This window comes from Patagioenas fasciata, chromosome 12 (genome assembly GCF_037038585.1).
Source record: "Patagioenas fasciata isolate bPatFas1 chromosome 12, bPatFas1.hap1, whole genome shotgun sequence".
Taxonomy (NCBI): Eukaryota; Metazoa; Chordata; class Aves; order Columbiformes; family Columbidae; genus Patagioenas; species Patagioenas fasciata.
Window position 1 is genome coordinate 14,509,488 of NC_092531.1, and position 205,513 is coordinate 14,715,000.

Here is a 205,513-nt window from a genome sequence, read left to right on the forward strand (position 1 = left end):
CAGGCTCCTCTCAGAGGAGCACAGCAAGAGGCAATGGGCAACATGAGACATTCTGAGTAGATAACAAGAAAAAACTGGCTTAATTTTTCATGAGGGAGGTCAAGCACTGGTTGTGGAGAGCTAGAACCATGGAATCATTTTGGTTGGAAGAGACCCTCAAGATCATCGGGTCTAACTGTTAACCCAATACTGGCACTAACCCATGGAGCTCCTTCAGATATTCAAGTCTTGGCTGAACACAGCCCTGAGCAACCTGATATAGGTGGCCCTGCTTGGAGCAGGGGTTGCACCTTCCACAGGTCCCTTCCAAACTGATGGGACCTGCTGGTCACTGGACAAGGGAATATGCTTTCCCTGTGTCTCTGCACAGTACACACCAGCCCACAGTCTGAGATGATGCTTACTGTAGTCATAAAACAGCACTGAAAGAGCACATTCAAAGTCAGATGAGTCTTACAAACACATCTTCCATAAAACATGCCATCCTAGTCCAAGACTGGACAAGTCATTTTCAAAAAGATTGATCAGGCAATTATTTTTTCTTCCCTGTCACCAACAGCAAACAGTCCTTTGAAATCAAAGGGACATAAAAAAATAGTTAACACTTTTTCAGATGCTTGCTGGCAAGTTCTTTGTACTTAATGATTAGACTTTCCAAGCAAATGTGTCTTTTGATGATACAGTTGGTAGAACCTAAATAATCCTCTAGGAGGCAAATTAAGGACCGTTTTCCTCACTTTTAAGCCAAGTGTTAGCCTTTCTAGTGTTCACCCAAGTACAGCACAGCTTCTCTGATACCATTCCATAAATTTGATGAGAGCCTTATGCATTTATTAAAGCAGAATCTGTCTTCACTTTGGGACAGAGCATCTTTGATTACCTGCAATGGTACCACTGACCCAGCCCCCAGAACACCTGTGACCTCCAGGAGAAAGCCAGGCTGAACTGACACCAGGATTTCATGGGAAAGCTGCTTTTTCCCTTCTCTCCTGGGTTGTAGTGTCAGCAAAACTGTGAGGGACACATGAGCATCTTAGGACTGACCCCCATCCATGGCACCCCAGCCCGACACAGACAGGGCTGACACCTACCTGCTGAACATTCAGAACATTCAGCAGAATATTGTGCAGGCACGTTGTCACTCACTGACAGCCAGTATTCCACACCATAGCAGCAACACCCATCACCCTAAAACCCATGGGGGCAATAAGAGACAGTTCATTGTTTTGCCTCCAAAGCTGCTGCATCAGGAGAGACCTGACAGTGTCACCACTGCAGGTCCATCTTGCACAGGGGCAATGGCCCAGGATCTTCTGCCTTACACACAGAGGCTCAGATTTGCTTTCCCAAGGGTTAACTTGGGTAGTTTCTATAGAAGTTACACAGAACATCAGTTCAAAACCAGACAAACTCCGGCAAGGAGCGGTGCTGGAAACGCCATCTCCTGGCGTCCTTCGAGTTCAGCCACGCTGTCGCTGGAGAGACAACCCGCATCTGAGCCAGTCCCACTTCGCACGGGGTCAACGGCAGAGCATTGGGGTCTGCGACACATCCCTTGAACAGATCCCCACCACGCTCACAGCCTGGTGCAGTCCCACACGGCCCATGCATCCACACCCCAATGCAAATACCAAATATCCTGTCTAAACCTGGCAGGTGATGGATCACATACTTCGCGTCACTGCTGCAGACCCACTGGAGAGCATTCACCCATCCCATGTCCACCCACACTGCAGGGTGAGCCCCTTCTTGCAAGAAAAGCACCAGCAATTCAACCCCAACTTCAGTGTAGTGGCTCAAAGCACTTCTCAAAATGAGAGACCGGCCTCCATCCAGTCGCTGCAATGTTAACAGGGGGGCGGGGGGGAGCAGGTCTCTGGTGTTTGCACCCCTGGTTAAGAGGGGAGCTGCTCTACAAAGGGGACGTTCATCTCAGAGGCAGCGTGGCAGCAAAACGCAGAGCAGACACTGCTCCGTCACTGGGAGGCATCAGGTCTGCTCACCTCCAAATAATCAGCCTGGTGTACAAGAGGAAAAGAGCATATGGGGAGAAGCCTTGGCAAGGTTGGAGGTCAGGTGATCAGCTCCTCGGAGCTGCTCTGCCACCGGCCTGAAAGAACAACTCCATCAGCTGCAGCAAGCAGACCTTCTGCTTCCCTGGTTCAGAATTCGTCACAGGCTCCAACACAGACACTCCAGGCTTTTTTCCTGCTTTAATTATTTAAAAATCCTAACTCTGGTTGTTTATTTTTGTGGGCTATTACTGCATTCAACTATTTTAAGACCAAAAAAAAAAACCCCCAAACCACAAACCAAAAACAAAACCAGGAGAAAAAATTTGAAGCCTTTCTCTCATTCTGCTGGTGAAGTTTAATTCACTCTAATTATTTCATATTACTTAGACTATAATAGTTTCATAATTTCTAGTATATTAAGCACTTAATACGTTGTGTCATTTGAAGTCGCATATTAAATTCAGCAAAGTACATTTTAATGAGAGCTAAGTAGTGTGAAAATATTAATACAACATAATAGCTCATTTTTGCACCCACGCTGGTAAGCTGTGTTGCCACTCGTGGTGTGCCCAGGCAGGTGAGCGCAGCAGATGCTGGACAAGCTGCCAGGGGAGCACAGCTCACACAGCCCAGCACACGGGACCTAGGAACACAACACATACCAGAGCCTGGTTGTGGGTCCTGATGAGGGGCTGGGGACAGGAGCAAGAGCCCCTGGAGATGCAGCAGTACCAGCAGCGTGATGCGTATTCCTCCCTTGGACAGGGACCCAGGACAACTCCTCTGTGGCTCTCCACAGGGTCACCCTGTGCCACCTCCAGCTGGAGAGATGCAGAGGAAAGTGTGCAAGGAAAGTGGTTCAGCTCCTCCACTACAAGCTCAGCTTGCAGAGCTTGACTCTACCTTTTTATTCACCTCTGACCCACATATCCCAGAAAGATGATCCTGTAGACTTACCTGTATGAGAGATGCCACCAGCAACCCCAGCTCCACTGCTCCTACGCAGGGTCACATACCTACAGACACCTTCTGCAACTCACACACCAAAGAATTATGTTTATCCATAAACAAGCCATAAGTGCCTTACCTGATGCTCTAAGAAATGAGGAAAGCCCAAGAGAATCAGGTATAGTTTCATCCCAAGGGTTTTATAACCATCAGACCAGCCAACCACATCCACCTGTCCCAGGCCTGGCTCAGCTGGTCTTCGTCACCCACAGGTGATGTAGGATGATGCTCCCATTCCAGCACAGCTGATCCCAGGGTCGGGGACTCGGTGCCCCACCCCTGCCGTGGAGAAAAGCCATGCTGAGCTGCTGAGGGGGATAATGCCTAATAAAACCCACAGGGTTTGATTGAAGACTCATAGGGGGATTTAGATTGGAGGTCCCTGGCTCGACCCCAGCTCAGAGTAGGGCTGCCCACCGGCTGGAAGAGCTGCTAGGCAGACACGGACTGTGCTGGCAGGATGCGGCCCTGCAAGAGGACCCGGTCCTTTGCAAAGCAGCAGCCCCGGGAGGTGCCGCCGGACGGGGCCCATGGGCGTGAACGGGGGGGGATGTCGGTCCGGAGCACCGGAGGCGGGGCTGCACCGCCGGCTGTACCCACGCGGTGGCGATCGAGGCCGCGGAACGGCTGTTCCTCCGCCTGATGAGTCTCAGAAACTAATTACGACAGATCCGCTCTGCGGAACTCCCGGGGATGGCTCACACGGCCGGAACCCCGCGGGCAGCGCAGCCTCCCCGCCGCTCCTGCATCCTGGTACCCGCAGCTCCGCTGCGGTGCGAGGTGCATCCCCTTGTTCCGGTCCTCGCAGCCCCGGTGCGTCGTGAGACCGGCGGTGCGGGGTGGGTGTGTGTGTACCCTCTGTCCCCGGTGAGCCCCAGGACCCCGTTGCAAGGTGCATCCGCCCCACCACCCCGGTCTCAGCCCCGCAACCCGTTGAAATGTCGCGCTAAGTTAATTCTGGGCTGAAAACAGGTATTTAGGGCTAATAGGTGTGCGAGCACCTCCACGCCCGCTCTCAGAGCTCATTAACGTAATACTTTCATGTGTGAAACTAGCATATAAATGGGCATTAATGAGCTCCCGGCTGCGGCGTGGAGGAGATGGTGGGCAGAAAGGGGAACTTCGTAGGGGAGTGGGCAGACCCCCATCCCCCAGCTAAAGGACTCCGTGTCGGCCGGGCCCGGGGGAGGACGCCCGCCCCCCAGGGGCACCCCCATGCATCAGGCGGCTTCTTAAAGTCGGTTTTTATTAAAGAACCAAAATCACGTACAGAGGGGTCTCTCCCCAGAGCGGGCGAGCGTTGTTTTGCCTCCGGAGTCGCGGACCGCCCGTTAAAGTGCTGTTACATCCATAAATTTACAAGGTGGCGGGGTGGGGGGGAGGTAAGGGAGGAAGGGGCCCGAGACGAGGGGGAGAAGGGGGGGGAAATAAATATACATCATAAATAAATAAAAATCCAACAAATACTGTACCAAGAGAATCACAGTACATTTATATCCATTGCACATAGCCACTTTTGTTTCCAGTCTGGACAAAGGTTGAAGAAGCGGACACACAGGGAGGGAGGGGGAGGTGGAGCGGGGGATTGCAGGGGGGCCCGGTTCCCCCTCTGGCCGGCTCGGGGCCGCTCCCCGCTTTATCACCAGTCCGAGGAAAGCCGGGTTCCAAGTCCTCTATGTACAAGTGTCTCCTCGTGGAAATGGCTTGTGTGGGCTCTGCCCGCATGGCTTCGGGAGAAGGCGGGAGTCCGGGGGGGTCACTGGGGCAGCAGCGGCGGTTTGAAGGAGCAGTTCCCCGTGCAGTGCCGCGGGGTCAGCATTTTGCAGGAGAAATGATGCAGCGCGTCGTGGGCCTCTGTAAAGCGAAGGAGCCGTCACCCCCCCCGGCTCCCCCGGGCGCCCCACGCGAGGGGAGTGGGGAGGTGTCGGCCCCTGTGCCCCCCTCGCATCCTGCCCCGGTACCTTTCAACTTCTGCTGGATGGCGTAGCGCGCTTTCCTCTCCTGGTCCAGCTCGTTGCACAGAGTATCTGGAAAAGGAGGGAGGGCATCACAATGCGCCTGGCATGAGGGGGACACGGGACCCCCGTCAGGGATATGCCGGGGTCAAGGGCACCGCGCTCGTCCGCAGGGCAAGGGGAGAAGGGGGATGTGCGTAAAGGCAGACATCGCTTCCCAGATAATTTTACGCCTCGGTTTTTAGTTTAGCCCGGGTGGAAATCGCTGCGAGACGGAAGGCTCATTCGCTCCCGTGTAACGATGCCTCGCACCCGTTTGCGGGGCGGCTCGAAATCCCCAGGTTAAGTGGGGTTCACCAAAAGATATCGTTTGCTTTTGTTTGTTTGGGGGGGTTTTGTGTTAAAAAAATAAATAAAAGATAAAATTGAGATACAAAATAAAATTAATAATCGCCGGATGGCCGCGGCCGACCGGGCCGTACCTCGGACGATCTGGAGCTGTTGCACCATCTCCTCTCTATACGCCAGTTCCCGCTTCATCTGGTCCTGGAAGTTATCTACGGGAGCAGGGAGGTCAGCCCCGGTCCCCGGTGCGGGGCCCGCTCCCCGGCCGGGGCAATGGGGGAAATCGCCGGTACCTTTCAGGCTCTGAAAGTCCCTTTCCAGCTTTTTCCTCAATTCCATTTGCTCTAGGACCAGTTTTTGTAACTCATCTGTTTAAAAATACATGGTGGGGTGAGGAGACCCCGCACTTTTCCATATGGAGGCGGCTCAGCGCGGCGCTAATCGCATTACGTTACATTAATCACAGGAGTTAATCACTCCTGTAGAAAACACAAATACCTCGAGTCGAGGGGAGAGGCCGAGAGGTCCCCACAGGCTCGCTCGCCCCGTCCCGGCGGGGTCCCGACCCCCGCCGCCCCCGTCCCGCCGCGGGACGCGCCCCCTCCTCACCTCGGGCCAAATTTTCGATGTCTTTTTCCACCAGCTGCGTCCCGGCAGCATCCATGCCGAGACCGTCCTCCCCTGCGGGGGGACAGAGCCCCGTCAGGCCCACCGCTCGGGGCTCCGCGGACCGCGCATCGCTTCTCGCAGGGACCGCGCGTCGCCCCGCGGAGGGGCCGCGGCGGAGCGCGGAGCGGCACTTACCTCTGTCGGTATTTACAGGGCTGGGATGCGAGACATTCCTTTGGTCCTGATAGGATTTTCTGGTCTCTAAATCCTCTGCCGCGGAGTGATTGTCTTCTTTATCTTGCTCTTAAAGTTAATAAACCGATTTTCAACCATAAGCAATGAAAGTATGGTCCTGATATATCCTTAATTACATAATTACGGACAAAGCCCTCGTTAAAACCTTCTTAGCGGACATCCTAATCGCTTTGCTATTGGAAAGTAGCTTGCTAGCAGGAGCTTTGTCCCGCCAGGCCGTGTGCGGCTTCGCCAGCCCATCCCCACTGCACCGGCCCCGTCCGACGGCGGCAGCCCCGGGCCCGGGCGGGGGGGCTTGGCCCCTTCCGCATGCGAAAACCGTTTGCTCTTATTTTTCTCCCCAAATCCCCCAAACGAAAGCGGCTGCTTGGTTGCGCCCCCGGGACTGAGCAGCCGGGGCGGGGCAGCGCCTGGGGTCGCTCCCTCGATGTACACTGGCTTCCCACCCCCTGAGCCCCCAGCCCGATTTACCCTTAGCCTCTGGGGTGCACAGGTACGCGGCCGGGGCTCCCAGGGAGGTGGCGGTCTTCAGAGGCTGCAGGTGCTCCCCCCTCTCCGACGCGTACACCTACAAAAGAGCGAGTCAGGGAGGCGGCGCGGATCCGGGGTCGGCCCCGCAGGGGCCCCCGGGTGCAGATCTCCCCCGGGCCCGCACCTCGTAGCCGCCACTGCTGCTGCTCCGCTCGGGGCTGCGGTCGGGCTGTTGGCAGCCCTCCTCTGCCGCCAGCTCGCCCGCCTTCTCCTCTGGCCCGTCGGCCCCGGCGGGCGGCGGTGGGTCCTCGGTACCGGCCAGCAGCCGGGGCGGCGGCGGCTCCCGTCCCTCGGGGGGGGCGGCGGCAGCGACGGCGTCCTCCTCCTCGTCCTCCGGGAAGCGGTTGGACTCTACATCCACCTCGGGCTCCTCGGCCGTGTCCCCCCCGGGGGAGAGTGAACGGTAGCTGGAGCTGCCCTCGCTGAGGAAGTCCGGGGAGAGGTAGCCGGGCCCGCGGGGGCCCGCTCCGCCGTACGCCTCCCGGGTGCCGTAGAGCTTGGCGATGCTCTCGGCGTCTTTCACCACCGGGCGGAAGGCGGAGAGGTAGCTGCCCTTCCTGGGCAGGGGCAGCGGTGGGAGCAGCGCCTCGTCTCCGGAGCGCTCCTCCTCACCCGCCGCCCGCGACAACGCGCTGGGGCAGCGCTCGCCCTCCGCCCCGGCTCCTTCCTGGGGGGTAGCGCTGCTCCTCCCGCTGCCCGACGGCTCCGAGCCCTCCAACTCGCCGTGCCGACCCGACAGACCCGGCGGTTCGGCCACTGCCGCCGCCGCCGCCGCTGCCGCTGCCACCACCACGGCCGTGGCCGCCGCCTTGGCCTGGCTCTGAGCCGGGTAGGGCGGCACGGGCAGGCTGCCGGCGGCCGGCCAGAAGACGGGGAAGGAAGGGTAGACGCCGGTGTCCTTGGCGGCTCCAGGCTGGTGGGGTGGCTGGGCCGGTTGGTGCGGGTGGGGGTGCGGAGGTCCCCAAAACATGCCGGGGGGCAGTGCGCCGCCCTTACCCGCCTCACCGCCTCCTGCGCCGCCCAGCGCGTCCTCCTGTTTTTTGGGGCAGAGTCCGAAAGCGGCGGCGGGGAAGCCGTAGGGGTGGGGGAAGAGCGGCGGCGGCAGCTTCTGCAGCATCCCGAAGCCCTTGCTGGGCACAGGGATCACCGGGTAGCTGCGCACCGCGCCCGCCCCGCCGTGCGCACCCGCCGCCCCGCCGTGCGCCGCCGGCAGCCCCAGCGCCCCGCGATCGCCCGCCGGCTCCTGCCCGCTGCAACGCAGGCTCTTGTGCGCCGGGGCCAGCTCGGGGCCGGCGGGCGGCGGCGGGTGCAACGCGGCCTTGGCGGCCGGGGAACCTGCACCGGGCCCGCCGCCGGCCGCCCCTTGCAAGGAGAAGGTCCGCTTGCGGGTGCCGCCGTTGAACATGGCCTTGACATCCTCCCAAGCGTGCGACAGCTCCTCCGTGGCCGTCTTGTCGCTGAGCTTGAGGTGACGGCGCCAGGAGTTGAAGTTGGCGGCGTCGGGCTGGGTGTACTTGGAGTCCGGGGTGCGGTGGGAGTGGAAGATGAACTTGTTGGGGGAGAAGTACATGCTGCAGTAGCTGCACTTGATGCACTTGGCGCGGGAGCTGTTGTAACGGGCCGGGATGAAGCTGCCCCGAGAGCCCCAGGCGCACTCGTGCACCACGTCGAAGGCGAAGTTCTCGGGCAGCTTGGGCGGCTTGTGCTCGCCCAGGAAGGACTTGCAGAGCCGCTCCGCCTCCCGCTTGGTGATCATGCCGCAGCGGCGGGAGGAGATGGGCATGGCCCCGGCCCGCCGCAAGATCTCCAGCTGCACTGGCGTGCACTGCACGCAGGTGATGCCCAGGGCCACCCGCCGGTTGTGGATCTCATTGTAGCTGTAGTTCTTGAGCAGCGTGTTGGAGATCTGGGCCAGGCACAGCCGCTCCTGCCCGTCGATGACCAGGGACACGATGGGCACGCCGTACAGAGAGGTCTCACCCACTTGATTGGGCTTGAGGGTATTGGAGCCCTGGTACGGTTGCAGCTCTTGCTTTGAATTTGGGGAGGAGCTTGCATCTCTCCCATTTCCCATCTGACTGGCGATCGCCTCCATTCTCCCTCAAAACGCCCCTGCAAAACAAAATCGGGGAAAGGCGCAGGTTAGAAGCGCTCCCGGGGCCACGCCGCGGCTGCCCGCCGCTGCCGGAGCCCGGCTCCGCCGCACGGCTGGCCCCGCTCGGTGCTGTCGGCCCCGTCCCGGAGGCCCCCGGGTGCAAACGCAGGACCCTCCCTGCCCCGGGCAGGTCGGCCGGAGAGGTCTGACCGAGCCGTAGCGCATCCTCCGCGCCGCGGCCGCCGGTACCGAGCTCCGCCGCATCCGCCGCCGGGCGCGGACTCACGGCCGAGCGGCCCCGGGAGTCGGGTGGCAGCGGGCGGCCGGTGCAAGGGCGTCCCGGGAGGGGAGCAACTCCCCGCCCCGGGTCCCCGAGCTGTGCCGCGTCTCTTGTCTTTGTGCTGGCTCGCCGAGCCGTGCCGGGTCGCCCGTTGCGGCCAGCTCCGGGAGTGCTCCAACGAAACGGCGCGTCCCGCAGCGGCAGGGCCGGCGGGAACCGAGCCCAAAGCCGGGCCGGACGAGCAGAAACTTGCCGCTCGGTGCCCGCTGGCGGGCGGAGCGGGGCGACGGGTGCGGCTGGCCGGGAGCCCCTTTGTCGTGTCTCCGGCAGGCGATTAGGAGCGGGCGGATTAGGGGCCGGGGCGGGCAGGACCCGTAGCACGTAGCAGCAGAAGGGCAGCAGCGAGCCAGGCAAATTGGCTTAGCGGGAAGGGCTCACGGCGGTAAGCCGCTTCCCCGGTAATTACACGAAATAACGGGGAGCGCCTCCCGAAAACGCGCCCTGATCTCTCCCCCCGCTCCCCATCCCCTCGATCCGCGGCCCGCGGCACTTACCGCTCCGCGGAGCCCGGCTGGACGTGCAGGCTCTCCTCGGGGCTAGGGGCCGCAGCCCGGCGCCGGGGCCGCCATCAGCCGGGGGGGGGCCGTCCCCACCGAGCCCTTTACCGTGGGCAGCCTCCGGGGCGCGGGGCGGGCGGGCAGCGGTGCGCCCTTCACCGACGCCTCGGGGCGGCCGCCGCCCGCCCCGCCGCTGCCTCCTCCGCCGCGTCCGCCCGGGCGAGATGCAACAAGAGCGAGTGACCAGCCGCGCCACCGAGGGAGGATCCGGATCCGTACTTGGAGACGCTGCACATTGATCCGGTGACAGCTAAAATAACGGGAAGACACACCCACTTAGCACCAGCATATTTACATTAACTGCCTCCGGGACCCCGCGGCCGTCAATCACCGATGCGCTCCAGTCAATCACGGCGCGGCTTTAAGGCACGGCGGAACGGGGCGGGGGAGGGTGTGGGGGGCCGCCACCGAGCGGGGACCCGCCCGGGCTGCCCGAGGTAAGAGCGGGGATCAGCCCCGGGCCGCACCTGCGCGGCGCTCCGCACTGCTCAGCGTCTTTCCGTGTCCCACCCCCCCCCCCCCCACCTCCCGCCGTGAGGGCATCCCCGGGGGGAGCGATGCTCGTTGAAAGTTTGCGCAGGGAACGGGCGACAACGAAAAGAGGAGACCGGGGGGAGGTTGTGGAGGTGCCCCATCGAAATCGGGGTTGCGCTGCTACTGCGCATCCCCTCTCCGCCGGGATGCGCGTTCCGCCGGCGGGGCGCGGGTGCGGGAGCGGCACCGGGGTTGAGGTGGGGACACCTGGGCGGCAACGAAATCGCCGGGAGGTGAGCTCGCGGGGGGAGCGTCCGTGTTTTTTCGTTCCCCATGGGGGCCCACTCCACTCCGGCAGGACCGGCGGGGACCCCCCTCGCCGGTGGCCGCCGGTCCTGCCGGTGTGGCGGGGGGCCGTAGTCGCGTCCCTGCCCTGGTCGGGTTCCCGCATGCAGCGCTCGTCGCGGCCACATTAATTAAACTGTAATTAATCATCGCGTCCGGCCGCGATCGGCGCAATTACACTGATCAAACAGAAGTTAATAACAGCGCGGATCGCCCCCAGCTATCACTTTTGTATGTCCCCCCCTTTCCACGCCGTTACCAGCGGCACCGGGAGGATGCGGCGGAGCCGGCTCAGAGCGAAACGCAGGTGCGGAGCCACCGATCCCCTCCGCGCTCCCTGGGCCACCGCGGTTGAATCGGCCTCGGTCTACGCTCCCATGCGGGAAAGTGGCCTCAGTTCCCCCCTGGGACGTCCCGCGCTGGGACGCGGACCGGGTGCTGCCGGCCGGGCCTTGCGGCGCGGCCTTCCCGCAATGATCGCAACCCGAGCCGGTAATTATTCCTCTCCTTTTAATTATTTAACCTTCCTCCACCCTCTCCATCCTCCGGCTGGGCGGATGCAGGAGCGCCGTGAGACGCACTCGCGCTGGGGCCAAGCCCCGCTGCCCCTTTAGCCGCTGAATTTCGGGTAATCCCACGCGTTAAATACCCGCAGTGGCTGCGGAACCGGGAGCGGGCGGCGGTGGTGCCACTCTCCATTCCCGGGGCCGCTCCTGCGGTGGCACGTCGATGGGGGCTCCGGGAGGATGCGGCTCTGCCCCGGCTTCCTCCACCGTGCCCTACCCCGGGCCCTGTGGCTTCCCCGGCACCCGCAGAGCTCCTGTGGCGCGGCGGAGCCGGCTCACCCCGACGGCGGAGCGGCAGCGGGGAAGCCTCGGGGCACGGACCCGCTCCGGCCGCTCTCTCTCCCCACCGGCGCCCCGCTCCTCGCAGCCACCGTATCTTTTAACAGTTGAATTGACTGCAGTTTTTGTCAGTTAATTAGGTTTAATTTACATAATTAGTACAGTATAAAGAGTATTGGGGATAATCAGGAGGTACGTCTCGCTTACTGTGTAAACACGGATTCGGAATTAAAAATCAGATGTAATTAAGGCGTGTGCGCGCGGCTTTTAATTGTAATGAATTTCTAATTAACGCTCAACGATCGCCGCACGCGAGAGCCGGGACGTTTGTGGGCGCCGCCGCCGCCCCGGGCGCCCCCTCGGCGGCCGCCGAACGGGTCGGGTTGCGCGTCCGCGGAAGGTGCCCGGAGGGGCGCGCTGGAACCCCTCGGCTGCCCGGGAGGCGGCGGGCAGGGCGGTGAGCCCCGGCGGGACCGCCATGCCCCGGGCCGGTGCCGCTGGCAGGCGAGGCCGGTGGATAATTCAGGTTAAAACTTAGGGAGCCGCGTCACGGGTGTATAAATAAATAATCACGCGGGGACGGGCGCGAAAGGCCCCTCTCTCCTGGAGGGCTGTGCCGAGATTGCCACATAAATCACGGCGGTCTAATTCAGTGGAAGTTTAATAAACGCCTCCTATTGGAAATGAATGTTCCCCATTTAACAGTTGTATCAGCACCATATAAAACCATGACCCCAATAAATTTAATTTTAGAGGCCGATCAATCCGGGCTTCTCTCTATCGATCCGCAGCGGCTCTGCGCCTTTACAGCCTCTTCCGCGGCCCTTCCCGGGGAGGCGGGGGAAGGAGCGTTTCGATTAGACTCTTTATTAGGAAAAGATTGCTCCGAGAGGCCTGAAAATTAAACGGTGACATTTTAATTACTGGACATTGACAAAGGGAGCGGGCGGTGACTCTCTGCAGGCCAGGCACACCCCGCACCCGCGGAGGGCGGGCAGGGACGGGCAGCGACACGGCGGGGGGAGGCGGATCGGGACCCCCCCGGGACTCCTGCCGTGCGACCCCCCGGGAGCCCGCGGGGCCCTCTCGGTGTGGCCCGGAACCCTTTCCAAGTGCCCCCAGTGCACGCCTGTCCCCCACTCCGATACACCCCGGCTGTGCACCCCAGTTCTTCCACTCTGCACCTTCTGTGTACCAATCCCACTCTGCCCCTCCAGCCTCCCCTCGGTTCCCCCAGCGTGTGCCCCAGCCCTTCCCAACATGCACCCACTTGATGTTTGCCAGGTCCCCCACTGTCCAATCCTCCCAACTGCTGTCACCTCGTCGTCCCCTGCCCCCCAAGCCCCAATCTCCCTCCATGACAGTGCTGTCCCTCACCCTTCCAGCCACCCAAACCCACCCCTCACCTTCCCCCTGGCTCTGAATCTGCCCAATTTCCCTTGGCTGGAGCAGCTGCGGGGTGATGTGGCTATGGAGGAACGCAACATACACGATCAACAGACATGACTTTATTGATTAGGTTAAACCAGCGTCTTTGTGGAGATGGAGCAGGATGAGCCGAGGGCAGGAATTAACGCTGCCTTCACCCTGCCAGGCTGTGCCAGGGAAGCCGGGCACCGCGGCTCTTCAGGACAGGGCTGCTCTCAGCATCTGGCAGCTTTGCCTCAGCTGCAGAGTTTTCCTCCTCCTGCCTGTAAAAGCCCCAGACATCCATTTGCTATTAAACATCTCCCGGCCTGACCGGCTACTTATAAACCTTGAACTTTCACTGCAGGACTCGACGGCGAGAGCAGCCGCAGTGGGGTACCGGTGAAGCAGCAGCCGCGCCAGTAGCCACTAAGGCTCAATCTATAAATCCTGTCCTTAGTGCACACTTGTAGTTTACGGCCATACCCTTTCCTGAAGGTAAAGCAGCCCCAGGTCAGCGCAGCTCCAGCTGCAGCTTCCTGCAGGGAAAGGCTCAGACCTCTGAGTTTTGGTTTCTTAAAGCACAATCTTCTTTTTATTCTATGTGACCAAAAGACTTTAATATAGTTAGAAATTTTATATTTTTTTCCCGTATTAGACAAGGCCAAGCAGCCTATTGGTGCACTACTGGCGAGTTAGGGGAGCAGGATGAGGCCACCATCCCCCCCTCCCTCCAGATTCCTGCCCCATGGTGCCTATGAGTGCCCCAACGTGAGGGGTCCCCCAGGGAAGGCTGAAGATGGTTTACCCTAAAATAACCGCTTTACCTCAAGACCTCACCATCACGTACTGGGCCCCAGCTCCCCATCCCTGCTGGAGAGTCCCTCTGCTCCCCAGGGCCTGGCTCCCACCTCAGGGACATTGTCCCCATTGAGCATTTGGGGCTTGGGTTGGTTCCTGCCCAGGGCAGCCCCAGGACAGCAGGGACTGGGCTGTGCAGGGCCAGAGTCACCCACAAATAATATCGCATGGCTGAAGAGGGTCTCCTGAGAACCCTCTGGAGATGCTGAGGCCAGAGCTGGTTCTTCTGCAGCTCTCCAAGAGCTGGGGTCACCTGTGATGTGTTTAACTTGGCTCATGGCAGCTGAGCGAGGACAGGACTCCTGGGGGTGCTGTCAGGTCTCTTACATGTTTATCTCTGCTGGTCACACATCTGAGCGGGAGCAGGAGGAAGAGCCTCTGCATGAAGATGCTTTGTCCCCAAGAGGCCGAGCAGCCTCGGAGCCCCTTGCAGGGAGCAGCACGGGGGCCACCAGCTTCAAACCCCTGAGGCGGGGGAAGGATTTGCTGCTCCGATTCACTGCCCAAAGAGGCCAAGGGTGTTTTTGTGTGCCCTGGACCCCTGCACTGTGGGGAGCACCCCCAGAGCAGAGCCCTTGGGACGTTTCAGCTCTTGCAGTCCTTGATCTGCCTCCTCCCTCCTCTTCCTCACCAGCCAAGGCTGCAGCTCCCCAGGGCGGGTCCCAGGTGCAGCTCCTGTGGGGCCAGACGCCGATGGCCCCCTGGGCTGTCCTGCCTGTAGGCAGCACTGGGCAGAGGGGACACAGAGCCAGACAGCCAACTGAGCCCAGTGTCTGCCCTGGTGGCATCACCCCCATCTGCAGCCGAAGTCCCTCTGTCACCAGACAGTGGCTTCTGCCCGTGAGCCTCCACAGCCTTTGCTCTCCATCAGTGGATTTTGCTCCTTCCACAATTAAGGATTTTTTTTCCAGCTAAGACCCAAATTCCCAGGTTTTGCTTCAGAGGTTGCCCACACGCCCCCTGTGTCACAGAGGCGGTGGGTCCCTGCGGTCCCACCCTTCGCCATTGATGCCTCCAGGTGAATTTCCCTGCAGGACCACACATATGCCACTCTCAGATCAAATCCTCTGGTTTGCTGATGCTCTCAGATGTCAAAGGGATCAAACAATTCTCCTAAGAGCTGTTTCTAGTGATTGCTCAGTTATTAACATTAGCCCATCGCTGGCCGCTGCTGTCCCTGCTCCACAGACATTAACCCCGGGGAGAGGATGGGTCGGGGACCCTTTGCAGCTCTTGAAGCTGCAGCCCGCTGCAATTGCCATTTCTGGTTTCTTTGCCAGACGTACGCTTGCAGACAGACACACACGCACATGCAGCTTTTCAGGCTGTTATTAGGAAAGCAAAGATTGTCACTTTGCCTTTGGAAAGCTGGCAGCAGGATGCATTTGGCCATGGGATACTAGAAACAGAATATTTTCTGGTTCTCTGCTGCATTTAAGGGCAAACTACCCCAGGCTCATCTCACAGGATGAGCTTTGCCTGGCAAGGGCCACGGGCAGGGAAAAGCTGAAAATACGGAAGTTCTGGCACAGATGGGATGTACTCAGTTTCTCCCAGAGCCTGCGAGCTCCCTTGTACATGTGCCTGTAGGAGGCTGGGTCTGTAGTACCACCGTGACTGAGGTTCCATTGCTGAGACAGGTGTGGGGCTGCTGGTGGAGTCGCTGAATGAGCTGGGGGGATGAGGAGTGGGACTGGGGGAGATGAGGGGGTCACTCAGCCCTCCGATAGCATCCAGTGCTGGATTTGTGTGTTTCTCATGCATCTCCCCATGCCATCTTCTGAGCAGAACTCAGCTGTAGGGAATAATATTGCTGCATTTTCTGCAAGTTTTTCAAACAAGAGATGCCCTGATTCAGGCTCCAAAAAATCCCAGCAGGAAAGAGAGAGGGACAATGTCCTCAGGCAGCCCTGGCTCAGTGCAGCATGGAGAGCAGCACCACCAAGCCCCTTTGCAGCACCTGGTGCTTCCAGCCCTGCCTGGCAGCTGGAAAATCTCCCTGCCTGCTCCTTTCCCATCCCCGGAGCAGGTTTAGGGGCCGGGATGACGTTACATGCGAGGCTGGCAGCAGAGCCCAGGGCTGGGCTCGCACTGGCACATCTCACTGTCTCTGACGTCTCAAAGTCACCTCTGCGTGCAGCCAGCCCCTGCACAGAGGGATGTTTCCTTGGGCCAAACCAACACCACCAGACCCCACTTCGTTGTCCCCCTTGCAGGGCTGCACCTAGGGGACCCATTCAATTGGGTTTGGCGGGGACGCTGCACCACATTGGGTGCTCTGGCTCATCCTGGCCTGCACATATACGGGGTCCACACTTGCTGAAGGGAGAGAAGCCCAGGTTTGGTGCAGACCTGCTGGGGGTGGGGGCACCCAGCAGAGCCAAATCTGCCCAGATCCTGACCTGATTTTATCCCCTTCCCCCACTTTCTCTTACTTTCATCCCTTGGTGCTGGTGGGTGGTGCTGAGAATTGGGCTGAATTGCTTGAACTGGGCTCTGCGGGCCACCAGGGGTTTGCAGAGACAGGTGCAAAGCGGGGCCAGAACACCAGCTGGAAGGGGAGAGCATGGTGCTGTGCTGGGGGGGACTCCAGGAACCCCCATGCAGCAATGCAGCCTGGGCTGCGGGGTCCAGACCTCCCATGGGGATGTACCACCTCACAGCCACCATCTCCAAGACAGGAGGGGACCGTTCGGGGAGACCCAACCATGCCGCCACTCAGCACTGAGGGTAACGGCAAGGCTGGCCGTGCTGAAGGGGAGCTGAGCTTTCCCAAACCCACCTGCTCCATTCTCCCATCCACCTATAATCGCCCCCAAAACAGCATTAACCTCTTGCTGGGAGCGGTGCGGGGTGGCAGCGCTTGTCACTGAGCAGATCCCTGGCTGCACCAAACGCAAGGATTTGGGGAAGGAAAGATAACAAGAGACTCCAAACCTCCGCCAAGATCACCAGGTTGACTAAGTATTCTGATGAAGACACGTGCCAGTGAATTATAACACTGTCAGCCTCTTAGCCAGGAGATTTTTCACATTTCCATCAGATTTTCAGGGTGACATCTTCCCCTCCCAACCTCCAAGCGAGAGGAAAAGCCTTCGTTCTACTGACTTCTTAACTAAATCCAAGGGAGAGACTTCTTAGCCAGGGAAGGCTAATGCAAACTGTTAGAGATAAATAAATGGAAGAGCTGCCCATAGTCTGGTTGGCTCACAGGGAAGAAATTTGTCTCACTTTAGCAAAAGGACCTGAAGGTATGGGGGCTGTTGGCTCATTCATTGTACTGTTATCTGCCAGGGAGGTTGCGACATCTGAGCAATTAAGACAAACTTCAGTCTATAAGTTCATGCCTGCAACCTCTATACTTCAGAAGAAGACAAACGATCCCTCCAAGGAAGGAAAGTCTTTTCCAGGCTGCTTCCAAAGTAACATTTCGGATTTGCAGTGCTACAGGAGAAATTTTTCACCGCATGGGTTTTTTTTAAGCTGCTGGTATATAATAAACTACCTGAGCTTTTTTTTTTTTTCTAGCAAAAGTTTATTTCTACTGCAAAACCAAGCAAACAAAATCCTCAGCCTCCTCCCCCATCCGAACCACACACACACCAACCCTGCCTTTCACCGTCCTCTTGTCTTCCGTTTGTTTGGTTTGTTTTTTTTTAATGAGCATCTTAACACAAGGACTGATTAAACGTGTGTCAGTCTGTTGTGAAAACGCACACAGAAATTTCAGGAGTAAGAAACACTGGGCAGAGACATTGCAATCTTTCTTCCCTTTACAGTAACAGCAAACCCGGGAGCCTTTGCCTGACCCAGCTGCACCCATCGTGCAGCAGCTTCGGAGTGAGAAAACAAGCAATGGAGGCAGAGCTGAGTAAGCCAGGATGCTTCTAAGCAAGACACGACCTGCTGTGCTAAGAAGTCAAACCCTGCAGCCCGTTCTCTGGCCGTGGGGTCAGGTGGCACAGCACAGCCTGGGCCCCCTTTGCTGGTTCTCTGCCCCCACAAGCTCGTGGGATGCTGTGCAAGCCTGTGCCGTGGCCCCCAGCTCCTGGTGTAGCACAGAACCTCATAAAACCTCACAAAACCTCATGGAACCTCACACTCTCTGTTCACAAACCCCCGTGCCTGCGGCTGTTCCCCTTTTGCCACAGACAGCCCTTCTTGGTCGTGCTCGGCGCTGGGGCTGCCAGCGCTGCTGGCTGCTCTCCCACCGGCACCCAACTCCCCACGGTCCCTTCACCTCAGCAAAACCTTTCTGCATTTACGGACCAGCCTGCAGTTCCTGAGCATTTGCGGGATGCTCTTTGCACATGCCAGCCTGTCCTGTTGTCTGTCCTGCTCAGTCCTTCCAGCAAACCTGAGCCACAGCAGCAAGTGCCCCAGAGCCACAGACTGGTTGGGGTTGAAGTGACCTCTGGAGACAATCCAGCCCAACCCCAGCTAGAACAGGGTCACCAGAGCAGATCACACAGGAATGTGTCCAGGCGGGTTTGAATGGCTCTGGAGAAGGAGACTCCACAACCTCACTGGGCAGCCTGGTCCAGGGCTCAGGAACCCTCAAAGTAAAGAAGTTTCTCCTCATATTCAGACGGAACCTCCTGTGTTTCAGTCTGTGCCCACTGCCCCTCATCCTGTCACTGGGCACCACTGAACAGAATCTGGTCCATCCTCTGACACCCACCCTGGAGATATTTATTTCTGCCCCAGAGCAGAGAGAGGCACCACCGCTCATCTGACAGAGCGATGCTGATCTACCTGACATGCTTTTATTCTGGAAGGGCAATCCCAAACTTCCTTGAAGCATGGGCAAGTCCAGATACTTCATTTTTTTTTTTTCCTTTTTTTAAAATTTTAGATCAGTATTTTGTGGATGTCCGCACTCAACAACAGCCAGCAACACCTTATGAAATCTTCTGAACACTCAGTGTGTCATTCATACAATAGCAAAAACCTAACAGTTAAAAAATACTCTGGAGCCAGGAAATATAGAATACATTCAATAACAAAAAATATAGATATAAAATACTTGCTTTAAGGCTGTGTACAGTTTAACTGAAGATAATCTGAGGACATTAAATTGCTCAGCAACAAAAGAAACACGGGAAGAAGATTCCGTAATGTGGTGGTAAGGGAAAAGGCAGCAACAAATATCCTGAAGGATTTTGTTGCTGCTTCTAGAAAGTATTTTCAGTAAAACATGATCCAGATAGACAGAGAGTCCGAAGCGCAGGGCTGCTGTGTGTTGCTGTGAGCCAGCCCAGCTCACTGCGGCCCCTGGGTCGACCGCCGCTCCTCCAGCATCCTGCACACCCACATGGACACCACCTCGGCGTTCCCGTCGTTGTACTGCACGATGAACAGGTGGCCCTGGAAAGGAGGATAGGCACAGTTAGCCAAGGTCAACACAACCCTTCCTGTGAAAACCCAAAAAGTTGGGTTTCTTTTTGTTTTTTTGTTCCCCCCCCCCCCCCCCCCCTCTAATTTTGGAAAAACTACAGTGGAGCATCCTATGGTTGCAATCACAAAAATGCAATAGAACAGTGATTCAAAGCAGTGAATTTCCTCTTTGATCCATATTATCCACATACATTGTTCACACAGAGAAGAGAGGGCTGGGGAAATCCAGACTCTTTACTGAGGCCTTAGCCTGGAACTCCCTGAAAATACCAATTTTTTTTTTTTAGTGTTCAATTAGCTCATTGCGTTTGGAACCAGCTTCTCTCTAGGATGACCTGCCAGTCTGTTCAACTTCTAAGTGATGTTCTGGTAAAACGATATTCTGAGAAAACCACTGATACACTAGTTCGCTTGTAAAGGTCTGTGATCTGTTAATTTTGAAGTCTCTCTCTTTTACAGCTCCCTTGAGCACCTGTTTCATGACATCCCTGCAAGCGTTAAATTCCTTTTGTTCTGTGGCCACCGCGCTCTGCGCCTGCAGATGCAGCACGACCGGGCGCCAGGCTTTGCAGCACTTGCCGCCTCCATACGGAGCAGCATTTGTTCATGCACATACATGCTAGCACACGTCATTTGGAGTAAACAGTTGATACAGAAATGAAAATATCACCCAAGTATAGTCAAAACAGGTATTCATGAGAAGCTACTGTGGGAATTAAGTATGATCGGAAGAGGGATAATGATAAAATATTATTGGGCTTTAATTATACGGCTGCCACGGGCACTGGAAGACTTGTGTCTTAGACACCTCGGAAAATCAGAACAGCATCTCAGGATGAAACAAAAATATGGCCTGCAATTTCAGCAGCCAGCTTAGGCAGCTCATGCCTCAATCTGGCCACATTCCTAGAGATGGGACCATGCCATCTTCGGATGAATCTCAAATGAAGTATAAAAATCCACAGGAAACCGAATACCGCAATTACAGAAACGACTGAAAGGAAGCAATCGCCAGGAGAAACCATCACAGATGATGAAAACCTCTACTCCAAATCACTCAGAAGCAGCTCCGTTTGTGCAACACTAAACTTCATAGCTCTTGCGAACAACGCCTGAAAGCAATCAGAGGAGATGTGCCGGGGAGCCCCGGGGAGGGTGACGTACATGTGGGAATTACCAGCGCACAGCCCATGGCAATCGGCACAAGGAGAGCGGAGCGGGTCTGACACCGAGCCCGGGAAGCTCGGCGGTCGGCTGGGCTCGGATGGCAGCGAGCGGAGCGACGAAGCAGCACTGGGCTAAATAAAGCACAATAAATCCTCATGGCATCAACTCCAAGCAATAAAACACTCTGTGGGGCCAGGGCCGACAAACGCAGGAGCTACAGGAATAAAATATGCCATTATCTACAAGAATTACGGAGGACGCGTAAGATGGTGTTGCTTTAACCTTTTGGGACAGCTGGAACCTCAGCTAAAACTTTTTAGGGACAAGTATGAGATGTGGAGAGCCCTTTTTCAGATTTTCCTGGTCCCAGCTCAGTTGCTTTCCCAGTTAAAAACGGCAGGAATACTCTGATAGTGACTTAGTTGAGCATGACGTCCACCACCAGGAAAACACAACACATGGGCTGTGCCATGAAGAGCTACAAACATCTCACATGTTTTATTTGACCACACTGGCTTCAGGTGCCCTGGAAGCTGCGCCACAGCCCCAAGCCCGAGTTTCTTTGTAGCACGATAAGGTAAACGTTTATTATAAGCAAGATAGCTGAGAAATAGCTGGTTCACCTCTTAAACAAAACAACAGTCAAGGACGGTAGCGAGAACTAGGGGAAAACAATCAGGAGCCCAGAGACAAGGAAGAGCAGATGCATTGGGGCAATTAAAAACCAGCTATTAAAGCCAGTTCGCTTCTCCATGAATCTCCTTTACGATGGAGAGATTCCCTGCAGAGGAAGACATCTCACACCCAGTATATCCTCACATTTAAGCTACTCACAACATACAAAGGAAAATTGCAGGCTATGCAGGGCTGGAAACGTCAGCTAGCAATGCTATTCACCCTCTTCGCTTTGTTTTGCAAGGTTATTTCCCTGAAGCTTGGGGACACACTCACTGTTCTCCATAGGAATGAGTTTAACTTGAAACTACTCTTTAGATTTCCTGTGTTTATAGACTATGCTGCTCTAGTGAGGATTTTTCTCAGGCTGAAGGGATGTTTTTACTATAAGCTATTTTTCGGAATCTGCTAGGGTTTTTTTTGTTTGTTTGCTTTTAAATAGGGAATTGGAGAACAGAGATTTCCCCCAAAGCTAAGCCTACAGTGCCAGTGGGACTTGTCTTTGCAAATCCTGCTGGACGGCCCAAGCAACCAGTGCCTTAAACTGGAGATACCTTTGGAAGGGAGAGTGGAGAAAAGGGTCAGGGAGATTAGATAGAGAGGGAAGGAAAGAATATGGGAAAAAGACCCAAGTAAAAACCAAAACTGCTACAGGAGAAATGCAGCTGCACCCTCCAGGTCTAGTGCATGCCCAGGCTGTAGGATAAACTGAACAGAAAAAAAAGTCACAACAGTTTGCACACTATTAATAAATTCTGGTCACTGAGCATCTCAGCCATGAATAAAAATCCCAGCCCTGACTTCGACAGTGAGCAGCACATTCTAAACCAAACACCAGCAACCTGCTGCACTTAAATACTCCCGTACAGATTTATTTTGCTTTGCAAGGCAACACTGAAAAAAGTTAAATGTGTGGAAGCCTGAAATGCATTTTCCATTGCAGCCACGGATTTCTCACTGCCCTGGAGAGACGACGCTCTCTGCTTGGTGTGGCGTGCAGACCTTTCCTGCAGCACCCCAATGTCAGCAGAGCACAGCTTGTCTATACGGGTGCTTACGTCCACTGTGAATTGTCAAATAAGATGCTGATATTAAACCTTCCTTAACAAAACTGCTGTAATGGAGACCATTTCTGCTCTACCAGTGATGGTTCAGCCAACATTTCAAGGCCAGGCTGGATGGGGCTTTGAGCAACCTGGGCAAGTTGAAGATGTCCCTGCCCATGGTAGGGGGCTTGGAACTACACGATCTTTCAGGTCCCTTCCAACCCAAACCATTCAATGATTCTATGAACATCTCAGTCTCCATAACATGTGAGAGCTCACTGTAACACTGACAGGCATAATCACAGCACAAAGCATGACACCAAGGAAGGAGATGTTCATGAGAGGATCCTGAAGGTATTTCAAGATGTCCCCATGACAGATCTGCTCCCACCCCCAAGCATTTCACGTTTGCTCAGACTTGTACCCATGTTCATGACAAACCACCAACCAACTCTTTGCCAGCTCTTAAAAACAGCTGGCAACCAGTGCACCCAGCAGAAAACAGGCTGAAAAGCCACCACCGAACTGTTTCCCTGCACTGGGCAGGTACTGGTCTGCCATACCCAGGCAGAGCTTTGGCCCAGTAGGATGCTCGGCTGTACAGAGATTTCTGCAGCTGGGGGAAACAATCACTGGCGAGCAGCTTGGAGCCGAAAAGGTCAGGCAGGACGGGGCCAGGGATGGCCCCAGAGTGACTGTCAGCCCGCCTAATTTTGTGTGTCAACTTGGAAAATTAGATAAACAATGACAAACCAGGCTTTTTAAATGAACTTGTCTCATCTGGTTCTCTTGATAAAGGGTACATTTCTCAAGTTGCAGTGTCCCACCAGACAGGTTAACTCTTTCCAAGGGAAGAGCTGCACAGAGGGTGATGTAAATGATTTAAATATCTGACATGAAATTAAAAGGGCAGTGCCCCCCTGAACACACAGCCCTGGCAATTCAAACTCGTTGCTCGCAAACCATCAATCATTTAGCCCAGTCAATTAAATTGCCATTATTCAAGGGTAAAAGTTCCATAATTTTGCCTACCCTTAAAATTCAGCAATTTGCTTTTGTGGCCTTCTCCTCAGGGTCTGAGAAATCTTTGTTTCTGATAATGACCCACCCAGAGCTTATTGCAGCAGACTTTACATGGTACCCTCAGAGGACTGCAGACCCATGGGTCTTTTCCAGCACCAGGTGCCCACATGCAGCCCTGCTCCGATCTGCTCACCAGCATCGCTGGTGGGAGCGATGGTGACCCCTCCAGGGGCCATGAACATCCCGCTGGGACACAGTCCTCAGACAAGGCCCGTGCATTGCCCACAGCCTCAAATCTGGGCTGCCCGAATCCTTTCAGCTATTCAGTCTAAGGTATATGTAGCATTTTGCCTCATACATGAGTCCAGGGAAGTTCAAAGCTTCACAAGAGTCTGTCCCATAAACGGGTTCCTCTGCCAGTGACTATCAAACACGTGCGTTTGGACAGCACCAAGGAGGTTTAGACCAACGCCGTGGCTCCTAAACACTCCCAAAAGGTAGACAGACAATAAATAACATCCCTTTGGCAATGCTGCTGTGATTTGAGAGGACTTTCCAGCCATAAAACAATTGAGTGTTTATTGTGAGATTGGTTTAAAGAGTCCATGAAACAGGCAGCTATCAAGCTCAGCCAGGATGGTGACAGCACATTCCCAACATGAAATACTGGTCAGTCACCAATTTCCTTGTAAATCTGCAAAAATGACAGGGTGGTGTCTCCTGGGGCAGAGAACTTGAGGGAGACTGGGAGGACAGACAGGAACCTCAGCCTCAAAGGCACAGGAGATCAGTGCCAGGGCTCTCCTGCCCACACCACAACCACCGTCAGAGGGACCAAGGGCTCACCTTAACGTCTACGTGACACCCAAATGGAACCATAACACTGAGCAAATTAGAAATTACAATAAAACACCTCATGCTTACACAAGGTACGTTAGGAAATAAGCAGTGTTGCTGTTGGCTGCAGCAGTGCCATCCTATCAACGTTTTCTTTTCCAGGAATCCTCACAGACTGTGCAGTGAAAGGACTGTGCTCCATTTATCACAAAGAAGCACGGACAAATTATCCATTTCATTTAAAAAATTTGAATCCAGCATAACAAAAACCATAATAAAAAAGATCCCAACTGTTGCAGACACAGACTATCAAGACGATGGCAGTGCCCTTAGACAGCATTTCAAATACAGTTTATTAGTGTGTGATATGAAAAGGGTATTTTTATTGCATGATATAATGCAATGGGACCTTGGGCGCTCTGCAGAAGGACCTTGCACTCAGAAGTGTAATGAACCCATAGCCCAAAAAACATTATACTGTACATTAACCTATCATTAATGGCACATTAGGGCTAGGGGCATTGCACGCTTGCTGGTCAGGGCTCCATCAGGACAGTATGGAGGAAACTACAGTCTTCACAGGCTTAAAACAAATAGAGAAAATAAATATTACTGATGGCTACCAGCTGCTTTAAGGGAAGTTCACTCTCCGCTTAACTTGCATTTTTTATGCCATTTTTTAAAAGGGGATAGGGAGAAGACAATCAAGCAGTTTATTAGGCAATATTAGAAAAGGCACGTCACTGCTTTGCAGCACTGAATGTCTCCGCGGTGCATCGGATGCATGAACACAGAGCTTTTCCTGCACAAAACACAGCATCTCGGAGCACTGGGGCACCTTTTAAGAATAAAATGAAGACTGGAAACCTGCTTCTTTTCCTTGAGGACACTGGTCAGGCAATAGGAGGTGAGACCGACGAAGAGCATCCTCTGACTCAGCTCTGCACAGCCCCATCACTGCCCACAGGACACCAGGGACCCATCTGTTTGCATCTGCACCCATTTCCAGCCCACACCACGACCATCCGGCAGAACTTCAGCCTGTGTCTGCAGTAACTCAGCGCAAAACGTGACCAAATCACAACACTTTCTATACTCCTGAAGCAGCTGGGATGTCCCACGCCCCAATTTGTTCAAAAGCAAGCTTCATCAGATGGCCACGGTGCAGGTATTAAATCAGAAAAGCCTGGCTGGCAGCTCAGCCCCAGCTGGCTGAAGGAGCGCAAGCCCTGCAAGTTTGGAAAACTAAGAACGTGGCTGTAAAACAGTGCCACACGGTTATCACCCCAGCTAGTTCTCCAGTTGCTACCGATGTGTCTGTGCTATTTACAGCTCTCGGAATTAACAGAGGGCACACACTTGAGAGGAAATTCTTGGTCATTCACATGTTCAATGTCAGCACAAGTCGGACTTTCAGAGGGACAAACACAAACCTCAGCTTGATCTGTCTTCCCAGGACACCTGGAGAGATGAAGTGCTGGAGTAACCCGAACTACCCTGAACTGACCCCGTGTCCCCCTCTAGTGACCTCAGCACGTACAAGATTTCATTGCTTTACCACCACCTCCAGTACTGGAGGATTTTACATCTAGATCTCCTGCCTCCAAGGACAAGCCAAACTAAACGCTGTTCTAATTATCTGTGCTAGCTATCCACCAGGCCCATTTCTGCTCCCACAGCCAGGAATAGCAGCAAGGAATCCTCAGGCCAATACTCTCCTTGCCGACTCCCAAATCATTGTTAATTCACAGGCACAGAAGGTGTCAGAGTCCTCCTCGGGGGCTGCTCCATCACTCACATCTAAGGTTTGAGTGGGGTAAAAAAATCTGAAGGCTTCAGACACATTGATCCACGGAGACACAGAATATGTATACAGGTGACAAGACCCTGCAAGACACTATTTAAGGGTGATCTGGCTGTTGCATCTCTGGTTTTCCTTTTGCAATTTTAGGATGTGTTTTGACCACGGGAGGTAACCTTTAAAGAAAAAGGTGACTGGGAGGCTTAGCACGCGTGTCCCTGGTGTCCCAAACCTCCAGCAAGGTCAACCCTTGCTTTAAGAGACGCTCTCCTCCAGAAACGAAACCTCCTTGTCTCTTCCTTGCATCACCCGCAGCGAGGGGATTGTGGATGTCAAATCACAGCAAGTTCAGCTGCAAAGTACGAGGTTTTTCTATGTACCTGCATGGCTGTGCTTGATCTGGGAGCGAGCGTTTACTGGCCCAGTTCTCTCTCCCAGTTCCTGTCCTCAGAACAGTGACTATTCAGGGCAAGGACCGCCTCTCGCTGTGCGTGGGGAGGAATTCAGCCTCCCCGGGAGCCTGTTCTCAGCTGGCTGCTGGACTGAAATTGCCCATGGCAGAGGCCAAAGACCCGGTGCTTCCATAGATCTGCAGGAAAGTGTCACAAGACAAAAGCACCCAGAAAGTGATGTTTTTCACAGAATTCCCCACCCCTGTGAGGATGTCACCTGTAGCTTCTGCCAGGAAAGAGGGAGGAGGGACAGAAAGCAGCGACGATCGGTGGTGTTTTCTGGGGATGAAGCGGGGACAAGAACACATTCATAAGCAAAAATCGAGTATCATCAGTCTCCTTGAAGTTTCTGCTTTTTCCTTGTGCCTCATTCTGCGCAGCCCCCACCTGCAAAACGGTTCCATGTGGCGTGTCGGGAAGTGGGGAGTTTTGTTTGTTGCATGGCCTCCCTAACATACACTGTAATTAAAATGTTGATTACTAAACAGTTTAAATATATGACAGACAATGCAGTTAAAGCCTACAGTTAGGTCAATATGTGATTTAGATTTGCCATTTAAAAACTCTCATTTAAATTTTGCATACATTAATCACTACCATACTTCAATGTTCTGATATCCACCTGACTACACTATTAAAATAAAACTTGCTGCCCCAGGGAAATCCTACTTATTCTTAATTGTTTCGAGGCTTTGATGGGCTTTTAATCTAAGATTAATTTATGCAATTTTAAATAACTCTTCTTATGATTAATAAGCTTGAAAATTAAAAGGAGTCTAAAGCAATTATAATGAGCATTTGGTCATAACCTCATTAGGAGAAGGAGTGAAGGATACAGCTCTGGAATTCTTACAAGACTACAATTTAAGGTTACTTTCAGAGGAGTCAAACATAGCTCTTGAAATTGCAAAGGCAGATTAGCCTAGGTCAGTGTTAGAACTATGGCTATCTAGATTAGCACACTAATGATTTTATCCCTCTGATGATATTTAAGAGTGAAAAGATGATACAAAATGTAACAAAGAACGATAACTGGATAACACTACTAACAGGTGAAGTCTTGTTTATCCTTTTTTTTTGAGAAGGATTCATCAGTAGTAGTAGCATTTTATATTATTTATTTATTTTTAGATTAACTTTGCCAATGCACTTCTACTTTTTATATGAGAAAGTTAATTGCAGGTGATCTTTGGCTAGTTTAGCAGTTTAATTCAGGCATCAAAATTCTGTTGTAATTTACAGGATTTGCCTTTAAATAATGGCCATCCCCAAGCACAACGGACGGACTGAGAGGAAGAACAGAGTAACTTAAACCTGAAAACCTTAACCTGAAGAGGAACTGTCCACCTATTACACTTGAATTTCCATTTTTAAACAACAGTACAGAGCCTTCCATTATGATTAAAATCCCTTCTTCAACCTTCTTCTGAAGCTTTGGACATTGGCCATTGCCAAACTATGTGCTGGTAGCCCTAAAGAGAGTCACCAGAAATCTCTTGTGCACCTGCTGATGGGTCCAGACCAGCTGCTCGGGACAGCAACTCATCACCAGACTCAGGGTCAAGAAGGAATTTCTTTTCAGGTCAAATTAGCAGGAATCAGTCTGGCTCCTCTGACTTCTGTAGCATGAACTTGATTTCAAACAACTCGACCCCTTCCTATTGCAGGACCTCAGAGTGTGCAGGGGTGCAAAACGTGGATGGGTCTGATGTTCGCTATTCTCCTTCTGTGGCACATATTAGTCTTAAATTTACTACAGAGTTTTGGTTTTGGCTGTGGCACAGAGGAGTCTATTTCCCATCTGCAGATCATTCTTTCCACGGCAGTTTTGCTTTTGATATTTGCTGTTAAACCGATAACTGCGCTTGGCATGCCTCTTGGTGCTTAGCTAACGAAATGAGCTAACTCCCAGAAAAGGTTCTCTATTTTTTTTGTGATGACTCTTAAAAAAAACTAAGGCAACCAAAATAGAATTGGAGCGTGCTTTTGCAAGTGCCGCTGAGGTTAAGAAGAGCTGTAGAAGAGGAATAGAGAGAGTGGCCCAAGGCTGATAGAGTATGTCAACATTAGCAAGCTGTCGACAACAGAAGCAGATCTGCAGAGTGAAACGGTTGATGTAATGTTTCAGGGATGGAGAGGTTTTACTTTTGACCAGCTCTGGTCTGGTCCGCGGACACAGCGTCCATTAGTCGCTGGAGCTCATTAGGTGTGTGCCTAGAGCACATCTTCTGGTTTGGTTTAATTTGAAATCGATTCAATTAATGAGTTTCAAGACCTGCCTGTGATGAGAATGAAAGAGTGGCAGTTCTGAAAGAGCAGGAGATTCGCACCAAAAAGATGCACTTGACCCGAACTCTTGTATTAATGCAAATGCACCTGCAGAAGCATCTTCAGTTCATGCCTCACCACGATCACAGGAACCGTCTCGTTGACACCAGAGCTGGTCTGAAATTAAGAGCTTATGTGGCATTTCCTTCAAATGGGGTCTAAGTGTTCCCCTGGATTGGGGAAGAAGAGTAGAGAAAACATGTATTATCTTAATGTTTTGAGAAACTAGTTTCTACTGACAGAAAAAAAAAAAAACACTAAGCTGCAGTAAACTTAAATAATCTTATAAATATTTCTCACCTGAACCTTGGAGTAGAAAAAGTTGTGTGGGTACACACACAAATTACAACAATGAACAAAACAAAGGAAACAAAACAGAGAACGATCTGGTTGGAAGCAAAAAGGGAGGATGAAAGAGCCCGCACTTCCCTAGCATTTCCGTGATGAAGTTTCTGTAAATGAACAAGTTGTTTTTAAAAGTACCCTGTTTGATCACATCGCATTACATGCCTACACATTGTCCGCATCTAGTGCAAAGTGACATCTCCATGTTTGCCACGTTTAGTAAAGAGACTAAACAAAGCAAATATTAAGTGATCAAACATGAACATACTGTCAAATCACCCGTCTCAGGAGCAGAAAAAGCAGAGGTATGAAACGACATCCCAAAAATCATGCAGAGCCCTGCTGAAAACACAGAGAAGACTGCAAAACACATCACCACTAGTTGGCTTGGGAAAAAAAAAAAACCCTTTGAATCTCTCACAAGGTCACTGAACAAATGACCGAGGCCACAAAAAACATCTCCATTCTCAGACTTGTATTTTAATGCCACCGTTCCCTACCGGGAGCCTTTCCCCGGTGCAAACCCCGGCTCTCTCCCGCCGCGCAGGCAGACGCCGGCAGAGCCGTCCCGATTTACACCAGCCGTTTACCCCAGCATCTCCCATTAAATCCGAACAGGCAGATGCACATTTATGGGACAATGAACTTTTCCATGGTTGCAGCTCGTCGTGCTTTGCTATTACGGCCTTAATAAACCTGCGCATTCCCGGCTGCGGCAGCTGCCTTGGGTGGGAGCGCGAGCAGCCGGCTCCGGAGGAGAGGCCGCAGCTTAAAAAAAATCATGTTTAATTTAAAAATTAGAAACTGGAGCAGGCTGTGAGCACAGAGGTTGATTGAAACAAAATTTAAATTCCTGTCAAGCCCATTTAAACACAGGGGCCCTTCATAGACAATTAGCTGCTCCCTGTGAATGCTGAATAAACTCGGGCCTGGTCACTGTTAGAAGAGAGTAAACCTACTGTGAGGAGCTGGAAAAAAATTAACTAAAATCAGGCTGTATGAAATATTTAGCCTCCCAGTTTATCACAGGGGTTTGGAAGTGTAAACAAGACAAAAATCGATTCCTCGGTGCCCTCCAATCAATCCCCCAAAATGGTTAGGGCATCTGTTTCTGCTAAATTTTGTTTACTCTGGCAGATTTGCCTTAATTGCAGTTGTTTATCTCCCATTGTCCCCGGGGCCCTAATCTCCCGATTACTAATACTTAACACTCATTTCACATCTAAAGCTACTTCTAATCCTCAACAGGTTTCTGGGGCTCTTAAAATTATTGAAACGATGGAGACGGGAGATGCAACCTCTTTGTGAAAGGCACATTTTCTTATTTTTCTACCAGCTGGGTCCAATCATCACCAGGGATGGCTGCAACAAAGGTGCTAAAAGGCTCTTTCACAGGCACTGCTGCTCCGCTGGGGATTCAGCAGAGAAAAAAGAGCTTTGATGGAAAAAAAAAAACCCTGAACAAGAGGGCTATAACAGTCCAGCCAAATAAAGTTACTGTCATAATCAAATGCTGTCAATCACAATGAAAATCCAATTAAAAATCTTTCAGTGTGGTCCTCTTCAGTAGAAAAATGTCCCCTATTTATATGCGTTTTTGTCAACCACACAAATTAGAAAGTAGTATTAATTGATTTTTTACTACTTTAGGCCCTGATCCTCCAGCTGAATTTCTGCGGATGCAGGAATCAACCGGCACAAATCTGATTAAGGGATTTGAGGCATAATGCACACAGGTCACTAAGAAGCCATATCTGTATCTCCTGTTTTTATATCCGGCTTATTCATAGGCAATTATTACTCTTAGTTAATACTGCAGGAGTGTCTAGAGGTGCTAATCAGAATACAGACCCACGAGTAGCTGGTACTACACAAATGCCAGCAATTTTAATCCATGCAGCGCGTCTGAATCAATTTAAAATTTCAGTTTTACTATAGAAATAAGTATTGCACATAGATTTCAACAACTGCCTGTCAGAGCAAATTCCTTGATGAATTTGGAGTGAACAGGAAGGACAACACTCTGGGTATTAAAAATATGGATCTTATTTTGAAACTGTGAACAGATTTTTTTTTTGTTGTTGTTGAATAAAATATGTAGGGAAGACAGCTGACATAAAAATATCAACAAGACAAAAGCACAACTTCTCAATGTATCATAATTGAAAGATTTGCAATTCTGCTACCAAAATAAGCGAAATGTAAATACTTGTCTCGGTGTCTGGAGAACTAGGGAACAACCAGAAGTGCCAAATGAAACATTTGCTCAAATTAAACTGCAAAGCCCAGGAGACTCAAGTAACCAAAAATATTGACTGTATCACCCTAAGCTGTTGCCAATTTGTTTTTGTCCAATTTCCTTAGATTTTCAACACTTCTTTGAGCCAACTCAAGTTATTTCTTTTCACATTTCACTGAAAAGCGCTAGTATATCGTGCAGCTTTAGGGCACGTTGGAAAGAAAGTCAGACGTTCACATTTCCCGTAAAAAGTCAGCGGTCAGATGAGCAATGGGACTGCAGAAGACAAGGGAAGAATATTTCACCTTAAAAATCCAACTCTCACAAGTTAACCTTGTCACAATTTTAGTCTTCTGTAATCGCTGGATTTAGTGATGCTGATAGAATGTATTTCTCCATTTCGATAGGTGATTTCTCAAGTGACAGAGAAGAGCAAATCATACCCCTAAGAAATCATACCCCTAAGGACAGAAATAGGTTTGTTTGTTGTTTTTTTTTAAGACAGAGGGAAAAGGAGAGGGGGAAAAATCCATAACCTGCCTTCCCACACCTCAGTCGAGTGGGGAATAGGTTGAGCAACACAGCCACCTGAAAGATTACATGTTTTTGTCTCAACTCCTGAGCTACCCTGACCAAGAAAGGTGATGAACACCAGAAGATCGTGAGCCCTGGTGTGATATCCTACCACCAATGAAGTCCATGTAAGTGTTGACATTGCCTCCAGTGTATCCAGGATTTGATCCAGAACTCTTTGTCCACTGTCTGTCTGAACTGATAGACTGATGGCACAGTTTAATATTTATCATTTTTACAACAGCTATAATAATTGGCTGTGTACTTTTTTCCTTGGGAAATCAGGAGAGAGCCCTTCCCATCACACCTGGCATGTGTTTTGGTGTCTGTCAGAATTTCCCCTTGTCATGGGGTGAATAAACTGGGATCACTGTGACAGAGGAGTCAAAATGTTTGCAAACACAGCCATCCATCATGGGTTCCAGCACAGACACTTTTATGCTGGACAAATCATCGCTGACTGGAGATCCTGCTCTGCCTCAGGATAAAAAAAAACCCCAATGCTTGTAAGCAGCCAAAGGGGAAATTCTTGGGTCACTGTGATCCAGCAATGATGCACAAGCATTTAGAGAGATGCAGACAGAAAATGTTTATCTGTAAAGGCGTCTTCAAAAGGTTTACAGGATGTGTTCAAGAAAAGCCAAGTGCAGACAGCCCACTGGTCTTTCTCACAAGACACCACCATCAAAACCCCAACCTGTACAGCCACCTCAGCTACTCTGTCAGTAATACCACTGCTGTACCGCAAAAAACACAAATTAGCTGCTGGGGGAAATCCCTCTCATTGATAAACCTAAGTGGCAGTGTTTTATTGGCTTCATTCTGATGGTTTACAAGAAAATCCAGGTAGGATTATGCCGATTCTCCATTTGTTTGTTTAAACCATACAAGTATTTCCCAAGAGCTACAAGCAATGGTGGAACACAACGAGCTGCCAACAAGTTTAGCTCTACCTAGTAAGAAGTGCTACTGTCCAGACCCTCTTAAAATACAGTGACTTAGAAGCTTGGACATTTTAATTTCTCAGGTTTCTTGGAGATGGGGGAATAGTCAGCCAGAACCTATTTTTGAGAGTCTGTAATACTTTGACACATACCTTAACACATTTAAATATACAAACAAATGACCTGTATGAAAAAATGCCCATTGCAGGTGATGAGATCAGGGTGCCTGGTCTAAACACCATTTCTGAAATGAAGAGAGGGGCTGTTGGACACACAGGAATGGGAAATTTCAAAATTGCACTAGGCATTGAAACAGAAGAAATAAAAATAAAACCACAAAAACCCCAAAGCAAAACAAAAATCCCGGAACAAAACAAAACACAGAACAAACCAAAGGATGTGTTTTTCAGCAGGCCAGAGGTTTCGACACATATGGCACACAATTTATCATACAATCTCCTGAATTAATAAAATGCCAACATAAAAAGCATCAGTAATTTAAAACAGAGAAAAACTAAAAGTTGTGTTTCAAGTTTGGAGACCTGAACAAAAACTGGAGTATCTGTGCAAAAGTAATGAAGTGCAGAAGGTGACTGTACCCTTGGCCAAAAGCATTGCCCATCCCTGCCCCATGAGAAACCCGAGCAGCGTATCCAAGACTGGACTTTTGTGCATCCACGGGAAAGCTTAACGGAATAACTGCTACATGCTTGACTTCTGGTATTTCAAATACAACCCAAGTAAATCGCTTTTGTTTAAACAGTCATATGTAGTATGGTAGAGTTCAATGCTGTACGAACAAAAAAACTCAACGAGACTTCAACAATTCTTTCTGGAAAGCACATGCAATCTGCAAAATAAAAGGCCGAGCTTCCAGCTAAAGAAGAGATTTTAAACAATTACCAAAGCAGGATAGTGATATCATAAAGGCAATTTCTGCGCTAGCTTGTTTTCTGAAACTCTCTTTGCCTCTGAACAGCTAGAACAGATAATAACTATTAGTAAATCAAACTCCTGCAATATCCAGCTGTGTCTCACACATTTACATACAGATAGAATGGGTATATGTTTTTAATATGTATGCGATACGTACTTTTACCACAGCTGAAGTGCATGCTACAAAGGAGGAGGAGAATGGGAATGGAATCAGCATGAGATAATAAAGTGGCCTAGATAAAGTATTAGCCAGCGATTGATCTCAAACAGGGGATGTTGCTTCTCTCTGACCTGATTACTTACTATGCATAGATTCCATTAAATAGAGCTTAGAATGGGAAGCTTCTGAAAAATACCGTAAATACAGTCAGATGCACAGCTCCTGAGCCAGACCTGCAGCTGCCCACCCAGACAGCAGCACAAGTGGGAGTTTAAACCTTACCCATAGCCTCACATCATACTAAATATACATGTATGTCTGCATGGGAGCCATGTTTTAAATGAAACTCCACGTTTTAAATGAAAACTGGGAGTTCACGTGAGGGAAAAAAAAATATAGACACAGAAGACTTGCTAGGATTTTCCTTTTCTTGTTGGAAGCAGAGAGAAGAGACAGAGGAATATGCCAGAATGTTGTGCAGACTTCCCTGGTGCTGAAATGGGAGTACGTTCAATTTAATTGACTGTTCGCTTTTCTCTTTCGGAGAGGGAACAAACTGGAGACAAAAGAGCAGCCACTGTAAGCACAAGATGCAGAATAACCACCGGTGAATTATAAAGATTGTTCCTTTCCTTGGATGGACAATTTTCCCATTGCTTGGTGAAATTACTTTTTTTTCCACTCCTGTGGAAAAAGTTTGTTAATTTGAAATACTTTGAAACCATTAAATCGTTGATTATGTATACACAGAGAAACCAATGTATCTTGTTTTGTGGATAAGTATACGGAAGAAAGGGCTTAGTGATCGAGTATAAATGCAGGAACCTGATTTACAGCAGCTGATATGGAAATTTGGAGTTCGCTTGCACAAGAATATCTGTGGTACTAGAAAGCCTGGCTTTACCCAGGAATTTCATACAGCCTTGGCTTTGGCCCTATTTTCTGACAAAATGTGCATAGTGACTTTTATAAAAAAGGGCTTCGTAACATGATAGACAGGGGAAATCCATCCCTGATGTAACCCCCTGACTACACTGGAGTCGCCAATCTGGCACTCCAGGTATTGTTAGTCTGCTCTTAAAATGCATTTAACAATTCACCGACTACCAGGAGAGTAGAAAAAGACTGATGTTCTGCTCCCTTCATTTTGCTTTCAGGATTTAATTATACTGAATTGGTTACAAAATAGTGACTTCCATACGGCTGATGTCCATAGGGGAGAAAGCCTGCACGCCACTGGTTTGTTTGAAGCTAACGATGATGACGTGTTTACAACTTCCATCCTTGCTAGGACATTTCTTTTAAATAAAAAAAATAAATTAAATTAAAACAAAAACAAAAAAACAAAACCAACCCAAAATCCAATGAACAAGGTAAAATCCTGCTCTGATTTATATCAACAGTAAACTGACCTTGACAAGTCCAGGATTTCACGGATAGTATTTGCATCACTCGACCCACTCTGAGAGTTAACGGGGAGATATCTGGCACAATTTTAACACAGGTTTTGGAAACAGGTGATGTGGAATTCGGAAGGATATTGCAGTCAGTAATTATAGAATTCAAAGGGTATTTAACAGCTTTTATTCTGGCCCTGTTTGCTAAAGTATGGTACTTCATATACACATCTGCACAGATATGTACAGACATATTATGTGTGTGTGCATATATATGATAAGGTATATATGAGGTGTATAAATAAATTGCTCCTTGATAAGATTGGGCAAGTGCAAGAATGTAAAGGGCTTGACTGAAGAGCAACTCCTGAGCTAATAGTGGGTTTGTCACAGAAAGGTGCCGGGTGCTCTGAGCCCGATGGAATTCAGGGCAGGTTGTGAGGGTCAGCACACGGCCGGCAAGGACTGGGTCACTTCTTTATTCCAGCACCAGTCTACTCCATGCTTTAGTACTTGTTGCAAGTTCATTTATAATTGAATAGAAAGTAGCACGGGGGGGGGGAAATGCATTAAACAAAAGATTTTTTTTTAAAAGTAGGAAGGTGCTGCTGCTTTTTCTTTTTTTTTTTTTTTTTTCCTGATCTGCTATAATTTTAAAATTATTTTACAAAATACCTCCTTAGGAGGGGACTAGCACACTCCAGGGCATGTAGTTGTAAAGATAAATCTGTGCACTTCCCTGGTACTGCAGGCACTCACCCTTTGGCCTCATTTTTATGACTTTACACCCTGGAGTGGTGTTATTGCTTACAAACATACAGATATACTTATGGGGGTCTGTGGATCTGCAGATGTTTTATTTATAAGTGGCAGGCCTATTGCATCACTGAAACATGCATTTACAAACAGATATAGGTTTTATGAAACCCTATTCCGTTGTTTTAATAGCTAAGCTATCCAGCCATGGCATAATAGTGCACAAGGTAAATGTGTCTACGTCTCTAGAACCTGTTCCAAGTTTTCTCAGATGTGACTAACTGCAAGAATTCCCCAACCATCAAAAGTTAATAAAAAAAGACAAAATAAGGCAGTGTGAGCCTTTCATATGAGACATAACACCACAAAGTGAAGGGGCTCTGATAAACTTTAAGGCCCCATTTTACCAAGGTATTTAAGCAGGTGGCTAATTTCCAATGTAGATCTATTGAAGTTAATACCCTTAAAATTAGATTCACAGTTAAATACTTTCCTAACCAGGATCTAAATTGAGACTAGTCTGGATTGTGAGATAGCTGCCCCAGGGCATCTTCAGAGATTAGCCTTTAACTAGAGAATAGCTGCAATAGAAACACTTGTTTATTCTACTTGCAGTTCACAGCAGGAAAGTAAGAAATGAGACAATGCAAACGTGTCCTTATCTCGTTAAAATCTGTTACAATTGTTCCTAGATATTTCATGCACAGAAAATAAGTTATTTTCCATAAACCTTCAAGTTTATGGAAACACAGCATATAAAGAAAAATAACGAAACGTTTAAAAATCAAAGATATTTGATGCAAGTCAGAGAGCACCACGACTCTTATCTACAATATGTTACTGTAAATATTTGTAATAATGGTTTGATATAGCATTTGTTTAGCTGCTTAAAAACAGTCAAACGAGCACTCTGTGCTAAATGCACAGTCACAAGGGACCAGCAGGCACCTATTCCTGCGTTCCTGAAAAAATGTCAATTGCAAGCAGAAGCAGCCGTGTCTGAGCCCGGATTCCAACTCTGAGAGCCCTTTGACGGACACAGCAAAGCTACGTATTAACTCAGCCTTCTGTAGCAAATCTAATTTCAGTTTACATGTATATAAGTGAAAACAGTGGCTCCCACATTTCGCTAAAAATACACTATTTTGACCATATCCTCTGGTTTTGATCTTCAGATTTTGAATGGTTAAGACTGGCAAACGACGACAAAGAGGGACCTGCATTGACCTGTAATCCCTGGACATACACACTGAAAAAACTGTGTATTAAACATCAAAATGGTTTTAATTGAAACTTGATACTGGCTGTGATAGTTCTGTATTAAGTCTCCAAATCACAAGTGAAGTTTTGGTTATGGTGAATGTAACAGCAAAATACACATTAACTCCAGTGAAATCAAAATTCCACCCGTGGTGTGTGTGCTCTCTGTAAATATGTAATTGCTGCAGAAGCAAGAAAGAGTTTAGATTTGAATTTGTACATACTGAAAAATGCAGAAAAAAATATTATCTACTTCTATATACATAGATAAAAAGTTGAATACATATTGAGGGGCTCTGAAGCTTCACTCACCATTAAATCTTCAGGTGCTGGCCTTTCCTTTGGTTGCTTTTTCATGCTATGTGTCATAAAACAAAATGTTCATATATAAACAACTGCTCATTTATTCCACTTGCTTAAATAGTGAACATACCCTCTTTTAACCCAGCGTGAAGAATTTCAATATATTTCTTACCATGTGCTGATAGAAGCAGCCAAAATGTTAATGGGTTTCTTCCTTCCCTCCCATCCCTCCCTTATGGGATATGGTGGTTTACACTGTTTGTAACCGTGAAAATGCGTAAAGATAGAGATTATGGAAAACTAGTCAGCTCAGAAGGCACAGTAAGTTGATTCTGATTTTGCTAGGAACTATTACATAGCTCAACACAAAGTATTATACGAACAGGTGGGAAATTTAACTCTAAACAGCTTCAGGAGAACACGCAATAAATACCCTGGGGTTTCTACCTTAATTTTTTCACATTTATTTCCATTACACCACAGAGTGATAGTTCATTACACAGCATTAACCTGTTTATAAGATCATGTTTCTCATCCAAATAGTCCTAGTTTTCCATGCAACAGGTGCAATTAGCTATCGAAGGCTGCGCTGAGCTGCGTGAAGGAGCACAATAGTGTGGCACAGAGGTGACCATCAGGAGCTGCCTCCTGACTAACTGGATTACATCCAAACAGCCAGTGTTCATGGCATAATGGGCATAAAGTCATAAAGTCTGATATGCCGTTCACTTGACATCTCTTACACTTATTAGGAATTGCTTGCTTAAATAGTATATAGTTTCTTCTGTGCTTGTTTTAAACAGTAATGCCTCCCGCTAAAATGTACAGCCAATATAACACTATATCTGAACCACCAGATGATCTGTGCTGTAAATCAAAGGTATTAATGATACAATTTACCTTCCCTACAAATAAATACCAGCACCTCCAATAAGGCCAAGCTGCCTGATGAGCAGGTTGGGAGCGGTTCTAATCTGACAGTCCAAAGTAGCTGCGTCCCCAGGGAAAACAAGGCTATTAACCACCATCAGTTATGCTTCAGTTTGACATCTGTGGAAATTTTAACACAGGTTATCCCTCCCTCTGCCTCAATAAGATTTTTTTTTAAACGGTCTGTTGTCATTTTTTTTGCAGGGATAAAAAGCCCAGAGCTCCACGCACACCAGGTAGTTGCTGCAGAACCCGCTGAATCGCGTGGCTCTTTGTAAACTGAAACCATTGAAAAGGGAGGCCTATGTTACACAAACTTTAATTATTTAGTTACTTTAATTAACCGGTAATCAGACGGCTTCTTGTGCCTATGTTATTTGTTACATACTATGTCAGTCCTGAGAGGCACTTTCTCCTATGCTACATATTCAAAATTCAATTTTATTTGGACAACTGCTCCTCCAGCGGCCCTGCCGTCCAGCAGAGACCCTGGGAGTGCTGTGTAGGCCAACATATAGGTCTGGGAGGGGCCGAGGGCTTTGGGACTGGGTTTTTGTGGAGGACGATCCCCACAGCCGGATCCTCGGTGCCCTGGCAGTGCCACAAGCCGACGGCTCCGTTTGATTTAGCACAGTCCTGGAAGTGCACGATGGCAGGAGCGATGCTTCTCCCTCTAACACTTCACCTTTGTGCAAAATTCAAGCTTGTTTCTTCTGCCTTTTTTTTTTTTTTTGAGGCAGTCTGAGACAGTTAAAAAAAATATTGCCCTTCACTTTGTTTCTTTAGGATAGCTTACCCTCAAGATTTTTATTCTCTGGTCACTCAAGAATTGTATTCTTTATTCTACAAGTTCCTCCTCTCCCCAGTCCTCCTTGAATTTAAAAGGTTTTCAATGAACTATTCAGTTTTAAGGAAAGAAAATATACCCAGTGGTGTGTTTTAAAATACAACCCTCAGTAAAAATTACTTACTGAAAAGCCAATGAATTAATCAAGGCTGCCTGCCTTTCTACACATTGAGGGAATTTTATAAATAATATTTTTAAAAGCCCTGAATAATGATATTATATACACGAGTCTTTGCGGCCTTCTTACCCCCCAATGAATTCTGAAGGGTCTCGGAGCACGAGACTGCACCCACACTCCAGGCGGGTTTATTAAAAGAGGAAAAACCCTTGTAAGTACTTTTACGACCCTTTGTGTAAATAACGTTTACATAATTTAAACAGTTTGCTTAGCTTTGCTGCCCCATCTGCCCAAGGCCCCCAAGTCCCTCTTCTCTCCAAAAGGATGCAAGGAAAAGCCATAAGGTCTCGCCGAGCGGCGGAGTTAATGGCATGTATCATTTACATTGAGGGCATGGCATGTTTGCAAACCGAGCTTACCATTGAGTGATGAAGTGTACAAATGGCTCCGAGAACTCCCCAGCTGGAAGGACGGGCGATTCCTGCGATTGGATTGAAACAAGAAGCAGAGTCAGAAGGAAAGAAGATAATTTTATAAATACACACACACACATATTTATATATACATATATGTATTTTTTTTAAGAGTAACACAACAGCGAGAACAACAATTAAAAAAAAATTAAAAGGAAAAAACACACCTCAGAAGCGACAAAGCCCCCTTTTCACACAGTGAATTTGAGGGAGAAAGGTACAAATTCTTCCGAGAATGTGTTATAAAACACTGAATTTCAACTAATGAGTATTACACAATGGGTAAAAACATGTGGAAAGACACTGAGGGGAGGTGAAAAAAGGACAATGATAGCCACAGGGTAAAAAGGAAGGTAGGGAAAGTGTAAATGAGAAATTAATGATTATTTAAGTAACACACAAATGGTCTTGTAATTAACAAAGAGCTGTGAAATTATTCTTGTGTTGACCTTTGTTTCTTTCACTGCATTTGCTATTTATTTACACTCATGTTTATTTACACTTATTCATTTTAGAGGCTGTGCTTATATGCTGTGTGTTCTAGATTTAAAAGGCGAAAGAATTTTTAAGAGGAAAAAAATTATGCAGGATTTCCCAGTCCAGTGTCAGAAAATAACCACCCGGTATTTATGAAAGAAAACAAAAACGAAATATAAAAATTAAGAGCACAAGAAAAAAATAGAAAAATACAAACAGGGCACAAACAACATCACCATTTGCAAAGAAGAGCTTTACGAATTTAGGAGTTTTTCCAAGAATGACAGAGAGCTCCACTGTGTTTATGGTGTAACAGCTCAGGATGTAATGAAATTACACTGCAGAGTACTTTAACAGTGTCATCTCATTAGACCTACAGTTGGAACAAGAGAGCCACATAAAACAGGCAGCTGCAAATGACTCCATTCTCATCTATTCTCATTTGCTATTAAAAATACCTTTCGGCGGCTTTTTTCCTCCCTGACATCCCTACACAAAGTACCCTGCAAAGTATGATACATGCACCTATTTAAATTAACAAAGGAATGACTTATTTTAATCTCACTGTGCTTTGGAGTGCTTTGGCCATTTGGATGAGCAATATATCATTACATACAACCTTCCAGCGCTGCAGGCAAGAAACTCGGAGCGTGCAGCATTTGGTGGGAGCCAAACAATTTCTCTAGCACACAACTGTGTCAAATGCATGCATGTATTCATTATTGAGAACACGAGGAAATAGCTTTGATGTAGTGGAAAAAAGAAGATGATAAAAGCACCTCTGCAATGTGTGTGCCATTATCAATGGTGGCAGATAGACACGACTGCAGAGCCTCCTATGTGATTAGTAAATATACATATAATTGCTGTGGCCAATTATCAGAAAAATGAGATCGGTAATTACAAGACAGAAAATTAACTAGAACTCTTATTAAGGCTTTGTTTCCAATTCAAACAATTGGAAACTGCTGGAAAATACAATTAAATCAAAAGTAACTGAAGAGTAAAAGGAGAAGCCAAAATTGCTTGACAATTTTCAAAGACTTCTATTAAATACAAGGAGCGTTTGATATAACATGCCCAAATTCTCTTTGAACTTAGACCGGGTGAGGTTATTGTTTCTAAACTTGCAAATGACATCAATATAGGAAGGTTTCCACTGGAGAGTGGACGGAACACAGGGAAATAAGCAGCGCAATTAAACTTTCTTCACTTCAAAGAATCGCACATGAAAATTATTTCTATTAGTATAGAAAACACAGAGCAAAACGCCAGGCTTGGAGCCCAGCAGGTTTTGCCTCTCCCCATCATTTTCTCTTTTCCAGCGGAACCTTCCTGGACTTGTACCTGAAGTGGCAAAAGCCACTTTCCCAGGTGGGACAGACTCAAAGCAGAGTGGGGAAGAATTATATATATAGTTTTCAAAATGATCTATAATTTATATATATAACATATAATGTATAATTAATATATATCATTTTGAAAACTACAGGAAGAAGTGATCAGAACCCATTTTCCAGGGAACTGGTTCTGCTCAGCAACCTAACCCTGCTGTTTTAAATAGAACGTAAGTGAGGAGCGCATGCCAGTCCACACTGGGCAACAGGGCAGGTGGATGGCACTTCACACTCATTTGGTAGGTGATAATTTCTGCAATCACAAAGAGAGGACGCACCCATAATAGAGTGAAACTTCACTGTGGGAGGGAAGAAAAAGCTGATGAAAGGCTCCGAAACTACCAGCGTTTCACTTTGGCTATCTGAGGCTAAGCTGGCATCAGGGTTCATAGAATCACAGGATGGTTTGGGTTGAAGGGACCTTCCCAGCTCCCCCAGTGCCACCCCTGCCATGAGCAGGGACATCTTCACCAGCTCAGGTTGCTCAGAGCCCCATCCAGCCTGGCCTGGGATGTCTCCAGGGACGGTTCATCCACCACCAGTCTGGCCAACCTGGGCCAGGCTCTCACCACCCTCAGGGGCAACAATTTCTTCCTCATGTCCAGCCTGAATCTCCCTCCTTCAGTTTAAAACCACCACCCCTTGTCCTGTGACAACAGGCCCTGCTAACAAGTCTGTCCCCATCTTTCCTATCAACTGGGTGTCGGTATGAAAATATGATACTTAAATATAGTCTTCCCAAGGATTTTAGTCTGGGTGCCCACACATTTATTGGCTACGTGCCTGACAAATTGCAAGTCTTTTGGGAGAGAGCATCCATCTCAAGAAAACACTGGCTGGGGAATGTTTTTGAGGGCAAATAGATCAGTGCAGATAAAAACTTAAATCTCATTCCTGTATATACGAACCAATTCTTGCTTTACAGTACAGGTAAGACAGCGGAAAAGGAGGCAGGTTTTGGTTTTAGCTGAACCAGGGAAGTACAGACCCTCAACTGCTTCCAACAGTGAACACCAAATAGCTGCCTCGAACACTGAATTTTACCTTAATTAGAAAGAGAAAACATCCATTCAGTTATGCTATCTACCCAGGGAAACCAATGACCAAGATATTTCAATTTGGGTAGCAGAAAGGTGAGAGTATTTTGTAGTTAGAGCCATTTCTAATAAGAGAAGGTGTTGCTATTGCTACTTCTGCAATTTGAGCAATCACGATGTTGTTGTACAAGAGCAAAAATTTCCAAAACTACATAAAATAAAAGCATCCTCTATTGGATCCCGAAGTTCCCCAGACTTTGCCTGAGACTCAAAGGGAGGGGAATATGAAGAGATAAAGCAAAGCTACGCATGTCTACCATTGTTTGTGTGATGCAACATGGTCACATCTGATGGAACCATAGCGAGTGGTCCAGCTGCACCCCAATGTCCTCTGCCTGATTTTACTCACCTGCACAATGAAATCATACTTTAGAGGCAAAAAAGTAGAAACCCAAGATTTTAAAGGCATGAGGAATGGGTATACTCATTTTAAACTAGGAGATGGTTCTTTCATTTTCATTAAATATCGTATCTTTTAACCAATATCATGCAGACCTATATACTGGGGATGCTGCTAAAACTGCAGTGCAGACACAAGGATCAATGTACTACCGGTCTCTTACAACCCCAGGCAGCTTATTCCCACAACTGGGTATTGCCCTAAGCATCCAAGTAACATTCCACAAGCGGGGTCTGCCGCAGGAGACAACAAGATCAGCCTCTGATTTCTCAAAGCCAGCCAAACTGTGCACACACAGAGAGAACGGGGAAGGGCAAGAGGAAAAAAAAAGTTTGAGTGATGCCTTTGCCTTGTGAATAATGAACAGTTCAAGAAGGTCAACCCATTACAACTGAAACCGTTTAATTATTAATTATGCACAATCTATGAGCAAAAGGACAAGTTCAGAATGTTTAATGTGTGGTAACTCCAACTGGACCCTCTCTTGGCATTTTGTTATTAGCACTTGTCAGCAAGGTGCTCAGGCATAAAGAAAAAAGCACAGCAGCAGAAAATCGGAGCTAGCGAGAGCAGGGAGGGCTTCAAACTTCAAACACCGCTCCTAATATTTAATTTATAGAGTGCCAAGGCTCCGGTATAAACCTTATTGACTTCCACGGAGTTCGGGGAACTCGTATTATCTAAATGAAGACCTGAGAATGAGAATACTGAGACGATCCCTCTGAAAGCATCCTCTTTTGAAGGGAGTGATAACATAACTGTCTATCTTCTTTTTTCTCCACAGGTCAGAAAAAAGGAAGAGTGAACCACCTAACAGTCTGTCCAGAAGTCAACCAACCCCTTTGCAACCTATGCAACAAGAGCTTGAGTTAAAGGTTCGAGCATTATCCTCACCTCCACCTCAAACCCACTAACTGAAGTGTCTCCTGATCTGTTTGCTCCCACAGTAGCGAAGATGCTGCTGAGGCTCAGGAAATGAATAATGTTCATCAAACTCACAAATAAATATGGATAAGGCACCCTTCCCCTCTTTTGGAGGTTTACCTGGACAAACTCAAGATGCAAATTCAACAGATACAGCTCTGAGTTGCTGATTTTCTTTGGAAACACTCATATCCATGAAATTTGGGAGTATTTCTTGACTGGCAACATACACTGACAGCAACCCATGATTTACACACCTTCAGAGGTCCTACCCCAATATACAGTTTCTTGAGAGTGGAACGTTTTCTCAAAGCAACTGGAAGTCTGAAATGCATCACATCTGTTCTGAAGAAAGAGAAAACCCACGATTCTCCCTGTAACAGGAAAAATCAGCAAATACAGCTTTCTCCCTAAAACACTCAAAAAGGCAAAGCCCCCAGCTACGTGTTAAGATCAAACCTTGGCATTTTGGGTCAGCTTATCTAGACCATGTTGTTGTCAAGAAAGGTTGGACCAGATGATCCTTGTGATCCCTTCAAACCTGGGGTTTTATGATTCTACGATTCTGATTCCCAGTGGAACCTCACACTCAGAGCAAGTAGATTTCACCCTTCTCCACTAACTCCCTCTCTGCAAAGGGTTACATTTCCCTGTTCCCCACAGCTATTGCTGTTTTGCAATGCTCTCTCCTCTGTGGGAAGGCTTGTGCAGAAGGAAATGCCATGGTCCTATGGCTCGATGGCCACAAGAGGGGAGTTAGCAGAACCCAGCAAACCAAACTCCAGCTCCTCTCTCCTCTGTGTTTCCCCAGCACACCCTGTCTTGGAAATTATAATCTCCTCTGGGTAAATACTCCTATTCTGCAACTCGTCCATTGACACTGAAATGGCAGTATTTAATAAATAATGCGTGTGCTTTACAAAGCATTTCTGGCTTATCACTTCAGCCTCAAAAATCTCCAGGATTAAAGAATTTTAATGTACTTCGGCTCCTCTTCTACTAAGGCTTTCAAAGAATACATGTATTTTTATATAGTGGTTGGATTTTAATTTGTGGCCAAATTGTGAGTTTTTTTTTTTTCCCAGGCAAACTGAAGTTTTAGATGCACCAGAAATGCTGCCAGGAGCAATTACACGTAATAAATGCACTACAGCCATTGAGCTGTTTCAAACGAGACCAGCAAATTACAAGATTGTACACGTTGAGATTTACTCCTACAAGGACAACTTTCTTTTACCGCATTCATAAAAAAAACCTAAACCAACAACAAAAAATCCCCATTCTATTTCTGACTTTGCAGCCAACCTACTTCAAAAGCCCTGCACAAACCTAATGGCAGGTGATTTCCTACAAGTAACAACTTTGCAGAAGACGGCAATGTCTGGAGGTGGCTCAGAGGCCACGACTTGAAAGAATTTCTGGATTGTCCCACCCCCAGCAGGAAGGTGAGCAATGATTACATCTCCGTGCCAGGTCGCTTCTTGCTCTTTTCTTAGTAGCAGATGCCAAATGTGACAAATTATACGCGGGGGCATTTTAGTGTGAAGTTTTGTCTGCTGGGATTAGAGTGTCAGCAGTAAACTCATTTATTTCCAGATCTCTTAGCTGGACGGGAACCAAGGTCGAGAGGCCGGTGTTTTATCCACCAAAACACTCAGCCTACCTTTAACACCTCAAACCGCCGGAGAACCGGCTACTCTCTCAGCTGCGCTACCCGCTCCCCAAGTTCTTGAAAACATCACGTACGCGTAACCTACATTCGCACCGAACACACGGAGATGCTTCTGGTTAAATAACTCAGTAGATACTTGAGGCTCTTCAGTTGTTGCTTTTGCAGCATTTGCTACTATGGGTTATTTTTTTCAGAGCCCAGAAGAGTGATGGAAAGAAGCAGAAGAGTGTAATTAACATCAGGAATAATCCAGAACGTATTACATGAGTTTTTCTACCTCTCGCCAAGCTTTTTACTTGTTAGTGGGGCTCTCCAAAGGGCCTTGCAGATAAGTGTACAGCTAGCTGGAAAAACAGGTTAATCCTTTAACCGTAACTGTAATTGCTTTCTCTCTAAAGCAAACATCAGAATTTTTTCCTCTCATTGCTGGTCTCTTGTCGATCATAAGGCAGCAGAGCACAGCGGTGTTGTGGGTAGATACACACGCACATTTCAAATAGCTAAGGCACAGCAGCATGAAACACAGCCTCTACCTGCTCACACCGAAGGGACCCCATTGAAAAAACTCAAACCATTTATTGTTCCCTTTTTCCTCTGTACACTCCCAATGCATTTTTATTGCTTTTTCATAAAACACTGCTGCAAATAATCAAGCATGACCATTGACATCCACAAGATTGAGTTTTAGGAACCATTAAATGAGCTTGCCCTCTTGGGAAGGTTCTTGCTCAGGTTGGTCTAAAGGTAATTATTCAGCAATTCCTACCTGTGGTTTTACCTTGTTCCTATATAAGTCTCTGAATCTCATACACTAGTAAGGTCACAGTTTCTGTCTCAATAAGAATATACCCTAAACCAACTTATTCACATGACAAATTGTGGTGGGTTCGTACACACATGCGCACACACGTGTGTATATCCTAACACCGGCTTTTCTTGCACAGAAATCTTCAAAACTCCAGAAACGTTCTGAGTTAAATATAGCTGTTCATACACTTAAATCAATAGATGAGAATCTAAAGTGAAATTCCCAAAGAAAAAATAAATTGTTTCATTCTGAGCTTTTGAAGTTTTCTACTTCATTTATAGATGTAGCAAAATGTAGCACTGATGCATGAGGTTAAAAAATTCAGCACTTGAGAGGCAACAGTCTTCATTGTGTTCTTTGATCAAGCTGAACATCCTGGGAATTTTTAAGGCCATGCGACAGCAATAGATACAGGAATATATTTAACCAGGTAAAAACAGAAGGGAATAGTAACAACTATATAGGATGCATGTATTAAGCCAAGTTATTTTCTTCCACTGGAAAATTTCAAAATTCACTGACACTGAGATGCTTCATAGCTCAGCGCCAACACTGGACTAGCATTGACTGAGGCTGCTAAATGTTTCTTGAGTACCAATTTATGAAGAAAAAAAAAAAGAAGTATTTGGTTTGTGGAGTTTGTGAAGTCCTTGAGCTCAATTAAACTGCAGTCTTGTGAGACCGAGTGTCTGTGGGGGCACTGGACAGAACTGCTCAGGAAACTCATGGAAAGCTTCTCACTACCTACTCACGAAGCTATCACAGTAAGGATTCACATATACAACTAATTAATTTTTCTTTTAAATTTCTGCCCGGCTCATGAAAATAGGCAGGTTTTTCAATGCTGTCTCCTATTCGTAAAAATAGGATTTGCTCTTGGATTCTTCACTCCTTGAGCTTCAAATGTAATTGGAATAATACAACAATTTAACTAAAACTGATGGACAAAACTGAGTTATTTTCCTCCCTGATTCAATACAGTTTAAAAAAAAAAGCCAAACCCAACACTGAAGTCACTATTACCCTGAGACAAGCTATGGAAACCAAAATGAATCTATTTCAGGTTCCGAAGAAGAAAGGGTGAGAAACCAGAGCTGATGCTTAACTACAGAGCTTGTGACCACAACTGCTCCTGTACAGCGAAACTTGCTTTCCAGCAGCCACCCAAGGGGCTGCCAATAATTGCTTTCCTAGAAGGGGTACTCTAACTAAATAAAGGTCAAACAAAATAGCCCTGGAGAGCTTAAGGAAAATGTAAAGGAGTCACTTAAGCCAGGAGGATTGCCGGCCGGCTGCGTCCGTGGTGCAGGTTTGGTCTGTCCGACCTCGAAAGCCAAAAACCACAGGATGGAAAAGCTGGGAAGCTGACACGCAGGAAAACACCGACCTGTTTGGTTTGGTCTTTTGGGATCTTCACGCACAAGCTGCAATCACTGAAAGGTGCGTTATTGACCGCCAACCCGACTGGCCATCAGGAAAATGACGTTTTTAGAAGGCTTTGGAAATACTGCGTTCGGAACACAGCTGAAGACGTAACTAAACAACTAAACAGTAATTTCCTATATAGTATGTTTTGGCAACAAGGTAACAGGGAAATTAATAACTATAGGTTGGAAAAAATCCTGAAAACAATTCCACTTTGCAACTGACTGCAAGGAATGCAAAAATACACAAAAATCAGAGCTCTGATTTTCCCCAAAATCTAACCCCGCATTTTGCTGCAGAGTTGTAGAGCCCCGTAACCCACTGCTAACCAAACCGAAAATGTGGAGTACCCTCCTTTACCTTTTAAATTGAACATTTTCTAATGCATTAAAAGGAAAATGCAGAATTTTAATCAAGGTTATGGTTCTCATAATCTCTGCCTGGAAGTGGAATTTGATTTATCGAGTGACTCTCGCAGACATACAGCAAAGACAACACTTAACTGGACCATGCAGGTTGTCAGGGAGGCTGCGGGGGATTTGTGGGCTGAGCAGGGAGAACAGTGAAGACATTTTTGCAGCTAAGAAAAAAAACAGCCATGGGAGGCCTTCTGAGACTGAGCAGCAAGAAAGGTTAAAAAGCAAACTGATTTTACCTGCAATCTTTAGGTTTCAGAGTCAACCCACCAAGTGAAACCAGGTGGTCTGTGTTTCTCCAACACATGATTACTAGGGTCTGCAATGTTAATGGGATTATTCTGGGGCTTTGGTGTTTGTATTTTTAAATTATCATCTGGAACCGATTCCTATGACAAAAATGATTTTTTAATTTTTATTTTTTTCCTAAATGCACCTAACACTTTTGAAGCGTAATCCTGTTGCTGAGTACATTGCATCGCAAATTCTTCGGCTGCACGATCACAGAACGCAGGGCCACGTCTAGGACACCTTCCAAGGCCGGCAGTGGCTCCTGCTTCCAGCAGGACTCGATTCCCCTTCGTGTCGCAGCGTTTCTGGAAAGCCCGTCCACACAGCAAGCCATGCGCGTCCTTGCCATCGGGATTCAGTGCTTCCCACACAACACTGTGGCGAGTTGGACACAAACTAAGTTGAGTGCTAGAATAATAAATTACTCCCAGCTCTCACAAACCAGCAGAGTGCCATTATTGCTGGCTGTTTTGCAGGATGAACTACATTAACAACTAGTTTAGCCTCAGCTTTGGTTGGACCAGAAGCAGTCGTCTTACCATGGTAGGGGATGCTGCTACGATTAGGGTCGTTGCTTAAATGAGCGTGTCTTATTTGCAGCTGGATCAGATTTCACTATAAGTCACCACATGTGAAAAACTAAAGGTCCTGGCAGGCATGTATCCTATTCACACAATGCTTCTCACTAATTTTGCCATTAAAAAATAATAATCCCAGAACCAATGCTGTTAAAAGTCCAATAACATAATTTAACAACAACAATAGAAGCCAGACGTGGTTTACTGTGATTTGAGAAGAAGAACCGTGCCTGACATTTTTCTGTTAAATTATTTTGCTTCTCAAATCACTTATTCATTCTGTAGAATTTCTACAAGTAAATTTAAGTCTGAGAAAATGAACAAACAGACTTTTTAAAAGGCCAAAGTAACCTTCTATGTCTCATATATTTCACTAAGAGTTTAAGAACAGCTCGAAAAATCTCACTACAGCAGAACATCTAAAAACTTCCACAGACAGTTTTATTCCAGAGTCTGAGAAAAGTCCAGGATACCCAGGTAGTACAGAAGCAACCGCTTAACTAGTTCAGTCATCAATAAATCCTAGGAATTCATGACGAATGAACAGAACATTAACTCCTGAATTCCTGCTGTGTTTTGGTTTAACATTGAACAGTTTTACAAAACCCAATGACTACCAAAATAATAAGCAATTATTATGAAGATTCAAGGTCTCCATTTCATACTTTTAAAAAACTTCTGGGTTCTCCCCTATCAGGGTCTGGAAATTTTAGGTGTCTCCAGGGGGCAAGACGAGGGTAAGCACAGTGCCAGCAAAAACTCCACCTCAAGAAGAGTTCCCTTCCACAGAGCTGCTTAATCACAATTTTAGGAGCCAAAAACCCAAACCATTCTCTGCCACATAAAAAGACATCTTAAGAGACTCAAGGAAATAAGACCCAGAGTTTTCGACTGCAACAACTTCAGCAGATTGTTACTATGGTACGAAGCTACACGGGGACCGAAGCTCCTTGCAGCAGCTCCATCCCGCCCGGGCAGACCTGTTTGTCCCATGTCGGTGCCACCGCGGCTCATCCAGATGCCGTGCCGCTGCGGGAGCACCGCTGTGCGCGATCTGTTTGGAAGAAGAGCCGAGCTCTGGATCGTCACTCCTTGCTGTTCCAATCGTAATTAGGGCAGGTGGGGAATTCTGCACCCGTATCTGGGGGTTCCTGTGGGGATGGGCTGCATGGCATGGCTGCGAGAGGGGGCTCTGCTCCCACCTCCTGGGGGTTTTAGGACCTTCTTACAGCCAAGGGGAAAATTTGACCCAAAATAATCAGTCTTACAACACTAAACATTCCTAATCTTTAATACTCATGGTAGCAACAACAGCTGTACAGAACCAGACAGTAAAGAGACTTTCCCTCTCAAAAGGTCCTTGCGTAGAAGGAAGAGTGTGTGTTACCAAAATTCCCCGGGAGCACATCTTATAAAAGACAAAGTGAGGAGGAAAAAAACAATAGTCACAAGTTAAACACATTTTGCTTGGAGGTCTTTGTAAACAGGACAGGGCTGGTGGTGGCAGGAGGATCTGTTAAAATCAATGCTACCCATGAGCTAGAACAGAAAGCTGTTTCATATAAATGTTCTCCAAGACACTGCCAAGCCAAGAATTTGCACTTCCAGGTGTGGCAGCCACTATCTAAACGCTATATATCTTATTAAATGACCTCCTAACAATACACACGTACCGAGCAAATAACACTACAGAGCCAATCCATCCTCCTCTTCCCCCCAGGCTCTATACATTATGGCACACAACTCAGACACTGAGTTTATTGCAAAACAAAGTGAGTTGCACTTAAAGAACTTTGAGCTAAGCTTTGCTTTGTAACCCGAGGTCTTAACGTGCCCACGAGCACTCTGAACCACCAGCTCAGGAGAACAATGGCTCCATGGTACACTGTGGAACATAAAATAAATTAAAACAAGTAAACACCAAAATGCTAATGTTAAAGCTAGCTTGGCACTCAGGTGCGTTGGTTAAAGTTGTTGTGAGAAGACTGGAGAGATTCTAACCTTGAGGAAAAGATGTGAAAGCTGCAAGAAGGTCTACCATAATCTCCCGCAATGTGGGCTGCGTTTTAGAATAGCGAGCTTAGATTTAGGCACTAGTAGCAGCTCATTTAAAAGTAATTTGTCTGTCAGTAGCAAAACACAGGTAAAAATATGGGTATCTTTAAGTGACCTTGTTTGGGATGCAGATGGCCTTTTGCTGATGGTATATACAGCACTGGTGCTTTCGAACTTCCATGCCTCAACCAAAGATGTACGTAACAGGAATAACAATAAATGAAAAAGATGAAAGAACGAGAATTGACTAAAAAGCTCCCAAGGATCTAGATCACCATAAAGAGCCAGGTAAAAGAGCCAGCACGGACTGGGAGAATTTCTTTACACAAATAATACTTGTTCATTTGTATTTCACTGCAACCCTCAAGGCCCAAGTGCCGCTTTTAAACAGAAGTTCAGCTAAAGCACTAAGCTATTCTCTAATAAAAGGACAAAAGTGTTCACCACATTTAAGTACAGCAGGTATAGTAGTTCATACGAGTAGCAGCTACGGATGGAGATCCAACCAAGACGGAGGACTTGGGCATCACACTGGCCGTAAGCTTCCGTCAAGCTAAACAAACGTGTTACATGGAACAAGCTGGAAGTAGCTGAACGATCTAAATGGACATGTCAACACCCAGCAACTACAACCTGAGGAGCCAGCAATGATGTTCTGCTACAGGTTGATGCACACCTACAGTTATGGCTCTCTTCCCCTGTTCGAACTTCCTAATTATCATAATCATCATCATATTAAACATTAAAAACAAAGCAAAACTGACAGCAGTCTGCTCTTGGCTGTTGCTGAGGAGTTGGGATCCCTGCTTATACCTCATTTTGGGAAGGGAGACGGGAGCTGCATAGGACCATTTCAATCAAGGAACGTGACGTTAGCCACTGACATTCAGCCTACTGTTCACACCTGCATCTTCTGCACCTCAGCTTTTTGTCCTTCTGATTAAATTAAAGTGATCAGATGATCAAACACTTTGGTTTCCTCCCCTTGTCAAAACACCCTTTTTGCTTATCTAAAGCACGTTCAGCATGTCCGCTATAAAGCGTGCCGCTGCTTGAGTGTCTCTGTTCCAACTCACCTGGCAAATGCAGAAAATCAACTCATGCGATGAGGTTGAGGCTTCAGGGCCAAAAGAGCTAAAAGGACTCGCCTTGGAGACAACCGAGTCTTTCAAAGGCTCAATATTAAGAGTAGAAAAACAGCATAAAGTGGGACAAGACCAGTTCATGTTTGACAGCTCCAAGCTGCACCAGGCGACTCGTGCTCGGAGGATGTTGGGCATTGTGCTTCATTAGGAAACAAAATATAAGCTTTCCAGTCCATTAGGAATGACTTTAGGAGTGAAAGCACATAAGACGACGACTCACCTCATCAACAATGCACTGCAATAACTGGAGAGGCTGCAATGGGAAGAAGAGAGGGGAAAAAGTATTAGCCTATATGCAATATCTTTACAGTGGAGTGGAAAGAAAAAATCATTAATGCAATAAAATATAGCAAGATTAATCAACAGCAGCAAACTCTTATAAAAACATTGATGCTCAGGATGTTCTATTATTTCTAATGGTACCTAATCTAATACAGGCAGTTAAAGGTTTGCATTTTCTTCAAAATGCAATTTGCTAAGTTTAAAACAAGGCATTCAAGCATGCAGAGGAAGCAGCCATCAGGAAAAAGAAAAGTGAATTTTTTTCTGAACTCATAAAGCTTACCATTAAAGATCCCTGGTTTTTCTGAATCTGAAAAAAGGCAATATGTAATTAGCATGTCATAATCAAAATGACTCACTTGGACACATTATGATCACTGAGAGAAAATTATTGCATCGCTGGTGGCAATTTGTGGGCATGTGTTAACACAATTTACATAATGAAAATACACAAATGTTAATAGCTCGCTTCTCATTTATAGGCGAAAGTCAGCAGAATGTTAATTTCACACAACACTTTTTAGTACCCTCCAGGTTGTATTAGAATAGGAAGAAAAACCATAATCCATTTCAAAAGGCTGTTTACGATTCAGATATAAATAATGTTTTATATTGCTAGATTGTGAACACTGGGCTTAATGTTGCAATCATTGCTAATGTTATGAAGCTCACTCTTTTTAAATTAAAAACCGATTTATTTAAAATTGAAATTAAATCATAGTCAGAAATTAGAATTTTGGATTACTGCCAGGCTCTGCTCACAATCCCTTTTTTGTGAAGAAAACTTTAATTATGTGGTTGAAGTGTCTGCCGCTGCTCAGGAAAGCCTTTAATACTCCACTTTTACCCAAGTTTCTTATATATTCCAACCCAGTTTTACTTTGACTATAAAGTAGAGCATTGCCATCTGTGAGGCTGCGAAGTTTGATGAACTTTGTATTGTTTTAAACTGCAATGGAAAGACTTGTTATCAGTCATCTCTGAGCCTTTCTTAAATTTCTTAACATCAATTCGGTTGGGAAATTAATCAATAGCTTGTAGTATCGGACCACTCAATTGCTTACAGAGAGCTACAAAATATTCTGGCCCATATTGGCAAAGCCCATTTTGATAACAAAACGAAACAAAGGCAGAATTACAAGACAATTAAACACAAAACATGGAGCAGGTACGTAATGCAAAACATCTGACTGAATGCGGGGATGCTGGTATTCTGATAGTTTGTATATGCATACCATTTCTAATGGGTATGGATAATTAATGACGTATTTTTCCTAAAGAGACAAAGTTGCTTGCAACCCCCCGTAATCACGCTGCAAACAGAACCCAGCCCTTAGTGAAAATATTGTCTTCTGTTCTGGCGCTGGCTCCTTGACTCGCCCCTTACATTTAATATTCTCTGCTGTTTGGTGCCACGATGATGAATGTTGTCGGGCTGCCATCAGCTTCGGACACGCTCTCCCCCAACACCCCATCAGCGGCAGGATCCTCTACTAACACTTTACAGGTAGGAAAATAGAATATAGAGGAGGTTGGAAACTGGCACCAAGCAAATAGCTGGTATTAAGCACGTGAAGTCTTTCATTACTGGATTAGTAGCACATCAATTTACACAAAGTTTCTGCGTGCAATTCTATTTTCCCAAGGAAGAAAATAAATAGATAGAGGTAGCCTATTATATTTTTTAATGGTCAATGTCAATCTATTACAATTCCACAGAATAAATTTGCTGTTTTGCATTATGGCTAATAAGCAAAATATTCTGCAGATATAAAAAGACTTATTTTCATACTTTGCTTCCAGATGCTAAGTGACAAAATAGATGCAGCTTATTCAGTAGGGATGATTTGAAGCTTCTTTAGATTAGTGCACAGGAACAGGCGATTCCGTTTTTCATCCAAACAGAGTATCAGTCACATTTCCTTACCGAGAAAATAGGTCTTGTCATGAAAAGGAATAGAGGTGGGAACATACAGAGTAGCCTCAACACAGACATGATTACATCCCATTTCAGAACAAGATTTAAAATATTATTTCTAATACAAGCGCTCAGTACTTCTAACGAAAAATAAAGCAACGCAAATTGAAGTATTAGGGAATTCTTCCCGTGACATTGCGGCTCTGCTGGAGCAGCAGGCCCAGCTCCTGTGAGATTGCACACACATCACTACCGGGGTTTATTACACCATTTTGATGGCGACATATTATTTTGAGATCATCTTCATAAATTTTGCATTAAGGTAGCTGTGCCAGTACCTGGAATTGATTCAAAATGCTTAAGACACTCAATTACTTTTTAACACTGTTACCCGATGTAATGACATATCTGCTATTTCCCTTGCATTTGACGATGCAACATCATTGTAATTGATTCATTTTCTCAATTAAATAAAGCAACCGTGCCTTCTTCTGTGCGAATGCCACAGAGACTCCCCAGTTAGATGTATTACCTATTTTCTCCGCCTCAGATATACCGTTTGTAAGGCTGCACTGTGCTCCTCTGTTAACTCCACTAGAAAATGCAACGTTACAGCCATATTTTTCAAGTTCTGAACAGCAATGAACATAGCTGTATTTATATTAGGCATATTTTTCATTGTAAAAACTACGTTGTTTACCTTTTCCAAGATCACATTAGTGGGCAGGCTCTGCAACTATAAACCAAACCAAAGCAACGACAACTTTACAGTCAGACCTTCTCCTTTTGCACACAGTTCACGAAAAAGTGAAGCAGACAGTTTTATAGCACATTAAGAACAGTTTTAAAAGTACTCAACATAAAATGTTTTATCTTCCTGTTCACCCGCACTCCTTTTTTTCCTCCAGTAACCGTTTGCTTTTTGTGCACTACTGGGAGATTAGGAGTTTAGGAGCTTCATCTCGAGTGGCTGCAGCTCAAAAGCTCGAGGATGCCACGCGTCGCATCCCCGTGTGATACTCAGGAAATTCAGTTATCAAGGAGAAGACTCTCACTTGTCATATTTTTGTACTTTCCATGAAGAATTTCCACTAGTGAAACGGTGGCAGTGCCGCAACTGAAAAATCCTGCTTGAAAGCAGGATAAAAAAAGCACAGTATGCATTTTGAAAATATCAAGGAAGGCTTTGATTTGCTCATTAAAACATCATCCTCACCTCAGAAAAGTCACTTTCTACCTTTGGCTGCCAACACCGTTCTTTGGCCACCCCAGAAGAACTTGTGTGAGCCCCCGACCTGCTCCTCGCTGGCAAACCCACCTGGTCAGAATGTTTTGTGAGCTTCTCATCTGCAACCCACACTGTGGGAAGTGGCAGAATTAGATCCGATTGGATATTTTTGAATCTGTATAGAATTCACTGTATTTTTACATACTGCACGTGATCGTTTATAATTTGAAGAAGCCAGGTAAATGATAAATAAATCCATCACATTAATGGTCTGTTTCTCAGGTCATGAAGTATCAGTGATATCTGGATAAACTACTCCATAAAGCACATTCTCTAAATGGCTTTTCTTTTTTTTTTTTTTTTAGGTTGGTTGCAAAAGTTTGTCTCCTGCTTCATCTACTATTTAATGAATGCCTCTGGTTATGAAAAGCAACTTTTGACAGACCATCAGGTTCTGTTTCTGTCTCCATGGAGATCCTTTGGCCGGGAAGTGGCTGAGAAGACCTCTACCATCCCTTCCACATTATATTCACAAGCACAATCAACGAAACTCAAATGAATCCACCCTGGGTAACTTGGAGGAGTCACTCGCTATAGCTTTAATTTTCGCTTTTACTCCCTGGAATTAGGACTTGCCCTGGAGCTCTTGTTTGAGAGATTTGCAGGTGACCCAGGGTTAGATCTTCCCATATCAGTTAACAAATTTTCTCTTTACATACACACCGCTTTTCAAGCGAGTGATATATTTTTTTTAATAGAAAAATACATACACCAACAAATCATACAGTTATGATTTTTAAGGGAGGCTTCACAGCAGAACATTTATTTTCCTAAGCCGTGAAACTGTGGATGTTAGAAGTACATACAACTTATTTTTAGTCTTTATGAATGGGGTAAAGTTTTATTGAACAGTAGAAATGACAAATGTCTCCTATTGACAAATGACCAACAACTTGCTTTGTCTCTGCCCTCATATTAATGGAAAAGGAATATGTAAGGGCACCGAATTTCCACATGTTTTCACCACCATGGGTTTCAGTCTTCCTCTGGAATGAAAGCATGATCTTTAGACATATTTTATTAAGCCTTTCAAAACTGAATGGTTATACTTCTGAAAGAAGTCAAAGCACTAAGGTCAGTAAGACTGAGCCCCCTAATTTGCTCCTGATATTCTATTATAAATATCTCCCCATGTCAACATGTGGATTTTTCAAATGGCAAAACTTCAATCACTGTCACAAAACAGAGGATTAAAAAAAAAAAAAAAATCAAAATAATAATAATAATATAAAAGACAATTCACAACAACCTTAATGTTAAATATATTCTTACAATTATATTACGCTGGTTTTCCCAGAGGTATATAAACAAATTTATATAAAGAGATTATTTCATCCACCATTGAACTGCAGCCACTTCTCACAGAAATCTGTTTACCAGGGTTTAGCAACACAATTCAACAAAGTGGGCATGAAAAACTCCACAGTGTTGAAATGCTGGAAGGAGTGTAAGAAGCCAACAATAACCACTACACTACTGCAGCATGCTGATGGTGACCCATTCCTCAACCAGCAGGAAAGAGCGACAAGCAAGTCTTAGGAAAGACAGTAAATTTAGCAAACAGCTGTTTAAATCCTTGTTTTAAGCATCAAAAAATGTGCAACAAAGGGTGGTCAGCCAGAAATCAAATGAAGGAACTGGGTCTAGTTCTAACCAGTTCTTGCTTAATGTCAACCATGTTTATAAAGTGTAGTGAAATGACCATCATGGTAACAGCAAGAGAACCCAGAGGATGCTAGAGAAGAGGAAAACTGACCACAGCTGAGCATGAATAACATCACAATGCTACCAAAACAAGGTAAAAATAGAGCAAGGATGGCATAACCACTAACCCTCCTGCATCTCCCCTCCATGTTCATTAGACACACAACTACCACTACACCCTGCAGCGAGGAAAATCTTTCTAACGATAAAGCAGAGGAACAAATCATCTAAGGACTAACAAGTGAGCCTCTAGTAGCAGAAGCAGTGAAGGATCCATCAGGACTGGCCCTCCACAAAAGCACACTGCTGCGAGTCCCTTCTAGCTCGAAAAGAAACAGGCAAAAACGACAATGGTCCAAACCTGTCACTGGAACCCACCTAGAAAAACCCCAAGTTTTCTCTGATGAGCTGCAAAATCAATTGCGGTTGCTACCCATGACACAACTCTAGGGACACCTGAAAGGAAACAACCCAAAGCAGCTAAAATTTGGGTATATGAGTGGAGTTTTCTAACCAAATGGAGGTGCTGAGCGTGTTTGGACGATGAAAGGTATGAAGCTGTGCAATGAGCAAACTCTCCCACGTTGTTCGACTGCCCACCATAGATAGTGTAGCACTCCCTAGCGAACTAAACCCACAGTTCCACGGGGCTGGCAGAAGAACAGCTGCTGTGGAAGGGAAACACTTGGCTGACCTTGAAATCATTCACTCTTACTCTGGCCTTTGAGGCTCCCCACTACATTGAGCAATCATCACAAGGCATGTTGGAAACACAACCCTTAGCCTCTGGTGGAGACCCCTGTGTTGACAGACCATGGATGTGCCCAAGACCTAATGTTGGGACCACTATGTCCACCTCCACAAGTGCCTCACAATCCCACAAGCCCATGAGGAGCAGGTACTCTCCCTCCTCAAACAGGCCAAGAACTGCGATTCGGTTCTGAAACAGGAAAAATGGAGTGGGATCTGCTGCACCCTTGTCTCTGTCCATCTCCGGATGGACTCGGGAGGAATCAGTCCTCCTCCTCATCCCAGCCAAGACAGCCTGCTCAGGGCACAGAAGATGTAAATTTTCAGTAAATCCAATATCTGCTGACAGTTTGCAAATGGCCACCCAAAAGAACCAACCTCACAAATCAATTCACCCACTGTTGGCTTTCCTCTTAAAGATCTCCAGGTTTAAATTTTCCTTCAGGCAAGACATTCAACAGCATGAACTGCAAGAATGACTGGGAGAGATGTTTCCTTCCAAATGCTACAGGAACAGCTCCCATTCCACAGAAGGATCAGCTCATGCAGGAGATCCTCACATCTTTGCAAAAATGTCTCAGAAGATACTCCAGTATTTCATCCTGGATTTTTTTTCCCTCCCTTTAAATAGGAGGGTAAAAAATATTTTATTTCAGGATCTTGCTCAGCTTCCGCAGTCAAAAAGGTCTCAGCACCATCAATCCCGATAACAACTGCAGAAGCAGTCACAGGGCTCCTTGCATCAAGTGATTTTCTTATTCAGTACAAACTGTGAAGGGTGGCAACTGGAAAACACCAACTTACATCCTGACCGCACAGGTGCGCCTATGGGTGATTATCTGTAGTAGCTAAATTTCCCAGTGTAGTAAATGGAACTTTTCAGAGGTTTGAAGCCGATGCCGGTGTGAGCAGGTCCAAGGTTTTATACAAGAGAGGGGAACAGGGGAACATGTCCTGGAATGGGGGTGACAAAACCCAGCTCGGCCCCCGGGCCCTCACTCTGCCGGTAACTGCCAGGGCGAGAGAGCAAAAAACACCTACAGCAGTCTGTCAAGATCACGAGCTGATTATCCGCTCTTAAAACATATTAAAAACATATTAGAAAATCAGAATTTACTAGTTACCTACATTTCCAATTCAAACACCCATTGTACATTTGAAAGAAAAATCGGACAGAAAGAGTAAAATAAAAAATACCAATACGTCTTTATACTTCAGATCCCTTTTGTTTTTTCCCCATAAAATATCTCCATTTGCAAAAAAAGAAAACACTTCTGGAAAAAACTAAAACTAAATTCAAATTTTACAGCAAGTTTCTAACAGACAAATAAAATTTAAGTTCAAACTTATTTCTTGGTAAGGAGAAAAAATAATAAAGCAAAATGCATCCATAGTATATTATCTCATGAATTACATATGCAGCGAAACCTATGTCAAGAAATTGGTAAGAGTTTAAAATAATAGCAGATGACTTCAAATATTGTCAGTGATTTCTGGAATACATTATAAAAGCAAAAATATTTGCATAAACCTATCATATTTAAGATATTATACAATAATTCAATTCACTATTTCAGCATTAGCATTTAAACAGTGTTTAACGTCTTTTATATTGTTAGATATACTGATATATGTGGAAGAAAAAAACATTTCTTTCTTACTAGGAAACGTGCTGTAACCAACCCTCAATTTATTTTTGCAAAATAAATGAATGCTTAAAAGATGTTTCTGTCAATTGTAAAAACAACAGTAAAACGGCTACTTTACATGCCAAGTTAAAGTAAATTTTTTTTTCCTTGACAACCTGCTTACATTTAAATGAAACCAGGCCAAATTTGGTCAATAGTATGGATTACATATAACAAAAAGAATCTTAGACCATGTTAATACAGGGATCAGAAAGCTGCAATTTCATTTAAAACCATGCAATTATTCAGCAAACTACAATATAGCAAATAAATTAGTCTGTTTTAAATGGAAATGTTCGCACAGTAGCTTTTTGACCTATAATTAAATCTTACTTGCAGAAATCACAGCGAGGGTAGAATTTGCTGATGAAAGGCTAAAAATAAAATCTTGCAGAAAACCCCGGCTTTGGCATCAGAAATAAAATAATAACAATTAAAAAAAAGGGCAAAATCTTTTCCTGCTGAAAAGAAGAGCCGTCCCCAAAGCTGGTGTAAACCTGCTGCGTCCCCACGGCCCCGCAGCAGCCGGGATTTGCTCCAGCTGAGGATCTGGCCCAGCACACGCGGCACATTCTGCATCGTCTCTCCGATGCTTTTTATCTGCCGGGGTCTGGTAAAAGTACAAACCTTTCCCTTACAGGAGGAGCAAAAAAGCAGATTTCTTTCACTGAGGATTTTGTTTCCCCACCCTGTATATTTTCTTTTAAAGCAAACCAACGACAAGTCTATAGTGAACGTTTTCTTGGGCTATAAAATTTCCTATTATCCACTTATGTTTTCTTTGCAGTGGGATTTAAGAACGTATCTTCCTTGTGACGAGTAATATGTCATCATTTTGTTGGACTAACGGGCCTGACAGTCTTGTCTCTCCGTGTTAGAGACACCAGTGCCCTGTACTCACATTGCTGGGAAAATGAAGGTGAAAAAGCTGGGAGAATAAAAAGAAAGGCAAAATCTGACTATAACTCAATTCTTTACTATTAATAATTCCTTCCCATTATTTATCACGCCACAAAAATAAGCTATTTATATTAAAAACGACCCTTAAATTAAGGTCTCTCTTACTTTGACTACATTTTGAAATAAGTTATTTGAATCCTCAGATTATCTATTTTAGCAAATATCATCTTCTGTATCCATCATTTCTCCTGTCTTTTTGATCTTTTTTTTTCTACTTATCATGTTCTTTATTTGAAACAGATTTTTAACAGATAATCTTGATCGTTATAACAATATCTTGCTTGCATTTTATTCAAATAATTCTTAAAAACAGCTTAAAAAGCCGTTTGGAATAACATCAAGCTCTCCATCAATCAAATGAAAAAATTCCGCTGGCGGTTGTATAAACATCAGATCAACTCTGATGTCTTCAAGGATTTCAGAGTGAACCATAAAAAACTCCATTAACTTCTGACAAAGAATGCAAATTAATCACAACATGGGGTGAAATGAAATTAAAGGCTCTTTTCTAATCAATGACAAGGCAGGATGAAATATTTGGTGCTCTCCGCGTTCAGGCTGCCGGGATGCTCGTGCCTTTTTTTTAATGTTATTTCTTATTTTTGTCACCCCCCCGCCCCGTCCATCCCAAATCCAAGGTGTGAGCACAGATCCACCCAGGGAAGCTCTTTAGCCCTCCCCATCCCTACAGCGATCTGCTTACAAGTCGCCCAGATTTACAAAACACACTAATCATCCGAATCTCAGGTGCATCCAATTTGTTATTCACACTCGCGCGGTGCCAGTGAAAAGCCTGGCGGAGACAGATGCACCAGGAACCTGAAATGACAGTTTTGGCCTCCGGAAGTGCGATCGCTACAGCAAAATCTAGTACAGCCTCCAGGTGAAATGTCTGGAGCTCCATATGGAGCAGGGAAAATTAACAACAAGATGAAAATCGCTGTAGCAGCGGGGAGTCTGAATTTAAAAAAAAAAAAAAAAGAAAGAAAAAAATTTAAAGATGAGGAAAGAGAAGTAATAAATTAATGGGGTGTGAAAACATTCAAAGCTTTACAATACCAGGGGCAGTATTTGCTCAGATTTGGGGGGAGCAGCGGGATGGGAGGGTGCAGAATGGGGGACGGGATATTTTTTTAAAAAAACTTCAGGTCATTGTAATGTAATTTATTAAGCGACGCCTGGAATTGTAGCCAAAGGAAGGCAAACATTTATCTAAACACAAAAGTATCTTAAATACAGCCACTGCCATCCACACTCTCCTACAGCTGATTAAACCCTCAGCCTATTTCTTTGGAATATTTCCCCAATGGACGCAGTGACCTTTGAACATCCTGCTTTGTATAAACTTTGACTACAAGCCGAGAATATTTAGTGGGCAATTCTTTTCATTTCTCTTAAATTGCATTATCATTAAACAAGTCATCGCCCCACCGTGCTTTGATACAATATACTGAATTTGAATCTACGTGATTAACTGTACGTCTCAGTTTGTGAAGCCACTGCACATCTTTGGGGTTCTGTAATTAAAAATACTGTGAAGGTGCCACAGTCTTTTATTTATTTTACTTTTTTTTATTTCCTGCACAGACATGTAAAATCAAAACAATATAAATTAAGGTTAAACTTTTATAAATTTGAAACTTTATTTTCCCTGTGTGCCTGGACAGACTATGGAGCAGCAACTGGGTTTGGTGAAAGGGGTTTCCTTTCTTTTTTTTTAAATGTTTGTATAGGAAAAAAAAAACTTCATTCAAAAGGTATTTTGTGTGGCTGGGCATATGTGCCATTTCTATTAGTTTTAATAGACTTATGCAAACATATCAGGAGGAGAATATACCCATATGTGCTTACGTTTGTATCAACAGAAAATCCTATAAACACCAGACCCTTTCACTTCCAAAAGGAGTTTTAGACCCCAGCAAGCAATAGCACATCACAATCCCATGCCAGGAAAATGAACTACAAAACAACAAAAAATCATCAACAGTTTTAGAAATTTACTACATTGGAAGGATTAGAGTTTCCTGTGCAAAGCTTTTATGGTGGAAAACTCTGTTCTGATCATTACTAATTGTTATTTCCTTGTTTAGATCATTACCTTTGCTATAGATTATGAAAATCAGCTGCGTATGACAACAACAAAAAGAAATGACAGTAACTCTAAACACACCCATAAGTGACTTGACTTCTGAGCAGTTGCTCGCACGCCCAAGTGCTTTCAAGATAAGACTTTCTTGTGAACATAACATTAAATACTGTTAGTGTGTCGAACAAGCTTTAGCAAAATAACTATTTATAAAAGATGTGGCAAATGAGAAGTGGTAAGTTCTATCATTAAAATATTCCACTAAAGGTCAGGAAAAAAAAAGTCACCCTTTAGTCTTACTGGCATATTGCAGGAGTTCTGAATTTCCACACTGCAATGATTCCCCTGATAAATCTTATTCATTTAAACTGAATTTACACACACCATTTGTCTGTGTCTTAAAACTAGAGAAAAAGGGAAAAAAAAGGCTTTTTTTCTTCCCAGCTACAGCTGCAGACAAACATTCATTTGCTGAAAATTTCAGGTGTTCTCACACTTGTGTTCATATTTTGCTTTTTCAGAGAGAAGTAACTTGACGGTATTTAGGGACAAATTCTGCAAACACATCATTAGCTGCATTCATTTGAACGAGCCCACTGAAGTCAGGAGGATTTACTTGTATGAGCAATCACAGAATCAGGCCCTTACGTAGGGAGATAAATAGATATATAATAGATATAGACATTAAAAAAACCTCCTGCTAATTATCCCCCTAGTCAGAGTGGGTTTCTAAGGGTTCTTGTGACCAGCTACAGAAGCACATGTCTAAAATACATATTCTTCACATAAAAATCCTTATGAAAAGCAGTTTCCCGAAAAGCTTAATAGCTGCATTTTAAAGTTTCACTTCCTCAACTGTTTTACATTAAAAAATAAGCACAATTTCATGGACTACTGACTTGCCAAATATTCTTTTACAAACCCGATCCGTTTTTTAATTAGCATAGCAAAAAAGATCTTAAGCTAGCAATCACATCTTGCTCCCCATTCAGAAAACAAATTTTTGTCTAGAATCGTACAAAACGTGCGTTATTGAACTTCTTTCCCCGAGCTTCAACACTTCTGTGAGCAGAGGGTTATCTTAAATATCCCACGTCACTTTGATTAAGTGTTATTAATATAACGCAGCGTCTACAATGAACATCAGGAGACTTGACAAGCACAAGTGAGCACGTCGATGTGTGGAGGACACTCCAGCACAAGAGCTGCTTTTTCAACCCTCTCTTCAAAGGAGAGGGTACATTTTAAAATATGGATAGAACACATGAAGTATTTTCTGCAAACCAGCTACAGCTCTTCCAGTCAGTCAACATTTTCCATAGGAGTTGAAAAATTGAAAAAAAAAAATCAGTATATTTCTACATCTGCAAAATCTTTGTAAGTCCATAAAAGTGTCAGGAGAATTTGCTTAAAACAGCTTATAAAAATGGGAGAGAGAATGAGTCCCAGCCTATTATTCAATAACCATGTTTGTGAGTCATCTGCATAATCTAACCATGCATAAATTAGTATGTGTATTACAACAGTTATTTGCATAATAATAGCAAGTTAATAGATGCTTAAAGAGCACAGACCAACACCACCTTTAAATCAGACATGCCTCCAGGCACTCTGATCTGTATAGACCAAGATGCAGAAAACACTGTTCATAAAACATACGAAAACATAAAAACCACATTCAAATAATTCATTTTAGTCCCTGGACACTCCACACTCTCCCCTCTCCCAGGAAAGAATAATTTGAGGAACTACAGAATAGTTTGTTACTATGAATTCTAACATCCATCTCGGAATATGAATTTAAAGGAACCGTCAAACCTATTTCTGGATTAGTTGTTTTGCTCAGAGCTTCATGTTTTTTTCCAGCTTATAGACCAAATAAAATACGATGTGGTAATGCAGTGCTCAGCATTGGCCTGACCACTGCCACTGAAGACGGAAATAGTTTTATCACTGACTTCAATGAAACTGAGTCAGGTCTGTGGGAAGTTAGAAAATGCCACTAACTAAGTAAAATACTAACATTAGGTCCCCTTAAAAGAGGGAATCCAGAGCTCTCTTAAGTGTTCCATTCACATTGTATTTTTGATTTGAGAAGATTTTAGACCATTGTACCGTTATTCAAAATTGGAATTAAAAATGAAAATGTAAAGAAGGAGTTGATACACCTTCCTGCTTCAAAAGCACTGTTGTACATAGTGGATTATTTTTTCATCTTGCAACAAAACAGTCATTAATACCATCATCATAATTTTCCTTGTCTCCAGGGAAAGGAAATCTAGAGTTTGGAGAAGAGAAAAAGAGGGGGGGGGGAAAATCAATAGAGACTTCTAAATGACTCCTTCAAGATACCACTTTTCAATTTAACAGGACAGATTTATTTGTATGTGGCTCAAATGTTCACAATTGCTCTCTGCACCTTCATACATAGGAATGAATGTCACAGTGGCAAACAGCAGTAATGAACAATCTTACCTGAGGATATGGAAACCTCCCAAGAGCAAGCTGGGAAAGGAAATAATATTTGTCTAGTTATATAGATTTGCATGGAGGGCACATTTTCTTAAAGAGAGAAAAGTACTCAACTCTTACTATTGTATAAATTGGAAAATGTCAGCAAAAGTAATTCTGAAAACACACAAAGAGCTGTATTTAGAATGGAGTCGTTCACAACTACCCCTCATTCTGGGTTTCTGAATATTTCTGTATTTCTCAAGCTCTTTTGTCTGTACATCAGTAATGCTGTTTGATGCCCAAGTTCCTGAGGATGCACTAAATTAAACCAGTTCAGCCTCAATAGTGAGGCCAACACCACTGACCTTTGCTGATAATTATCTGCACTGAACAGGTATTGTAGAGCTGCACTGAACTCCCCAAGTCCTTCCTAACTGGCTCAGCAGAAAATCTGGGTTACAGAGCCGAGGTTTTCTTCCTTATCGGTGTCAAACCCAGTTAGGAACCTGGGAGTGGGATCTGGAGAGAGATTGTGGTGCCTGCAAAATGACACTTTGTCTTTTCTTCAAATCTACTTTCAATTGCACGCGGATGGCCTCAACTGGATTTGTTGCCCACACAGTTTTATAAGTCAATTGATTCATTACTAGAGTACCTGCTACCATCAGTATTAGACCCAACAGTGATACTACTGCTGCCATAATGCCATAGTTAATAAATATTCCATGATAAATCTTTTCTTTGATACAAGACTTCAGGTTTTTCCACTTGGTATACACACCTTTGAAACAATTTTAGCAAAACACGCCTAGCTTAAGTGATTTTGTCTGTTATTCGGTGAAGGACAAGGGCTTTTAGAGTTGACAGATTACTTCGAAAGTGCATTCAGAGCAGATCCCCCTGCTCTCTGGAGAAGCTCACCTCTCTCCAGGGTTTAGAGGTGCCACAGTCAGACCAGCTTCTCTACACTCCAATTAACCTTCATGAATTACCAAGCTTCAAAAGAAGGTCTACCAAAAAGGTTATGGATGCACTATCATTGCTTCCTCTGCACAATAAACTGGGTATATTCACCTTAGACTGAGCAAAAGCATCACCGGTGAATCACAGAATGTCCTGAGCTAGAGGGGACCCACAAAGATCATCAAGTCCAACTCCTGTTCCTGCACAAGACAACCCCAAACAAAGCCGTCACGTCATATACTGCGACAGCGAAACCACACGGCAGTGCCAGGCAAAAGCCATTTCATGGTACCCTCACTGCCACTGATATTTGAGCTCCTCTGCGCCATGGGTTGCTTGATCTCGCCAGATTGCAGCTGAGGCAGCTGTGCTAAAACCTGTGATGAAATTTCAGCCTGGCTGGCAGCATGAAACTATCATACATATGAACAAACAGGCATGGCCAGAGCTGTAGGTGTCTGTAGTGATGGGGCAAAGACCAGCAGAAACACTGGAGCCTCACTAGTTCAGGAAAGAGGCCGTGGAAAGGTAACAAGCAGAACAGCATGAGTGGAATCAACCAGGCAACGGTCAAAATGGCAGGAATGTAACATTTATTCCACTGTAGAACAAGAAGATAACTGCAGCTACAAGCACAGGGCACCATTCTGCAGATCTTATTTAAGCAGAAAAATGACCACTGCCTCAACGACAACTTCCAACTAAGCATTTTTGTTCTGACAATTTCCCTCCCTGACCACTGAACACTCCAGCAGGGGCTCCGATGGCAGCAGAGTAACTGGAGAAAGAGTCATTTTCTGACAGATGTAAGTATGGGGTGTAAAAATGAGCTTCGAAGGATCCAAAATATATGGGGAACACATTTCTCAGGGAAGCTGCTCCTTGACTGGGAATTGCAAAGCAAGACATGGATTCACAGACCATGGGCCAGTTCTGCATCCCCCTGACCCATCGCTCCATTCAGCCAGCCAGAGTTGTTTCCTCCCTGCAAGACTGTCAAGGTATTATAAATTAAGAAACTTACCAAAGAGTATGTAATCTTCCCTGAAATAGCCTGCAGATATGTCACTGTACTAAATGTGTTTCAGATTTAATGAAGCTTTAATGTCCTTTTTAATTTTGCCTGTTTCTATATCACCAGGGGTCGAGCGAGGCAATCAGCACTCAAGAGGGTGGTTTGGTTTAAAACTAGGAAAAACTCATTTGCTTATGAGTTGCACTGTATTTTCTTAATTAAATTTACTAAGTAAAATGGTTTAAGTTCAGCCAACCAATGACCTCTGTATGTAGATTTATAAATAGCATCACAGTTAAAGAAAAAAAAAACACCCAAAACAAACAGATTAGAGCTTCACTAAAGGGATTTTCATATCTATCAAAACCTGTGTCAAGGAAGTCGTATAAACATACGCAGCATACGCCCAGTGCAGGATACAAAAAAGATGTAACTACCAAATTAACACACTATCAGAAACTTGTCTACTCTGCATTTACATGACAAAACTCAGCAACTTCCAATTTCCTTTTTAAGGCACTATAAGAAAAATAGAATATTTCCACTCACACTAGTCAGGTTTGGGAGCAGATCAGTATTTTAGGTAGCTCTGGACATGAAAGAGTGGAGAAGGGAATGTTTAAACTTCAAGGAGCTGGTTCTCATTTCCCTATGGATACAAAGCATCATTTTAAAAGGGCCCAGTGAATTGTACCACCAGCATGGTATGGAAATACAAATGAGAATCAGACCATATCAGTCAGAAATATGTCAGAATAACACTTTCCTACTCTGTTTCACTTTAGTGAAACTACATGTCTGTGCAGGTTTTTTAAATTATTACTTTTTATTTTTATTTTTTTCAACTTTTCTTTCTTAGGCAGAAGTAACCCATCAGAGAGCACTTCAAATGCTCGTCTTGCAGGGTTCAGTAAGGTTGTGTCCTGAAAAGTGATGTGCACTTCCAAGTGCAAGTCCTGGATAGAAGCCTTGCCCCAGACTTGGACTGACATGCAGATGGATGTACAGGGTACACCACAAGATTTTAAAACAGTAACTGTGAAATAATCGCAGATTATTCAATGACAGAGGTACAGTGGGCATGTATGCTGATTTTTATCCAACTATATCTAAAAACAAATAGGGGAAACCAAAAAGACCACAAGGCAGGTGCTTAAACCCTCTGTACCGAGTAGCCATAAGAAGGGCTGGAAAGCAACTCTAACCCGTTCTCACATGCATTTAATGTACAGATAAGTGAACACAAAATTAAACTTTCTTGTTGAAATAACATTATTAATAATTTTGGAATTGAAAATCAAAATTTAGAAATCCGCACTAAACCAAGCACTTTCTCTACATAGCTCTTTGAAGATGCTACTTGCCCACCTGTATAATGTTAATAAGAATTACAACAGCAACTGCCCCTTATCCTGTTCAGAAAGTGACTGAGGGAAGTTCAAAACATATTTTAGGACACTCAGGCAATAAAATGTCCCACTTAGACTATTGTCTATGTTGTACAAGTTGTTTTTTAATTTACAGTTGTACTGAAAAGCATGGGATGTTTTTATTCTTAATTTAGACACATTCCATGTTTCTCAGCATAACTGCAAATTGAAAATAAGCACTTACAATATCGCTAGTGATCTAGCCGAAGGAGGACTTTATAGTCTGAAATGTTCTAAAATTTGTTCTTAATTACCTTGTGCACATTTTACACAATTAAATTTCCATCTAAGGATTTTGCATTTAGATTGTGCTCTGCAGTTAAACCCTCATTTTAGGGAAAAGCAGCCGCCACTTCGTAACATTCAGACACAGGAAACTTTAAAAATCAGACTTAAGTACTGGATAACATAACATTCCCTAGGTGAAATTTCATTCCAAGACCAATTTATACATTCCTAGATAGACGGCTTAAAATCACCTGAAACTCTGCAGGGTATGGACCTTAATAAATATTAAATACCTCAAAAACTACTCTAAGATTTTTCTTTCCTTCTAATATCAATTTCACTGTCCTCTTATTGCACAGTTAAAAAAAAAAAAAAAGAATCCAAAAGGATATAACGGCAATTTACCAGCGTTAAAGTGCTTCTGAGGTTAAACTGACAACAAAGAAGAACAGAAACACAAAGCATCTTGAAGTAGGGTTTCAATTAAATGTGCAGGATTTAGTAATGCAGGACGAAAAAAGAGTTACAAATTAATTTAATCTTCTGCCTATAGTTTGCAGCTGCACTCCAAAGTGTCTGGGGCTTAAGAACAAAGCCTTGAAAGGCCTCAGAGTGAGGAAAGCTTCAATTTTTAATGTATAACGCCATTAGCTGATAACTTGTGGAATCTGCGACCCCTGCGGAGGGGCATAAGCGCGGGTAACAGAGACTGATGAAGTGACATATTTGTTCATGTCTAGGACGATGAGGAAGAAGGTTATTACTAATACCATCAGGCCCAACAGAAATATGCCCTAATAACCTTTGGGACGTTCCTTGGCTTGAGCAGATGAGTTCGAGATCTCTCTACATAAAATATATTAAAAATCAAAGCCTAATTCACCTTAATTAAAGATAATTAGTTTCACTTCGACTTCTTTTAAATATGAACTATAGTAAATGCACTGCAAACTAAAGACTGCAGACAATCAGGATTAAATTGCACATTTCTTCCTCGCCACAAACCCCTTATATTACCAGGCTTTTACCGTTACGTCTTCAAAGGTGCTGCTCAGAATAGTGGTGCCTTTTCTAAAGGGAAGAAGGTGGGATAAGGGCCTTTCAGGGCTAATCTAGGGAAATTGTCAGGTGCAAAATTCACACAAATGGTTCATAAAGATTAATAGGACTACTTGTTTGAGGAGACAGGCTTCCTGCTTATCTGTTTGCTGGATTTAGATTCAATACCTAAAAGAAAAAAGTGTTAAATTCTGTTGTGCTGGTGGAAACGTGGCTCAGCTTCAGCGGAACAGCAGGGCTGTTCTCCTGCTCATCTGCCTTCACAAACCAATTAAATAATGGGGAAAGGTAAACCCAACTGACAAACATTGCTAAACATCTGACTTTTTAGAAGTAGAAACAACTATGCTACCTAATATAAGAATAAGGAGCATTAATCTATATCACATAATGCTATATATTATGAATACATGACAGCTGACGTTATCCCTTAATTGTCCACTCATCTATCTACCCAGGTAGAGAACTCTATTATTTATTTCGCTGCCACACAGGCTGCCCGCAGTGGCCTAAGAGCAATTGCTGAGAAACATGATACATTGAGGTCTCAACCCGTGCAAACTGTACCTAAACTTACACTTTATTGCAGCTTGGTTCACAATCTTCACCTAATATAGGGTTATATCCCAGTGCAGCAAGCGGATAAATCATCCTGGAATATTACTCCGGCTAAGTTTAGCTGTGAGTGGAGCATATGTGCTTCCGAGTCACTGAAGCAAAGGCCCATAAAATACACTAATTACTGGAAGTTATGGTCACTGAGTGATTGATAGCGTTCTGCGAGGCAACTGCCCCGTTTTCAGCTATTCTGATGGGCCTCCCCCACCACACGGCAATTATTAATTCATGACCCAGCCCTCAGGCGCTGGTACCTTTACTTCTAATTCCACTGCCAGGAGGATCGCGGTGTGGCTGGACACTGTCTGCCTTCATCCTGGTGGCCGCTGAAGATGGCAGACGAGGAACCAGAGCTAACGGCTGCTGCTTGGAGAAATTGCTCGAAATAGCTCAAGGGGAAAACCAAAAAAAGCCAAAAAAACCCCTACAAACTAGGCCATATTTTTCCTAAGAACAAGCTTCTGAAACGCATAACTCCGTGCAGAATGATTAAAACTACAAAGATACTTTATGATAAGAACAATTCAAGTGATTGAGCAAAATTCTGTGTCACAGCGACTCTCAAAGGCTGAGTGAAGCCTGCAAGGATTTGTCTATACCAGTCACAAACATCACGCTACTATAGTCCTTAAAAATTCACAGTAACAGGGGCGGATCACTGCAAAAAAGAGTGCTTTTTATGTTCTTGCTTTCCTCAATCCTAAATGAAAGATGTCTGTTACCAAATAGTCACACCTACACAATGATCAGTGGCCAAGCTGCAAGGCCCGAGGGCTCAAGGCCTGAGTCTGCTCTCGGCTGTACCTCATGAAACAAGAAAAAGGCCAGAAATGAAACATTTTCTCCATAAAGCTGGCTGCTTTTCAGGAAGGGTCTGGCCAAGACCTGGGGCCACAGAAACCAGTGCTGCCCCAGGCCCTGCTGTCGGCAGAGGGAACATCAGCCCACGGAGATGGTAATCCAGCATTTTCAGAAAGACTTGGTTTAAGTTTTCTCTAATACTAGTATTATTTAGAGTGATTTGCAGTGACAAAGTAAACACCCATCACATCCAAGCATTGTTGGCTGAGTACAAGTGAGTCCTTTTTTCATTGGTTAAGAGAAGGCTGGAATTCAGTAAGAAAAAAAAAAAGATTAATTTAAGACATGTACTACTCCATCTACTGAAATGTGCCTGGATCTGTCAAACGCACTAATTGAAGAACTTCTTGAATTCTGTAGGAATAGCAAAATCGTGCTTTTCACATATTTGCTTAATGATGACCTTGTGCTGCCTGCTACAAGCCGCTCCCAATGGCCCCACCAGTGGCACCACAGCAAGGCCTTTCCCAGTATCCCCAGTTTAAACATGCAGAATGAAATTCTGCTCATTCCAAGCTCCCAAAAGGCAAGGACAAATCCAGTAAGAACTAGCACTTGATCAGAGACACCTCACTGCAGCCAAGTATTTTGTTGCAATATCAAGACTTCTGCTCTGCATGGAGATTAAATGCAAATTCTCACTTCCCTTTTAAGCTTGATCCTTCACATCTTCTAAAGGGTTATTTTAATTAATAATTCTCCTGCCTCTACCCAGTGTAGCTTTTGCCACTGCAGGTCACTCCGTGGTCCATGTCTGCTGCCAGCATTCGCTGACATTGCCCCATCATGACTGTACCCCCTTTCTACCAAACCTTCACCAAGTTTCCAGTGCCGCTATGGAAACTATACTGGACCACCAAGCTTTGGGTCTCAGGTTTCCCCTCCACTTCTGTCTACCTGCTGTTGTTTACATCAGGGTATAAAATTGATGAAAGACCAACCATTAAGTCTACACATAAGTGAAATCCTGCAGCAGATGAAATTGTGAAATCTAGCAATCTTGGTCTTGAACCATTATCACTTCAAAGCTGATGATATGTGACTGATCACATATTTTGGACTTCCTAGAATTCTTCTGGAATGTCCTCTTCTTGACCAGATTACATGTATGTGAGTCTCTACATATTAAAGACAGAAGTGCTAAGAGAACCATCTTAAAGCAGAGCTGCTTCTCCTCTAGCATCCTCTTCAAACATGTTCCTCCTCTTTGCCTTCATGCTCTGAGTGAGCTCTTCTTCCACCTCCATCTGTGCTCCCAGCCCAAGTGTGATGAAGAGTCCAAGACTCCATACTTCTCACCCAGCTTATTGTCTCAGCCGTAGGCCTGCCTGCTCCTCAAACATCTCCACCAAAAGGCAACACTGGACAAGCACACTGCCTACTAAAAACCAAAAAGATGTATGTTATCTCATTTTGGATGCTTTGAAGTTCACTTTTGGATAGCAGCCATGCAAGGCAGGATTAACAGTCGAACTCAATGACCTTGAGGGTCCTTTCCAACCAAAATGATTCTACGATTTGAGTCACGTTGGAGAGTAACAACAAATATTGGGCAATGTCATTTATCTTGGAGAGAGACTGAACCAGTTACAGAGCACACACAGCACCCAGACTCAGATCCATCAACCTGGAGTGTATTTTATGACTGAGCTATAAACCCCTGAAAACACGGTTTTTTATAATGAAAATGCTGACACAGTCTTCAGTGTAGTGACAGCAATGCCACTGGTTTGGATGGAATTTGCTCTGTCAACCCAAGAGCGCTTAAATAAAACATCTAAGAACTTCATGAAAACACACAAAGTATTCGTGATGAAACACTTTTGAACAGTTTTACAGATTATGTATTAAATTTAATTCACTTCAGAAAATCCTGAAGAAAGAAATGCAAACCCTCAAAAAATTACATAATAATAAGAAAAGCATTTATTTATTTTAATTTGTTATTATTATTTTCATTTATTTTTTTATTTTTGGCAAAGGGAAGGTTTAGCACACTCAGACACCTCTTACTTCAAAAGGAATGAGAATGTTCATCATGTCTCAAAACTTACGTGGTTCACACAACTGATACTTTTCACACCCCGCCAGCAAGTTTTTTGGGACAGTTTTCTTAACCTTCAAAAGTAACAGTTGAGTTTCTCATCACACAGAGCTTTGCAGCAAAGAAATCCAAGACATTTTAAAGCCTCAGAAGAATATTAAAGAAAATGAGAAGATTTACTTGGCTGCTATTTTATATTATCATAAATCAGGGCAGCCCTTGCTAATTCAGCCCCAACATGCCATTTCTTTTAAATTAACACGTTACAACTGTGTGAGCTTGAAGTTGTGGGGATTGGAGTATGACGCTGCGAAGCAGAGATTATTTTAAAATCCTACAGCAAATGCTGACTTCCCTTTTTAACAAGTTCCATCAACAAGAGCCTGGGTGTCTCCACTACCAATCCCCATGTCAATACAGTGTTACTTTAATGACAGTGACCTTGCATGGCTCTTCGAGCCTCTTCTTCACCTTTTTCAAGACATTTTTCTAAGCCACTGTCCTTGCTTTCATTTAACACATCACTCAAACCACTTCAATAAAACAGTGATCATGTTGAAGAGAGGTACTGGAGGATCAGATGACATACCAATTAACAAAGCACACAGAACCAATTTGGTTTTTTCGTACATCTGGTTCAGAAGACACTGGTGGAAAGTGAGAGAGGAAAAGTTGAGAAGGTTTGAAAGAGGAAAGCAAATTCAAATGAAAGGAGTTTTCCTGATGTTGGTTAATATAATGCGAAATTCATCCTTCAAATCAAATTAATGACCGCACAAGTTACCTACTAATAGTCCTAAATTAAACTCCAAATATCTCGTTCTACATGCTAAATCACTGGATTGCTGCTGCACATCAGAACACATTTTTTTATTCAAAAGAACCAGCAAATGCTTGCTCTATAGGACTTCTGCATCTATAATCACCCTGTTCCACATGATTCAGAACACCACAGTCAAGTCTTACTGTAATACAATCTTGTTTTAGTCCTTTATTGGACAGATTCATTCACAGAGTGTGTGAGTATGCTCTGTATCTCTTGTAAAATTGTGAGGGCTCTTCAGCATCACAAATCATTAAAATCTGCAGTAAAACAGATCCATTCAACTGCATTCCCTGTGACATGTTGAAGCGTGTAATTTTGTAATTCAGAGTCAGCTTTAGTCAGACTCTGGAAAAGATTTACAAGATCCAAATGCAATGATTCAGCATTAAATATTTTAATTTTGCTTAAAACTGATTTGGTAAGGAATTTATAGTTTGAAAACAAAACAGCAGTCTTGGTTAATTTTCAGGCTACAAAATGTGACATCTGCCTAGATGCAGAGGGCCAGCATCAAGACTATTTAACTTCTATCTAATTTTTGCTAAAAACATCAGTTGCACTTCACCAACAGTTATATTCAGTTTCACCTTAATGATATTTACCAGAAGGAAAAGGTACCTATATTTTTCAGTTAATCACACCATACTTTCGCCAGGCTGTGCAAGAACCATGACACAAGTCATTGATGGTTCAAATGAACTGTTCCTATAGGAAGAAAGAACTGCTCCAAGTGGGAGGAAAGTTCTTTCACGGGACTGTCCTTGAGATGGAGACGTCTCCTCAGACCTTATTGCTCGAGCTGTCAAGGCTACAAGGGTTTCCGACTGTCAGTCATTTCTTTGTGGCCAGCCCAGGCCACTATACATGGTCACCACCAGATTAGAGCTACCTGTCCCTTCTCCAGAACAGACCAAGACACAGCTGATTTTACCAGTCTAGACTTTATCATAACACAGGCGTTCCTCCTCAAGTTCCACACGCTAGGCTACCTCTCCTATAAACAATCATTGAAATTTATGTTTCTTAAAACATCTGATGAACCCCAAGCTCACAAAAAAATAACCTATTTCCTGAATCAAAACTTGTGTGAAACTATGTTTGTGAGATATCTTTCTAAAAGCACTTGTGAACACTGAAATTACAACATTTTATTTAATCCCACAGGGAGAGACTCGTACCATCGTGCAAATATTTCTGCAAAGATTTTGTGAGGCCATTAACCAGCTCAAACCTTCAATCTGTATAAATGGTATTTTAATCCTGATAACAGTCCACTGTCCTGGCCTATGAAGATGCAAAACAGAAACACCATTGTCTCTAGTTCCAGAGGTGCTGACAGGATGCAGAGGCATCCAAGTACCAGATCCTACTTCTTACTCACATACTGAGTTTTATCAGAGGGTTTTAAACTGTTACATAGTTTGTACAGACGCTCTTCAACCAAATTGAAGGCACTAAGAACAAACTCATTCTAAATACAGCCCACAAATTTAGGAATAGTTAAGAGTGTGCATGTATAAAAGAGCATTCAAAGATTATATTAAAATATTTTGATGGTAGGTTTCATTTGATTCCTGCAATGTGCATATGGAAATGATAACATATTTGCATACCTCCATGAAGGAAATGCCCAGACTCCAAACATCCGAATGAATTCCGTACTGTTCTCCCGAAATCCGCTCAGGCTGCAAAGAGATGGAAAGAAACATCTTCTTGAGCCAAACAAACACAGATATGTACTTACTCCACAAAAGTTAGCCCAGGGCAAATAAATCAACTGAGAAAACACAAAGAAGGTTACAGCTTGCCAGCTAAGCGGGCAGAGAGCAATTTCACTCTACAAATGCACCTTACTTATTTATTTCTGCCTCTTCTGCGAGAGTAAAGGACTCGGTTGTGCTCGGACTCGCCGCCGTGCGTTGCTGCGCACCCTGCAAAATCGGCCTTGGCATTTGTGTTTGGGCTGGTTTCTCCAACGAAAAAAGCCAGCGGCTCGTATGCGCGCAGCAAAGCGCAAGGTCAAGCTGTGTGAATCCAGCGGTACATACGTTTACTGCTAAAGCCAAGCCCAGCAAGAAAACACACTCCTGATGGTAAGCCAAGGGGTTGGGGAGTAAGTCTGGTTTAAAAAGCCAAGTTACTGAAGCCAAGAGAATCAATGAAGTCACATGCCAGTAATTTTATTTTATACACCTTTTAATTTCATTTTTGACCTATAGAAAAAAAAAGACTTGGCTCCAAACTATTAATAGCAAGTTTAATGCCTCATGAAATAGAATGCTGTAAAATATAACTGCTAGTTTTTACTTGAAAGCTACAATTTAAGTATTTCCAAGGTCAAGTACAGCATGAAATATAACAATAAAAGGCTCCATGAGACTTCTCTCCCCACTGTGCTGCTAATGCACCTGTCTAGCCCAACCACCTACAAAATGCTGGCTCTATTTTTAGTCTTTAATAATCCAGAGACCTTTTTTAGAAAACGAACTCCCAAATTAGTGCCAGTCCAATGTGTTTTCAGACGTTCACCCTGCACTGCTAATCCCAGGCCAAGAGCTTTTATCGCAGCATGAACGTTCAGTAAAAAACCCAGCGCTGCCCACTTTTTCTTTAAGGAGAATCATCCACAACTGCCAGAACCTAAAAAAACCCACTGGAACGAAATCTTTTTGACTGAGCCTCATTTATTTTGAGCTGAAGAGCGACCCAAAAATCTTATTTTTTATTTAAGTTTGTTAAGGCAAGCCTTCATTAAGGGTAGTTAGCCTAGGTCAGTATTTCTTAGAAATTTTTGCAACATCATCATACGAGCTTTAAGCATCCTTTTGTACTGACAAAGACCCTTACAAAGATGCAGATGTGCAGCCAAATATGTACATGGACTGGTACATCTGTCTTTATATAATAAATTAATATAGTATTGGCTACGCTGGCCAAGCAGGTTTCGTTATTGGCAACACTGCACCCACCGCAAGATGATTTTTTTGAGTGTAGATGAGACCCTGTTCTTGCCTGAGCCGCCAAATCAGATGCATAATTCAAACTGAGCAACATTAAATAATTTTCTGCTATAACAGCTCAAGTTTTAAACAGCAACTTCTATGTAGAAATTATGTAGTCACATAGTTCTGAGTAAATAATTTTCACGTTTAAACAAAAAGCCTAGACACATGAATTTAAAGAGTATGGGAAAGAATATGAAAATAAGAATAACACGTGCACACAGTGTGCAACAGAGACATCATCCTAAGGATACACAGCTCCAAGGTATTTCCTCTTAAAAATTGCTACAACTGGTTACTTTCTTCATCCAAAAACTTTTTTTCTGTATAAACTGGTGATAAAATGGTTTCACGGAAAACGCATTTTTGTTGGAAATTTTAATTTCTCAATCAAAATGCTTTCTTGCTTGTTTATTTTAAACAGAAACCTTATTTTTTTAATGGCTTCAAATTCATTCACCGTCTACCAAACAGACAGACAAACCAAAGCTTATGACCTTCACTATTTTTTGATGACCAGGCTATAAATTTGATGACAACAAATGACTCATTCAGCAAGCAAAACAGTTTTAACACAAGAAATCAGATCAAGTACATTTTAGCTTAAATTTCTCTTTTTCAATTAATGGATGAATGCATCACATTCATCTACAAACAATAAGAAAAAATGTAATTTATTTAATGTACATCTGTGAAAGAGAACAGTAATCTTGATTTATACACTAAAAGCGTAATAGAATATAACTCTCAGACCCGCTTATACCACTACAGACTTACAGCTGAGTTGGAAAAGTTGATTAATTTGAAGCTGTTTGTTTGTTTGAATCACAATATTCCAGTTCTTCTAGACAATGGAGGCATAGAAATCCCTAGGCTTACTAGCTAAAGTGACAATACAGAAGACCATATTTTTTTTTTTTTAAATAAAAACATTTTTCTGCACATAATATTCTGATGACACAGGATAGCCCAAGTCTTCCTAAGATGGTGACACGAGTGTTTCAGAAGCCTCATAATGAGGACACCTTGACTAGAAAAGCACTTAGCAAATAAATGGACACCCTGGTCTGCTTTCTTCATGCAAGAAAGTAAGAAAAAATACCTGAAAGCGATTAAAGGTCATGGATTTCTCTCTCCTCTTTTCCGAGGTTTGAAAAATACAAGTATCAACCACTTTGTATTGTTTCCACTATTTTTTTTTTAAAACAAGCTGAACACTTATTACTTCCTCATTAATGTCGCAACATAAGTAGTTTGCTCAAATAATTTTAATGGCCAAAAATAAAAAACAACAGTTAATATACCACTCTAGACTGAAACACTTGAGTTTTCACATCTGTTAAATGGAGAATTAAAATGAATCAAATGGATCTAATAGAAAATACAATCTAACTTTCGCAGTTGACTTTCAGACGGGCTGTCGCCACTGTATTAATCTCGATGACACGACCACCACATGCTGGCTGTCAGGTCAGCTCGAATCGCTAAAACCAAACCCCACATCCCTTCCGCCCTCCTCCCAACAACATCTCTTCAGCAACGTGTTACTTTGATCTAAAAACCATGAGAACTGAGCTTTTAACGTACAGAAAAAGGACAAAACTAGTCTCATCATAACAAGCATTCTGACCAAAATCTCTGTGGAAGAGTGAAACGTACTGATGACTTGACATGTATGGCAATGGACATCATATAATATGCAATAAAATGCCCTAACATTATTAGTGGAAATATTTTTAGCTTCAAATTTCCATGGCAGCTTCACATGGGAAACACCCAGAGAGGCATCGCAGGGCTGGTGGGTGAGCACAGATCGGAAACGAGTTTGCGAGCTAGTAAAAGAGATTTCTTATAGCACACACGATTAAGACACAGCTAATGCTGGGTATGGGGAAACGCAAAGTTCGAGAATTGATTTAGAACATATCCTGCATTAAACAAAATGAGACTGTCAACAAATACTTCTTATTTAAATGTTATTCCTGCATAAATCCACTTACCGCCATATAAGCATTTGTTCCAACATACGTCTTGGCTATAGAATTCACCAGCTATCAGACAAAACAGTCTGTTAGAACAATATAAAGATAATGTGGAAATAAAATGGGCAATTATTCCTCATTTAACCTACAATCATCATTCCTATAAATCAACTAAAAATTATGTAAGAGGGAACAAATTTATCTGCAAAGGCATTAAAAATGATTAAATCTCTCCTTTGTTCAGAATGAGAGTTCCAATTTAAACAAGCGCTGCGTTACAGTTTATGGCAGATAACCCTAAACAATTCTGTTAAACAGGATGCTTATGGCTTTAGTACCCCAAACTAGTCTGATATATAAAGTCAATTTGAAGTCGGATTGAGTACGCTCATTTTTCAGTCAGCTGGCTCGAGATGTGAATAAAGCCACATTCATCACTTGAATGCAATGAGCGCTAAATACGCTGGAGGGACAACAGCCTCTGACAAGTTATAATACGAGGTTGACCTTCTCTTTGGGCCTCATGTTTGGCTGAGAGGAAAGGTGCTGAAATTCAAATCAACATCACAGCAAGCTCATGGGTCACTCTCACAGAAGTTCTCCAGGGAGGCCCAAAATGGAAATTAATTAAAATTTGTGCTGCACATTGTAAAAGCCCACCACTATTGTTACTCCCAATATTAATTTTTATTGTGGGCCAGTTGGGCTCCCCAGACACATCTCTCGTTCTGCCCTCCCTTTTGTCTGGCCAAAGCGCTTTCATATCAAAGCTGCATATCAATGAAGTTTGCTATTCGTAAGTAGTAATTACAATATCAGCAGTTTTTACTGTCATTAAACAATGAACAATCATATTGAGATGAAGAAAAGTCGCCCAGAGACTCCAAATGAATAGGGCTGTCCCAGCAGAAGGGACTGGCTGGGCGGGTCTGTCTGGCAGCCAGGTGATTTCTGGCATTCCAAGGAGAGCGGGCAGATATTTAATGGGGGAATTACCTGCGTGCTGACCCCAAAGTCGCACAGCTTCACCTGGCCTCGTGTGTTCACCAGCATGTTTGACGGTTTCACATCTGTTAAAGGAACAAGACTGGATTTAATCTATATTATCTGTCGTATATACAGAGATCATTACGGATATTGGCATGATAAGATTGTAATAGGAAATACTTCAAAGATGTATTTCAAACGCAACCTCTGGTTTGGAACAGTCAGTAGCACAGACGGTATTTTAACCGTACCTCTCAAATACTGATAATCCATGTTATTAAATCATAGAGCCATTTAGGTTGGAAAAGACCCTTAAGATTTTCAAGTTCAAATCTGCAGGTGACACCAATCTGGGAGGGAGAGCAAGTGCACCAAAGGATGGGATCCAGAATTGAAAAATTCTGGACAAATTCCAAAATCAGACTGAAAAAATCAGATGAAATTCCACAGGGACAAGGGGAAGCACTACATTCAGAAAGGGATTAACTGACTGCATAAGTATAGGATTAGACAACTGCCTGGAGTGTAGGCTGGAGTGGGGCTGCAAAAAAGGCTCTGCATATTATGGCATGGACTGGAAACGACATAGAGGGAACAAACTCTGTCACTGGACAATTTAGGCACAAGGCAAAAGCAACAGTGCAAACCGTGAAGCCTGTTTCAGCGCCAAGGAACAGCCGGGCTGACCGTGTACAGTTCATCCCGGCCCTGAGACTTTGTATTCTGACACTGCAATTAACCCTGCTCCCTCTTCTCCAACAGCCCGTGCTTCATTCTGTGTAGCAACAAGAGCACAACTTAATATTCTATAAAAATTACAAATATGTTTCCTGTGCAAACACCTGTATATAGGAAGACAGATAAAACACAAATGTATAGGCACATCTGAGCATCCTTCTGCTACAAGGATCCTTCCGCAGTTTTGCTCCTGTGCACGTTATTTTTCTACCGGCTTCCACCTCCGTGGCTTCTACTGCATAAACCTGCTCCGATCTCACAGTTTTAGAGCTTTTACAGAAATTAACTGCCAGCAAGTCTTAAAACTATTACTAAACCTGCTCCAGCAAATTAAACATCAATGTACATCGTAAAGCCAGATTGTTGTTGCAAAGACCTTAATGCCGACCCCCTCCGATGTCAAAAGAAGTCGCATACTGTAAAAATTGACGTGTGAATGAACTGCTGAACATCCAGCCTGACTGTGGCGAAGGAAACATTGAGCAGCGTTCTGTTCCAGGGATGCCAGTTGGGAAACAGAACGTGCACGGTATGGCCTGGCTTAAACTTGGGGAGATTAGAGCACACTGGCTTTGCCTAATCACTGCTTTCTTCTGTCAAAATGGATTAAAAGCAATAGCTTGCAGCTTTGCCTTCTTTAAAAGTGAACACTAGTTGGGTGCAGATGGATGAAACCCAACTAGAAGAGAACCTAATTTTGTTTATCATTAAGTTTGCCTTTGTTTAGCAGATGTTTTCTGGTACCACAGTAGCTTGCTTAATTTGTCTCTGTAATGTAGAAATGTATAACCTCAATTAACAAGCTGATTAAACGCTTTCCTATATTTGAGCTAAAAATCCAGTTTAAAGAAGGGGAACATTCAGTAGTACATTATATAGCTTATGCGGATCTGTAGCTTTTAAGTTAAGTACAAATACCGCTAGTATGTTTCGCAATTTCCCCCAGAACCAAAAGAAAAATCAGTCACAAGTGTTTCCATCACATTACAGCATCAACAGACTCTGTTTGCGTATTGTAATCTCCATTTCATCTTCAGGAATTCAATCAGTATGCTGTATTTTGATGGATTTTTACCTATTCTCCTGCCTGAGGTCATGAGACAGAACACTGCTACAGAGCAATCCACGCAGTCACAACATCTCCCATCCACTTCCCAATGATATTTTAGGAATATGTTTTCTGAAAAAAACTTCAGGAAGACTCAGATATTTGCTGGTGACAACCTGCGAGGCAGGACGGTCCCATTCAGTGCCGAGTGACTTGGCCAAATCTCCCCAGCCGTGCTGAGAGCACCCGCAGGCTCCAGCCTGAATCCCGAGACGAACAGCACGTTGTGCAGTTAATCCTGTTTAACCTTCTTTCTAAAAATATGGCAGCCGACAGAGCTACCTCATTACCAGGCTTGCACTGAATTGTAACGAACTAAACAGGAGATGACACGACACGTACAGAAAATACCGACATTTTGCACCATGAATCCAGCTGTTCACGGTACTAACGCTTTGAAAAGAAAACTGCAGTATCACAAGAGCCCCTTGCTTCTAAATGTAAAGGATGTAATAAACATAATTAATATAATTAATAAGCAAATGGACAAGAGAAAAATTGTGGTGCAGTATGGCTGCAAATAGGTTTGTGGGATGAGGCATTATTTTTTAACAACACAAAAATCCTTTCTCTCTGAATGGTCTGGGAAGGCAGAGGGAAGATGGAAGTATGAAACACAACGACCTCATGGAAAGGGATGATGAGGCAACATCCCCACAGCCAAATTTTCTTTCTGTAAGTATTCAACCATGTTGTGATTTGGAGGAAGAGGCGGAATGTCCTCCATGTAGAGCCCACAAGCCCTTGTTCCCTTCACACCACCCACCAGAGGAAACACCATGTCATGTGTGTCCTGTGTCCCACCAAGGAAGAGCCACCACCTTGTGCCACCAGGGTCCACAGCCCCCCCTCCCCTTCCCTGCCACCATGTGGGGTGGGACAGTAAGTCAGTATAATTAAAAAAGCATCTGTTGTTCATTAAGCGTGGCTTGATCCGGAAATCCTTCCACAAACAAAAACTTTAAGAAAATAAAAATCCTAAAAGAAAAAAAGCAAATTGGCAATTAGCACATGAAGGAAGGGAAACCGGTGCAGGTTGGAGACTACTGAGCAAGCTGCTCGGAACAAATACTCTCCTGTCCTGGCAGCACAATTCAAATAATGCTACAAATGGTGGAGATAAGCAAATATTTGCCATGAATTCCAGTGGTTGGGTTGGTTTCTTCAAGACAAAAAGGAAGTGACAGTTTTGGACAAAACTGTCACTTCACAAAATACATTGAAAGTGGGGAAAAAAAATCACTCGATCAGTAAATTAGCCTTTTTGTTTCATAAACCGCTTCAGTTAATGGGTTAAACATTTTTTTGTTTTGTTTTGGAAAACAAATGTGCATAAATAATGTTCTGCACCATCTGCTTGTGATTAATATTACTGTTTAGAAGTGAAAGAATTTAAACAAGAGCCAAAAGGGGTCATTATGCTCCCATTACCAGTGCTTGCTTAATACAAATGATTTCTATGAAGCATCATTATAGAGGATGAACAAGTCCTCTTTGTGATCTCTCTGCCTAAGTTGTTTCACCTCTCTGCAAATAAATGGGACCTCCAAGCTCTTACTTACCAGTAAACAGAACTGTCAGAGGTTGAGCTTTTCCAACACCAAACGTTTCAATCAGCTTGCTTTATTGAAAAGCAAACAGATTAATGATGGGGGCGGGGGAACCCCAACCAAATAGATTTTTAAAAGCTGTCTCTTGACTTTTTCTGTCTTTTAAAAATATAAAACCACAATATGTCAGGTTCAAGGGAGCCAAGAGATACAAAAGCACAATTTTAGCTGCAGACAGCTTGCAGAACATTACTGTTAAAGCGAAGGTGCTGGAAGAATGAAAATATTTGCTTGCCATAATGACCTCATCAGCATGCTTTTTGCAGAGGATGTGATTATTTTTACTTTATTATTATAATTTATTATAAATAATTATTTTCATTATTATAAAATATATACTATATATATAATTATTGGATTATAAATAAGTCTAAGTTGTCCATGAGTGTGTCTATATGCATTAAGCTATACATACAAACACACGTATGTATGTATGTACATGTACACACACACACCTCCTAGTATTTTTGTTTGTGCTTCATTATATGGAGCACTAATTCTGATTAATGCTCACAAGCTAAAAAAGCAGAGGGGGGAAGTCAAATGTGCTGCTCTGGAAATCTTTGGTGAAATCCTCGGCAAAGTTCCTGCTGGGATGACGGGAACACTCCTCGCCCATATTGCACAGGTGTCTGTCCCTAACAACCAGATTATGTCAAAACAGAGAGGATTTTAATATCCTTATATGGGAAAATCATGTGAAAAAAAGAAAGAGACCATCTGAGCGATGCACAAACCTCCCTCCTGCCACCAGCAGCCACGCAACCACCAACCAGTCCAGGAGAATCTCCACATGACCAACTCTAGTCAACCTCGCACATCACAAACCACAAAACACCTGCAAAACTCTGACACAAATGTAAAACCCAGGCAGGAACCAAGGTCCCCAAATCACACAATATATACTGTCCCCCAGTACACAAATACAGATGAGTACAATTAAACACAAGCGGGTAACATGTATTTCATTCATTTCTACTAATAAGGAGGTGTGAACAGAGAAAAACATACCAGATAAATATGGTCTATACTTATTCTTGAACTTAAACAGATTTTGGTTTGTCTTTATACTCTTTATACAAACTTTGACTTTGTACATGATTAGACTTGTTTAATTGCTAATTCTGCTTTAAATCTAAGTTAATTTCTCATTACCCTTCCATTTCTACTTCTTATCCTCTGGGGAAAAGAGCACACTTATCATTGGGACATTCTCACATCTTCCAAAGAAGTGCTGGAGGTGTTAATCTTATGTTTACGTTTGATGTGGGTGTGATGCCTACGACTCCAGCTTTGGGTTTATTAATATGCATGGCTATCACCTCATTAGTTGCCAGGTTTGTTTTGAAGTTAAGCTGTAATATTTGCTGAAATGTCTGATCTGGAATAAAAGGCTTTGCTCATTGTCTGTTTCCTTCACTTTAATCCGTGCTCTAGTCACAAACCATCGTCTGCTGTGCTGCCTTACCCAGCTGCTTCACCACGATTGCTTCTCCGCCTCTGTTATCACCAAAATTCTTGACTTTTTAGCCCAGGTGAGCTCCCTGCATGGTCTGTCATACAGCGAGGAAGTCAGGGGTAAATTTCATTTCCCTCTGATGCATGGAAAGCAGTAGGCAGCTGAAGATCACTTTGAGAAACAAGCATCTTCCTGGCGTTGCATTACTCTGCACCCATTTTTGAGATATCGAAGCACACGCACATTTTCCGTATCTTAAAAATGGGTCCAGAGCAATACTGAAAACCAACCCCCTGAGGAAACTCTGTGGGATGCTGGAATGTTATCCCCTCTTTGGCATTTTGCATGTTCTCACCTCGGTCAATCGAGCAACAGACCAAGGCCAGAAAAATCTCAAGTGTGATGACAAACCAGTTTCTGTGCTTTTCTTTAGACCACAACGAGGACCACACATAATTCATCAGAAACTGAGAGCTGCTCTTCAACCAAGGCAATGAAAGCCACGCAGAAGGGGAGATCGTGTTCTACTGGTAAAGCAAAAATCAGACCCAGGTTCTAAGTTTACAGCAGAAGAAAAATGAAATGTTACGGTTATAGTATTTATGCCTGACCACGATGCTCTCTCCGAATTCCATTCAGTAGGTGGCCAAAGTATTTAATGAAAAAATTAAAAAAGAAAAAAAATTCAAATATTTTTTCTTTTTGAGTGTTATAAAAGTATGGCAATGACTGCGCAGCCTCTACAGAGCAATACTGAGCCACGGATGTTCCAGCTCCTTTTTCTTTTATGTTTATTCTGCCAATTTCTGTGGCAGCTCTGGCATCAAGACTGCTCAACCTCTTGCTGAGAGTGGATGGAGCTGATAAATCTCTGCATCTGGCAGCATTCAAGCTAATAGGTGAAATGTTTAAACCATCATCAGAAACGAAGCCTCCTTGGTAACCTGCACTGATTTGGGTAATGGATTCCAGGTTATTTCTGTTATTTTAATCCAGTGACAGCCTGGGGTCATATATACCAGCAGCCTTAGAATTTCACTCCCCCTCTAATCGGGGGTAACAAAGCCAGGTCCTTAATTGACCTCTATTCACTCTTCTGGCCACAGCCCTCTTTCTGCCATGCACGAGAGCCTGTATTGTCACACAGAATCACAGATGGTTTGTGTTGAAGGGACCTTCCCAGCTTCCCCAGTGCCACCCCTGCCATGAGCAGGGACATCTTCACCAGCTCAGGTTGCTCAGAGCCCTGTCCAGCCTGGCCTGGGATGTCTCCAGGGATGGTTCATCCACCACCTCTCTGGGCACCCTGGGCCAGGCTCTCACCACCCTCAGAGGCAACAATTTCTTCCTCATGTCCAGCCTGAATCTCCCCTCCTTTAGTTTAAAACCTTCACTCATCTTATCACAACAGGTCCTGCTCAAAAGTCTGTCCCCATCTTTCTTATCAGCCCCTTTTAAGTACAGAAAGGCTGTGCTAAGGTCTCCCTGGAGCTTCCCTTCTTCAGCTGAACACCCCAGCTCTCTCAGTCTGTCCTCCCAGCAGAGTTGCTCCAGCCTTCTGATGATCCTGCTGGCCTCCTCTGGTCCCTGGATCTCCCAGGATAGAAATGAGGTGAGACCAAGGAGGACCTGAAGCTGATGTCCTGCTGCTCACTGGGCCATCTCCTCCTCCACTACAAACTGTCCACAAAAGCCTCAGGACGGTCTGAGCCCAAGCTCCAGAGAGGGTCAGGATCTCAATACCTGCTGGTCATCAGCATTTACTATTAAGTTTCTTCGTCCCTGTACAGATGTCTGGATGACTCTCCAGAGGTGCCTGACTTGCTGTGCCCATCACACCAGGACACCAACCTCCAAACCCAGGCACTTCTCATTGCCCCGTAAGAGCCCTGCAACGACTCCTCAGCCACTCCAAAAGAAACCGTTTTACCTGTTTGGTTTGCAACTTAAAATTTCCCACATGTCTCTCTACTTTACACTTCTCTTTCAATCCCAAGTGCTGTCGGTTACTGCACACTCCAACTGCGCACACGGGCTGGGCGAGCAGATGGGTTAAATTAAACACTATTGTTAGCAACATTAGGAACCAGAGCACTTAGTTTCAGACACTTTACAAACATTATAAATGTAATGAGTTTCTCTTTTTTTCTTTTTTGGGGGGGGGGGGACAGGGGGAAGGGCTTCTTTGTTCTTTAAACAGCACCTTCCACTGTTTCCAGAACTGACGCTGTCTATCAAAGTTCTAAAATACCTGAATTGAATTACCACAATTTTTTTAACAAAATGTAACAGCATTAAAAAGCAAGATATAAAGGAGTTTTTTAAAAATACAGCTTAGCTTCAGGAAGGAGAATGAACAGCAAAATCCCCAAATGGCTTATATCCAAGCATGTTTATAGTTTCTTTGGTTATTCATAACCATGACAGTTGGCCACAATTTTAGAGATGTGAGACTCTAGCAATGCTTGTGGCTGTCACGTGAGACTTCTGAAATACCTAAGAAAACTCATTACGTATCTTCTGTTTTCAATGCTAGTCAAACATCTGATTTTCCTTGCTGATTTTTCCACTGGGCACCTGTTTGCAACCCTAAGCATCTAAATCTCTATAAAATTCATTTCTCTCGTTAGTCTTTTCTTTGTAGAGGAGGAAGGAGGGCAATAAAAGAGAACAGCAGTAATAATATTTTATCAGAAAATCTGCAAGGCTAATGAATAAGATTCATTCCGTGGTACTCCACTGGAATCAAACCAGATGTTAGTGTGGTCTACTGCCTCTCTAGAAAGTGTTGTTAAAATCAAATAATATGGTATTTCATTGGAAAACAGAAACCATCTGTTACTCACCTCTGTGTAAAATCTTCAGACTCCATAAATAGGTGAGGCCTTTCACAACCTGAATTGAAAAGAAAAAGCAGCAACACGTATTAAAGATTCCTGGTAAGAAACAGGACAGGTTTCAGCTGGTGCAGGTCATTAGAGACACGAGTTCCAGTGAAGAACGGAGCCAGGGCCATGAAAAGGGTGACACAGCATCCCTTCCAAGGGACCGCAGGACCCACAGCAACTGAGGCAAACCTGCTGCAGACTGAACGGCAACAGGTTCTTTAAGAACACACGAATAAACTCCTTCCCAGGTCTGTACACTGAAGTCAGCTGAACTTAAACTGAATCCCTTTAGGCATTTCAGTGCATTTTTCATTTACTTATCTTTGCTGGGGTGTTAAAAATCATGAAAGGCAAAGTGTGTAATGGTTTTTCTTCTTGCAATAAAAGTAACCCGGTAAAATTAAAGGCCAGAATATAACAAAATCACTAATAGGCTCTTCCACTTCATCCTCCCTTTCCCCTTTTTTCCATTTGGTGCATCCGTACTTTTTCCTCCTTTATTTCTCATGCTTTTACTTACTCAATGCACATGCCGATCACTTCTTGAACTGTATATATTGTCTCATTCTTCATATCACTCATCTTGGACAAACACAAATCTTACTATGCCTCACTGCCCCAGAAAATACAATTGGGATCCCTAAATGCTAAGATCTGGGGCAGACTTTGACCTGCTCTTCCTGAGTTTGCTCCTTCCACTCCCTAAACTGTTAAAACCAAACTCAAAACCCTGTTACTCCAGCGCTACACTGGAGTGTCTTATGCATGAGATGTATTTTAATGAAAATTTGTAGGATGTGTGGGTGTATTTCCCAAACCAACAACCCTGACACTTCCTTACACAGAATATGTACATATGGCTCTTTCAGGACCAACACGATCATCACTGGATGCAACCGCCACTCCATTTATTGTCTATATACAACCTGATTGTAATAACGCCAAATTAAACGAGCCAACTTCATTCAGCCAGCTCCCTAAGAGAGCAGTTGGGTGTCACAAGTTATCCTCTCTGCAGGTTTTGTTTCTGTAAAGTAATTAAACCCCAATACTTCTTGCATTTTTAATATAGTAATTTTTCCCCTGGATTTACTACTTTCACAAGCCCAGAGAACTAACAAGATTCTACAAACCTAATTTTACTACTGCTGACTGTTTACCCAACCCAAACCATCCCTGCTGTCTCAGGCAGCTTTTTTAACAGAGCAAATATTTTTTTACCAATTTGTCACCTATGAGATGACATTCCATTCATTTTCCTGAGACACTCTCTTTGTGCATCACCAGAACAATAAAACATTTTTGACGTTTGCAAAGTTATGAGAGTTTTTCAGACAAAACAATTACATTCTTTTCATTGTCCAAGCGGACCGAAATGAAATTACTTCTGCTGCAGTGATCAAGTAGAAGTGCTAAAAAATATTATGCAGCCTCAAAACAGACAGCATAAAATTTTTCAGCCTTCCTATTGGATTAGAAACTAATATTAAAATTTATTCTGTAACCAAAACCCGATGTCAGTGGAATCTGAATCTCTTTTGTACAGCAAATAATGATTCTGGATCCCCAGTAAATGACTTCAGGTGGCAATTCCTCAGTGTTCACCTCACACTCCAGCCCCAGCTATTGCGTGGCCTCAGATGGTAATTACCTGTAACAAAAGGCCTTAGTCAAATTCTGCGTGCCCGGCGCTGTGGCCTTGTTCACGTTAGCCTTTCAAAGAGCAAAACAGGGGAATTCTACTTACACAGCATTTTGACATAAGAAAAAAAAAAAAAAAAACCCAAACAAGTAGTATTGATGCAAAAATAAATAAAGGGGGTGCAACATTTCAGGCTTCCTCCAATGGTGAAGGTGATTTTGAGAACAGTAAGCTGCTTTGGTTATTCAACATATATTTAGACTATTTAAAATCTATAAAACCATTTAAAATGATCTCATTTATTTTAAAGTTTGTATTTGTAGAAAAAAGGAAACATTTCCTACAGAAAATAAAATCAACAGCTGTGAGTTATTAAGCATCTTTATTATGGAACACGTGCTGAATAAGCAGTTATAAAAGACACAGTATTAAGCAAACTCTCACTTTCAGATTCTCTCAGCCCGAGTGTACAAAGGAATGAAAAGAGTATTTTCCCTTGATCCTGGGCTGCAAATATGCGCACAGGGGCTCCCCGAATGGACCAACCTAGTGCAAAGTACCGTTATTCACTTCCCTTACATTTGCCTATTAGGGAAGGACTTTTTAAGTATTAAATATTATTCTAAAAGGGTGTTGGAACAGAGTATCTTTTGACTGAACCTCTAGCAGGAATTATTGGTATTCAGTAAAGTAGGTTGTACAACAATGACTTGACAAAGCCTTGACACAAAAAGTGCTTCCAGCTGCTGTCAATCACTCACTCTCTTGACAGTTCAAGTGCACATCCTTTCAGGGAGAACTTCAATCAACATTAGCACTCAAAATACAGTGCACAATGTCACTGCTTCAGAAATTGAAGTGAAAATAAATGTGTGAAGTGGCAAGCAAAGGGAGAACAGGTTTTCTAGCGGCAGACCCAAACCAGCCCACATCAGGGGGAAACCAGGAGGGCCCACAACATCACTTTGGGGTTCCCGAGACTCTTCCTGTGGGAAAGCACACCAGCGATTCACACAAATAAAGAATACAAGGAAGAAGAGAGATTTCCCCTTCTCGTTGACACTGTCTCATACAGGCAAGCGGGATGAATTTTACGATCAAGTCAGAGATCCCTCCCACTTCTTGGTGACTCAAGTCTCAGCAGATTCTACCTCTCTCTTCCCCCTTTATCATGTCCTCGAATAAACAGTGCTTTGCCCAAGCTCTGGCAAACACTTTCCTTCTTTAAGGATTTATTTTCACTGCCTTGCTTTATTTCCAGTGTTCTGCCTTCCAGCCTCAAACCTCAGCCTCACCCTTTGTTCCTCAAAAAAAACAACTGAGAGAGAAGAGTATCGCACTTGGGCAATATATTTCTGCTATTTCAGCTTGAAAGCTGATTGTCCATTGCAATTAACAGTGACCACTTCTTCAATGGGAAATGAATAACAAGAATGCTAAAGAATGCTATGGTGTATGGGCTACACATATTCTACATGGCTTGGATATCCAGTCTAATTCTCAGCAGATAAGGGTTCACATCAGAAAAAATACCATGGCAGTTGCCATCATCAGAAAATGTTTGTTTCAGGAGACAAAACTCCAGAATCTAATTGGGAGGGGAGTAGATGAGAAAGCAAATACTGTACATGCCCCCGCAAGCAGTGCACTGGTATTTAGAGGAGAATTCCAAGGAAACGAGAAACCAGCACCGACATCATGCTGTCCTTTTGGCTACAGAGAGACAGGGTTGTCAGGACAGCAATGTGTCTTGAGGAGTTCAGCCCCAAACCTGAGATCAAAGAGTGCAGGGAAATGACCTCAAGCACAACTCTGTGTTTAACTGAGCAAATGTATCTGGAATTTCCTGCACCTTTCATGCTCGTTGCTGGGAGTAGGACAATTTTTAAGGGTTGTCAGTCCGTTACTTTTCACAATGATTAAATTTGTAGAACAAGAAAAGCAGCAAGAATATAATCTGGTTGGAGTGAGGGGAATGACTGAGATGCTGCTAAACATCTATATGTGCCAGCATATTTTTCCTCTGGAAATGGTTTCACTTAAAACCTTCTACAAATATAACACAAGGGTATTCTAATTAACAGACGTGCAGGTCACACATATTATTAAGCAGTTTCAATAGACTAATGCGTTGCATATTCTCTCAAGAGAATAAAAGACAAATGACTCTGTGTACATGGTGTACAAGGTAGAAAGAAAACATACAGGTTGGAAAAAAAGAGACACTATGGAAACTCCAGATTTTGTCCACAGAATCCGTGAGTACAAGCTCTAGCTTTTGTTTGGTGTTCTCCTTCTTATCGGCACACGAACAGAAATCCTCTAGGCTTTGGGAAATCTTTGCAAGCTGTTCGGGGTGGGGATTATGGTGATTGTGTACGGGACTCAGCAAAAAGGTGTCCTGACCACAAAATGAGCAACTGGAACATCAGCCACCAAGACACAGGATGGCCACGCGAGCAGACTTAATGGAGCCACTCCTGCTGCCACTGATAAATTACAGAAAAAACCCTCTTTTTTTCACCTCTTTGCTGACCCCCTGCACCATACTGGGCACGGATACATGTTGCTAAAGCAGCAAATAAAATAACTAGAAAAAGTGAAGTACTGGTGCACTGTCCATGTCAGGGAGTCACGCTCACTAACTAACAGATTTGTTAAGAGATGACCCTGCGGGTGAACAAAAAAAATATATATATATCAAGACATAAAAGATGGGGCTGAAGCACCATCATTATGGATAAGTGAAAGACTGGAAGAGAACATCTGCAGAATACCAAGCCAGGTGGGTTAGAAAGGATGGGAAAGAGACAAAAGCACATAAGGAAATGTTGAGGTAAGTTAGCGTGAGTGTATCAAATACACAATATGAAGGGAGATACGGAAAAGGAGAAGGAAGAAGCATCTGAGAAAATGCTTGAAGGTCCATCCCAGTATTTTTAGGCTATACACATACTACTTAGCGTCAGGAATATGAGGACACCGTGAGCAACTTATCATTCGTTGCTCCATAGGGAAGAAGAGATGAAACGTTTTTTACTCTGAACTAAAGGTGAAAAGCATTCAAATTCCGTAAGAAACTGCTAGGTTATATAATGAGCAGATTTGAAGCTACTTAGAGGAAAGTGCATCAGAGAAGGATGTTCATCACCCTGGGCAGGCCACACAAATTAAGAGAAAGCAGAGCTGTGAATTACAATGAACAGAGACTAAATAGCTGCCTGTGTTGGATTAAAGGATTTAAATTGTCAGCTTGATGTATAATGAATGTGAAAACCCAGCACTTAATTAAATGGTACATGATAGAATAACTTTGTTACGCTTTAAACTGCTTAAGTTATCAAAATATTCCTTATATTTAGCAATTGTTTAGCAGTGTCTTTCTCCCTTGTGAGATCCACTAAGACGTTGGTCATTGACCCTGTGTTCAGCTCTGGCAAAAAACAGAACTTTTTCCTTTTTATTCTTTTTTTTGGTTGGTCTGTAATCTGAGTTTTCAATCACAGCTACTGAACTTCTAGCAATGCAAAATCACTGAATCACTTCTTAAAGGAACCACAGAAGGACTCAAAAGGTAAATAAAGGCAGTTAAGAGGACTGGTCCATCCTACAAGGGACACATATATGCTTTCATCAGAGGCATGTTATGCGCACCATCAAAAACTGAAAGACAAAAAGGAAAAAGTACTTACGGCTACTGCTATTCTTCCAAGTACATGTTCTGGAATTTTTCTATAAACATCCAAAGAACCCCCTGCAGGGACAAACAAAATGTGCTTAGGTAATATAAAATGAAATACTGCCCTAGATTTGAAGTCACAAGGGGTTTCTAGGCCTTGGTTATTAATAAAAACACCATCAATGATGTAACAATAACTGTGTCAGAAATAACTGACCTTAAAAATCTACCAAACTCTGAATAAACACACGAAACAGTACTCAGGTCTCTTTTCACTCATGTTACTTATTTTCTGCTTTAACATTCAAACTCTTTTTAGCAAATCTTTCAGTCACAGGACAGGATATCAAAATGGGAGGCAATAAAGCAAATCTAAAACCGAGAATTAAAAAATAGCCAAGTAGAATAGAGAAAAAAAAAAAAAAGCCAAGCCAATTCCAAGCAGAGCAGCTCACATTTAGCTTGCAGGAGCGTGCTGAGGTTCTCCAAAGTGCTCAACTGAGCAATTAAGAAAACTACACCTTGTACTTTGCCTATGGTTCAGCTTTTAAAAGCAAAAACCATTAATTTGGAAATGCTGCAATCCAAAGAAGTCATCAGGTGCTTATTCTAGTCGTCAGCCTTAATTTTACAACCGTTCTTATTTATACCATACTTATTCCAATAATGGGGGTTTCATGGTGGTGGTGGTGGTTGTTTTTCCCCCCTCATTTTCCTCATCGTCTCTACTGTCAGAAATACAGTACTTGTTTATCTTTGCTAATGCTGCCTTGATTCCAGGTCACTGAAACCCCTATTCGTTTAATCTTTCAACTTATACTGCCCACATTACCTGTCTATTATAATTAACTTCAGTTTTAAAAGTAAATATAAGTACTATTTCATAGAAATAAGAGGATGCAGCATCACAGATACCTACTGCTCGTTACAAAAGCCAGACAGAAGGCAATAATACAGCAGGTGTTTCATATTCTTAAATTTCAGACAAAAAAGACATATTTTCATACACCAAACTGCTAAGTCTTGCTATTACGAATGTCACTAAAGGCAGGGCTGTTTGGAAAATGAAGGAAAGTATCTTTCTGCAAACAATCGGGAAAATCTGCCATTCTTCTGCAGGGGACAACATTTCCAAATACATAATGTTAGCTCCCAAATCTACATGCAGACATCAAGGTACAGCCTGAGAACCTGCCCCTCTCACAACCTTTAAGGGGAATTCAGTGGGAGTTCAGTTGTTTCCAGGAGAAGGGGTAACAACAGAAGGAAAAGGCAATAGTGCATTTCATCATCTTTATTTACAAGAACGTAATCTTTATTATAAATATAAAAGGGCAGCCTTATTTTGCATCTCTAATGATCTTTACGATCAACTGACAGGTGGCAGGGTGATCCAAGGCAGTTCGGCCTCAGTGTTTTAATATTTGCAGACTCGGAGTTATTTGGCTTTTTCCTGCTTGTAGGAGCCAGGAAAGAACCAATATGATACGATAATATATGGGCAGCACCTTTTCCCTGTGTATACCCTTAAGTCACAAGTATCCCAAAAAGAGGCAGATCCACCTGTATTTAAGTAATTCAAAAAGGAAATACCTATGTTTTGTAATATGGTACTGGATATCACTGGGATACAGACACAAACTGGCCTAAGACTGTCAAAAGGGTTGAAAATTTGTCAAGGTTAAAGCTGTTCATCTGCAGGATGACAAAGTGTTTTTTCTTATCTTTAGCTGTGCCCTTACGCATCAAAATTAAAGGTCTGGGGAGAGAAAGAAAAAAACAGGCAAGGTCCCTTTATTTGCATTTTGTTCTTCCTTTAACTGATTGCTGTTGCTTCCTGCCAGAAGGAGTGCACACCATGAGGCAGAGCAGAGGTCATCTGCAGGATAATTCCAAGTAATTTGTGCATGGTCAGTAAACACCATTGTTGTGCAACATCATGAGGGATGCATACCCTGAAGGCTTCAATATTTTCAAATAAGAAATTGGAACTGCAAGCCTTTATGTCTGTCACTTTTTAAAGAAATCTCTGAATTAGGAGCACACATACTCCAGGCAGACGCAGGTTTTGGCACGAGCAGATGCTTCCGTACTGCGTGTGACGACACTTAACACAGGCTTGCAAGTCTGAGTAAAACTGCAAGGACAGAACAGAGAAATGGCGAATAGTCACCCAGCGGGAGAGCAGCAAAGAATTTCACTTGTGGGCTTTGCTGAATAAACATAATACCTCTTCAACTAATGTGGGAAATCTGAGAGAACACACGTACTTGGAAATGGGGCACAGTGAGGGGATAGAGGTAGAAAGTGTAAAAAGAAATAACAGTAATAACAAACAATTCTAACAGGGAGAAAACTAAATGCACCATAAACCCCTAAAGGGCTTTACCCATGGTCCCCATCAAAAAGAAAGAAGCTACTCAATGATATTTAATGGTTCATATTTGGCTTTGGAAATTTTTCCTGCAAGAAAGCCCGGGTAAATTACTCACAAGATCTTTACTTCTTTAAACCCAGCTTAGCTGAACCTTTGTGAAAAACCCAGATCAGGCACAAAATGCTGGCTCATAAGAAAAACCTGGAGCAACAGACTATTGCTTGTAGCAACACCACGATGTTCAAAGTTCAATGCTGTGCAGGGGGTTCTTGAGCACGAGACTGCATCAGTCATAAGATGCTCTCAAGACTGATACACAGAGGGCAGCAATGATTATAAATCGCTGTAATCAGTATAACTGTCCCGCTTTTTCTCCAAGAATGCCACGCAGGACAAGATTTCAAAGCAAAGAACTAATGTATCTCCATGATGACAGCGGCATCAGTCTGTGGGGAAGGGGATATCGCTGGTGTGAAGGAACAAGAGGAAACTCAAAAAGAAACTTGGCGCAGAACTGTGAAACAGCTGCGGGAGAGAATAATTCCTTGCTTTGCAATTAAGAGACGATTTCCACTGAAAACACACAGGACATTGGGTTAATAGATTTCTTTAAAAGAAAATCTGTTTTGGCTATCAAAACAGTAAAAGTGAGGAACAGCTGTTTTGTCAGCGAGGACAGATTGTAGGGAAGACTCAAATATCAAACTACAAATTAAGCTAGCATTTATTTCTGTTCTATTTACATTTTCAATAAAAGTAAGCGAAGTTACACTCTGGGAAAATACAGCACACCATGGAGAATATAACACAATCTCGATGCCAACCTGTTTTTTTAAAAACTACCTGCAAAGTTATAAATACTTAAAATTTTCAAGTCATACTACTGCATTTTGCTCCATTCTGGAGAAGCACATCTTTATATTATTTTCCCATTTATGTGTTTAGCAACTGAAAGCATACTAGATATACAACTCACCATCCATGAACTCTGTACACAACGAAATTCTGTTTTCTACAAAAAACGCTCCATAAAATCCTATGATATATGATGAGTCGCACTGGAAAAAGAAAGGAGGGAAAAAAAAGAGAAGCCTGTTTTAAAATTTGCTGTAAGATGATTATAAGCAAGTATAATGTAAATGAGAAAATCTGTGTACCTTATAAAGAATTTCTAACTCCGACATTATCTGCTTCTGGAGTTCCAGTGTTATATCTAAGGGTATGACCTAAAATGCAAACGATGGACATGTGATTAGAAAAAGTGAATGCTTCAAAATAAAAAAATAGAAGACCTATGTATTAATGATCCTCATGTGAGAAAAGCAAAGAGAGGAATAGCTTCCCTGCTGTTCCCTTCACCTAAGCCCGTTTTTCATCATTTTGAGCCAGGCTCTAAACCAGGACTAAAGCACCACGCGCTGCAGCCAAGGCGGGATGAGCTATCTGGAGTTTTCAGGATTTTCAAGACAGACCCTCTCAGTAAGGACGCTGGTTCTGACAGAACCGGTGTTGAAAGTCAACTTTTACATACAATTCTTTGCCACAATTAGTTGAACAGCTGCACGCTAAATTTTTAAGTACAGCTCTCTAAACCAAAATGGACTTTACATGGATTTAGCCAAGCTCGGTCTTCTATCACACAATATTTCACAGCTGAATACTTTAAGCTAGGAGGGAAACAAAGTCTAATCAATTTGTGGAATTAGCACAACAGATATAGGCTACACATACTGCTGACGAAACAAAATACAGAGAGACCATTTCCAAACATACACACTATACAGTATCAAAATCTGTCTAAAAGAAAAAACTATAATCGGTTTCTATCGAGAGTTTGCTTTAGGGTTATTTATAAAAGCTGTCACTAAACTAAATTGTAAGTGTACTACCGAGTTGCCAAGAAATGTTTAGCACACTTGTCTAGATCAATAATCATTTGCCAACAATATTCACTTACATTTTTCCAGCGTGAAAAACTTAAAATAATTCACTGGAATACCATCAGTTGCACCCATTGAATATTAACCCAATTGAATCTTGCCGACCATCTAAAATTAAATTTTCTCTCACTAAATTCCACTCACAGTGAGAAATTTGCCTGCCTTCTTTATTCTGAAGGCTTCACCGACCTGTACGATGACTAGTTAGCGTGATCAGCACCAAATCCATCACTAGTTAGTGTGATCAGCGTCAAATCCAATCAACCAAGACTGGCAATGAAGAAAGGTCTCTGACTGATTTGCATTAACTATAATTACATCCAGACCTTGCGTTCTAACAGCGAGGATAATCAAGCAAAGCAGGGCTACCCTATTGACAAATGTTCAGGATACTATACAGCAGAGCACATATAGAAACATAACGGTATGGTAAGCATACATCACCATAAAGCAAATGAGGAGAGACCGCTGTCTCATTTTCTGTGCACAACTATTGTGCAGAAGCATTTGCTTCCATCTGAACGCGACTTACAACACCGGAGAGACACTCGTTTCATGTCAAGGTTGGAGGAACCTGATGTTATTTACAGCATTGAAATGTGGGACAAAGAGGGGAAAAAAATAAATCTATATAGCGCTGCCTTAATCTGCATTTGAAATCTCCATGGTCATGCTCATTTTGTATAAAATTTCCAAGCCTGAATAGAAAAGAAAGTTTGTATGGGTGAAACAACTTGTAAGAATACGTGAGCTGACAGCGCTAAGCATGGGCTGGAATAACGTTAAAACAAGAAAAGAAACAAATGGGTTGTTATTATTATTATTATTAAAAATAATAATAATCCCAAACCAACCAATCGAAAATAATATTAAAAACCCCAAACCCGAACAAACAAAACCCTCCAAATCAAACACACACACCCTCAAATCCACTGCTACCAAGGACAAAGCTGTCAACAAGGATTTGGCTGCACCTTCCACAACTGTGACACAGGTAAGCAAAGGAGACGTAAAATTAGACAACAGACTTTTCCAAAATGGCAATGTCGGAAAGAACTTTGGTGGCATAAAATCACCGCGATTTTCTCAATTATTGAAAGTGGAAAAGTGAAAATTAATTTATCAGGCATAGAATAAAATGCCGTGAGGTCCCACGGCTCTGCTCAACTGGTGCAGGAGCAGTATTTCTTCACAAGTTTGCACCAGAAGGCCCCGACAAAAGCCCGAGGAATCGAGAAGCTCGGCACTGGTCGCCAGCTGCCCCAGCATATATATTTTTTTAATTTAAATGACATTGAGATCCTCTGGGATTCAGCAAGGTGCTCCACACCCTCCTGCACATCCTCGTTTTCCAGTTCCTGCCTAAAATACAGTGCTCTTGGAATAACTTAACACATTTATAACATACCTGAACTCAACACCCCCAGCGTTTCCAGTGAAAAGGGTTAATTTTTATCAGAATACCTGAGCAGATTTCCCCTGCTCTCCACTACACCTCCAGGACAAATAAGGATGAGTTGTCAAGTTAAATACAAGCAGTCAAGTGACTGAATTATAATTTACTCTGTGCTCAATTTAAATTAGTGTGAAGCTATTAAAATATACAGTATAAATACGGCAATTCATCACAAGCTGTCATGGATGACTTCATCTATTTGCTGGAGTGGCATACGTTCCACTAAAGGGAACGAGAGCAAAATCACAGGTCAAATTAAGCTGCTATTCTGTTTTAATTCACTTATTTAATCTGTGGCGACATAATTGTCTTTTACAGTATGTACAACTCAAAGGAAATTTGGGAGTATTATAGTCAGTATACAAATGATTAATCAAATGGTCCATTTAAATGCTGGCTTAAGAGCAGGAGAAACTCCAAGCAGTCAAAGAATGGCAATCAGCCAGTGTACACTAACATTTTTCATTAGGATTTTTCCCTCTAATTAGGAAAAAAGCTACCTTAGAAGATTCTATTAAATCCTCTGCACATTATCTAGCTGTAAAGTTTACACCAAATACGTAATAACGGCTTCGGTCTGTAATACAGTTATTAAAATGAGTTTGTTCTCCTGTTCAATATGTTCACAAGATTATCTACCAGCTACAAGCACTTTCATCAACAGGTTTGCACCATGTTATCTTGTCCTACCAAATCTGTACATTCTTGTCAAAAAAAGCCCCTCAATATGCAGAGTTCTGCTTTCACAGATCCATCCAGTGATGTCCCTTTTAGGGTGCAAATTCTCTGTGACGATTGTGTCAAACTGCTGGTGTTACCGTCCTCTTTGTATTGCTGGGTATGATGAGCCATAAATTGTTAAATAATTTTCTTAATAGAGTGAGCTGGCACCATCACAACCAGAGCAGGTTTCCTGACCAGCTTGTGAGCACATTATTTTAAACTGTGATAACACACACGTTGATGCAATATTTCTTTTGAAATCACATTAAATATATATACATAAAGTGGAGAGCGACAGGACCACCATGAGCAGCATCTACAAGAGCATCCTGAAAGATTTGGGAAACTGGGTTCTAATTATCCACCAGAACTCACCAACGCACAGACTCTAAGGGAAACAAGGAGGTAAAATTGCTGGGGGAAAAGGTTTTTTTGTGCCACAGGGAGGTGATTTCAATTAACCTTGCAAAGCCTGAACTCATTTCCCCTCCTGCCGGGGCGACTTTCCTCCTGCTCCTGTTCTTCTCCAGGCGGCTTCCAAGGGCATCAATGCCAACGCTGAGCGGGGCTGGTACAGAAGATGCTCTGTAGAGCTTGAAAAATATTATTTTTCTCTGTACTTTTGTGCCTATTACAACTCTGAGAATTCCTGTCTTTGTCTACCTGCTCGTGACAGGTTTAGGAATGATCGATACCACTTGAAAGGACTTTTTCAAAAACTTTTTCAAGTGATATTTGTATTTCATGTAACTCAAAGTTTTCTGGATGCTATTTCAAATTTCCATATTTTCTACATGTAGATAATAATTTCAAATCCAATAGTAAGCATCTGCTTTTCTTCCATGAATAGGAAAATCAAAAGCATTTTTCTAGCGGAGCGAAGGGATTTAAAAAATCCTCAGAAAAAGCCGAAACACGGTCAGAATCTCCTGTGAGTAAATCACACATGGCTGGAACCACAAGACAACCTAAGTCCAAATATTCAAGTTAACCATAGATGTAAGTACTGCCCAGTATATATAAATGTTTTATTTGAAGTCCAAGTATAATCTTACACCTTTAAATTTCATTTAACACCAACTTCGCTCGCAGCACCAGCTCCCATCGCCCCTCCTGCCCTCCTCTCCCATCCCCACGTCCCTTCAGTTTAACTCAATTATACAAGAGTTTAATGATTAGACAAAGATGGGAAAAAAGAGAAATGAGACAAAAAGCCCATTTTACAGATTTATAAGTAATTATGCCATAAATTATGTTTTTAAAATATACTTTTTAAGATCCCAAAATATTAATTGGAATTGTATGAACGCAGTAATTCATTCGTTTTCTGACAGTCTCTACTGGTTCGAATTTCAACAAAATCACTATATTAAAAAGAAATATATAGTACATCACAAAAAGGTACACATTTCAACATTCTTATGTAGATTAATAATTTAACTTACAAATGTAATTTAACAAATTAGATACAAGAGCTGGCATACTGTTGTCAGAGTTGTGCTATTAGTTTACCACAGTTTTAACTGAACTTCAGAGAAGACTGGGATTTATCTGACCACATATCACTACAGTACAGGGGTTCACTGCAAAGAATGCTAACGAGAAAAAAACCAAATCAGGTGGATAAAAACCAGAGAGGGACAGGACATTAAAATAAATTAACCTGTTAAAATCACAAAATCTCCTAGGAAAAGAAAATATTATCCAAAAAAAAAAAAAAAGGAAATTATTTTAATTTAAAAATGAAGTTGCAGAGAGCACTGAAGAATACGCCTCTGGGGATGGTTTGGCATTAGTCCCACAACATTTCCATCCCCGTTCCCAAAACCTGGATTCTGCGCACTCATTGGGACTCACTAAATTTATAGGCTGGAGTTTCCCTGCATAAACAATGTGGGTTTTAATGCAATAAAACAAATTGAGATCTAACAATCTGGGGGAGGGGAAGGAAACCGAGGTCAAGCAAGAAAGAGAGAAAGAAAATTACTGTAATATCTTACCTTTACTGCTAGTATTTTTCCACTAGGGACATGATAGGCCCTGCACGAGGGGAAAAATTAAATAACTTGAGATCACATAAAATTACCTCAATACATATGTGCAACATGTGTACACTAATTTCACAGAAAAATGACTTGGAGCTAATACGTTCTACGTTAAACCAATTTTATACAGCACTTCCAAAGAAAGACTGATGAAAACAATTGATCAAGAGAATGTACTTACAATGAAACCATTTCAGAGGTTTTGTACATTTGCATGTGTTATATAAAATGTACACATTAAAGACTTTCATATAGCTCTAGCATTTTTTTAAATGCAACAAAATTATTATATATCCACTATTCAGAATCTTCACATAAAACCAAGGTTTATCACGCAAATTTACCAATCCTAAGGGTATTTTGAATGGTAAGACCATGACATATACAGCTATATTGATTAAATAAAACACGTAATGACTGATTCTTTATCATAACCTAAGGACCCACAGAAAATATTAGTGAAAAGAACTTGATGTGTTTGTATTTAAAATTGCACGTGTGCACGTATGGTTATAAAGCATTATTCTTAATGCTCACATGTACCTAAAATAATTTTCCGCAGTATTTCAAGAGCAGTTTGTCTTAATTTCTGAAACCCAATAATTGTAATTGGGTATTTAAAAATGGCTTGTGTGTTCCTAACCACGAACTCACAAGAAAATACAAAGGTAGGCAAAACAGAGGTCGTCTAAAATTCAATGCAATTTTGCATAAAACCAAAACCATTAAAGGTTTTTTCCTCTTCACTAGTTTTATTGTCTCATACTGATTTATGACGCTACGCACAGTAATGTCATATATGTGGCACTAACTTTAAAGAATTATAATATTTTACCACTATATACCTCTAGCAATTATTACTGAAGAAGAAATGCTTTGATAGTTTTATCTTTGGTATGCAAAATCATACATAGTACAGGGAGAGACTGCTTAATCTTATTTATAATCCTGAGCACTTATATGATTTCTGTTAATAGCTCGGACGCTTCTAAAAACTTCACCTTAATTCAATAACACATTTACGTGACCGAGTGGCATCAGCTTTTGGGAACCACCACGGTTTAAAAAGCGATGTCAAAAATCAGTGTACAACACGCAAAAAAAGCCAAACCATCAGGCGGAGCTCTGACAAACCGAATGTCTAATCAATGAATCGAAGGGAATAAACTAACTCGAACTCGGCTGTAACTAGGAATGAATCAACAGTGGCAAAACATTACGGGCTTGAGACGAGCAGAAATGATAAGAAAATGAACAGGTTGAGATAACATGCTCAGCGTCAGTTGGCTTATTACGGACTGTGCCGGACAGTTTGGCAACTTAATTAGCTTGTCAAGAAAGCTGATCTTTTTTCCATAAGAGAGATCTCCTGTTTCCAAGTGAATTAAAAGGAAAGCCTTGATTATTTAATTATGATGCACGCTAATTCATCCGTGGAAGTTTGGGTTCAATTTCCAGCAGAGGGCAGATACCTGGTTTGGTTTACAGAGCACTGACAGGACCAATTTAACATTTAATTACGGCTGAGAGCTGGATCACAAAGGAGATGCCATGGCCGTGGGTCCGGCGTGGCCAGTGCCTTTGCAAACGGCAGCGGAGGAAAGGAATTTATTTACTCCGGGCATCTCGATTGTCCTGACCCTCCTCAACACAATAACTGTAAAGTGATGAATGAAGTTGGAATAGGAGCTTTGGTTACACCAAAAGACAACCATATACCTCTGTGGTGGTTTAATTAACAGCTAACACTTCAAATTAGTCTGGAGTTGTTACAGTAATTACCCGTTCCAATGAGTGTGTAGGGAAAACGTGGGGGTTTTTTGTTAGATATTATGGAGAACTGCAAGTTGGAATTGATCATTTTGGTTACAGTCGGCACAGCTAAAGCCTGAGCATTTAGTACCCTGATGGAGCTTCAGAAGGATGCACTAAAAAAAGAAATAATCCCATAGAATAATGCGGGCAGCATGAAGCAAAATATAACTTTTGGTGCATATGGCATCTATGGATGTCTATGAGGAGGGTCAGCTCAAGGGTCAGCTCTCACAGATTTTAGTGTCACCTCCAAAAGTAAGAAAACAAACTCATCGTTGTAAAACCAGATTAGGAGACGAAGCAGAGTAGCAAAATGCAAAAGGTTCCTGAGCAACATGCACATTTCAGTGAACACACTTAAAAACCTTCCAGGACCGGAGGGAAATAGTAATAATAAACAGTTCCAACCACAACTCATCTTGCTAGAATGGGTTTGAATGGTGACGACAGGGGCACGTTAAAGACGAGTGAAAACAGTTGCTAAATAGCTGCTGAACTACTTAAAGATAAACGTAAAGAGCAGAAATTAAACACATTGAAATGCAAAATATTCAAGAAAATGCTGCTTTGACATTTTCAAAATGTCATTCCTTGCAGAAAGCAGCTCTGAAAAAACAACTTTTCTGTTTTTTTTTGTTGCGGTTTGTTTTTGACCCACTGCAAAAGCAGATGATTGAGAATAGGTGGCTATAAATCATTTACTGTTAAGGAGAAATCAAAGAGATGTAGAGAGTCAATCTCAGAAGTCTAAAACATCATTTTAAACACTTGATGCAAGCGTTGACTATTAAAAAATAGAAAAGTTATTATTTAAGTTTTGTCAACTGCAGGAAGCTGGTTCCAATGTGTATTTTCCCTCTCTGCCTCTTGGTTAAACTGGGAATTTATAAGACAAATGCCATGACAAGGACTAATCTTTTTACTCTCTGGAGAGGAAACTCCTTGCAATTATTGGGACAAATAAATAATATATTATTATGCAGGGTGTGATTGAGATTCCACCCAGCTTAGTTGGGGAATTGCACCTACCACAAATTTTATGTTTTATTGTTTCAAGTGCAAACTAATGGAAATGCTAGTAGATTAATAACCGTTTTAGTAATAATTTTCTCCACTACTAAAAATACTTTTTACGTATATATTGAAAAATATTGACACAGTATTTATTAAAATAGTAGAAAAATAAACACAAGAGCAATCAGATAAATCATTTGGTGCCCAAATGTTGCACATAAAGAGACTGTAATTCCTGCACCCAACTAATTTTTAAATTTATTTTAAAATAGTTAGTTGTTATTTACTGTAGCCACAGCATTTTTTTTGAATGAGGATAATTATTAAAATTATTTAAAAAAAAATAAACAAGAGTTCAGAAATTCATTCTGGGATATCAGTCTTACAACATGATGCATTCTTTTCAAATTCACCCAAGTCTGACTGTGTGTTTATAAGAAGACAAGATAGTATGAAAAGTTGTAGATATCTTAAGTTGTTCTCCAGCAATATCTTCAAAGTGGTTGAAAATTGCATCTTAGTCTCAGAATATATACGGGATAAAGGAAACTAATTCATACTAACTTTGCCCAGAAAATGAAAATTCTTCATGCAAGCAAACTCTTCTTTCTCAATGCTCAGAAGCGTATTTTAGTTCCTATGTCCAATACAGATACAGGACAAACTCTGCACTTGACTGAGTAACCGATTTAATAATCACCAGATGAGGAGAAAGGTGATGAACAATATGTAGAAAGAAGCACACCCCTTAATATTAGCAGTACCTGGTGTGGAGTTCTTGTTTAATAACTGAGACTGATAACAGGATTTCTATAGACTTCATGAAAGAAGGAAGAAATCTGCAGGGAAGCCAGAGAAGAGAAAGTACCAACTTTCAGACCTCCTCAGAAAAACAGATATTCCAGCAAAAAGGTAGGAAGTTGGATTAAAGCTGCCACATGATGCATAAGAAAAGGACGGGCAGATTTCAACCACCGCGTGTTCCAAAACATTCCCACCAGGGGAAAGAAATTTAAATCTCTTCCTTCCCATTCCCATGGGATTTCATTACTCTGAGCCCCCACATCCATTACACCGAGCAGCTTCCAAGCAAGACTGAAACAGTCGTGTCAAATATTTTATTAACCTTGACTATTAACCATCTCCCTAGATACTTAAAGCCCTGAAGGGACCCGCGCCAGCTAAGTCCTTTAGCATAACTTTGTCTCCTCTGCTCCGAAAACTGAGAATGCCCCTCAGGGAAGGCTGGAGGGGCAGCTCGCCCAGTTCTGTGGCAAAAGCTGGGTTATTTTGGGAGGAAAAAGAGGAAAAAAAGCAATGGTATGAGCAAGTGTGTACTCTGCTTGATCAGAGCCCTCCAGCTATGGCAGAAAAACTTGTGACGGGCTGCGGAGTGCAGCGTGTGCATCCCCCGTGCTCCGGAAAATAGAAATCAATAGCACTGGAAAACTAGAACAGGGCTTTGGGGCAACTGCCAACTCCTCAGCATCTCTCCCCCATATGTAAGTGTTTCTACAGGAAAGCAAGTAAAAAAATGAAAGCGTCCGAAGCAGCTGGTTTCTGTTTTAAAAAAGAAAAAAAAAAAGGCAGCTGAATTTCACATTGCCTGCTTTGTTCTTCCTGAGGTCTATTCCAAGGAAAACCAGAAGAGAAATGTAAGATGCTTTGGCTCAAACCTCTTCACGGAATAAGACACAGCCCATTCTAATATTTAATGCTAAACATTTTGTACACTGAATATAGTGAGTTTCTACTCAACTCAAAAATAAAACAAACAAAACCAACCAAACAGAACATGCACAAGATTCTTAATAAATAGCTTAGATGTCAAACAAAAGAAATTCTCCCTTTTCCACTTGCTAAGACTAACAAATTTATATCCTCCCTGTGAGAAATTTTACCTAAAACAGTGAGGAGCTGCATTACTCGCTGTGATTGTGGTATAATTTCTACCAGGGCAAGCAAAGAATCAACTTCAGGTTTCAACACGCAGGCACTCAAGAGAAACGGCAATTTTCAGTGTGCTTTCTGATTTTTAACTGTAAAGCATTTGCCCACATAAGAGTGACTTAAGGATGGTCACACTGGAAGCACAGACTGAATGTGCAAAGATCCCTGAGCTTTCTCAAATAGCTTCTCCTAATATATACTACTATGGTTTTACTACAAACTCAGTTTGCTAGTATCCGAAAACTCAAAATCAATGCAGTCTCTTCACAGAAGCAAAAATTCATTAAAATTATTATATCACACAGCTTCAAAAAGAGCTGGAGAAACTGCAGTAGGATATATTTTCCTATTTTTCCCCAATAGCCACAGAAACCATTTCTAATCAATAAGATATTCCTTGGCGAGACCAAATGATTCAAGGGAAAGCCATGACCTGCCTGCTATGCCAATGAGTTAGTCCTTTCGTTTCCTGAAAATATAACTAACATCAGCAAATATGACAAAGTGATACATCGACAGTGCCGTCACGTCAGCGATGTGACTGCAGGACACAGGGACGTGATGTTCCCCTGGCTGAGGTATCAGAGAAACTTACGGCTGATGCCACAAACTCAGATCTGCCGTAGTTCTATCGGCTCACAAGGGTGTCCTTCTGCTAAATGACGCTTTTAGTAGATGAAAGGGTGGTTGGAAGGGACCTCTGCAGAGCCATGACTTTCAGAGAATCACAGGATGGTTTGGGTTGAAGGGACCTTCCCAGCTCCCCCAGTGCCACCCCTGCCATGAGCAGGGACATCTTCACCAGCTCAGGTTGCTCAGAGCCCCGTCCAGCCTGGCCTGGGATGTCTCCAGGGATGGGGCATCCACCACCCCTGGGCAACCTGGGCCGGGCTCTCACCACCCCAGCTCTGTGCTGAAAGCCCCAAGGACGGAGATCATCAAAGATGGAGATCCCCAAGCATGGAGATGATCCCCTGCTGCTCTCACACCACTACAGCACTGCACCATCTTCCTTGCAGAGACGTTTCTCCTAATGTCCAGCATGACCTTCCAAATGGCAACCCGATGGCAGAAATTTAAAACAAAAGTAAGTATTTCGGGTTCTTTCGCCCAGATATGTTTCCTCCTGCTTCACACCTGTGCATTCTTTATACACATTTGTAAAAAACCTGAAGACATCATTTCACTCAACAAGAACGGCAAATGCTGCCATGTTTCCCCATATCCATCCTGCAGAAATCCACCTCACTTGATGCACGCAAACCATCTCTGGGACCAAGGCCAAGCATTTCCTAACAGAAATGAACATACAGAGATCCCAGGTTTCTTATCAGAGTTAAAAAATTAACACAAAAAGCTACAATTGTAGTAAACAGCACTTTCAGCTGTAAGGGCACGGAATGAAGTCAAACTGAACATTTTCTTGCCCTATGAGAAATAACCCAGAGCAAAACGACTGTGTCAGTGTCGCGCAAGATGAATGCAGTTCTCTGTTATGCATTGCAGAATGACATGCCAGTCACCAGCTGCAAACTATATGCAGCAAATCACCCACCGATTTGGATTACTGTTAATTTCTTTTCCCCCCTCTTTTTTCCTAGTGCTCCCACTGTCTGTTGTGTTCCTGGTCAGATTCTGGCAGTCTAATGGCAGAATTGTCACGTACTCAGATGGCCATTTAAAGGAACAGATTCAAATTGTTTCTAGGAAATAAACACTTTGACAGTTGTTGCCTTCTGCAATACACAAACACATTAGCCTGACTCTCTGGCTGTTAAAACAGGAAATTCAAAGTGCACAGCAGTTGTAAAAAGGAGCTTTTATGGGGACTGTGCTAGTTCAAACACCAATCGATGCCAACCCACCCTCTATCTACAATCCCATTACAGATGCTTGAGTACTGACTGCAAAATGATTTGTTGTTAAACTAGAAAACAAACAAACAAACCAACCTTGTATCTAAATTTTAAACTTTTCCAAAGAGCAAAATTGGCACTAGAAGCTGCGTAAAGAAAACGCAACATAGCAAAATGTCTCACTTCACCCATCTCTGTGGGAAAGAGGCAGGTTTGGCATCCAAGTCCAGGAGCAGCAGAGCAAATCCCTCACCTCTTACACTGTAACCTACTACTAGTTCCATCTGCCACCACCGAATCGAGTCTTCCTTCTCCACTGCAGCCAAAGGTTCAGAGTCAACCTTGGAAAACTGGATTATAAGTCCTTGTACCCATCTCACTGCAATCCGGTGCCCATTCCTTGGACAGAATGTACTAAAGATGAAGATGGCTCAGGTTTGACCCTGCTGGTGGGGGCTGTGGTGCTACCAGCATCAGGTCACTCACCAGCCCAGGATCAGCTGCAGACACACTAATGTAGCTCAGCTGCTGGCTTTAAATGAACTGAGAGGACAAGAGGCAGCAGAGCAGCCATAAGCTCAGACTAACAGGGACCAGCACTATCTGACACAGCGTAAAGCCTGCCAGTGCAATGTAAACCTGTCGCAATTTTTGGAAGAAATTTGAAGCAAGCGAGTGAGCCAAAAAGTAGGCCACACCCTATGGTGACGGCAGTTCGGATGCTTACATCTCTCTACAAGGAGATATAAAGCTGGATTTTCTGCATTATCAATCCATGTGTTCATGAGAGATGCGTTCATGACACCCTCACAGCATAAAAACTATTAAGGGAAAACAGAGTTGTTCAGTAATTCAGTAACAACCAGTAGTAGCAAACAGAGCTGCACTGAGAAGCAAAAGTTTTCTAGGTGTTCGCTGCAATAGCTTGAAAGAGCTTTTTCTTCTAATTACGGTTCAGTTTCGAGCAGAAATCTTGCTCTGCCCCAGGAGCGAGTTGAGAGTATCAACACCGAGAGGTTACTGAGGCTGCTCAGTCACTACCGGATCACATGGAGATACATCCCGATGAGCAATACTCACGAGAAACAACTTTTGCATTGCTCCCCTTGTGCCGCTCCTTGGCACCATCATTAAACCAGCTGGTGAGACGTATGGGGAAGGTGGCTCCAGCTGGATAAGCTTTATGATGATCGGTGGATATCTGAGCATTTTTAGCATTTTGAGCAAGCATTTTCAAAGAATCTGGGGTGAAAAAGCAATGGAAAAAAATCAACGTCAACCTCACTGGTGTCGTTACACCCGCTGTTCTTCTCAGAGACATCAAAGAGAGACCAAGTCTGAAATACAACACTGCCAGCAGAACTGCAAAAAAAGACTCCTACAGAAATACATCTTCTGCCCCTTATTGTCTCAAATTCACTTCAATGAGCAAAAGCATTTTAACAAAAGTATTCTATGTTGGGGAACAGAGTCTATAAGCTTGGTATGGCTTGGGTGTGGCTAATGCCACCAATTCTCCACTACATGGAACATTATTTGTAAGCAAGGACCAGATGACATTGCCCATGTCGAGCTGCAAAGCAAACAGCATGATGCTCACACAGCACCTCACTCATGGGCAACAGGAACAAACTCACATTTCCAGGGCCTCTCCCCGCTTCATCTTCCAAGCTATGGGCGCACAATGCAAACAAAACAGCTTTAATTTAAGAATCATCCAGTTTCTAATTAAACAGCCATAGGCAGCTGGCTGGACACATTTTAATCAGTTTCAATAACCTATTGATTGTATACTGAGGCTTAAAAATTAAAAGTAAAAAGATGACCGGGGAATTGTCCCATCTCAGAACAACAGTAGAATCCTCTGTAAATAACTCCTCTTTTAACCATCAGCTAAATGAACACTTCAATACTGCAGTACAAAGTCTTCTGCAAAATTACTTTAACTAACAAGCAGAAATTTATCAGCTTCAGCCAAAATCAATGCTGAAATCAATTTGAACACTGGTTGTGTCTAAAGGGGCTCATTGGCAATTTAGGGAAATTACACCATGTAAATGCCTGTGCTTTAATTGAACAGTTTCATCAACTAGGCTGTGATTGCTGTCCATTCACTTATTTACTTTCGCTGCAGCTACCATTCTGCAAAGGAATGGGTTTTGTCAGACTTGAAGGAGGTACTTTATCTTCATTTTATGCACTTTTGTGCATAACAGATTTTATGAGGCAGGCAAGCAATAGCCGGGGTCAAAAGAAACAAGTGAACAGCAATCACTGGTCAGTCTTGTTTAAACTGCAAGGATAATATGCAGAAATTCGGTGGGGTATTTCTAACTTAGTTTGGCTATTATTGTTCTGATGCTTTTTGATGTGACTAAAACGAAACCAAAAGAAATGGAAAATAGATGTAGTCTGGAAGGAATGCAGCAATGCACAACGATGCAGGAAGGTGCGATTTTCAGGCTTCATGTGGCCACAGATTTGTTTTAAAGCCAAAACACAGAACCTCCCAGTAGTTCCTTATTTTCAGAGCTGTATCACGCAGCAGGCTGGGACAAGAACGCATATAACATTAGTGAGAACCTTTCCTGGAAAGCAAAACGCCGTGAAGCTGCATGAGGCGGTCAGGATGGGCTCCATTCATGCCTCTGTCGCTGCTTTAGGAAAATAATTTCCATCTCCATCTCCATTCACCCTCTGCCACGTGCAGAAGATGACGCCAGCCTCCTCTGCAAAAGGGCCAAAATAACCTGCGAATTAAAGAACTTTAAAGGGGGGCAAATTATTCTTATTGTATTGCATGTTCATATAGAAACCAAGAAATTAATGAGCAGAGCACCAGCTCTGCTTAGATTTAGACTGGCTTCCTACAACGTTTGAGATGCATGATAATTACTGATCTAAACAACAAATGCGGACTACAGAGACCATGGCGAGTTCATTCCTTCACGACAGCACCAGAGTCCTGCATTAGAAGCCACGGGAGAAGCTGGATGGAGCAAACCTTGAAAAGCGCCTTGAGGCAATGATCAACTCCGGCTCTTCCACCCCCATCCCAGCAAAAGGAGCTATATCACCTGCACCTCCCTGATTGTCCAACACAGCTACATCTCCTCTGGCTCCTTCACTCCAGAACTGCCAACACTTTTCCCTGATAACATGCGGGGGATCTGCAAAGCGTTTGCGGCACGGTTTGCAGAGAGAAGAACTCTGCAGCTGCCACGTTTAATGTGCTAATGGGGCACCCCGAGGTTGGCGGAGATAGAGAATAAAGAAATGGGCAGATGCTGGAATGTACAGCCCAACCGAACAGCAAAATCGCTCCATTAAATTGCTCAAACAAATTAAGCTTCTGCATTTACCCGTATTTTCCTGAGCGATCCAATTCTTTTGGGCGGTGCATCATCAACAGCCACTTCTCTCCCAATTACTCAAGTTAAAGTGAAGCTGTCTGGTTTAACAGTGTTTTGCAATGATGATACCCAATTCTCCCTTTCCTTCCCTCTCTCCCAGATAGTTGGTAACTTCACAAATTAATTACGGCATCATTGGGACTTTATTTCAGCATGCAGAGTGTTATGCCTTGCTGCTGCTGAGGGCTCCTCTAACAGAATCCAAAGACTTACAAACCAAACACAATACACATTTTTAAAAAATCCCAGGCACACAGAAGGCGACACCATCCCCTAACCTGAGTTCCTTGGACATCTCACTTCATATTAACTACAATTGCAAAGTAAAAACTAGAAAAGATGAAATAAAAATATTATTTTTGCTTGTACATAAAGGAAACAATGATACTTCAAATATGCCATGTGAGAGAAACTTCATAGAGTAATCATTTGCCAGAGATAAATACCTCTACTTTGTAATATTCAGGTTCAAAATATATGCAATTATCTATTTTAGGTCTAAATAATTTAATGTAGCTACTCCTGAGGCTGGCTGGCAGCGTACATCCCATTACAAACCAAAACGTTCACCTTTCGTTGAAGTAAAAGAGAGGAATCTTATCAAAACAGCCACCCAGAGCTCTGCAGCCAGCGATGGAGCTACAAGATGCAGCACAGAAGCACAAACTTTAAATGTCTTTTGGACCTACCAGTGAACTATTTTTTTTCCAAAAAGAGCAATGTAAGTTAATATAATAGATGTACTGGTATACAGATGTTTTCTTCTGCCATGAAGTAGCCCAAACTCTGAATTCCCCATCCTACCAGCTTCTGTAAAACAGCTGATAAAAAACCCCTAGAAACTCTGTCACAGAGCTGGAAGGTCGTACATCTGCCAGTGTAACAGTCTTGGGGCCCTTGCCAGGAAAGCTGCAAATTTCCACAAAGTAATGGCAGCTGAGAGTCTCCAAAAATATGTAAAACTGGACTTACGATACGGCATGGGAGTTTGGGATTATTTGTACATTCCCACATATTTTTTTAAAAGAAACAATAACGAACTGGTTTTGTCATATATAACTCTATAATTATCATCATTCCTTAATTAAGAAAACTGTATCAAATGTAGGGGGAGAAATAGGAAGTCAAACAACTATAAATTCCCTTATTTTTAGAACAGGAAAAACATTTAGATTCAGCAAGTTCTCACTAGAAATATTGCTATAAAGTATTGATTTTTTACCAGACTCAATTGTCTGAAAAGTTGTTTGTATAGCAATATTGGCCAAGCCAATATACTGGAACAATTTTGCTACACACAGTAATCAAGTGTATTTCTAAAGTATAATTATACTGTCATAAAACTAAAGCTAAGATACCTCTTCTCCAAGCAATAAAACAGTTGCAGCTGTAAAGAACCCAAATAAATGAAATACATTTTCTAACTAAACATAGCGTCTTCCAAAGAGAACAAAATCACCTCCTCTCTCCACCCTTAAGCCAGGGTTAGCATGAAAAGTGATCAATACTTCAATCTCAATAAACTATTTCAATAGTAGTTAATTCACGTGGAAAGAGAGGCTGAAAATTTTTGCTCAGTGACCTGCGACATGCTATCTTGTTTGCAGAACGCTGATAATATATCATTGCCATAATGGATATGACTTAGTATAAAGAGCTAGAAAGAATATAATTTAAAAAAAAAGATACCACAGACATGCTTGTTCTTTAGATTCCGATCAATACTATACAGGCTGCTCTGAACACAGCAGCAGCACGGAACGCTGCAAGAGAAAAACAGCCAAACATTTGCAATTAATTTTATTTGACAAACGTTCATCGATTTACTGGGATAGAATATATGTGGGCTTCTATCTATGACTAGAGCAATCCAGCTACCTGTAAGTATTCCGGTTTGCATTTCTTGTGGGCTTGCAGAATGCGGATGCTCCTCCGGTAAGGGAAAACAGGCTCCCTTTACAAAGGGGGTTTTATTGCAAGGTGGGAAATTCTGTCTGTGCTTTATCCAAAGCACATCGCCGCAGCACGGTACCTATAACTCCCTGCAGCAACCACAGCCAGCAGCAGTTTGGGGATGAAAGAGTGAATTGGCACAACGCTTTCATCCACTGCACCGAGAAACGGATTCGAGAAGATCTGAGAGGAACACAGGAGCAAGTTTGGAGAGAAAAATGCATTTCATGCTTATATCCTGCTATTATTTGCATTGCAAAGAAAGTCAAACTTCAGGAAGGCACAAAACACGCACACATAAAAAACGATGCATGTTCCCTGGAGCAGGGCAGAATGACACTTGCACGAGAGAAAATACCCTGAAAGTCACTGCAACTGCTAATTTACAACATGAACGCAATAAAAGGGAAAAAAGAAAGGTAGCAACATTTCCCTGATACAGAAAAGGGCTTGTGCTTTCACACGTAAAATTTTTTACTTTCCCAAATTGCGAGCAAACGCAACACTCAGGCAGTTAAAGTCGATCACACCATCAGCCCACACAACGCTGCAAGTCCACGTAGAAGTGCCAGCAGTATTATGCGCTCCCTCCTGTGCTGTTGTTCTCTGTGCCTTGAGTGTTCACATCTCTGCTCCTTTATCGCTCCTGCAGACTCTCACTAAAGCACTAGTCACCACAAGAGAAAAACAGTTTTGTAAAAATATTAAATAAAAACTGAGCACATAACACACCACCCTTCAGAAATGCAAAAAGAAATCAGAAGGTGCAAGTCTGGCTTTACATGGCATTTTATCCAAGTTTCCCATAAGAGCTTTTTGAAACGTGAAATACGTACTATGCACGTGGCAATACATATTTAGAAGAATGAGACACTTGTACAGCTAAAAGCACCATCTCATTGTATGGACCACGCACACCAAGCAGATGCGGAACAGCTGTTCCTTGGGAGATGGGCAAACCCAAGGTGACAAAGAGACATTAACTTCAGCAGAGGATGGGCAAATCACACGTTCCCTTGCCTTGGCTGACATTCTTCAGATTTTGGCCAGTGGCCACCCTAAGACACAGGATGAAGGGAGGAGACTTTTGGTACACCTCTGTACAGCCATTCTTAGGCAGTTCATGATTTTGCACTGTCAGCTCCTTGCTTCAGCTACTTCTCTAGAGAAAATGACCCCAAATCGGGTCAACAAGGACACATAGGGATTCCCTCCCTTCATAAGATTTTCCTTTTCCCCAGCTGTGCCTCAAGTGCCTCCCACAGGGAAGGGAAACGACCTTCTCTCCATCAGAAAACACCAAGAAGTCACTGACTGAGCTGTAAAATTCAACGCTCTTCTGAAATCTGATTATAAAAGAACACTGTTTCTGCAAGATTTGTGGTCAAGGAATATCTTTCTACAAGAGAACGTCCATGAGATTTCTAAAGTACCTTCCATCTAACCTGATTTCTGACAAGTCTGCTCAAAGACGGGATTTGTCCCTCTAAGGTTATGCAAGTCCATTTTCATTAAACCTTCTGCAAGGAGACTGAAGCCAGTCGTTTTGCAGTGTTGGCAGCCAATTAGAAACTAAACTAAATGCACCGTGGCTTTTAAAACATTCTAAAAAAAATTGTTAATATCAAAGTTACAATGTCTAAGGTATAAACAAAATCATAATGGGATGCTGGGTTACTGTATATGGTAAATAGCTCTCTGGAGGAAACCTTTATTACTCCCTCAGGGCTTTCTTGCAAAGTATAGATTTCTTAATTCCTAGTGGAATATTTTTCATACACCACTGCAGACTATTAAGTACCAGATATTACATTATGTAGTTTAAACTTTGCACTATGCATGAGAAAGACTTTCCTGTCGAGAAAACTATCTCTCTGCTATTATAATCTTTACAATATTAAAATTAATACTGGCTGCAGGGTAGAAGCTTCACTACCAAAATTTGGGGGAGTTTATCATTTAATATATGCATCAGCCTGTGCGTGAAGCGGTTCATAAGGGAGGGAAGTCACTGCGACAGCGCAAGGGGTATTTACTAATTTGGAATTGCTGGAGAAAGGCAGAGCCCTGATGTCACTGCATCCCACCAGTGACATTCTCCGTGCTGGGCTGGCAAAGGGTGTGGGGAGTCAGCAAGAATAATGGTTTTGCAAATACTGAAGGCAATTCATTAAGCTTCAGGACATTTCAAGTTCCACTTGTGAACCATTAACTTGTTACCCAGGAGGGATTCAAAGCTAAGTATTAGAAAGATAATAAAAATGCACCAAGCCTCACGGCAGCCAAAAGCGGATACCTTGTAAATATGTAAAGAGAATTCTTTAAAAGTTTGTATTAAGAATTTGTTTTATAATCTTTTCTGCATACCAGCAATGACCCACCTATATCTCCCCACAAATATGACGGGAAAAATGAAAAGCAGTGTTAAGTTTTATTTTCAAAAATTTTAAGTGAAATTCAACACTCACTTGTAGACTGTGCCTCCATTGCCATGACCGAGGATGTCTCGATACCGTATGTCTTGTTCATTCATCTCCACAAGAAAGAAAGAAAAACAAAAGAGATGTCATGCTGTGGATGGAAATGTCAAGGAAAAGCAACTCTAGGCCATAAACAACAAGCAGTCTGGGTCATTTCAAGTTCAGCTGCAAGAACGAGAAGATCAATACAACATTTGCTGTCCAATTTATAAAAGACGATACCAAGGGACAAAGTGATGGAAAGTTTAATGACAATTTGTTTGCCTGGGTCATTTCATTAAAGTTTGATAAAAGGTGTCAAAATGGAATGATATAATATAGCTCAAGAGGGTCAGGTCACAGATACTGATAGGAAAAGGGTCTCCAGAACAGCACATAAGCAAAGCCAAAGTTGGAGGTGAATGGAAACAATCCAACAGAAAACTGTCATCTTAAGTACAGCTGGAAAAGTTTCTGATTTATTCTGAAATCAGTATAATGGATACTAATGCAGTGACAGTTCTGTCAGCAGGATTCCCTCATAGTGCCTCATTCACATACCTTTGAACTACAGCAAATATTCTGGAAAAAACAGTCCAATAAAAATAATTTTTCTTGAAATCCTCAACTAATTGCTTTCCTCAATCTTTCTGCTCACTGCGACAACTCTCCAGATATGACAATATCCTCAGATATTTGAGCAGAATCCTGACACAAGCGCTGCCCATTGCAAATGCTGGAGTCTGGGATCTTTCCAACACGGATTTTCCGAAAGCTTATTGTGCATCACCCTGCTGGGTGAGCCATTCGGATGTAAAACTAGAGTCCAACCTTCACCTGTGCAAATACAGTCATACTGATCTTCCACCTATTCAAAGAACAACTACAGCTATTTTTGGAAGGCACACTCATACTTGAAATGAAATATTTTAATGAGAGTAAATTCTGGGTTGCAAGCATTTGCTATTCCGAAAAGATCTCCTCCATTGCTTGCTCCTTTTAAGTAACAAGCGTCTGGGCAAATCCCATTTCTAAAAGATATTTTCCTAGGAACTCGTTACCAAATCATTAACTTGTTTCTATTTACTGTTTATATTTGATGGAATATCAAGATAAACATTTTACATGAGCTGGAATGCATGAGCTGCCTAGACTGTCATTTTTGTGGGTCAAAAGGCATCAAAAAAGGCACCTTTAATGATGTATCTGGTCTGCTATCACTGATGTGATTAGAAATCATGGAAGCACATCTGAGATCGCTTCAAATTAGTTATTTCAAGCATCACTAAAACCACAGTGAGAGCCATGCAGGACTCGCAATAACCTGTAACTATGTGTATTTATCCAACTTCGAAAATGGCTTTTCAAATTTGGTGGGGAAAGGAGCCCTTCAGTGCAGCCCTTGTCCTGAGAGAGGGAACTTTGCCCCCAGCCTCAACTGGAACGAGTAAGTGATGGTAACAAGCTGCAATGCTCTAAAGAGTCAATAAGCACCATGTCTTATGAACAGAAAATGGAATATTTAATTGATTTAAAAGAATATGTTTTAAGGACAGAAATTGCCGAATTTGTGTTCTTTCCTTTCACTAACTGAATAAAAAACATAATTATTTCTCACAGGAAATATCTTTCTCTGTGCCTTTCTTCCAGTGACATCAAAATCTCAGTTCTGAAAAAATAGGAAATACCTCAAAGCAGGAGTTGACTCTACGTTATTACCTATTTGTAGTTAAACCCCGGTCAGGTATCATAAGATGGTATGAAACGGCCCATTGAAGTATCAAGGTTTATGACAAAAATGAAAATTTATTTTATTACTGAAATCCCTCTTACTTATAGTATCAATCAGAAAATGCAAATAAAAAGGGGGGAAAAAAGAAGACACCTCATAAAGAACAATAACTCATGAATGCATTTTAGAGTGTGTAAAGAATCTATAGTGGATCCCTTGCCCTAAACGTAATTTCTCTCAGACTGTAGCACTCACTAATTTAAAGCACATTCTGTGTTTAAAGGAGTTCTGCTCTTCTAAGTGAGACCACTTGAATCCTCCAGACTCTGAGGTAACAACAAACATCTCTCTCCTGTATTCCCAGAAATGTTCTTCTAAACAAAACTCTTAAGAGAAATGAAATGAATCCACAAAGCTACGAACATATTTGTATCTGCTTCTTGAGGGGAAAAAAGAAGAATTTTTTTGTAGATACACAAGTTATAAGCAACAAATCGAGCAGGACGAGAGTTATAAAGCACATTGTCTTTTTTCTTGCTCTTTACTAACTGGTAAAAGTGGAATATTTTCCCCACGCTGGTCCCCAAAACCCAGTGACAGGAGCAGCTCCATGCTCAGCAACCGATAAACTGTGATTTACTGGCTCCAATAAAGATGCCAAAAAACATGTGACGATTTATTTATTTTACCGGGAAAACTGGATTTGCAATCACAAAATAATAACAATGAACTTGACGGTCAGGACTGGAATATTTAACCTGCAAAACGGAGTTTGATTGGATGCCGATATTAACAGAATTAATGCAAAAGCAAACCAGACTTCAATTATGGATCGGTAAACAAGACATCCCTTGTTTATACCTGCTGGTTTGGAAAGAAATCACTATCTCTTGTAAATCATTAAAAGCAAAATGCTCAATTAATCCTTATTTTATACGTAGAGGCCTGAGAGAGGCAGAGTCCTCCAGCCGTACCTTCGCTTTCCGAATCGAAGCAATAACGGTTTCGGAAAGCGGTCACACTCCGTGAGCAGACAATTGAAGAGATTTAGTAAATCCCACTTTATAGAGCAGAGACTAATCGGAAAACACGAGCCAGTCAAATGTTTCTTATGAACTGTTGACACTATATCAATGCTGAATCAATTGGTGGCATTTACTCTGAGTGACAGAAAAGAAATAAATATTTATATCGCATCACCTATATCAATGAACCTAGGCAGAAAGCTATTTCTAACCTGTCAATATTTGATTATCTTGAAGAATCATGTCCCCTTCTTTTAATGATTAATATGAATTCCTTATTAAACCTAAATGGAAACTACTAGAGGAATATCATTATGAATACCCGAAAGCATAAACTGCCAAAAAATAATAAAAAATAATAGCCCAACCCATATTTAAGTAATGATAAGTGTGACTTAATTCCCCAAAAGAGGGAAAAGTTAAAGTTAGAACTAGAAACCTATTTCCAGTTATGGATCTGTGACCAAATTTTGCAGAACGTTATGCAGAATATCAAAAAGCATTTTCTCTCAATAGAAAGCCACGTAACTCCTCTCAGAGGAGGGTGAATAAAACAGCATTAAAGCTTAGTTTGAATTTTCTTTTTTTTTTTTTAAATGGGTTCAAGTGATATCTTTTAATATCATAATAGGAGGTTTGGTTCCTTTATATCTTTCTAAAATTCTACTACACAGGAAAGACCTCTGCAGTAGTCTATTACAGGGCACACCAAATCCTAATTTGTGTTATTTAGAACAAATAAAATGCCAAAAACAGTTTATGGACTCAGTCACAAAAAGATGCCTTTTAAAAATGTTCAGTAATTCTATTTTAAAAAATAGTAATACTGCAGTAATTATCAACTTAATTTTAAAAGTTCAGAAACAAGCATCTGGTACTTAGAAAATTTTAAGTTCTCCAGCAAAATAGACAGTTTAGCTACAATTTTGAAACATTAGCAAATCCACTTGGTAGAGATCTTCAAACAGTAAACTTTGTTTGCGTGCAAAGTGTGCTGACAAAGCTTAAAAATACATTTCCAAGCTGTATTCAAAGGATTCGGTGGCAAACAGGCAAGGTTGCAGCACGGGGCTCCTGTTTTCGAGGGGCAACTCTCATTTATTACAGCCGAACGTTACAGGTGATACTGAAGGACAAGCGGGAGGACCAGCCTTTATCTTCTTGACACGCTCAACTACAACTACTTGATTCATGAAATGCCAATGAGGCTTGGAGAGGTCATTGTGTGAAGGCACTGAATACGCATCTGAGATAATTAAGATTTCAGCCTTCGAAACGTGGAGGGGAAGTGAACAGCAGTTAAGAAAATCAATAAGAGTCTTTTATTTGCAGTGACACAGATGTCTCAGTCAATAGAGCCTAATAGGAGAGCTTGATCGCAATGGACAGGCGCCTGCCGCCAAGGCTACCAAAGGGCTTTCACTATGACAAACATTAAAACACATTTATGTCGCTGCTGAAGAATCTGGGATTCTTTTAAGGTAGTTTAATTTAGCAGTATATATTTAACATCGTTACGTTACAGTAAGCCTGCCCGTACGTTCCGCTCAAAATGGGTCAGACACGATTGCTCCGCTTGCCCAGGACATCCCCTTGCCCATCAATCGGTACATTAAACCTTTCACTTCTGGCTGTCAGAATCTCAATGCCTGGAGCAAGAAAAGAAAGTAAGAGCACAGCTTTCTACAACTTCAGAGTTGTGGGTTTGGTTTGGGTTTTTTTTTGAGTTGTTTTTTTGTTTGTGTGGTTTTTCAATTTATTTATTTTTAAGCAGCTGCAACATAAGGTAATTCCAAATAATACACAGCAGTTCCTTGCAAGGACCTTCTAAATATTTAAGTATCTACTGCCCTAAAAAATACGAAGGTCATTCTAACTGAGCAGTTGACTTAGTTATTCAAAATTGATTAACTTTCTTCCCTGAAATTGTGGCAGCAGCGCAACACGTGTGAGGTGCTTCAGTCTATTTGGAGCTAAATCTGATTAGCACATCTTGAGAAATGGGAAGCAAATTGCTGTGCCAATCAAAATAAATCAGGCCACATAACTCATTCATATCATGAAGGGTTCTACGGTCCCTCCAGTTCTGTATTAAAAGAACACATTACATCGAAATGAGCAGTAAGCATCTCTCCGCTTATTTGCGGTGTGCCAGTCACCGCAGCATCAGGCAGTAACGAGATGTGTGTGTCGCCCAAACCCAATCCCTGCACTTACCTGGCCATTTGCGAGTATTTTCTTCAGCTCTGCAGAAGACTTTTTCAAGCTGAAAAAAATAAGAGGCGGTTATTTTTAACGACTACGCCACATCGCTCTATAAAATGACGTGAAAAAGAAACAAGAAGCCATCAGGTTTAAGTTCAAGGTTCCATATTCTGAGTAGATTTAGCTTTAGCAATGCTGACTGATACTCAGTATAGCTTCTCCTCAAACTGCAAACAGCAGAAACGGAGAACGAATGAACATTGAAGAAAATCAATATATTTTTCACCTTTACAAACTAGCTTTTTTAGATACCAGGCTATATCAGCCTTTGAGATCCAAACTATTGCTTGTCAGTTCAAAGAAGAAAAAGAGAGACCTTCACGTACCAGCTGCTTCAAAAAACAAGGAGAAAATAAGGTTCACATCTAGTTTTCAGGTGCTTCAGTTTGTTTTAAGACCCCTTAAGGCATCATCCCTCAATAATCCCTATAAACCTGCTGCAGCAAGGTGTGCCAGGGATGATGCTTCACCACCTCCCCTGACCGCAGACCGGTGAGTCCATCTCCCGATACAGGCATCATTCCAGGGACAAACCCAAATTTAAAGGGGGGTGAGTCCAACTTGTCATGTGCATCCATTCCAGGTCACCTTGCTGCTTCAGTCCCTGTGTTTTTTCAGGAGAAACTACCCCTGTGCCAGTAATCTTCCATTACACAAAATGATCTATGTTATTTTCTTCTAGCAAGAGAACTTTAATGAACCACAACTATCAGCTTGGTGTGTTTTGTAGGTAAAACTATTGATGGCTTCAAACCATTTCCACCCACCCACAAAGCAGCATTTCACCTCCTTCCCTGACAAACTTTGCTCATTGTATGTTCAACACAACAAATTGCCTGGGTAGCAACGTGTCTGCCAAACTTAATCTCAAAGAGACATTCCGCTCTTATCACTGAAGTTAAAAAAAAAGTACAAAATAATATATTCTTGAAAGGCATGTGCACGTGTCTTGATCACAGATCATTATTAACAAGAACAGTGAAAACACAGATTTCGTATTTGGTGGCTTTGTTCTTTAATAGGCCTCTTGTTCCCACGACTACTTTAAAGAAAAAATAAGTTTTCCAAGGAAACATAAGTTGATCTTGTCATCTTTCATGACTAACAATTTGTGAACATGAAACAAAGAGAGACTTTCAATTACTTCAAAACCAAAACTCATAGCACAGAAGGTTTCGGAAAAGGAATGGCAATTAACCACCAAATAAGGTGACAAGAATCTTCTAGAAGCCTCATTTTCGACGCCCTTCAAGAACAAGCTCAAAGTAGAGGAAGAGCTGAAAGCCAAAGCACAACAGTGACAGAAAACAGCTTTATGTAGCTCAGTGTTAGGAGAGGTTGGGCGGAGAACTGCAGTTCATAAGACATTCAGATTTAAGAGTCTTGGACAGGATCTTCACCTCTGCAACCCACAGCGAATCTCCCCCAAGGGATGGAGCAAACTTTGCCAGAGGAGATGGATACGGGGTATTGGCTTTTTTTTAATCTCTACAATTAGCAAAGCTGCTAAACAAAGCATCGAAAACAGTTCTAGTGGAACCTGGATGGGTCACCCACTGCAGGACAAGGTGGTATCGGCAACGGGCGCCCACATCCCATATGGGGCTGGTGGGACTCGGCGGTGGCAGCCAGAGCTTCACCGACCGAATGTGCTCAATGCAACGTGACTCTGCCTTTGATCGTGTTCATCTCTGTCTCTTTTTTTCTTTTCAAAACACTCTCAGAGAGAAAAGGGAGCAGCACGCCGATGCACAGATAAATGTAATATTATCTGCTTCGTAGAAGAATAGAATAATTTAGGTTGAAAGTGACCTCCAGAGATTTCTATTCCCACATTTCAAATATGCTCTTATATGAAGAAGATGGAGTCAGACCTTGTTTATTTCCTTTCAAGAATACACAAGGTTTTTTTTAGTGAGTTTTTTGTTTAACATCAATATTTAGTATAATGACTTCCTGTAACAGTTCATGTAGTAAAAGGGAGTTTATGCTTTAGTATTTAAAAACAGATCTCTAGGAGAAAATAGAAATAGTTCTCTTGCATTTTAATATCTTAATACGGGTTTCAAAATTAGGACTGGAATCTAAAAAGAAAGGGAGATGGACTTCAAAACTTTACTGACACTGTATGAAACAGGGGACCTAAGCTGTTCAAACTTTTCAAAAAACTTACCCCAAAATAATAAACCTACTGAATCAGGTATCAAATTTTAAAATCAAAGAACCCTGGAATGATACAACCAACAAAGATCTGAACAAACAGCCCTTGCAGTAAACTGTGATTATCAGATCAACTAAAACAAACGAGCTCACCCACAAACTGTATTTCAGTGCTTTCTAAAGGACAAAGCCACCTGAAACACCCAGCAAAGACTTATTTCTTTCAGCAGAAAAGGATTCTGAAGAACCAGCAGTACGAGTCTAACAAGCTTCATGAATCAAAGTAATTTCTCCTTCCCCTCTTTGCTCCTGCGTGCCCAGCAGTCATGTTGAAAGAAGTTATTCGGCATCAAGCTTATCATTGGCAACTACCACACACAAGGTTCCATTTTGCTTTAATAAAAGAAAAGAAAACAAAACATAAGCTCCCATTCTTGACTCTTACCTATTGCTTGGAAGGGAATCCGAGACCGCTGAACTGCTATTATTAGCAGACCCTGCTCGCGTATTTACCTGCAGGCAGGGAAAGGATCTTTATCAGTCGTTTGTGTTCAGAGGACACTATTCTAATTAACCTGTAATTTGCCACGAATTTCTCATTTCACTACGAAGGTTAATTAGCTTGTTGCTAGGCATGCCGGCAGTTGAGGTCTTGCCTGTATGTAGGTTAGCAGGCTATATAATGCACGGACTACAATATACTATCTTGAACGCTTAGTTAAATATATGTCCACCATTTGTTCTCATTTTTAAAATGACATAATCATGTAATATATTTCCAGTTTGCTGCACTTCAAACTGGGCATGCTTACAGAAGCAATAAGCATATTCAAATGAAACAAACCACCTACAAGAATTCCATTGCAGTGCATTCCACACATAGATAAATTATTGAAATTAAATGAATATGTTGGGGTTTCTTCAACTCTTTGAAGAAGTAGCAGACGCTATTTGATAAACTGTCTATTAAAATTTAGGGACCTTATTAACAGAGGTTAAAAACAAAAATAAAGGCAATTCCATCTTTAATAAAACTGTATATATAGATATTGCAGCCAACACCCAGCAGATGAATCCTTCTCCCACCCTCAGAAAAAAAAAAAAAAGCTTGTCAGAGCTCAAGAAAGTGCAGTTTTATTTGACATTTCAATAAGTGGAACACAGCATTACAAATCCATCTAACTTTACTGAAACAATTATTGAAATTCATACCTTCAGGCCATGTATGTTCCGTTTCCCAGGAGGTTTGCAGGCTGAAACAGTAATTGACTAAATTGTAGAACACATCAGGGCCATTTACAAATTTGCTCAAAATGAATCTTTTAAAAAGAAATGAGGGTGACACCAAAATTAGCAGAGAGAAATGATTGAAAAGTGCCTCACAAGACCCAGAGTGGGAATTATGAGCCAGGATTTTTAACTTGCAGGAGTGAGCATTTATAAATGCTAAGAGCTTTCTGACACCATGTAATATAAATTCTAATTTCTGCTTAAAACACATCAAAATCAAGAAAACTGTTGGCTTAAATTATCAGAATCTTTTTATAATTCAAATTAAAATCAATATCTTATGTCACTATATTTTCACGTTAGATTTTTTTTCTGGCATTTAACAGAAGTATTTGCAAGATGTATTTTAAAGGAATCGGCTGCCACACATCATGAATTAGTCACACTGTCAAACGCAGACAGTTTGTTTTAAATGTGGAAAAAACATGTCAGGGGCAACAGCAGTGAGTCTCCAGAAACTAAATACTGGATAAATGCAATTCCAAATGCCATATTTTGGACACAAACACAGCACGTTGTGATGTCTGGGTTTACAGAGGGATGTGCTGCTTGAGGAGTGAGTGTTTTTCTGAAGTCTCTCAAACTACGTATTGCCTTGTTCCTCCATTCCGCGGATGTGCTTTTGTCAAATGTTAAAGCCACAAAGGCTTCGAGATACAAGTTACAGACAGTTCCCATTTTAAACATACAAATGGTATGTTAAAGGGCCTGTCACCTGTGATTGATTGTCTGAGGAGGGACAAATTTGATTTTTCTCCTTCTCTAATGCACATGCATTTCACTTCAATTTTGACAGCAGGAAACGGAACTATTTATTAGTCAGAAGGACACAGATGATAGTTATTAAACACATCAGTTAGGGCCAAGCCATGGGAGAGATTAGCATGTGCATCTTAAAGAGGAAAAGTATTACGATACTGCGGGCAACCAGAAGACAATAAACTATTCTAAAATACATACATCTTTTTCTAATAGATTAAAATCAACATTTTGAACTAACTTGAATTAAGATATTAAAAGAGCGGTTTTTATTATATATATTTGAATGTTTTTTATTATACGTATTTGAATGGTATATTCACCTTGCATGCCACAGATCGGATATATAGAACAAACAGAATATATGTGTGCATGCACACACGTTGTTTATGTATATGTATACACAGAGGTTTATTTTCAGTATGAAGAACGAACTCTGAGTCTTGCTACCTAGACAGCAACAATGCATTTTATTTTAAATAGACAAAATACCAATCTGTCCCCTTCAAGATCTTTCTATTATGAAATGAATACAGCACAGCCAAGGTAAGAAGATGGCACACGGACATTTACTACTGGCAGGTTTTACGGCAAACAGGATTTTTCAGAAGCTGACTGGAGAGAACAGCCGAGAGGATTCCCCAGAAGGAAAAGAGGCAGAAAGAGAAAAGGACTCAAAAGGAGACTGGGCTCTTAAAAAGGGAAAACCTTAAATCACAGGCAGAAAAGCTGCAGGTTACTGATGGGGCTTTAAACTGCAGCACGTAGAAAGACGAGGCCAAGAGGGCATATAAGAAGAGTGGTTGTGCTAACAAAATTTGGGATGTTCATTAGAGAGGCAGGACAAGAAGACAGGAAAAAAAATAGGCAGAAAAGGGCATTTTGTTCACTATTGCAAAGGAGCAGCAACAGAACTTGGCAGTGGCCTGGGTACAAAGGGAGTGCAGAGCAGCTTTAAAACTGCAACCTGGAAAGAACAGATTTTTCAAGAAGGCGATTTGAAAAGGTGAAACAGCAACTCAGCTCTGAAGCAATTCAGAGCAAGCAGCAAGCGACCTGCAAGGAAATACCCAGCAGATACGTGTGCGGTTGAGCCAACAGTGAAAAAGCAGAGATAATATATGGGGATTGTATCCTCAGCAGCACGGAGATGAATTCTCAATCTGTACAGCTGAAGAAGAATATCCTTGGGTGTAAAGGAGACAGAAAAAGAAGAAAGCAGCTGGAATCCACTTGGCTGGTTCTTCAACAATGACCCAAAAGGAGAATTGAAAAGAAAGTTTAGATCAATTTCTAAACTCAAAATGCCCCTTTGAACACTCAGGCATGCCACAACTTACCTAAACTCTTTGCTTAAGGGGAAAGATATCTAACTGTCTTGCATTTCCAAGAAGGGTCCCCCACCTAGGATCATCCACTCTATCTCCAAGCCACACGAAAGCCTAGCATTTTATTTCTTGTAAGTGGTGGTCAGTGATTTTAGACAGGTTGTACATCAGTAATTAAATGGCCTTCCACAGAAAGAGACAGGTCCAGGAGAAAGGCTGAGACCTTCGCATACCAGCCTCGGAAGAGAGAAGGGGCAGAACGGAGCTTCCTCCACCACAGCCTGGGGAAGATAAGGCCCCAGGAAGATGTTATGGCAGTCTTCTGTACTTAAAAGGGGCTACAACAAAGATGGGAACAGACTTTTGAGCAGGGCCTGTTGTGATAGGATAAGGGGTGATGGTTTTAAACTAAAGGATCAGAGATTCAGGCTGGACATGAGGAAGAAATTATTTATGATGAGGGTGGTGAGATCCTGGCCGAGGTCACCCAGAGAGGTGGTGGATGCCCCATCCCTGGAGACATCCCAGGCCAGGCTGGATGGGGCTCTGAGCAACCTGAGCTGGTGAAGATGTCCCTGCTCATGGCAACACAAACCCTTCTGAGGTTCTGTGATCGTGTCCTGCTGATTGCACCAGAGTCCTGCAGCTCAAACATCTGGGAGTCCCCCTCTCAATCCGATCCTGCTAGCCTGAGCCATAAAAAAAAAAACATGTATTTCCGTATTCCCTTTGAATTCAAGTCTCTTTTCCACAGGAGTGCACTAAACTACCAGGACAACCAGCCTCCTTTTGAGACACTATTAGCATGTGTTCGAGAAGGCGGTTGGTTAATTGCCCAATTCAAACTTCAGAGAGTTGTAAGTAATGGAAGTCTAGAATGTTTAATTGGGAAGCTCAGAGTATGATTATTTGTATAATATCAGTTAAGTGAGAAGAGTTTAATTTTTAATTATTTCAATTAATTTATTGCTGGGAGATTTACTTGGAGAATTTAAACCTTATCTGTTTCATCAATTAAGAATCAGAGATTCAACGACTGGATGGGAAGAGCATCTGAATGAATCAGCGGAGTTACGTAACATATTAGTCTTTTTTTAACTATATTTGAGTTCCGAGGGAGCAGTGCATTCCCAAAAACCTAACGAGCTGCCTATGAATTTTTTGTTCAGGATGTAGATGACCTATTTTTTAATTGTCTCAGCCCACATAATTGATTACATCTCTGTCTGTTCAGGAGAACTATTAAAGCACTAGTGATCATTTTGATACCACCAAGTGCCCAAATCTCTAATAAAATATGTCATGTATTGAGCTTCTGTGACAGACATGTTCCCATGTTCAAAATGAACAATGACAGTCACATTCTCCAAATCTGTTCGACCGATTAATGATATTAAAGATCTTAACAAAACCCAAATTTTGTAGTACCGTAACCTTAACTTATTCATCTGCTTTGGTTTGAATACATGCAGAACCACCACCAATGAGTTTTTTAAATGTACATAAATATGTACCATGCAAACTGATTCTTGTTAGTCTAATTTACTCCAGTAAATTAGCTATTTTATATGCAATAAATGTAGTTTTCTCTACGCTCCCCACAATAATGAATTCTTCTATCCAAATTAAGAGGTAAACATCATGTTATGTGCATTTAAACCTCCCGAAAACATAAGTGTTGATGAAACAGTTTACTGATATCATCATTGTTGATTAGAATTTGTTAAGCATTACCTCTTGGATATATCTGTAGAGGCTCTATTAACTGTCCATTTACTTGCTGTTCCATTACAGTGGAGTAATACTGCAAAGAGATTAAAGAAATAGATTACTCAGTAATGTATGAACAGTAGTAAGAGCACTTATGGATTGTTTAATTCATTTTTTTCTTAATTGCCATAGTACATATCAGCTTTTAGAACGCTTTCTTACTATTTGCAGCTTCACACAATGAAGTGGCACAGAGGAACATGAGCTCCAGCACAGGGACCTGGTCTTGGCTCAGATAAGCAAGTTTTAGGCCCACCTGAAACCTAGGAGCACTTCAGAAGATGAGCAAATGAAACATTTACAGCAAACACAGCAGCTGCCACACCTGGAGATGCTGGGAAAAACCAGTCAAACGTGGAAACAAAGAAACGCTGTAAATATGTAAAAAAAAAAAAAAGAAAAAAAAAAGAAAAAAGTGCAATTAGGAGATCTCCAAAAGAGGAAGGAATCTGGAAACTACCCAGGAACACGTGACGCTGAAGCACAGTCAGGGCCGTATCCCACGTCAGAGATGTCACACGTTGCCCCGGCGTATAAATCTAATGCACAGCAGGGTGTGCAAAACTGCTCTGCAGGGACTGTGAGGAATGAGCTGGAGGGGGGAAGGTTATTGATAAAGAAAGGCTCAGAATGGACAAAAAGGGGTGCAAACGTATCTGAGAACGTCAAGACCCAGGAGGACAGAAAATGTCTCATGTGGTGTGAGGGAGCCTGGAAAGCTCAAGGATGAGGACGAAAAACAGCACTAAATGAAGAATTAAACATTTGGATTAAATAAATCTAGATCTCCCCAGATTTAACATCACAACCAGCCGATCTCAGGGCAGGAGACAGACCGTGCTACGTGTTTACCGTCTATAACCCATACGTCTCTCATCGCCATGTGTTAAATATCGATAGCACATCACAAAGCAACCACCGAACGCCTTTGAAGCAAACGGGCTGGCTGTGGGCCAGATCTCCGTGGCATAAATCAGTGTAGCTCCACTGACTTTCATGCTAATTCTCACCAGCCCAGTGTGGTCTAATACTTCAGTGTGTCACTGTTACCGGCGTTGTGTGATACTATTACTCAAACTGGCAAGAATGGATGTCAACAAGAAAAAAAATAAACTCTCAGTCTCTGTGGAATCAAACACGTGTATTTCGCTCACATCAATGGCTTCTCATAGGGCAAGAATATTTTTACTTACGCAACTTACAAAGGACAAAAGTCTATTAACTACTTAATGTTACAGAACACTTGTCTTTCCTCTTACAATGGGATTAAACACATGAACTATAGTAAGCAGATGTTACATGGGCACCATTGTCAATTGATGTGCAGAAGTTTTTCAGTGTTTCTGTTTTTCATGTTCACATCAACAGGAAGAAATTTCCCTTTTGTAAAAAAAAAATACTGTTATGAAGAAAATTGCTGAAGGTTTAAGGATCCATCTCCTGTGTGTACATCTCGTCCATCTGCTGCTAAAAGCACTTCCCTCATTACGATCTCACCACAAGACTTTTGAGGGGGACATCTCATTCATATGAGTGTAATAACTGCATGACCTGTGTTCTCACTGTGCTTACACAGAGCAAAGCTACACATTGCAAAATCCCACTCTTTGGAAATGATCAAGAGGTTTTTCAGGAGTCAAGACTATTCCATAGAATTATTTTGTATCACGGGGTCATGAAAAACATGCCAAATCCTCCTCCCTGTCCCCACATCCCTTCACAAAAATGTGTCACCTGTACCTAATAGTTGTGGAACTGTGCAAGAATCTGCTCCACCAGGGGCCAAAATTGCTTAAGAAAAGCTTTTTAATTACCATTTTCGTAGTGGCATTCTATGACCTGAAGACATATATCTACACAGTATAAACATATAGTACATAGTCTCTAGAATAATCAACTAAAAAAAACCATACATGAGACTGTTCCCTGGAAAAAAAAAAAGTGGGGGAGAGAGAGGGAAAAAACAAACCAACCACAGCCCTCTCCATTACTCAAGCAGTGATGACAAGTAAATGAAATATCAATCATGTAAGCTGTCAACCTTTTGGGACAGCAATAACTGTTAACAAGTAGGTTGGAAAAATTGTCTGAAAATGACTTGTCCTCCACACACGAGCATTTGAGGTTTCCACGGAAAATTAAGATGCCACTGGCTATTTGGAACATTGTTCAGGTATTCTTTTTAATGGAAAATTTGCCAGTTATTGATCCAGAGCATGTACCCCTTGCTTTCAGAAAGCTGCGAGCAACTTTCCAATCAGTGGCTGTCAAAAAATTACTGCCTTTTTATACCGATACGAGGCGAGAGCTGAAGTGCAACTTCACCGCTGCTCAATGTCTGTCTGTAATTAACCGCAAAGCACAACAGAAAAATAATTTTATTTACCATTCTACAATATTTGCATAGGCATAGTACCAAGAATTTCTGCATATTCTAAAATAAGTCCAGAACTGGCTGAAATAAATTACTGTCAAATTTGAAACCCACAGAACTTAAATGTAAGAGGTTGTGCAAGATTCAAAACATCTTCCCCAATTATAGTGTCCTATTTGCACAGAAAAGACCGGTATGATCAGGGAACTCTTCTTTTTTTTTGTTCTTAAACTGAAAGAAAATCCTTTTCTTTGGTTTTGGAGAATGCTGGCAGAACTGGAAACAAACTGCGCCATGTCAAAATTCCTATAAATATTTAAGCAGCTGTTGGATCCTCCAAATATTTGTTGAAGGCCCCAAAATACTCAAAAATGAGTATTTTTCTTCCCTGGCATATTATTCAAGATTACAGTAGATTCATTCCTTTTCTTGTAGGCTAAGAACACTTGTTTTCTTATAAACATATCCCAAATTGACACCTATAGGGTGTTAGAAAGTGAAACCATCAATGCAACACAAATAGAAAACTAGTTCAAAACTGAAGGGAAAATTTTCAGAGAAGAAAAGCTGCTGAAGCAGAAAGAAGTCATTTACAGACATCCCATAATTTTCAAGGGAAAGCAGAGTTGAGCAATCATAACTCTAATGTACTGAAACTTTAACAGTGAGCTTGGAAGCACAGCAGAAAGATGACCTTACAAAAGGCATGATTAATCTCATGACCGTGCCAGGAAAACTCAAGTTTTCCAGTTTAACAGCAAAAATGGCAGCGATTTTATATGTTAAGCCGAGAAATATAAGGAATTCCAGCGGGGAAGCATCACCAGTGATCTAGTTGTATGAAACAGAATAAAATAACTCAAACAAGCACAAACTCCCTTGACTGCCACGAGATTTTTCCCTTTCTTTCTTTCAGAAAAGCGTCTTACACTCTTGAATATCAAACTTGTAATACAACGGTTTCTCCTCCTCTGGAAAGAAAACTGCACATGAAAGTGGCTTATTTAATAAATCTCTGGAGTTTCACAGAGATCAATCACCACCAGCTGGAACCTGAACTTCTTTCAGCCCAGGATTAAGCAACAGGCGGTGACTAAAGTCTCTTTAAATCTGGGTCTACCAGGAGATAGCCAGGTGACGAACGCCCAACCTGGGCCTTCGCATGGGAACAGCATTGGGGTGCAGAAACAGGTCGATCTCTGCAGATACCAAAAGGAACAGAATTTCACTGAAGTCTGGAAAACACGAGCCACCGTCCCACAAAACATGGATAGGTTTGATGTGCTGAGTTCACACACCAAAACTACATTGTTTTGCCAAACTCTACTGTTCCAAGTTAGGGCCATTAACCGAGTGAGAAGTGCACTTCATAAGGAAACAGCATTACATCTGCCTTAGAGAGAAAACACCCATTTGTTATTTTTTGCTTATCAATTCCATTTGAAATGAAATGCTAAATTATTTTTTTCACTTATATCTGTAACATGACAGACACACTGAAGCTATATTCAAATTATTGTGTTTCAATAAGTAACTGCATAGTTTACTTCTGTAGCCAGATTTTATATTTATAGGTATCTAGACAGATTTTACACACATCCAGGTATATAAAGATACACACAGACACACATATATCTCATATTAAAAACCAGAAAATACATCTTTAAATCCTCTATGAATATTGAGCCTGCAGCTACAATGAAACTCTTCTGTTAGGAGGGGTGAAACAGTCTCCAGATGAAAGTAGATTTTGAAAAATTTTTAGAGCCCAGGGGTTCATTTTTAATGAGCCGTTACTTTAAGTACTGCATAAAAAATACAAGAAATTGATAGTCCATTTAGCCTGCACTATACCTAATGCAAAAGTCATTAAGAGGCATTATTCTTAATGTTTATGATATGATCAGTAAGTGTACAAGTCTCTTTTTTTTAAAAAGTCAGGCATGGCCATATATCTCGTGTGATGCAGTTTTTAAACACACTTAATACAGGAATATTATACTGTGAACTTACTGCAGGAATATTGCACTGTGAACTTACTGCAGCTTGTGTTAACACTGATCAAATCAAAAATACACAAACAGAAAATAATAATAATGGAAAATATCAGCATTTGTTATACTGTACCTACATAGGATAGCATGGCTTTCATTTCTTCATCGCTTCTGACAGTAATTCGGTCACCATCCTCATCTTCATCTAACAAAGAAACAATGGAAGAAAACAATGGAAGTTTTAGTATGTAAGGTTTTCAGCTCAACTTTTAGAAGTAGATAAAAATATGAAGAAAGTATAAGCCAATTATACAGGCAACCAGGTACTCTGAAATAATAATGTATAATAATTTCAAGCATTGATGAAGTTTTGGCAGTTTCTTTCATCAGAAATACTAGAAATTAAAAAAAAAAGTTTTCCTCCCACCAAAACCTTCTGGTCTTATTATCAACCCCACCTCAACTCACCTGCCCTGTGTCACGTTCCTCCCACCCCGTCCTCATCCCTGTGACAAGTTACAGACATCTCTGCTCCTTTGTGACCCGGCAACGCTGACCTAAAAACTCTCATTGGATGCAAATTTGCAACGTTTATAGAGATTTAGATGAATTTTGTGATCAGCCTGCGTCTCTGTTCATCGCGTTGGTGAAGAGGCAGCAGGAGCAGCATCGCCCAGGAATGGAGGTTTCACAGTGACAAACGTGGGGACAAGGGACTTGCGGCACAAAGAGGCTGCTTCAGTGCCCACGGAAAGGGAGCAAGATTCTGCTTCAGCAGAACAAAGTGCTTGCAACGAATTATTAACATGAAGATGTGAAGGATGAATAGACTTTCCAAAGACATACGGTGGGATTCAGCAGGTGCGGATTTACCAGGGGTGCTCGATCTCCCCCATCAGCACCAGCTCCAGTGTCACAAACGGCGGGTGCCGAGACACCTTGTGTGGTTCCTCCACCCTGTCCAGGCCCGGTCCCCCTGCAAAGCTCCCCCAGTGTCACCGACGGGACAGCTGTGCCAGGGGGGCAATGGGGCCCTCACCTCCAAATCAGCTACAAAATGGTAATTTCTTTTTATTGCTCTAGCTTTGGGGGAGACGGGAGGGCTTAATGATTTGTCTCCAGTTCTTGCCTGCTGCAATTTAAATATCTTCCTTAAATACTTATTAAAATAAAACAAACACCACACACACGAGGCACATTGGTGTATACCCCAGTTTTACATTTTTGGTTTTGTTTGGTTTTTTGGGGGTGGTGGATTTGTTTGTTTGGTTTTGTGTTTTGTTGCTGTTAGTCTTTGTTTTTCCCCCCCTTTGGAGAGGGAGCTCTTTATAAATAAAACAATCACAGAACATTCAACCAATCCCAAAGAATGGCTGACAAATTCACAACCTTTTTGACCAGAAAAGATCTATTGCAGGAATCTCGAGCACACAGGCCCATGCGAGTTGGGATATTTAAAATGCCCCAGACACCCACCTCTTCCTGAAAACTGCTGTGATTCAGGACACATCCACACACGTGAGGACGGACGGAGCAGAGCAATCCTGCCCGCACTCCAAGCTGCAAGTGAGCGGGTCCGAAAGCCGCTCTGCCCAAACTAACGTGTGCTGGGACACCAAGGAGCAACATACACACCACATTTCAAATGCCTATTAAATATTTAAATACATGGAGATGAGCTGGTGCATTTGTATGGTGTCAGGACCGGAGCAGTGTGTCTGTCTGTCCGTCCCCATGTCTATCGACATACTGTGATATATGTGCTCTCTGCAATTGCAGTCCCTGCATGTTACATCAGCACCAAAAAGTGCTGTGATGCCCTTGGATGAAAACTCGCTCTTGCTCCTAGTTATGTACAAGAATCTGGGAAGGGATCCGAGTCAACACATTAAAATTATCCACGAAAAGTTTGATTGCTTTGCCTGTGAAAACCTTGCAGGTAATTTCCAGGCTATAAGGAAAAAAAAATAAAAAGCAAAGTAATGCAAAAAGAGCAAATCAACAAGAGAAATCAGAGTAAAATGTAACATAAACCCCTTGGAATTACACTTTAAAAATGTAGTGGAAGAGAGCTATGGGACACAGAGGAACTGGATAGAACTGTTACATCCTACAAGAGCCTCGTTTTGTGGAAATTTAACTGGTGAACCACCAGATTGCTACAACTACTTGCTGGGGTTGCCAGCCTGCAGCGAGTCACGAATGATGAAAAGATTAAGAAGAATTAGTGGATAGAAACTGAATTGCTTCCTTGCCTGGAAATGTTTTAGGGAGAAAGAGGGAGGAGCTGTAAAACCGCTGCCTGGCCCAAACCCAAGTCCCCATTGCAGCATGAAACGGGGTAAGAAAGGCAGAAGCAGCAGCTGTCGGAACAGTGAAAGCAACAAATGCCGCGAATCAACAAGAGGGATCAGAGTAAAATGCAGAAGAGAGGAAACATATGACACAGAGAGATGAATATACAGAGATAAAAGCCATTAAATGCACTTGGTTTGAGGGAACAGACTGAGCTGGGAGCATCAAAAAAGGGGGGTGGGGGAAAAGTGGGAAAACTCTTACAGCCCACTTACAAAATGTTTATAAATATCATCCATTATTCATTTCAAATTATGAAGAAATTAACTCTGAAGTTCTCAGAACTGCAAAATTTCTGAAGAGAATAAATTAATAATAGGTTGACAAAAAGGCAGGAAAAAGCCAAAAGGTATTAAAAAAGCCAAATCTAAACCAGCCAGACAATGCTTGCAAAGAGCAAAACCAGAAGAAAATCTCCCTCGTATCTGCGCAGAGATCCCCTGTCATCCTACCAGGACATTTCAGCAGAGCCCAAACCCAAACTAGATACAAACACATGGGCTCAGAAAGATTTCCAGGCTCCTCCGCGAGCACAGAACACGATTTTCCAGCACATTAGGGAAGCAAAAGTAGAACAACAAAAAAAAATCCTACGTACTGGTTGGATTTTGCTAATGTCACTTAAAATGGAGGAAGAAACCCTTGCAAGATACCAAACAGAGTGCAGCAGATGGCAAACAAATATTATGAAGCAATCTTCGCAAAATCTGCAGCGTGTCACAAATATAGAAAATGGCAGAGTTTGGAGAAAAGGATCATAACAGGCCATATGTTGTGAGTGATTTGAGCTGTAGCGATGTGTAATATGACGGTAAAATCCACATAAAGGTCCAAGAGTAGGAGAACTGCAGCCCCAGGTAGGAGTTGCGATGGCTGGTTCACTGTAGATAACAATAACTGAACAAACGGTGGAGCAGCCTGCGCAGGATGGCAATTACCCACAGCTGAAGAAGCAACGAAGCAGGTGAGAACAAAGCTTAAACCGCTAAAATCCAGGCACTTGATATGGAAAAAGTAACCAGGAAAAAAATCACGCATCAATATACATAACATATTTTAGATGCCAGTTAAATGGCAGGGGAAATGGGTTTGTGCAGATGTAAATGGCAGACTAGAGACACGAGCTGAAAGCACAGAAGCAGATGTTAGAAGACACGATGATATAAGTATTTCCAGGAAAAGTTCTACACATGGTACCATTAATATGGGCTACTGCCCTGATTGCAGCAACTGCTACTGGTGCATGAAGTTCAACCAAAGCTAATGTGTGATGTGGGAGGTACGGAAAACAAAATATTAACAAAACATAAAAAAAAAAAGAAAAAAGAAGGGCATGCTCTGGAGCCTGGTTTTGCTCAGGTCTCTTCAGAAAGTCTTGTTTTAAAAAGCAGGGCAGGAGAAATGTTGAGGCTATGGAGAAATAACATTTATAATCTCCGTTCTTAGGTTGCTGGTGTTTTAGGAAAACACTAACATGAAAAAAAAAGAAAAAGCACTAAATGGTACTTTAAGGACCATAAAACAATACCTCATTTGATTATCTACATGCAGAATTATCTATAAAGCTCTAAAAAAATGGAGTATTGCTAATAAGATTGCAAGGCCCTATCTCATTATATCTGCTCTCTCACCTTCAGCATCACTACCTGACTCGTGTAACAGCCCCAGTCCCCTCCAGAACCTTCTTGCTATTTCATTTCTATCAAAGTAAAACAGTTACATAGAAAAAAAATAATAATAAACATTAAAAGGGAACAGTAGGAGCCCTCTGCACTTGGAGAGAACGCTACTTGGTATCTTATCCCCGCAGACACAGATGTTTGACTCGCCTTTGCAGCTTATTGTTCTCCAGATAGGACAATCCTCCAGGAATCCCCTCAAAACTCAAAAAGCAGGGTTCAAAGAACAGAGCTGAAACAGATCTTAGCAGATATAAGCCTAAACCTGCACTAACAATCACCAAGAGCTTCCCTCAGCAAAAACACAACACAACCCCCTTCACAAGGTGCAAGTATCACCATGGACACCCGCAATCGATGGCTTTTTCTGCTTCGGCCCAGCAGAAGGAGAAACGGCAAAAAAAGGCAAACTAAACCCACAGCAGTCAAAAACCAGATATCTGTTCCAGTGAATGGAAACATTAATTTCTAATATGCTGCTATATTCGATACAAAATCTGTATGTTGTACCGTATTTCCGTAGAAGCTCCTGCTCTTTTGGTTTCTTTCAGTGGAGGATTAAAATTTTAAACTTAGACCTACACGTACTTTATACTTTTCATTTAATTTGAGCAATATAATTGTAGTGAGGAGCCAGAGCACGGTAAGGTCATGCTGGTAATTAAAGCTATATTGTAGAAATATGCTCATTCGAGATGTGATTAAATAATAAAATATTGCTTACTTCAGTATCATCATTAAATTTGCATTAATGCATAAATATTTAACTGTAATGTATAATGAACATAAACATTATTTATTTAAAAAATGACAGCTCTATAGCGTAACAAAGGAGACAGTTTATACAAGTCATACTTACACTCAAATGCTGTTGTCGTTGCATCTGGTAAAACTTGACCGATGACATCCTAAAATGTGAAGAAGAATGAGCTATATATCAAATGGCAAATGCCTGAGATGATTTACAGTAAATCACCTTAACTGGTCCCCAGTGCAGGCAGAAGATTTGAAGTCCTGTTGCTCACCACTGCCCCGAAATTACAAACTTTTAACACACAACACAAATCGGTACAAATCATGGTGCTCTTCTCCCTCCTCTCCAGGCTGCCTTCAGAAAAAACTGTTTTCTTTCTAAATAACTCAATCATAAATGCAAATAAGTCAGTGTCGTCTGTTCTTGCAGTTTCAAGAATTGATTTTGTCCATAGGTTGTAGAAAAATGTATATTAACTCATTGAGGCAAGTCATAAAACCAGAGGTTTTTTTACTTGAGAAAGGACATTTTCTCCCTCAGCCCATCTGCTTAAATCGCTCCAACTCCTCCTTGCCACCTCCAAAAAACCACCCTGGTCCTCCCTTCCATCACAAAGTAACCTCATCCCATGACTCCATCCCCGCCTGCAGTTCCTGAATAGCTAGATTTAGGGCTCAATTAAAAATAGGAGCTGCAAGATTGAAGAAATTTTTGCTGTTTCCACCCCAGAAGCACCAGGGACATGGTGGGACCAGCAGCTGCGCAGAGCAAAGCGCTCCCCTCCACGCCGGAAAGTTTGCGGGACTCTTTATCGTTCTTAATTGTGACTGAAACTTCTTCAAAACTTGGTGGATGGATTCAAATACAACGGCTGCCTTGGGAAAAATAAGGTTAAAATACCCAAAGGAGCAGAAGTACGAAGCTGGAAAGCAACCGCAGCCTTGGCAGGATCCCTGTCTTAGGGGAGGTCTGAGCTGCACATACGCAAACCCATCACAAAACACACTTTAATTTTTTCTTTTTTTTTTCCTTTACATAAAGTATTTACTCAAAACTCGGTGAAAGAAAAATCTCTGCTCAGACTGAAATCATCGCGACCTCGCAGCGTATCTGCTGCTGTCAGCCCTCACGAGGCTGCAATATGTCATGTCAGGGCACGGCAGAAACGCACAGCGTGGGTTTTCTCCTTCCTGCTGCCTCGGTTCAGAAAATCACTCCACTGACAGCACCACAAAGTGATTAGAAATTAATGAGCACCAGTATTTATGGAAGTACATACTCTGTGAGCATCTCGGGGTGCTAAGCACCCCCCTGTATCCAAGCTTTAGTGATCGCTGCCCTGTCACTTTTGTTTTCTCTATTTTTTTTTCATTTAGCCTAAACCCAGGAAATTAAACATTCTGTGCAACGTTAAAGAGACTCAATTAATACAATGAGAAAGCAGGAAAAGCAGCCTCAAGATTTCCACACAGCTAACTGAAGCAAACAGCATTTCTAAAACTTTTTCTTCTGGTACTTTCATTTCAGATGCTAAAATAAATCAATAGTAATTGAAACTATTAATTGTATACAAAAAGACAAAACATGTGCAAAACAGCTTACCTAATGAATCTACCAGTAGAGATTGCAAACTTGTGGAGCCGAAAATAAGGGGGAGGAATAAAAATGTTGTCAAATTAACACAAACTCTTCCATTTTGATACTTGTACAGGGTGTGCGAGCTCTGTCAGTCCTCTGCCAACAGCCAGTCCAGTTGGACCCTCTGGCCCTAACATGAAATTAAAGTTTTGCCTAAACAGAAGACTGTGCTGTTAACTCATTATTCCTAAATCGGTTTAGTTAAACATTGAGAATTCCTCAGCAAACACTTCAATGGTGTTAGATTTAAGCCACTTGTAAAACACTTTTATTATGTGGGCACACAGATGCTTCCACTAAATGGATTAAAAATATGTTATCAGAAAAGGACCCCAGTTCTGGGGTATTTATGAACTGTATTTAAGAGGTGGGTGATAAATTCTTTTATATTTATTTTTTCCCATTCAAAGTAACCTTTTCTGTATATTGGGATTCTTTAAAATGAGTGATAACCAAGTACATGAATTTAGGAACTATATTTGTTGTTAAGACAAGAATTACGGTGTGAATAGTTTAAAAGAAAACCCTACCAATGGTCACAAAAACTTTGCAGCTTTCAGAATTTCTATTAATAGATGCACCTGAGAAAAACGTGCCTTGCAGGAGCTGGGACGGAAATCACAACATTGTGCTCCCATTACCATATATTATTTTTATCACCTACATACAACTTCCATGCTCAAACACTGAGCAGACCTCTCAGTGACTCGAGCTTAAAGGACTACTCTAAATTTCAACAGATTACGCGTGATGATTTTTTACTATCACAACAAAGACCACAAGCAATAAAATATTACGACTTGCAGACACTGTTCAAGTGGGTTCACAGACACAGCAGCTTCTGTTTTAACATACAAAAGTGAAAAGCCTCTAACAATGAAAAGAAAAATCAAGAAACAGCAGCTGAAGCAAGAACTCCAAATCTGTTCTCTAGAAGAGCTGTGGAGTACTTTTTTGGGGCAAGAAAGCAGAAAATGTGAAAACATCACTTTAAACAACAGTGTAAATACTGAAATCATGGCCCTCAGTCTCACTTCTGTTCAAACTTGTTTTATCTCAGTATGACATCATGGAGTTATCCTGAATTAACACCAAGTGCTTAAATACTCTGGTGACCGCAAACGAACCTAGACAGCCTGATGAAAAAAAAAAACAAAACAAAACTCATTGTAATTCCTTGAGTGGTGCCTTTAAAACAAATCTCTTTACGAGTAACCTGCAGGTCTGCAAAGCTGATACACACAGAGCATATCTAAAGTGACATTATGAAGAACAGCTCTTAGCACCCAGTCTAAGAAGGTAATCCAGAAAATGCCCAAGGTAAAGCACAGAAGTAGCACCGCTTCCATGGGTTAAGCGTTGTCCTACCACGTCAAGGCCAAGCACTGGCACCAACCAACCTGTGGGTATCAGGATTTCTGTAATACCTGTAAAGGCCCCTTCAAGAAACAGCATTAGAACAGCTGAAAATTAAGAACTGAGTCATTTTTTTCCTGGAAAGGGCTGTCGGGCATTGGACCAGGCTGCCTAGGGTAGTGGTGGAGTCACCATCCCTGGAGGGGTTGAACAGACGCGGAGATGAGGTTCTCAGGGACATGGGGTAGTGCCAGGGCTGGGGGAACGGTTGGACTCGATCGTAAAGGTCTTTTCCAACCAAAATGATCCTGTGATTTAGTGCATAAAGCATTGCACTAAGCATCAGACTCCTGACTCCAACATGTTATGCTACGGTTACAGACAGAATATTTGGTGACTCCACTCCCCAGCTTCTTCTCTGTAAAAGGGAGATGGAAATAACCTTGCACACCAGCCTGAGATGCTGCAAGGTTACGCTCATTTGCATTCACAAGGTTGTTCACATCTCTGGGATGCTAAATTAACAAAAACCATGTTAAAAAAAAATCTTGCTCCTCTCAAAGATAATTTCATGACCCAGGTCAGACCCACGTCTGCAGAGGAGCTGGGTGACCTGAACCACAGGTGACCTGTGGCAGCTGCATCTTTTCAAAACCACCATTAACACAGTGATCTCAGCCTGCAACACGTACAACAGTAAACAGCACATGTGGGCACCCACTTACTGCTGTTCTCCATAGGGCTCTGCTAAATGGAACAACCGCGCAAGGGTTCACTCCTCGCTCCATCAGCTGGGCCTGGCTGGGCTGCGAGTGCCTACAGCACAGGCAAGGGACATCATCAGACGTTTTATGGCTGCCTCAGTGTGCAATGTCCTACACAAACATCACAGAAGATTGGGAAGAACATCGATGATTGCTGAATGCAAGGATAATGACAGAAACTGGGATTTTGTAAGAAAACCAGAAACGTACACGCCTGTCATGTTCCACCATCATCCGCTGACTGGAGAAACTACCACCTATGCCACGAAACATGAAGCTCAACCTGCTTATAACTGGAGAAATACATTTTTTAAAGTCCCGTAGATCTGCTAGATGGCTGCAAACAAACAACTAAGTTGAGCATCAAAATTGTGTGCAGAGGGGGAAAAAATCAGAAACATCTTTTCTCAATGACTTTGATAGTGATGCAGAACAAGACAAGCATTGTGTCAGAACTACTTCAACATCCGTACTATCGTACCTCTGCTTATTTGAGATCTGTCTCCAAAAGGCACGCTGTCTCGTAGCATTGTATCCGAGCTAAACGCACAGGTTCATTTTAACTTCGGGTAAAAAGCCACATGCTGGCCCCAGCTGCAACCTGACAGAGCAGCCACAGGAACTACAAGAGAAGCTGCAGGTGCAGAGAGAGATACGGTCTGACCACCAAGCTGCAGCTGTGCTGCCTGAACCCCTTACTGCAGCTTTACACACAGGTCCCCACATCCCCCTGCCACCCCAAAGAAGGACTCCTGGAGCACCTGAAGGGCCAGTACCCTGTAGGGCCACAGCCTCAGAGTAAACTCCATATGCAGTTTAAGCTTAAGCAGCTCTTTTCTTCAGCCACTTGTCAATGAGTCTACACAGGTGGAGTTTGAGGCCCAAGCTGCTTTGATGCTGAAGCAACAAGGACGAAAACTAAAAAGCAGATTGGTTTTGCAAAGCCATGACCTCAACCTGACAACATTTCTCTATTTACTTTTAAGTAATACAACCAAACTTAATTTTTCAATAATTCTAAAACACCAAAGGATAAGCCAAGCATCAGCAATTATCTCACTTTATTCCGGAAAAAGAGGAAAACATGAAGCAGAATGTGGAGTAAATCTGGCTCAGATTTGTGTCACTTGTCTTTAGGGTTGAGCAGGTTGTCCCCAGCTGGCTGTGTGACCACTGGAAACTCACAGCAATCTACAAGGGAAAACCGCTCCTCTATCTGCCGAAAGTTCTGCTCCCTCTCCTCCATCTATAGAAAGTCTTGGATAATGCCAAACGTTAGGAAGAATGAAACCTGGAACACCTGCCATCTGCTCCAATTACCTCTGCAATCTTCTGTAGGCCCAACATTGAACATTTTCCAGCAAATCAATCCCTTAATCCTCATATCTTCTTGGTAAAATGCACCACATTGAAAGAGATCAGGAGAACCTCTCTCCAATATTAACAGAAAAATTTAAATACACACATGATCTGTGGCATAGGAAGATTCTTCTTTTGAGAAAGAGGGGCACATGGGGTCTCTAGCTGAAATGTGTTATGTATGAAAGATGATGAGATCCTGAAGAAAATAAGTATGACCTGCACACCAGGAGCAGATTTTTTCTTTACGCTAAGGCTGCAATTAAGAAGCAACAGTGAGTGGGATAAATATCCACTGCCATTTCCGAGTAAACAGAGGATCCTCATATACTTGATGTGCAGATGGGGATAATATAAGTCAAGCAGGGGCTGAGGGCAGCTCAGGGCAAGGAAAATGCAGCAAAACCATAGCACAGCAACGCGCCAGATCATCAAAAGCAAGAACACTCACAGCTCATGTGTAAAGCCCACAGTCACCATGCCCGAGCCAGGGAGGCACTGTTCATAATTTCCAAACGACAACTTTTTGGATCACCCCGAAGCGATGCTCATGGCCCCCGTTGTTACCGCACTCAGAGGAACCGACCCTCAGAGGGTCTGGGACCATTGCTCTGCACCTCGGGTCCTGCTGACCACCCCACCGAGAGCAAAACCACCCCGTGGTGCAGCACCGGTACCAGCCCGCAAACCCGAGGGCACCGACCCTGCCCCAAACCCCTCATTTTCGTCAGCCTCTGCTAGAGCCACTTGCCCACCAAAACTTTCAGTTAGCATAAAGCCCATCCCTGAAAAAAACCAACCAACCAAACCACCAAAAAAAACCAACAACACCTTTCGCCTTCCAGGGAGGTTTTTTGTTAGCACTGTCCCCACCCGACCTGGGTGACCGCTCGGTGCTCACGGAGCCGCAGACCCCGCGCAGCGTCCCCGTCCCCTCCCTGGGCACCGGGACCGGGACCCACCAGCACGTCCCTGAAGAGCAGCTGAGGAGCCGAGTGAACGGTCCAGTCGACAGCCCCGCCGTCGGGGATCTTGATGCGGATGACCAGCGCCTGGCTCTCCATGGCGCGGGAGGGGCCGCAGAGCAGCCAGAGCATCCCCGCCCCGCCGGGCTCACATGCTGCGGCGGGGCCTGGGGCTGCTCGGCGGGGCCCGAGGCTGCTCGGCTGGGCCCGGGATGTGCCGCCCCGCCTCGCCCACAGGAAGGACTCGCTGCCCCGGAACCAAAACGGAGGGGCCGGGAGGAGGGAGACATGGAGGAGGAGAAGGAGGAAGGGGAGGAGGGAGCAGAGGCGGCGCCATGTTGGGGGAGGAGGCGCCCTCAGCGCTGTGACAGCCCGGGGAGCGGGAACCGCCTGAGGAGCGGAGAACCACCGATTTTTTTTTTTTTTTTTTCCCCTTACTTTACTTCTGCTTGTAACAGGAAACTCACTGTTGAGACAGCAGAGTCAGGCTCGGATTCCTGCGTTAATTAAAGAGCGTGCAAAGTCCTCAGTGCTGCCCATCTTCAAAATTCAGAGTATTGAGTTGTCCAGTAACAGCTTCTCCTTAAGGACTCATGGAGTGTTTCTCCTCAGGTCATCCAATCTAACACACAAAAACACATACGTGAAGAGAAACCAGTGCCACAGTCCATATATCCCTGCCCAGGCCCTCCCAGTTGGACACAACGCAAACCAGTCCCTTGGGTACTGTGGCAGGGCTGCTCTGTGTTCTGCTCGTTACTGGAACATCCAAACATCGCTATTAATGTGCTTTAAGCGGTTTTGCCAATAGCCAATGGCTTTTATCTTTCTCCAAATCACAGAACACTCCCCTAAATATCTCCAGTGCTGATGTCAGGGTTAAATTCTTCCATCAAAGTCTTTCCCCATCAGTTCAGTGGTGCAGCTGAAAACAGCCCATTTCAAAAAGCCCATCTTAAAGCATCACTCTAACAAAAGAAAATCCCTGTTAGAAGTTATGTCCGGCTTCTTAAGCAGCAGAAAAGAATGGTTACGTGTTGGGGCGTGACAGAGATGTAATCTTCCCACCACAATCACATGCCATCATATGCTGCCTGCGGCTTTTCTAAAAACCAGATTTTTTTGCCTGACAGAAGTCAGAGGAAGGTTCCCCATTCTGCAGCACTAAACTTGCCAGTTCTTTTAGTGGAAGAAAAGCATTAATCTCAATTGTCGGCTATTGATCTGTGTATTTTATCACAATCACATTATCATATATGACAAACTGAACTATTTGAGTTATATTCTCAATTTAGAGGGAGAAAAAAATTGAAGGTATATTTAATGCCTGAAACATCTTCAAGCTTCCTTATATTAGCATTCTACTTTGTGCTCTATGAAAAAAAAAGCTCTTTGAATGGCCATTAGCAGAGATAAATTCTGTCTCTGTTCAATAACTTTATAATTTAGTTCCTACACTAGAAATTAATAGAGCTCCAGCTCCTAAGTATCTAAGGGATTGGTACTGTCCACACAGACGCCTTTCTGCTCAAATGAACCTTTTACCCACAGTCCCCATGTACCTTCAGTCAGGTTCATTTCAAGCAGATTCATTTTCTATTACAGTTTCAGAATAGGATAGAAAAATCATAGAATTTCTATAGAACTGCAATTTTTCTAAAATGTCTTTTTCATTTACAAGACTATAGGGAAAACCAACTCAATCTGCATAAATATTATGCAGGTTTTCTGGAGCTAATGATAACCTGAATCCCCCATTCTGATTTGCGTTGATGCAGCTGTAATCAAAGTTCAAGGTTTTTTACGTATCAGGAAGGAGAACACATCAAACATCTGTTTCTTGACACAGGTTTGTTTTTGCCACATTTTTCTCTAAAACCTATCTTTCCTAAGAAATCTTGCTTCTAATTACACCAACATTTGAAACAAACAGTTAAGTTTCATCATCCTGCAGAGTTGCTACTATGAGAACAGGACTTCACCAAAATCTATTTATATATTTTTCCTCAATGTTGAGTGAAAAATTTGTGTAGCAAGACCACAGGTAGTTTTTAATTTGTATTATAAAATGTTTTTGACTGTCCCAAGAATCTCCTCTTTAAAAGTTTCCCACACAGGAAGTTCAAGAATTCCAGAAAGCCACAGATAAGATAATTAAGCAGTCTGATTTTCTCCACTAAATCCAGATGACAGGCTGTCAGCAAGAAATACGCATGGATTTCCTATTTATAATTGCGTAGCCAAAGTTATTGTCTATCCACAATGAAATAACGTTCAAAACCTGCAAAGGAACAATATATCAGTAGTTTAATTACAGCAGAATCATGAAGCCTGTGGCTTCTATAAATTCTATTTTTATTTCTGAAGGGAGGAAATATCCTCGCAGACTTTCAGGCTGGTTTGATGCTCACTGCAGTCTGCTGCTGCTCTCTGCTGCTTTCCACTGCGCTTTGAGAGGACAGAGAGCCGGAGATAGCCACGGGGAAAAAAACATAAATATTTGTTTTTCAAGGAAAAGCAGAATGCTGACACAGAAGAATACTAAAATTATTAGATTGGTCATGCTGTGGAATCTCACAGGAGTTATCGGTGAGTGGTAGGGAAAAAATGCTGTGCCCCACTGATTGCCTGGAACATGGTTACTGTGAGAATTCGCAAGGCCCTCAAAAAATAAGGAAATACGTTATTACTTCTTCCCTCTCTAAGTCCCACTGCAAAGGAAGTTCTCTACCGCAAGTAATTTTCTATCTTTTCACTACCATAGACATCATATCATGAAATTTTGAGTCTCTCTACTAAAACTCCATAAAAAGAAGGACAAGGACAGAACGTGCTGACTCCCCAGCCCTATGCTTGCCCGTTTCTGTTCCAGGACCTGTATCCGGGAGGTTTTCCTGCCATTGCTGCAGGGACTTGGGAGCTCAATTTGAGGAGTGAATCAGGCCAATGCAGGTGAAAATTGCAACACTTAAAACTTACACAGTCCACTTCACCCAGCATTTCTTGACATAAATGCTATTTTTATAATAACCCTGACAATATGCTCCTTGTAAATATTCAGTGGAAACAAAAGCAGGTGCATTATGCCAATTGCACTGGGCTGTATTAGAAGTTGAAGTGCACTAAAACCAGTATTAGGACCCAAAACTACTTTGCTCTAGTCCTGTGCTCAGACCGTTGGATAGAAGGAAATGAGGCCAGGAAGGAAGCTGAGGAGAGAGCCAGAAAGTCCATTTTCATCACAGCTCACCCTGGGCATCTCTGGGAAATTTAAACCTCACTACTATGAGAATTTCCCCAGCTATGACACGGGAATAGCACACATTTAGCAGACTAAACAGTTAACATTTGTCAACTACGTGTCCTAAATGTTATTCAACATTTTAACTATTAAAACTTTCAGAATACTGTATTACCAGTATTGTGCCATATTGAATGTAATTCATATACAGTATGTAAAACAGACTCAGAAGAGGAAGAATCTAAATGCCAGTCTTTGGTTCACTAAATTCAATTTATCACCTCTGCCTCCCCCCTTCTAGATAGGTATTATACATAACAAAGGATAAGGTCTTCATTTCTAGATAAAATTGCACCTGATCACTGCTTTAGTAGCATATATTTACATAGATATATATATTTAAGGAGATTAATACATAACTTTCTCTGTTGATAAAATATAATGGTGAAATTCACCTTTTTTTCCCCTTCCCACATCTTCAGGTTGCCAGTAAGCGCAGCAAACTGAATTCCCTGAGGCTTATAAAAAAGTAGGTCAACAGCGTCCAGACTTTCTAACCATATTCCTCTCTAAATGCACATCCCAGGAAAGAGTCACCCAAGTGTACCAGCTTGATCAATACGTGTATAGATTAAGATCACTTAAAACCAGCATTAAAACTTGCAGAAAACCAGCTGTGTGCCTCCCATGAAACACTTTGCACAGGCTCTCTGGAATAACAGGCAAAGGAATGTTTGTAAACCAAGTATCAGGTAATAAATTGATCTTAATTTCAGTTCGGTGGGAGCAGAATCTGGCCTCAAATAGATCTTTTAAAACTTTCTCATAGTAAACTTGAAAAAAACTACCAACCAACAACACACTAACCAAACCGAACACAACACTAAACTGAATTATTAACTCTTCAGTTCTTGCTTTAAATTATGAACATACTTTGAAATACAGCAGATTACAAGCATGTTTTATGTCTATTTTAAAGGCTAGGTATGATACACAATGTAAACTGTAGCGGTCGGGTTGAGCAAAAATGGCTGTTATCATTAATGTGGTAGCTGTACCCCCTCAGACCAGCTTCAGGGGCTGTGTAATTGTTTTTCTGTCAACCTATAAATTCTTGAGTAACAACAAAATTATTGTGATTTTTCCTACTAAATAATTCATGTATCGCAAAGCATGTAACATGAATCACTAAGCATGTAACAATCATATCTAATGGCATTTATCCTTGCAAGAATAAAAATAGGTTTGATCTTATAATCTTGTTCAAAAATTTCAAATGTTCTTGAAAAGTGGTCTATTTTGGAATTTATACTTTAAAGCTGAAAGTTTCCTTGATCAGACTTCTTGTCTGAAGGATTGCTTTTAATCATGTTTTACAGTTTTAATTCTATTACGATTACTAATATCACTGAGAGTAATAAATTGGTTTTATAATGAACTAGAACAGGGCTCATAAAATGTGCTTAAAGTGATGCAATTGCTATTAAAACCACTCCAAGCCATACGGATCTACCTTACCAAGCAAACAGTGACCATAATGCATCCAAACTGACTGAATTACAACACAAGAATGTTCCATCATTGCAAACCTCTCTATTTTTTTTAAATGCTGAACAGGTGCATAGTTGAGTTTTCTATAAGACAACCTCATAACTGAAAATGTTAATAATCTGGATCATTTATAACTTGAACTTGGAGAAAATCATGATCTCTCACAGACTGCTGCAGAAAGTTCTCATGCTACATGGACATCATTACTTTCTAAATGCATCTCGCAGTGCATTTACGAGAACATTATGATGTATTAGCATAAATAATTAAGGTTAAACGCCGCTCATCTATGAGTAATACAAATTTTGTGATACATTAGCCCTCTTTATTTCAGCTGCATTTATTCACTTACTGATTTGCAAAGGTCAGTAATTGACATCGAGTATCCCAATCATTAATGCAAATTTTGATGTTCTACTACACACGTTTTATTTAAAAGACTTAAATGAAAACATGATAATAACATCTGATTATTTTCTAGAAATAATAATAATATATTTTAAATGAACTTGGAATATACTAAGTGACAATTAGTATTCTACATTCCCTTTGCTGTAATGCCAAAGTTGCCACTTTTTCTTAGGTATATTTAAACTGAACAATACAGCCCAAGGAAACGCAACATGACATCTGCTTCCATAAATACGTATATTTGTGATGGAATCAAGACAACTCTCAGAATTATTAACTTACTTTTTTGTAGTGAACATGATTAAGTAGTTACAGCAAAAGCCAATTTAAATTAAGTGGCCAAAGTAAGTAATACATGAAGCAAAATCTCCTTTGTTTCAGGAAAAGTTGGTCTAAACCAGAGACCTAAGGGCATTCAACTATTAAGAAATACCTGCATTTCATTCAATAATAATGTGCATCAGGGAGCTCTATAATTACGGTTTGCAAAGAGATTTAGACATCAAGGATCTTTTTACTGGCATTAGATTCTGGAAGGTGACTATTTAGTCAGCTCGCATTTTTCTACTTTGTTTTTCTTGCCTACAGAATTATTCCAATAAACTTTGTTTCATCAAAAATTGTAAGTCTGTCCATGAAAAAGTGTAGTAACACTTCTGAGTGTGGGAAGAACAAACGCTGGACTCTTGTTCTTCTTTTCCAGAAAGCATCAGTAATGGGAAGAGCGTCAAGAGGTTTGAGAATACGTAGAGCTGAGGCAAGCAACACCGTAAAACCTGACATTTTTTGCTCCTTCTCAGTCCCATTCTAGCCATCTTTCCTACCAAATCCATCCTTGTCCACCTGAACACCACCCCACCCCTTCTATTCCAGCAGCTGTTTTTGCCAAAGTTTATCATTTGCTCAGAACATTCGTCAGAGACCAAGCATTTATTCCACTCCGTGGTCGTGTAGGAGCTCCAGACATTCCACATCACTGTTCTCCTTTCCTTCTCCAGCTTCTATCTCAGCCATTAAAAAAATAAAAAAGAAGAAAAAAAGAGTAGCCTTTCTCTCTGTTGATGAGTAATTAACTTGCCTTCCCCCTCCACCACTGCAAAGTTGGAACTGCTTTGAGTAAGTAAATTAGCTGATACCAGTGGACTTGCCCGTAAGAGCCTGGAAAAGATTGACAGTTCCTCTCAAATGATTGACTCAAATTAAGGCAGAGGTTATTGATGTAGTTATTGTTTTATGGATTTTCAGTATTTATACAGTTCATTGGGCACAGTGAGCCTCGCAAGCCCCAGCAAGCACACCTGGGGTACAAGCACAGGTACCTCATGTCAGCAGGTTCTGTTGCGGAACTTGGGATCCTCTGCTTTGCAGGAGCCTTGAGGAACTGAGATCTGGTCATGCCTGCTCAATTTTGCATGCACAGTAAATGCAAGTATGCAAAACCAAAAGAAAAGTCTCCAATTATTCTACCTAATGCTGCTATGCACTCAGAATTACAGCAGGTCAAGCTGAGGACAGATCTAACTTCTGCTGAAGTCAGTGAGAGGTCAGTTGGCGCCAGGTTCCTCCGAAGGCTGGAGAAAAGCCCTGGGTATCACGCCAGGGAAAGAAAGGGGACCCAGAAGGGGTCACAGCAAGTTATTTTTGAGACAATGTGAGAGTACTAATCATAAACAATTGGGAATATCAATCATTACTAGTATCAAAATTAGTATTAACTTACACTGGAAAAAAGTTAAGAACTTCACACTGAAACTGTGTCCACCTGAAGGTTAGCGAGTAGCACATCCTGTAGTGATAAAAGGAGTACCATTACATGTAAAAATTATATTTAAGTACAATGAGCTGCCTGGAACATGTTTGCATTACTAGTTACAAAACTTCCTTAAAACAAATATAAAATCACCCTTGTGTTGTCACAATTTGGAGGAGTAGACAATAATAGAAAAGGGTATTTCTTGGGGCACTATCATTAGTGCCACACGGTCTCTAGTGAAACATTTGTCAAACATACAAAAAGGTATAAAAGTGAAATATAGTAATTAAGACCTGGGTTTTATCGATTGTGTGGCTTAAGTAATTTTTCACAACAAACGTAAGATTTAATAAGTATAAGTAGTTAAAGATCCTGACTTGGCTGTAGTCATTAGCATGTAATTGAACTGGTAAAAAAGATCAGTTAAACCTTGATTACCACCTTATCTTTGAAAGGCAATTAAGGACCTCAATCATTGCAACAAGATTTGATTGTGCAGCCTTTATTGGACATTGATCTTTCAGCAAAGCGCAGTTACATTTTCCATTAATTTACAGTAACACAGTTTAACTCTGATACCTGAGACCATTGACCTGGGTAAGATGTAATGTTAAGCGCTCGTTTAGGTTCAGATGCCCCCCGTAGTCATTACTGTTTAAAAAGACTGCGACAAGGAGCAGCTACCTGATCCTCTGGGTTTAGACTAAGGTTTCATTTATCTAAGCAGTTGTTAAGTGAGGTGAAACAAAGCTCTCTGCCTTTTTATGTCATCTCTCACTCATTTAAACATCATTCTTGAATACAGTCAAGAGATAATTAAGGCAAGACTTACAAATTAAACTACACTTTATTTCAAATGGAAATGGCGCAGATCAAATCTGTAAAAGGTTAGAAGGGCCATTTTGTAGTTCAATCATCTATAAAAAATATGGATCAACATTGATATGTTTTGCATACGCAACATACGCATAGTACATAAGTACAAAAAGGAAGTTGCTAATTAAAACAATCACAAATCAATTATTCTAGACCATGTTCATCCCTGACTGCCATTGTTCCCCAAGCCTCACAGAAATTTCTGGAACAAGATGGTATGAATCGTCTTGTCCCTCAACACTTCCATCTTGTGTTCAGGTCAAAACTTGAGATAAGTGATAAAAAAAGATACTAACAAGTAAGCATTCCTAGCAAAAAGAGAATGAAAGCCAGATGAAGTATTTTACCGTTTGTTGAAGACAAATAAGTAGGTTTATATTCATACTTGAAAATTATTTTTGTCATGATGTAATAACTTGAGTGTTATCCCTTATATTTTCCCTCTTAGGTACTACAGCAGGTCACATACAAGCCTCGATGAGAGCAATGAACAATGCTATATTTGCACTCTGCCCTCAGACATCTTCTAGTTCATCCTTTAGCATGATCAACTTCATAAGAGCAAGAGGTCTATTGATTTTCATGTAATACAAGAAAATATTACATTTGCTTAATTGTTACACAGAGAGATCATTGAACAAGAAATCAAATCCCTATTTAATGCTGCAAGCAGCACAGAATTGCAGTGATCAATAGGGTAGTTTGTCAAAGATGTTCTCTAAGGAGACTTGCCCATCAGTGTATGGACAAGGAGCTGTGCTGCCTGCACTTATTGAAAACCAGGTAAGCAAAGTCAGCAGGACCCATTATCAGAAATCAAACAAGCTGCAGTGAGTGGAGGTGCAACTCCAATGAAGGGCTGGATTTATAGTCTGGTAATTAACAACCATTTCATCAACCTTGCGTTGAGACTGAACCCGTACAGCAAGATATTGACAAGATGCATGGCGATGAATGAGCAGTATTTGCCTTTAAACTTATGAGCTCCAGCTATTTAACTTTATCCAATACAGTGAAAATCAGTTCTAGAAAAATGCTAACAGTCGTTTTTATTATTAATGAGACTTCCTGTAATACTGTCGCTTCATCTTTGAGACCCATTTAATTTGTGTCAGGAATATTTTCCAGAATTAAAGAGAACAGTGCAAGCACTTTTCTGATTAAAGTCATATTTAGTGTTGCTTTTAGAAAAAAACACATGTATTGCTTCATTAAGTGGGAAACAGTTCCATTATCTGGAATTAAGTAAAAAAGTATTTAAGTGAAATTATACTACAGTCATAGCTTGAGAATAATTTCTTTAGGAATAGCGATTACCCTCCAAAACCAGTACCTACCCATTTTACATTTATCTTCCTACTCACAGAAATAGGAATAATGAACTTACGTCACCAGACGTGGGATTTGGAATAAACAGCATTATTTGCTGGCACTAAAATTAAGCACCAGTAATATATCCTGTACAGGTGTTTCTATTGTTTGAACTTAGTATCTGATAATTCCATATTTCCACTATCCAAATAACACCCTAACAGCTTTTTCTTTGCCCAGGTTTCCAATTGAATTTAAGTCATTCCATCATTATATGTGCCTGTTACAGCTGTGCTCAGTTACAGCTGGATAAATCAGTTCTTTTGCATCAAAAAATTGGGGTAGTATTCTTCTCATGCTCCTGTATTAGTTAAAAATATCAGCAATTTGTAAATCAGTGCAGGAGACTAAATCTTCTAGATTATTTCTGTTTTGTTACTTACCTGTAAAGCAACAAAAAGAAAATAATACTAATAACAATATAGATATCTGGAGAGTTCAAGAATTGCAAGAAATACAAACATAAAACATATTTTAGATAGTTTATTTAAATATCATTTGAAGAAATGTGATACAGCGATTTTTAACTTCTTGAGGTGGTATTTTTCCAAAGAGTCTCCCGGGCAATTCTGAATAGTCAGTGCCATAGAGCCATTCAAACATTCTTGCAATTATGACAGTTAACGCATTATGAAATATCTAGTCAGAGTCTAAACATAAGCAGCTCAGTGTTTTCAAAGATGTTCTGAAAACACCTAAGGTATTCACAGTTTCCTTGCCCACATGTTACAATTCAGTTCTCTAAGCTGGTAGATGAGATCTCTAAATTATCGTAAGTTTGTTCAGCAGTACTAGTCACAACCCTTAGAAATATTAATTCTTCTCCCAAGGCTTCTACTTTTTCAACTTTACTGACCTCTACAAAAGTAAATCTCTTATGACCAAAAAGTCCATGAAGCTTCCTGAAGACAGCATGTTAGGTAAAAGAACGCACCATAAAAACCAAAACCAAACAAACCCAAACAGTCGCCTTCGGTTCTTTTTAGTCAAAGGGAGCAGATATTTGTAGCAGCTGTAACACAGAAACCCACCAAATGACAGGTACTTGAGGGCATTATTTCAGTACATTGCGCCTTCATCTTCTTTATTTAGAAAATAAATAGTAACTGGGCCATGACTTGTATGAACAGTCTCTGTGACACTGACAAAGAACCAGGAGCCAATTCCATATAGTAAAGTTGGGATGCCTAAGAAAAGACAAAAACATGTTACATACAAAGACAGCAATCCAGGAGAACTAAAACCCCTATTAAAGAATAATGACTCCAAAATCAAATTAGAGAAAAAGCATTCCTGTAAGAGCTGCCTTATTAATGTTTTACCTTTACTGAAATGCTTACAAACAGCTATTGGTACAGACCACCCTTCTTGTTATCAAGCACACAAGAATCAGAAAGCAGCTTAAGAAAAGCAGTAATACGCAGGAATTAATAGAAAAAGAAAACAGGAGGATAGCAGTATGAAAGTGAAACATGGCCATGCATACAGCCTGATTTCTACTGATCAATATATATATATATGTATATGTAAACACTAGTAAACCAACTCCCTGGACATTCACTTAGCTATTAGTTCAGCATTAGTTTCAGAGCAGAGACAGGCAGGAGAACAGGCAGTGACTTCCTAGATCAGCAGGAAGCTGCTCCTGGGAAAATTAAATCAGTAGTCAAGAGTACCAACACCAACAAAACTGCAGTGAGTAGAAAGGTGTATGTATAAAAACTGCTATCATTTCTAGGACTGCTGAGTTACCCACCTATTACAGACAATGGTATTTTACTTAATGTAGGGGAAAAAATGGAGTTTGATTTAGGCCTTGAATTCAGTAAGGTACAGACACACCAAATTTAATGTGCTTAAAGTTACTCAAGAACTTCATCATTTAAATACAAAACAGGCAGGGTCCAACTGTGGAGGGAAAAATAAAATCAGATTTTAAAATATTATTAAGAAACCAATCTTTGTGATTATATTTTCTCACTACATCAGTTGGGAAGATCAAAATAAGATGACTAGTAGACATGTTTTGTAAAAACTCACTGAAGACCAGCAAAGCAGATGAGATTTATTTTTTAAATTAAATATGAAAACAAGAAAGTGATCAAATTAGTTGTGCGATTGTCACCATTCAATAAGTGTATCCACATACTATGCTTTGAATAATAATGTATTTAAAAACTTAGCTATGTCGTCTTTTTTTTTTTTTTTACATTAATAAGGTGCTGTTGGAGCATTTTGATCTATAAGCATTTACACAGCAGCAGCACTTTAGGATAAAGAATGGCCCGAGTCCTCCACTGCCTGTAGCCAAGAGGCAAAAAACCAGCCCACGCACTTCTAAGAAACAAACTGTTTTGGTTCATCTAACGCTCGTGTATTTGCTTAAAGGCCAGAACTTCATCCCCGGTAACAGAACATGGAAAATGCCTCACACCCACCGCCGCCAGCCACCTGAAAAACAAGCGCTCCCACCTCTGCTTTAAGGTGGTTTAATTTTTCACTCTTACAACTGGACAAGAAACACGAACTCGGTCGAACCCCGACGAGGATCGATTAACAGCTCAGCGTCCTCAGAGCTGCTGACAGGACGGTGCATTTTGCGAATCGTGTTTTCCTCACGCCGCCCGCTCCGAGCCGGCGGGGGCGCGGCACCTCAGGGACGGGGAGCGCTGAGGCGCTGCCCGCGGCCGGAGACACCGGCGGGTCCCCAGTCAGAGGCCTCGTACCGACCCCAGGGACGTCGCTCTCACCGACGAGCGCTGCTTTCACCTCACTCCCCCCACCGCCGTCCCGCCTGCGAGGGGCGCAGCCACCTCAGGCCGAGGGGAGTCTCTCCGCCCGCCTCCCCGCCGGCGAGAGGAGCTGAGGGAGGCCGCGCACCGGCGCCGGGACACGACTCACCGGCGTTGAGGACCTTGAGGGCGGTGAAGGCGACGTTCTGCAGCTCCAGGTCCTGCGGGGCGGCGCGGGAGCAGTGGTACTTGATGAAGGGGAAGCAGCCGGTGCGCAAGATGTGATAGTTGGCGCCGTTCACCCGCCAGTTGAAGTGGGAGAGGCCGAACTGGTCGTTGCGGACGGCGCTGTATTTGACACAGTATGAGGTCCAGTGGGGGAGGCCGCGCTGCCGCAGGTGCTGGCTCAGCACCTCCGAGGCGGCGGGACGAGGCGCTGGCGCTGCCCCTCGCCACAGCAGCAGCCCCACGGCCGCTTCGTGCAGCCGCCTCAGCGCTCGCATCCTGCGGGGCCGCCCCCGACTCCCGCACCGGCGGCACCGGCCGCCGCGCCTGCGCCACCTCCGCGCCTGCGCCCGCCGCGTGTCTGAGGGCGGGGAGGGGAAGGGCTGGTGGCGGCTGCCGTGGGACGGGGCTCTGGGGCGGGTTGTGTGTGTGTGGGAGCAGCGGGAGTGGTACTTAGCTGTGGGTGTGAGACAGAGTGGGGCAGCCTGTGTGTGCGGCCCCTGAGGAGAGAGGGGTGCCCGGGAAGAGGGAGAGATACGGGAAAGCCCGTTCCTGGGCCCTTCTCCGCGCTGAGGTGAGGCGGACACCGTGTGAGGAGAAGCGAGTGTGTCAGCCCGCCCGGCACAGACCCAGGACGGGCCAGTCGTCCCCCAGTCGCACATTATCGCTCATTACAGCGAGTGAGAATTCCCCAAAGAATCGGGCAGTTCGGTTTCTGGAAATGGATTTGTGCTGAGGGGAGCAGCCGGTGTGTTGCTGGCACTCCTCGCATCAGGTTAACGGGCGCTCAGGAAAAATTCTGTTAAGCTGCGTTGATTTCACATGGTGAAAGTTGATGGTGAAAGTGTTAGACCCCTCTGAAGAGAAAAAAATTAAAATCATAGCCAATATTCCACGATATGATTTTTTCTAAATAAAATCTAAGGTTTTGAACCATTACACATTCTAGAGGGGTCGGGGGGAACTGTACAGAAAAGTCAACTGAGAAATGGGAATAATTTTTCCTTTTAAATATTGCAAGCAATATCTCAAACACAGCAATCTTAAACCATTGAGCTATGTAGTACGAATATGCTAATTAATCAATTACTACCCGACAATGTAGCCTGTTTATTTGCTGTAATGTACTACCTATGTGTAGAGCCAGTAATTATTAATCATCATCAATAACAAATTTGACTCAAACTCACCTTTCTATAATGAATAGAGCATATAGTTAGGTTAAATATCTTTATCAGTGGCAACAACAAGGACAGAAAAGCAGTTGTGATGCTGTGGCTCACTATGGTGGAGGGCTGAACTGATGTTTCATGGTCAAAAATTATCTCCTATAAAGTGGACATATGACAACTACTTTGATTTTTAAAAGTATTTATTTCAAGATATTTTGCAGTTAACTTTGTGTTGCTCGTATTGTTAAAAGTCCAAAAAGAAGGGAAAAATCCTTCAGCCTCTGGCAGCATCAGCTCGCACTGGTTGAGAGCACGTAGCTGCACATCTGCTTGCACAACGTACTGCAAATCTGTATTTACAAATGCATAGTAAAACATTGCATACTTCAAAAGTATGCAAGGATCATGACTAAACAACTTTAAAATGAGGCTGGAAGTATTACGAAGCATTCTTCCAAATGTCTGCTGTTAATATTTGGTTGCACAATGCAGGTCTCTGTGTTCATTGGATTCTGATACAGTCTGATCATTTGTGCATCAAAACTATCTCCTGAAATGCACATCTTTGTGATGAAGCTAAAACCAGTCTAAGCATTCTTCAGTCAAGATGATATATTAAATTACATTAATGAAGGTTGTGAACGAGTGTAGTGCCTAATCTTTAGTGCCTGATTGCTGTAACAATCTGTAGTCTAAAATGAAGTACAGAGGATCCATGTGCCCTAAGAGGGAGTACCACAGACCTGTGACTGGTGGTTTGTTATATGGGAAGTGATGCTAGGTAATCCCTGAGAAATGCTGGGGACTGGGCCAGTCTGAAAATTCCAGGGACTTGTCAGTTTAACCTAGACTGAAGGTGGGAGAGTCTCCTGGACTGTGCCTTGGAATGAGGCCTTGGACATCCTTCAGGAAACAGGCAGGCTGAATACTTAATTTCAGACTTCTGGAAGTGGTTGTGCTGATGAGCTGCTTTTTTGGCTCTGTGCTCAGGACTGTCATTCTAAATGTGGAAACAGGCTGAATGCCTTCCATTCCCCCTCACCCAGGGCTTTAAACCTAACTATCTAAAAATTTCCAGTATCAATTATCCCAGTTTCCAGTATCAACTCCAGGTAATATTCTCTTGGAAGAATGACCTGAAATGGGTGGCACACATGTTGCAGACAGTACATCAATTCTTGCAACAAGATCCATGAAGTTGCTGCTGAAGTTGCAGCTCTGGCCCATTAAGGAGCACGAAACCTTTATTTTAATTGTCTCCACCTTCTGCAGTTGCTGCCAAACCCTACTGTCCCTTATCTGCTCCCACAAGCATTCCTCCACACCTTGCAGCTGGGGAACCAGCGTGGGCTTTTGCTGTCATTAGCTGTAGAATTCTTGGGCAATTCCCAATGAGCAGCCAAGCCTGGGCCATCTTTTATCTTTCCCACTTGCTCTGTTTTCTTCCCAGTCTAGATCATGGTCTGAATAGTGCTAAAATTCAAGCTACAGTTTAATGAGTCTGTTATTCCTTTAGTGAGTGTGAATAGGAGAATCATGACTATATTTCTGATTTTGTTTTTTTATAGATTATAATTTCATTTTATATCTGCTGCATTGCTAAAAAAAAAATACATTTTTTGGCACCAGCAGCATGAGATTTGAATGTGAGAGACTGCAAAGCAGTTTGAATCCTTCCATCAGCTCAACGCTCAGAAGTGTTAATAGTAATTAAAAACTTTTTTTTCCTTGAAATACATTTCACACTTTGCACATACTGAGAAATCTCTCTCACCATGGGAACTTTCAGATGTTCCCCGCAAAAAACAGGTACAGTTTTCTTTTGTCGGAATAGAACAAAGACCCGAGGAAGTGCAGGTTTCCATTACTCCCAGGACCCTGCAGTCTATTAAGTGCCAGTGAACTAATGAGCCTCTCAGACCTTATGTTCTTCTGCCTTGGATCAAGGCTTAATTTTCCTTAACCCTTAAGAAACCAGCTGTGCTCTCCCGTGCCTCCTCCTCCTCCAGGTTATTGCTTCTCCTGACCAACCTGGGACATGACAGAGCTTGGATGTGAAGCCAGGTGAGAGTCTACAAAGAGCTTCTTTAGCAGTAAAACAGAAGAAAGTGCATTAGAACAGGGAACAAATATATCTCGTCTTGTTGGAAAAACTCCTAAGCAAGTGAGAGATCAATGTTGTACCTACCACAGCTAAAAATACCTCTGGTACTTTCATTTCTAAGACTTACAGGAAGTTCATTCATTGGCTCAATTTCCATTAGAAAAATCTCTATGGGCTCTGGTATATCCGAAACCAAGACCATATTGAAATTACATGTAAGAAAGGAACAAAAATAAACAAGAATTTAAAATATTCTTTTAGATTTTTATTTAAATCAGGGATCAGCATTTATGCAAACATCCTCATCTGCAATTAATTATTTCTGTGACCAAAATAGAAAAGAAAAAGGCTAATCAAAATATAATGTTTGAAGGTAATGATCAAAGACTCAGGCATCAGAAAAACTGGGCACTGATCTACAGCTGCTTGGTTACATTTCATTATTTGTCTTAAAAACTGGTTTTACCTGAGCTTTTTGGAAAGTAACCTCAAAGATGTCCCTTGGGACAGTTGTGCCTATCTGATGAAGATGACACACTTTCCATAGTAAAATTCAGAATGTGTTATCTGTTGGGATGAGACTAGAGATTTGATGGACAAAGATAATTGTGCAGGAGTAACCCCTGTCCTTTAATACAACAGCACACAGCAATTCTGACAAAAGAAAAGTTCGTACTGTCATTTCTGAAATACAGTTTCTGTTTTTAAAATCTTATTAATAGGGTTCACACAGTCTGTCTCACTAAACTGCTTTTCAGCAGTTGCTTTTAGTGAAAGAAGGGATATTGTAAACACCGCACTCAGAAACCATGGAAATTGCTCTGTCTCGGTTCATATTACTTCATGTGCCAGTGCAGAAGAAAAACCAAACCTGTTCTTACAGATTGGAAAGTGTTTCCAGAAGCATAAAGAATAAGGCACTTAAACATTTTCTGTTAACTATTCTTTCAGAGCATCTGCTTTCGAAGGTTGCTCTTCTTCCAATTTCAGTTTGTTTTCTGTTGTAATTCCTAGAATTGCTTCAATATCTTGAATTGCCATCTGTAACGGATTCAAGAAATACAAGTTATTTAATGGGCATTATAATGAAATCTAGCAGCCAAAATGCACAGCTGGCAGTACTTGCCCTGAAAAGGTAACCAGTGTTACACAGGACACACTGCGCCAGTTAAACCTACTATTACTTTGGGGACAGGTGGGGGAATTATTAGTAAATACGTACAAATCTCAGGTAAATAAAAAATACAATTCTTTGCAATTCGTACTTCTAATTAACTAACAGGTGTTCTGTTCCACATATGTAAATCACTGTTAACTCACTCTGAAGAAGAGTTCCCTTTTATATTTTTTTCAATGGTTGCCTTTCACTCCTCATATTGAAAAAAAGGGATTTTTTGCTTGTGTATTCTGCAACATGTTGAAATTTAATTCTATGTTTTCTAAAACTATAACTTCACATTCTGCTGGCCAGAGGAAAATATAGTCAGAGTTAAGACTGGAAAGAATCCAATATAAATTATGTGATTTAAGATATAAATCTGTAACAGTGCTCAGCTTTACCTTTCTACAAAACACTTAAAGACAGGATCTTAGAAACTTCTAATAAAGTTAAAGGTGATGTAGTTCAGCAAAAGAACTCCCTCTGGAAAATGGAGCTATTCTCTGGAATCAAAAAGCCGCATTGTGATGAGTCCTTATTTCAGGGCACAGGGTTGGATTCATTATTGCTTTTCTGTCTCTCTTTGCCAGCGAGGTCGGCACAAAGGAGTTCAGGGTAGAGGTGGCATCTCCTGGGGGGACGTTCCTGGTGCAAGAAGCCCCCGCGCTCTGTCCTGCCTCCCCCCACCCCACCCCAGAGCATCGTCTGGTACCCAGGGGTGGGTAGAAAAAAATGGGGAATAAAACTGGGATTTGTGAATTGGATGGTGGGGTGAGGGATGTGAACAAATGGGTGAGGTACTCAGTGGCTGCCTGCTGGAAAGAAATCAGCGTTAATTATCTAAGGAGCTCCTATAAACTGGGAAATTTGTTTCTAATTTCAGCTTCCTACCTTGATGGAGTCCCTTTAAAATAAACCAGACAACTGTGAGAGAACCGTGTGAGGCAGTGCCAAGAGCTCCTTTGCTCTTACAAAGGACAATCGGGAGCATTACATTACAGATGATTCCGCGCTAAAGTACGTCTCTTTTCAAAGAAAAAGTTTCAAACTTAAATTTAACTAACAGGTTCACTGGGAGACTTACTATATTGACCTAGACACTGTCACATATATACCGCTAACAATAAAAAAGGAATGGTTTATGATACAGCATGAGGTATTTTCAGCCCTTGTACCAAAACTAAGCAGGATCGTTAGTTAATTAACACCTCACCTTAAAATTGGTCTCGCCTTGCATATTAGGTGCTGATATTTCTTGATGGATGATGAAGAGATTGCGAGCAAAGGTCATGAGGACCCCCTGGAGATCCTCTCCGATTGTTCTGTTAATGATATCCAAACAAATGAGTTTACCAATGATTCCCTTCACATGCTTAAAAACAATCGCCCTCTCATTTGTGCCTGTCTGGTGATGGAATTTAATGAGTATTTTCAATCTCACAAGGTGGCAATCTTCAGGGAGATATGAAAGATGAGGCTCCATTTTAACTTGTCAACAGAGAGGATTTGAGTAATAAATAATTTTTATTAATCAACTTAGCAGAAGTAAGCAGGTAGGTTTCAGCTACCATAGAGTTGGGGCTGAGACAGGAGAACACTATAAACATCTGGACTAGTTCACAAGAACTGTTGCTTCTGCTTACAATTCATGAAAGGCATCTGGAAGAGAAATTTCAGCTGTATTAGCATTTCTTAGATTGTTGTAGCTTTTGAGGCTTTGGTTTTTCAGTGGCACATACAGACTCAATACCTACAATCTTACGGAATGGGATATTACGCAGAGGAAGAATCTCCTCTTCGCAGTTCCCATCACATGCTCACTGTGGACTGACTATCTTAGCCTCACAACCCCGCCCCCAATCCAAGAAAAGAAGGATTTCGGCTGAGTTGTTGAGCTGAATCGGGTCCTGGAGAGGTGTAGAAGCACCAGAGACAATGCAAAGGGAGGGTCAGGAGGAGGACTCCGTAGCCAGGTCCAGGAAGGAAAGAGCTGACCTTTCAGCATCAGTGGGCTCTCAGGAGAGCTTAGGGACTCACAGAACCCTTTCAGATGCCTAAACCACTTTTTAAATGGCTCCTGTAGATATTTTACACATTCTTGTTTAGTGATTTTCTTTCCAATTAATCTTGCAGCTCAATCATCTCAGCTGCCTACGTTGTGACTGCAGCTGAGTGCAGAGTAGAATAGGAATATCTGAGCTTTAAACAAATCCAGCTCCCCTGTTTACTCCCAACAGCCTCATGCACAAGGAGCTGGGTGGAGGCTGGAAGCATCGGAGCCGTAGAAACAATCTTCAGGATTCATTTAGCTCATTCCCTGTGCTAGGGCAGATCAATGCCACTTACACAATTCTGACAGAGGTTTGTCTAATCTGTTACTAAACACTGTCAATGACAACTGCACCAAAAAATCTAATTAGTTCTTCCCTCACTATCAGAAATTTTTCTTATGCTGAATGTGAATCTTTCTTGCTGCAAGTTCATTTCTCATCCTACCAACAAAGACATGGAAATCAGATTTTTCCTTCCCACAGAGGCTTTTTATGTGCTTGAAGACTGTCAGCAGATCTCACTTCTGCCTCCTCTCCTCCGCACTCTTTAGTCTTGCCTTGTAAGCCAGGCTTTCTAGAACTCTACACATTTTCCTTGCCTCCCTCTGAGCAGAATGGAAGGATTACTTCCAACGTCCCTCCAGGTTGTATTCTTTCCCTTTTTCTATAAGATCATGACATCATGACTAGCAGGCAGTTTGCAAACCACTGCAATGCACAGATCATTTGCTGTAAAGCCAGTTCCTCATGTTCTTTCCTGCTGTCTCAGTGTAATTTCTTGCACCTGGTTCCATCTGACTGTAATTCTGTTTTTCATATTGCTTCTTCAATTTGTCAAGATCATTTTGAATTCTATTCCTGCCCTCCGAAGTACCTGCAGTCACATCCAGCGCACAAGGAAGCTGTTTTCTTACCCAGGTCATTAACGAAATGGCTCCAGCATCAAAGGAGTACACAACAGACTGAGAACAGACCCTTTCAGCCCCTCACTCATCATGTCATACTTGGGCAGTAAACTTCACATAAAATTTCTCTGAACAGAAGTTTTCAATGAGCGGATTGTAGATTTCTGCAGGTGACACTTTTTTAGACTTCTTAGGAGAGGCTCATAATGTCTAAAGAACTACTAAACATTCAGATCTGCTGCTGTTGATCGCTTATACAGAATATAAAAAGGCATTAAACTTCAATGTCCTTTGCATCCTGTATAGCATGTTTTTAATAATGTTGCTTGTGAAGGGAAACCTGTGGTGATCTGTGTGGTCTCACAGCTAAACTGGCAGTGACCTGCAGGGGTGTTCAGTCTGCAATGCTCTCAGCCTTTCATCTCAGCAGATTCCCGTACCTTTTTTGTTACTAAAATGCTGAAAACCACCCCAAAACTGTACAAAAGGCCAACCTTACAATAAACCATTCTACTTTCCTAAAGAAGAGGTGACAGTGAACTTGAACATGCGGTGGCCTGACTGTTCCTTTCCCTGGTGACCATCTGTGTGTGCCCAACTGGTTATCAGGCCAGGGAACCGCCAGTGCAGACTTACATCATTCCCAGGCTGGATCGCTTCTGGTCTTCATACAATATAAAAACTGTTCCCTGTTTTTCCTGTTAAATCAAAAGAAAAAATGCTTTAACTATTCCTAAAATAGTGATAACTATAATAAATGTATTAAACATGGAGAGTAAGTACATAACCATATCTAAGAAAGGCTAATTTTGAATTTTGTGTCGTGGATTATTGCTCAGTGTAAGCAGATTATTGTTACAATTTATTGTAGAGAATACAACACATTAACTTTACGTAAATAGAATACATAAGACAGAGTCTATTCAATAGCAAATACTTTTGTTCCAATGTAGTTAGAGGTGGTCATAAGTATCTTAAAAACTATTTCCTTACACAGTTATTTTTACAAGTTAACTCCTAAAAGCCTTACACACACTTAAATTAAGAGTGAAAATATATTTAGTTTTCCATTTTTTAAAGTTACCTCCTGCTCTGCTTCCTCGTGGCCAGATACTGGTGACAGTTTGGTCAGCAGCAAAACTCACTGTTTGATTTTTAGATTTGCTGAGTGACAAACAAACATCTGCCACCCCTGGGGAGGGTTTATACTGAGAAAACACATACAATTCTGCATTTCCCAGTGAAGCCTTAGGATCAGAAATCTCTATCTCTATCTGCTGTTCTGTCTTGTGTAACATCTTTTAAACTCTTTTACATTTCATTCAGCACTGCAGTTCTTCACAACTTATACCCAGCTAAGTGTTATCATATTAGACTAATTTTTACAGGGACTACCAAAGACCTTGATGCAATTCGGAGTTCATTAATTAGCATCGTGAAAACAATTTAAAATAAAATCAATCCCAATGTATACCAAGCAAAACTGTAGCACACCACCTTGCTGTGTTTTTAACAGAACACTTCAACATTATATTATGCTAAACAGAACACTTCAGTTTCACATTGTGCTAAGTGGTTTCACCATATTAGAATTTAGATACAAAAATTATGCAGAGTGCATATCACATTTTCTAGTCTTTACCGTTTGTACCTGGAGGTCAAATCCAATGCTGTGAGCTTGACACATCTGGAGGAGAAGGTTGTAGGAGACCCCCGAGAGGCTAGAGTCTCTCAGCTGAGCGCTTGCTGCCGCACACCGGTTGCTTCTTGGAGCAGGCTGGAGAAAGCACCACCACAGGCTTTATTTTCATACCATTTCTATCAGAAACCAACAGTTTACTATTTAAATGGCCTTTTCTCAGTGAACTCATGTGAGTGTGGAGTAAGGCTCCATTTGGAGGAACTCTTGTTAACACAATGTCTATTCAGCATGGACATTTCCACGCAGCAAAATTAAATCCTCACCTCATGCTGTACGTGAAACCTTATATTATAGATATGCTCTACAGAATCCCTCTTTATGTACCACAATTTGATATTTTCACAGCTTCCTTGGTAACTGAGCCCTGTGAAATCATTCTGTGTGGATCCTCTGCATCTCTCCTGCCCTGCGGTAACACATGTTGCTCTAGAGTCAGCTCTTCTTGGTAACAGAAATTCCAAAGCTGTTCATCAGTATTTTTTGAAATGGGGTTTCTCCAAGACTGAACATTCTGCTGCGGCGTTACTGTGCAGAATTTTTCCAGCAAGTCTTTGGGGAGACGAGGCCCCAAGGAGCTACACAACTGACACCAGTGGACTTCTCACTGTGGATAAACACCAGCACTGCATTGAGTTTAAACTCTTACCCGTGAGTAGGACAAAAGAACTGGGATGTTGCACTGAGCAGAACTGAATGGAGACGTTCGCCTAAAACAAGACTTATTTTTAATACTGGACTGTTCATTCAGAGTGCAGATATTGCACGTCGAAGCATGTAATTTACAGTATTTTTTTCTAAAATGATATTTGTTTTGACATTGACTCATTTACGTTGACATAGTTGAAATCCTTATATAATACATCTCTGCCTGAAAATTAATCATGTTTATAATATTCTGAGAATTAATAACACCCATTGCTCAAGTCATTAACTTAAAAAAGGAGCTTCCAAAATCTGTTCTCTGCAGTAGGGGACCACAAATAAATGAATGCTTGATAAAATAATCCAAGTAGCAGTTTAACAAGCGTAAACTTGAATGTGGCTGCAATAACACAGAACTATTGTTTAAGGGTTGGCATCAGGTTGATGAGGTGCTTATTTCAGCTACAAAGCATGCATACACATGCATAATGAACTGCAGGATGAATTATTAATGTGTTGCTTATTTAGCCTCATCTGTCTAGAAGATAATGTATCCTAACTATAATGAGTGATTGGTTTTGTACATAATTACAGTAGCAGCAGTATCTAGGAAATTTGTTCTTTCAAAGAAGGATTTCTAAAAATAAAAATCATCACACAAACTCAGTTGCTGCTCCATTTTATCAAAATCAAACCTACCAGGACTGAGAATATATAATAAATTAAAAGGGACAGAATCATTATTAACATCATAATTTTTACACAAAGTGTTTTACTTAATCATTCATTACAGATCATGTGCTGTAAAAGCATTTGTCTCTTGGTTTGTTTGTTTCTTTTTCTAAAGATATTTGCCAGAGAGAGTGCATTTTTTTGCAGTTAACTCTTACGGAGATAAAAACCTCTGAAATAAAGAAGAAAAATAAGGGATATAGTGTCAATTTATGTTAAATCTGACAGAATTTTAATTAAAAAAAGTTACTACTTGATTACTTTTCATTTCTGAAACTTGTACTACTGGGACCAATCATATCTAATTTACTTCTCTCCAACTTAAAGTGGTCGCTTGACAAGAACAATAGATCAAGAGCTCATTAACCTCTAAATTACAGCTCCATGACATTTTTGGAATGGTGCTACATTCCTCCTCTATGGATGAAAAAAGAGAGTTGTGAATCTTCTGTAAAACTGCATCTGTTTTATGTGTATATGTGTATATACATTTCTTATTCTCTGACCATTCTAGAGGCCTTTCTTCCCTTTTCAGAGGGACAGTCTCGTGGTTCATAGAGTATTAAATCCTGTGCCAAAACTGATCTACCAGCTGAGCCTGACCTCGTGATAGAAAACGGAAAGATTGATGCAGAACTGACCGAAGGTTCTGGGTTGAACTCAGGTGAGAGCTGGGAGGGGTTGAGGTCTCCAGATCCTTCCCCAGCTGGAGCCCCACTGGTTTTACCCCCCATTTTGTGCAAGAAGCAGAACTTCAGTGCTTGAACTTCTGATCCCAAATCAGAGCTGATGGCTGAGATTTCTTGACTGCTTTGAAGTTACTCCTGTAGTCAGGGCAACTTCTAAATTAGCCCATTTTTTACAACTTGAAAACTACCTAATATATTTAGAAGTTAGTTACTACCACAAACAATATTACTGAGTACAAAGGATGAATAATCAGGTAGCTATAAGCATCCAGAACCTTTCTCTTAATTTCTAACCTGATGGTATCCTATTTACTTTATTAATCTTCTAAAATCTAGAAGTAGCAGTTCAAAATCTGAAATGGGCAGATTCAGCGCCTCCAGAACAGACATCTAGGACAGATTTTTGACTTTTCAGTAATTAATAATTTTATTTGTAAACAAATAGCTGCTTACGGTTTTTGTCTCCTCATGCTGAATACGTTGGCTTTTCATTTTATTTGATCCAAGAGATACATCAAAGCAGCTGGAGTGACAATCCAGGTTTCCGTCTGTCATGTACAACATGAGCTGAGTCAGGGCCAGCTGGTCACTATAGCAAAGGTCAAGGTCTGTTGCCCATACCTAATCAACACACAAACAGGTGCATTCAAATTAAAAAAAAAGAAAAACCAACGGTGAAACTCAGCAATCACATAAAGGAACAGTTATGCCTTTATTTTCATGCGTGTTGGTGTCCATACGTATGGTTTCCTTGTGCTGGTGCATCATTGGCACCACTTCCAAATGGGAACTTCAAAAATAACTTTTAAGAGAAAACCAAAAGGCTAAGGACAAAACAGTGGCCTGTACTACCAAGATTTTAGCACCAATTAGAATGAGTAGAGAGGCTCAACAGCTGTTAAGCATGGATCACATTAAATAGGTGATTTTCTAAATACTAAACATCACACCTGGATTTTTTAACTGAAAAATAATTAAGGTTAAATAAAGACAACCTTGAGGTCTGAATAGGTATTTTGAGATAGAAAAAGGGAAGTTCCAGAAGGCAAAGCTAAAGTGAGTAAAACAAGTAGGGAAGTGTGAAATCCACGTGCAAGAACACGTGTTGGTCGGCACAGGGGCGGAGTGAAGCCCGTTCCCAGTGCAATCCAGGGCCTCATCAACCGGCGGAGACTTTGGCACGTAGAAAACCATACGCCTTGTGTTGTGGTTCTGCTTCCACTCACGCCACTGGTTTGTAGCAGAAGGAAATACCATGGATTGATTCTGCTCCTGACACCCTGAGTGGGGCTTTACCCAGGAGCTTTTCCCACTTAAAAAATGTTTGAGCCTACGACGTCAATGAGAAATGGTAACGCACACAAATATCTGCCCTACAGTGGACGCTTTTAGAACAAATCCAGCAGTGAGTGACTTGAATAAGCCTTTGAATGGTAAATGGCGTCATTATAAGGATATTAAGAGGTCAAGCAGTCAGGGCCTCTTGGTAAACTGGAGTTAATTTCTGAATCATATGCACATAGTAATGCCCTTTTTATAATGGTGAATAAATCACATCAGTAACAGTTGTTAATATCTGGCTGCCAAGTATCTGTTGCTGTATTAAATATCCTATTTGTCAACTTAAATATTTCCTGCTGCATGGTATAAAATGCAAATCTGATGCTAATGGCTGGCTTTACGTAGTAATAAGGGAATGTTCCCCAATTACAATGCTTAATTTTCTTCAATAATTTATTCTTTATCATCACTTCTGCAAGGCAGGAAGGAACTTTCATATTGATGTGTACTTTTCCAGTATGCGCTAACCTTTTCAATGAGCTGAATAGTAATTATAAACTATACATACTGTAGAAACATTACATTAATTTCCATAAATATTATCAACAAACCAGTAACATCCAATGTGTCTTGAACCTTGTTTGAAATGGATTTTAGATTCTCAGTTAAAGCTTTGCCTCCAGAAAGAGATGACAGGGCTACATGGAGGGACCGGCGACCATTGAACATCTTGGATATCCAAGGGCTGTTCACCATCTTGGACAAAGTGAGCTGGTTGCTCCTAATCCAGACCCCGAGTTTGCACCTGAATTGCTCCAGCCTTCAAAGTTATACCAGCACGATCTGGAAGTTTTGCTGACACACAAACAGGCAGGAGGCGAGTTTGACTGAAGATGGACCATAAAATGGCTGAGAAGCACAGAAGCAAAGACGTCACCGTGGCCATAGTGCTCTGGGTAAGTACAAGGGCTGTGTTTGGGCCATGTGTAGAGAATGGGTTGAGCATTTCACAGCAGATAAAGCATTAAAAACTGCAGCAAACATAAACAGCCACTAGCACAAGCCAAATTCATTACGCCCTGGTCAAGATTCAGATAAACCATACCAAGCATGCAATAGCACTTCCGTTTTGCAAGAGTCACTCAACAAATCCCATGTTGTCACTAACTAAAACTACATGTAAGTGACAACATTTTAATTTCAGATGTAGAGACCCATCAGTTTCTGTGTGATCCATTTAATGTAGTCTGAGCAACAACCCAGCACACCAGCCTCGCCCTAACCCCGCTGTCACCTTCCCAGTTGCTGCTCTGGGAAGGCACAGAACCACTCCTGGAAGAAGAGAAAAAGCTTTTTACCAGGGCAAGTTTCACGATGGAAATCACGAGACCGACCAAACACTGGTTTAGGGTGTTTCTGTTTACTTTCAGAGTGTATCAACTAGTTGTTCTGGATGTGGCTTCATCATCTGACCTTCATCATTGACCTTCTTGCTGTCTACAACTGCCTGACCGGAGGTTGTAGCATGGGGGTTGTTGGTCTCTTCTCCTGAATAACAAGTGATAGGACAAGAGGAGCTGTCCTGCAGTTGCACCAGGGGAGGTTCAGATTGGATATTAGGAAACATTTCTTCATTAAATGGGTTGTGAAGCAGTGGAATAGGCTGCCCAGGGCAGAAGTGGAGTCACCATCCCTGGAGGGGTTTAAAAGATGCAGAGATGAGACTCTTAGGGACATGGTTTAATGCTAGATTTAGGTTATAATGATCTTAAGGATCTCTTCCAACCAAAATGATTCTATTCTGTGATTCTGTCTTAGACTGACAACACTCTTCCCACTCCCTACATAATTAAAGGGCTCAGATCCACAGGGTGGACTGATGACCCTCCCGTGTAAGGCATATAGGTGTCTGTCCCCCCTCTGCCTGTTACTGAGGGAGAGCTGGAAACACCCACTGAAGCTTCAGTTACACTTACATGCCTGAGTAAAGTCATTGTACTTTTTGCTTTTTAACTACAGGTTGTAGATCTCAAGCACAAGGGGGAGGAAGGCAAACATAGCTGGGAACCTCCTGTCCACCCTTATTGCAAGGTAAAGCAGCCAAATGGTGATTTTAATGCGTGCCAGCTGGGATCACCCTGAGGATCCTTTTCCTGGCTCAGGATCCTCAGAGAATGCCAGAATATGGCCGTGTCCCTTTCTGCCCTGGATACATCCCAGAAAATCCCTAATGTGGGGAGAAAAGAAGAATCAGATGGCATGAAATTCCAGCTTTGTCCTGGCAGGGGATTCCTTTTGGCCACAGAAATCCAGAAGTGCCCTTTAAATCCCCTTTGTGCTGCTACAGAAAGAGGAAAGACATGGGGCACAGGCAACGGGTATAGCTTTATTTTCATGGATAATTTTGCCCCATTTCATTAGTTCAAATGAAAGCCAGATCATTAGTACCTAGCTGAGTAAACCCTTTGATGGAACAATGTCTAAGTCCCATTCTAGTTCCTGAAGATCACAAATGCTCTTTTCAAAATTATAGCAATTGGATTGCAACAGGTTTTCTTTTAAAGTTATATAAAGTGGGTGTCAAAAGCTTCTAGGATGCCTTGAAAATCTGAGCTGTGGTGTTGGTTTTGGGTTTCCTTTTTTGTTTGTGAGGTTTTTGTACTTCTTAGTGGCTTGGGGTTTATTTATTTTTTAAGTTATGAATAGATTTCCATAGTCTATCAAGCAATGTCTGTGGAGGTCAGGCAGTTAATAACCAGATGAATTATCATCTACTCCAGTAAATCAGGAGCTGTTTGAAGAAGGCCTGTGCAAAAGTCAAGTTTAAGTAAAGATAAAGAATGGTACAATCGTACAGATTAACAAATATCTATTACTTGAGTCCATCCTCATTTTCTGAGGCTATACAATAAGGGTGCGTGTGCAATCATAGGTATTTACGGTTGTAGGTATCACATCCTAATAGGATTAAATAGCCAAATAGCATAACATGGGCTTTCACCTGAGATTTTGGGACTTTCAGGACACTTTTGTGTTCAGAAATTAAGCTGGAAGAGAGCTCACTCGTGAATCTAGAACTGAGATTTGATTTTCAAACAACAAATGGATGTTCGAAGATAATCAGATTTGGGTTTTTATGATGACTTCTGGCTTTAAAAAAAAAAAAAAGTAGAGGCAGCAGCTAAAATTTTAGATAGTTTCAAGACTGGTTTTAGATTAAGCTAAGCAAAGCATGAACTAGGATATTCCGGAATCCCACCATTTGAAAAAAATAGGTAGAGGTACATCCTGCAGAACTTACTGGCTGTTTGTCCAAGGAAATAAGCTGAAGTGTAGAAGTGCTGCCTTTGGCACAGGCTGCCCAGCGCTGCCCGGAGCTGCTCTCCTTCGGCCTACATCTTGGCATGGACACATCTCAAGTGAATCAAGTCACAATTACACTGGAATTCTTTACAACTGCCATAAAAATGCTTCAGCTTTAAAACGTAAGCTTGAGAAGGGAAGAAAACGAATTCTTAAAGAGTTACTAAATTATAGCTTTTCTTTCTCCAGTTTAACTGGTTTATCTGCATCCGGTATTGGTATCTGCATTATTGTAAAGAGCACACCTGCTATTTTTAAAGAAGTGGTTGAATGATTCTGTAAAAATGACAATTAGAAAATATTAATGCAGCTAGGGTGTTGAAAAGAGCTTCTTTTGTGACTTAAAAAATTCGCAATAGAATTGATTATTTCAGCAGCGATCGCAGTCAGGATCTTTCTTATCTGGCTGCCATCTCGTGGCAGCTGTTGGGATGATCCGGTGCAGGCCTGAAAACTTAAATTTTAGGGCCCTAGAACTGGCCCTAACCTCTATCCTGCTGAATTTAAGATTGGGGAACTGCTTAATGAAAACACTTAGGCTCTTGTTTGAAAATAACACATAAACATTCCCAGCTCTTTAATTCTCCTTTCGGTATGTTCTGCCTTATCTGGAAGGGGCTGGAGCACAAGTGTGATGGGAGCGGCTGAGGGACCTGGGGGGTTCAGCTGGAGAACAGGAGCTGAGGGGAGACCTTCTGATCTCTGAACTGCCTGAAAGGAGCTTGGAGCCAGGGGGCGTCGGGCTCTGCTCCCCAGAAACAAGCACCAGAACCAGAGGAAATGGCCTCAAGTTGCGCCAGGGGAGGTTGAGGTTGGATCTTGGGAACAATTTCTTCCCCAAAGGGCTGTCGGGCATTGGAACAGGCTGCCCAGGGCAGTGGTGGAGTCACCATCCCTGGAGGGGTTGAACAGACAGAGATGAGGTTCTCAGGGACATGGGGTAGTGCCAGGGGTAGAGGAACAGTTGGACTCGAAGATCTTGAGGGGCTTTTCCAACCAAAATGTCTCTGTGATTCTATCTTTTCCTCTGTGCTGAAACTGAACTTAAGCCAGTGTTTGCTCACTATTGCTGCAAGAGGTACAAGGCTGTGTAAGCTATTAAACCAATGAAAAAGGTGACTTATGACCCTGCTTCTCCAAATTATCTGTACACAGATCTATGGAGGTAAGTAAGTTTATGCAATCAAGCAGCCCTACTCAATTAAATGGACTTACTTAGGTGCAGCTCCTTGACAACTTGGGGTCTGAGCAGCATTCAGTCAATACTGTGCAAGACTTTCCTTCAAAGGGTCAGGGCTTTGCTCTTTAAGATCAGTCTTGGCAAACAGAGCGGGAATCAGAAGTGATTCAGTCCAAGTTATGCACCTAAGTTCTCTCCTCCACTTTTCCCCCACCCCAGAGACTGAAAACAGCACATCTCCATCTCTCCTTCCCTCGGGAGCAAGTCACGGGTGTTTATAACTGAGGTAGAAAGAGATTCATGAGGCAAACAGAGAGTTGTGTCAAGTCCTCAGCACCTGCCTGTCAGATCAGGTGCGAAGACAATCAGACAGGAGTTGGATCCTCCTACAGGCACTTCCCTCAATGCTGTTGGTTGTAAACCGCAACCTCCTCCAGTTCTCTAATAACCTAAGGAAGAGCTACATTTAGATGGCGGACAGTACGATCTGTCTCAGCAGTGGCATGGGGACAGCATCCCTCTTGCCACCTTTTGGCCAGTGTAGGCTGCAAGAGAGTAAAGACATCACTGTGTCTGTGATGGATGAAGCTCCATGGTGACCCCACGATGAATTTCTCATTCCTACTTTCCCGCTGACTTCCCTGTTTGACAGCCACGTGTTGCTCCTCACCCATCACACAGTCTCATTGCTACTAGAGCTCCAAGGGAACACAGCAAGATGACAACAGCACATGAAGGAAAATACCCGCTAAGAGCAGCGATCTTTAAAAGTATAAGCAATACCCCTTTCTTCATAGCAAAATTATTTTTATGCTTATGACATAGAGATTTTTGAAAGCTTTCAGAGTGAGGAGCCTGAAACCCACAATACATGTATTTCTTTGCTCTGAAGTCCCCTTTGCAGGATCGCACTGGGGAAATATGTGTGAAAACACAGATTGTGGCACACAGTCTGCAAAAGGCAGGAATATGTTTTCACTTATTTGGCCCTTCACATTTCTTAAAGAGTTGTGTTAATCTCGCATGTAACTTTATGAAGGTTTCAGGGATTTTAAAGTATTTAAGTACTCAGGCTGTATTGGTAACAGATGTTCAACGATATATTAAATTTTAAGTTTTACAGAAAATATCATGTATCAGTTGATATTTTCTGTAAAATATGATTTTGAAATAATGCCCAAATGTACCATTCTTCCAGGAAATGTATCTGAGCCTTTCAGCTACTGCATTAAAGTGGGCACTTCTGAAATTAGTGAGCAAATGTTCTGTGAGTCTAATAGGATTTCTTGTTTGCCCAAAAAAATGGTGCTTTCAGGAGCACATTCTTTTATGTAAGCTCTCTCTCATAAGACAGATGGCATCATTAATTGCCTCTACATCTAGTTAAATTTTAAAACCTGTGCTTAAATAATGTTAAAGTTGTGGTACATGCTGACAAACACAGGAAATATTCAGGTAGAATCAATTGGAAACAACGGAAGAAAACCAAGAGGCCACAATAAACATCGACTGATTTAATACGTCCTTGTTCGTGCCAGGAAATGTCACAACCTTTATAATCAAAGAAGCATTTCTGCATTTTGGTGAACTGGCTTGAGCAAAGCAATTGGCACAACTCCCATGACTTCAGTGGGTAAGAATGTCATCTCTTAATCCTTTTAAAGCACCTTCATATGGAAGTTGTCCAATGTGGCTTATCTGCGGTTCTAATTGCAATGCCTGCATAAATACTTTGTTGGGAGTCAAATGTAACCGTGATCTGTATTTCAAAGCTAATATTATTCTGATTCTCTGGTTTACCACAGTCGCCCTACAGCGGTATCAGTTACCAAAAGTCTGATTTTAAGCCTTTTCTGAGCGTACAATGGAATACTGTGATCATAGCACCGCCAAGAGCCAACTTTGGCCAATAGATCCCATATGCTAACTCTGGTTTTAAATACAAGCTCCGTGTCTACAGCGTTGCCTCACACCATACAAGCTGTGATTTTTGGACACCCAGAGGGATTTGAGCACATACGGCCACCCTGACTGTCAAAGTCCACCCACACCACACAGCCCCTCCATTTAAATGCAGATATGGTCCCTTTGACAGGAAAACAATTTTTTAAGCCTCCTAATTGAAGACTGTAGAAGAAAACATCAAAACAGAAAAAAAGAAATAATTGAGATTTGATGCTGAAATCATGAATTAGCATTTGTATCTATAGGCTGGTTTTGACTTTGTATAGTTGTACCCAGTAAGCTCAACAATACTAATCATCACTAAAAATAAGGATTTTATGTTCTTTAGAAATGATTTCATTTTCTTTACTCTTCAAACACAAGGCTACTACCAGAACACTGAAAGCTGAGTTTCTTCACCTAGATTTTACTTCATTTTGTTTTTTTTTTTTTTTTCAGTCTGGCATTATGCTTTAGGTTTGTACACCTGTCATAATATTCAGTCCTATTGGCCAATATCAACCAGATTTGGAAGAATCATCAAATCCATTTAACTCCCATGAGATTCCCATGTAAGTAAGTGGGCAGAGGAAAGAGACCATCCAGTGGGAAAGGCTTCAGGGGGAGTGCAGCTGGAGAACATGTGGGATTTGCTGTCACGGCACAGGTCTGTGGGAAGCCTGGCTTCACTGCTCTTGAGCTCACAGAAATATTTTTGATTTTAATCAGAATACAGTATTCAATAATGCTCTTCAGTTGGTTTTGACAGTATCTGAGTGGTGAAAGAATTAAATAGATTATGTTGTGACAAATAAATCTGATTTTATGAACGAAACAAATGCCAGGTTCATCTAGCATAGAAACATGGGAGATTAATATTTTGTTACAAACTATGATCAAGGCTGATCATCAAAATTCCTGCCAGGGACTAAATTGTTTCTTTAAATCTATTCTCTTACCTATTTGTTCCTTGGCTCTGAGAGCAGCGTGTGTTGGGACAAGATCCTCTGTCACTTACCAGATCTGAATGTTCTGTTGTGCATGAGGGACAGTGGTTGCCCCCGTGGCCCTGCCAGGCAGCCCAGGCAGCAGCAGACGCTGGAGTCAAAACCCTTCTGCTCTCTTGAGTTATTACGTTATTTTTTGTGTTGTCAAAAGGTCTGATAGAGCTGACTATGAGGTTTTGTACACTCTGGCAGGGAGGACTAGGGTCACTGGAGTGGTTCTGATTTTACCTTTTAAAAAGACACTAACTCATCTACGCAAAGGACTCTCCTGGGCAGGATTCCATGGGAAAGTGTATATTTAGTTCCATTTTGCTCAGTTATGCCTGCTGTAAGTCACACCATGCTCCAACACTCCAGAACTGCACTGGCTTCCTAGTAACATTTGCCTTTCTAGATAATCCAAGGTGTTAACCTTGGAACATCATCATTTTAAATGCTTATTTTTCAGCCCAGGCTCCCCTGACCTCTGCCTGCCTTTAATGTGCCCACAGAGCGATGTTTTCAGGACTGGAGGAAATATGATTTACTGACAGACACTCTCGTCAAACTACTCTTGATACCAGCCGTGCAGGACACCTCAGAGCTTTGAGAAACCAAAAGGGCTCTGCTAAAACCACTCAGCCTGTGCAGCCCACAGGGAAGACTCGTTAGGATGAGGATCCACAGAGGGAATTCCACAGGAACATTTGTGCTAGAGATAAAGAGCTTGAGCTATCATGTGAGCACATTTTAAGAAGTTACTGCCCCTCAGCTGAGATGCTGTAGATGCTCCCAGGCCCCTGCAGCTGGGAAACAAAGGTTATTTCAATCCCCGCAGTGATACCTTTAACCACACGCACTGTCACGTCTCACACAGTGACCTCTGTCTCTATTTTGATATTGGGGAATAATTTTGCAGCTGGTATGAGATTGCCTCTACTTTCTTGCAGTAAATTCTGCTTCTCAGACATTCTAAAAGCCAACTGGAGAGCAAAAGTGGTTCGGATGAGCATTTTTTCCTTTTCCTTCCCAACGAACTGATATCCCACAGTCAGCTGTTCTGTACCAGCCAAGAGACGGTAATTCCTGACCCAGGGCTGGCACTTCTTGAGGCGGAACTTGACTGCTTTCCATTATCTCCCTCTGCTTCAATTAGCCATTATGATTAAACCAAATTGTTCATCACTACCATCCTATTTGCTATGAGAAATTGTCTATATTGCCTCTTCCTTAGATTCGTCCTCAAACCTCATATCTGCATTCTTACAGACACTGGTTTACTCAAAAGAGTACAATAATCCCTGTAATTATTTTTACAGAGCAAAATACAAGAGATTCAGAACATTTTGAAATTAAAATAATCTAATCATCTTAGCCATAAGATCATCATCTGTAATTACCAGCTTAATACAGAATGCGCTTATTTTAGGGAAAGAAAAGTCATTAGAAGAAATTAAAATATGATTTTCTTATTCACCCAGCTCTAAAAGCAGCCCTCCAGGCTTTGTTGGTTTGTTTCTCCTCAGGCTGATGGAAAAAGGTTCCTCAGGTCTGGTCTAAATTTTATGCTATTGTTAGAATAACCATGTGCTCTACCTCCCTCCACATCTCACCGCTTAGAAATAAAGTTTGTTCAACAGAGCAAGCAGATATTTCTTGATCTCGGGGGGACGGTGTGAAGTAACGTAGCTGCCCCACTCACCTGCTGCTCCATCGTTTGTGGATGGACGAAAGTCACAAAATCAACGGAGAAGTAACCAAGCACTCCTTTCGATTTACAGGTTTCTCCAATTTTTAAGCAGAGGGAATTGAGAACTGCCGGATCAACAGAAGACTGCGGAATGGTGGTGCCAGATGATCGCAAAGGACCATCAGCATGGAGCTGCTCTCCGGAGGACACTATTTCTATCTTGCCTGTTGGCTCTATCAGCATATCCACCGTCAGGTTTGTGACTTTTTCTGCACACGGGAAGGCTTCTATCACACCACCTAGCAAGAAATGAATTAGCTGTGAAGCTGGTAATCAAATTCACACGTGATGCTCTTAGGAGTGCACAGAATGAAACCATCCCACTCCCGTTGTGCTCAGCCATTGCAGGGAGGGCTGTTATGGAGATACAGTGAGTAAATAAGTGTGAAGTGAGCAGCGTAGCTAGAACCCAGGAATCTCCTAGAAGAGAATGAAATATCTCATCTGTTATAGCACTGTACAGTTCAACTAGTGGCTTTTGAGCTGTAGAGGCTTTGCAAGCAGTTCCGAACTATATTCATCCACATGAGAAACTTGATGTGTAGGTGGGAAGGTTTCCCACTGGGAAATCACAAAGAAAACTGCTCGACACTCTGGATTTGCCTTTTTACTGCATATAATGCCAGAACTCAGTTAGGATAAACTAATATGTCACATAAATTGGTTTTATATATGTTAACTGGCATTATTTTTCAAAAGCTTTCAATCATCATCTCTTCCACAGATAAAGAAGTATATGAAATATATATATCCATTATATATAATACAAAACATTGGCAGGGCAGAATCACTACAGAAATTTACTACTGAACCACAAACACTGCATCTTTTCTGTCCAAAATTTGCCATACAAATATAGGGCGTTAACATGTCTGTGTGAAGCCTGCTCCCAGATGTGCTGATTTTCCAGTGATCAGAGAAGGGTTTTATCTGTACTGCCTCTTCTGGACAGACCTGGGCTCAGTTCTGAGCTCTGGGCCAGTTGAGCACTGGCCACCTTCCATCCGAAGGTGCCACAAGAGGGTTTAACACCGGAAGCCCAGCCGAGGGCTCGGCACCACGCGAATAAAAACTCTCCAGCTATCAGATTGGAACTCTGGTTGGAGGGCAAGAAAGAGCAGGGCCATGGGCTGACGAGGAGTCTGTGCTGGTCACTGTAATGGACAATGTGACACCGCATTACGGGTCCTCAGTGGTGACGCTGCCTGCCTGGAAGGCAAAAACTGGGGAGAAAAGCTCAGGTCTTCTCCAGGCCAGTTAAAGATTACGAGCACATTTCGGTTCATGCAATGTATGTACAGAGCATCCAGAGTTCACATATCGTTCCCTTCCAGGTTGTATGGGAGAGAAACGGGAGTCTGGCAGGTGTTTGCTCACCAGCACCTACAAAAGCTGAAATATTCTCACATTTACCTATGTGCAAACTCACATGCCAGCGTTCCCTGAAGCCCTTTGCAAAGGGTGAGGGCCTCCAGTACCCAGGATTAAAGAGCTGGTGCTTAGTGATTCAGAATCACGTAATCCAGGATTAATATAGGTTAAATGCTTGGATGGGACATATGAATGATAGAACACTTGCCTATAATTCATTTGTAAATGAACATTTGAAGCATCATGGAGAAATAATAGGAGATAAATGTTTAAATGGGCCCAAGATTAACAAGAATATGGCATACAATATGGTATAATTACTCCTTATAACACTTAACAGCGACTTTGCAGTCTTATTTACCTTGACTAAGAAATGTTTGGAGGAATTTTTCCCATGTAGGGAATCGTTTCTCATTGACTGGCTGTACGTGCTGTGCTAAAAGGCCCGGCAGCTCCTGGGAGATCTTCACCAAAGCTGGCTCCTGCAGAAACAAATTAAATAGAACCACAAGCAATTTTACTACAGAAATGAAAACTGCTTGTGGGGTGATTAAAAACCAGGCCTCCAACAGGCAAAAAAAAAAAAAAAAAAGGCAAAAAAAAATGTGGTTACTGTTTACCCACAGTCAGGAAGCCTTTTTTAATTTTTCTACTTCCTACTCCTCCCTCCTATTGGAAGCTGTCCTCTGAAAGACATACCCCCCCTTCAGTACAGCATCTATTTCATGATAATTTATATCAATAATTTGATCTGGCAACTGAAAATGCTAAGCACATGGTAACTGCTTGGGGATCAATACCAGCAGTCAATAACTTCTACATTGTTTGTATTTTGAAGCTGCACATATTGAAATTGTCACATAGGCCAGAAATAGTTTTACTGATTCTATGTTTAAGCTCTTACATCAAACCAAACACCTTTTAGTTAGTTTAAAACAAAACAAAAAACTAGGAAGAATAATCAACTCAAAGTGTTTCTGAAGCAGGAGATATCCTTTTAGACTCTCCAATCTAACCAAAATTCACAAGTGTATTTGTGCCTCTGGTCAAATCTGATGATTCATACTATAGGAGATAAATCAGCTTTTTCTGAGTTTCAGATTCTTTACTATATTATCACACAAAACAAAACCATTAAATACAGAAACTGCGTTGCTTTTACTGTTCAGAAACACCCCAGAGCTACACAAGCATATAAAGGGCAAGGACCCCGACTCTCCTGCTTCAGGCTCCTTTTCTTGCTGCTTCAGAAGTATTTGCTCCTTCCCCTGGGTCTCTTTGCTTCTGTTTTACATGCTCTCTCTTCAGCATCCCAAACTTCAGGAGATGACCAATCATCCTCTGATCCTGGCAATGTCCTAAGCCACAATCATATTATCTTGAGCTTTGGAGGAACAATAAAACCTTATGGCTAAAATCTAACAATAGGAGAAAAAAAATTTATCTTTTTTTCCAGACCAGCAAGCTTGAAAAGATGGGCTTTGTTGTGCAGCGCATGATGTGACGTAACCAAAACTACAAATTCAAAATCAGCTTACTGTGATTTATCTGCCAGAATGAGGAGGATGGGCCAATGACCAGGGAATCAACTTTGCATGTAGGAGCCCTAAATATACCTTGTTCCTGAACACAGTCTGCCTGAGACTTCGGGGTAGGGACTTTCTGGCTGTGCCACAGAATCTGGCCTTGAAAGAGGGACAATTGCTGTCCCTACCACACATGGAATTGAGAGAAAAAGTGCCTTCAAAATATTGAGGTGCTTAGATAATGATGCTGATCTGTGGTATGTAGGCTCCTGTCATATACAAGGAGAAAAGATACTACAAAATGGTTTTAGTCAGTATACCATAAGCATCATGACCTTAACTTTATGGCAAAAACAAAGGACCACAAAGCCCGTGAGATCCAAATTCAGAATTTACCAGATTTGGGTCTTGCACTGCTCATTTCCTTAAAACCTGTAAGGAGGAATTCAGGTTTTGGCTGTCTCAGCTGACCAGAACAACAGAGCAGGGAGCAAGTATCAGTTGGCCTTGTCTTGATTTGTATTTGCGTTGAAATATTGCTAAGGCAAGAAGTCACGAGACAAGGTGATTCATTGCATGGTGAAAATCAACGCAGCTTTGGAAAGACGATGTGAGCCACGACAGATGTCACCGAGTTGCTGACTTACAAATTGGTTTGCGCCTCTGAGCGTGTTCAGCAATACCTCTGTCACACCGAGTCTCATCCCTGAGATCTCATCACTTTGGGCATTGTGCAATTTAAACAGAAACATTAAAAAAAAAAACCAAACAGAAGTCTGCAATGGTTGCCTGAAAGCTTTTGATAAATTACTGGGGAAAAAACTAATAATCCCAGCTGGATGCATGGAAGCATTTGAGAGTGCTGTGACCAAGCTTGTATCAGTAAAAATTAAACTACGGGTGTGTGAACTGGGGTAAAATTTTCCATGGGAGTTGAGGGCAGCTGTGCCAGCTCCACGGAGAAGTGCTGGGGACAGCTGTGTGTCCTTAAAACAGAATCACAGGGTCGTAGAATGTCTCAAGTTGGAAGGGACCCATAAGGATCACCAAAAGTCCAACTCCCTGCTCCTCACAGGACTACCTAAAACAAAACCATATGACTAAGAGCATTGTCAGGATATTTAGAATCATTTTGGTTGGAAAAGACCCCCAAGATCATTGAGTCCAACTGTTCCCCCACTCCTGGCACTACCCCATGTCCCTGAGAACCTCATCTCTGCGTCTGTTCAACCCCTCCAGGGATGGTGACTCCACCACTGCCCTGGGCAGCCTGTTCCAATGTCCGACAGCCCTTTGGGGAAGAAATTGTTCCCCAGATCCAACCTCAACCTCCCCTGGCACAACTTGAGGCCGTTTCCTCTGCTCCTGGCGCTTGTTCCTGGGGAGCAGAGCCCGACCTCCCCGGGCTCCAAGCTCCTTTCAGGCAGTTCAGAGATCAGGTCTTCCCTCAGCTCCTGCTCTCCAGGCTGAACCCCCCCGTGTCCCTCAGCCGCTCCCATCACACTTGTGCTCCAGCCCCTTCATATTTGAGATCCCTTTGTAAATTTTTATACCAGGTTTTGGAAATAACAACCCTGGTTTACCTGCACAAGAGCCCCAGCTTGACAGAAGCCTGCCCTGACACAGAGCAGAAGAAAGACTTGGCACCTGAGTCTTGAGCACCAGACCATCTCTCTTTGGACAGAGTTGTTTTCAAGGCTCACACATGGCTATGAAAGAAAGCTCCATAAAGTGGCTGAAAAATCAAGCAGAACTTCCAAACTTTGCCGTGTACCGAAGGGCACAGCTACCTGGCTCACAAAGAGGCTGTTGGTAAGACACAAGTTCTCCATTCACCTCATCTACACATATAGTAATGTTGTATGCTGTTACTCGCTGTCCATATGATGGATGTTAGACAGGCAAGACTGTGGTACTAATAACTAACCCAAGAAAATCTGAAAAATGTTCTTGAGATCAAACCCAACATGTGTATGTAACACTTAATGCCGTGATAATCAAGGTGTTCATGGAAGGGAGTCAGGCAACCACTTTTTAAAGAGCAGCACCTGGGATTCTAGTTAAAGGGGTTTTTTGCAACTCTAAGCTCTAAAAAGGCAATAATCCTGATTATAGGGAGTTTTAGTAGGCAAATTCAAGCCCAGATCTAACATTCACTCACGAAGTCAAACCTTTTAAAAGGAGCAGTGCTCGGTAGGCTAATTTCATTTAAATTGGACGGTATCTCCAGCAGAGTTTACCAATGTTTTATCTCTTGATGTGGCCCAAACCAATTCAGAATCATAGGCTCAATGGAAACAGAGCATTTGTTCAAATCTTTCACCTGATGTTTCTTAGCACCAGTATAAAAGGAGCAGCCCACGTACTGGTTATGTCATGGAGAAATCTTTCAATCTATCCAAATCTGCTTTGCACCTTTTTATAACAACGAATAAATATTACACCTTTTTTCCTCAAGTATAAAATAATTTCTCACCCTTCTGCAAGCTGAATTTTGAAAGGCTTTCTTAGAATGGCAGTTGCAATAAAAAATTAGGACCAAACGTGGCACATGCTGAAGGCATTGGTAGGAAATCTACTTGAGACATCAGTCACAGAAAAGCCTGTTGAGAAGATAAGTAAATAAACAGAAAGAAGAAATAGACTTAGAAACAGGAAGAAAGACCTGGGGACAGAAAGAGGCTGCAGAGCAGAATGTGTGAGAAAGACTTAGGGCTTTTTAGCTAAAAATCAGATTGAAAGGCAATTATTTAGACCTTGCAAGCAAATAGAGTGAAGAAAGTAACTCCAAATAAGTAAAGCTGCCTGGGCCAGAGAAGAATAAAATCAGCAGAGATCCTCAGCAATACAAACTGCCACAGCTCTGCTCAAGTCAATGAAGCTGTGGCAATTTATGCCACTTCAATGGCACTATGACAATTCATACCATTTATACCGTGTATCGTTTACACTGCGATCAGTGGAGCTCTGATAACTTATTCCAGCTGCCTTGGCATGAATTGGTCCAGCGCGGCTTATTCTGATGTTCTCAGCGTCACCAGCAAACATGGTTATATTGGAAGAGGCCAGTGACTCTCCAAATAACGGTCATTATTTCCTATTTTGAAAATTAAACCAATTTAACATTTTTTTCTAATTCAGACAGGTACATGCTGGCCAGAATCACAATCTACTGCACTGAACAAAACCATTTGAGAGGTTTATAAAAATGGAAATGTTTTTGGAAGCGATACACTGTGAATACCCTATCTGCTCAAAGTTTGCATCCTGATTTAAAGCCCAGGCATTTAATTGTTAACTGCAAATTTTAAAATTAAAAAGTGCCAATTTTGCTTCCACGAGCTGGAAAAGTATGTTCTGATAGAAGGTAACATCATGTAAAACAGCCATCATTACCAAGTAACACAAATGTTTTTTGTATGTAAAATTGCTTTGTAAAATATTTGCTCCATCTGCTGAAAGTAGCAAAGACAATTTTCCCCGATAGCTAATGGCCCATTTCAGCTGGATGGCAAGCGATTCACTGGGGCTGCGCCTCGCATTAAGCAGGATGGCGAAAAACAGCGCGCAGAATTCTCCACTTATGCCGTATTATCTACTCGCTGCTTCCCGAGAGCCTGTCCCTCATTATCGCGGCCTTCGCCGTGGATCAGCACACAGGACCGGGGTCGCGTTGACTCAAGAGGCTTTTTGTCAAAGCGAGGCACATATGCTATGCTTCAATACAAGAGCACAAAACAGCCACTTTCCCTGACGACAAGAACAAGGAGGTTAGTTCTCTTTCAACTTTCCAGCACTTAAACTGCTGTTCCTTTTTTTCACACCACATGGGGCCACGGTTTTCTCTTCGGGCTCACGCTGGCACTCCACACGCTGAGGATTTCAATATATAAAGATCAAGCACTTCTTTTAATTCTAAATCCAACTACATACACACACACAAAAAAAAAGCAAAAAAACCCCACTGGCCTAATCCAACCCCCCCTCAATTGCCTGTTCCATTGTAGACTTTGCTATTTGCCATTCCTCCATTGAGAAGCACATGTTTGCATTGTGCCCCCAACTCCTCCAACATCTGCTAACAGACCAATAAAAAATAAATAAACCAGGATTGTTTAGAAAGAGATCCTTTCTATTTCCTCCGAACACTCCTAAACAGGCAACGGCAGTATGCTGCCAGATCCCTTTTTGTCTCAGAAAACAATATACGTGGAGAATATAAAATTGCTGCAGCCTGTGCTACCAAAAAACAGACAGAAAGAGGATTCTGAATCTCTGTGAGCCTGTCAAATAATTTTGCGTGTTTACGCACAGCATGTTAATTTGAGATTAGGATAATTTTATTAAATGGTTTGCTTTTTCAATCAAAAAAATACTGCATTGCTATTTTATGCATAAAACCATGTCCTTTGCAGGGCTGCAGCACTCATCTTTCAAGGTTCCCTGCAACTACCTTTGGAGCAAAGAAAATGTAACATAATTATCATAATCTTCAAAAAAATCTCTTGTTAAAAAGCTCACATTTATTTCAAATGTGGCATTTGTAAATTCAGGACATTGGGATGTTAATTCTCATACAAAATAAGTAATATTTGAATGAGACTTGTCTATATTTTAATGAGATCTCTGCAAATGCATAGACAGTACAGATGCCCTCAGATTAATAACATTTTTCTAATGATTTTATTTTTCTCTGTTTCAATCTCTGTAAATTTTGTTTGCTTTTGTTCACTTGCCCTCCTTTCTGGCTCATATCTCTAAATAAAGGATTTAACGAATTCCAAAAATCTGATTTCAAAAAGAGAAAAGACATCATATAGATAATCCCCGTCACTTCCCAGGAATTTTGTCTAAATTGCGGAGCGGCAGCGCTAAAGGAATTGTCAGACAAAACCTGCATTGCGTTTCACAAACACCACACGGCTAAACTTCTTTCATTCGTAGAGTTGCCTCTGTGCTACTTTTTGGATTTTAGCAAAACAAACATTTTAAAAATAATCCAAGCAGGCATTTTATTGGCTGCAATAACATTAACGGATTTCAGATTTCTTTAGTGCTCTTGCTTTATCCTCTCCTTCCACGCTGTTATTGCGGCAAACTGGCACTTAAATTCAATTGATTCAAAATATTCAGGATCCATATGGCCTCAAACCCTGGAGCTGAAGTTCTGATATTGCCTCACTGCTGTTTTCCAGCATTTGCCTCTACTCCAGTCCCCAGATGGTGGAAGTAACATTTAAACCTCCTTTCCTCTGCCTTGTACAATAGACCTTGGCACCATTTCAACTGTTTACTCCGGTAATTAACAGCACTGATACCACAACAATTACAACTCCTACAATCTTAACACAATAATGCTATGAATTAGTGAGAGCTAATGGCTGGAAGGTATAGTGGTTCCAGACTGCGAGATCTGTGCATTTTTAGAATAAAATAAAAGGTACAAACAGCACGCTTGCGGTAGACAATGATTACCTAGTAATTAGTTTACACAAAGCTTCCTATTTAATGGCAAAACGCTGTAATTAACGCGTGACAGAAAATCAAAGGGTACTTTGTAAGCATATGAAAAATTAACACTGCAGGCCTATAGCTTTATGTACTGATTAGAAGCATATTAAATCAATAGGACATACAAACCCACAGCTTGCATATCTGATTATCTAAAGTCTTAGGAATGGATATCATGGCTTTAATTTAACCAAGGGATACAATTATCCTGCTTTATTTTACTGAGGATTTAAGAGTCACCTGAAATATCACTATGACAGCATCATAGATATATTAATAAACTGAATAAGAGCACTACAGTCTGTTCACAGAGCCAGTAAATATTTAAACTATTTAGGATATATTGCTGACAGAGCATTGCCCATGCTAGAAAACAACCTGCAACTCTATTGCTTTATAGCTAATCAGGTTCTTCATTAACTCCTTGGGTTCTTTTTTTTTCCCCTAAGAAACATCCCACCAGCCGGAAGAAATTTTAAAAGCCTGTCAAAATGTTGCAAATTGATATTCTGTGGATCTGTCAGAATTCCTGGCCCTCTTCAGGCTGAAAAAATTACCACACCTGTAATTGTGAGTGTACAAACCCAGCAGCAGAGACGATGTCCCAAAGTCTGCCTGGGGGTTCCTCAGTGTTACACTAACACCAACTTCACTGCTTGCAGTTTATTCTGGTTTCAGTAATATTTGTGGCGCTGCCCCAGAACAAAGGTGGTGGCATTACAAAAGGTGATGGGAGCGGTGAAAAGGAGAATGGACAGAAAAGAAGGAAAAAAGCAGCGTTGGGAGCTACCCTGTGTTCCCAGACTGTCAGAAACAACTGCGTGCCAGCAATGCCGTATTTCTGAAATTACACCTTTGACAGTATTACGGTTGGTTTTATTTTGATCTATTTACATCTGTTTACTCTTTACTCTGAATTCGTCAGTAAAGAAGCAAGATGTGATCTGTAAACTTCAGGGTTCTTAACGGGAATGCAATTCATTTAACCAGTAAAGAATATGCTCACAGCTACTCATGATTTTCAGATAATCACAAAGTTTATCTGTTACTTATTACAGGACTTCTGAAAGTTGAACACTTTTTTTTTTAACTTAAAAGAGCATCTAGCATTTCACATCATTTTATCTTGGCCTTTGAAACAGTAATTTTCCAATAGCAATCAATACAAAATCTGCAACCACTGTCTGAATGTTGCTTTATGCAACTCAGACCGAAAGTCGTATTTCCCAGATTTATCACCTTTCGAAAAGATTTTGATTTCCTCTTACACATTTTAGCAAATTAACCAAGATATAGTCTGTAAGGAAAAGAAACCATGACAAAATCCTGTGACACAACTGGAGGCCGCAAGATTCAAACACTCTTAACAGTTAAAACACGAGGCTGCCCAAGTGTGCTAAATCACTTCTTTCTTCTACAACAGATATTTAATGGAGTGTTTTGAAATGGTTGTGTAGCTTTGGTCAGTTCTTATTGAGAGAATATTTGTTGCCTGTGTTTCTGCATCTTGTTTTAATCTTGTATTTTCAGGTCTTTTCTTTGTTATTCCCACACTTACCCCTTTTTTGTCTTCAGTCTAATCTTTGTTATCTTCAGGATTGCTACTTGGTAAACTCGCATCATGTTGCTGGTCCTGGTGGTTAATTAAGAGTTGCAGTGTAATAAAAGGTAATTCTAAAATTAATTTGACTAGTAATTTAACCTAGTGATTTAGATACTATTTAGAGTTCTATAGTCATACACAGGAAGGGATCTCTGCATAGTCCTGTGTTATTTTATGTAAAAGGGGAACTGTTAAAAGAAGAAAAAAAAAAGGGCAACACTACCAGGAGGGTGATGTTATCTTTCCTCTAAAAGGAAGGAAGGATGCAAGTGTTCTGAGAGTCTGAGGTGGCATCTTGAGCCCCAAGATTTGGAGTCAGAGACCAGGAGACTTCGCAGACTTTGACAAAAGTTCAAAAAGAAACAAAAGCACCAAATAGACTTCTGTAGACCACTTTTCCACCAATGTCCATCTGGAATTCTGAGGGGCATCTGAGCAACTTTCTCCAAGGTCATGAAAAATGGCTGGATAAGGTCTGCTTAGCCCCCAGTCTTGTCTCTGATGGTGCTCACACGTGGATGCCCAGGAAAGAGCATTTAGACAAGGTTCTTAGGGATATGGTTTAGTGCTAGAGTGAGCTTACGTTATGGTTGGAGTCGATGATCCTGAGGGTCTCTTCCAACTGAAATGATTCTATAATTCTGTTCTATGAAAGGATGAAATCAGAGTCAGCGTTTCCCTTCCCCAGATACTCTCCCACAACCTCCAACAATTTGCAACTCAGAATCCCTCTAAGCCAGAAACTGTCAGCAATAAAAGTCAACAATTTTCCATGAATTTATACAGTTTTCTGGTAAGGGTCCATTTAAGTATAGGTGAGATTTTCCAAAAACGGACCTGCTGACTTTCAAAAAGAGTGAGCTGCCAAGCTTCTCAGCATACTTTGGAATACCAGAGAATAATAAGCATTGCAGACATCTTTCTCTAGGTATTTTTCTGCTGTGCACAGACTGAGTCTTTAACCGGTACAGAAAACAGGTTGGCAAATCATGCTCAAATGGCACAAGAGCATTTCACACAGCACATACGCCTTACATGCACATCTTAAACAGTACAAAATCTTATTTCCTCCCTACAATAGTCATTCACATCACAAGATACAATTAAACTGGTAAGGTGTCTCCACTTACTGATGTTTTTGCTCGTAACTGGGGCCAGATCTTGATATGCTTTAGCAAACTGAAGAATGTCTCCACAAATGGCCTCATGAGTGCCAAATGTGCATTTGTGGAGGCAGCAGTTGTCTCAATATTGAATATTATTAGAATCTGGGCCTCAGGATGAAATTTTTTCTCTGCTGACAGACTGCAGCAATGCCCAGTGGCATGAAGGCCTTACGAAGACGTTCAGCATAGTTTGTGAATTCAACCCTTTACTCAGCTGCAAAATAATTGTTCAGATAACTCAGATGCTGCATTAACAAGGTAAAATACATCGATAATCCTGTCCTGTACTTCTGTTTGCCCAATGTTATCTTTGAAATGAGGAATCTAAAATCAGTCTCATTTTTAGATAGAATAGATTTTTACACAGTTCAAACTCACGAACTACATGATTTTTAATCTGTTGCCTACTACATACCAATGAGGAAAATCTGGGTATCGTGTCTTAAACTGCTATGCAAATGAAGCTATTTGTAAGTATTAACATAATATAGTGCTTACAGTCATATTCTCATTTCTAATAATTCTACCAGAATGGAGAGTCTTTTCACTGTACTCTTAGCCTGCAGGATAGTCTTTCATCAAGAAGCTGAATTTTTCAATAACCTGCCAGCATCCGTTTTGTATGTGGCAGCCTGTGCTGTTGACACAATGTCTTCATTATCAAAAGAAACAGGTCTACATACTGTAATAGGACATTAAAGCATGCCTCTGCTCATAAACTAATGCTTTGATGTTTAAAAGTGTATTCCTTAACAAAGGATGATTTTAATCCTCAGCTCTCAATGGTAACACTCAGTGGAGACTGCAATTCATTATATATAAAAAAGGTCTCCTGTTCTACAAAAGAGGGCTAAACTTGGAAGGCAGAAAACCTTGAACACACATATTCAAACAAGACGCTCAAAATGGCAGCAAGTTTCATGTTTTGCCCAAGCCCACCTTCATACTGGTCTGGATTTATGGAAGCTTTCCTACCGGCTCTAGGAAATTAGGTCAAATACATTATTCCGTATAGATTTTCCAACTTCTAACACATGGTTATGTTCAAGGGCTTCTAATGGGTTGATTCCTGGTTGCATCAAAGCTCAACATAAATGCAGCATAAAAGGGAAACCAAAGAATGCCAGTTATCACTGTGTCCTTTATGCAGAATCACTTGGCCATGAAATAATTGAAAAGGCACAGAAACACAAACACTAATGTTAACACCAGGTAATACCACTTATACAGGGAATTTATACCAGGAAAGAACTAACTAGAACTAGTCCCATGGGCTGAGAGGTTGGGAGCTGGAGCTGGATAGATGAGTTTTATGTCCCAGAGAGCTCAGTGGCCGGAGATGCTTCTGCTGGCATTTCACTGCTCGACTTGCACCAAGCGAGGGATCTTTAGTACATCAGAGAAATTAGCCCTTCGGCTTTATACAATAAGCTCTATTTTATAATGTGGAATTATTTGGTAGTTGTCAAATGCAGCAGAACTGTAATCAGCGTAATTTGAAATTTTAATATACAATATAATTCAATCAAACAAAAATTTCAAACCCGTTTTGACCGAATTAAAAAAAATCAAAAGAGCTATAATGAGTAGTTTATGTAAATTAAACAATTCTTTCTGGATACATTCCTTCTGGCTTTAAAACCATTATATGAGGAATGAATTTGGCACAATATACAGAAATATCAAATGCTTATTGAAATTAACACATTTAAATACCAATGAATATTTAAACTACAAATAATTCTCTGAATGCCAGAACTAATGAAGTCTGGTTTCATATGGATTTTTCTGTTGTTGAAATGTATCATCTTACAGCCTCTCTCAATCATGTGGATTCTTTGGAATCTACTAGTGCCTGAGTTCATGCTAACGTTTCCCTCCATTGGGTATTTTTGGGATCTCTCTCCTCACCTAAACACCTGCTGTTAATGAAACAGGCAGGAGTCTAATGATCTCTGAGACCTCAAGTGTTCTGGCGTACACAGCTGAAAAGAGCTAACAGGTTTAAAAGTTATTAGTGAAGAAAAATGTACTGAAAAAATAATCCTTAGAAAGCCAGATTAATAAGCAATCAGTTTTTATGTGGCTTCAAATGGATTATTGTTTAACCATATTAGTCCAATGCTTTGTTCCAATAATTCTAGGTTTCTCTGTAGATGTAAGGGTGAACTGCCTATTTACTTTCATTTATATGTCCTCACTTTGAAAAAAAAACACTGTGTAAAACGTGCACATTATTGCATATGAGTGAAGTGTTATGACACCCAACTTATTCCACAGTTGGATACCAGACATCCATTTATATGTTGGAATATTTAACTGTTTTATTTGAATTATTTTTACCTATTGCTTTGTACAAGCTAGTCTGGGCTCATCAACTCTGACCAAGTCTTAAAATGAAAGATCAGAGAAAAGATTTACCGTGAGGAAGAAGCCCAGTGGACTATGAAGAAGCCATGACAACAAGACACCCCACTCCTTCATTACTCACATGTGCGCTCTTCTTACTCCACCTCTCAGGGCTGTACCTCTGACGCTCTTTTTGAAGCCAGGGGTAGCATTTCAAACGTGAAGTAACATCACAATAGGCAGTGCCATTTCCTCCAGATCCCTCGTTCGCTTTAAACAGCCAGCGCCGCACATCCATATTGTCAACAATGAGCTGGCTGAGAACACGAATCATCTGCGGAGCAACGACACAAAGATATTTTACACTATGACAGTATTAAATTGTTCCTCAATTTAGACTTCCAGTTCTCAAATATTTGGACTTGAAATTTCTTTTCTAACTACGATTTCTTTTTTCTTGGAGATGCTTGTGTTGTTACAGTTATTTTGGATACATAGGGAAAGCAACCTTCAACATTTTTTGATGAAGAATCTATGGCCTTTGTCCTGTATTTGAGTCCACCAAACCACACCCTTTGGTGGTCCGTGAAGCTGTGATCTGCAGAGAGAAATTTGCTTGTCCAGGTTTTTGTCTCATCAGGATTTTAGGTTTTGGATAATCAGTATTGCTCAATAAATGTTTGTGATGGGGAATGACAAGGGATGGACTCAACGATTTGCAAAATCTGAGGAACAGTTGTGCCAGATTCTAACACCAGCCAAAACATCTGTGAAATTTTCCTACTGGAGAGTACATTATATGGTTATAAATGTACGAAGGAGTTACCAAGCAGGCTTTATAAAAATGCTAATTATTTATTTGTGTATGTATACAGATTTAAATGACTTTAAAATGCCTTTTGCCCAGCTGGTGTAGGATGCAATTAGCTTCTTAGAAACTGCAAATGCCTTTGAACCTGGTAAAAGTGTTATCAGATCTTGTTGCATTGGCCTTCTGCATTTTTACAGAGGGACTTATGTTTCTTTTTTAAAAATTATGACCTGAAATACAATTACACGTGTGTTCCAGTTGTTACTATTTGTGGCTTTTGAGAATCACATAAATGTGTTTTTCTTGATGACTCCCCTACAGTAATGGAAAAAGATCAATAATATTGTAAAGACTGTACCAATCACACAGAATTATGTGCTATCTTTAAGTGAAAATTGAATTGTGCTTTAACATAGTGTCACCTTGCTTTGATTATTTAACCTAAAAATGTCAATATTTCATACAAGCAAACAACAGAAGTAGAAATTCCATAACACTGTAGTATGAATCAAAAATATTAGAGCCAGATAAATTATTTAACAATAAATTAAAGAGTTGTTTTTCAAATAATTGATCATATAGTCATTTCATCTACTATAGAAGCTGCAATGTATTTGTGTAGCTGAGATTGTTTTCAGTGTTAAAGATGATTAATTTAAAGCAAAGCACTGTGAAAAGCCTAAGAAGTAGGAATTCCTGCAAACCATGGCACTGGTTATTTTCCTGTATGAGATGTAGCACCACCATAAAATCATTTTTTTAAAAAATCAGTACCTGTCATACTTAGAATATTGCAAAATCAGCTTATAGAATGTAATACTGAGGCATTGAATAAACATATGTAAACAGAACATAGAACAGAAAAGTTTTGTGCCTTGTAATTTTAGTTTAGTAATATCTTTTTCTTTTTTTACTGCTCATGCTAACAAGACAGGTGAATTTAGCAGTGGGAAGCCAGGTATGAGGTAAAACTCCAGCTGCAGATATGCTCAGTGAACCTCAATTTGAACGGGTTGACTTCCTAAGGGGAAGAAATTCTCCCTTCAATAAATACTAAATTTTCCTAGAAATCCTTGTTCTATTTTCAGTCACTGATAAAATTCCTATTAATTTCATTGAGGCCGTGACTTCATGGAGCAGCAACAGAAACTGTTTGCAATAACTGAACCAAACACCCTTACATATCCTCAACAAAGAAGACGAAGAACACCAGAACAATATTGCACTTAATGGGTCAGATACAACCAAAAGAGAAGCAACCTCATACATGATTTAATTAAACCCAGTTAGGGTCTAATCAATGTTGTAAATTGGATGAAGTTTGTGTCCTATCGAGTAAAAAGAGCCATCTGCACGTGGACACATCCCGGCCCACGTCCCGCTTACCTGGTCCATGCTGGAGATGTCAGACTCTCCAGGAGGGGTTGGCACACGAGCACTGGCAAAAATGCGTTTACTTCCAGACTTGGTACTATAGAGATGAGCCACTTCTGGCACCGAGCCCAATATAGGGACATTCAGCATGTCAGCCACTGCTAAATCATCTTTGTGGGGAACCCCTCCTATAATGTAGGCATCTCTGCTCTGGAGAAGAATTTTTATTTTTTGGATTGTCTTGGGACTGTACTTCAGTAGAGTGGCCAGGCACATGTGATGCTTCTGTATAAAGATAACATTATTCTTGTTAAAAGGTGTTCTTCTCTGTTCCATGAACCTAATTTATAACATTGCACACGATAAATACATTATTAATAGCAGGCTGGGTTATGACCTATCCTGTAGCTTAGCAGTTTAAATTGATAAAAGCTGTTGGGGTGAGGCTCCATAATCGTGCACATCTTTAGTGTGTTGGAAATGGGCTCGCTGGGAATAGAACTAATTACTACACATCTGTATTTATTTGATCCATGTGGAATTACCCTTCTGTCAGTCGGCAGAGAGGCTGGTGGCCTTTGGATAATAGTGATTCATCTCAGCAACACTTCTGGCATGGTTTAACTCTAAAGCTCCTAAAAATCAATACAAAAAAGAAGAAAAACCCCTATAGCAGGGATGGTATTTCACCATACAGTTCACCAGTATTTTAAGCGATTGTCTGAGAATAAAACACTTTGATTTACAAAAGCTTTCACTGATCACATTAAATTACTGGGAATATACATTTCCATTACACAATAGTTCTGATAGCTCAAGTGAACACAGCTGCAGAGCACTCAAAGAGAGGGTGGGATTTTGTTGTTTAAAATAAAGGGGTCTCAACTTTAAGAAAATTTTCATTTCTTCTAAAAAAGAAGATCTATTCTGAACAAAGCTACTCATGACATGCTATAACCTCTAAACTTAAACTAAGAATATTGGTCATAGCAGGTGAAACCTCAAAACTGTTTTCTACAACATATCCTACGCATGGCCTGCAGATAACCTGATTATCTTTCCAAAGGTATAGAGGCACCCTGAGGTTGAGACAGACAGGGATGGACATCATACAGCAATAGTACAGAGACCTCCACTGCCATAAATTGCCATAACCAAATAGTCGTAACAAGAAGGAAATCTTCTCATTGAGATTTCATCTAACTTAAGCCCTAGTCAGGAAAGTATTCCTGGATTTGCCAGGAATTTTCAGGAGAACCCAGAGTACTTTCCTTCAAAGTCCTGGATTGGAGAACCCAGAATGTTTTATTGTGGGGGACTACGGTGGGTCCGTGGATTGCCTGACGGAGGGCATGGGAACAGAAATTAGCCTTGAAGATATGAAGGCCTACCCATGAGAAAGATGGGAGTAAAGGAGTATCCGGAGATATTAAGGATGTACCCGTGAGAGAGAAGGGAGTAGAAGAGTAACACTGATGATAGCAAAATTAGCCAATGAGATGTTACTGCTGTAACTTGTAACCAATAGTGAAGAGACACATTAATTGGTAAAACTGTATAAAAATGCACTTGTGGCAATAAATGGCATCTACTACTTTCATCCTGGAAGAACTTGGTCCATGTCGTTTGTCCGTCTCAACCACGACATTTTCCCTCAAGGTCCTGGATGCTCCTTCACAGCGGCTGAGTATAAATCCTGATTCTACTACTTGGAAGTAGAAGTGTAAGGGCAAAAAGAACAACAAACAAGTTTCCTGGAGTCTTTTTCCTTCCATCAGTTTGAAAACTGAGACTCTTCATGTTCCGATTCATTTGTTCCCTCTCTCCTGAGCATGGTACAAAAGCAGGAGATGGCCCGTTTGGTTGGGCTTGTGGCCGTGGAAAGAACAGGATCAATTTCCAGCCCCGGTCACTTGCTCCCTGGGGCCACGAGTGGTGATGTAGGGACGAGATTTGCTTTGTGTCTTTCAATAATGGATTTTACAGTTAATTAAGGAGCGCAGGAAACAGGCTGTAAAATCTAGTTCATTCCTGCTCCGAGTGGTACAGCTGCCGTGATATACAGTTGTGCGAGAGAAAGCAGGTAAAAGCAGAACTGAGGAATCCTCAGAATTCCAGCACGACTGCACAGAATAGTGGTTGGCAGGTTAACCAAAAAGACAGTTCTTGGTTCTCTCAAACCTGTTGATTTTTTTATAAACTTCTCAGGATCAGAGAAGCCAACCTTGGCATCAGCTTTACTGTTAATATGATGAGCAAAGCTACCACTCTGCTGTTTCAATGTGCAGCTAGTGGAGAATCAGGGTAGGGTCACCCTTTGTTAGAAGTGTTTCACGTTGCACCTGGATGCACCAAGACACAAGAGGACACTCTTAACAGCCAGCAGCTGCCTAAGGACAAGGGCATTTGGACACCCTTTTCTCACAGGTCTGCCTGCGCCTGGTGTCTTCCAGATTTTCCTTCCATCCAGTTCCATCAGAATATCCAGGAAACTGGGCAAGGCTGATTTGTGCTTCTAGAGTTGCTCAAAGAAGCCTGCTAAGGTGGCCTTCAAGCCATATGTTCACATATTAGGAATAAATGTAGATAGATTAGGTACAACAAAAGTTTTTCATAAAAGAACCCATAACCCTTACACAGACAAAATAACAACTAAATCCATGGTCACTGAAGCCAATTGGTGACGAGGATCAGTTAAGAGCACAGATTCCTCTCCTCACAAAAGATATATTTCTTGGATACATTCATTGATAGATGGTAAAGAACATATGCTCAATGAAAAGAATGTAGGTTGAGGATTTTGCATACGTTGCACTGCACTGAAGAGCCAAGGGGATACCTCTGCCTGGTGTCAGGTAAAACGCGTGATTGTAATTGTTAGGTCCCTTCATCAGAGCATGTAAACATCTCCCAGTAAATCACAGCTGCACAATAAATTTTCAAAGCTGTTCACTCTTTTCTTTCTGGAAAAGAAACTTTGTTTGGAATATCCCCACACGTAGGAAGTCGAGGAAGGGAGCCAGGAGGCCTGTGTGGTTGAATAGGGATCTGTTGGGTATGCTCAAGCAGAAGAGGAGAGTTTACAGGTCATGGAAGCAGGGGATGGCCACTTGGGAGGAATATAAGGCTGCTGTTAGAGGATGTAGGAAGGCAGCTAGGGTAGCCAAGGCCTCCTTAGAATTACAGCTGGTGAGAGGGGTCAAGGACAGCAAGAAGAACTTTTTCAAATACATAGCAGATAAAACTAATACCAGAGGTAATGTAGGCCCAGTGATAAATGAGGTGGGTGCCCTGGTGGCGGAAGACACAGAGAAGGCAGAATTGCTGAATGCCTCCCTTTCTCTGTCTACTCTGCTGGAGGCTGTCCTGGGGAGCTCCGTACCCCTGAGACCCCGGATGAAGCCAGGTCAATGGAGGAGTTTGCTTTAGTTGATGAGGACTGGGTTAGGGAGCAATTAAGTAGTCTGGACATCCATAAATCCATGGGTCCAGATGGGATGCATCCATGGGTGCTGAGGGACCTGGCTGAAGTCATTGCTAGACTGCTCTCCATCATTTTTGCCAAGTCTTGGGAGATGGGAGAGGTGCCCGAGGATTGGAGGAAAGCAAATGTTACTCCAGTCTTCAAAAAGGGCAAGAAGGAGGACCCGGGTAATAATAGACCGGTCAGCCTCACCTCTGTCCCTGGGAAAGTAATGGAACAGCTTATCCTTGGTGTCATCTCAAGGCATATCACGGATAAGAGGGTCATTAGGGGCAGTCATCATGGCTTTACCAAGGGTAAGTCATGCTTGACCAACCTCATAGCCTTTTATGAGAATGTAACAAGGTGGATGGATGATGGCAGAGCAGTGGATGTGGTCTACCTTGACTTCAGTAAAGCCTTTGACACAGTCTCTCACAGCATCCTCACAGCTAAATTGAGGAGGTGTGGTCTAGACAATAGAGTAGTGAGGTGGGTTGCAAACTGGCTTAAAGAGAGAAGCCAGAGAGTGGTGGTCAATGGTGCAGAGTCCAGTTGGAGGCCTGTATCTAGTGGAGTGCCTCAGGGGTCAGTAGTGGGACCAATATTATTCAATATATTCATTAATGATTTGGACGAGGGAATTGAGTGTACTATCAGCAAGTTTGCTGATGACACTAAGCTGGGAGGAGTGGCTGACACGCCAGAAGGCTGTGCTGCCATCCAGCGGGACCTGGACAGGCTGGAGAGTTGGGCGGGGGATAACCTGATGGAATTTAACAAGGGAAAGTGTAGAGTCCTGCATCTGGGCAGGAACAACCCCAGGTTCCAGTATAGGCTGGGAAATTATGTATTAGAGAGCAGTGTAGGGGAAAGGGTCCTGGGGGTCCTGGTGGACAGCAGGATGACCATGAGCCAGCACTGGGCCCTTGTGGCCAGGAAGGCCAATGGCATCCTTGGGTGTATTACAAGGGGGGTGGTGAGTAGATCGAGAGAGGTCCTCCTTCCCCTCTACTCCGCCCTGGTGAGACCCCATCTGGAATATTGTGTCCAGTTCTGGGCCCCTCAGTTCAAGAAGGACAGGGAACTGCTGGAGAGGGTCCAGCATAGGGCAACAAAAATGATTAAGGGAGTGGATCACCTCCCTTATGAAGAAAGGCTGAGGGAGCTGGGTCTCTTTAGTTTGGAGAAGAGGAGACTGAGGGGTGACCTTATTAATGTTTATGAATATATAAAGGGTGAGTGCCATGAGAATGGAGCCGGGCTCTTCTCAGTGGCAAACAATGATAGGACAAGGAGTAATGGGATTAAGCTGGAACACAAGAGGTTCCACTTAAATTTGAGAAAAAACTTCTTCTCAGTGAGGGTGATGGAGCTCTGGAACAGGCTACCCAGGGGGGTTGTGGAGTCTCCTTCCCTGGAGACATTCAAAGCCCGCCTGGACACATTCCTGTGCGACCTCACCTAGGCGTTCCTGCTCCAGCAGGGGGATTGGACTAGATGATCTTTCGAGGTCCCTTCCAATCCCAAACATACTGTGATTTCAACAGAAATGGGAAGAGAGAAGGCTATACACAAGAGACACATGCTTGAAAACAACCTGCTTCTACAGTAAAACTGCTTCAGCCAAATCACCATGACCAAAATAGTCCGTGAGAGAAATGTTCCATTCCTGGACAGCCTGTCCACATTTAGCACATCTTTTATCCATAATGTGATGTGTTCTAGACAATATTTTTAGGTGGTTTTATGTGGAATGCTTCTTAAAGCTTCCAGTATTTGTTAGGTATTGCTGGAAAAATAAGCAGTATCCAGAGGGAAAAAAAACCCCAGCTACAACTGTCAAACTGCAATTTAAAAAGCAAAACTATATCACTGGTATTTATCAAGGATTTACTACCCCAATAATTTTACTTCACAAGGTGAAGGCCCAGCACAGGCAGCTCTCATTCTTGTAGGTTTCTAGTGCTGAGATAAAAGCACAATACTAAAGCAAAGCCAGCTCCTAAAAACACAAATATCATCTCTTGATGCTTTTCCTCCAACTTCAGAGAAAACAGAACACATTCATATCTACAGAATTCATTTGAACTATGGCAAAACTATCAGACAGCTCCGACTCGGGGTCCCTCCATATACAGCAAAAGAGCCGAGCATTTTTCTCACAAAGATGTTTCCAGACTATTTAACAGAAAAGGATTCATCCACACATGCGAGTGTTTTGCTGAACAGCTACTATAGAACTACATTTGAAAAGCAACACATTTACAAAATGTAGAAAAGCTTATTTACCTTCTGAAGTCATTAGTTTGAATCAGTATATGGTACAACAAATTATTGTTCAACAAAATAACTAGAAGAGGGTTATTAATACATATTAAAAACAAGAGCAGGGCTTTAAGCATAGACCCTGGAGGTACAAACGGACCCCTAAGTTTCATAAAAATTAAATCTCAGCTAAGACACTATGAACTGAATATGTACAATATAAAATTATTCTCCACTGCAGATAATCTTCACTGCACTGTAGTATTTTCAGAAACATTTTGTGTAGTGTACATTCATTAAAATATCTTTTTAGACTACGGACCATGTGGATTTAAAACTGACTTGACAGGTTTAGAACTAATATTTCTGTATTATCTAACCTATGCAGTTTTAAGTTCTGTTCTTCAAGTAGTTCTGAATTGGATTTAATTAAAAGAACACTACAAACACACGAATGATTGAATACTGGGCTGCCTGGAGATAAAGTTTGAGTAATAAGAATGGTTTACTGATATGACTTGCTTAGAGATATAAATCTATCAAGTTCTCAGTCCCAGGTATATAGTAAGAAGGGACAGTGGTCTACAAATAGCCAATATAGGACTATCTTAACTAAGTCTATAAAACTAAACCAGGATATTTATTTCCAATGCTCTAACTAGTAGTCTAATCAGTAAAGCCCTTAAACTTGCAGTAATATTTCACTGATGTGTACCAGAGCGTTACAAGTTATAAAATTTCCAATTTAATTTTACGGCATCCCTCAAGCTGTAGTAATTAGAAGACAAACTCACAGGGAAGCTGTTTATAGCTTCAGGGGTGAGAATTTTGAACCTGTCCTGCAGGTCAGCCATGTCCTCAGGGTTCCCAGATCTAACAGCTGCCTGCAGACCCAGGAGTTTATTGTAATACCGCAGTAACTCCTCACTCAGCTGAAGGGGGCAGATGTAGATGACGTCCACATTGGCATCTAAAACAAAGGGGCACAATGTTCATTACTGGAAGAAAGGTAGAGTCTATTCAGAACAGCAATCTGAGAATTCCTGATCATTTGCTAACAAATAGCTTGCCTAAAAAAAAAACCCCTGAAAATAAAAATGAGATCTGTAATTCCCAAATCTTAGTGGTTTAACTGCTTTTTCTGTGCTTCAGCATTTCTCTGAAGACAGGTCAGCAACCCAAGGAAATAGCTAGTTTTCAGAATTCAATTCTGCAGAACATATTGGGGGCAGAATTTTGCAAGTGTTGCAGGGGGATTTATATGCACGACTCACATTAACATCAATGGGAATTGCACACTGCTTTAAAAAACATATCCCATTAACTTCAGTAAATTATAAAACTGAGCAGTTAAGTTTAGGAAGATGATGAAATTCCCTTTTCATACGCTGCCTGGATTTTGTACAGCCTGTTCCTATTCTTGTCCTGTCCGTACAAAAGCTCACGGCAGGATGCCATTAATAACTATCGCTGAGCGTGTGAGTGTGCAGATTAGCAAGTTAAATACCACAGTGTGAAAATCTGTTTTTCTGCATGTAAAACAACTTGGGCTGATAGACAGTGTATACACAAACACTTAGAGGTGAGAAAGTGGAATTCTTTAATATACGCTGGTTTGGAAAATTTTAACTACTCTGCTCCTCTAAAATATTAATGTAAGAGATGAGTTAATCAATTAATGGGCCTTGCAACAGCAATAGAATATGCTGCCAAAAAGCACTGCTAGGTTTTGATCCAGCTCCTGCTGAAATGAGTAGGAAGTCTTTCATTGTCTTCACTGGGCACAGGAACAAGAGCCTGGAAAGTGCCAACTGCTCCCACGCGGGAAGGAATCAGAGGCAGAGCAAGTAGCGGACTAAGGAAACCCTGGGCCTCATGTTGGAATAAAATATCCCATATTCACTTGATTTAAAAATGTAAGGCCAGAATCTCAACTGAAGCATTTTGTAGAACATCATCTGACAATCAGCCCTGTATCTGAAGCTCCAACAGAGCCTACATATATATATATAATACAATTCATTATCGTATAAATTTTTAAAATAATTAAAAGAACAGTTCATTAGAACTGGTAGTCAATACTCTGTTGTTTTCAGGCATTTACTCAGGGCTGCAAAACAAGCCTGAAAATTTACCAGCTATGGTACAGAAAGACTCCTTGCCAATATGGGCTGTGATGCTGAAAGAACTGCACCATCAGAAATGGAGAAGCTCGGGTGAAATTGTTGAATAAAATGCTGCAATACATTTTACTACTCTTAGCACTGCCCTATAAAGAGATATACAAGTCTGCATTGGACACGGTGGGGCTCCAGAGACAGATTAGCTCATAGCAGATTACAACAAGCAAGGAAATCCTCTGGTACTCTAAAGAAAAGGAAAATCAATATGGTAAACATCAATGCTCTTCTGCCAGGCACAGGTAAAGCATCTGATCTAGTTAATAACTTAGGTAATATTTAACTAGTTTGTGTCTTACTCATGGTCTATTTTACAGTAGAACCAATTTTCATGTTCACAGATTTAAAATGAGAAAATGCCTGTTCAGTGTGTTGACTTTGTCCCTTTAAGTTTGTAACTATCACTTTAGAAACAAACAAAAAATCTATGTTAAAAAAATAAAACTATTGCAGAAAAACACTATTAGTACCTAGATAATATATAAAGGCAATTACATTATTATTTTAGGCAACTGTAAATTTCTGGATCTAATATATTTTTGTTACGAACTTACTAAGTGGTATTTATAAAATAATAATGATACTGAAATATACATGAATCATGTAAAGCATGTCATTCCAGGGAGCCAATGAAGTTGGTCACTGACAAATAATGTTCTTCACTGCTCTGCTTAACAGAGGACTGTCATTCTAGGAAAAACTTTTAAATGCATGTGTTTTGCCTCATTTACTAATTAAAAAAAAAAAAAATCAGTTTAAATAAGGGCTTGCTCTTCTCTAGCACATCTCTCCATATGAGCCTGAATGAACACTAGAATTAGCTACCTAATTTTGTAGAACACTAAACACTTTTGATCATTTGTGGTGCTCAGCATGCCCCAGGGTGAGGCTGCTTTACCTTAGCACGGAGCTGGCAAGAGTCAGCATTGTTCTTCTTATGAATAACATGGGCAGGAGCAAGTGCCGTAGCAGATAAATTACTTTGAGCTTATCTGTTCTCTATATTTAACACTAATACAAAATGTCCTCATCGGACATTCTACGGGCAAATAACAATCAAAAAAGAGGCAGCCAACAGCTCATAACGTACCCAGTATGTCACACAGCCTTCCCATCTGCAAGTTCTGCTGGAGAGCGAGATTGGGAATATGCTCACGGGTGCACTGGGAATAGCCTGGAAAACAAGTAACACCCCCCCCGCAACCTGTCTTCAGAAAACCCATGGTACATATTTGAAAGAAATCAGATTTTTGGATTAAAAAAAAAGCTGTAATAAAAAGATTTTAAATCCCAAATGTGTTATAGCACTAATTACATCAGCTGTATGAATTTACTTCCATTAGTGAACTGATGTAACATCATGGTTTTATGTCATGAGATTTTAAATACAGACCTAAACATTCCAGACCTATAGAGCTTTATAATTTAAACATGTAGACTGAGTATTTGGAGTCTTCTACATTGCTGATTTTTTTTTTTTTTTTTAAATAGTGAAAAAAAATGACACCATAGTGAAGGAAGAATCCTGGAACGTTTTGTCTTTCACACAGATAAAAGGCACCAAAGCCACTTCATTAAGGAGATGTCGCAGTGATACCTGATCATTTGCTGCAGAGGAGGAATGAGGGGCAGCCTGGCTGAGCTTGGCTGTAATTTTTAAATTCAGCTAATTCTAAATTAATCAGTGCATATATAGAAACACACACAACTGTGCAACATGAGTTGCGAGTCACAACAGCTGTGATTGAATCTATAAGGAAGTTCAATGTAACCTTCAGCATAAAATCTCACCTGATCCAGTAACAAGATCCTCACAACATTTCACATTTCTGCAAATTTCCAATTATTGGAAACTCAGGAAAAACTTGGTTTGACTAACATCTGCTCACTATCTCAGCACGTTCATTTTGGAAGACAGTAATAGTGGATCTTCCAGGCAAATTACAAGGACAATTAATACAAGCAATCAGCATTCTGAGGTACTGTGGCAAAGACACTTCCCACACAAGAGAGCAAAACATAATAAAATACAGAGAAATGGAAACCACCAGTTTCATTTTTAGCAATTTCTTGTAAAACTTACATCTTGTAGCAAGCACAATGGTACCAGGCACCTGCAGAACTACATCAATGTAAAAGATACTGATTTTTTTGCCACTCTAATATTAAAATACAGTAATTTCAAAAAGCTTGCTCTGATTACTTAAACTTTAGTCTCAAAGATACGTTTTGTTCTCTCAGGTGGGGACCAACTTGAAGCCACTAACAGTGCTGCCTAACAATATCAATACATTGACATTTCAAACATGGAAAGTAGCTGATTTCCCTACTCTAAACTGTCCTCTTGAAAGTACATGTGTTTTCAAGAACTAAATGGAGGCAGAAAAAACAACATGCAAATATCACTTGGAAAATCAGTAATTATTTGAAAGAGATAATAGCTGAAGTAGCAATCAAAAGTCAGAACTTGCATGTTGCTGTGGTTCTGCAGATACACTAGAGCATCGCACCAACTACCGCATGTACTTTTCTCAGATATGTTAACAAAACATATTAATTCACAATACATTAGCTGCCACTGACATGACCCCATTAGATGTAACGAGAGGAATATCCACTCCTTTTGAATCGTTCACCTTCCAACGGACATCACGAAACACATTAATCCTCACACCTGATACATTTTGAACACGGTTGCTCAGCTGACAATGCTTATTAAAGGCAGAGGTTTAATATTCCTTTCCTTGCAGTTTACACAAAACTAACCCAAATGAACTGCGTGTACTGTGATCATACTCTATGCATTCTGTATAATGTGTGCCATCATCTCTGGTTTGTTACGTACAGCTGCTTTGTGTATCACTAACATTTTGCTTCACAGCATTTGGTCTCAAATGCACAAAACATTTCAGATAAATTTGCATTTTCCAGAAGCCAAAGCTCCTATTTGGATTCAAAGCACCACTACTTTAGTTGATCTATACCTGCAATCTGGGTAAGTTAAAACTCCAAATGGTGTCTGAAGACAGTGATGGGGACAAAACACTTGAGGATGTGGCTGCTCATTTGCACGAGGCATCAGGGCATCTCAGCAGCTCACTGGTGGGGCTGCTCTGCGGGAGGGGCGACCTTGCAAAGCAACGTCCAAGAATTTTGATTTCTCAGTTCAGTGGCACTGACAGGACACCAAAGGCCTTCCTTCCTCCTTCACAGGAGTTTTACGGTCGTGTGTATGAAATGACTTCAGTGGAATGCTCAGGCAGAGTTATGGAAGTACTAAAATAAGAGGTGTTTGAATTAATAGTAAAAGGACGTGTTTGCACCTCCCCTTCCAGTTTCAGCCATGACCTAATGCCTTTTAACTACTATTTTCTTAATAAATTTGCTCATCTCCAAGTGTCTTCTCTCAACAAAGAGTCCACACCACTTTTCAAACTGGCCTTTGAAAACAGAAGCAGTGGTACAGGGTTGCGGGGGACACAACATGACAGTTTCAGTGACCATGGGGCAATATCTGATGTGGAAGGAGGAAAACGAGCTGTCAAGGATTCAGCCACCTTGTGCTTCCCATGCTTGGGAGAGGTCTAATTAATAACACCCAACTTTTCTCACCATACTTGGCACAACTACTGTTCAACTGAAACTGCTTTTCAAATGGATTCATGCATCACACATGAGAAATATACAGTAGGTTATATAAGGTGACAATTTATTGTAAATGTCACTATTCGGGTAGAAAGATTGATCAAGTCACTTAAAAACAGTTGAATGAAAAAAAATAAACAGTATTTGAATCCCAAATACTATACAAGTGTATTCATCCATTAGAGTGTGGGAGTAAATCTGATTAGAAAGTTCAAATTCCTTTTTCCCTACAATACCTGGCAAAAGTGCTAAACA

General features: G+C 42.1%; 4 protein-coding genes and 1 long non-coding RNA gene across 11 annotated transcripts in view; 1 reads left to right on the forward strand and 4 right to left on the reverse strand.

The window, feature by feature from the left end:
* Positions 1–4,294: 4,294 nt before the first annotated feature.
* On the reverse strand, positions 4,295–9,749 carry SKOR1 (SKI family transcriptional corepressor 1). Its single transcript, XM_065847713.2, has 9 exons — positions 9,648–9,749; positions 6,843–8,830; positions 6,659–6,755; positions 6,128–6,235; positions 5,933–6,004; positions 5,617–5,691; positions 5,461–5,535; positions 4,985–5,050; positions 4,295–4,877 (listed from the first exon to the last, which is right to left on the reverse strand). The coding sequence occupies exons 2-9, from the start codon at positions 8,811–8,813 to the stop codon at positions 4,780–4,782; spliced, it is 2,562 nt and encodes an 853-aa protein (XP_065703785.1). The 5' UTR covers positions 8,814–8,830; positions 9,648–9,749; the 3' UTR covers positions 4,295–4,779.
* Positions 9,750–18,619: 8,870 nt separating this feature from the next.
* On the reverse strand, positions 18,620–144,416 carry MAP2K5 (mitogen-activated protein kinase kinase 5). 4 transcript variants are annotated; one of them, XM_065847553.2, is made up of 22 exons: positions 144,169–144,416; positions 138,195–138,243; positions 133,439–133,506; positions 128,898–128,967; positions 124,999–125,039; positions 124,232–124,299; positions 121,579–121,627; positions 116,614–116,678; positions 102,100–102,139; positions 97,138–97,206; positions 96,957–97,038; positions 93,617–93,678; positions 88,241–88,289; positions 80,489–80,562; positions 79,511–79,561; positions 76,122–76,193; positions 65,486–65,515; positions 52,900–52,926; positions 52,555–52,587; positions 39,596–39,657; positions 37,291–37,336; positions 18,620–19,009 (listed from the first exon to the last, which is right to left on the reverse strand). In XM_065847553.2, the coding sequence occupies exons 1-22, from the start codon at positions 144,301–144,303 to the stop codon at positions 18,905–18,907; spliced, it is 1,347 nt and encodes a 448-aa protein (XP_065703625.1). In that variant the 5' UTR covers positions 144,304–144,416; the 3' UTR covers positions 18,620–18,904. The 4 variants fall into 4 exon arrangements, with proteins under 4 accessions (XP_065703625.1, XP_071670046.1, XP_071670047.1 ...); XM_071813945.1 differs by lacking the exon at positions 79,511–79,561; XM_071813946.1 differs by lacking the exon at positions 138,195–138,243 and having other exon boundaries at positions 144,169–144,299.
* A 9,426-nt stretch (positions 144,417–153,842) lies between these two features.
* On the reverse strand, positions 153,843–156,676 carry C12H15orf61 (chromosome 12 C15orf61 homolog). Its single transcript, XM_065847907.2, has 2 exons — positions 156,276–156,676; positions 153,843–154,561 (listed from the first exon to the last, which is right to left on the reverse strand). Exons 1-2 carry the CDS (start codon positions 156,607–156,609, stop codon positions 154,434–154,436), a joined length of 462 nt encoding a protein of 153 aa, XP_065703979.1. The 5' UTR covers positions 156,610–156,676; the 3' UTR covers positions 153,843–154,433.
* LOC136107054 (uncharacterized) lies at positions 156,677–167,191 on the forward strand. Its single transcript, XR_010652218.2, has 4 exons — positions 156,677–159,567; positions 161,357–161,484; positions 161,650–161,783; positions 165,770–167,191. It is a non-coding gene; the product is annotated as an uncharacterized lncRNA (long non-coding RNA).
* The window catches only part of IQCH (IQ motif containing H), a 69,686-nt gene continuing 24,023 nt past the window's right edge, over positions 159,851–205,513 (reverse strand). The window contains exons 11-22 of one of the 4 annotated variants that reach the window (XM_071813944.1): positions 202,704–202,787; positions 200,228–200,403; positions 193,715–193,987; positions 191,660–191,851; positions 188,586–188,648; positions 179,724–179,844; positions 177,944–178,230; positions 167,941–168,108; positions 165,374–165,499; positions 164,359–164,420; positions 161,980–162,088; positions 159,851–160,648 (exon numbers count right to left, since the gene is read on the reverse strand). In XM_071813944.1, the coding sequence (XP_071670045.1) occupies positions 160,547–160,648; positions 161,980–162,088; positions 164,359–164,420; positions 165,374–165,499; positions 167,941–168,108; positions 177,944–178,230; positions 179,724–179,844; positions 188,586–188,648; positions 191,660–191,851; positions 193,715–193,987; positions 200,228–200,403; positions 202,704–202,787 (1,763 nt within the window). In that variant the 3' untranslated portion in view covers positions 159,851–160,546. Of the gene's footprint in view, positions 160,649–161,979; positions 162,089–164,358; positions 164,421–165,364; positions 165,500–167,940; positions 168,109–177,943; positions 178,231–179,723; positions 179,845–188,585; positions 188,649–191,659; positions 191,852–193,714; positions 193,988–200,227; positions 200,404–202,703; positions 202,788–205,513 lie in introns of all 4 variants that reach the window. The other 3 variants (XM_065847868.2, XM_065847869.2, XM_071813943.1) reach the window with 3 other exon arrangements.

Excerpts from the sequence above, each read along its gene's own strand:
- C12H15orf61 (XM_065847907.2), bottom strand. The coding sequence starts at position 156,609 with ATGCGAGCGCTGAGGCGGCTGCACGAAGCGGCCGTGGGGCTGCTGCTG. Across the intron at positions 154,562-156,275 it reads CCTCAAGGTCCTCAACGCCG|GCATCCCAACTTTACTATAT; the intron begins GTGAGTCGTGTC and ends GTCTTTTCTTAG.
- SKOR1 (XM_065847713.2), bottom strand. The coding sequence starts at position 8,813 with ATGGAGGCGATCGCCAGTCAGATGGGAAATGGGAGAGATGCAAGCTCC. Across the intron at positions 5,536-5,616 it reads GGACTTTCAGAGCCTGAAAG|ATAACTTCCAGGACCAGATG; the intron begins GTACCGGCGATT and ends CTGCTCCCGTAG. Across the intron at positions 4,878-4,984 it reads CATCCAGCAGAAGTTGAAAG|AGGCCCACGACGCGCTGCAT; the intron begins GTACCGGGGCAG and ends TTCGCTTTACAG.
- MAP2K5 (XM_065847553.2), bottom strand. The coding sequence starts at position 144,303 with ATGCTCTGGCTGCTCTGCGGCCCCTCCCGCGCCATGGAGAGCCAGGCG. Across the intron at positions 133,507-138,194 it reads AACGACAACAGCATTTGAGT|ATGAAGATGAGGATGGTGAC; the intron begins GTAAGTATGACT and ends TTTCTTTGTTAG. Across the intron at positions 52,927-65,485 it reads GGAGGTTTCCATATCCTCAG|ATTCAGAAAAACCAGGGATC; the intron begins GTAAGATTGTTC and ends GCCTTTTTTCAG.